Here is a 274249-nt window from a genome sequence, read left to right on the forward strand (position 1 = left end):
ATCCTGAACCATGACTGTGTTTTCTTCAGGCTGATTGTCAGTCCAAAATCTTGGCAGGCCTCGCTAAAACAATCCATGAGCTGCTGGAGATCTTTGGCAGAGTGGGTAGTGATAGCTGCATCGTCTGCAAAGAGGAAGTCACGCAGACGTTTCTGCTGAACTTTGGACTTTGCTCTCATTCTGGAGAGGTTGAAGAGCTTTCCGTCTGATCTGGTCCGGAGATAGATGCCGGAGATCAGTAAAAGTTATGTTTACTTAAGGCCAGTAAAGGTTCGTGTGTTGTTTTATGTGGATGATGTCTGCCATCTACTGGGAAAGTGTGAGTGTTTCACTTTCAGCAGAATCTGAAACAAATTACTAGGAGGCAGTGAGGAGGAGGTGAACAGAGCAGGGGAGGAAGAAGGGGGAAGGAGATTGCTGGGCTAGAGTGTCCTGTGAGCCCAATGGCATTGCTGGGGTGTGTGGGCTGCACCAGGTGATGCCCACAGTGGGAGGAGGGGGTAACACCATTACTGGCCAAAATTTTTAAAATCTTAGTATTTTTGAATAATACCATCACGTTATATATCATTTGAGGCATAATTTCATGCCAAATGCAGTGAAACAAACGTGTTGAAATAAATCAATTCTATCAAAAGTTGTAGCTAAAAAACCAACCGGGGCGCGGCAATGGTGCATCACCATGCCCACTGCCCAGGGCAATGCCCTTCCCACTGCATGGAAGGAGGTCCATCATTGGGGTGACATGCTGGCCTCCCACACTGGGTGACTTGTACTTCAGTGAGGCCACTGTGTGAGCCTTCACTTGTAGCCTGAGGTGGGACAGGTTTAGGGCGAAACGAACCTGTAAAACCACAGGCTTACCTCCTTGCACTTTGTCCCCTGGTGTAATTGTATCCTTACCCTGGTTCCAATACCAGAAGTGAGGCTGGGATAAAAGAGCTCAGGGAAGGGACCGCAGGAAGGAAAGCTGGGGGAGAATCCCACACTCCTTACCACATGCCTTTTTTGTCTTTAAATCACGCCTTCACCCCTGCACACGTTCGCTACGTGTCTGCAGCAGATTCTGGTTAGGCAGCTTTTTTTTTTTTTACAATGCTTTATTTATTTATTACAGATACAAGGTAAGGAAAATTGGATAGACTTAGGGCTAGGACTACATAGGTTATACACAAGGGTGGTGGCCATCGATTACAACAAACATTAATCCAAACCGTATTATTCATCAATACAAAAATTATCATATTCATTAACCAACTGGTTAATACTTTAACATTCCATATTTTTCCTCTAACCTTATCTATCACATCATAAAAAAAACTTCAGATTTTTACTTATACACTCTTCTTACCACTAAACTCGTCTCTAAAATAAAATCTTTCTTATCTAATTCTTAATTTCGAATATCACATCTAAAAAGGAAGTCTCCGATTACAATGGTATTACCCCCTTCAATATCTTTTATAGCATATTATATATCATTTTCCATATCTATCCAATCAAAAAAGGCTTCAAATTTTTACTTATAGACTCTTCTTACCACTAAACTAACCTCTAAAATAAAATCTCTTATCTGATTCTGGTTAGGAAGCTTTCAATGACTTCTACACTGGTGTTTTTGGATTTTTTTTTTAAATTGCCACTATTGTTTACATTTTCTCCATTAGGTGGTGCTGAAACCAAATGCCTGCTGAAGAATTTAGGATATACTTCATAAGCTTAGGAAAAGACATCCGAGTGCCTAAATATATTATACCAATTCTGTATAGCAATTCATGAGTCATCTACATGCGCACGGAAACATACAACAGTAACACAGGCAGGGCATTCACTCAGTGAACATATAAAGTTATCTTAAAGAGTAAGCTTGTTGGCAGGGCTCTCCCATGCCTGAGATCCCCAGGGACAGGGCCAAATCCTATCCAATTTTCCAGTGCTGCTGCAGCACTGCCAATGGGGTATGCGCTGCATCCTGTGGTAGGGAGGCAGTCACAAAGGCCTCCTCAAGATAAAGGACTATTTGTTCCCTTACTTTAGGGCAGCATTGCAGTTGCACCAGTACCGGAAAGTTGGGTAGGATTGGATCTGTAGTTATTGATTGATTGATTGATTGATTGATTGATTGATTGATTGATTGATTGATTGATTGGATTTGTAATCCACCTTACTCCCCGAAGGGCATCCAAGGCAGCTGTTGTTGGCAACCTTCAGTCTTGAAAGACTATGGTATCGCTCTCTGAATGGTGGTTCTGGAACAGCGTCTAGTGTGGCTGAAAAGGCCGATTCAGGAGTGACAATCCCTTCCACACTGGGAGCAAGTGCAGTCTGTCCCTGGTCTGTCTCCCTTGCTATGGGCCTTCCTTCTTTGCCTCTTTGCCTCAGACTGTTGGCCAAGTGTCTCTTCAAACTGGGAAAGGCCATGCTGCATAGCCTGCCTCCAAGCAAGCTGCTCAGAGGCCAGGGTTTCCCACCTGTTGAGGTCCACTCCTAAGGCCTTCAGATCCCTCTTGCAGATGTCCTTATATCGCAGCTGTGGTCTACCTATAGGGCGCTTTCCTTGCACGAGTTCTCCATAGAGGAGATCCTTTGGGATCCGCCCATCATCCATTCTCACGACATGACCGAGCCAACGCAGGCGTCTCTGTTTCAGCAGTGCATACATGCTAGGGTGCTAGGGTTCAGCCACACTAGTATTCAGCCACACTAGCTGTTCCAGAACCACCATTCAGAGCACGATACTATAGTCTTTTGAGACTGAAGGTTGCCAACAACATGCTAGGGATTCCAGCTCATTCAGGACTGTGTTGTTTGGAACTTTGTCCTGCCAGGTGATACATACAAATATATTAGACTATAAAGTACAGTAAAACAATAAAATAGGTAATAAAAGCAATAAGGCCAGCAGCAATAAAACCAGCAGTACAGAACAATAATTGCTTCATTTCATGTGACAGATCAAACCCTCTGCATGTCAACCCACGTGCCTTCACTGCTCCTCTTCCTCTCCCCCCTGTATTCAAAAAGAAAGAGGAGAACAAAGTGGAACAGGGAGGAGAGGATTGTGATGAGCTACAGTCTGGACCAGGGGTGTCCAAACTTTTTGGCGGGAGGTCACATCATCCCTCTGACACAGTGTCGGGAGCAGGGGGGGAAAAGAATTAATTTACATTTCAAATTTTAATAAATTTACATAAATGAATATATTAGAGATGGAACTTCTATGAATGAATGAAGGTCTTGCAATAGCTCAAGGCCTATAAAAGGCCTTGCATAAAACAAGGCCAGCCTTTCCTTTGCTGCCGCATCACAGATGTGAAACAGCAAGCAGTGGAGTGAGCCCTTGTTCCACACCTCATGCGAGAGGTTGAATAAAGAGAGCAGTTGCGTCGGGCCAGCGCAGGCTCCAGCAAGTCTCTGAGGTCCCGAGGCTCATTGGAGACTATGGCCTCTCCACGGGCCAGATTGGGAGTCCTTGAGAGCCGCAAGTGGTCCCTGGGCCAGGGTTTGGGCATTCCTGGTCTGGACCATGCACACAAAAAAGGAAGAAAAAGACAAGGCTGCTCAGACCCACGTTCAAGAAATACAACTGAATTTTGGCCACGTGTTTGTGGATCAAAAGCAGTTTGAGAAACTCTTTGCAAACAGCAGATAGGTCTTTCCATCCATCTGGCGCTGAAGATTTCATACAGAGAGACGGTAACCCAGCACATCCAGAGCTTCAAAACAACACACAAAGAGCAAGAATGACTGCATCCATCAACGGCAGCTTGTCTTATGCGACTCAGGAGTTTGTGCACTCAAGTTAAGGAAGACCAATTCAAATATGACCAAACCCAGTTATCAGCACCCTAAGTCATACTCAAAGTGTTGGGCAAGCAGTCTTTCTTTTCACATACAGGCCCCCAGTCATGTGAGCCCTGGGGAAGGTGTTGGAGGCTTCAACCTCCGTGGTCCAAGGCTGCTGGTCACAGACCAGCATGGGTGATGGCAGCTGTAGTAGAAATTGGAGCAAGCTGGTTCTTCCAGTCAGCAGTTTTATCAGTCAACGGTGGCTCCAGTCCTCAGTTGGCCACTGAGGCCACTTGCTCTCGACAACCACAGCCTCCCAGCTGTCTGAATCCTGTGGTCATAGTGGCTGGCCTTGCCCCTTCCAGGTTGCTTCTAGGCCACATGTTTTCAAGTGCTGTGGAGGCCATGCTGGCCATTGCTGCATCTCCAGAGGAGCTGCCTACCATCTCCCACGGCCTGGAGTGACCACAGCTCAGACGGATAGTCAGAGCCACCATGGAGCCACCTGGTTGGCTCCAGAGCAAGGCTGGTTGGACCTTTGGAGCATCCAAAATCTCACCCGAAATTGGGCAAGAGCCGGTAGCCTGGAAGTGACCTGGAAAGGGCAGGGCCAGGTGCTGCAGCTACCGAACAGACTATAGCGTCGATCACCGCAGCACACTGATCTCTTCAGCCAGCTCCCTGGACTTTCAGGGGACTTCCAGCTCCCCTGGAAGGTAGCACTTCATGTTCTTGCAAAGGCCCCTTGAGTAGGTCATAGAGTGCTGAAGGATCAAAGCGCTCCAGCAATCAGTGCTGCGATGGCTCGGGGTGGTGGTGGCTGCTGCTGGTTTGAGGATTTTAGTGTCACCCTTCCTGAGTGTGACACCCAGTGTGGGTCATACCCAATGCACCCCCCCCTTGTGACGTCCCTGCTGTTTTTGAAATTGCTTATTAGTGAGAGCCTTAAGGGAGAGAGAGTGGAAATGCCAGGCTAATTATGCTGGTTTCTTGTACATCTCGTGGTAGTATACTGAAAACACATATTTTGGAAAAAGGTTTCTTCTGGAAGTTCGAGCAATATAATTGGAAAGGTTTTAGAATCATGCCACCTGCTGTGCATCTAAATGATCTGATAACGTGTATGAAGCAGCAGCATGCAATATTTGTGTGCAATTTATTAGCAGACAAAGACTGGGAAAGTGATTTTGAAGTTAACAGAGAAAAAATGGTTTGGAAAAATGTGGAGGACGTTGATGGATAAATTGATGGTAAAGTGATAAAGCAATGATATATTTCTTGGGTTGTAGGGAAAAAAATATTACAAACTGGGTAAAGAAATTACTCTGATGAACATTTAGGAGTTCCCCAATTTGTTTCCGGATAGTGATGTTGATGGTGGAGTTTTAGGCTTGAATGCAACAGGTCTTTGATTTAACAATTATCTTTTTCATCTTTCTTGAGCCATTGAAGCTTTTCACAGCTTTTAAAACTTGGAAACACTTTAAAGTCATTTCCCTTTTTGTCCTTTTCTTCCCCACCTGCATATGTTTGGAGAATGAGAAAGTTTATAACTCTTCATTCACATGGTGGTTGTTTTGGTGATCTGGTGTCTTTTTCATTTAAAATGGGTTAAAAGACAGATTTTTTAAAAGGAGGGCGGAGGGAAGGGGAGGGATGGAGGAGGGAGGGAGAATGTGCTGGAATGCCTGTACTAGCCTTACTAGTCGAGCTGCATCCTTGAGAGAACAGCCTCCACCAGTAATAAAAACTAGATTGTGGAGAACTTGTGAAGGACTTTAACCTTGCGAACTACTGGGCCAATTTCTCCACTTTCCTTCCCATTTCTCTTTGTTCTGTTTGCTGTGGCAATGTTAACTAAGAACAGTCTCCGCATGCCAGTTTTGGGTCAAACTAGGAGTGCATGGGCCATATGGTCTGAAGATGCTCAACCTTACAGCTGCAGCAGAGTTCACATGGCACCCGGGCAGGTATACCCTTCTCCTCTTCAAGGCAAGGAGGCAAGACCATTTAGTGAATTGCCGGGCGCCTGGAAAAACAATTGGTTCAATCTGTACAAATTCTGGCAGGAAGATGGCTTCCATAACGTCCACCACATTATGATGCAGAAGTTCCAGACATTTGGGCCCATTTACAGGTAAGGGTTTCTCTTTAGGCAGCAGACTTCATCTCTCCTACCCCCCCCCCCCAAAAAAAAAAAAAAATTCTGAAAAAGTTTTGTTCAGGATTACTTTAGACCAAAGTAACTCTTCCGTTTGCTTCAGCAGTAGCAGGTACATTCACTAGGATGGTGATCAATTTCTTGCTTATCTTCTCTCAGAGACCCAGGGCTGGTTATTTTGGAATATGATTGCATTTTATCTGCTTCTGTTATGCGGTTGGTTAGGGTAGGCAATTGTCCCTGCTAACTGGGTTAAGAGACACCTTTTAAAGAGGCAATTATCTTGTATTGAGCAAGGGGAGAGCAACCGTCCCTATTCAACCAAGTGCAGCATCTGTCCTAGCAGATGTTTGTTGGTGTCCCTTTTGTGACTTTTTTTGTGATTCTCTATGGGAATAGGGACCCATCTTTTAAGTTATTTTGCTATGTAAACTACTTTCTGAACTTCCTAGGTTGAAAAGCAGCATATAAAGTAGTTTATATTATTAATAATTAACCAGAATTAATGATGATGATGAGGAAGAGGATGTGGCTTGTTATATGTTTGTCCCACAACTTGAGAAAGATTGTACTTGGTCATTTCTCCGCTCCTCCTCCCATTACTCTGCTCACTACATTAAAACAGTATAGGGCTAGATATAAATTTTAAGTTAGTTAAAAAAAAATCAGGAAAGAATCTCCCAGAATAATCATGAGGTCTCTATTTACCTCCTTTTTCACTTCAGTCTATTTGATCTTGTGCTGTTGTATGTAGCAAACCTATCCAGCTTCCAGCATAAGAAATAAAGCAATTTTCTGAGAATGCTTTAACATCACAAATGGATCTGATTGTGCTTGTTAGTGAGTTGTTGCAACTCAGAACCCATGTGGTGGCGGCAATGCTGGCCAGGAAGATGCATAGATGTGACTGCAGGAATGTACACTAAAGTCAAGGTACTTTGGCTCCCCACTCAGAGATTTAATTCATAGGGACCTGAAAGTGTGTGTGTGTGTGTGTGTGTGTGGGGGGGGGGTGACGACCTGGGGGAATGACCTGAAGAAGGCTAGTGCACATGTGCATACTACAAAGAAAATGAAAGAATTTCTCTGACCTCAAATATCTTCAAAAGGCAAAACAGAAAGTATGATTTACCAAGAATAGGTACCACTAAGTAGAGACCGTTGGAGCATGTGTTCTGGATGTTGAAAAGTAGGGCACGAAAGTGAAAACCTTCAGCTGTTGTTAACACCAGCATCAGATATTCAGAGGTATGCTGCCTCGATACATGGAGGTTCCTTTGAGTTTTCATGGCCTGTGTAGCTCTGGACTGACTTTCCTTATATGCCTGGGTCTAATCCTTTAAAAAATTGCAAAAATGAGTAGTCATTGTCAAATCTTGTGCTGCAAATTCCATGCACTAATTTAACAGTGCAATTTAACAATAAATTTAATTTATTGACATGGCATTTAGAATGGGGAAAAAAAAATTATACATGTGACTCCATCTCACTAACTGGAGACCCCCAGAGGTTGGATCCATGGTTGTAACCCACCACTCTCCTCTCCTCCATACTTTCTCCTCTGCTCTGTTCCCCCCTTCCTTTTGAAATGCAGAGGGAAGAAGGAGCAGAGGAGGCAGGCAAAGGCAGCTAGGTGGATGAATGGAGGTGATTGGTGGGCATCCTACCACCTAAGGTGACCTCTCAGCCAGCCTTGTGTCCAGGCCAGCCTTGGTTGAACCTACAAGCAACGTGTTTGTAACTTAAGTTGTAGGGAGCCTTTGCTGAATGGGCCTCACTTGTAAGTAAACGTTATAGAAAGATTGTCCACAGAGAAGGGCATTGCTGGAGAACATAGTGACCCAGTAATGTGCCGTGTGGCTCCCCCATTTTAAGCCTGCCTCCGACTAACGAACTGGGGAAAAGCAATGCTCAGTCACACTGGGAAGGGCACTAAGGTAGAAGCAACCACACAGCCTGCTGGTCAAGCCATATCAGACATACCAGAGTTGGCCCCAAATGACCCAGGTTCTCCAGCTTGTGGATGGTTTGCAAAGGTTAATTTCATGCTATTTTTTAGGCTGCGATTGGCCCCCTCTCCCCACCTATGGTTGGACCTTGCTCCTTTATCTCTGGGTCTCTAGCCATCCCCTGTCAACTGTTAAGCGTCAACTGTCACCGTCTTGTGATATCACCAGATCTGGCCTCAGAAATATCAGGCTTTAGCTTGCATTCACCCTGGCAACCCTGGCAATATGCAGTTGTTCTGCTTTTCCCAGAATACCTTTGGCTGCTGATTCCAGGAAGACTAGCATGGGAAGGTAGACTTCTTTCTCCAAAAAAGGGCAGGTTGGTTACAACCAGGGTAGGGGGCAAGGAGATATTTATCAAGATTCTGTGCATCTCTCTCTCTCTCTCTCTCTCTCAATTTTGAATCTGACATTGTTCATGTCGCAGGGAGAAACTGGGCATGTACGAGAGCGTCAACATCATTGACCCTGAAGATGCTGCCATTCTCTTTAAATCCGAAGGCAGGTATCCGAAGAGGTTAATGATTCCATCCTGGCAGGCCTATCGAGACTTCCGTAACAAGGCATATGGAGTGCTGCTCAAGTAAGGGCCTACGCGGGAGTAGGGACCAGCCTGTAGCCAGAAAGGTTTTGGTGAGGGGGCCGAGGCGGGTGGGGAACTTGTCAAAACCGAAATGGATGCTGTCTGTATGCATGGACAACTCTTGTGCACAATTGGGGACCTTGTAACCCCAAATGCCTTGTCCATGTGTCCAATGAATGACACATTTTATCAAAAAGCTTTTTGAAGATCCATCTATGTGAGGTCCATTTACAGAGAAGTTTCTAAGCTGACACTCCTTCTTTTGATTTCCAAGGACCGGAGAATCCTGGAGGCATGATCGCATGATCCTGAACAAGGAAGCTATGTCCCTCAAGGTGATTGATAACTTTGTGCCTCTCCTGAATGAGGTGGGAGAAGATTTTATCAAGAGAGTGCACATGCAGATCAAAAAGAGTGGACAGGGAAGATGGACAGCTGACCTGACCAATGAGCTCTTCCGTTTCGCCCTTGAGTGTGAGTGAGCAAAGGAAGGTTGGACTTGTATTGTCCTAATGATTGGAGATTTGGAGGGACACCGATGGCTCAGCTTATTTTCAACCTTTTTCACTGATTCATTGTTTCAGGAGTCTCAGTTAAGGAACTGATCCTAAATTCAGATAATCCTCTGGCATAATTTTGTCAATTGCTTTTTAGATTTGGAGGGCTCGGCATTGATTGAATGACAATGAGATGGACTAGATTTATGGGCTCCCAAGCATATAAGAAGTAGGCTATATATGGTCTCCCAAGCATATAAGAAGTAGGCTATGAGCCCATGCCTTGTCACATGTGCTTTAAATAAAGAGAGCTCTAATACTGCATTGAAAATGCTTTTAAAAGCCTATAGCAGGGATGCACCAGCTGTAAAACACACACACAGATTCAGGACAAGTGCTTAGATTTTTATCTTTCCCTTTGGGAAAAACGGTGATTCCCTTTGGGCTATTATGTAGTGTGCCTGTCCTTTTCCCCATGCAGCAGTGTGCAACGTCCTTTATGGTACACGCTTGGGACTCCTGGAGGACTTCATTGACCCTGAGGCCCAGAGGTTTATTGATGCCGTCACGGTGATGTTCCACACCACCTCACCAATGCTGTACCTTCCACCAAGCCTTCTGCGCAGAATCAACGCCAAGATTTGGCTGGACCACGTGCAGGCATGGGACATCATCTTCATGCAAGGTGAGCAACCTTCATGGCCTGTGTGGTTGTACTGGGGAAGACATCCATCTAGATGCTGGATGATGTTCTTGGCCTGTGAATACAATAATGTTGATAGTAGGCTTAGATAAACTGACCTAGATAAACTAATGATCTCAGCCCTTTTGTGACAGGGAGCCATTTGATATTCTCTGTAAACTGTTTTGTGAACTTTTCATTGGAAAGCAGTATATAAATACTACTACTACTACTACTACTACTACTACTACTACTAGGTAGTAGGCAACCTTCAGTCTCGAAAGACTATGGTATCGCACTCTGAATCGTGGTTCTGGAACAGCGTCTAGTTTGGCTGAAAAGGCCGATTCGGGAGTGACAATCCCTTCCACACTGGGAGCAAGTGCAGTCTGTCCCTGGTCTGTCTTCCTGGCTATGGGCCTTCCTTCTTTGCCTGTTAGCCTCAGACTGTTGGCCAAGTGTCTCTTCAAACTGGGAAAGCCATGCTGCACAGCCTGCCTCCAAGCGGGCCGCTCAGAGGCCAGGGTTTCCCACCTGTTGAGGTCTATTCCTAAGGCCTTCAGATCCCTCTTGCAGATGTCCTTGTATTGCAGCTGTGGTCTACCTGTAGGGCGCTTTCCTTCCACAAGTTCTCCATAGAGGTGATCCTTTGGGATCCGGCCATCATCCATTCTCACGACATGACCGAGCCAATGCAGGCGACTCTGTTTCAGCAATGCATACATGCTAGGGATTCCAGCACATTCCAGGACTGTGTTGTTTGGAACTTTGTCCTGCCAGGTGATGCCGAGAATGCATCAGAGGCAGCGCATGTGGAAAGCGTTCAGTTTCCTAATAATAATAATAAGGCCATTTTCTAAGTTCATATGTGAACCTTCTGCTGGGTTGGCTGGAGACTTGGAACTGTAAAAAAATCACAGCCATGACCTTTGAGTACCACTGAAATAGAACCAGAGATAGAAGCAATGGAGGATTCAGCCCTCAAACGTATTTTCAGTGCCAAGGCTAAGTCCTTGAACACATTAGCATAAGAAGCTGTTATACTGGATCAAACCATTTCACCCTGCACCTTCTCCTCTTTGCTCTTCAAGGTCTTAAACAGAGGCCTTAATTTAAGCAGCTTTGTTTAAAATAGAAGCATCATCAGTCATTTGTGGTTTTTTAGCCCATTTTTGCCCAGCCCACAGGTGTACACATTTGGTCCCTGTTGTGTATATGCAACATTGGGCAGAAATGGTTTAAGCTGCAAACTGATTGGGAATGGAGGTGAAGGTGGTTCTGGACATCACATGGGTGAACCAATCAGCACTGTGCACACCTGACTTCTGCTGCAAATAGGCAGACCCAGATTACCTGCACTCAATTCCAGAGAGATATATGTCTGATGAGGAGGTGGGGTGTGCGCTCTCATGACAACTTCACTGTTCACCATCTGTAGGTGTGTGTGAACCCATACTAGCCTCCACTCTGTCTCCGCAGCTGACAAGTGTATACAGAAAATTTACCGAGACCTTCGTCTGAACCAGAAAAGTACCGGAGAATACCTGGGTATTTTGCCCAGCCTCTTAGTGCAGGACAAGCTCCCCATTGAAGACATCAAAGCCAGTGTGACGGAGATGATGGCAGGAGGTGTGGATACGGTAAGGAGGGCATGTTCTTTACATGAAGGCAGTGGCACTTTTCCAATATGGAATTCCACAAAGTGTTATGCTACATGGGGGGGGGGGAATGGACTGTGATGAAAAAAGATCATGACAGCTAGCATTGCTCCTGCCAGGCAAATCGTACATCCACTACAACACCTTTTGCAACAAGGCTGCAGTCTGGAGGCCCACCCACATCGGATACAAAAATACAGTGGCTCTACATCATCATCATCCTCTTTATTTTAAAAACATGGTAGAACACTTAAGAATAAACACAGACTTTTTTTAATGTGGTGTTTTACTGATTCACAGGAACCAATGTGCCCATCACTCAAACCCCACGCAAAAGGAATCTTCATTTTACAATTGCAGAAGTAAGTTTAGAAATTCTCCTAGGCAAACCAGGATTTAGGATGAGTGGAATTCAGGGCAAAGCAAGGCCATGGAGCCACAAAAGGAGAGAGGGAAAGCCATCTTTTCTCCCTTCCCCCTTCACATTATTGGTGCATTAATCTTGACTTGGGCCGGCTTGTCCATGAAACTGATTGAAGAAGTCACCTCTGGCAGTGGACTGGGAGGTACGCCTGCCTCTCTCTGCTTGCCTCCACCCCTCTTCCTCTTCTTGTTTCCTAGATTCAAAAAGAAAGAGGGATGTGAAAGGAAGTATGGCGGAGAGGCGAGCTGTGGGCCATATTCATGGTTCAATCTTTCTTTTCACTTTGACCCCCTCTCCTAATTGATTGCTACTCCTTGTTTGCCTCTAGACTTCGATAACTCTCCAGTGGGCCATGTTTGAATTAGCCCGAGCGCCTAGTATACAGGAGCAGCTACGGACTGAGATCATCACAGCCGAGACCGCTGCCCAGGGTGATCTGCTGAAGACACTGAGATCTGTCCCACTAGTCAAAGCTACCATTAAAGAAGCAATCAGGTAGATGGGGAGGCTTCCCTTCTTTGACAGAGCAATTCAGTAAATGTCATTCTCGTAAGTCCCTTGGCATTTAAACCAGGAAGACAAGGAGATGAGCTAGGTGTGGGAAGGAGAGGGGAGGAGCCTGATAGGGTACTCTGGTTCTTATGCCACCTAATCAGTATTAGGGCTCCATTGTTCTAAATTACAGTATTTGAGCTAAAAAGTGGGGGTGGGGCGGTCCACCCTAGGTGCCAGCCTTGGGGGGTGGGTGGGTGTGACACCACAAGGGACCAAACTCACTGACATCGTGGTGGTTAGGAATAACCCCATCATGCTATATACTGTTGGATGCAGAATTTACAGCAGAATGCAACTGAAAAAAACCGGAGTGAAATATTGCCTTTCCATCAAAAGCTATGGCCAAAAAACAGGAAAACAAAATATGCATGGAGCCCTATGGAAAGTGAAATTGGGCCATATCACACATTTACTCACTAGTAGGTGGACTTGCCTTAGTACATTGGAAAGGGCAGGCTGAGAGGAACCCAACAACACCAAAATGGTCCCGATCTGATTAACACAGCCCCCCCAAAACACCCAAGAAGGAGGTCCCTCCTTCCAAGCTGACCAATGTATTGAGCCCTATGGAAAGCAAAAGTAAGCCACACGGCCACGTTTACTCACGAGTAAGCAAACTTGCATTAGCTCCTGGTCAAGTTGGGCACAGGGGAATGCAAGGCTAGCAGCATGGTCCCGATCTGGTGAAAGTGGAGCTCAACAAATTCTACAGAAGGCAGCACCCCCCCACCCCAAAAGAATAAAACAGAGGCTTGAATTGGTAAGGTGGGCACTGGGGAGGGCTGAAAATTTCACTGATTTATTTGTGTGTTGTGTGTTATTGCAGGCAGGCTACAGAAACAATTCACTTGGTGTAAAGGAGCTGGTTTCCAATTATTTAATTATTTTTTAAAAAATTTAATTATTTATAATTATTTATTTTAATTTGATTGATGATGTCACTTCCAGCCATGACATCACTTCTGCTGGGTCCTGGACAGTTTGGCATTCTAAAAAGTGGGTCCTGGTGCTAAAGGTTTGAGAGCCCCTGCCTTAACTGGTCTCTGGTGGTCTCTGATCACCACTTGCAATGCAATTTATTCTAAGTTTGATATATTTCAGTAGAAGGAGATTCTAATATTAAAAAAAAACAAAACAATATTCAAGACTTTAGTATAGGCCATCCCTGGACTCAATGTCCTGTACTGGTGCTGAATTGAAAGTTCTCGTTTTCTCCTCCCTCTTCCTCCGAGGCTCCACCCAGTTGCAGTGAGTGTACAGAGATACACAACACAAGAGCTCATCCTTCAGAATTACTTTATCCCTGCCAAGGTGAGCAGCCTGTTTTGGACAAAATTATTCTTTTTTACTATTGCATTATGGTTAATTACAGTTTCATCCTTCCTCCAGGGAGCTCAGGCCCTTCTCCCATTTGTCCTCACACAAGTTTGGGTTAAAAGTGAATAACGGACCCAAAGTAAGCTTCTTGGTGGAGCAGGAATTGGAAACTGGCTCTTCCCAAGTCCAACACAGATTACACAACGCAGCGTAGCTGTCATATTTCTAACCTAGAAAGTAGGTTACAGTCTTCTGGATGGAGGCCAGTTTTAGGGCCCAGGCAGGGAAGGTTGATGGGCAGTGTTTCAGCCTTGCTGCAAGGATTCTGAACTGGCTCTTGAATATCTAGCTATTCCTTTGGAAGCACTCCAATCTCCCGACCTTCATCTCCTCTTAACCTCTCCCTGCTCTCTATTCTGCATCAGTTCAATTAGCAGTTCCCTTTCACGTCTCCTTTTCCTACCCCTACTCTGCACTTTCTGCCTTCCATAAATGTTAATAGGGAAAGTACAGTTGCAGTAGAAAGGATGGATTAGAACAATTGGGTATAATTTGTTGGTTCAGTAGATCCTTCAGATATTTACAGATCTTGGACTGCTGCATGACTTTGCTGACTGTTGGTCCTGCTCATGCACAAGAAGCCACCATCTGGACAGGGACTGAGAGTCAAGGTTTTTGATAAATCCAAAGTCCATCTTTCACAGTGCATCTACTACGCATGCTTAAACTGGTTTATCAGTCATTCCCTTGTCCTTAGGAATCCTGAGAACTGTAGTTGTGTAAGAGATAGGCAGTCAGGATGGTACGAAGGTGTTTACATCCTGAGGATTGGTTGGCAACCTTCAGTCTTGAAAGACTATAGTATAAGCCTACAGCACCCAGTATTCCCAGGCAGTCTCCCATCAAAGTATTAACCAGGCCTGGCCCTGCTTAGCTTCCGAGATCAGATGAGATTGGGCATGTGCAGCCTGGTCAAATGTGTCTCTGGATATTCATGTTCAGTTTTTTTTGCATCCTGGTTATTTGTGTCCCACTATAACTGGGTAACAAACTGGGCAAGCAACCACATGTTATATATCCTAAGCCTCTTATCCCAGTCCTAACACTACCTTTGCATTTAAAAAATAAAAAGTGCATCTAATATAAATATACATATATTGGGACACAAATATCTGGCTCCCCCCCCCCAAAGGCTCTATATCCAGGATGCATTTGACCAGCACACAGTGGTCCAGTCACCATTCAGGATCCCTAAGAAGGAATTCTCAACACTTTCACAAGACTACAATTCCCAGGATTCGTTGGGGAAAGTTAAAATAGTATGGATTCAAAAAAAAAAAAAAGGATGCAAAAAAAATTGGATGCATATTTGGTAGTAACTATGCCCCCAATATCCTCAGTTCCCTTAGAGATAATGGAGTAAGAGCCTTTGCCAATACTTGACAAATCTTTTTCCTCCTCCTCTCCCTTCTCCTCCTCTCAGACTTTGGTCCAAGTGGGAATTTATGCAATGGGAAGGGACCCCAAGTACTTCGTCAGGCCTGAGCAATTCAACCCAGAAAGGTGGCTGAATGATGACCCCACACACTTCCGTGGGCTCGGCTTTGGCTTTGGACCACGCCAGTGCCTCGGTCGGAGGATTGCAGAGCTAGAGATGGCCCTGTTCTTGATCCATGTGAGTCTGACCTTGCCTTTCCATGCTAATGCCATGTTTATGGAAGACCCAGTGTTGGTAGTGGAGGTATAGGGGATAACCATAGGATGGGGGGAGCGGGGGAGAGACCCAAGTACTGTTAGGAAGGGATGGAAATAGTGTTTGAAAGAAACTCAGTTTTTAAAGGTGATTTGGGGCAAAAGAAAAAAATGCTGGATGGATATAGGGTTAAGCACTTCCGTATGTCTACTACTTCTCCACTCAAAATCATCTCTCCCCAAACTATTTTTCTCCTTAAATAGCCTTATACGCATTTGTGTGTAATGTGTAGTTATCCCCTACCCAAAAAAGTGTGTTAATACTAGAGCTGATGTGAGAAGAGGGAAGGGGAAGGTCTGTGAATGCCCTTCTGCCTCTCTGTTTTCCACAATGCCTTTCTTCTTCTTTCTCTAGATACTCAAAAATTTCAAGATTGAAACCAAGAGAGGAGTAGACATTGGCACCACGTTTGATCTTATCTTGGTCCCAGATAAACCAATCTACCTGACTCTATGGCCTCTCGATTCCCATCCATGAATAGGAAGGAATTTCCCACCAGCCTCTGCAACCAGGATAGGCATATGGCTCCTCTTTCAGGCATTCTGAGATGCTGGATCAGTCTGTGCATATCATTGTCTAAAATTGTCATTGGGATCCTAGTGGCAGCCTGTCCCTAAATCTACAAACAAGACACCAGCATTGGGCTAAATGTTTTGGGTATGACTTCTTGGCTCTCAACCTGCTTTTCTTTTGGCTTATGCAATATGATTAGAAAAGGACAAAGCAAAGGAAGGTATTCATTATCCAGACCTTCTTGTAGTATTAGGGCTACTTGGGATCTGATAGTGGTAGACTTGTTTACAAGTGCCATAAACCTATAGAAAGTAGGGGTAGTGGAGTCAGGGTTTTAGGGCAAAGGGGGTGGTACTAAGCCTTCTCTTGCAGAGTCTAAGGTGGCACACCAAATGCCACCTCCTTTGTATGGTTACTTGCTGTACCAAATGCCACCCCCTTTACCCAGCAGTGTGCAAGCTTTTGACTCCATGACTCCTGCTGCTTCCTGGATTCAAAAAAGAAGAGGGGAACGAAATGAAAGATGAAGCATGGAGGAGCATTGGAGAAGCCAGAGTGTCAAAGAGTCCATCTTCCTTTTCTGAATGTGGGGAACGAGAAAAGGAGAAATGGGGAAAGTGGGAGGTTGCCTCCCAGCATCTGTGACCACCTCAGTTGGCCTCATGGACAAGCCAGTTCTGCCCCACTGTTTGCAACTTACCTCCTGCAAACCATCCCTCCTGAAGATACTTTTCTTCTTAGTCAAGCTCCAATACCAGAAGTGAGTTGAGGTGGGAGAAAGCATTTGGGGGTGAGTATCCCAGGGCTCTGTCTTGGGGCCAGGTCTCAACATATTTATCAAAGACTTAGAAGGGATAACAGAAGCCTTATAAAATTTGCAGATGATACTAAGCTGGGAGCAATAGCTAACAGCGCAGAAGACAGTAGAAGCATTCAAGAGAACCATGATTAAAATTGAATACTGGACTAAAAGAAACAAAATGAAGTTCAACAGGGGTGCAAGGTCTACAACACATGCAAGATCCTGCACTTAGGCTTCCCACAAAAATAAAAGGTATAGAATGGGCGATACTTGGGTTGGCAGTACAGCGTGTGAAAGGGATCTTGACGGGCCAGGGGAGATATGGCGGTGGGGGTCAGACAGGCCGTTACAGGAGAAGGAGAGTTCATCGTAGGCAGATCATCTCCCCTTCTGGTCCCTCCCCCAATTCTCGGATGCCTGGTGGTCTTGGCGGTGAGTCCCTGGATCTGAAGCTGCTGCTTTTGAATGCCAGGTCAGTGAATAACAAGACCTGTATCATCCGGGATTTGATCCTGGATGAGAAAGCCGACCTGGTATGCATTACAGAGACCTGGTTAGACATGGAGGGAGGCGTTAGTCTCTCTGAACTTTGTCCACCAGGCTCTGAACTTTGTCCACCAGGCTGGGTCACATGTTGAACATGAGCCAGCAATGTGATGTAGCTGCAAAGAATGCAATCTTAGGCGACATTAGTAGAACGGCAGCTTCCAAGTCCTGAGAAGCAGCCATTCACTTTCCTCCACGCTGGTCACACCTCATCTAGACTACTGTGTTCAGGTGTGGGGCACCACACTTTAGGAAGGCTGCAGCCAAACTGGAGCAGGTTCAAAGAAGGGCAGTGAGGGTACCTTTTCATTTTGACTGTCTCTACTGAGAAATGCTTCATTTGATTGTGTGCCAGGAATGGCCATATCAGTGTACACCTTGATTTCTTTCACACACCAAAACTGGAGACCTCAAAACTCCAGTTAAGCACCTAATAATAGGATTTAGGCATCACAACATTCCCCTCGAGCTGCATGGGGGCAGACTAGGGCTTTCCCCAAGACTTTTTCCCTGGTGCAAATTCCCCTTTCCTTATTTCTCTGGTGCACCAAATACATTTCACATGCATCCATTACACAAATAGGAACATTCACACATGTTAGGGCTAATTGTTTTATTGAATCTTTTGAATAAATTCTTCTTTTGAATAAACTCTTGTATCCTTGAAGTAGTTCCCTTCTTGGTCTCATGAATTGGTTTTTGCCCCAGCTGCTCTTGCACCTAGTTTAAAGATCCCTTGATCTTTTTGTATCCATAATTAGTGGTTACAAGGGATTTCTAGTCCTTCCTCACTAGCAGTGCTATCTTCAACCCATATTTGCCCTCTCAATGGATGGATTTGGGAGAAGGGGAAAATTTTTTTTGCATTCTCGGGTCAGAACTGGGTTTTCCAGTGTCAAACTATCTTGTCGGGCTGTCTGGTAGACCCTTCTAATATCCTTCTTTCCATCTGGGAAGAACAAGAATTTGATTTAAGTTTTTGTTTTTTTTAAGTTATTAATATGAAGTTGGTTTAAGTTAAGGACCCTATAGCATTTGGTTGGAACCTGTTCCCTTAATGCCCCTGTATGCATGCATTATTAGAGGGCTTTTTTTTTTTTTTTTTTTTTAAAGACATAAAATGCTTTAAGAAATGTGCATGTTCCATAGTGGAAAAATAAGATTGGATCAAAATGGGCCCAAACTGGGTTCAGTAAGATCAGCAAACCATCAAACGTCATCACCACAGAATCCCCAGGTCTAAGTTATAGGGACACCTTAAAGCAGCAATTTTCACACTGGTGCGCCACAGATGATCTGCAGGTGTGCTGCGGAACCCTGGAGCACAGCGGTTGAAAATAGCTGAAAAACTCTTCCGGGTTCTGCGGCTCTGTTTCTAGGGTAACCGTCTATAGAAACAGATGGAGGTACCCACCTTTAAGTAAATGTGCTATAAACAGAACCACCAGGTCACCTAGAAGGTCAGATAATGATGGAAAACTGAAAGGCTGAGAGTGTCTACTGGAAAGTATTCTGCCTGCTTTCATTCATCAGTGCTTGTTCATGCCTCTCCACTCTTCCCTGCATTTGGGTCCTTTCCCAGCTTAAGAATTGGTTCCTTCCTCCTAACAAATTGTCACCCTTGCATCCTTTGACTTTTCAAATGCCAGGGTTTAGGGTCCAGGTGTAGAGACTTTAATAAAGCTCTCAGCGGATGCTTACACCCTGTTCAGCCTCTCAGGGAAGAGAGTTCTGACCCAGGTCATGTCATGCAGCAGGTAATTTCTCCTGTACCCACACAGTGAGTAGAGCGCCATCAGTTGTGCAGGGCTATGGAAAACGGCTCGACTGCTTCTTGAGTTGTACTGGAGATTCTGGAGCATTCCTCTGTGAAAGAGAATGCATGTCAGGAGGGTGTCTAAATTACCCCCACCCCACCTGTCTGCTTTCCCTCTTGCCCTGTGTGTAATTCCAAGAGCCAATTTATCGGTCCTGCTTGCCAGGTACAATTGGGGCAGTGCTTGGCTTGCCCTAAGCTTCCATAACGGTGAAATGTAAGGGTGAAAATGTTAGTAGGGTGAAAATGGACTGATCTGGAAGCATGGCAACATAGTTACACTACTTCTTCAGTCATGTGCCCAAAGAACTGAGAATTTTGAAGCTTTCTTTACTTGCTTTCTCCCACTGTGAATAGTCCCCAGATGCAGGTCTCAATGCAACCAAGTGCCCAGGCACTTGTGAAACCTGGGGATTTACAGCTGGGGTTGTGCACACCTAGGTAAAAGACTCTGGAATCCATCAATCAGAACAGGAGGAAGACCTGAATGAGGAACAGGGATCAGCTCTCGATCTCCAATCTCCTTCCCTAGCAGATATTGCTGGAGTTCCAGTTTTTAGGGCTATTTAGCCCATCCTCTCCTCCACACCTCTTGTCTTCCTCTATCCCCATCCTCCTTTTCAAATCCAGCAGTGGGGGAAGCAGAGTGCCCCCCCCCATCTGTTTTAGTCGGTCTCATGTATGGGCCATTCCTGAATGCAGCTTGCACGAGCTGCTTTAGATAAGCATATAAGAACATATTTGATAGGTGTGATTAATGTCACATGTGCTTGGAGGACATAATAAAATGGTCCTGGGGAAAGTGTTGGCAATGTTCTTTCAAAACACAAAGAGGACAAGGATGATTGGATCAGGCCAGGCTAGACCTGCACACCTGAAGCATGGGAAGAGTTCGCTGCCTGTCCACCACCCCCATTTCTGTGAGCTGGAGGCAGAGGGTTTGGACCTTCAGATCTGTCTTGGATCGGACAGATTTCCTCAGGTGAGATTTGTGGGAAATTTTGGCCTCTTAGATGCTGACACTTAATTTGGTCTCAGTCAGATTCAAGGCAGGATGGAGATCCTGAGCCAATTAATCAAGATTTCTGATCAATGAGCAACCCTTGCACTGATAGATGGGTGGAGCCAACTCTGCCCAGAGCTATTGTTCAACGTTCTTCTCTCTCTCCATTGCATATACCTTTCTATTCTTCTCATCTTCATCACCTCTGTCCTTCTCTTCCTGTGGGTGTGGAAGGGGTGCACATTATTGAGCTAGAAACACACTACAACCTTCCAAGTGCTTCATTTCATGGAGGAGGATGTGCATCCAAGGGTTTCCCCACACAAAAGTTAAATCCTCCTGGTTTGTATATTTTCAAGCGGGGGGCGGGGCGGTGAAACCAGCAATTGTTGGTGAAACCCTTGAGACCACCTGAAATCTATCTTGTACCCAGCTTGATCAACAGCCCAATTCTACCTAAATCCTTGCACAGTGATGCAGTGGTACCGCTGTGGCTCCCACTGTACCCTGTGGGGGATTCTTGGCTGCTGGAGGTCTAATTTGTGAAACTACGCACAACACAATTCTGAGCTCCTGGTGGCTGCCGGCCCTGACGTTGGCAGAAAAATCATGAACATGCTAACAGTTAGGATTGGGCCTTCCAGGGATCTTCCAGGGAAGATCGTTTATGTAGCTGCAATTTAGGCGAAGTAGAATCATCCACACACATCATGTTGCACTGTCCCAGATATCAAGTACTAAGGCAGCAATTTCTCTCTCCCTTGCTCCATCCCAAAACAGGGCATTCTGAGAAAGATATAATTCAATTCCTTCTAGCAGGTGATGTAGAACATACAACCCTCTCAGTCGCACAGTTCCTAAATTTGAGCATTCTGAATCGAGCCAAGCTTTCTGTACCAAGTAATCACTGAGTAGGCTCCATACTGGCAAGATCCGCAGAGTAACTGATTGTTTCTGTCTTTTAAATAATTCATGTTTGTTTGTAAAATGTAATGTACGTTGTATCTGTGTGTACACATAGGTGTGCACTTATACATATATTTCTGTACTATTTAGTTTTATACTCTCTACGATTTCTGCACAGAGTTCTCACCTATCAAATGTTTATGCCTAATAAAGGTTTTGTTGACTGATTGGGCCTTCAGAATGACAACACTTTCGTGACTCCAAACAATAACGATGTCCAGAAACCCCAACTCTGTCCTGATGCATATGAGATAATAATACATTTTTGATTTCAACCAGCACCTGTTTTGACCTTGCCTTAAATCAGAAGGAAATGAGAAATGGAATCCACTGATTCCACAGATCCACATCTTGTTGACAAAAATGCTGCATACATAGGCCTCCACAAAGACTACATACTTGGACGAAGTAGACCCTGCTCCTTTCCATTAAAAGCCAATGACTCACCCTCAAGAAATCCTGTATTATAAGAGAGGCTGGTGAATGGCCAAATCCATGGTCGTATTCCAGAAGATGGTTGCTGTACTCCTGCTTTTCTCGCCCCCACCTCCTGGCGGATTCTTCCAGCTGTGAAAGGGAGAACAAATGCACAGCATGACAAATCCGCCTCTCACACTTGTAGAGAGTTCATATCAACTGGTTCATAAGGCCCAGGTGGAGTGCTGGGGCAAATCAGTGCTCTGATTGAAACTGACAATTCATCTGTCCCATTGTCTCTATCTGTGCCCAGTTCGGCCTCAGAAGAGCATGCTGGAAATAATCGAAAGAGCTGCTATTAAGGGAGAAATGCATACTGGGAAGATAAATGGAGGCAGTGGTGTACCTAGGGTATTAGACACCCAGGGCTGTTTGAAGACATGGGCAGGCCTGGCCTTGACCTCAAGATCCCCTGGTTTGAGCAGCCAATAGATATGGCTTCCACCAGGTTATCTCAAGGCTGTCAGGTCTACCCATGGCTTTGAGTGGCCTCTCAAAGCGATAGGTAAACCAGCCATCCACCCCAAGATCCCTGAAGGAGGCCAGGACTACTGGCCATTTAGTGATGCATTTGATGCCCCAGTAATACCTGACACCCAGGGCAGACCACCCCCCAACCCCCGCCCCTGCTATGCTACTAGATTGAGAGTCATTACCTGGGATTCCAAGGCATGAATGCGTGCCTCAGCTTTTTCCAGTTTGGAAATTAAAGAGAGTTTTTCAGTGTTGGCAGAAAATGCATCCTGTAGGTAGCAAAAGAGAACTTTGATTGACACAGGATAAGCAAGCAACTATAAATCCCATTCTATACTTGTGAAAATGAAAAAATTGTGATCATGAGTCACGAATAACAGAAGTGGGTCACAATCATGATTTTTACACTTTCCAAGGCTTGGTGGGGATCACATCACTGCCTTCCCCCTCCCCCTTCCGCCTTTAGCCCTTAAGGGGCTAGAGATAGGGCTTCTCAGGCTGGGGCATTGGGATACCCCAGTTTGATAACTTCAGATGTAGTGCTTCAGGAGTTAGACCTGGAAGAGCCAGGTTCAAATTCCCACTCAGTCACGAAGCTTCCTGAGTAACCTTGGGCCAATCACTATCTCCCAGCCTCACCTACCTCACAGGATTGTTGTGAGGGCAAAAGGAAGGGAGGAACTATGTATACCACCCTGAGCAACTTGGAAGAAGGGCGGTCTAATAGGGGGAAAATAATAAATAAGAACAAAAACATAAAATGATAGCGAGAGGGAGTATCTTACTGGCAATGCTTGCTGCTGCAATATAATGGGTGCAGAGCGGTAGGAGGACTTGCCCAGCTCATCCCGCAGCCTCATGTTCTCCATCATCAGGGTGGAGTAGAGATCCTTGGACCAGGTGTCACCTGCAACTGGGAGCAAAGACCGAATATGCTCAACAGACCCTCCATGCGCTCAGGTTAACTTGCCCAGAAGGGATGAGGCAGGCTGATTTGAGCCTATGGGGTTTGCAACAGATATGAAGGTTGAACATTCTACCCTCCCTGGATTAATCTATGCTGTTCTCTGCATAATGCCTCTGGTGCTACCTAATGCATATACTTGCATTATCAAAACTAAGGAGAGGACATTTCTTCCTGGTCTTAGTGACTGGGTGATGCACCATTGGGTGATTACAAGAACCAGCATTTCAGGCTGGGGCTCCAGATGTAGGTGTTGTGTCACCGTGACAAAACTCTGAAGGCCTCTGCGTTCATCCCTTGCTTATGCTGCAAACAGATTGCCCAGCAGTACACGAGACACAGGCCATGCTCTACTTACTACTTATGCTACTGGCTGCTTCGGGAAAGTGGACTCCATCTTTGAATCGTTCCTTCATCTTGTCTTCCAGCATCCTCTCCATCCTCTCAATCACCTTTCACAGGAAAAACAGTGAGCAAATTCAGTTGAGGTGGGTGAAGCCCTTAACTCCGTACAGTGGGCTCTCAGTATCTACAGGGATCTGTTCCGGAACTCCTCGTGGATACTGAAATCTGCAGATAATTAAGGGCCCAATCCTATCTAATTTTCCAGTGCTGGTGCTGTTGTGCCAGTGGGATGTGTACTGCAACGTGCGGTGGAGGGGCAGTCACTGGGGCCTTCTTAAGGTATGGGAACGTTTGTTCTATTACTGCAGGGCTGCATGGTGGCTACCCCAGAGCTGGAAAATTGGATAGGACTGGGCCCTATATCCACTGGGACCCAGCACAGTGCCGCAATAATTTACTTGGGGGGACACTCCCAGACCTCCTGAGGTTAGATCCGGCCTCCCTGCACCCCAGAACACCTCAGGACATGATTGGAAGTTGCCAATCCAAACCAGAACTGACTTTTAGTCACATCCAGGAGATCCTCTGAAGCTCAGCACCTGCGGATCCCAAGCCTGCAGAACTTAAAAATCATTAGGAATATGAAAACACAACATCTTCAAATGTTTACTGGGGTTTATTATCTATTTACTACATCTCTCAGTGAAATAGGAGTATTATTTTATTTTTTTATTTTTGAGATATTTATATTAATAGATGTATATGTAGTATACGCAGTATTGAATGTTGGGATGGAACGGAATGTGTTATATGACTGATTGTATGATTGTTGTATAAATGTTTTATATCCATGTGTTGGAGTGCATTGAAATTTTGTTGTACTAATAACAACAACAACAACAACAACAACAGTATTTATATACCGCTTTTCAACTAAAAGTTCACAAAGCGGTTTACAGAGAAAGATCAAATAACTAAATGGCTCCCTGTCCCAAAAGGGCTCACAATCTAAAAAGATGCAAAAAGAATACCAGCAGACAGCCACTAGAACAGACACTGCTGGGGTGAGGTGGGCCAGTTACTCTCACCCTGCTAAAAAAAGGAGCACCCACTTGAAAAAGTGCCTCTTACCCAATTAGCAGGGGTTGTACTTTGTACAATGTACAATGACAATAAAGTATACTACTACTACTACTACAGATAAGTAGGGCCCATTGTACTAACTATGCCTCAGAGAGCAGCTTGGCTGTGAACCAGTGATGCAGTACTCTTGCCAGTCCTGCCCTACTGCTACCTTGTAGGGTCCACGTTTCATTGCACCAGACCCTGAGTGTTTTTAACACTAGCTGTTGTCATTTAGTTTGTACTGTTTTATAACATAGCAATGTTGTGTTTTTGTTTTTTTTTTCAAATATTGGTTTCCATTTATTAGGGACAAAAGTGTGTCCGATTGATAGGGTAATTGTCTGATCACAAGAAAGACAACACAGACAGCTAGGAACTTCCTTTATTGCCCTCACGTTCAAGGCAATAAAGGAGTAGCTCAGCTCTCCAAAGTGAGACCAGCCACCATCTGCTCCAAATCATATCTTTTATTACATTTCTTCTGTTTTTCTTCGCTTACTGATTAACATCTTTATGAATTTGCTTTATGATCATGTTTTTAGCTTTCACATCATTCCTCTCAGTGTATATTGCCGACAAAGTAAACAAATAAGTCATATAACATTTATGCTGAACACACAGTCATAGATCATGGTCCATATTCACATCACCCTCATATGATTGCTTAGTGGTGAACGGGTTGCCACTTCCTGATCACCTCATGATTTCTTTCTATTCAGCACCCTCATGCCTTAGGTCATTGGGGTTTTCTAATAATAATAATAATAAAACTTTATTTTTATCCCGCCCTTCTCCCCAAAAAGGGACCCAGGGCGGCTAACAACATAGAAAACAAATTAAAACATAATTTCACAGATAAAAACATATTAAAAAACACATTAGCAGAACCCATAAAAACAGTAGTCAGAAGAGTCAGAATAAAAGAGCATAAAACAGCAGTTCTTAGAGGAATCGGGCCTGTAAAAAAGCAACTAAAAGATATATAAAAGATGTTAAAAAGGCCAGAACGTCAGAAGGCTTGGTTAAACAACAAGGTCTTCAGGCCTCGCCGAAAGGACTCAAGAGAGGGAGCCATTCTCAAGTCAAGGGGAAGGGAGTTCCACAACGTTGGTGCCACTACTGAGAAGGCCCTATTTCTTGCCGCCGCCCCACGTACCTCCTTAGGCGGCGGCACTTGTAAAAAGGCCTTCTCTGATGACCTGAGAGGACGAGCCGGATTGTATGGGAGTAGGCGATCTCTAAGATAACCTGGCCCAGAGCAGTATAGGGCTTTAAAGGTCAAAACCAGCACCTTGAATTGGGCCCGGAAACGAATGGGCAGCCAATGTAGCCCCCGGAGAAGCGGGCTGACAGAGTCAAACCGCCTAGCTCCAGTGACCACACGGGCCGCCGCATTCTGCACTAATTGCAGTTTCCGAACCGTCTTCAGGGGCAGCCCCACATAAAGCGCGTTACAATAATCTAACCTCGATGTCACCGTAGCATGGATCACCGTGGCCAGGTCTGCACGATCCAAGTACGGACGCAGCTGGCGCACCAGCCGAAGCTGAGCAAAGGCCCCCCTAGCCACAGCCGCCACCTGGGAATCCAGGAGCAGCTGCGAGTCCAGGTGGACCCCCAAGCTGCGGACCTGCTCCTTCAGAGGGAGTGCAACCCCATTCAGAGCAAGCTGATAATCCAGCACCTGCATCGAGGATTTCCGAACCAGGAGAGTCTCTGTCTTATCCGGATTTAATTTCAGCTTGTTAGCCCCCATCCAGATCCTCACTGCTTCCAGACAGCGCTCCAGGCCCTCAACCGCCACCCTGGAGTCTGGAGGAAAGGAGAGATAGAGCTGGGTGTCATCAGCATATTGATGACACCCCACTCCAAACCCCCGGATGACCTCTCCCAGCGGTTTCATGTAGATATTAAATAGCATGGGGGACAGAATTGAGCCCTGCGGCACCCCGCACCTCAATGGCCAGGGTGTCGAACAGGCATCCCCCAGCACCACCATCTGGGACCGACCTTCCAAGTAGGAGCGGAACCACCGCAAAACAGTGCCTCCAACTCCCAACTCGGCCAATCGGCCCAGAAGGATACCATGGTCGATGGTATCGAAAGCCGCCGAGAGGTCCAGCAGGACCAACAGGGATGCACTCCCCCTGTCCAGTCCCCGGCGTAGGTCATCCACCAAGGCGACCAAGGCAGTTTCCGTCCCAAAGCCCGGCCTGAAACCAGATTGAAAAGGATCCAGATAATCCGCTTCATCCAAGACCCTCTGGAGTTGGGCCGCCACCACCCGCTCAATTACCTTGCCCAGAAACGGGATGTTGGAGACTGGCCGATAGTTGTTCAACACATTGGAATCCAGGGAGGGCTTCTTCAGGAGGGGGCGAACAACCGCCCGCTTCAAAGCAAGCGGCAGTGTCCCCTCCCCCAAAGAAGAGTTGACCACCCTCCCCGTCCACTCAGCCAGTCCCCCCCGGGCAGCTCTTATCAGCCAAGCTGGGCAAGGGTCAAACAGGCAGGCAGACGGCCTCACACTCCAAAGGAGTCTGTCCACATCCTCAGGCTGCACAAGCTGAAAAGAATCCCACAACACTGGACAAGCAGTTGCCAGGGGGACATCATCAGACATTGTCAATGTGGCATCCAAGTCGTAACGAATGCGATCGATTTTATCTGCAAAATGTTGCGCAAACACGTCACAGCGGCTGACCGTGTATTCCTCCTGGTCCACTGGCGGGGCCTGATGGAGGAGGCCCCGCACCACACGGAACAGCTCTGCCGGACGGTTATCAGCAGACGCAATGGTAGCAGAGAAGAATGATTTCTTCGCTGCTACCACCGCCACGGAGTAGGCTCTGTAATGAGCTCTACTCCGTGTCCGATCGGATTCATCACGAGTTTTCTGCCACCGTCGCTCTAGACGCCTGCCCTGCTGCTTCATCAGTCGCAGCTCCTCAGTGAACCAAGGAGCCGCTCCGAGTCTGCGACGTGGCAGAGGTCGCTCCGGAGCAATCTCATCCACTGCCCTGGACATTTCCCTGTTCCAGAGGTCAACCAGGGCCTCAGATGAGACGCCAGTCTTGGCAGTGGGGAAATCCCCCAGAGCCCTCAGGAAACCTTCAGGATCCATTAGCCTCCGGGGGCGGACCATAGAAAATGGTCCCCCGCCTCTGCAGAGGTAGGAAGTCGCAACCAGTCTAAACCTTACCAGGAAGTGATCTGTCCATGACAACGGAGTGATCTTGATCTCCTCTACATCCAGATCACTGCCCCCATGCCCAGCTGTAAACACCAGGTCCAGCACGTGTCCTGCAGTATGTGTCGGGGCCAAGATCTTCTGAGACAGGCCCATGGTTGTCATGGCAGCCATGAAATTCTGAGCTGCACCTACCGCAGGGGCCTCGGCATGAACATTGAAGTCCCCCAGCACTAACAGGCGGGGGGCCTTCAATGCCACCCCCGAGATCACTCCAGTCAGCTCAGGCAGGGAGACTGTTGGGCAGCAGGGCGGGCGGTACACCAACAGAATCCCAATCCTGTCCGGTCCTCTCAACACAACATGCAGGCACTCGAACCCAGCAGACTGCTGGACAGGGCACCTGGTAAGGGAGATGGACTCACGATAGACCATTGCAACTCCCCCTCCCCGTCCCTGCAATCTTGGCTGCTGCAACACCTGGAAGCCTGGCGGACAAAGTTCAGAGAGACTAACGCCTCCCTCCACGTCCAGCCAGGTCTCCGTAATGTATACCAGGTCGGCTTTCTCATCCAGAATCAAATCCTGGATGATACAGGTCTTATTATTCACCGACCTGGCATTCAAAAGTAGCAGCTTCAGATCCAGGGACTCACCGCCAAGACCACCAGGCATCCGAGAATTGGGGGAGGGACCAGAAGGGGAGATGATCTGCCTGTGATTAACTCTCCTTCTCCTGTAACGGCCTGTCCGACCCCCACCGCCATATCTCCCCTGGCCCGTCACTCTCTTGATAGTGGCACCCTTCCCTTCCCCTTTCTACTTAGATCAGGGGTCTCCAAACGTTTTGGCCAGAGGGCCGCATGAAATATCTGGTGCAGTGCTGAGGGCCGGAAAAAAAATTAAATATAAAATTTAAATAAATAAATTAGAGATGGAACTTAGATGAGTGAATAAATGAATGAATGGGCTCATTCACTCAGCCTCTCTGGCCCTCAGAACACCCTCCGGATGCAATCAGAGCACAGCTCTGGTCATGTTCAATCGAGTGGACCAGAGGCTTTCAGGGGACAAGAGCTTGGCCAGATAGAGGCTCGTTTGGAGACCCCTGTCTTAGATCAACATGTTTTCTGCTTATATCAACCTGTTCTTTACTGATTATGTGATTAGGTGATTTCCATCAACCTTCACCATCTCAGCATTTGGTTGTTTAATCATCGATGCATTTGCAATAAACTTTATGCTTTCTTGCCTGCATGGCAACTTATCTCATTCTATATATCAAAAACTTGCTCAAGGAACCTTTATTTTCCTATTTTCCCCAACACATTTTTAAAATTTGTACATCACTTTGAGCTCTTTGAGAAGTATAATGCATGGAATACATGGATTGGTTACTAAATAAGAAAAATAAACCGGTTACCCCAACTCTGTAACCAGCCCTTCCTAAGACTTCTGCTAGATCAGGGTCACTGGGAACTGCAGTTCATGAGCAAAGCCTGGGATTTGAGTAAAATTCTAGAAGGTCAGGCTACAAGTGTCACTAATATGGATGGGCTCTTATTAATCATCCCAGCATTGCATAATGGAAGGAACAGTGCTGTGGCTTATCTGAGGCCAGCCAGGGAGTTCATGGCTAAGGTGAAACAACACAGAGCCTTGAGGCACCTTAAGCTCCTGGCCTGAGCTTTTCTGTGAACTCGAGTCCACTTTGTCAGATGCACGGGGACCAAATGGCCACGCAATGCACGGAATGAAAGGTCTGTGAAAATTCTTTTGGAGTGCTTAAATGTATCCAGGGAAAGCACAAGGACATTCACAACAGCAGTAACTGCTGATGACTATATGATCTTCAGAGGTGAACTATTTTATTGCTGTTGTGATAAGTGTCTGGGCTTATCCTGCCTCTCAGGGTTGACTGAAGACCTGAGGTAGCACACAGAATGCCACCTCTTCCTCATGTGGTACCCTGTCATGCGAAATGCTGCTCTTCTCACCTAGCCTTGGTCCTCTTGTTCCATGGACTTGAAAAGGAGGAGGGAATGGAGCAGAAGTGTGAGGAGAGGATCAAATGGAGCAAGTAGATGCGTTGGATCATCGGATGCTCTCCCCACTACTCTCCTCCCCATTTCCTTTTCTGCTTGTTCCACTCTTCCTTTTTCAAATCCAAGGAGCAGAAGGACAAGAAGGACCAGGTGAAGGGCAGGTACCACATGTGATAACCAAATCAGCTGGCCTCTTGGATGGACTGGACCTAGTATGTCTTGCATGGCTGTTCATGTATTTGCTGGCTATGGATAACGAAGCTTACTTCACAGCACTCCATGCTTTATAGCCTGCAGCTCCTCACCTTTTCCTGTTGCCTTACTGCATCTTCCAGAGCTTTTATTTTGCCCATCTTGGCCTGGTACTTCCTCAGTGCCATCTGCTGCTGTTGGTGAGCTCGTTGCAGCATCATCAGATCTTTCTCCCGGTCATTTTTCTAGTGGGAGAGGAAGCAGGGCCAGTGAGAGGGAATGCAATCCTACCCATGGCAATCCTACCCATTTCTTGAGTGTACATGTATACTAAGCACTGGTGAATGTGGTTATAAGAACAAACCATAAAGCTGTAGGAATCTGAGTAATGCACTGTAGAGCTGGTTTCATCCCAGGCAAAATAAATGCCTGTGGGGTGGACAGCAATAGCACAAGCTCCACTCCCTTGACCTACCTGCATTCAAGAGAAGTTCTGAAGGGAGCCCTGCACATTCAGCTATGCAAGGCCAATTCAAGACCTCTCAGTGCCAGGAAGGAGCATCCCAAAAGCTGTTCTCCTTAATAAGTGGCATGAACCACACTGCCTCCGTCACTTGGCCTGACCCTCTTTCCACTTCCTGCACAGGAAGTGTGGAGGAAAGAAGAAGGATGGGCAAAACGTTTCTAGTTCATCACTCTCCTTCACACTTCCTCTTCCACTCCATATCCCTCTTCCTTTTCAAATCCAGGGAGCAAGAGGAAAAGTGAAAGAGAACGGTCAGTGGTAAATAAGAACATAAGAACAGTCCTACTGGATCAGGCCATAGGCCCATCTAGTCCAGCTTCCTGTAACTCACAGCAGCCCACCAAATGCCCCAGGGAGCACACCAGACAACAAGAAGACCTGCAAGGCCTCCTGGGAATTGTAGTTTAAGAACATAAGAACAGCCCCTCTGGATCAGGCCATAGGCCCATCTAGTCCAGCTTCCTGTATCTCACAGCGGCCCACCAAATGCCCCAGGGAGCACACCAGATAACAAGAGACCTCATCCTGGTGCCCTCCCTTGCATCTGGCATTCTGACATAACCCATTTCTAAAATCAGGAGGTTGCACATACACATCATGGCTTGTACCCCGTAATGGATTTTTCCTCCAGAAACTTCCAGTTTCTGGGCAACCCCAGTCAATATAATGCCTGTGGCGACCATCTTAGCTGCGTGGATGGACTGGTACTACAATGTGTGTGTGTAGGGGCCCTATAGACATTCTAATGCATATGGGTTGATTGGGGGAGGAGCCTCCCATCCTTTCCAATGTATGCAAGCCAGAACAAGGGGGGCTTGATCCGCTCAAGTTGGGCATGGATGTCTTCAAGACAAGACTCCTCCAAAGTCACTGATGCCTGGTAAAAACCTTACCGCTTACCCGAATTAATTCATTCTGCAGCCTCTGCACTCGGTCCTTCATCCTGACCATCTCCCGAGCCCCAGATGAGAGTTTGTGCTTCAGGGCCACTAGGAAAAGAAAAATGCACAGCCTTCAAAATAGCCCATCAGGGCAAACTATGGTTGTGATGTCTAAAGATGGATGCTTTCTCTTAAGGGAAACAAGAGGATATCCCAGTTCAGAAACTTAAGGGGCAAAGCTATTAACATATGAAGGCATCTTAGATGGAGTCAGTTCACTGGCCCATCAACATCAGTATTGTTTATGACTGGTGACAACTCTTAGATGAGTTTTCTCATCTCTGCTTTCTGAGATCCTTTGTAGTGGAGATGCTGGGACTGAGTCTGGAACCTTCTCCATTCAAAGCATGTGCTTTGCCAAAAAGCTATGGTTCCTTTGGTGGCAGCCCAAAGGAATGGAAGAGCTAGAGAACTGTTTGGGGTTGTGCTAAAAATGAGATTTTCCTTAAATTCAAAATCCATTCAGTTTTCAAAATTCAGATCTATTGATATCTCAAAGGAAAAAAAAATTGATATCGTACTACCAAAGCCCATTTTTTTGGTCAACAACTGTCATACCAAATTTGAACATTGCCACTTAAGCATTTGAGACTGAATTCCCTCCCAAAATCTGTAAGATGCTACCTGGGGCCTTTTCAGTCAGAGCAAGGACAGTTAAACATAATCGGTGCAACAGTTCCAAAAACAACACAAAGTTTTAGAAGGACATTATCTTCTAAGGAGACGTGTTGGCTCTTATTATGTGTAAGGACAAACATGATAAATGGGTACAAGACCAGAAGTATCTATATTGCACACATGTATCTATGTTGGAGACACTCTAGTCCACCACAGTTCCACTTCTACTCCTCTTTCTTTTTTAATCCAGAGAGGGTGAGGATGAGAGGTGAAGGATGGGCAAGCAGAGATGGGCAGTGGACACACCCTGCCAATCTGTTACCTGAGGCATCTGTCTCAGTTGACTTCACAGATGAGCCAGCCCCAGAACAAGCCAAAGTTGAAAACGTGTCTTAATTTCCCACACCCTGGAAGCAAAAGCTCTCCCAGCATGCTCCATCCAGTAGCTTGTGTACTCGGAGAAGCAGCTGAGTAGGACCCAGCAGGTGGTGGAGCTGAAGGTAAAGGAAGTGGAGGGTTTGGTCCACCTCTGCCTCCTCCTTACCTATCTGGAAGGGAGGGATTGGAACAAGCTTGCTCCACTTCCTTATTTCTCCAGCACTGCCACCATAAATTCTTGGGTTCTTACAAGAGGTGTTGCAGTCCCACCCTTCCTGATACATCAGTGCAGGCCCTGATCCTGGAAGCACATAAGTAAGGGTCTTCTACTCAGGAGCAGAGGTTAATGAAGGGTGACTTTGTGCTGCTAGAGGAGTGCTCTGTATTTTTCATGGTGGTTTCTATCCAGGTTCATGTGATACCTTTGTTCCTGGAGTCTGAGAGGTGATGGGGGGCTCCAGTAGCAAGGAGTACATATCTGCATCCTTGGATTCAGTGGGATCAAAGGGTGGTGTGTCCTTTACAGTGCCTGTCCAAGTGTCCCCATACAGGAAGTCAGCTTTTTATCCCAGCCTCTGTTGTGATCTATGAAGGGATCCCTTTCCCCTTCCAAGGATATCTCACCTGCTTCGGTTTCTGGGGAGCTAGCGGGCCCTGACACAGTTTCAGAGCCCCCCAGAATTCCCTCACAACAGCCAGGGGCAGGGAGCTAACATGTGGGTTTCATTCGATTTAGCAGCAATCCACCCACAACCTGCTGCACATCTTTGCCCCTGTGGGAATGTTCACTTGTCCCCTCCCGTGTCCCCCTGCCTGCACCCGGATGGCAAAGGAGCAGTGGGACAATTTCCTTACATATTCTGTCTACAATCTCTGCCTTGGTCATGACGTCAAGGTCCATGTCTTCCAAGAGGGTGCGCCCCACATCCTCGTGCATTGCCAGGTTGCGCCGCAGGGCGCTGTTCTCAGACTCAAGGTTGGCAACATGCCGGCGCAGGGATAGGATATCGTCGGCCATCTTCTGCATAGCGGCACGGTAATTCTCAACTTCCTAGCAGCCCCAAAAGAAAGGAAGAGAAAATGTTCAGGGAGATACAGAACAAACTGGCCTCTGAAAAGAACATGGCCTCTTGCAGATTGCCACAGATGGGAGTGTCCGAGTGTCCAAAAGCAACCTGTTCCTTCAGTGTTTTGATTTTCCACAGGCAGAGAGAAGACAAAGGTTACTCTCAGGCCAATTTTGAGGCTGCTGCTGGACTACACTCCTTTGCCACTGGGCCATCTCTGGGTTCTATCCAAGTGGCAGATTCCCATCCCCTGTTCCAATTTCTGAAAGCATGGCCCTCTTGCAACACTGCCAGGAGCAACTAATGAACCTCAGGTTTGGGGATGGAAGCATTCAATCAGGTAATCCTACTTACAATGGCTCTCAGAATAACCCCTGCAAATTAGCGGTGTGTAAGAATAATGTTTGCAATTCCTTATTCATTTTGGTTCTGTTACTGAAAAAAAAAACTTCACGAAGCAGTTAATATATTTGCATTTTCTTCATTTCATGACGCCCATTTGTTTTTGATCCCCGTGGCTTTCAGTATGTAATAAATGAGGATTCCTGGAATTTGCTTCATTTCCTACCCTCTCCCTATCCCTTTGGCATCATGCCTTATTGGGTTCTATTTTTGAGAAGCACCAGGCCTACCACCAGACATGCCAGTGCAAAGATGCAGGGCCACCAGTGGGATGTTTGCTGCTTCCAATACCTGCTTGATCAGGCGGTCCACTGGGATAGGTGCAGTGGAGATGGCACTGGTGGCATCCTGTCCCTGCACAGGATTAGACCATTCATTTTTATTTCTTAGTTGAACATGCTGTAGCCCACAGCTCTCCTCTTCCATTTTGAATTCAAGGAGTGGGAGGAGGAGGACCAGTAGAGGCAGACGACTCTGCCAGCCCACTGCCTCATGGATGGGCTGACCCTGGTGCTCTAAACTCCTAGTGTATCTGGGAGCTTCCTGCAGATCAGTCTATTATCAGTAATATTATCTATTATTGAGACAAAATCCTGCATCGGGTCCCTTGTGACACCGTCCCCTGCCTCCAATGGGCACTATGTTTACCATCAGTGGTCCTCTGACGGGCACAATCCTTGGCCAGTGCCCACCTGGCTGACCTCTGATGTCATCATTGTCTGTTTTTCTTTGGATTGTCCAAGCATGCAGTTCTTCTGTCTTCCAGTTTAAGCTGTCTCTGGGCAATCTGACAAAAATCCCCAGCCTCTTTAACCTTGGCAAGATTGTACATGTCCATCCCTCTCCTCCTGCCTCAGTTTAAGCAGCTCAGCTGTGTTAATACCACTGGATCCTGAGATATCGCACTTGCGTGGCCTTGTCCTCTTATTACACCCCTCCCTTCCACCCTTCCCCCCCCTCAGTTTCCCAGTGGAATGCAAGTATTCTGCAGAGATAAAGGCCAACAGGTTCACAGCTGAGGGGCCTTGGTCTCCCATCCACCCTCCCTCCCTCCTTCCTACTCATCTGATGCTTCTTCAGAATGAAAGAGATTTCAGGCTTCTGTTGTACTGTTGGTGCATTCTTTGGGAAATCATGTTGCTAGAAAAAAAGGAGGGGATGCAATGCAGTAACAGAGCACCTGGTTTGCATGCAAAATCTCCCATGTTCAGTGTCTGGTGTCTCTCACTAGAGGGCCACAGGTAGCTAGGAAAAATATCTCTTCCTGAGACTGTGCAGATGTGCTGCCAAACAAAGCAGACTAATAGACCAATGGTTTGATGCAATATAAGGCAGTTTCATGCATTGATTGGATGGTCAAAATAGAGGGGAAACAATTATATAATAACAAGTTTTTGAAGGCTCAAAAATGCAAGCTTTTAGATCACACAGGACTCTTGTGCATATTCTTTTCATTGTATATGTTGGCCCCCCTAAAAGGATATTAAGGGCACATTTCTATCTTGCACCGGAACAGGCAAGCCAGGAGGCTTGCGCTGTATCCAGTGTGAGATAGGGTACCACAGTGGCTCAGCCAAAGGTAAGGGGAAACTCTTCCCCTTACCCCCAGGTAAACCACTTCAGCCCCTATGGGTCTCCTCAGACTTGCACCACCTCCTGAGGTGGCACAAGTCTGAGGAGAGCAGAGTGGCTTGAAGCCGCTCCATGCTGCTGGGTCCTAGCCCCGCCTCCCAGAATCTGGAAACTTCTGCATATAAGCAGGTGCTCTACCACTGAGTGTAAACCCTTCCCATAGCTTGTGCCTCTTTCGGTTTGTGTGGATGGTAGCTTTTGAAGGTGCACCAGTGCACAGGCAATGCACATCCTGCACCCACAGTTCACCTAAGGGCAATGCAACACGAATCTGCTGTCAGCAAGTTGCCTCCAGGTTGCTTTGTGGCATATCTTGTGTTGGCGGCCTTGCTTCCTGAACCTGTGCCAGATGCACTCCAAGGCACCGTTGTCATGTTGGCACAAATCACACAGGGAGAAAACTTCAAATATTTTATCTATCTGAGAAAATGAGACAGCTAAAGACATTTGGCTCTAAAGATACACAAGCATCAATGCTCAACCTGAACACTGAAAGCACTACAACATCTCTGACTGTGTTTCCTTTCCTCTACACTTCCTCTTCTGCTCCAACTGAAGCTGCAATCCTACAGATACTTTCTTGGGAGTAAGCCCCATTGAGAACAATGGCACAATGTCTATTGAGTAGACATGCATAGGATTGCACTGTGAGGCAGTCATCCCAGGCTGGTGGATTAGTGGGTGTGCCCACCTCTACTCCACTCCTTGTGTCTTATATTCTAACCTATCTCTATGTAGGCCTGAGGAGAGGGCGGGCAGGGGGCAATATCCCTGGGGCCTGGGCTTCCAGGGGCCCCAGGCCATGCACAACAAAACAAATTATAGAGTGTAAAACAAATTTATTACAAAATAAACGTGGGTGCTACAGTCTCAGCATATCCAGGGCTGTGTTTCCACTACAGCTTTAATCCACTTTCAGTGCACTTCTATTACCCAATAGAGAATTCTGAAGAATGTAGGGGAGGGGCAATCAGACATCTTGCCCTGGGTCCAATTCCAGCTCTTGGTGGCCCTACCGCTACACTTCATCTTTTGCTCTGTATCCTTCTCTTTTTTGAATCCAGGAAATGGGAAGGGTAGAGGGGGCAGTTTGCAAACCCTCAAATAAGACGGACAGCATTGGACAACACTGCCTCAAGCCTGAAGAAGTCTTGGGCAAGTCCTGCTTTCCCCTTCCTCTTCTTTTGTAAATATGATCAGTAGCTGATGTGTTCTAGATTAGGATTCTGGGACATAACCTGTGTAAAGTTCCCTATGCTGACTGCTAACCATACTAGAATGAAATTCCAGCATGTCCTTAAAAAGTACTGTGGGGTGACTTTTAATCCTGTATTCCCAGATCAAGACCTGGGAGAAGCCAAAAATTATTGTCCTGGCAAAGCAAATGAGCCTTTCATGGTGAAAGACAAGGAAGCATCTGCAGGAAGTGGAGATGTGATGACTCAGTGCCGTCAGCAGATGCTGTAACTGCTGTGGGGGGGGGGCCTTGGGGAAGGATGGCCCTGGCAGAGCTGTCCCTGCACCAGTTTGCTGACCTCAGAGGATCCTGGCCTTGCTGTGGCCTTCAGGAGGATGTCAAGAGATAAGCGTGCCTTGTTTGTTTAGAGTCAGAGGAGACCAATTGTCTAGGATTTATGAGAGAGCCCCCATTTCTCTTCTTCATCCTGACAATGAGACATGGTGCTGGAGCCTGCTGTGCACAGTGTCAGCCTGACCTACTGACTCCCTGCCGACAAGTACGGCAAAGGCAGTCGAGCTGAAGGCCTCATTCCTCGAGACAGAGCAATATCAGCGTACGATGGGCATAAGAACATAAGAACAGCCCCACTGGATCAGGCCATAGGCCCATCTAGTCCAGCTTCCTGTGTCTCACAGTGGCCCACCAAATGCCCCAGGGAGCACACCAGATAACAAGAGACCTCATCCTGGTGCCCTCCCCTGCATCTGGCATTCTGACATAACCCATTTCTAAAATCAGGAGGTTGCGCATACACATCATGGCTTGTACCCCATAATGGATTTTTCCTCCAGAAACTTGTCCAATCCCCTTTTAAAGGCGTCCAGGCCAGATGTTCAGTGTACCACACAATCTCCAGGGAGGTAAGGGGAGGGGGTTTCATTCCACAGTGCATCTTTGTCTCTTCCCATTTGATTTAATTGCCACTCTCAGATGACCATGAAGAAAGGAAATTACCTTTATTGTGAAATTACCTTTATTGTGTAGTGCAAAGCCAAGACTGTTTGAGGCTTTACAGGTTAACTCTCTCCCCTCCACTTCCTCCCTGCTACACATCTATTTCACTACAGTGCTGTTGTTATGTATTTGGGTTAGGAGGCCAATCTGTTAGGGAAGGGAATCATTTTATAGCTACCACCATGCAAGATTGGTCCCAAACCTCCTGGTACCTAAGGCAGCTTGTCAAATGCCACTTACAATCTCTTGGGGGGGGGGGCTTTGCTATGCCAACCATCCCCTTACCTTTTAGTACATGAACCACCACTGTGACCACTACCCACTCCCTACATTGACAAGAAAGAGGAGAAAAATGGCATCACTGGGGGTGGGAGTGACACCAAAAGTTCACCCCCTGCTCTGGAGCCCAAGTCCACCCAGACCAAGGTGGACATGGCTGTGACCAGAGAAATTTCTGGTCTACCAGACTTCCTGAGGTGGAGACCAGGTCTACCTGCCAAGTAGACCTGGCTTCCTGCTCAGCCCAGCCTCTGTCTTTCATTCTCTGTGAGGCCAGGTCCTCCAAACAGGTAGACCTGGGCTCTGTCTTGGGAAGCCTGGTAGACCTGAGTTATGGATTTTTTTTTTTTTTTGCTTTTTTGGTATGGGTCCATGGGTGTACATCGTGAGTTACCCCATGGTGACTCCAACCCTAGAGATGCCACTGGAGGGTAACACAGTAAGTGTGGAGAAAATGGGAGGCTAGAGTGCCTCCTTTCTTCTACCCTTTCTCTTCTGCTCTGTTCCCTTCTTCCTTTCTGAATCCAGAGGGTGAGAGCAGGAGGTAGTGGAGGCACATGAGTGTAGGTGGGAGCCTCATGGATGAGCTCGTCCTGCCCCTATGTGTTAGAGAAATCTGAACTGAGCTGGATACCCCACTGACCTTTCACTACCAGCCAGGAAAAGCCTGAAAGGAGCAGTCCTGGAACAGACATCCTTTGGTTCATCCTACACATGGCACAATAGAATAGATGCTTTGAACAATGCCCTTCCCTACCAGAACTGGGGAGCTCAGCTCAGATGGCTTTGTTTTGTGGCTTGGAGGAGCCCCCTGCTGGTGGATAGGCACATTCATGATGTGCCTAGCCTCTGCTGGTGCCCCTGGATAGGCACATTCATGATGCATCAGAGAGGTAGGTGTGAATATTTGTACAGGGCTAATTTCGGGGACCCACACATACTCCTTAATGTATCTGACCCGCATAGGCACACATATGCAGTATCATTTCTGGTGGTACTTCTAATAGGTGGAGCATGCAAAGTGGTATGGCAGAGGACAAACATTGAGGAACGCTGTTCTAGAACTCTTACACTACAAGATTTGCAAGTGCTTGGTTGTTTTGATGAACAAACTGCCCTACCCTCAAGTATCTACCCTCAGCTCTGGCATTTCTTCTGAAGCAGTTTTTTGGTCCATGTAAGACAGATGCCATTCAGTTGCTGGGGAAATACTGTACTGTATTCCCACCTTCTTCTATTTTTTTTTTTTTATCAGCTCCAGAGGACCTTTTAGTAAATCTAATTTCAACCTGCAGAGGGCAGCCTTTTGCTTCAAACACAAAAGGTGTTGGGCACCTTCCAATTACTTCGCTTTGATTTCCTAAGTGCAAACATAAGCCGAGTGTCCGTATGAATGCGCTCTGTATCCCACTCAGCCCAACGGAGAATCAAATCCCATTATTTTCCTCCCATTGATTTCAGTACTCCGTGGGGGGGGGGAGTATTGCAAGTTGGATTGTGGCTGGACAATTAGCTTCCAGTAGTTTGTAAATTTTATTCCTGTGGTTCTCAAACTACAGAGCAAAGTCTCCTTGTGAGGAATGACACATATGGGATCGGACACACATTCGATCTACCATTGAAGCCCACTTTCGGTTTTCAGTGGAAACTCAAGAGTTTCCAAAATTGGAAGTGGGTTCCGATGGCAGATTGGAGCAAACTGCTATGGAGGCGAGGCTCATCAAGTGGGCTGTGAGCCTCTAGGACCTTCTGGGAGGCTGCACAATCCCCCCAGATACGTTAAAATGCTCCTGGGTGCCCGGGGCGCCACGATTGCTGTGGCACCTTCAGGGCACCTCCCCATCTCAGTCCCCGCCCCCATCAAAACTTACCAGCAGTTCTCAAACTCCTGGAGATTTTGAGAACTGCTGCTCTGACATACGCATCTTAATATTTACTTAATTTACTGTATATCTAAATACAAGCTTGTTGATACAACACTCTAGTTTGGCAAATGCTTTATGAAGACTGCCTCTGAGATGCTCTTTGAAGCATGCCCCTGAGTTTAACACAAGAGTGGGAAGAAATCCAGGGAAACATTAAATAAATCCTCACTATCTGCAGACAAGGCCTTACTTAAGTTCTGCAAGATAGCTTTGGCTGAGCTTCCGAAACGAAAGTGGGCCTTGTAACTTCCCTCCAAGATCACCCACGTTTTCAGTTTGGTGTTTCCAAATCCAGACTCAACCCTCTTTCCATTGGTTGGCAACCTTCAGTCTCGAAAGACTATGGTATAAGCCTACAGCACCCGGTATTCCCAGGTGGTCTCCCATCCAAGTACTAACCAGGCCTGACCCTGCTTAGCTTCCAAGATCAGATGAGATCGGGCATGTGCAGGGTAACAGTTGCTGTCCCTTGCCTTTGTACTTTTCTGGTTGATGGTCCTCTACCACTAACAGTTTACAATCCCACCGTTTTTGCAAGAAAACAAGCACAAACCCCCTCACCCCATTAAATCTCTTACCAGTTCCTGGTGGTCTTGGACCTCTCGGATGATGGGTCTACAAAACACAGAAGATCAGAAAAGTGCATCAGTTTTGGAAGCCTTTTGCATTGGGGACTACCAATTTAGCCATGATTGGCAAGAAACCTTCACTGGTCCTATACAAATTGAGTGCCCCTTATCCGAAATGCTTGGGACCAGAAGAGTTTCAGATTTTGGATTTTTTCAGATGGTGGAATGCAGGTCAGCCACCCGCAGGTTCAGAACCTGTGGATTTGACCCAAAGCAGGTCAAATCCATACTTCTTGAACATGACTGGAGGAGTCTTCCAGTCAGCATGGAGGCCTTCTAGAGTTCAGGGAAGCTGCACATGACTTCCCTGTAACTCAGAAGGCCTGCCAGAGCCTTCTAAAAGGCACTTCCAGTTATTCACTAAAACAGCAGTGCTTCTGGCTGCCTTCTGGCTCCTACAGGCCTTCTGAGCCATAGGGAGGCCATACATGGCATCCCTGGACCTTAGAACACCTCTGGACATGACAGGAAGGGGCTTCTGATTGCATCTAGATCAATCTGTGGGTCCTCTGATGGCCCAGACCCACAGATTCAATTATCCATGAATTTTGGGATTTATGGGTGGGTTCTGGGAACTGATCCCTGTGGATAACGAGGCCCAACTGTATTTGTATATACACAATGAATATCTTGGGAATGGGACCCAAGTCTAAACACAATGTTCATTTATATTTCATAGGGCACAATCCTAAGCAGGTCTACTCAGAAGTAAGTCCTATTGTGTTCAATGGGACTTACTCCCAGGAAAGTGAGGTTGGGATTGCAGCCATATACACCTTATACACACAGCCTGAAGACAATTTTTTCCCTTGGGGATGCTGAATAAACTATTGTGTGCCTGCATCTTGACTGTGACCTGTCACATGAGGTCAAGTGTGGCATTTTACACTTCATGTTGGCGCTCATAACGTTTTGGATTTGGGAGCATTTTGGATTTCCGGATAAGGGATCCTCAAAATGTTCCAGGTGAAAACATTTTCCTCTCCTACCAAATGGGGTGGTTTTGCCTTACCTGGGGGTCCAATTCTCCGGCAGGATCTCAGCAATGGCATCAGAGGATGGAAAATCATTTTGCTGTATCTGCAAGAAAAAAAGGCACTTGGTCACTGTGAAGAAGGTTCTGATCAAGACAGAGGCAGTTACCACCCACCTACACCTACCTACTGGTTCTCTGCACTTTGCTCAGGGAGTTCCTAAGGTCTGTCTCTCTGAGGTCTCTCTGCTGTAGGAATGTTAATTTTCAATGTGCTCTACTTGTGCATTGGTAAATCAAACAGATATTACAAACACACCACAAAGTCTCAAGTGCTAAATGAAACCTACTTTGTGCTGCCCCAGGACTCAGTGGCATCACTAGAGGGGTGCAGGGGGTGTGGGTCACAATGGGTGACACACGGGGGGGGGAGTGACACAGCAAATCGCCAAAATGTTTAAAATCTTGGTATTTTCGAATAATACCATCATGTTATATATCAATCGATGCGTAATTCCATGCAGAATGCAATGAAACAAACCTCATTGAAATATCTCTATTCTATCAAAAGCTACAGCCAAAACATCAGCGGGGCATTGCCTCACCCACTGCTTGGGAAGAGGTCCATCATAAGGGTGACATGCTGGCCTCCCACATAGGGTGATGCAAAAACCCTAGTGATGCAACTGCAGGAAAGGCTGAGCTCTCATCTGGCACAAGCCAGAAGGCACATCTGAAGGCACATAAAAGGCCATACGCCTTGCTCCCCTTCCACAAACTGCAGCCTCAGCTACTCACGGTGGAGGAGAAGGGCCGGTAGTACAGTGCCATCTGCAGTTTCGCAGCAGCCCAGATCTGCCCAGGTCATTCCACCAGACCTGAACAACTTCCAGCAGCATTCAGAGCTCAGCAGTTGATACAACCCTCCTCCAAACAGGGTAGCAATCAGATTAACAAGCCCCAAGGCTGTTGCCAGGTGTTGCCTGTCACTCCCAACAGCAACTTTCAGAAGACTGGGCAACCTCCAGAACCACAAAGCGAATGGGCCTGCCTGCCTTTTCACCGGGGACAATCCTTAAATGCACAACTAGTGCTGAATACTGATGCTGGAAAGAAAAGCCAAGGCAGACCCCAGACTTACAGAGGAAGCTTACAGCCTGGGCAGTGCGGAGAGACGATGACGACCAGGGTCTTCCAGTGGCTATATCAGCCTAGATAATTCCTGGCACTGCCTTTTCCCTGATGCTTTTGGCAACTCACCCTGGAGCTGCTGCTGTTGCTACAACAAAGTTCCTCTTAGCAACGAGGCTGCAAAGCCTCTTCTAAGTACATGGAGGTGACAGCGATTAACAGTCATCCTCCTCGTGCACTGCTTTTCAACAACAAAGTTCACAAAGTGGCTTGCAGAGGGAAATGAGTGAAAAGATGGGTTTCCAGTCCCAGGTCCACTGACTAAAAAGAGGCAGAAGGGAGGGACACCAGCAAACAGCCATTGGAGAAGATGATGTGCTGGAACACAAAGGACCAGTTGCTCTCCTCCAGCGAAGAAAATGATCATCATTAAGAGTCACATCTGTTCAATCTCCTCAACCATCCCCAGGAACCTTGTGATTTAAGAGGTGCTTTTCAGGACACAAAGAAGACAGTCGATGTGGCACAAAATTAATGCACACAGAATTAAAACCGAGGAGAAAGAATCCAGCACTTGAAACTGACAAGGTAAAAATCACCTTGTGGTAAGCCTTCTATTATGTTAAAAAAAAAAACAACAACTGGGAACTGGATCTCAGGAGTAGAACTACAAATGACGACAGCATATCTGTGTTTTTGAAGGTGGATTACCCACCAGAGTTAGGCAGCAGGGCAGAGTGTTTGTGTTTGTGTGATTTCTGGGTGTGATGAGCAGACAGGACTGGTCTGTCTACGAGGCCACCTGAGACAGTTGCCTCAGGTGGACTGGTGGGAGAGGTGCCAGCATCTGCCCATCACCTCCTCCTGCTCTTGGATGTGAAGAGGGGAACAGAGCAAAAGAGGGTGGAGGCGAGGAGAGTGGTGGACTAGAGCAGGGGTGTCAAACATAAGGCCCAGGGGGCCGGATGCGGCCCACGGAAGCTTTTTATCCAGCCCTCAGGCTGTCAGCTGCTGAGTAGTGCTTAGGTGTTACTGCTGAAAGGGCAGCCCACATGAAGATTGGGCTCTCCCACATCTTGAAATATGATCCAGGTTTGAGTATTTTCTCTTCTGTCATTTGCAGTTAATGAGTTCCTTAGTGAGGAAAAAGTGCTTATTTTTGGTTAAGACCTGTTTAATGACATCACTTCCTGCCTAATGACATCACTTCTGGCCCTTAACAGGCATCATAATGCTATTTGGCCCTCGGTATGAAACGGGTTTGACACACCTGGACTAGAGTGTCAAAACACACTCTTCTCCTCCACACTTCTGCATTTGCTCCATTCCCCTCTTCCTTTTCTCATCCAGGGAGCAGGAGGTGGAGAAGGGGCAGAGCTGGTTGTTTCCTCTTCCCCCCCCCCCATTTTGCCTAGCCAGACTCTTCTGGTCTTGGAGTCCAGCTGGGAGAGAAGTAGCAGGGACAGATGAGGAGGTGGAAGTGGCAGGATCGTCCTCCGCTCTTTCTCTGTCCTCACATTTTTCTCCACCTCTACTCTCCTTCTGTTTTCACCTTTTTCTTTTTGATCTGTGCTCCTTGACAAACCTCTTCCTCTGCTCAGCCAAGGCTATCCTGACTCTACCTCCCAAGTTCCCCTCAAAACACAACTATCCCCTTTCCAGGGCCAGTCACTTTCTATGTCCTTATCTCTGCCACTACAAGTGATCTTTTCAAGTTGCTGGGCGGAGGTGGCGGGGAAAGAGGCATCAGAGGCCACCTTATCAGTCTCCACCATTTGCTGCATGTAATTTCTTTGCATTGAATCTTGGGTAGTGAGCATCAGGGTCTTTTGCTGCCTCAGCTCCATTCCCCGCAACACTCTCTTCTAATGCTTCAAACACTTAATTAAGTTCTGCGTCTTGCCGGCATTTGAGATGCCATCTTCTGTGACCTTCCCTGGGATGTGTTGACTATACTTGGGCATTGCCTCTCTCATACTTGATGTGTCGGGTCCAGCTATAGGTCTCCTCTGCCTGAAGCGATGCACCAAATGCCACTGTCCTATTTTGAATGGCACCCAGCCGTGCTGAATGCCACCCTTCTTATCCAGTAGCATGGCCACTACTGCTCACAACACCCCTCCCCTTCCAGCACCTTGGGTTCAGAAAGGAAGAGAGGAACAGAAGGAGAAGTGTGGAGGAGAGGAAAGTGGTGAGATAGAGTGTCAGAGATGCTGCAGCCTACCACTTTCCTTTCATCTCCTCCCTCTTCCTTTCCATTCCCCTCCTCTGGATCAGAACTAGGGGATGGGAGGAGAAGTAGTAATGGAGGTGGGCAGTGGCCATCTCTGACCAATCCCCATGGGTCTGAGGTGACCACCTCACTCAACCTCATGGAGATGTTGGCCTACATTCTGCCCCTGTTCCACAGATTTTTCAGAGTACATCCAGGCTAAAGTTCCTTGGACTCCTCACTGGACATTGCTTCTGTTGTTGGCAACCTTCAGTCTCGAAAGACTATGGTATCGCACTCTGAATCGTGGTTCTGGAACAGCGTCTAGTTTGGCTGAAAAGGCCGATTCGGGAGTGACAATCCCTTCCACACTGGGAGCAAGTGCAGTCTGTCCCTGGTCTGTCTTCCTGGCTATGGGCCTTTGCCTCTTTGCCTCAGACTGTTGGGCAAGTGTCTCTTCAAACTGGGAAAGGCCATGCTGCACAGCGTGCCTCCAAGCGGGCCGCTAAGAGGCCAGGGTTTCCCACCTGTTGAGGTCCACTCCTAAGGCCTTCAGATCCCTCTTGCAGATGTCCTTGTATCGCAACTGTGGTCTACCTGTAGGGCGCTTTCCTTGCACGAGTTCTCCATAGAGGAGATCCTTTGGGATCCGGCCATCATCCATTCTCACAACATGACCGAGCCAACGCAGGCGTCTCTGTTTCACCAGTGCATACATGCTAGGGATTCCAGCATGTTCCAGGACTGCTGTTGTTTGGAACTTTGTCCTGCCAGGTGATGCTGAGGATGCGTCGGAGGCAGTGCATGTGGAAAGCGTTCAGTTTCCTCTCCTGTTGTGAGCGAAGAGTCCATGACTCGCTGCAGTACAGAAGTGTACTCAGGATGCAAGCTCTGTAGACCTGGATCTTGGTATGTTCCGTCAGCTTCTTGTTGGACCAGACTCTCTTTGTGAGTCTGGAAAATGTGGTAGCTGCTTTACCAATGCGTTTGTTTAGCTCGGTATCGAGAGAAAGAGTGTCGGAGATCGTTGAGCCAAGGAACACAAAGTCATGGACAACCTCCAGTTCATGTGCAGAGATTGTAATGCAGGGAGGTGAGTCCACATCCTGAACCATGACCTGTGTTTTCTTCAGGCTGATTGTCAGTCCAAAATCTTGGCAGGCCTTGCTAAAACGATCCATGAGCTGCTGAAGATCTTTGGCAGAGTGGGTAGTGACAGCTGCATCGTCGGCAAAGAGGAAGTCACGAAGACATTTCAGCTGGACTTTGGACTTTGCTCTCAGTCTGGAGAGGTTGAAGAGCTTTCCGTCTGACCTGGTCCGGAGATAGATGCCTTCTGTTGCAGGTCCAAAGGCCTGCTTCAGCAGGACAGCGAAGAAAATCCCAAACAAGGTTGGCGCAAGAACACAGCCCTGCTTCACTCCACTTCAAATGTCAAACAGGTCTGATGTGGAGCCATCAAAGACAACAGTGCCCTTCATGTCCTTGTGGAAAGATCTGATAATGCTGAGGAGCCTGGATGGACATCCAATCTTGGGGAGAATCTTGAAGAGGCCGTCCCTGCTGACCAGGTCGAAAGCCTTCGTGAGATCTATGAAGGCTATAAAGAGTGGCTGTCGTTGTTCCCTACATTTCTCCTGCAGTTGTCTAAGGGAGAATACCATATCAGTGGTGGACCTGCTGGCTTGGAATCCGCACTGTGATTCTGGATAAACGCTCTCTGCAAGTACCTGGAGCCTCTTTAGTGCAACTCGGGCAAACAACTTTCCTACAACGCTAAGGAGAGAGATGCCACGGTAGTTGTTGCAGTCACCCCTGTCGCCTTTGTTCTTGTACAGCGTGATGATGTTTGCATCCCTCATGTCTTGAGGTACTCCACCTTCTCTCCAGCAGAGACAGAGGATTTCATGCAGCTCAGTGACGATGATCTCTTTGCAGCATTTTAGGACTTCAGCAGGGATGCTGTCTTTTCCAGGTGCCTTGCCAAAGGCAAGGGAGTCCAGGGCCACGTGAAGTTCTTCTAGGGTTGGTTCACTGTCAAGCTCCTCCAGCACAGGCAGGCACTCAATGTTGTTCAGTGCTTCTTCGGTGACTACATTTTCTCTGGAATATAGCTCAGAGTAGTGCTGCACCCAGCGTTCCATCTGCTGCGCCCGATCCTGGATGACCTCGCCTGCGGCAGGCTTCAGAGGGGCAATTTTCTTCTGTGTTGGACCTAGGGCCTGCTTGATACCATCAAACATCCCCTTGATGTTGCCCGTGTCAGCTGCTATCTGTATCTTGGAACAGAGCTGGAGCCAGTAGTCATTAGCACATATCCTGGCAGTCTGTTGGACTTTGCTGCGAGCAGCTCGGAGGACCTGCAGGTTGCGCTCACTGGGACAGGCCTTGTATGCTGCTTGAGCTCTCCTCTTTTCCTCAGTGACTGGTGTCAACTCCTCAGAGTGGGCTTCAAACCAGTCTGCCGCCTTGTTGGTCTTCTTGCCGAATATGGACAAGGCGGTGTTGTAAATGGTATTCTTGAAATGTTCCCATCTGTTGGATGCATTTGCGTCGGCCGGGCCTGGAAGAGATTCCTCAAGTGCTTGTGCAAATTCCTCCACTTTTCCCTGATCCTGGGTCTTGCTGGTGTCAATGCGAGGTCTTCCTTTTTCGTGTGATACAGTTGCTTTGTTTGCAGTTTCACTCTGCTGCACACCAGGGAGTGGTCAGTGTCGCAGGCAGCACCCTGATAACTGTGTGTGATCTTGATGCTGGGAAGGCTGGAGCATCTGGTGAGAATCAGGTCAAGCTGGTGCCAGTGCTTTGATCTTGGGTGTCTCCAAGAGACTCTATGTTGGGGCTTTGCTTTGCTTCACACATTTGCTTCACATATTGCTTCACACAACTGAGAAGGAGGACAGAGCCATTTTCCTCTAGAACAGCAATATACCTGGTGCAGCAGATCAGCTGTGCTCATGGGTCACATTGACCCCAATCATGTATTTGGACCAGAGAGAACCAACAAAGGTTTAATGGCCTTAAACAGTGACTGTAGAAAGAGCAAGCTATCGGCCACAATGCTGCATGCTGTGAGTTTCTGCTGACACATGGCAAGTTTGTGCCAACTGCTTGAGAAACCATAACCCACAATAACACCTCTCTCTGAATTGGGAAGCTTCAGAGAAACTTGTGCTGTTTGCTTCCTTCTGTGACTTGCTGGGCCCAGGTCTTGTTAAACGGAGGCTGAAAAACAAACAAGGCTGGAGCCACTCATCGATCCATTCCTCATCCCTGGCCATGAATTTTTAATCAAAAGGCCTGTGTCCTTTAGGAAATGTGCCATACACCACTGCATCAATAATATGCTGTCCAATCTGCAGCAAGTGGATTTCAAACCAAACAGAGGAAAGGCTGCAAATGAAATGTGCTGCTGTGGTTTTTCATTATGGATTTGTTTAATGCTGCTGGACTGTGACTCTATGGGAGTTGACCCACACAACAGCCAGGAACAGAACCAGTTCCTTCCATACCATGCTCATATCAGTATAGCCACTGGTGTGGTATAACAGTTGGAGTGGTGGTCTTGGATGAGAAAGACTTGCAATAAAATCTATGCTAAGCCATGAAGCTTATTGGGGGATTTTTTGGCCAGTCACCATCTCTCAGTCTAATCTACCTCACAGGGTTGTTGTGAGGATATATATTGGGACCATGTGCATGTGTGGATTGCTAAAACACTGCAAAAAAAAAAGCAATCAGTGTCACCATATGTATGATAGCTGTTCAGTAGTGTTTGACAGTCCACACCAGGGGGGAAAAATGCATTACTGCAGGGGGCAAGATCTGCCCACATCAGTCTTCTGAAAGAGAAATAACAGCACATTTTGCATTCATGCTCCGAGCCTAAAGAAATGTTCCCTGAAGCAAATGCTGTTGGTTTGATGGCATTAAAGTTTGCGTAAAAATGCTTAGGATTAAAGCCTAATTTTAAAATTTCCAGTTTATGATTCAGCAGCATCTAGCAGTGTGTATATGGGGGGGGGGGGGCTCTTCTTTCTTTCCATTTCTCTTTTCAAATCTAGGAAGTAAAGCAGTAGGATGGGTATCTCTAGTCTGTCACATGAGACGACTGCCTCACAGCCCAGTCCTATGCTCATCTACTCCAATGTACCATTGAGATCAGTGAGGCTTACTCCCAGGAAAATGCGTATAGGACTGCAGGATAAACAGGAGAGTTCTACCCTTCTCCGTTGCTGCCTATGGACAAAACGAGGATCTATCAACGTGGTTTTGGAGATGGTCCAGTAGATTCTTCCCTCGAGGGACAACTTTTGTGATATGGAGCCCTATATTTTCCCTTGCACAAAACAGACAACTTTACAGTGTGGGATAAACTCACCACTGAAAGCTCATGGCTGGCTCTCTTGCGCTCAGGTGCAATGAAGGAACTCTGAAAAATAAAATATTGTGCTACTGTCATTTCCCTCCAAGGAACAATCCCCATTCAAAAGCACAGCATGTCCAATAGATAAGATCTCAACCGGCCAAAGCAAGTATGTGTCAGATCCACCTAATAACAATGGGGGCATTACAAACATAGGACTGGAATCACAAAATGCTGAACAGATCACTGGAGCCCATTTCCTAAGAACCCTGTACTCCACACATCTCTCAATAGTCAGACACAAATGTTCCAGATCCTAGTGTGAAAAGGATCAGGGCAACAAGGTGAAGTGGCTGAGAGAGGTGACAGGACAGGAGACATAGTGGGCAGGTCATTTGGGCTGCCGGTCATAAATGTGCTGATCTGCTTGCTGTCTGTCAGCACACTTGGTTCCTTTCAGATCAAGTTTATTAACTGGGAATGTCTTGGGCAAGGGTTGCTCTTTGGGAGGCAAGGACTGAGTGGTGTAGTGCAAGTGTCTCCAAACCCTGATCTGGGGGCCAGTTGAGGCCTGGGGCCAGCCTCTCTCTGGCCCGCGGCCAGTCTCTGATACCCTGAAAGCCTCTGGCCCAGTTGACCAAACATAACCAGAGTTGTGTTTGTGGGGTGGGGGAATGGGGGTCCATTTAAGTGTGTGCTTTATTTCTTGGGCTGTGTTGGTGCTTGGAGAACTCCTGGGCATTTGAGCCCATTCATTAATTCATTCATCTAAGTTCCATCTCTAATTTATTTAATTAAATTTTATTTAATTTTTTTTTCTGTCCCTTGACACTGTACCAGATATTTGATGCAGCCTTTCAACTGAAAAGTTTGGAGACCCCTGGTGTAGTGCATTGAATGGGGACAGCTGGCAAACCCAGTGCTTGCACTCTACGGTACATGTGGGAGAAAGACATCTTACAACTGGAAAAACAATGCAGCAGTACTATTGGAGCAGGATGACTTGAGGATCATGAAATCTATAACACAAGTCTACAAAATTGAGGGTCAGAAAGGTTTTTCCCAAACTTTATGGTGGTTTGATATGAATTTGGGGTGCTGATTCTATCATGTCTAGTTTTGGAGACATGGCATAGCCTCTTTAGTGAATGGTTTGAGCAGCTTCCTCATGAGGAAGCCAGGGTGTAGGAATCAGCACCCCAGGGAATCAGCACCCCAAATATACCCAGGAATAGGTGTAATGTTTAAGGGAGCAAAATGTGTGTTGGCCTGTGTAACCTTTGGTTCTTTTGGATACAGCACTCCTTAGAGAAAATGGGAAGCAGGATCACCCTACCCCCATTACTAATTTTTTTTGTCCTGATTGAGATTCAGGGTTGCCAACTTACCACAGTTTTACTGCCCTATAGATAGTTCATCCTCCACCCCACATGCTAGAATATTTTGAAATAAAACACAAGTGAAGAAGCTATCATTAGGGCCTGAGGAAGGTGACAACCCTCCAGCTGTAAGTCTGGGAAGAGAACAAATAACAGACTTGATTTGGCTGAAGGCATAGGGTATTTCTCTCTCTGGGGCTTTGATGTGGAGTAGTAGACCTGCTGTTTTGCAGGAGTGCCTCCTGTTTGCCTCCCTTATGCATCACTTGTACAGCAAGCAAATACTACAAAGTGATCTACAAGTGATCTATCATCCAAAGGAAACCAAACCCAGGTTACATGACCTCTGGAACTTCTTGCCATTTGGGGGCAGTGCAGAATGTGCAACACAATTATGTTTGATAGCCTCCTTTTTTAAAAACTGCATTCAGATTGAGAAATAGGAAAGCTCAATAAACAACAGCACAAGTCCGAACAGCAAGGGAACAGAGTTTTGGAAGTAGTTTTGTACCAAATGTACGTGTGTTACACAACACACTATTCTATTCCTGCCCCAATAAAAAAATGTTAAAGTTGTAAAAAGGAAGCCCGAAGAGAACAGACCAAGGGTGAGTCTTCTGCCTTATTGTAATACCTCCAGGAAGGAGCTGTGCCATGCTACAGAGAGGCAGGGATCAGGTTTCACGCACTAATCAATGTCTGGACTAAACTCTAGGGGCAAAACTGAAGAAAGCCTGCAGTCGCAGCCTAGCAGGGTCTTGTCTTCATTCAACACTGGGCTAGGGCATATCTGCTTGCTAGTAGTCACTACTTGACTTTTACAATTTCCAGTCCAGTGCTCTCTGAGTGCAACCTCTCTGGAAATTGCTGGAAAAGATTACTGAGAGGATTGCAGAGGAGGTCAAGATTTCCTACATGCTTCGCAAGGAAAATGTTTCAAGATTGTGCAAAGATAGGACACATTTGGTCTTATCTGTACGGAAGTTTCCCACATTCCTAGGTTGGGACTTTATACAAAATCAGAAGCAGAAACAGGTCCAAGAAGAGAAGGGTGAGAGTAACTGTGTGCTCACTTTTAAATATATGCCTGACCCCTCCTGCTGACTGCTAGATGGGATCAAAACATACTGTACACAGTAGGTGCCATGTGTGTTGATGGACACAGAAAATACACCAATCATCAGCCTCTAATGAGCCTCTAATCATCAGCTCACCACTCTTCTCTCATCCACAGGTCCTGTTTCTCTGTCCACCTCTTCCTTTTCCAATCCAGGGAATGGGAACAGGAGCAGGGGGGGCAAGTGGGAGGAGGGAGGTGGAAGCTCTCTGCCAAGCTGCTGCCTGAGGTGACCACCTCAGTTGGCCTCATGGATGGGCCGACCCTGATCTGCAGAGCCTGTTGGTTCAGAGGCAACCATGGTGTGGGATAAAAAAATGCAGGAGTGTGGGAAGCAGCGTTGCTACACATAGGGTCTACACATTTCTTTATGTTCCACTGTCACTTCTGGTTGAAGAAGTTTAGCGTGTTTATGAAATGATAACAAGCTGCGTCAGCAAAAAAACCAGAAACAAACCCTGCAATCTTTTGCCAGAGGCAAAAGAAGGATCAGTGTACACACCACAAGCAGCACTCCCTCTTTCAGGCTGCTTTTAATAGAAAGAAAGGGTCTCATTATCTGGTTTGTAGTTCCAGGTCTCCTGGACAGATGGGCAGAATTAAGGTTTATCTGACTGGCATTTCCAATAGCAGCCAATACTTCAAACAGCCTCTGCTGCTTTATCAGCCTCTGCGGGATGAAAGGTTGGCAACATAGCCCAAAACAAAGAATTTTTAAAGCTTTCTATTTCCTGGCAGCCTGAGGATGTTTTTTTTTCATATTCTATACACTCTCTCTCTCTCTCTCTGTGTGTGTGTGTGTGTGTGTATACACATGTGTACAGAGAAAGAGAGAGAGAGACACACACACATTCACAAAGCTCTCTTGCCCTTTTAGTAATTGCTTTTCCATACCCTACAAGCAAATAATTTTTTCTCCTTGTTTTGTGTGTGTGTGTGTGTGTGTGTGTGTGTGTGTGTGTGTGTGTGTCTTCCTTTCTCCCTCCCTCACTTATTTACTTACTTTACAAATTGCTCAGAGACGCTTTGATGTCCGTGACTGTTTTTTCAAATGGTAGATTCTCTTTCTGCATGTCTGAGGAAATGCTGTAGTGGGGGGAGGGAGCATTCATGGTTTTACATGGTCTCCTGAGCCCCCCTGGAAGGAACTGTGCTGTGTGTGCATTGGTGTAGGAGTGGAGATGCAACGCCATTCAGAGATAGGCTTTGCCCTGTAAAATATTCTAACATTCATTCAAGGTTAAAAAAAGAGGGGGGGGGAGGGAGAAGAGAACAACAGGGAGCTTGGAAAGATTCTCAGCTCTCAAAATGTTAACCTAAGCCTAGAGATTTTCAAGAATGAAGACTCCGTTCAACTTCATTTTCTTGTCTTCAAGCACATCTCCATGGATCTGTTTTAATGATGGTCTTAGCCCTGTGCAGGTGGGTTACTGACTACACAAAAGAATGTCTGGAAGGGCAGGGATTAGGATTGCATCTGCTGGACCTACCCCTACCTCACATCTGTGGGTTCAAAATCAAGATCCCACTTGCATTAGCCATGCAGGCAACTTTGTGATGGGCACCTGCTGTGCATGCAGAAGGCTCCAGATTCAAAACCTTGCATCTCCAGGTTTGCCTGAGAAAGAGTTTCCCATCTGAAACTTTGGAGTGCTGCTGCCCATACTGAGCTCAATGAAGCAATGGTCTGACTCCATAGATGGCAGCTTCCTATGTACCTGTGGCAAAGTTCACCAGGTTCAGACCCAAGCGACAGTATGGAGAATTTGCCTCAATAAAGAATATAACAGATAAAAGAAAATACGTCTTTGCCCAGCATGAAATTAATCTGTGGAACTCCTTGCCACAGGATGTGGTGAAGGCCACTGGCCTGGATGCTTTTAAAAGGGAATTGGACAATTTTATGGAGGAAAATTCCATCTCAGGTTACAAGCCATGATGGGTATCTCTATTGGTTCTAGAAGAAGGCTATATCTAAAATCCCGATGTAAGGGAGTGGCAACAGGATGCAGGTCTCTTGTTGTCTTGTCTGCTCCCTGAGGCATCTGATGGGCCACCCTGAGATACAGGAAGCTGGACTAGATGGGTCTGATCCAGCAAGGCTCTTATGTTATTATACTTTCATATGCTTTAATTATGCTCAGAGGGAGGGCAAGAACTCTACCTGACCTTGCCTTTCCCTCTTAGGCATGCTAGAAGCACACTAGGAAGAATAGACCCAGCTGCCCCATCTGATTTGGATCCCTCTTATGGTTGCTTTTAAAAAAGCTTTTAAAAAAGCTGGGAGCTTCCATGACATGATTCTTCTGTGGACTGTGTTAGTTTGATCCTCAACTAGCTATCAGAGATGCGGGGGCAGGGGAAACAATCAGACAGGGCCAGGCAGAAACAGCAAAGGAGATCACACCAAACTGATTAGCCCCATGAGAATCCAAGCATCAATGCTTAGAGGAAAAACAGCTTAAGGAAATGTCTCTTGGACAATGTTGTGCAAGGGAGCCCCCCCACCCCCCCCACCCCAAACCATCAAACAGGAAAATTTCATATACAAGATTATCACTGCCTCTGTTGATCTCACCGGTTACAAATGGGGGAAATCACTCATCAATGGATGAGGAATGAAAGGAAAGGAACATGCAACTGAAACAAATGACATGCTTATAAATGTGTTCCTAGAAATGTACAGCAAACTTGCAGGGCAACCTTTTTGCAACTCCCTTGTCCTGAGCAAAGATTGCAAATCTTGGGTTTTTTTTTCTGTGCGGTAGGAATGACATGGTAGAAGTCAGTCAGAAATCAAAATACAAGCTTCCCTTAAAAAAAAAGGTAAGAAGGGCAGTTTGAATTTTAGCAAAGTGAAAAGGGATGAATTTTGCAGGATTTGGTCAGTCCCAGAACACATATAAGGGCAATCACAGGTCTGTTTAGGGCCTGGAGATAAAGGAGACAGGAGCTGGAGTCATCTGGGAAAAACCCTGAGAGCTAATAACTCACCTGGATCACTAAACGGAGTTGCTAAGCTGAAACGACATTAGATGAGGGTTGACTCTGAAGAATTGGTTAGAAAAGTTGCATTACTCACTTAGGCCCAAATCCTAATCAACTTGCCAGCTCTGACACAGCTGTGCCAATGGGGCATGACCTGCATCCTGCAGTTGGGGGACAGTCATGGAGGCCTCCTCAAGGTAAGGGAATGTTTGCCCCCTTACCTCGGAGCTGCATTGCCCTTACCTTGGTGCTCGAAAGTTGGTTAGGATTGCACCCTTAACCTTCCACCTTCATTCTGAGGACAAAATTACTGAACAGACAACCAAGCACTGGGTTTGAGACATGATGAGGGAAGCATCCCTGATCCTTCAAAGCTCTGGGCAGAGTCTTTGGCAAGCTAGGGACTGGGGGCAGTGGAGAAGTGACTAGGGACATTGGCAGTGGGTCTCCTGGGATCCCTGGACAGCACCACACCTCTAAGAGTGAATTTTTTTGGCCCAGACACACACATTGTGGGAGATCCCTGATTGGAAGGAGACTTTACTGCTCATGTTATTAGTTGCTCCCGCTTTGTGGTTGTTTGAGTAAGCATATTTACAGGGTCATTACAACTGTGAGCCTTGGCACTGAAGCATGGACCTCCAACAATCTGTGGACAACAGCCAATTATTCCTCGGCAATTACAAATGCATTATAGAATTCCAGATTGTAAGAAAGGCACACAGTAATTATCTTCCTGCAATCAATGGGCATGCATTGCAGCTAGTGGTGATGCCTGAGCAAGGCCTGATGGAATAATCACTCCTGCAGGGGCTACTTTGATGGTAGACATCTATAAATCTCATGCATTCAAGGCCTTTAATTATGAACACCACCTCAATCCATGCTCTTCTCTTTCGAGACAGGACTGTAATGGCTGAGGAAGGAGAACTGCCCATTAAAGTTGACCCTGGTTGATTGAAAGTTGATTTCTTTTGCCATTATGCCAGAACAGGTTTCAGGGCTAGACATGTACAAATTGAGTCCAGCCGTGCATGTGCTTGCACTTTGTGGTGCATTCAGGTTCGTACATCAAGGAACAAAAATCAAGTCATATTTGGTCAATGGGGGAGACAGGTTTTTAAAGCCAGTGTCATTTAATTAAGTCAAATGCACCATTCTGAGAATGTTGCCTTGTGGTCTAAGGCAGGGGTCTCTAAACTTTTCAGCCAAAGGTCTGCATCAAATATCTGGGACAGTGTCAAGGACCAGAAAAACAATTAAATATAAAATTTAAATAAATACATTAGAGATGGAACTTAGATGAATGAATAAATGAATGGGTTCCAATGTCAGGACTTCTCCAAGCATGAACACAACCCAAGAAATAAAGCACACACTTAAATGGACCCCCATTCCCTCACCCCACAAGCACAACTCTGGTTGTGTTTGGTCAACTGGGCCAGAGGTGCTCAGGGGATCAGAGACTGGCTGCAGGCTGGATAGAGGCTTGCCGCAGGCCACATCTGGCCCCCAAGCCAGTGTTTGGAGACCCCTGGTCTAAGAGAATCTCTGCAGTGATGGCCGAATCCCTCTTTTGCAATGTCATTTCCATTGAAAGTGTAGATTCCCTGACATACAGAACAAGGTTAAAAGTCTGTCACTGCATGGGGACCCACCTCATTGTAAAGAATGACTAATCCTGACTAATAGTTTTGGCACAAAATAATCACACACAGATTTCATGGGTCAAATGCTGATCTCAATAGCGGCTTCCGAATATCAGTGGGAGAAACCCAACCCTGAGGATCTGAGCATGAATGGCAGCAGAAATAGATTCCAGGGGGCATGCTAAATGTTAAACCAGCCCCCATTTTTCTGCATACACCTTCCTTTCGAATGACCAAGTCTCACGATTTCCTAGCACCTACATGGTGTCATTCGCAATTATTTGTCTTTTATCTGATTAAACCCGAGCTGAACTCCCACACTACAGCAATGAAGACATTGTAGTCTTGTATATGAAGGAGAAGGCGGGAGGAGAAATTCATGCCAGGGGTAGTGGAGGTATATTATCCTCCACATTGCTATTCAATTTGAGAGTTAAATTGGATTGTAGAGACACACATTTAATCTCAGCTGAGGCCAAATTAATAGAGATACAGTATCTTTCTTGCCTGCCCCCCTTCCCCATTCAAAAGCACTGATTTTGAGGGGGCACAGAGATGGCCATCTCTATGAGCTGAAGTCCCAGCTGCCGAATACTGATAGGCTATTGAACACTGAAATAAAAGCCATCGGATTACACTAGTAAACTCTCTCAACAAAAAAGCGCTTCCCAGCTCAGGCTGGCTCAGCTCAGTCTGTTCCACCAAGATAAGGCAGAGGAAATAACCGTCCCAGATGGTGATGAACACATTCCCCCACCTAGTTTTCATTCTGCTGTGTCGCTATTCGCCTCTGTTGTCCCTTGTCCCTTTCCTCAAACGGCCCAGAACGCTGAGCTGAAATGAAAGCCGCCACATGGCTTCCCACAGCCTCTGACCAAGCAAGTTGGCTTCAAAGGTACGCACTTTGGCACAGAAATCGGGCTCAAAGACTGTGGTGGAAAAATGTATAAAGCACCAGCTACATTAATAAGAATCCAGCCTTCAAAGAGCAGCTCAGGACAGAAAAGCAGATTGCTTGGCTTTTTGCATGACTTTGCAAACTTTTCTCTCTACATAAACAACTTTCTCAACATCAGAAGATCCCGGATGGCAAGTCAGCTTTGCAGAGAGTTGTGATGGATTGCACCTCTTGCATCTCATGCCTTTTGAACCCCACTATTTACAACTTATTCCCTCTGCACAGGTTAAATAAATGGAAGTTGAGGACAGGCCTTGCCACTGGTGAGACCCGCTTTATAGAATTCCTTGCCTTGGAGTGTCCAGAGAGCTCCCTTCACTACTGCTTTTAGATTCCAGATCAAGTCGTTGTTATGTCAACATGCCTATCTGGGTCCTGGCTGGGCACCCATCTGGTCAGAGGCATCCCAGGGGGCAATGATTCCCTTCCTGGCTGACTGATTCCCTCCAACAGGTCTGCAGAGCCCCTGCAACAGGGCCCAACACCCATGCAACAGGGTTGAGCATGGTGAAATAGCTGAGACTGTGGCTTTGGAAGACAAACATAGGCAGAGTACAAGGAGGAATATAGGCACTGAGGGAGCAAGGGGGAGAAAGGGGGCAGAATCCTGAGACAGACCTTATAATATCAGGGAGGGAGAAAGGGGTGGGTCCATTAGGGGCCAGCAAATCCTTTATAAGGCAGGAGAAGACCAGGGATGAAGGTCAGTGGTAGTGAAGAGGCCGGCTGGTGAAGAAGCTGGCTGGTCTGTGAGCCTACAAAGGAGCCACGAGTCAGGAGAAGGATAAGGGTGAAGCAACTCCCTTTCTCTATAGCCTATCTATCACTCTAGACCTGCAAAGGGGGGCTGCCTCCTTTGCCTGACACCCGGGACCTCACATGGACCCTATTGAGCCTGACACCCTGGGGTGACAGGTGCCCTATCCAGGATCGGACATTTGGGTGGACATGGGTTGTGCACTCTGATCATTAAAACATAAGGGCCGCAGTGGATCAGGTCAAAGGGTCCATCTAGTCCAGCACACTGTTTCCTAGGGTGGCCCACCAGAACTCTCTGGAAAACCTACAGGCAGAAGATAGGGACACATTCCCTCTCTTGCTATTGCTCCTCTGCAAGTGGCATTCAGAGGCCTCCTGCCTCTGAACCTGGAGGTAGAATATAGCATCGTAATTACTAAAAGCCATAGACAAACTTCTCCATGAGTTTGATCAATTATATAAACTATGAGATCTAAACTAAGTGCCATCACTGCCTGTGGCAACAAATTCCATTGATTGATATGGGCCATGGAAAGAAGCACTTACTTTTTTCTGCCCTGAATCTTCTGCCAATATTTCACTGGACAACTGAGTTCTAGTGTTTTGAGAGGGATAAAAACTATTCCCTCCCCTTTCTCCACACATGCATAATTTTTATCCCTCCTTGGCATCTTTTTGTGGTCTCTGTATGTTTTAATTTTGCCACTCCTCTTATTGAATTTTGTAGCATGTTGATTTTCCATCATGCTAAATTTTACAGCACAATCCTAGGCATGTCTTTACCCCTGCTAACTGGGTAAGAGGCTCTTTTTAAGTGGGTGCTCTTTTATTTAGCGGGGGGAGAGTAACTGGCCCTCCTCACCCCAGCACTGTCTTTTCTAGTGGCTGTCTGCTAGTGTTCTTTTGCATCCTTTTAGATTGTGAGCCCTTTTGGAACAGGGAGCCATTAGTTGTTTGTTTGATTTTCTCTGTAAACCGCTTTGTGAACTTTCTGTTGAAAAGCGGTATATAAATACTGTTAATAATAATAATAATAATAATAATAATAATAATAATAATAATAATAATAATAATAATAATAATAATAATGTCTACTCAGAAGTATGTTCCATTGTGTTCAGTGGGGCTTACTCCCAGGAAAGTGTGCATAGGATTTCAGCCTATTAGTCTGTTTTCATATTTTATTATTGACTTTTTGCCAGCTTGGGGGTCCTGTACAGATTGAGGGGGAATGATTTTATCAAATAAAAACATGTGTGCTTATTCTGGGCATACGCTTCTGGCATGTGCCCAAATAGGTTCTAGTCCAGGAAAGTGGCCATCATCTTGGGTGAAAATGTAAAGCAAATGAGAGTCCATTTGCAACAATGATCACTGGTATGAACTGCGTCACTGAATGAAGGAATGGTGAGGTGTAGGATCAGCTTGTATTGATACCATTCAAAAAACCAAGCAGATGCTGACACATAAGCACTGTTCTGTATAGTCCCCACAGTACACAACAATTATGACACCAGTCATGGATTCCTACCAGACAAGTCCTCATGTGAGGACCACTTCATTTTCAAGCAAAGAAGCATCAGTCCTGATGCTACTTCTATTGTAAAATCATGAATCTTCTTAACACAATCAGAGACAGGACTTCTTACACCATCAGAGATGGAACCATCAAAGACAAAGATTCAGGGAAACAGTTCCTTGAGGTTACTTCTACTCCTTTCTTCCATACACATTGGGCAATCCATAGAAGAAACCAAACTGGATAGGATCTGCAGTTCCAACCAGGAATGGACCATAGGGCAGCAGACAGGCAAGGAGTCAGGCAGCAGAGAATGAAGTGGAAATCTAACTTCAGCACCTTGGACAGCACACCATGTGTTTCCACACACAAGAGCGGGGCTCCAAAGCTATGCACAGTTATCTGGGAGTAAGTCCCGTTGAAAGCAGTGGAACTTACTTCCAAGTAGAACTTACCGTGGAACTTATTTCCTGCACAAGCCCGATCTTGTCTGATCTCGGAAGCTAAGCAGGGTGAGGCCTGGTTAGTACTTGGATGGGAGACCGCTTGGGAATACCGGGTGCTGTGGGCTTATACCATAGTCTTTCGAGACTGAAGGTTGCCAACCATGCAAGGACTTGCACTTTAGGTTAACTAGCTGGCCAAAAATGTAGCGAGTTACTTTAATGCTGGTCTATCTATTGAGGGCAGGGAGGGAAGGGGAGTGTCCTAGGCAATGCTGGCATTAGGGTTTGGGCAGGTCCAACACAGGTCTATGGCCCATGGCCATCTGAAGTCCTAGTTGGTAAAGACAACTCCTGAACCACCCTCAATACAGTGATAGCACCCCATGCACCATCAGGAGGCAGAAGGGGATACCATGGGAGGCCAGGTGCAGCGGTTTCAACAGGGCTCTCACATATGTGGTGCTGGTACTGGCCCTAGGACTTGCTTCCCTGGAGATCTCCGCTAAAGGGATCATACCCATTGCAGGACTACTTGCTTTACCAGGGGAAAGGGACAAAAGTCCTCTTCTCCTTAGGAGCCGGTGGAGGCTGCCTGAAGCGCACTGGATGCGGTGGCAGCCAATTTTGGCACTGCTGCAGCCCTGTGCACCGGGCAGCTCAGGACTGGGCTGTACGTGTCTGACAGAAGGGCTGTCAGGCTTGATGCTTCCTAAGATGGTCCAGGGAGAGGCTCAACCCTCATCCTTAGGGTCCCAAGAGTCCTCTGCAAATGTAACATTTGTGGATCAAGATTCTAGACCAGGGGTGTCAAACATAAGGCCCAAGGGCTGGATGCAGACCCCCAGAAGCTTTTTATCCGGCCCTCAGGCTCTTATCTGCTGAGTAATGCTGAGGTGTCACTGCTGAAAAGCAGCCTACATGAAAATTGGGCACCCCCATATCTTGAAATATGATCAAGATTTGCATATTTTCACTTCTGTCATTTGTAGTTCATGAGTTTTATTGTGAGAACAAAGTGCTGATTTCTGGCCATCAGCTGCTTTATGATGTCACTTTCTGCTTAATGACATCACTTCCGGCCCTCAGCAGGTGCCCTGAATGCTAACTTCGGCCCTCTGTATAAAACGAGTTTGACACCCCTGTTCTAGATTGTGATAACCATGCAAATGTAATGCTTTTATGTACATTGAGCTAAATCCAAGTCTGTCTGTGTGCCAGGAAAAGAATCAACAGCTCTGAGCTGATTTTGCAAAGTTCCAGTCAGCTACATGAATCCACCATGCTTTTTAAAGACCTTCCCTCTCTTCCTTCCCTATAGCTCCACTTCCTAAAGCCTGCAGTTTTGTTCAGATGCTTGTGCTTTTATTTTCAGGGTGTCTATGAAATGCACAAGAGTCTTTGCCTTTGAGAAACTGCGACTCACAGAAAAACGAAATCCTATTATCACCCCCGTTTTCCGATAACAAGCTGTTGATGTAATCTTCTACTCCAACCCTATATAATTTAATGCTTATATCTTTATGGAGTGTATAAAGACCAATGTTGTTTATTCTGCTCCTTTAACCACTGAGCACAGATCAATTAGCTCTACCACCCCTGCACTCCCTTCAGTCCATACTGATAATATCTACGGACCATTCAGGCTAATGAAGCAGAAAATGTAAAACAGCTCTTCATCTAGCCATTCAACATGGCAAGATATATGACAGCATTCCACACACATGGCTTTCTGCCGGTCTTCTGTCTTCCTGGGTTTGGACAGCACATCCTGCTTGGCTCAGCATTCTAATTAGCTCAAAATAATTTGGGCTTGTTAATGAGCTAGCAACAACAATTACTAATGAGCTTCTTTCATTTGGGTTGTTAATTAGCGCTTGAAAGGTCTGTTTGGCTTGCAGAATTAGCAGCAAATCATGCACCAGTAAACTGTTTCATGACAGTCGCAATGAGAGTTCACGACGCTCCACCATGTTAATGGAAGGAAAATTGTTTCAAACCATTGCTACGTGATAGATCGACAGTAGCATTTGCCAGAAGTGGTCCTGAAGACCCATTTCTGCCGTAGGCTCTCACAAAATATGGGCACCAATAAAGAAAACAAGGAGAAATAGCTGGGACACATGCACCCATTCAACCTCACGTTTATTCCTGAATAAGCACAAAAACCCTTGGAAAATCTGCGCCATACGGCAGAGAGAAAAACCAGAGTGAAATCTGACCCTCCATCTGCTATCCCAACTGCTGCAACAAGAGCCTAAATCATCACTGGGACCTGATCATCTATGAGGCCAACTGAGGTTGTTGCCTCAGGTGGCAAACTGGCAAGAGGAGTCCACTTCCACCCAAACAGCTTCACTTCTCATACACCCTATCCTGGATTTGAAGAGGGGAATTGGGTGAAAAAGGAAGCATGAATGAGAGAATAGTGGTGGGCTAGAACGTATTTTCCAAGTTGGAAGAGGAGGAATGATGGCCGCTAGTGTACTACTGGGAAAGGGGGCACTATTTAGGGTAACTAGAAGTCCAATCCTGGCCTCTGCCAGCCCAAACAGCGCAGCACCACTGATCAAGTACCAGCTACATCCTGTGGACCAGCTGGGAACCAGGCCAGTCAGGTAAGGCAAGTAAAGAACACTTTTACTTACCTCTCTGGTTGCTGCCTGGACCCCTATGGAACTCCTCAGATCTATGCCAGCTCTTTTGCTGGTGTGGTTCTGAGAAGCCTCTGGGGATGGGTTTGTGCTGGGATAGGGGGTTTCAGATCTAGCATGCACAAGTGCCACAAAGATCCTCCCCATCCTGTTCCCAAACTGACCTGCTCCCTGCCCCGATTCCCCCCCCCCCACTGCCACTTGACAACCATTGCTGGCAGAGAACCTTACACTAGCAGTAGCAGTCTACAGAATGGTGGACAAGCTGCTGTGATGACGGCCCGCAGGATAAGCTAACAGACCTTGCAGTCTGCCAGCATATCCTGCAGGTAGAACTGAGCCATAAAAAGCCCCAAACACTGTAATTTTCCTTACAAAGGAAGCCTTCACCTTCTCTTCCCACACCGACTCTCCTCTCCAATAATTTTACTCAGGAATTCTCCTTCTGTGAGCCACTTATTGGCAGCTGGTAAAAAGAGGGTTGGGAACTCTACCTTGGTAATAGCAAACCTTCTGGATAGTGGCTGATAATAGCCCCGGATTAGGGCAGTAATGTACAGAATCACAGCGAGCCTCCTCCCTGAGGTTAGCGCAATCCAACACCTTGAAAGGCATTAGCTCTCATTGTCCTGCTCATCAAGGTGGCTTTTGCTCAGCCTGCCTTGGCCTGAAACAGAAGCCAATTTCTGCTCTGAGCAACAATGGGAATGATTAGAGCTAGAAGGTGGGGGAAAAGTTTTTTTACAAGCCTCTCCAGTTACACAGAAAAGCACGTGATTGAGCCATGGAAAATGCAATTTGTTGAACAATATCAGATAGGTTTGTCTCCTCCCCACCCCCACTTTCTTTTACTCTCTTAACTGGCAGGCAGGTAGCAGAAAGAACACAGGGCATAGTAATTATCATCACTAAAATTAATGTGGTAGAGATATCTATAGTGCTTTAATACAGCACAAGCAACAAGGACTCTGGTTGTAGGAATTCATGATCTGAGAGATGGTGTAGCACAGTGACAAAGAGACAGAGTTTTTGCTCAGGCACTCTCTGGTTTGAATGTTACCTCTGGCATGAAAGCAGCCCTGGGCCAAAATCTCCAAGCATCATAGGAAGGATGTCCAATTATGCCCACTTACCTGGTGGTACACCAGTCACCACCTTTACTGCTTTTCTTCCTCCTTCCCGGATTTGAAAAGGAAGAGGGAAATGGGGTGGAGAGAAAGTGCGGAGGAGAAAGCATGGGGAGGCTACAGCTTTGGAGACTCCATACCTTAAATATGAAGCAAAATCTGTCCCCCCCCCAAAAAAAAAATGGCCAACTGAGGCTGATCCTTCAGGTAGCAGAGTCACAGAAGGTGCCTGCCTTTGTTTGCCCGCCCACCCACACCATTCCTCCCCTTCATACTCCCTGGATTCAAAAAGGAAGAGAAGAATGGGACAGACAGGAAGTGAGGAGAAGAGAGTAGTGAGCTAGAGTGTCACTCCAGTCCACCACTATCCTCCACACTTCTTCTTCTGGTTCATTCCACTTGCTTTTTGAATCCAAGGAATCAGAGGGATAGCTGGCATACCTCTGGGCATGGTATTTGGTATGCTACCTTAGCCATGGATAATGTTCTGGGCCAGCCCTGGAGATCATTTTCTGATAACAAGGATGGCAAAATGTAACTAGCTGGCCAGTGGCATCCCCTCCGTCAGACAAGAAGCAAACTTTGCTTAGTCGCCTGCCATGGGATAAATAGAAAAATGTGCATAAGGTGAAAGTATTTACTCTGCTTACAATCCTACTGGACTATTTGCAACAGATGCTATCTAAATTTCCATTGTGGTTGTCAAATAAGAAGCCACTTAACTTTCAAAACAGCCTGTTGAATTAATAATTTCTATCAAATGTAATATTTACAAAGCAACAAGGAGGTACATGATAGATACTGGAGAAAGAGGCCTGACAAGGCTTGGTTTCTAAATATTGTCATATATTTATCCTCCACTGGATGGCACTATGACAACTACAAACAGAGGCCAGCATCCTGCTTCCTTCTTGAACTCTGGAATGACCCTGAAGCTCAATGCCACTTGCTTGTTCCACTCTTAATTGTGCTCTGCTGGAGAGAGATCTGGTGCCCAAGGCGAGGCAGGTAAACAGCAGACCCGCAGTGCTCAGATATAAGTTTAATTTTCAGAATTTGAACACTCAGTGGGTCACTAGCAAAGTTTCTGAGCCCACAAGGCTGGTCACTTGCATTCTAAGGAGATACATGCAGCGGAGATGCTCCAGTATTCCAATTTAACTTTGCTGATTTAGGGCGCAATCCTAAACCCTTATGTCTGCTTTCCAGCACTGACATAAGGGCAATGCAGCTCTGCGGTAAGGGAACAAACATTCCGTTACTTTGAGGAGGCCTCCGTGTGTGACACCCAACTGCTGGATGCAGCACATGTCCCATTGGCACCACTATGCCAGTGGTGGAAAGCACTTACATAAGGGGTTAGGACGGCGCCCTTAGATTTTGGGTGAACCACCCTAATAGTTTGGGGTAGTTTGTAGTATATATAAAAATATATTAAGATATGTTTTAAAACAGCATAGAAAACAAATGTCAAAACTAGATTAAAAACATAATATAAAATAAGTTGAAGCCCAAGCCCAGTCAGATTAGTCCTGCCAACCAAACCCCAGCCCAAGTCAAAAGGTTTAACAATTCCTCTGAAACTCGAGCTTGAGCTCTGGCAGATTTCCAAGAGAAGGGAGTTCCACAATGGTGAGAAAGCCACAGAAACAGTGATCATGTGCACAGTTGTTCTGTTCCATTCACACGCACATACTACCAGTGCAACCCTACACATGCCAGCTCAGAAATAAGCCCAATTGACTTTAATGGCACTTACTCCCAGGTAAGTGTGTATATAAGATTGCAACCTGTGTCAATAGCGTGGTGGATTAGATAATTACAGCTGAATCCTATCCCCCCTGGCACAGGAACTAATGTTCCAGCAGTAGGGCACACTTTACGGCTATTGTGAACGGCCTTCTGAAAGTGTGTGGAGCCATGCACTTTTGAAATGCTGTCAGAGAAACCAGAGTGACCATGTATGCAGTTGTGGGACATGAAGCACATGCCAACATAGGCAGGTCAGCAGGGAGGTTGGAATAGATGGGGAAGGGTAGAAGAGGGGAGGGCTGGGTATGTGACAGGGATGGGAAGGGGTGGCACTAAGTGTGGGCAACTTGCTCCAGATGTGATAGCAGCTGGCATGCCCCCTTCTCTTCTCGGACTTGTGGCAGCTAAAGAGCTGGTGGAGGTCCGAGGAAACCCATTGGTGAGCAGGAGGCTTACGGGGAGGTAGGATTGGGCTGCAGGTGTTGCTTGACGTCTGTGGTTGTAGTCCTAGCCACACTTACCAGGGAGTAAGTCTCTTTGAATTCAAAGGGGCTTACTTCTGAGTAGACATGTATAGGATTGTGCTGTGAGTTGCAGCTATTCCCAAACTACCATCGGATCCACGGTGAAAAATAAATTTATAAATACGTTTATAAATGAGGGAACTGTAATCCTGGTTTTACTGGCATCCCACAGTTCTGAAGTCGGAGCAGACAGATGGCTGCAAAATATACATGTTAAATAATACAACTTGGATAGCAAATAGGTTGGGGTGAAGAAAAAGGCAAGGTATGCAAGAGCCAAGGTATATAAAATGCACACTGCCTGACCATGAACTGTGGCTTTTTCCTCTCATGGGCCAACACAGCCACCCACAATTTTGGAAATTTGAAAATGCAGCAATTGCCTGCCCCTAAGAAGGACTCCTGAACTGATAAGCCTGTTTTTTGTTTTTTAACCACCAGAGGATGGGACTCTACTTTTGAGGGGGTGAAATGCCCACCCACACAAGACAAAACTGCCAGTTTAGTTCCAGTTGACTCAAATCAAGTACATCACCTTAAATTCACCTTCTATTTTGGAAATATATAGCCCACCCTGTTACTCTGTCCCCGTTCCCCATCTCTATTTTGGATTGAACCTGTTTCATATTTGCACAGGAGCCGGAATAGAATTTTCTTCAAGAATTTATAATTCAAGAATATTGGTGGGGGAGGACTCGTTTTTTGCTTTCTTTTTCTAAGCAGCTCTGTGTATTTAGTGAAACCATCTCACATCTTTCCGTGCCTGATCCCAAAATGCATGAAACATCTCCTAGTGGGTTTGACAGATTGCAAGCTGTTGGGACTTCTCCAACGAGCTTCCCAAGTTTTCCCCATTCCTCCCCTGTCCTTTTGCTGACCATCTGCCTGATAAGGAATTCTGCAGAACTCAAAAGCAAATTGTCTTTGTGTGTGTGTGCATGTGAGTCTTTGGTTGGCCCTAAATAAAGCATTGCCTGGCCTTGGATTGTGGATTTTTTTCTTCTCGTCAGGTGACATGACCATCTATGACATCACAAATGCACAAGGATTCCTATTTTCAATTGGTAAATATTGGTAGATGAAAGGAAACAAAGTTTCCATATGAAGAAAGCATTTGTGGAAATTAGTAACACTTAGCAATTGTATGGTACTTTCTGAGCGTGCAACATGCAGCTTGCAACATTATTATCTCCATATTACAGCTGAGGCTTAGAGGAAGCTGCTTGCCAAGGACTGCCTGTTTGTGGCAGAGATGAGATTCAAACTAGGGAAGTTCCAATTTTCAGCTCTTCAGTCTCGTCACCCCTACAGATCAACAGCTCTTGTACTAAAGCGCTCAGTTTTTGTTTTATTACATTTATACATTTCTTCCATCACAGAATTCAAGGCAGCATACAAAGACTGCCAGACAAGTTTTGGTCAAACTCAGATTTGCTTAACCTCAGTCAGTTGCTATATTAATATATACCATAAATTTAAGGTTGTTGGCAACCTTAAGTTTTGGAAGACTATGGTATTGCGCTCTGAATGGTAGTTCTGGAACAGCATCTAGTATGGCTGAAAAGGGCAATTCGGGAGTGACAATCTCTTCCACACTGGGAGCAAGTGTAGTCTGTCCCTGGTCTGTCTCCCTGGCTATGGGCCTTCCTTCTTTGCCTCTTTGCCTCAGTCTGTTGGCCAAGCGTCTCTTCAAACTGGGAGAGGCCATGCTGCACAGCGTTCCTCCAAGCGGGACGCTCAGAAGCCAAGGTTCCCATCTGCTGAGGTCCATTCCTAAGGCCTTCAGATCCCTCTTGCAGATATCCTTGTAACACAGCTGTGGTCTACCTGTAGGGCACTTTCCTTGCACTAGTTCTCCATAGAGGAGATCCTTTGGGATCTGACCACTGCCTATTCTCACGACATGACCAAGCCAACGCAGGCGTCTCTGTTTCCATAGAATACCATAAATATACCTTAAATAGCTTCAGGTATTTAAGAGAAACTGCAAAAGCCTCTGCCTTTGATTTATAGTTTTAAATGACGCACGGCTTTAGAACAATCTAAAAGGTTCTGTAACAAATGTGAAAAGGTCTTTTTTGCGTGCGTTAAGAGGGATTTTGATTAAAAATGGTTTGAGTTTTGTTCCGATCTTTCATGTTCATTTTTGTTTTTTGGATATCTGAATTTGGCTATGAGAGCTGAGAAGGGAGAATTGCCAACAGATAATATGTACGGGTGCAAATTCCAGCTCTCCGCTCCATTTCATCCTGACATCCTTTGGCAAGGATGTGTGGAGCATAGAACAAAGAAGTCCTAAGCTGAAGGCTGAGTATATATGTAGAGGACAAAAGATATTTTAAATAAATAAATGGCATCCCACTTATATCTGGAAGAAATAACTAGTCAAACTCTGCTGAATCGTTAAATGCAAACCTTTAGTTATTCATATAAAAGCAGTTTATAGCTTGTTGCAGGTAAAATCTATCCCATTAAAAAAAAAGAATCAAAGGGAAGGTAAGCAGGCTAAATATGGCCACGTACTCCCAAGCATCAGACGAGAATGAGCACATAGTTTGCCCGCATAAAAATAATTTTTTAAAAAAATCAAGTATTGTCTTTTCCTATTTAGCAAACTGGAGTTTTCATTTTACACTTGAAACTTGCTGGACAAATCCTCAGAGAGATGGAAAATGGCCTAGGAATAACCAGGAATTAGAAAGAAGCAGGCAAAAGCAGATCCTTTTTTGCGTGCAACAGCAAATGTGGCTATTAAGTGAAAGTCAGTCATTCGCTACAGTCAAATGGATAGAATGTTAATTTGACAAAAATGTGTTAACAGGTCAATCTGCTTCTGCATCTGTTCCACCCCCCCCCCTTTGTTAGAGCTTCTTTCTCATATGCTATGTGATTGTAACCACTCGGGGAACACACAGTGCTTAGTTATATGACTACATCACTAGGACAAACAAATCTGATTGAGTAGAAAGTGAAAGCTGTGCTTCTTGGGTTTATCCCTGGAGAGATCCCAGTCCATCAGATCACCAATTACCACCATGTCAAAGTGTTTGCACAGGTAAACACTCTCGCCACCCCCACACTTTTTTTGGCAATCCTGGATGATCCCCGAAAGCTGTCAAGCATGCTGAACAAATGTTCTCCTTTCCGCTTTGAGTCAGCCCTAGCGCAAATGTCACCGCCAGCCTAATATCTCTATTTCAAATAGAAAAAAAATTTACCTTAGGCCTGGAGGCAAATTCATGGAGCATTCTTGGTGTTTTTCCTAACCAAAATAGCTTTTATGTGTGCTCTCCTTTTCAGCAACCAGAAAGGGTGGTGGGAGAAGTTCCCAACCTGTGTATCTTAGCCAAACTCATCAGAAGTGGGTTAGAATTTTTTGTCAGAACATGAAGATTTTCAAGAGGCAGCTTAGTTTGCTGTTGCTGGAGACATTTTCTTGAGTGGTCAGAGCAGAATATAGACAGTTTCATTACTGTGCCCTAAATCACACCTGACACCCTGAATGCAGAATGAATTAGACAACATCATAGAGTCTCCTGTTCTGTCACTTCATTATTCCTTTGATTTGCCCTGTCACACGGAAATAAAACTAAGAAACCGAGGGATGGATGACAAATCATAAGAATGACAAATCCCCCACTGAAAAAACCTTGCCTTTGCCATAAGCTCTAGCCTACCATTCTTCTCTCCTTCACACTTCCTCTTCCTCTCCATTGCTTTTCAAATCCAGGGAGTAAGAAGGGGAACAGCAGACACTACAGGTGGTGTGCTACCAGATGGGAGTGGTTGGTGCACTGCCAGAGGCATCAAGAGATCTTTGGAATGTTTTGCATTTTAGATATTTCAACACATACAGGATTTACCTGAGAGCTGCGAGGGATCTGTTCCCAGACACACCCCCCCCCCCACAGAAAAGGATACTGAACCTGCAGATATTGCGTTCTGCAAGAGGAATTTCTGGATGTGACTGGAAGTGTATTCTGATTGCACCTGGACATGCTCTGAGCAGAGGTGTAACACATGGGGCAGTGACATCATGATGTCACTATTTAACCTTTACCCTCTTGTTAGTGCAGCAACTTTCAACCACTGTACCACAGCAGATTGGTGCAAATAGTCTGGTGCAAATTGGTGCCAATAGTCTGCAGATGTGCCACAGGAGTTTTTTTGGGGGTGTCATTTTTAGTACAGCCATTGGGGATGTGAGCCCCCTTGCCAAGAGCATGGCGTGCCTTGACAATTTCAATGCATTGTCAGTGTGCTGTGAGATGAAAAGGGTTGAAAATCGCTGGGATGGTGGCTCATTTGCTGCTTGAGTGTTCTAGCTCACATGTGTACAGAGCATTGGCTGGGGTAGAAATTTCCTATCTAGCAGTGATGCATTGAGCAGTTTATTCTGCTGTGCTACACCTAAAGCAGCTCATATGGTTGTGAAAGGCAGAGCAATAAAACTCAATGGGATTGAGTGGCCACAATGGGGAGGGAGGGAGATCCATGAAGCTGGAGGAAAAGTTGTTTTTGCTTTATTGCCAGCTTTTGTTCCTGCGTGCGGAATGCGAGAGTAAAGCCGGAGATATTCCTTTGCAGGAGGTGCATGACCAAGCAGCGATTCAGAAGCTGGCTGCATAATGATGGAGAGGAACAGGGTAGCAGGGTATGTGAACGATGATGAATTCCTTGATGGCCTGAGAACTGATTGGTGGAGACAAAGCCAAGCTTTCTTTTATGCGATCAAGACATTTATATTCATTCACATACCTGGTGCTCAAATTAATAAGGAACAGATGCAGACATCAATGTGTGTTAGAGGGTAAAATATGCAGCAAGAAAAGGGGGGGAGATAACATGTTGAAAAGGGATGCTCTTAAGGGGGAAGCAAGAGCTGAATGAGAAATGATGCAAAAGATTTGAAATCGGGATCTTCCCCCCCCCCAAAGAAAGCAGCCCCATGCTGCTAGCTTTGAGGATTTGAAAAGGGGTGCTGCAGTGGTAATTTTGCCCTCCATGTTGTTTCCCAGATTCCTCTACCCACCTACCCCCACCCACACATACACCAGTGTTATTAGCCTTGATAAGGAAAAAACACAAGGACTTATATTGTGCCTGCATTTTTTCTACTGGGGGGCTAATGGCAGCTTTTGAGGAGTGATTAGATGGGGGAAATAGCAAGGGGGGAAGGGTAAGAACCTCCTTTCCCAGTTCCACTGCTCCAATCGAAAACAAAAACACTCCCCCCTGGCTGCTTTAAAACCACAGCACACACACCAAAAAAACCAGACATTCTGTGATCAGATCACATATTATGTCTGTTTTGGCAATCAGAGCATGGACGGCATCACAGATTGGCGAGGCTGAGCACTGGTCAAGGGTTCACATCCATCAGGAGGCCCTCTTGGTCCAATGGAATCTCGAATCTGGTGCCCGATATGCATCAGGAGAGGGTTCACTGCAGGGATTTGCCACCTGGCTCTCCACACCCTGTCACCAGCAGTGTTTCGGAGATACTACTCCCACTCTTAGTTTAGAGATAGGTAACCCTACACAAGAAAAAAAAGCTACCCAATATTTTTGGACAAAGTGAAAATGACGATCAGGAGTCACATTGCAAACATCTGTTTGCAAGGGTTGAGAAATGCATGTCTACTAACTAACTAACTAACTAACTAAATAAATAAATAAATACTGGAGCATTCCAATTTAATACCCACGGGGGGGCTGGGGTTGGGGGAGCTAGTAGAAGTCAAATGAAAAATAACAGCACTGGCACTACAAGCCTCATTCGCCTTATTTACAGCCCGCAAAATGTTGGAGCTCCTCCAACATGCATCTCCATTACCACCCTGTCCTTTCACTTATCATCAGCCTGGTGTTCTGCTGGATATCTTGTTACTTTTCAGGTGGTCCTAATAAAGGCATTGTCCTATTTTGGATAGTGTTTGGGGTTTTCCCCCCATTTGAATTCACCACTACGACCACCTACAGTTTTATGCCCACCCAAGAGGCTCATCCAAGAGGGTGCTTCAAGGCAGCAGACTGGTGAGAAGCGCCTGCCTCTACTGCCCCCTCTCCATCTGCTTCCTGGATTCAGATAGGAAGAGAGGAATAGGGTGGAAGTGTGGTGGAGAAGAGAGTGGCAGGCTACACTGAGAGTGGCAGAACTTCACCCCTTTTAGACCAGGGGTGTCCAAAGTTTTTGGCAGGAGGGATCAGCTCTCTGACACTGTGTCAGGGCCGGGGAGAAAAAAGAATTAATTTACATTTAAAATTTGAATAAATTTACATAAGTTTACATAAATGAATATATTAAAGATGAACTTATATGACTGAATGAAGGGCTTGCAATAGCTCTAGGCCTATAAAAAGACTTTGCACAAAGCAAGGCTGACCTTTGCTGCTGCTGCTGTAGCATCACAGACATGAAACAACAAGCAGTGGAGGGAGCCCTCATCCCACAACTCACACAAGAGGTCAAACAGTCGCCCTCACGCTGAGAGCAGTTGCGTCGGGTCAGTGCAGGCTCCAACAAATCTCCGGAGGGCCAGAGGCTCATTGGAGATTGGGGGCTCCCCGAGGGCTGCATTGAGAAGCCTCGAGAGCCGTATGTGGCCCCTCGGCCGGAGTTTGGGCACCCCTGCTCTAAACCAGAGGTGTTGGATGTGGCCCACGGAAGCTCTTTATCTGCTCCTCAGACTCTCTCAGCACCACCACCAGCTGCTCCCAGCTGCTGAGCTGTGTTGAGGTATCACTGCTGAAAGGGCAGCCTGCGTGATAATTGGGCTCTCTCATATCTTGAAAACATTATCAAGATTTGCATATTTTCTCTTCTGTCATTTGCAGCTAACGAGTTCCTAAGTGAGAAAAAAGTACTTCTGATCATCATCTGCTTAATGACTTCACTTCCTGCTTAATGACATCACTTCCAGCCCTCCGCAGGCATTATGAATGCTGTATGAAATGAATTTGACACCCCTGCACTAGCCTCTCCTCTGCTCCATTCCCCTCTTTGTCTCTGAATTTAGGATGGAGAATGCGGAAAAGCATTGAAGGTGATTTTATTTATTTATTTATTTATACAGGTATTTATATGCCGCCTTTCTTTGGTCATCAGATTTCTCCTCAGACTTTAATCCAAGGCAGTTTACATAGGCAGGCTGTTCTAACCCCCTCTCCCCCCCCCCCCCGTAGGGATTTTTTACAATTGAATAGTTCTAGTCTATCATCGAACTCCTTGTTCCAGCTGGTTTCCTTCCTGGTCTGGCCTCTCTCTGGCCCTTCACCTCCCACGCTCCACTTGAGGCAACTCCTCTCTGTTAGAGTTGAAACCCTTTGTCTGGTAAAGAGTTGTATGGAACCTTGGATGAGCAGGCACACAAAACAGCATACACCAGCAGAGTTCTTTGAATGCAGTGGTTATATTTCAGAGCAAGGGTTATCACAGGTAGAGTCATCAGTAAACAGTCCTAGTCAGCACGATGAGCAGTCAGTCCATAAACAACAAATCCAAATCAGTTTTCCAAGATACACAGTCAAAGTTCATTCCATGGTCAGTATCAACATGCATATACTCACATCCAGCCTCCCACGTTACTGGCAGCAGTTCAGTAGTCTCCTACTACACTCCTACTGCTACACTGGAAGCTCCACAGACCAAACATTAAGTAGTTGGAGTGGCCAATCAGTGTAGGCTAAGCCACACCCAGGATGAGGCAGTCACAGGTGTTTGCTGATCCTGCTGACTCCAGCAATCTGCACCTGTTCCTGAACCACCTAGTTGGCTGTGTTTGTCTTATCCAGAACATAGACCTGACACTCTCTACCACCTAGGGCCACTTCATCAGTATATCAGCATGTCGTCAGTTCTCAGGTACTTACGGTTGTTTCGACCTGGCAGCCTCAGATCTTCAGGCATACAAGGCAGCAGCTCTACCAACTGAGTCAGACCTCCTGCCTGGAGGAGGATAGCTGATGCACTACTAGATAAGAGGGAGTCTTATCTCCCAGCGCCTCAGGAGCCAGGAGGTCTTGGGCCAGTCCTGCACATGCCTTTTCCCCTCAGTGGGGAAACTAGCACAGGAGACGAGCATAGGGGAAAGGTTTAAACACCCTCCTCTTTCAGTGCAACCAGACTAACCTAAATCAGACACACACACACACACACACTGCTTGAAAGCAAAAAAAAAAAAAAATAGTGGCGAGCATCATCGCAGACCTCCCTACAATGTCTCTTTTGGCCCTCTTTTGACCCTCAAAGAGACAAGAGGGAGGTGCATACGAAGTTCATTAGAACAAAAAGATCATTCTTGTTGTGAGCGGTGAAACTGGTCTATGCTACATGAAATCATGCTGTCTTTGAACATATGAAGGTGCCGTATGCAGAGTCACACCTTTGGTTCATCTTCAGTCCATCTTGCCTGCACTGACTGGCAGTGGGTCTCCAAGGTTCAGGTCAAAGGCCTTTCCCAGTCCCACCTGGAGAGGCCAAGAGTTGAACCTGGAACCGTCTATGTGCAAAGCAGGTGCTCTACCTACAGCCCCATCCTTTCTGCCCTATCTGATCCTCAGCATGCCTGAACAGAGACACATACCTGTTCCACTACTACACTTCCACCATCCTGCCTTTCATTCTTTATTCCCTGAGGCTATCCTTAGGGCAAGACCTGCAGAGCAAGGCAATTACAAGTCTAGTTCTGACAGTAACTGCAGCAAATCTGGAATTCTGGGCGCACTGAACAAACTGAGCCAATACGTGCAGAAGGCAAACTCTGCCATGTATAAGTGGAGTATTTTTAAAGTGCTTTAGGAGCTTTTAAGTACAGCCTCGTAATGATCCTCATCTCTCCTCCCCATTCCTCTCTGTCTCTCCTCCATTTGCCAGTGCATCTAATAGCCAAGTTTCAATGACATGTAATTCTGAACCCAAATGGATGGCGTGCGTAAGGCCTTCACTTCGCACGTAGCGGCACTAGTAACCCAGAAGCAAAATTTTATCAATAACTAAGCTTTGCTGATGTCAGCCATATATTCACAGAGCTGAAAGGTATGGGCTGGAGGGGTGGTGGCGGCCTAAAAACTAATGCATCTCTAATAGCAAGGAATTGGCTAAATGGATTCAGAATTGGATGCTTGGATCAAACTGGAAGCTTTGAAACTCCCATAGCCAGTCACATTATTGAATGAAATCAGAGCACATTATCCAGTCTTGAAGTCTGGACCTGTAGAAGAGGCTCAGATCAAGTGATGGGTCATTGATGGACCTGTCCATCATGAAAGTGTCCAATTGCTTTTTAAAGTCAGAAGGGAGAATCACGTCAGGAAGGGGGGGCTGAGAAATACAGGCATGCGTTGCTTAACAACCATTCACTTAACAACGAACCGCATATATGACAGTGGTCAAAGCACAATAAAGATGCTCTTAATGAGGCAATTGCATCTCCCATAGCCTGCAACAGAGTGTTTATACAACAGAGAGGTTCTTAATGCAAAGAAGAGGCAATCTATTTCCAGTAACCTGTGCAGCCAGCTAGTGTCTGGCAGGGAGTGTACACAACAAAGGCACTAGATTGGGCTGAATGTTCACTTAATGACCTAACTGCATAACAACTGGAATTGGAGAACGTATCCCCATTGTTAAGGGGTGCACACCTGTACCAGACTCCACAGTTCATTTGGCTCAAGCCACATTTAAAGGGTCTGTTTTTCTCATTCATTGTACAGCACCATGCATATGGATAGAGCAATAAAAATAATTTTTATTATTATAACAATAATCCTACAAGAATCATCCTGCAGTTCTGCTTACTGTTGATGTGAACAGTTAGGTTCAGAATCTGACTGAGACAGAGGTCAGCATCCTGATAGCAACTTGCAAGACAAGATGTGCTTAAAAAGCATTGAAAGCAATTTGCAAAATGACATCCTTGCCATGACAACACTATCATCTAAACCTTCAGGGTTTCTCTTTCTCTAAGGTTACAATCCTTACACATTCCCCGGGGAGTGAGTACCACTGAACTCAATAGGGCTGATGTATGATAAAACATGCATAGGATTACACAGTAAGTAAAATCAATTCGCTTCTTACGGCCCAGTTCTATGCTTCCCTGCCCACCAATGCAGCCATGCCAAAACAGCATGTGCTGCAGTCTGCAAGGGGGAGAGTGTCCAAAAGTCTCCTCTGGGTCAGGGAACATTTCTTCCCTTACCCGGGGTTAAGCCTCCAAGAAGCAGATGAATCTACTTGGACCTGCACCAGCAAAATTGCTGGCACAAGTCCAAGTGCACTCAGGACTGGGTCCAGGAAAGGGCTTGGATTCAGCAGATTTTGCTGCTGCCTTGAAACCCACTGCCTTCTTGAACCTGATCCTACCTCCTTCCTGCCCCATTACCACCTCATCCCGCCTCCCTCACTGACTTACCTAAGTTGACAGGCCAGTCCCAAACAGTCACCACGCAAAGGGCCACTGCGGCCTCGATGCTGATGCTCTGGCAGTGTGCGGCTTCACATGTTGCCTGAGACTTTTTTGCAACTGCCCTAAGGCAGCCTCTGCTGGTTAGCCCCACCAGTGAATTGACCCCTTAGGATTGGGCCATTAATGACTTGGAGTTCATTTCTACTTGGAAATAATTCTCTTGTAAGACAATCATCATTGTCGTCTTCAACAACAATAACAGCATAGTTTGTTGGGATCCCCATTGCACTGGTTGTCTGGTTCAGGAGACAACCTTTTCAAATGTTTGCACACAAGGATAATATAATCAGACTACTCTCCTGGTATGTCATAGATGACTTTGGGAAGCTGATGGCTTGTTTAGGGTCAGTGACAGTCGACTGATATTTCCTCAGAGGAGCCCAATGATTAGAAGAGTTTTTCCAGAATGGGAAATCTAGCTGAAAAAGGGGGGGGGGACCCTCTGAAAATGTGATGCAGAATAAAAAGTTGGGCTTTTCGCTTAAGGAATCTGCATAGTGACAATAGATTTTACTTACATATTTCTAGATAGTTTCTGGACACAATTCAAGGTGCTGATTATATGGCCAGTTAAAACTCTATACAACTTGGCATCAAAGTACCTGAAGGAGTGCCTTCTTCCATATGAATGTACTCATCCCCTAAGATTTTTTGGGCAGGTCTCCTGCAGGGCCCATCGCTGCCTAGCAGGGATGTGTGATAGGGCTTGTTTTGACTCCATCTTGCTTAATTGTTTAGTTTAAATACTTTTAATTGGGAGACATCTTGGATCCAACAAGAGAAAGACAGAACATAAATCTTCTACATGGATTTCTACATGACAAGAAAGAGTCATGAAACAAGAATCTTCTACATGAAACAAAGACATAAATAATCAGCTATTCTAAACATAAACTCAACCCACTATCCCAGAACTTCTCATCACTCAGGGAAGTAGAATGGTGCGTAACACAACACAAAAGAGATGCTCACCTCCTCACGGACGGAAGGTGTCCATGGTTCCTTGATATTCCCAAGCTGCCCCACCAGCTTTGGATCCAGGAGGGGAAGGACATTTGTGGTAGATGAAGTCAGAAACGTATCTGGCCTCTGTAAGAAACCACAGAACGTTATGATAGACTTTTGCACACACGTTTTTAAAAAGGCCTATATGTTCACAAAGGGTAACGTTGACCAGATAGCCATGATCAGTGAATTGAACCATTAAACATTTGGGTCCAGGTTCACTGGGATGTCTTTTTTTACTTTTCTCATTCAGTTGTGGTTCAGGTTGCTTAAATTTAAAATATTTAAATTTTAGAAATGGTAAACCTTGGGGGCATTAAGCTCTCTCTCTCTCTCTCTCTCTCTCTCTCTCTCTCTCTCTCTCTCTCTGGGGATCTGATGTGAGGTGGCAGATCTGCTGCTTTGTAGGAGTGTCTCCTGTTTGACGCCACTGACACTCTACTACTTGTATACTTGTAAATAAAGCAAATTTCACCACAATGCCATGTCTCCAAAATGCTCTCCTCCAAAGAAAACCAACACCCGAGTAGCCCCTTTCCCCATAGAGCTTCTCACAACTCGGTGAGGTCAGATGCACGCAATGGTATGTTGGCAGTATTGCCCCTAGGTTGTCAATTTTTCTCCCCAGTTGGGCTGCTGTGTCTTCAACAGCTGCTTTAACAAACAGCAGTGTGTGTTGAGAATAAGCATCACCTGGGTCGTTCCTGAATCCCGTGTGGCTCTCAAAGGCATTGCAATGACCAGAATAAATGACAGACTTAGCACATGTACATACACATCCTCCTTTTCCCCAGGTTTGAAATAAGTTCTCAGGCCCTCCAATCACAGTTTGCTCCTTATCAGCGACAAGGCTGCAGGGTGTGCTCAGACACTGTCTCAATGGCTCAGGAGTTACAGTCTCTTCACTCTGGCATGCACCTTACAGATCAATTATGAAGCTGCTATCAACAAAACTCATCAGCAGTGCAAACAAACGATGCCAGGCAGATGGTTCCTAACCAAATAGGGCTGGATCACTAATTGAAGAGGATTCAGTTAGAGCAAACTTCAATCATTTTCCCAACGAGGCCAATCTCCCTCTGCATTCGCCGGCGTGCCCCCCACACACAGCCTATTCATTTCTTGGTAATCCGCTCCTAAGTTGCTAAATTGGTCGCTGTGGATGGCTGGCGGCAAAGTGGCCCTCAACACCTCCCACTCTGTGACTGCAGGCGGTGATGACTCATTAGAGCTGTAATGAGAAAGTGGGGATGCTCTGAACCTCTTGGCTCCAAGGTCTTCCCTTGCTCTGTTCCCTGAATCCCCAGAGTCCAAGCTGGGGAGATGAATGTACAGAATAAAAGACCTCCCAAGGCTGATCTCAAGGTGTCCCGGCGACCTTGCTGCTCACAGTCTCATTAACGCCATCAGATGCAGTCCTCAGCGCCTGCATGTTTCATTAGGCTGGGAGGCCTTGACCTCGGCCAGGCTCCCTTGGCTTCAAAGTTGGCCGGCTCGGGGCTACCAAGTGGCAATTAGGCCTGTGCCCACACAAACGCTCAAGAGGAAACAGGTTCATGCAAAATGCAACAGTTTATCAGGCTCCTTGCAATTACGCCAAGCCAGCGCACAGATGGTGCCCGGGGTGGGCTGGAGGGGTTTATTCTATGACTCCCACTTCTGGGCCTGAGAAAACCAGAACAGGTTGGCTAGCCAAATTGCACGTGCCCTTAATTCAATTAGCTCCTCCCTAAACCTTCCTCTGGGAGAAGCAAGCGGAAACTGACAAATTCTCCTTGCAACAAAGACCATTTTTCTCTCTCTCTCTCCATTCCCCTCTTTCTCTTCCACTTTACTGTAGCCTGGTTGTATCCCACTCATTAGCTGTCTAACAAAGCGAGGCCCGCTCAATCCGTTCCCATTCAGTAGTAATTCTATCACTCCTCTATAATTTCCACAGCGATCAAGGTTTCCAACGATGGTGAGCAGGGAGATTACTGCAGGAAGGAGCCTGCCAAAGAATAATGAGCTCCGATGACTCTGCCCCATTCAGCCACTGGTCTTTCATTTCCTTTAATAATATTTTTCCTAGTAATCTATTTGGCATTTATGCACATGTACTGGCAAACACAGAAAGACATACATCTGTGGAATTGTGCTTTTTTTTAACCAATTAATTGCTATAGTGATTCATCCACTGGGCTTCTGCTTGCGGCTCACCTTTTCCACAGCTGGGTCACAACTCGGAAGAGCTGCTTTACCATCAGTGAACCTCTGACAGGGTTATCGTTAAGGGCTAGCCACATCAGGAACTGGCTTAGTCCCCGTGTCCATCAGAGACCTCACCTGTCTGAGCTGATACACAAATCTCCCCCAGTACCATTGGCAGTAGTGACACTAGTTAGGTAAGTGACTCACACCACTGCTGCACCAGAAATGCCATCAACAAATGGAGGAATTTCCAGAGGCCCTTGTATCACTGCAGGGCCACAAAGGAATGTTCCCATTGGCCAGTTTGCTATTGGCTGTGGCCGCCACCACCACCACTATAGATTCCCTCTCCCCATTTGCCAATGAGGAAGGTGGGAGAAGCTGATGGCTGCCATCACTATCAGTAAACTTGGAGGGTGGACTAGGACCCAAGGTATCCAGGAAGGAACCAATGCAGGACTTTGCCTCCAGGACTACCAGCCATCTGGTGCCAGAACTGACACCAGAAGTTCTCGTTCAGCTCTTTCTCTCTTTTCCTTCTGAAGAGAAGCATCTGGGATCTGGATTTTGTCAGGAACCACCAGATACCAGAAAAGACAGCTTACGTGTGGACAGCAAACTGGCTGAAGAGGTAGGTTGCTATTGCCCTGATTCTCCACTCGCTAGTTTAAAGCAAATGAGAAAAGGATCAGGGTCCAGAGTGAAGCAGCTGAGTGGAGAGTGGGTCAGGAGAGGTGGCAGGCAGGGTGCAGAGCATCCCTTGTCAGTTTGATACCTCCTCCATTCTGACTCATGGCTGGCCTGGTCCTGACTACGGGGGTGGGGGTGGGGGGCTCTTGCATCCACATCCTTGCTTGTGGACTTCCCAGAAGCACCTGATTGGTCACTGTGAAAAGCAGGCTGCTGGACCGGACTAGAAAGCCAGGATGGTGTAGTGGTTTGGGAACTGGACTTAGACTTGGAAGATCCAGGTTCAGATCGCTGCTCAACTATGAAGCTTCCTGGGTGACCTTAGGCCAGTCACTCTCAGCCTCACCCACCTTACAGAGTTGTTGCGAGGACAAAAAGAGAGGAGGAACCATGTAAGCTGCCCTGAGCTCCTTAGAAGAAGGGCAGTATAAAAATGTGAAAAATAAACAAACTTTGCTCTGATCCAGTGGGGCTCCCACATCTTTATGCTTGGTATATTTGGAGAAGGATATAACAAAACATACAGAGACTCCCCACCAAAGACGTCCCTCCCCCGCAGCCGCCCCATGGAAAAGAGCTTCTCTTTACACAGCATAATACATTATCGGTTTAATTTATGTTTCCTCTTCCCTCGTAGCCCACTGCGCACTTAGCAATCTGTCAGCACCTGTCACTTTAAAACACAGCCACATTGCATGGCAGTCTCTTTCATTTCACTGTTATCAGCCAGGAGGTCCTTTTGTGTATTTTTAAAAGACACACATACGCGCACACACAGAATCATGTTAAAACAGTTTAAAGTGACAGCAAGCAAGAACAAGAAATGAAGGATCAAGACCGTCATTCCTATTAGAATTAACTCCACTGAATGTCTTTGAAAAAGCTTAGTGGGATTTCCCAGGCCAGCAACGCACATGCCAGGCAAATGCAAATGTGGATTTTGCATTTGTCAGTGGCTTTGGCAGAGGCGGTCTTCAAGTTCACAGAGTCAAATGCAAAGAGCAGCACCCAACAGGGCAATCGTAGTGGTCGGGGGCCTGGTCACCTGTCTCCAGGGAATGGGCAGCTGGAAAAAAGAGGAGCAGACAGGAATTCAAAGGAGCTACCGCTTGCAAATCCTTGCAATGTTTAGCCTCTCTTCCCTCTTTGTCCTTTCCCTTTGTTGCCTCCTGCTTTGTCAAATTTTTGATTGTAAGCTCCTTGAGGCAGAGTCATTCTGTACTCAGGAACAAAAGAAGATGCCTTATACCAAATCAGACTATAGGTCCATTTGGCTTTGCACTGACAGCCAGTAGCTCTCCAGGGTTTCAGACAGGGGTTTTCCTTAGGGCTCCTAGCTTAAGTATATGTAACATAAATGCATGTGCTTCCCTTGAGCACACACATAGGGCCTTTCAGTGGTGTGGGTTCTTGGCACATGACCAACCAGACCCTCTCTGTTCTCAATCTGTCATTGTAAGGGCAATAACCGCTCTGTAAGTCGGTTCCTGTGTGTGAAAAGCTTTGAGATGGTTGAAGAGTGCCATATGAGTACTGTAAAATGAAGCAAGAAGAACCTGCTACAAAATGTTGCCTCTCCCCAACCCGATTGGCTCAAGCAGGCCAATACTCTCACCCTTCCTCTGTCTCATGTTCTGCTGCTAGTTTTTGTCCAGTTGCCGCACCAGTATCCTGCAGTTCTAGGGGGACCACTGAACACACACAATCTGCATTAGACTGTTTTTTTCTTGTAGAGGAGACCTTCGCCTTTTCTTTTTATTTACACATATATGAGTGTTTTTGCACCTAAGGAGACTGCCTTGTCTGTATGTGGCTTTGCTTCCTAAATTAAACTGAAAGGCGACCTAAGATTGCTAGTATTTGTATATAGAGAATATCTACAGATCAGACTGTTGCTAAAGGCACAGGAGCAGCACCCAGTCAAAAAGTTGGCAACCCCAATCCTTGACGCCTATGGGATATTTGTGGATCTGAATAATCTTCGCATATTGACGCAACAGCATGTGCAAGGCTAACAAGCAAATGCTACAAGACAAGAAAGAAAATGTGAACCAAACAGAACCAAGATATTTTTTCCCTTCCTTCCTTCTAACGTCACAGAAGCAAACTTACTGCTCAGAAACAGCATATTCTAAAGTTAAAAAAAAAATCTTCCAAGAGATCCACTGATGGCTCGGTCTGCTTAGATAGAATGCTTCCTTGCTTTCCCCATCAACATGATTTTCAGTTTAACACCTTTGCAATCAGCACCCTTTATAGTAGGGTACGCTGACTTGAGGCTTCCAGGAGTCTTGGAAGGTATGAGCATGAAACAGCAGCTTGGGGAGGCAGAGCTTTTCACAAAATGGGTGTGCTCAGTCATATATTCTTTTGGGTTGTTTTACACTCCCCAATAGCAGCAACTGTTACCCTGCACATGCCTGATCTTGTCTGATCTTGGAAGCTAAGCAGGGTCAGGCCTGGTTAGTACTTGGAGACTGCCTGGGAATACTGGGTGCTGTAGGCTTATACCATAGTCTTTCGAGACTGAGGGTTGCCAACCATTACACCACCCACATGTGTACAGGTGCTCTCTGTTCAATATTCCACCCATGCTTCAAACCAGGTTGGGCTGAAATGTGACACTGGGTTTCCAGCAGCCAGGGAGAAGACAAGGGAAACAAACAAACAAACAAACTTCAAACTATTGAGATGGGTGGCCAGAAGGTTTAGATCACCTCCAGAGCAACCAGTAGCTCCAGAGTGGCTGCCTGCCAGCCAGCCTGCCTGTGCACCCCTGCTTTGAACTCATACTTGCTGAGTTGCTCAGAAAAATGCCCAGAATCTGAAAACACACAAAAAAGTCCTGTACAGTGCAAAACTGTGATTGCTTGAGCCACTAATACAGGTTCCACCTCTACCTCCCTTTCCTTTGTGCCTCTAGTGACAAATTATTTCATTTTTATTGTTGCTGGGGACGATTTGCTGAAACAAGTTTTAAAAGCAGAATGAAGAAGTCAAACTGAGCGCGTCACCTGATATTTTCTGTTCCCTCCCTCTCTTGTACATACATTAGTTGGGGGAAGGGGAAGAGGAGGAGGAGGTTTGGGCAAGGGGAAGAAAAAAAAATAACAGTTCCTAGATCAAAACAACAATCAGCTAAATGAATTCCACAGCATTTTCCCGCATGACTAGGAGTGATAATTTAGTGCGGCAGCCAGCTGGAAGGAAGGGGATTAATTCTGCACTTACGGACACCCCTGTGAATAATTCATCACATGCAGGCCCCTCTCCGCTGACCCCCTGGGCCATTACTCCAAAGTACCTCACCAGACAACCCTGCCCCAGCCGTGGGGGCTCTCCAGGGGAAAAGAGCAATGGAATTAACCTGCCAGCTTTAAGTCCAGTCCCAAATTAACTTTGCTGAGGAAAGGAAGGCAGCAAGGGGGGGTTTGTGGCACCAGTGGCAGCCCTGTAGATCCCCAGCATTTTTCTACAGTGTAGAACAATATATACTCTGGAGGTCCCTACAGACCAGGACCAGTCTCTATTTTCTGATTCTTGTTTCTACTAAGTCAAAATCCCAATGCTGTGCCTTGGGATAACATTTTGTTATTGTGAGTTGCCAGCTCGCTAAATGTAAAATGTCTCAGTGTCAGGTGTGGATCCATCCACCCTAAAATTAATATGTCAGGCCAGGCTGCCCACAAGGTTACCTGAGGGTCCTGCCTCAAGCAGTGGATTGAGACAGGTGCCTGCCTTGGGTTGCCATCAGCATTGACCTAACGTCTCCAGGAATCAGCATCAATCTTTTGGTGACAAGTGAAGAAATCCTGGAGAAATTAACAGGGCTTTCCTGACTTAAGATCATTGTGCCATGTTGAGAAGAGGACAAAAAACCTCCAAACAGGTTCAGATGGAGTTGGCAGCCCTAGGCCTTCCTCCCACACACGTTCTCCTCCTCTCCCTGGATTCTGAAAAGAAGGGGGGATCAGAGCAGAAGAGGAACTGTGGAGGGCACACACACATGCACAAAACACACACACACACACTTATGTGCACATACACACCACTTCAATTAAAACACCAGAAAACATGAACGGAGCAACCTTATGCACTTTTACCCAAGAGCAAGTTCCATTGAACACACTGGGGCTTACTTCCAAGTAAACACACATAGGATTGCACTGTGCACAGAGCAAAAAAAAGAGCATAAAAGATGCAGGAGCTGGCAACCTCAAAAACAACCCATCAAGGGAATGATGATATAGGATTGGATATTAAAGATGTTTAATGCCTTTCTGGAAATTGATAGAGAAGGGGTCAGGCAGGTCTCCCAAAGGAGAGAGTCAATTCAAGTAGCTCAAGGGAGCAGGAGACCTTGGGGTGGTTGAGGGTTGTGGAGCTGGAAGCGTGAAAGTCATGGGGCAGGAGTGCATCAGGAGATGAGAATCGGACTTATGGAGAGGTGAGGCTGTGGAGGTCTTTGAAGGTAAGAAGCTAAGCCAGGCAGAAAGCCAGCGATCCTACACATGTTTACTCAGCAGCAATTCCTGCTGTGTTCAGTGAAATTTACTCCCCTGTAAACAGGGCTGTAGTTCTAGCTTCAGTGTTTTCGCTAGCAGTGCAAGCGTATGCAGGTCTACTCAGAAGTAAGCCCCATTATGTTCAGCGGGGCTTACTTCCAGGAAACTGTGTAGCCAAAGGCTTACAGGAAGACAATGAAGACCAGGGGGCCAAAACTCTCAGTCAGGGCACAACCAAACCATGGCAGGGTTGCTTTGCACAGCTGACCTGCTCCAACACCCTGTTATCTGTGGGTCAGTTGCTAGCAAGCTGAGAAGTCCTATTGGCATTTTCATTATTCACACAAGCACACTTTTTTATTGTTACTGCAGCAGACCGCAAGGACTGAAGCACTCTCTCCATCCTAGATAACATGATCTGGACTGACAGGCTGAAACTGGTTCCTAGCAGGCTTGAGCATTCAGCCTCTGTTATTTTAACTTCTTCGCCAGAGATTTGAGGTGGGGGGAAGGAGAGATGAGAGCTTTATGAGGCTATATCAACCATCATCTATATTCATGACCCTGCTCTAGGAGTTGCCTGTTTCTGGCACAGTCAGCTGCCAGGCTGCCTGCTGTTTTTTGCACCAGTTGGGAAAAAAAAATCTTGTGAGGGCTGGTGCGAGGGAACGAGATTTCTGTATAGCAGTGTATTTCTTCCATGCTTCTGGCGTTCAAAATGGCATCAGGGCAAGATACAGTTCAGTGACTTGAAGCTAGCTGAAAACTGCCAGATGCAAAGGAGGGCACCAGGATGCAGGTCTCTTGTTGTCTCTCTCTGAGGTATTTGGTGGGCTACTGTGAGATACAGGAAGCTGGACTAGATGGGCCTAAGACTGATCTATCGGGGCCGTTCTTATGTTCTTAGCTCTTCAGATCCCCAGATCCTAAGCCTGTGCTGGTGCCATATCAAACAGGCCTTGGTATCGGAGAATTGTCAGACACATGGAGAATTGTCAGACACATTTGTGTCCGCTTCAGACTTGCCCCACTGTCTTGGGCACCATCTGCAGCTGAACCTTCACAACCATGGCAGTGACGAGAGACTGATGATGAAGGTCTCCGGAAGGCTACCTTAGAGCTGCTCTCGAACTGGGGCAGGCCAAGACAGGGGAAGGAAGACAGGTGAAGCAACCCCCCTCTTCACTGCTGACCTCTGAAGCCTTGTTGTTGGGCCGGCAACCTTCAACGAGTCAAGGGATATCCAGCATAGAGAAATCACCATCACTACAACCTTCAACGCGTGCAGTGTGGAAGCATTAGATATTGGAGGAAGCATCAGATATTGGAGATGTTGATGAGCCCTCTTTATCGCCCAGGTCCGAAAGATTCAGGTTCATACACCATAGATTGTATGGTGAAAAGAATCACCTGGAACCTAACTCCATTTCCCCCATAGGCTCAATGATTCAGTATCCGCTAATTCGGCATCTACTAGGTTTCCCAGGAACCTAACCCTGGTGGACAATGGGAACTGACGGTATTCTCTATTCAGGAGATGAAGAAGAACAGAAGTGGATCACACAATTTGCTCATGTGGTGACTCTGACATGTGTGAGAAATGCAGCTGCAACATGGATGCTCCCCTTAGACCTGCTGTCACCCCACTTCACCCCACTATATCTGCATGCATGAACGCACACACATGCGTGTACAATGGGGCTTACTCTCAGGTAAGTGTGGATAGGATTATGGCCTTGTCCTCAATCCTATACACACTTTTCTGGGAGTAAGCCCTATAGAACACAAAGGGACTCACTTTTGAGTAGTCATGCATAGGATTGTACCCCTAGTCCTCTAACAAGTTCTTCACCATCCTTCCCCTTAAAAGACTGACGTTTAGTTGTCCTACATGGACCAGGTTTGCCTTTTAGCCCCACTTCACAGCCCAAACCCCCCGATATTCTGGCTAGAAACCATCAACCCATTGAACATGACGGCAGCTCCCTTTGCCTCACCTCAGAATTTATCAGCTGTAGACCAATCTGGACAGTCGGGGTTTCTCCAGATTTGGTTTTCAGGGCTGTATTCTAGGAAAAAATATACGGAAAAGGTTATCAACAGGGATGGGCCACAACTCGGATGTCTCAGACTCAAATCGTGAAAACACACATTTTCGCGACTTGTATGGACTTGAGTCGCATGCGCAAAAAACTTGGGCGCTGACTTGGGACTCGGGGGTTTCACCCTAAAAATGAAAAGACTCAAACAGACTCAAGTCACAGCTTACTTTTGTGTGTGCTTGCAACTTTGTTTTGTTTGTGTGCTTTGCTTGCTTGCCTTTTTTTGCTGCTTCCATGGCTTGACTCGCTTTTTAAGAAGATTCGGACTTGAGTTAAAAGGACTTGAAAAACAACTCTGGATGAGTTGCAACAGCCACTGTTGTGGGCAACTCAAGATAAGAGGGGCAGACACTTGGGACTTTATTCCTCAGCACTGTGGCTCCTGCACATCCCTGGTTATTAACTTAGTAATAGTCAGAATATATTCAATTCAATGAGTTTGCTGTTTGCAAAATGAATTGCTTTGCTGGATCATGTTCTTGGGCTTGGTGACCATTGGGAAGCTCATAAGCAAGAAGTAACATGGTGGGTATCCCTTGTTGCTTGCCTCCAGGATGTGAGAACTGGAAACTATCTTTGAAGGTTCTATTTTAACCATTGCCTCAGAGAGGTGAGACTCTTAGGGCCCGATCTCATCCAACTTTCCAGCACTGAAGCTGTTCTGCCAATAGGGGGAGGGCGTGCTGCCCCCTGCAGAGGAGGCCTCCTCAAGGTAAGGGATGTTTGTTCCCTTACCTTAAAGTTGCACTGCGGCTGCATTGGCGCTGGAAAGTTGGACGGGATTGGGTTTTCAATGCTGAATACTAGACTATAAAATTCAGAATACTATTCTCCTCTTTAGGCCACCAAATGTTTCCTTCTAGACTAGATCAATCTTGGTGACGTCCCCAGATAATTAATAATGTGTGTGTGTGTGTGAATGATGACTAATATCCTGTCTGCAAATAAAACAAAAGAGGCATAAAATGTTGTTGCTAGAGGGAAGGGGAGAAATGCATTCACCTTGGAGAGGGCTGGACAACTGGGGCAAAATAGTAGTGGGAGCAGAAACCGTGTGAGGCTCTAAAAACTCATTCAGGGTCAGCCACTCCATGAGACCAATTGAGGGCACCTCACGTGGCAGATCTGTGGAAGGATCCTGCCACTACCCACCTGCCTTAAACACTCTTCCTCCTGCTTCCTGGACTCAAAATGGAAGAGGGGAATGAAGTGGACAAGGAAGTGTGGAGGAAAAGAGAGCAGCAGGCTAGAGCGTCTCCAATGAGAGGAAGTATGCAGAAGAAGAGATCAGGAGGCTAGAGTGTCCCACTCAGACTCACAAGGAATGCCTGCAAAACTCTGGGTGGTCACAAGTGGTTTTTGCACAACCCTCGTTGCCCCTAAATTGGAGGCCTAATTGAGGGAAGGAATTGACAGCTGCTTCATAGTTAATCCTTGCCTAACCACTGCATTTATGTGCATTTGCTCACACCTCCATATTGAGCAAACAGAGAACACTCCTAAGTGTCCTTTTCTGCAAGGCTTACATGAAGCTCTTCTTTTTAGTAACCATCCCCCACTCGTCCCCAGACTTTCTGATCAAGTTGGCCTTTTCTTGGCTAATGTTTAGTTCTTTGGCTCCCAGCAAGGCACAAGCCAATGGAGAAATGGGATAATTATAACATTTGTCCTATCTAGTAAAGATCCCATAAAAAGGGAATATTTTAGGCCTCTCAGCCTAGTCCATTGTTCTTACCTGGATTGGAAGCTTTTCTACTCGGACCCCATTCCTGCTGCTCTCTGCCACAAGCCTCCGATATACTCGGTTAGTCAGCGGCAACACAGACACACCAAGGGGCTTGGTTTGGCCTTTCGATCCTGTTTCTAAGGAGGAAAAAAGAAGAAAATGCAACAGTTAGTCTCTTGTTACAAGACTAGGGGAGATTATAAACTATAGAGTGCAATTGGCAAAGCTCTGGTTGAGGAAAGAGAAGTGCAAGTAGGGGAAATATTTCTTTCCTTTTCCTCTTTGGTGTGCTGGTTAGTACTTTGGAATACTAAGTACTAACTGGTGTTCCTTGGGAAAACCAGTCCTTGAGAAAGTTACATTTCCTAAGGACCACCAGGGCTTTTTGTCCTGACACATTATCAGAATGCCAGAGAGAGAGGAGAGAAAGAAAAAACTTTCTCCACTACCTATAGCCCTCCAAACCCAACTGGGTAAATGCAAGGTTCCATTGCATTGCAGGAGGTATGGTCTGGAGGTTGAGCTACCGCCTTGCCTGAAGAAGCTAAGCAGGAACAGCTTCAGTCTTGTCTTGGAAGGGTGACTGAGCTTCGCAGAGGAGTGTGGAGGTGTCAGCTGGCAAGAAATGGATAACATCCTGAAAGCCAGTCTGAGACTTGATTTGCAGCTGCCTGGGGAAGCTTGGAAGGCTGGATTTGTGCAGCCAGGATGCACTATGAAGGGAAACATCTGGAGAGATGGAAGGTTCTGTGTGTTTATTTCATAGAATAACACATGTAAAAACCCCATCTGCAAAAATGGGGTTTATGTTCAGCCTACTTATGTACATTGTTTTGAGTCTGAGAGAAAGGTGATATGTAAATACTGTAATAAATAAATTGCAGAAGGTTATTCCTTTAAGACCTCTGTTATCTAGGTCAGGAGGTAAGTCCAGGAGGGGTAGTCTGTGAGTGATGATATTTGAGGCCTCAGTATACCTGGGACCCTTGTGGGTACACCTTGGTCTCCTGGAACTATAAACAGTATTTTAACTCTGACCTGACTTGTTTCCTTGTCTGTCTACAATGGTTTTGTCACTCCTCATGGGTTTCATTTGAGGTGTGAGCACAATGGCCAGATCAAGCACCAGAAAACAGGACTTACTTGATGTGTAGTATTCAATCACCAGGGCAGTATCATCTGAGAATGCGGTGGCTCCATCCCTGCCCTGGAACAAGTAGGACGTATTCCACGCTGGTTGTTCGGGAGGTCTACCAGCTGATGAAATCTGAGGTTTAAGAAAAGGATGGAGTAAAATTGATCAATATGTCAGCAGAAAGATTATAAATACAATTTCTTGACCCAGGAAGCCTAAATAAAGGACTGGGTGGACACCACAAGCCCTTCCAACATCATGCCTCTCTAGAACTGCAAACCTATAACACTTTACTGAGAGACACTGGTGATCCTGGCCCCTGTACTGCCTGGGGCCAGGACTGCAGAATGCTACCCCCCCTACTGTAGCATCTGGGGGCAGCCTTGTCTGGCCCTCAGAAGGCCTTCTGAGGCCTTCAGAAGGCCTTAAACATCACTTCTGTTTTTTGGCCAAAACCCAGAAGTAATATTTAAGGCCTTCTGAAGGTCAGGTGAGATCACACATGGCCTCCTTCGTCCTCTGAAGGCCTCCAGACAGGGCGAGGAAGGCAGTGGCACCCCCACAAGAGTGGCACCCAGAGACATTACCCCCTTTGACACCCCCCAAGTATGCCAGTGCTGAGAGAAAGCCACACTGTACACAATGGGACTTCCTTCTGCACAGACATGCATAGAATTGCATTGTAAATAGCCTTCATAACTGCAGTGTGAGAGCACATGGTTGTGAGGTCCAGTTCACATATTATATGGCAATGAACCCAGACTTCTTGCTAAGTCTATGACTAATAGGGAACCCTGCTCCTATTTTACATACTTTTTCATTAGCTTATTCCAAAGTAATGGGTTTTTGGTGATTAACTGCAACAAAAATAGGATCCCCCAAAGTACATACAAACCGGGCAAACTTCTGTTTCTGCAGTTGCTCACTATCATTGGAAATGACTGCATTTGATCAACATTTGCAGGTGTCCACAGCTGCTCTTTCCAAGCCTTGTGCGAGGCATCATGCCGGCTCTCCAGAGGGCAGCATTAACATAGGTCTCCCGTTATCAGGCAAATATTGACAGAGAAGCCCCTTTTAATACCCTTATCCCATTACAAAGCACTCAGCCCAGCAAACGCTGCAAGGGCAACTTGCCGATCTGCCTTCTGCTTGAACGAATATTGTTTTCACAGAATCCGAGAGCTCGCATGAGAACAGTCATGAGCATTTCTATATATGCAAAACCAGACGTCAAAACCACAAAGCAGGTCCTTGCAACTTGGAGCTTGGACCATTCATGGTAGGTCCCTAATCAGTGGGCAAGGAACAACAGAATCCAAGCAGTTCCTTAAATGGTTCCCAGTCTTTTCAAATACATCAATACGCATACAGTCATTTCTCATTATCCACCAGGGTTAGGTTCCTGGAAAACCTAGTGGATACTGAATTAGTAGACACTGAAACATTGAATATGTGGAAAATGGGGTTAGGTTCCAGGGGACTCTTGGACTTTATGAATCTGAACTTGAAGTCTATGGGTATGGGTGATATAAAGGGCTCATCCACATCTCCAACATCTGACGCTTCCTCCTCCATGCTGCATATCACTAGATGCATTGAAGGTTGTGATGATGGCAATTTCCTCATGCTGGCTATACCTCGACTCATTGAAGGTTGCTAGCCCAACAACAAGGCTTCAAACATCAAGGGGATTGCTTCACCTCTCCTCCTCCTCCTCCTCCTCCTCCTCCTCCACCTCTCCCTTAGCTCCTCCCCTTGGCTTGCCTCAGCCCCAGAGTAGCCCTTGGGTAGCCTTCTAGAGATTTCTCATCATGGGCCTCTCTTCAATGCTGGGGACGGAGTCCCTGAGATGGTGCCCAAGATAGTAGGACAAGTCTGGAAGCAGACACAAATACGTCTGACAATTCTCCACGGGCCAATACCCGTTTGATTTGTCACCACCACAGTATTAGTAGATAATGAGAACAGAGTAGCAGATAATGAGAGATGGTGGCAATTCTGCCCTTTGCAGATCAGTAAATTCACATATAAAGACAACTGACTGTACACATACTTAGACTTTATATTGCACTTTATGAGCATGTCAAGCACTTCCCTTTATTATCTTGATGTTGCATTACATGAACTCTGTAAAAGTAAGTAAGGATCACTGCACAGGATCACTGCACTTAGGTGACCCATGTACTGTACATGGGTCACCTAAGGCCACCTAGTGAGTTCATGGCAGAGGTGAGATTCAACCTGAGAAAGCGCTGATTCACTGCTCAGTCCATTACCCCCTACATGAACCTGTTCTTACTTCTGCACATTTGTATCACAGAGCGAAGGCTGACAGCACTAGGCTGAGAAAGGGTTAATCTTGGCACAGCCCACTTCTTTCTGGAATGCTCTGAGTGAAAAGCACATGTCAGCCTTGCTGCTTGGCTGAAGGTGAACCCAGAGCCATTGTCAGTGGATCCTAATTGGAAATGGCAGGCAAGAGGGCATGCTGGGATGGCAGAGTGATCAAATATGATTAGCCAACACATACTCTTGCTAAGGGAAAACCATTAACCTCGGTAACCAGAGTAACTGCCCTCCCCACAACAATCCCAACAGTCCCTCAGAGCCCAGCACAGTTCAGCGCATCATCAATGCATTGATCATGGCAATCTGTTCAATGTACAAGAAACACAGAGCAGATCTCACCCCCCAGGAAAGAGATTGATGACAAAGTGTTTGCAGTACAGTCATCCAAGAAGGTGAGAGGGAGGAAGACAGCCATCTCTTCCAGAAATTGGAACCAAGTGAGCTTTTGATGTGCAGAAATGCAAGCAAGAGACAGGAGACTGCTGTCAGGTAGATTTACAGCCAAGACCCTGAATCTATGAACAAGTGACAAGCACTTGATGGCAATGAAGATTTATGGCAAAGGTCAAGCACAGAGCCAAATATGGCAGGATAGCATACTGGGGAGGGGGAAACCTTGGCCACGGACTCCTTCAGATGTGATATTTACTAGAGATAAGAGGCTCTGGTGGCAATAAACTCTCAGTTATGCTACCAATGGCTTTAAGGAGAATCCTGGGTTCCAGGTTGGCCCATTCATAAGGCAGATTTAAACATTAGCCTCAGGCTGTGGGTTGGCAGGGGGAGGTACCTGCTTTCATCCACTTACCCACCCACCTTCATCTCTCCTCCTGCTCTCTGGATTAAAAAGAAGAAGGAAATGGAGCAGATGAAAAAAGTGGCGGACAAGAGAGTGGTAACTAGAGTACCAGATACACTCTAGCCCACCACTCTTCTCTCCTCCACACTCTTTTTCTGCCTCATTCCCATCTTCCTTTTCCAATCCAGAAAGGAAGAGAAGAGGTGGAGATGAGGGAGTGGACGAAGGCACAGCCTGAGGTTAATGTCTCAATCTGCCTTATGGATGGGCCAGCCACGTTGTCAATCCTTGTTACAAGGCTGTGAACTGTTTTTAGAAATGGACTGTGCACTCAGCTCAGATAGTAAAAGCTAAAGAAAATGGGTCAGTAGGTCTAAACCCGCTGCAGGAGAACAATGATGGATGAGTCATTGGCAGACACAGCATGCCTTGCACATTTGTAAGGCAGGTTCAGTGTGTTCCTTCTGTGTGTGGGCATGCGGTCCCTGGCAGAACAACTGCACATGCTGCATACAGGCATTCCAGGGGTTAAACAAGAAACAAAAAGGGGCGTTCAACAGAGGGAGAAAGAGATTACCACTGAAGGCTCAATTCCCAGTCTGCAGATTAATTTGTAATTCAATTGCTAAATGCAATCCTGTGCTCAGGAAGCATGATTTATGGCAGGAAGCAAACCACTTGGGGGTTTTCCGCATTCCTGTCTGTTGTTCCTCCAGCCCCATGTCACAGCAGAGCCCTCCACCTCCTCTCCCTGCTTCTAAGGCTAAATAAGGGATCTGAGCCTTCACAAACTGTCCCTCAAGATCAGCACTTCAAACCCTGCTAATGATTGTTTCCATTTCCAAGCCAAAATGAAGACATCTTTCACCCTGCTCCAAGCTTGTAAAAATGGAAAACCTCTAGAGGGGCAAGATGGGGGTCTCTAACACTGTCTCATTTGGGGAGAGGGGGGAAACCCCCAAGGATTCTCCTTCTTTGGAGAGAAGGCACTGGTTGAGAAACGGCTGCCAATGTGAGAGGTCAGCCTGTACTGGAGAATATTTAAAAGGTAAGTACCAGTACCGTACATAATGTTGTATTTTAAGTGCTTGGAAGGTGTGATATTTCAGCAAACAGGAACATTGTCTTCAGAAAATGTCTTTTTTGTCTTCAGAAAAAAAGATCAGATTTTTCACAACTGAGTGATGACAAGGGGTGCACAAGCATTTTGGTATTTGACCTGGACTCAAATTGCGCTTTTTTTTGCACATTCCAAGCCAGATTTTCCAAATCATCAATCTGAACACTCACAAAGGCTGGAGTATGTCCATAAAAGGCTGAACCATGTGAGCAGCTGATTGATTTGCTCTGAAAGTCTCCAACTACTGCAAACTGCACTTGTGTTTGTCTTGATTCTGTTTGCATGCACTTAAGCAGGAGAGTTCAATATTCTGGGCTCCCTCGGTGCAAGGCTTATAACATTAGTTACAGCTAGAAATAAAAAAGAGCTGAAAAAGAAATAAAAAAGAGCTGAAAAAGAGCTGGAAAAGGTGCAGAAAACTGGAAGGAACCTAAAGGTAACCCAAACCTCTGCTGCAACATAGGAATATCCCACCAAGCTGTCAGAAGCATCTATTATTATTATTATTATAGTGTCATCAATGCGTGCGGCACTTCACATTGGTCAATGTGAAGGACAGGTCCGTGCCTCAAGAGACCATCTAGATTGTAGGGAGATGACAGAGGAAGGAAAGAGGAATGTAGGCAAAAGAAAACCAGGAAGTGCATGCAATTGTTTCAGTAACATGTTCCTAAACTTATGGCCCAATCCTATCCCCCACTTGTGCCAGCAGAGCATCAGCTCTGATGGCACAGGCATATGTTGACAGCATGCCAGTTAGCAGCACCAGTGGAAATTTGCACTGCTGGAGCCAGCGCAAGGAGCAGCATGCACCAGAGCAGGTAAGCCAGAGTGGGAGGAGGAACGGGGAAGAGGGATGGCAAGGAGAGGGTGTAGTGGGGCTGGGGGAGGGTGACAGCAGGGGCTGGGCAGATTGGGCCCAGGTGGGATCAGAAGTAGTGGCACAAGCTGTATCCTATCCCCTTTCCATGTTAGATCTACTGACATGAGGTAATTTAGGCTTGGGTTGGCTATTTAGCAGCCGCAGATCTGAATTGCCCCATTGTGGTTGCTGGGGCTTTCCCCAGGGCAAGAGGATGAAAGTCCTCTTACTTCATGGAGTCATCCAGCATGCAAAATTCCCCCACAGGATGCAGTGCATGCCGCCCTGGCATCATTGCATCGGTGCAGGGGAACTTGGATAGGAATGGGTTGCCCGTTACAATAGAGAACGGGGAATGCTTGCCCAGTGAACAGTCTCAGATTCCTCAACTAAGGAGGTCAAATTACTTCAAAAAGAGAAAGAGATCCCCCCCCCCAATACTCAGAGCGCCCTCACACACCAAAGAAAACACAGGGAGGAATTTTTTATAGCTGCCCCAGCCTCAATCATTCTGCTCATGCTCGGAAAAGCCATAAGATTTTTTTTTTTTTTAATTCATTAAGAATTTGGCATCCAGAGGAGGCAGGGAGGAGGAGGTGAAAGTGACCAGGCCAACCAGCCAGAAGAAAAGAACAAGATATACTAGTACTTAAATGACTGCTATGCTGTGAACACACGTGCATTAGAGCAGTGATTTTCAATCTTTTTCATCTCATGGCACACTGACAAGGTACTAAAATTGTCAAGGCACACCATCAGTTTTTGGTCAATTGACAAGATACACCTTGCTGTTGGTGGGGGGGCTCATATCCCCAATGGTCCTATTAATAAATTACCCTCCACCAAACTTCTGTGGCACACCTGAGGACCATTCACGGCACACCAGTGTGCCATGGCACAGTGGCTGAAAATGGCTGCATTAGAGATTCACAACACTAGAGACATGCCTACATTTTTGTTTTAATAGGCTGCCTGTGTGCACTCTGGCAGCTGATAAGAATTATGTATGTAAAGATTGGGTTTGGTTTAAAAGCAAAAGTGGAAAGCCCCAAACCCTAGAACTCTCTTCATTATGCATTATTTTTTGTTCTCAAGGACCAGATCACATGGACAAAATACATGCAAACACTGACATCTTGAGCTACCCCAGGCTTTGCATGAATGATGAACTTCTGTAGCACTATAAGCAGACCACAGCCTAGACCAGGAGTGTCAAACTCATTTCACACCGAGGGCCAAATAGCATTCATGATGCCTGCTGAGGGTTGGACAAGATGTCATTAAGCAGGTCATGACCAGAAATAAGCCCTTTTTTGTCTCCTAGGAACTCATTAGATGCAAGTATCAGAAGAGAAAACACACAAACCTTGATCATATTTTCAAGATAGAACCCAATTACCCTTTCAGCAGTGACATCTCAGCACAGCTCAGCAGCTGAGAGCAGCTGATGGAGAAGCTGGGAGAGGCCAAGAGTCAGATAAAAAGCTTCTGCGGGCCACATCTGGACCCTGGGCCTTATGTTTGACACCCATGGCCCTGGCCTAGATTCCCTATGTCATGGAGATCAGTGGGCTGTAGGGTGAGTGGGACACCAACAGAATCCAAATCCTAGAGTGACACAAAAAGTTGTTTTCCACTGAGTGGAAAACATTGGTTCACCTAGCGCATAATCATTCATAATACGTGGCAGCTGCTCTCCAGGGTTTCAGACAGGGAGCTTTCCCAATTTCCTATCTGGAGGTTGAACCTGGTGCCTTCTGTATGCAAAGGAGGTGTTCCACCTTTAGGCTATGGCCTAAAGATGCAAAATACTATGATAATTTTAAGGCACTTTGGAGAATACTGCCCCCCCCAAGGCATCACCAGGGGAAATTTTTTCCCCTTCCTTCTTGCACAATGTAAGGGTTATACTGACTTTCACCTGAGTGATGCACCTAAATTAATCTCTGGCTTTGCTAAATATAAAGAGGGCTGCCACGTTTTTTTTCCTGTTACTACTGCTGCCTGCATCACAGGGTGCTTCGTGTTTAGACTGAGACTGGAGAAGGAACCCTGTAAGTTGTCCTATCTTCTAAAGATGGGAGCTCAACCATTATTTAGTCATCTGCATTACAGAAGCCCTGGGTGCACCCCAAGATCATGTCTAGCACTTTGTGAGGTCGATCAAAACAGCTCTGCAAAAATCCTCCCAGCTTAATATTTCTATGATTTGCAGTCCTGCAGGGCCCATTTCACTAGTCCCTCCTCCCCGCACCCTTTCATTTTTTTGCTTTTCTTAATAAACTAATGAAAAATCCTAGACAACTCAAAAGTTTGCTTACAGTTTTGTGTCTTTTTGGCTGTTCCTAATAAATATATTAGCAGACTGTAGCTTATGGATTTTTTTTTTCTCTTATGGATAGAGATGGGAGAAAACAGTTTTATTTGTTCACGAATTTTGCCGTTTTTCAAAGTTAGAAGTGCAGAAAGTGGTGTAATGTGTTTTTATTCAAAATTTACATTGTAATTATAAATTATAATTGTTTTTAAAGTGTACTAGGTAGGTGATACGGAGGGTATAGGGTCAGCACATGCAGCCACAGTCATTATCCATGCAGACGTCACCCCCCTCCATTACCAACATAGCTATCTACACTTTTTGTGGTCTCAGATAATTAATGAGCAGGACACCAAGATAGGGGGATCAATTTACAATCGGTTACTACAATTCCACCTCCCTGAACCTAGGAACCAGGCCTGCTCCACTACAGTCCCAGAAACCCAACAGACAAAGCAGAGAGAAAGATTTAAACCTGAGAGTGGCCCATCCACTGGGCGACACAATCTTCAGTGAAAACCTTCCATACCGTCAAGCTTTGTTTAAGGTTTCTGACAAACTAACATGACATGTGTGAGAGAAAAGGGGTTTTTCAGCCCAGATGGCTCAGTTAAATCATTTACACCATTCTGCATGTTTGGGGTTTTGTTTTTTTTGCCAGTTCCAGCTGGCTCCTTGCCTAGCCAAGGAGCTGTCAGTCGGATCAAGATGAAACCACAGTTTATAGGACTTGGCTCCAATGTTTTCTTCCTTACACTAATATTTGGCTCCTGCAGTGCTCCCCTGGAGGGGATATTTCTTAAGTGCTATGAATGGAAGGGAATCAACTTTGGTCGGTGCTCCTTTAATCACAGCAGAAAGAGATGCGAGAGATAATGCGTACATTGTCCAGAGCCTTTTTGAACAGGCTGATAAGGAACTGCAAATGTGGAAATTTACTGCGGGCCAGAATGAAATCCACCTCTGAATTGTCATGCTAGCACGAAGAACACACCATCCTCAGAGCCTTCCAGCAACACTCATCCTTATTTGCCAAAATAAACAACACACACTGGGAGTTAGTGTAATGTCATTGCTAAGAGACTGACGGCACAATCCTATGCATGTCTACTCAGAAGTAAATCCCACTGCAGTCAATGGGGCTTACTAGCAGGAAAGCGCAGGTACAGGATTGCAGCCTGGGTTGCAAACCAGGACTTCCCTGATTCAAATCTCACTCTGTTATTAGCTTACAAGTTGGCCTAAGCCAATCTTGTTCCATAGCAGTCTTGGTCTTCTCCATCTGTGACATGGGGATAATACAATTTACTTACTGTATAGGGCTGTTGAAACTATGATAGCAAGATAATACATGTGAAGTACTTTGCACACTCAGTAGTGCTACACAAGTGATAAGCATTGTTATTATTATCCCTGCTGAACCTGGTTGAAGTCAGAGTCAGCCCTGTATCTGAACTCAATTCCAATATTGCCCCTTTTTACACAGGGGTGTATCAGTCGCCATTCACCCCTCTTCCTGCTCTCTGTCTTTGCAAAGTAAGCATGGAGGAGAGGAGAGTAATGGGTTTCAGTGATAAGTGATCCAGTAATCAGACACTTACCTTTCAGTTGCAGAATAAATGTTACATTTTCTTATCCTGTTGTATATTCTTATTTATTTTTTTAAACCTTTTAATGCTTTAAAACTGAGTCTAAAAATTGTTTTTGTCACATTAAATACTAATAACTGTAGACAATTTAGGGCCCAATCCTATCCAATTTTCCAACCCTGGTGCAAACACAAAGCAGCCCCATGGAAAGGGAACAAATGTTCCTATACCTTAAGGAGGCCTCTGTGACTGCTGCCCCACTACAAGATGCAGTGCATGCCCCATTAGCACAGTTGCACCAGCACTGGAAAACTGGATAGGATTGGGCCCCTTACAGGGCAATCCTATGCATATCTACTCATAAGTAAGCCCCATTGCATCCAATGGGATTTACTTCTAGGCAAGGGTGTATAGGATGGCAACCTTATAGATTTACACTACAAGCAACAGAGCTCAATATTATTCAACATGAAACATGCAAAAATAGCAACTGAACTCAGACTGGACCAAAGAGTTAAAAAATAGTGATAAACCTGAGCCAGAATCTAACCATTTTTTAAAATGGTTCTGCTCCATAGTTTTTACAACAATAGATTTGTGGTTTAAAAATCCAACCATCTAGCACACCACTGGAAAAAGGTGTGACATATTGCATTTGACAATTTAATGTTTAATAGTATTAACAGGTTTAATAAGTCTCAAACCTAAGAATGCACCCCAAAATTGGCTTCCTTGTATGTAACCCCCACTGAATTCAGTGGGATATGCATGGCAGTAAATGTGGTTAGGACCAGGCTGTAACGGTAACATTGAATTCTGGACATTTTTATTTTGTTTAAACACACACACACACACACACACACACACACACACACACACACAGAGGAGTACCAGCAAGCAGCAATTGAGATTTGCAAGTAGTGAACAAAAGGGGGAAAGGTCAGTCTAGTAAGACTGGGCTCCTTTCATAGCAAATGGGTAAGAACAATGATATACAAATTGATTTGGCTGTGCTGATTACAAAGTCGGCTGTGATAATGGCATCCTGGTGACCTTAAGATGATGGCAAATGCAGCGCAACACAAATATTCATCAAGAGCAAAAGTAATGTAAGTCAGGGTCATTCACACATCATTTTGAGCCTGTGGAAACAGTGTGCTTGCTTTTCTTTCTGATGGCTTTATAGAAGTTCAGAGCAAGAGGAACATGTGTGGCTGCGGGATGAGCTCTGTTTCTCCCACCTTTTGTTCCTCAAAGGACTCATGTACCTGCCTCTGAACTTAATGCAGACTGTTACTTCTCTCTATGCTTGAGGCAGGTTGAAAATGACAGCACTTGAATCAGGGCCAGCCTGGTCATGAGGCTGATTGAGACTGATGCCTCAGGCAGCAGACTGGCACGGAGCGGCCATCTCCATCCACTCCTCTTCCTCCGGCTTCGCAGACTTGAAAAGGAAGAGGGGAACAGAGTGAAAGAGGAAGTGTAGAGGAGAGGACAGTAATGGTCTAGAGCGGCAGTTCCCAAACTGAAGGGTTGAGACCCAATTTCTGAAGGGTTGCGGGTCCGCTGATGCAGCAACCTAAAATGGAGGCTAACCCGTGCATGCCTCCTGTGCCTTTTTCCACATTGCTCTGTATTTCCCAAACTGCATGTCACACCGGCACTACAATCTGGGCACACCATGACACAGTTTGGGAACTGCAGCACAACATGAAAAATGATGCAGGAGCACTGTGCGCAACCCAGACATGACCTCCAGGTCGTCCGCCATTTTTGGTTGCAGCCTCCTCAGCTCAGAGGGCTCTTTATCCACACAGAACAACACAGAGGGTTGTGAAGGAGTTTGGGGACCTCTGGCCTAGAGCATTCCCTAAGATCTAGTTTGCCACTCTACACTTCCTCTTTTGCTCCATCTCATATCCAGGAAATCATAAGAGTGGTGGCAGAGGCTGCTGGGATGGGGCATCACTTGGTGCTCCACCTCAAGCCCTGAGAGAACTCAGGTTGACTTTGGTTTTTGGGTGCTCAAAGCACTTTGCATGCCTCCTCTTGCCCTATAAGTAGCTGAATATTATTACCCTCAATTCGCAGAGAAGGGGCTGAGGCCCAGAGACAGGTTTGCCTACGGTTACCCAGGTGAATCCATACCAGAACAAGATTTGAATCATGAGTTCAATCTCTTACTCACTGTGCTATATCAGGTACTCAGCTGATTTTTTTTCTCCTCCTCATTAAATCCATCTCACACAGAAATCCCTCAAGCAACACTTTGCCTGTACCTGTGGGTATCCTGTGTTGGTGACTCGCGGGACATCAAAATCCTCCAATTTAGGATCTGGGAAGTTGATAACCGTCCGTGCGATTGGAGCATCATCAGGTTGAGCCTTTGTCCCATCTCTAAATGAAGAAGAATTCTGAAGTTCTCATTAGTTCATACATTAAAAAAAAAAAAAAGCAGTGTTTAAGATCTGCTGACTATTTCAGTCAATCAAAATGTTTTTTTAATTGATCAAAATCTAATCAATTAATCCACTGGGTCTCAGAATGCCTTGAAAGGCATAAAAACGTCACTTCCAGTTTCCCAAGGGAAACTGGAAGTCATGTTTTTCTGCTCTAGGAGTCATTCTGAAGCCTTTAGAGCAGTGTTGGCGAACCTATGGCATGCGTGCCAGAGGGGGCACTCCGAGCCATCTCTGTGGGCACGCGCACTGAGCCAGGCAGCCTCGAGAGGGGTGCTGAAGCTGCTATCGCTCTAAAGAAAATGGAGGCTCTCTCCGAGACTCCCTGTGTGGGGAGGGCGGGCTGCTTCCCTCTGCCCCCTGAGCTCACTGCCCTCCTCTCCCTTTGCTCCGTTGTCCCCACCTGCCCCGAGTCTGTTTCCCTTTTCCATTTTGCCCACTCTGCAGGCTTAAGGTCCCTGTTTTCCCTTCCCCAACTGAACAGCAGGCTCAGCCAATCAGCATCCAGCAGGCTCCTGGCTTTTTCTGTCGGAATGGCTCAGGGCCCTTCAATGGCTGACCACCAGCCAATCCTGAGCAGCCCTCCTCCTGAGCCTTTGCAGCCCGCCTTTCCACGAGCAGCTCCCCACTCAGCACCAGGAGAGACTTTTCCTCCACAGCACAGGCGCAGCCGGTGATGAGCAGCGGAGCCAGAGACAAATCCTGCGCGTCTACTCAGAAGTAAGCCGCATTACAGTGGATGAGGCTTACTCCCAGGAGAGAGTGGCTGGGATTGGAGCCTTAGAGCCTGCTCCTGTCCATGTCTACTCAGAAGTAAACAGAATTACAGTGGATGAGGCTTACTCCCAGGAAAGGGTGGCTGGCCTTGCAGCCCGCTCCTGTGCATGTCTACTCAGAAGTAAGCCCCATTACAGTGGATGAGGCTTACTCCCAGGAAAGGGTGGCTGGCATTGCAGCCTTAGAGCCCACTTCTGTGGGTGGGGTTTTAAAAAAATATATATATTATTGTTTGAGAAAATGAGCAGTGGCAAGGTCTTGCAGCCACCCCTCCCTGCCAATATTTCTTTACCCAGCACGTAATTAGTCTGTGGAACTCTTTGCCACAGAAAGCAGTGATGACAACTTGCCTAGATGCCTTTAAGAAGGGACTGGACAAATTTCTAGAGGAAAAGTTCATTATGGGTTACAAGTAATAGTAGGTAAAAGATGTTAATGTATGAGTTGTTTTTTCTAAACTAAAACCTCAGTATTCAGGTTAAATTGCCGTGTTGGCACTTTGCGATAAAAAGTGAGTTTTGGGTTGCAGTTTGGGCACTCGGTCTCTAAAAGGTTCGCCATCACTGCCCTAGAGGCTGAAGGCAGATGCATATGGCCTCTGCATGCTTCAGAAAGCCCTGCAGAGGGGACCAGATCACAGCTCTGGCCCCCTTCAGAGAGCTCAAGTGGGGCAGAATCTAGCTCAGCATAGTCTGGGGAACCCGCGTTGAGCCAGATCTTCGGATGTAAAATTCACAGATAAACAGGTTCCACCTGTATATCTCACTGAATGCAGTGGGACTTACTTCTGAGTAGAAATGCATAACACTGCACTGTAAATATGGGAACCATAACAAAAAGTAACAATTTTGCAATTTTGCAGAAGTAATAATTTTGCACATACATTTTATCAACTAAAGTTATTCAGAACCTGAACTTGCATTTCCTGGAGTCCAAATGGACACACAACCTTAAAAATTAGCAGCTTCTCCTCATTCTCTAACTGTCTTCTCATCCACCTCACTACTCACATGTAAGCTTTTACATTATTCACAATTCGAGCAATAGCAAAGACAGGGCCCACAGGTTGCGCTAGAGGTTCGTTGATCCCTTGGAGGAAAACCTAAAATCAGAGTGAAGGAAGATCCGTAAGGCTGAAACCGTAGGCGCGCTTACTAGGAAGTAAAGCCCACTGGACACACTGGGACGTACTTCTGAGTAAATATGTTTAGGCTTATGTTATAAGGAAGACTTCATAGTACTCTGGAAATAAACCACAAATCATCATCATCATGATACCACAAATCAGTGATTCTCACTGATTTAGCACCGGGACCCACTTTTTGGAATGAGAATCTGTCAGGACCCACTGGAAGTGATGTCACGACCAGAAGTGACATCATCAAGCAGGAAAAAATGTAACAATCCTAGGTTGCAATCCTTCCCACACTTACCCAGGAGTAAGTTCCATTTATTATCATTGTTAAAAGTATATACATAGGAGCTTGTTAAAAGTACAGATCTGTAACATTTCCCCAGATGCAGTCACACACCATGGTAGCATCAAGCCTAATATATTAAAAATAAAATATTGAAATGAATGGGGACCCACCTGAAACAGGCTTGTGACCCACCTAGTGTGTTCTGACCCACAGTTTGAGAAACCCTGCCACCAATCATCAACTGCACTTTTGAGCATTAGGAAATTTGGGGGGGCGGGGAGGGAGAGGATTAAAACTTGCTATATTTTCCAGTAATGAAGAAGTTTAGATTGTCACTGATGAGACAATCACTGATGTGAAGCAGGACTATTTGGTGGTGGCCCCTGAGCTGGAGTAAAGACTTTGAACTGTTACTCTACTTTTTTCTGTCTGACTTTACCTTAGAGCTTTGAGACTGGGACTGTGTTACTTTCTGACCAGCTGCTTCCTTCTTTTTCTTTGTAACCATTGACTGTACTTTTAAAACAATTCTTTTTTTAAAGTGACTTCTTTTTCAATTGCTGTTTCATTGTTCTTGCGAAGTGTTCTGAGAATCATCAAGGTTGAACAGCTATGAACAAACACTCCAAATGCATCAAGAATCGTAGAGATAAGACAGCTACTGATTATGCCACTGTCTGACTCATTTCATTGACCTTTATAGTCTTTTATAACTGTTGACTTCGTTATACAGTAATTCTGTACAACAGAATTTATGAACGGTTTATGGCAATTTATGATTATGTTGCACACTGATTGGGGCTATATTTTGCAGAAAGGAACAGGACTGGTGCATCCACAAGACCAATTGTTGTTCCTGCCACTGCTCATCTGCCTCCACTGGTTCCCCTCTTTCCACTCCATAAATGTGAAAAGATGGAGAAAAATGGAGAGGAAGAGGAGAGGAGTGGCGTGGACAAGAATGGCAGTCAGAGACACTCTAGCTCACTACTCTTCTCCACGTTTCCTCTTCTGCTGCATTTCCTTTTCAGATTCAGCAGCTGGGAGGAGAGTGGTGGTGGGAATGAACAACATTTGGCATCCTGTCACAGGTGCTAGAAGGCCTCAGACTGGCTCTGATAGTTTTAGCCATTCTGGAATTGACATTAATGGAAGAATTGCATAGTATTTTGCCAACCTAAAAAGCTAGATACCCCACAAATAAGTTTCAGAATAATACCTTCAGTCAGTGGTTCTCAAACCTTTTAGCACTGGGATCCACTTTTTAGTATGACAACCTGTCGGGACCCATCAGAAGTGATGTCATTAACCTCAAAGTGATGTCACAGCCAGAAGTGATATCATCAATTTAGGCTTCAAACCTAAGCTGCGATCAACCAAAGGTCCCATTGCGCAGCACGCTTGTGCTGTTATTTTGTATAGCTCAGAATTCAAACATTCCAGTTTGGAAGTCAAACCAGAACACAGACTTACATTCTTCTCCAACCACACAGCCTCCCTCCTTTCCAGTGTCCCATCTTCCCACCTGGCCAGGGGCAAAGCATGATGTCTCTCTCCCACCAGGAGCTCACCCTTCCCAGCAGCTCTGTGCCGTGTATTTTCAGTTCTGTATTTCCAATGGCAGCTGAGCTAGGTGCTACGTGACCTACATGAAACTGGCTCGTGACCCACCTAGTGGGTCTTGACCCACAGTTTGAGAAACACTGCCTTAGTGATATGGGGATGGGACACAGTGATTCATGGTGGATGGAGTGCAGGGAGACTCTCCTTGCATCCTTTTGTCTTCTCCCTCTCCAGTATAATTGCAGACATGGAGTGAAAAGCAGGATCTCTAACAAATAAGAATGGAGACTAGGGAGAGGGTAGCAAAAGAGAGAGAAAATGATCCCAAGAGGCTGCCAGCTGATGATGAAAAGAACAGGAGACAAGGGCCCAAGGCAGAAATGGGATTCACAGCAGGAACTGTCAGGAGATATCTCCAGAGCAGCTTCCTCCTCCTGTTGCCAAAACAGGTTGCTATGGGTAGGAAGCAGCTGGTGTGCTTCGTGTGTGTGTCTCTCCCCCACCTAAGCAGACCTGTCATTCCATTCACTCTTCCGCTCTCCCTCCATCTCCATCCCTCTGACCTTTCCAGCAATTTGTCTTAAGTGGCGTCTTTGTTGAGTGGTCACAGTTCCAGCAGCAGCAAAATGGATGGCTGAGACAGCGTGCTATCCATTAAACTTTCCGGAATGGTGTAGCACTGCACTCATCAGACAGCGTACCCAGATTACCACTTCAAAGTACGCCTTTCCTACATTTTAGGGTTGGAGTTGCCTTGCAATGACAGGCTGGCACCGTGACTTGATTAACCCGGTAGATTAATCCAGGAGGTAGGCAGACTTCATGCTCTTGCGATCTGTCTTGTGTCTGTTTAGTGTCTGACTGGGTGTCCGTCAACCACAACCAGGTGCCACATAGAGATGGAGCAAATTACAAACTGCACCCCATGACTTGTATACTACATATTCACCAAACACCTACACATACAAGTAGAAACACTCCCTGTAAGGGTTCTATTGCGTAAGGGTTCTATTCCAGACAATGAGTTTTATGTAAGTCAGAAATAGTTGGTTCAAGAGGTGCTACCCATCACTCTGTAAAGTTCAGTGCTTTCCTCTACAAGCTGGGATGGTCCCCAGCACACCCCAGATTTCCTTTTTTTAAAGAGGAAAGGGTGGAGGAAGGGGTGATATTGTTGCATTCCACTCTTCAGACCATAGTGATCTCACCCCTTTCACCCCTTCCTTGTGCAGGCTCTTTATATGATACCAGAAGCACAAAGCATACTGGGAATAATCCCAGTTTACAGGACTAGGCAAGTACCAAGCATTATGGAGCTTTGCAATGCGGTGAGTGGTGAGCGCAGGTGATCCTTTTCCACAGCTTAACTTCATGTAAACGCAAAACTATGTAGATTGAGGTTTATGTAAGTCAGGGATCTAACTTACTACAGTTCAGATGTTCTAACTCAAAGACTGGCTAGCAACACTGTACAAAGACCTGGCTAAAATGAACCAATTCATACTCCTGTTTTACAGGTGAGGGAAACTGAGGCTAGGTTTTATGTGATTCGCGCAAGCACAAGGAGAAGTATGGCAATTTTTTTTTTTAATCCTGAGGAGTCAGAAAATCTTTCATTCACATTTTGCATTTCAACTCCAGTGACTGGGAGGAGTGATTGTGAGGGTGCAACACCAAGTAAGTGGATAGCACTTAGTGTGTCCTCTTGGGTGCTTAATCCTCTCCTCGCATTTCCTCTTCTGCTCCTGTTCCCTTTTCAAATGCAGGCAGAAACAGGAGTAGTGGAAGCCAGCAAGGAGATGGTTGGATGGAGACTGGTGCAGGCAACCACCAGGAGCAGCAGACTAGACAGCCCTGCAACTAAGTCCGATTTGTCTGAAGGGAAAACCACAGTATTCTGTGGTACAGAAGCACTTCCTCAAGGGATGATGTCTGGATCCTAATGAACCAATGAGGCACAGTGCTACAGTCTGATCAGCTGGAAAGGCCCAGATATCAGGGGCTTGTCCTTTCCTCTGTGACATCAGAATGACCAAAGCTGCTCTCAAATAGATGGGGATGATGACATCCCATTCAAGAGGGGAGTGGGAAAATTTCATCTCTGCATCTAATCAGTCCCACCCTGGGCCTTTAAAAGCTTTTCACCTGGGGACACCATCATTTGCTGAATGTAAATATGAAGAGAGGGCAGCTGAGATCGATTCCTGCCTCCTAGCCCTAAGGGAGATCTCAGATAATCCCCCACAATCCTAGGCATGCTCCAGCATACTGCAGGGCAGATTTGGGCAGCTGATCGAATGGCTGTCAACTTTCCAAGGCTATTAGCAATGCTGTTTCCATTTGCAGGCAAGCTTCAGACAGACAGGAAAAGTGTGAAGCCACAAGAGTAATGAGTTGTTCATCAGCAGCTTTCACTTGAAAGGAGGGTGGAGGCTCATTGGCTCAAATACCAATAATCAATTCATGTACATGCACATCAAGCATGCACAAACCGAATCAATCATTTCCAGTCCCCATAGGGCCTTTTAGTGCTCCACCTTCAGAGGGCAGGTTGGGCTAGAACAAACAGGAATTTGTGGGGATAAACAGGAGACAAGACCAAACATTGCATTCCAAGAGATTCTGCAAGGATTTGGCAAGGGGAAGGGACAAATGTGACTTTAATATATGACTCTTTTCTAAATGATTAATAGACATTTAGATTAACATTCCCCATCCACCCAGTATACATACCCATGGCGAGATAATGGATTGGGCAGAAAGAGCATTGGAGAACAAGCTAACAAAATATACTTACTTGATGAAACAGAGGGATCAAACTCTGTTAGCTAGTTTGGGCAGGAAACACATTAACTCCCTGAGCCACAAAACAGTGATATACCATACTTCCACAAAGACTTTGTTTAGTTCATTCCATCATTGGACTAAGGGCCTTTTCAGGCTGTCAATCTCTCTCCAAAAACATCTTGCTAGCCTGTACTAACTAGCCCAGTTTTTCTCAAACTGTGGGTCGGGAGCCAATTTCAGGTGGGTCCCCATTCATGTCAATATTTTATTTTTAATACATTAGACTTAATGCTACCATGGTATGTGACTGCATTTGGGGAAATGTGACAGGTCTGTACTTTGAATAGGCTACTATGTTTATGCTTTTTACTTCTGGGTAAGTGTGGGTAGGATTACAGCCTAGGATTGTTAAAAATTTCCCTGCTTGATGATGTCACTTCTGGTCATGACATCACTTCCGGTTGGTCCCGACAGATTCTCATTCTAAAAAGTGGGTCCTGGTGCTAAAAGTGTGAGAACCACTGAACTAGCCACTTAACACAATTATCCACATCCTACTAGGAAGTTCGCTTTAGTGAAAAATGTAACATTCACAGAACTTGGCCTAATGAAAACCATTCACCTTGACATCCCGTGATCACCTCAAATCACCACTGATGCTGTGAATCTTTTCCCCATATTCCTCTTTTTGTCTCCAGCAAACATCACTGATTTCTTAAATCTTTTACTAAGGCTATACAGATGGGACACCATTTCAGCTGCAAGCCTGCTATACAAACAGGATCCAACAGAAGTATAGGGTTCTTCTGAGGATTGGGCTTGGAGGGACAAGACCAGGACTGACCCATTCATGAAGCCTATTGAGACGGGTGCATGAGCATCTGAGTGGCGAGAGAGCCAATGTCCACCTCCACCCTCCTGCCTCCACCACTCCTTCTTCCACTCCCTGTATTTAGAAAGGGAGACTGGAGTGAAAGATGAAGGGTGGAGGAGAGAAGTGTAAAGAGTGGAACATCAGGGTCGGAGACTTACACCTCAGAAGCAGTGATGTGCAGTGAGGTCCAAAGCTGCAGAGACACTCCATACAGAGCTCAGTGACCTGGGAGTATGATGTCACCACCAAACATCTGGGTCACCAAGCTTCCACAGGCCGTGAGGCTGAGCTTTCGCTGCTGCAAAGAAGTCTCTATACAGGGAGAGACTAGGTGAGGCAGATCTGAGCCTGCCCAGCAAATGTACAATCACCCAGAAACTGGGTACAGCGTGTGCACAATGTGATTCCCTGTGATTGCGCAAATACCCCACAGTTTCTGAGTGGTTGCATGATTGCTGGAGAGGCTCAGCTCTCGTCTGCCTCAGAGCTAATCTAGCAGCAGCTCAGCCTCCCCTGTGATCATGTAACGCCTCAGAAGGTGGGTGGAGCACGCGCAATCACAGGGGAAGCAGAGGCTTATAACAGGATAGGTGAGATTCTGCCTCCCCTGACTGCACATCCCTGCTCAGGAGTTGTTATTGATGTCAGGGATCTGACCAGCTCATCCCCGTCCTAGTCTAAGTCCTGATGGTCATTCAAGGCCTGGGCCATGAACCTGATCTGATGGCACTCCTCCAAAATCTACATCTCACTAACAGTTCTCTGCCTACCATTTTGGAATCGTGGCATGGTTCTTACCTCCAAACCTGTGTAATTCATTCCAGCGTAGCGCGGAATGAGGCTGCATTTCCGAACGATACTCGCATGCAGTTTTGTCCCTGTTGGGTCCTTCTTCCGAGGCTGTTTGTGGAAGAACAAAACCACTAAGTGAAAAGTGAGCACAAAAGAGAGATCCCAAGCCAGGCAATAAACCAAGTGGCTTTACACTTACAAACAGTCTGGATTGCTCTGCAGTGGCCCTGAACAGCCATAACTGGCAATAAAGCAGGAAGAGATAATTAAAGCTCACAATCCCTTGGAGCTTTTCGAGAAAGATCAATATCATCAGTCTTTTCTGTTTGGCATTTAAATATTTCACAAGCCATGAAGATCTGTAACTGCCTGCCTTGTCTCTTAATGAAAAGTTGACATTGCAGAGAAAAGGGGCCGGAATCCAAATACTGGAATCTGGAATACTGCCTTCCAGCACAATCCTATGCATTTCTAACAGAAGTCCCATTTTGTTCAATGCCAAGAAAGTGTCCATACTTAGGATGGAAGCCTTAGTGATGCCCTTGGGCTTTGTAAATTGGACCAAGGATGCTTCCAACACTCTCCGCATCTGAATTTCAGTCGGGATCTTGCAGTCTTGAAGTGGAACTGAAAGTGGAATTGTTCTTCTGAAGTGGAACTGATGCATGCAGAATCCCCTATTTCCCTTTTAAAAAAAATTTCTTAGTTTTGCATAAAGCACCACAGTTGGCTGTAACTTTCAGTTACTTTCATTAATTTGCCTAGGTGTGCACATATACATATATTTGTGTACCACTTAGGTTTATACTCTCTATGATTTCTGTACAGAGTCCTCACCTATCAAATGTTTATGCCTAATAAAGGTTTTGTTGACTGTTGACTGACATTAATTTGCCTATTTCTCTCCTGCCACATTACCGATGTACTCATACACACTGATAAAATACTACAAAAAGAACCAATCCAGTTTAGCAGATAGCTCTGTGAATCCTGTTTCAGGTTAACTCACTGGCTGAACACAGGTTCAGCTGGAGCAAAAGTCCAAAACTTAACAGGGATTTAAGCTGCTGGAAGGCACAGTTCTTTAACCCCAACTATCCTGTGAGAAAAGAGAAGCAGAGAAAGGGGGAGGTAGGCAAAGACATCAGAAATCTGCTCCGCTCCTCTGATTTTATTGTTTTTCATTTTTATATTGTCAGTTGCCTTAAGCACCTTCCAATTGTTCATATATAACATTTTTCATTTTTTCACACAATCTACCATTTGTTTAATCAGGACAATCTTTCTGGTCCACTAAAAATATATATTCTTGGGCTCATAAATAATACAAGAAAGATAACAAAAGAAAAGGAATGCAATACAAGAAATAATTGAGCCAATTCATCAATTAAAGGTTGCAGACCTAGAAAATATGAACTGTCCCTAATTTGGGGCACTGCAACCCTTTGAAGGCTGATTCATATGTGCAGGTATATCTCCTGCATTGTAGCTGAAGACCATGCAGGCTTGCTAAAAGGGTTTATTTATCAGAAAGCTCCGAGTGAAAGCTTTCCCCAGCTCTCAATTTGCTCAACATCTTTTCATGTTCTTAGCTCTCAAGGCCATCCCATCCAACTTGGCAGACCTACTCAGTCAGCCTTGCTCGCGACACCCTTTCATTGCCATCATTAAGTTCTTCTGTGTGGGTACACAACTGTTGTTCATGTGATCAAAGCACACAGTGTGCCAGGCTTTTTTTTTTTTTTTTTTAAAGATGACTTCGACCCCATAAACCAATCTGAGAGCTCTGTTTCTTGAGCGAATGGTATGACACCAAGACCTAAGGATGGGCAGAGGGACAAGAAAAAGAGGGACAAGACACAACACCTTCATGTTTGTTACTTTCCTACTTCTGAGTAGGCATACATAGGATTGGGCTGTTAAACTCTTGCAAATATTTGCCTTGTCTCTTCTTCTCTTGCAGCAGAGAGGCCGAGCAAAAGACAACACTTCACATTTTGACATCAGCTTTCATTATGTTCCAAGGCATTCATTTTTCTAGAGTGGGAAGAGTGGGAAAGACAAGCCTTTCCCTATTTTAGGGAAACCCTGGAAGCTTCTGTTTAACCCATTTCTGCCCAGCCCTCAGGTGTACATATTTGGTCCCTGTTGTGTATATGCAACATTGGGCACAAATGACTTATTTCCTGGAGCATGTTCCTCAGACTTGTGAGGCTCTGAACATCTGAAACATTTTCCCATCGTGGATTACAGCAGTTGCACAAGATTTCTTTGCCCTGACCTCAGAGAACTTGAACTAAATGTTTCTTGTGGAAGGCTGTTCTTTCATAAGCTGGGAATTAGGCCAGAGCCAGCACATTATACAGCCGTCAGGAGACTGCACCACTTTAAAATGCAGGTGGGTGGTTGTACAATTGAATGTTCCCTTGGGCCACAAGCATCTGACAAGCTAGCAAATCAAGGAGAGGCTACAGCAGAATTCTTCTCCCCAAGGGTCGGCCTCATAATGTGGTGAACTTAGATTGTTGTCTAAGGTAGAGGATTATCTGGTGATGGGAAGCTGCATTAGAGGGCCCAACTGTCCCACTGCCTGCCATTGCTGCCTCACTTGGTGATATAAGAGTGTTCACTCACTCCTTCTGCCTACTCCCTGATTACAATTTTAAAAGGAGGAAAAGATGACTCGGAAGAGGAACTGGGGGAGAGTAAAATGAGGATGTTCCTACCATTCTCCAGATTTTTTTTCTCTGTCTCTCTTCTCACTTTCAATCCAAGCAAGATGGTGGGGGAACTGGGCAGATTGGGTGGAAAAGCTCAAGCTGCTGAATAAGGAGGCCATGGTGAAGGACTGGTGGTTGCAGGGGGCTAGCACTTGACATCTTGCTTCAGGTGTCCAAAGATTTTATTCTTCCCTTCATTCTCCCTGATGTGCTAGCTTTCCATGAACAGAGATTTATTTTTTATTTTTTTTCACAATGTGGACCATTAAATCCGGGTACATCTACCTGTAAAGGTGGCATCATTTGCCTTTTCTGAACTTTGAATGGGCTCTTAGATGCTGGCCACATCTGAGTTGCACAACTGCCTGTACACCAGCCAGAGCCTTGGGAAATAGGGATATACAATATGACTTACCAGTACCAATGCACAGTGATAGTGGTGGAAGGGACGCAAGTATTTCACAGGAATATCGTATCTTGCTAAGACCTCCTTGGTGTCTTTGTCAGCGACTATCAGGGACACATCTGGACAGAAAAGGAGAAAATATAACCAGACATAGCAAAAAAAACACCTGGGGCCAAATTAAATGTTACACAGGAGTTCTGTGATTGAATCACCTGGTGCACTGAAAAATATTTTTTAAAGGGACTGTAGGGGTTCTAAATTTGATCATAGCAGGCACATAGAGGAAAGGGGTGTTTACACTTCCTCTGGTTCCATGTTCCCAATCTGAATGCCCCCCCCAGCAGATTTGAGACCTGCAACATAAAAAAAATAAAATACAGCAAAGCCTGGCTAACAGAGCTGAAGACAGGAAGTGTGGTTTCCCTTAAAATCTCTCTCTCTCTTTCTCATCTTTTCCAAGGCTAGCCCAAGACCTCCCAGAACTTGAGGCAGTGCATCAAAAAACTGCCTCTCTTACATGGAGGATCCAGTACTCCTCTTCCACCTCATCACTCTCACCCATCACTCTCCCCCCCCCTTCAAATTTCCTCTTCTGCTCCACTCCCTTCTTCTTTTTCAAATTCAGGAAGCAGGAGCAATGGCCGAGGCAGATAGAGACAGGTACCCCCAGCGGCCCTCCACCCAATGTGACTGCCTCCATGGGCCTCAAGGATGGGAGGTCCAGAACCCCTTCCTCAAAATTGAATCAAGAATGTCTGGCTTCCTGAGAAGTGTAGTCCTTCAGGGCTCATTGAGCTGTTACAGCTTTCTTCTAGGAAACTCAACCAAGAGAGAAAGGGATTTTGCTGTCATGAACGCTGAGACCATCACTATTACCCCTACTACAACCCCAGGTAAGTTTGGGAAAGTGAAAGTGGAAAAGATGCTTAGGGGTTTATGGGATCAGGACCGACTTTAAGCCAATTGGATCAACTGCTTCCAACTGGGCTCCCATGCTAACAAAATTAATATTTTTACTAAATCATTTCATAGTTACTAAAACAAGTGATTTTGTCCCAACGTACTTTTCAAAGGTTATCTACACATTTTGTTTGCTTACTTGTAGGCTTACATTTATGCAATTTTATATTAACATGTGCTTAGATCCATTGGTCCATTAACTCACATGCACTTTTTAAGCGCACATTTTGATGGCTTTCCATGTTATCACAGAGATAGAAAGTCTTTAATACATTTTATTTATACTTCTAAGATTCTACAGACCTTGGCTCCTGGGGCCCCACAAAACAATGTTTCCAATTGGGCCCTGCCAGCTGACCTAAGGTTGACCGGCACAGGATTTAATAGGGTGATCAAGTTAAGAGACAGACAGACCAATCCACTAACTTTTTGTAAGCACTCAGAAAAGTCCCAAGGGTTTTTTCCCAGTATTTTCAAGTAATGGCAGTAAAAAGGAAGTGTAAATTGCAGAGTGCCAAGGGGAATTTGCACATCGCTAGTCAGAGACAGACTCCTCAGTCATCTGGTACAAAGAACCGTGAATCTCTTACATTTCTAAACTGAAAGAGGAAAAAAGCCACATTGAGCAAAGGGCCTATGTGATTAAAAACAGCCTTCTTTCACTCTCTGTAGCACATTTTTTTTTTCTTACCATGACTTGTGAAAATGCCCAAGCTTGCTTTAAAAATCCTTGGGGACACCTCAGTTTTCATCCTAGTGATAAGCTGCTGTCCTTGGTACTGAATTGTACTCTGTCACTATTTAAGGGAATGGGAAAAGGGCCACCAATGTTAGGGTCTTGACGTTTTGATTGTTTTAGTTATACAGAGTTGCATTATACTGTATTTTTAAATGTGCTTACAAACCCTACTGTGAGGACTGTCTATTTTCTCTTATAGCTTTCACACCCATTTTTGCAAACACTGGTGCTTTTGCTAACACTTGATATGTTCAGAGTGTTGTCTTGCTAAGGCAAGCAGCGAAAGCCAGAAAATGATTTTGAAAAGGGTTCATAGAATAGGAACCATTCGTATTAACAATAAAAATAGAAGCACATAACAGCTAAGCTCTATATCTGCTGTTAACCCTGCTAATCTAGGAATATATATGCACTCAAGTAGGAATGGTTCCATTCTTAACATTTAACAATAATACGATTAGCTATTAACCATTAATTATTGTTATTGATAATAACATTTGTATAGCACTTTCTGAGTGTGCAGAGTACACACTTGGGGTGATTTCAATAGGATCCAGGGTGGGATGGAGGGCTACCCACTCATCGTGCTCTCCTCATGACACCTCGGTATGGAAGATTCCATGCCGGACCATCAGCTACAGAGCTGCGGGTGCTCCACTCTCTGCCCCAATGTGGGGGCTCTCCAGGCATGGGACACAATGTGGTCAAATTGATCAAATTTCCCTAAGGCTGGCCCTGACTTGATGGCCAGGGGGAAAGGAAGAGAACTACCAGTTTCTGCTCCTTGCAGGGCTGACAGCATGGTCACTCCACCTTGTCCATTACTTTTTTTTCCTGAACAACCAGGTTAAAAGCCAGAGCACCCACTGAGATGAGACATGACTTCATTCCCAAGTTCTAGGTCAGGAGGAAACTGTTGCTTTGTGTCTGAAGAGTGTCCCCCATGTGGTAAACATGCCTCATTAATCCCCACAGCACCGTTCCCTCCCTCATCCTTTATACCTCCAGTTACTTGGAGGAAAGGCCTGTCGCTCTTGGGAGGTTTGACAACCAAAGAATAGGGCCTCATTTTCCTCTTCATTAACAGGGACTTTCTTTCTGCATGACCCCATCAGGGAAGGGGGAGAGATCATCACCACAGCAACGCGACTGAATAGGCCCCTGAAAAGCCTCCATTGCCACTCCACCAGCAACCCACCCACCACACACTTCCTTTCTTTCCCACTCCTCGCTCCCTCCTGTCTTGGCTTTTTCTTGTCTTGCTGCAATCACAGCTCAAGCTGCTCCATGCCTTCAGTCACACACCGGGATATCACGGCAATGTTGGCTGCCCACCATGAAACATTACACTTTGGTTCGAAAAGAAATTAATGTTAACTCCGCTGTCTCTGCACCTCACCTACCATTCCCTTGGCCTAGTGATTTTCTCTGTGTGGGAAGGGAAAAATTAACTCTTCCTTTTCCATAGCTATCTTTCAAACATCCATATAGTTTTCACACGTTAAAGGTGTATCCTGTTCTCTAATGATATGGGCACCTGATCTGCAACCACACTTGGCTCTCAAAGGGGCTTCTGACTAAAATCCAACACAAAGGCATGTGCTCTAATTAGTAATATAAGGATACCTAGAGAGCAACTGGAGGTACAATCCAGGTTCCAGACTCTTCCTTCCAGAACAGAGTAGGAGCTACAGATGAACTCAGGAGGTGGCCAATGGTCAAATCCAACAACTCCTGGGGCCTCAGCTGCTGCACCCAGTGTCATTCCTTTATCCAGTGGTGTTCCAGCCACCACATCTCCTCCTCCAAAATGTAGAGGAGAAGAGAGTAGTGAGCTAGAGTGTCCATATTTCCTCTTCTGCTCCATTCACCTCTTCCTTTTCAAATTCAGGAAGAACATTGGAGGCAGCAGCTAGTACATTGCTGGGTGGTGGATGTGCAGATGCCTCAGGTGCCAGGAGGTCCTGGGCCAGGCTTGGGGGGGGGGGGGAAGAAATGTGCTCCCATTGCTCAGAAAAAAATTTCATTTGTACACAGCAAGTTGGAATGTGGGTTGATCAGTGTTGCAGCTGGGTGCTTGGTGAAAGGGTTGCCAAGTTATGGCAAGCAAGATTCCTTCCTTCAGCTCATTCGTAAGCCATCTAACTACATGGGTGCATGATGAAGCGATCTGATGACATTTCATCACACACACACACACAGAGTTGCTGTAACCCACCTTCCGGCACTCTGAAAGCATTGTATGGATTGGTTCTTACTCAACAGGACTAAACTGGCTTGATGATTCAAGAATGCCAGTCTATGGATAGAGACTGAGGCTGGAAAACAAAAAGATTCACACAGAGAGACGCAGCCCCTCCTCCCCAGCCAAACCCTGCTGATATAAGTGGCTCCTCTGAATTTGATTTACACCAATTAAGGACATGACCCTGAAAGGATGCAGACCCTGTGTTTCTAAATCATTCCTGGTTAAGACAGAGACAGAAGTGCATCAAACGATGCTTTATTTCATTTAAGCAACAGGTGTAATGGAATTATACAGAGTGGTATGACTGGCGGCCGCTGGCTTCATTTCGCTAGCCTGACTTTAATCCAATCACAAATTCTAATGCCATTAGCATCATTACAATTACCCACATAACATTGCTCAGCGTGGAACAATAAAGATCAAGTCACGGGGCAAATGGCCACTGCCTTGGGAAATCTCCCAAATTAACAACCATCATTTCCCAATCAGGTAGAGGCAACAGAGCTGGAAGGAGGAGACTCGGAGCCCAAGCCTATTCGTGTCTACTCAAAAGTAAGTCCTACTATAGTCAATGGGGCTTACTCCCAGATAAGTGTGGTTAGGATTGCTGCCTGAGACAACAGATGAAGAAAATTCCTTCTCCAAAATGAGAAATGTGCAAACATAATTCACACACACAAACAACCACTATCAGGTTGTAGCCTCCCTCCTCCCAAAATCTCAGCTTTGCTTTCCACCCAAACCCACCCACCAATTGTTCCCTCTCCCTGGACCCAAAAAGGAGAAGCAGAACAGAGAAGAAGAGGAAGGGTGGAAGAGAGAGACCACTGGCATCGCTAGGGGGGTGCGGGGGGTGTGAGCCACACCAGGCGATGTGCTGGGGGGTGATGCACCCTGTGGGAGGACATGCTAACATCGCGGGGTTAGGAGCTACTGTGTCATACCATATACCATTGGATGTGGAATAGCTGGCGGAGTGTGGTGCAAAAAACAGAATTGAAATAGCCCCTTTCCTTCAAAAGTTATGGCCAAAAAACCAGAAGGAAAAAATGCATGGAGCCCTATGGAAAGTGAAAGTGAGCTGTATCGCACATTTACTCATGAGTATGCAGACTTGCTCGTCAGAAAGGGCAGGGCGAGAGGAATCCAACGACACCAGAATGGTCCCAATTCAATGAATGCAACCCAAAAAAAACACCTAAGAAGCTCCCCCTCCCAGCTGTGAGTCTGAGCCTGAGCCCAAAACGAAGCCACGTGGCTGCATTTACTTGTGAGTAGGCAGTCTTGTCTTAGTCCAGGCAGGCTGAGAGGCTTCAAGGACGTCAGAATGGTCATCATCCAATGAGTGCAGCCCCCAACAACCCAAGAGGAGGAGGTTCCTCCCTCCCAGCTGCCTCCCTCCCAGTCTATGGAGCCCTATGGAAAGCAAAGCAGCCTCACAGTCATGTTTACTCGTGAGTAGGCAGACATGCCTTGGCTGGTGGTCAGGCCAGGCAAAGGGGAATGTGAGGACACCAGAAGGGTCCTGATCCAATGGAGCTGGAGCGCAACAGAAGGCAGCCCCCCCCCCCCCCCCCACTAAAAAGGACAAAAAGAGGCTTGAGCTGGTAAGGGGAAGTTTTCTATTTTGTACTTGCAAAGCCAGGAGGGTCTTTATCCTGATGTGCTTGAAATAGAAGAACTTTAAACTAGGCACTGGGGAGGGCTGGAAATCTCACTGATTCTTTTTAGGGGGTTGTTATTGCAGGCAGACTACAGAGTAAGCCCCATTGACCACTATGGGACTTACTTCAGAGTAGACATGCATAGGCTTGGGCTCACAGGCTGCAATCCTACCCACACCCCATTGACCACAATAGGACTTACTTCAGAGGAGAATCACTTGGTGGAACAGGACTGGCTTCCCCTTACTTAATTATTTTATTTTAATTTAATTATTTATAATTATTTATTTTAATTTGCTTGATGATGTCACTTCCAATGGCTCCTGGACAGACTGTCATTCTAAAAAGTGGGTCCCAGTGCTAAAAGTTTGAGAACTGCTGCAATAAGGTGTTAGTAAGTTGACACGGGTGGGTGTGTGTGTGCGTGTGTGTGTGTGTGTGTGTGTGTGTGACTCTACAAGTTTTCAAAATCACTAAAATCAGAATTTGGAGGAATAATACCATCATGTTATATATCAATCAATGCGTAATTTCATGCAGAATGCAGTGAAACAAACCACATTGAAATATCTGTGTTCTAACAAAAGGTACAGCCAAAAAACCAGTGGGGGCAGGGCGATGGTACATCACCACGCCCACCTGGGGCATTGCCCTGCCCACTACATGGGGTGAAGCGCAGGCCTCCCGCACTGGGTGATGCAAATCCTAGTGATGCCACTGACAGAAACTACTGGGATAGAAGATTTCCCCCTTCCTTTTTGAATCCAGAGTGGGAGAGGGAGCAGCATAAGGGCAGCTGACAAGCCAACAAGGAAGGGGACTGACATATGTCTTTCTAACCACTAGATATAGCAATGGCTAGGAGAAGCAGAATATAGTTGGCAAAAGAAGCACAATTATGAACATCTGTTTCATACACCTAATACATCCACGCCACAAAATCGGGCTTTGATTGACATGCAGTATGTTTCCTCTTAGGCTGCCTTGGCCTTCCACCCACCCATCCTCCCGGTAAACGGTTGTTGTGTCTTGCTACTGAATTTCACACCTTCTTCGCCCGCCTTCTGAGTGTCGATCTCCACAGTCACCTTTTCCTCCCAGGAAGGCGAGTGCGTTGGCAGCAAAGCAGTATGAGTCACCCCTTGGGCTGGCTGCTTGCCCTCTTCCTCCGAGCTGGTTTTGCTGGAAAAGGAGAAAAAGAAAGAAGAAGGAAACTCAATAACGGCTACAGAGCTGCATCACTAACAAGAGGACAAACCTCTTCACCTGTCGAAGCAGAGGGGGCCTCTGGGGTTGCAAGAGCTGGTGTGGCACAGTGCCTAAGAAAGTGAGATTGCAGTCCTGCGCACACCTGAGAGAAAGCCCTATTGAACACAATGAAACTGACTTCCAAGTAAATAGGATTGCACTGTGTTATGCACGAGGAAGTCCCTGGCTTCATCCTCAGTCAGCCTCCAAGATGCAGCATGACTGATGCACCCGAGTCATGCGCTATAGGAGGGCCTTTTGTAACCAGTGCTGACTGCTTTATGACAGGCAGCACCAGCACAATAGGCGCAAGACCATATAGGATATCATGTGTAGGACTGGGATCACAGTAAAAATTATTCATTTCTCATCCCTTTAAAAAAGAAATTCTGCCTTTTTCAGTTGTGGAAATCACCCAGAAAATGTGAACCACTAAGCAGTGCAATGGTTCCTTGTACTTAGCCAAGCTGGAATCCAATAGGCCAGGAAGGGCAAGCCCATTCTATTAATCTTCCTTAGGGTCCCCTTTTAATCTGCTCTTAAATGGATGCACTATAAGTATGTAAGAAGCAGAGAAATGTTCCTAAAGAGTGGGGCAAGAGGGATGTTGTGCCAGGACAGAGTGAATTAGATGACGGTGAGACCCCAAAGCAGTGGTATCACTGGGGGTGCGGGCCGCACCAGTGATGCACACAGGGGGATGGCACCACCACTGGCCAGAATTTTTAAAATCTTGGTATTTTTGAATATATCAATCAATGCAAAATTTCATGCAGAATGCAATGAAACAAGCCACGTCGAATCATCTCTATTCTATCAAAAGTTACAGCCAAAAACCCAGCAGGGGTGGGGTGATGGTACATCACTTCGCCCACCATCTGGAGTGTTGCCCCACCCACTGCATGGGAGGAGGTCCATCATAGGGGTGATGCAGTGGTCTCCTGCACCAGGTGACACAAACCTTCGTGATGCTACTGTCTCAAATGGAAATGGTCCTTTCAGTTCCTAAAATGAGAGCAACCTAGATCTGTTATGTCAGAATGCCAGATGCAAGGGAGGGCACCAGGATGCAGGTCTCTTGTTATCTGGTGTGCTCCTTAGTGCATTTGGTGGGCCACTGTGAGATACAGGAAGCTGGACTAGATGGGCCTATGGCCCATCCAGTGGGGCTGTTCTTATGTTCTGATCCAGTGGGGCTGTTCTTATGTTCTGATGGGTGTTCAGTTCGGAAAGTAGCTGCAGTGTCTCTCACTGTCTAATGACATGTGCCCAATATTACCACCTCCTTCTACTTCCCATATGTAAAAGGAAGAGGATGATAAAGTGAAAGAAGTAGGGAGGACAGAAAAGTGTGGGCTACAGTGTCTCCCACTCACCTCTCCTGCACACTTCTGTTCTGTTTCCCTCTTTCTTCTTTGAATCCAGACAGGAGGAGGTGGGTGCGTGGGGGAGGAAGATGGGCACTTTGTAAATTCACCACCTGAGATAACTGGCCTCATGAATGGGCTGGTTCTGTCTGACCAGGACCTGCTTTGCCTTAGGAACCTCAGCACAGAATACATAGAAATGAGAAAATACTTCCACTAGTTCAATTGTTCAGTGTGGGACAGGAATCTAGGAACCATGCTGAGTTCCATGGGATCTTACACAATCTACTGCAACAGTGTAATTCCACTAAATCACAAACATCAGCCCACTAAATCTGAGAATGCCTTGGAACAGCTAACAGAGGCTCTTTTCTGAAACAAGACTCGTAAGCCTTCTTAATGAAATCGGAGAGGCAAGGGCGCTTGAAAGTCCGCTTTATTCACTTCTCTTCCGTGTGCCCTTCCACCTCCTTCCTCCACGAGAGCCTAGCTTGATAATCCATTTCAGGACTACTTGACAGATAAGATTGACCTGGGAACAGGCACTGAGTAGAACCTGGCCTTCAAGGGTCACATGCCCAGTGATCATCTCGTGGTGTGGCTTTCTTTTCAACTACCCTGATTAATTCTCTTTTTCCTACCATGTTACCCAACCCTAAGACAGGGTGGAAGTCTAAGGCTGCAAATTATACATTGGGCCCTTGGTATCTGTGGGGGATCCATTCCAGGCCCCCCTGTGGATACTGATTTCTTCAAACAATGAAATCCATGGGGATGGTATCACAGGACCTCCAGGATGCAACCAGAAGTGCCTTCCGGAGCACAAAGGAGGTGTTCTGAGGCACAGGGAGGCTGCGTGCAGCTTTCTCTCCTGTCTATCATTCTTTTCCTGCCTTTCCATTTTCCAACCCAAGAAAATCAAACAGAATAGACATGGTTGCCCTTTGTGCACCCATTGCAGCATTAGAAACTCAGGGGTTGTCATGAATATGTGCAGTTTAGGCCTAGTAGCATGGCAAAGCCTGAACCAAAGTAACCCGGTAACATAGAAGGGGCTTGCATCCTAGCTGCAAGGAATTTACAACTCAATGGAAGGTGATAAATGTAGCACCTCAGTAGCCAGAGAGGCGCCCAGGAACCCCCAGTGGGGAGGGGGAGAACTAAGAGAACTAGCATCCAGCCCCACTTCAAGAAGATTCTGTCCCCAAGAGTTCTGATTGGGCAGTTTGAAATGAGTAGAGTCACACCATCCTCTTGACATGAGAAGTAGAAGAACAAAGCCCAAAGGGGCTTCTTTATCTTGGTCTTTGGTTTTTGTCTCTTGGTGAGATAGGTGGTGGGTGCACATCCTGCCCTGCCAGGACCATGTGGCCCTTAAGTAACTGACCTGAGGATCTACAAAAGAAGCTGACCCAGGTGAGAGTTAGAGAATAATAGTTAGCCAGTTAGCTTTGTTGTTTTATGCTGATATGTTCCTAGAAGTTTTTATGCCTCTAGCATTTGCTGCCTTTTGTAACCTTTTGTAACCCTATGTACTTAATAAAGTAAAAATCCTTTTACCATGTTAGTTCATTGTCTTTTGAGGACAAAAGTTCAGAATCCTGCCTAGCCATTCAGCAAGCTACCAAAAATCCTCATTGTGGACTAGTAACTTGAGGACTGAAACTTTAAGTAAAGAAAGTGCTCAGTACCTACAAGGGATATAGTTAAGCCAAGAGGGTCTCGGTGTCCCTGGACTGAGGCACTGGCTCTTACAGGGTGGTGGCAGTACTACCGAACAGGGATCTTTGAGGGCTCTAGAGTTCAGAACCAACAACTCTGAGCACCCAAAACCCTGGGAGTGAGACCAAGTATACAACAGGGGTGCATTGTGTAAGGAGTAGCAAAAAAATCATGGGTTGACCACCCCTGGCATATATGATGGTGGAGTTGTAGTTCCCAAAATGTGGGTCATGACCCACCAGTGTGTTGCAACCTGATTTTTGGTGGGTTGCAGCAGGTCTGTAAGTGCTGTAGTGCTGCAAGCCTTTCTTGTGTTTTACTGGCTGCCGCAAAGCATTCTGGTGCACTATGTGGCTGCCATTCAACGTTGTTCAGACAAGGACAAATGCTGTTCACGACAGATTTTGGAGAACGTATCCTTAAGCAGTGCATATCTGTAGTCTGAATTCTAACCAACTTCACACAAACTGCTCATTACAGGTAGGGATTACTGGCATGAAAACTGGGGCCATACAGGCCTGCCCCATAACTGTTTGAAAAATGTTGGAGGGCATGGAAGCACAACAAGGGAAGCCTGATTTAAATCAGCGAGATTTCAGAGAAGATTTTTTTTGCAGCAAATCAGTTCACTCAAACACAAGCACAGGATTGCGGCAGGTAACTCCATGCCGCGTTGCTGGCCTTCTAAATGAGGGTTTCAGAGGCAGCAGGAATTGTGCGCAGTTTCTTGCCAATCACCTCCCAACCTCAATCAGCAAAGTTTGATAGTTGCTGAGACCTGGGTTGCAGGCTCACCCTGGCTTCCCACAGACAGCCAGGTATCAAGCAACTCCAGGGTTGCCAAGGCAACCACAGACTGAATTTGGAGAGCTGCCAGGTCTTCAATAGCGTAGCCTGCACATTGGTGCCTGAAGTTGTTCTGGAGTGACTTGATGAGAAGGTCAAATCAAAGAGATAAGGAAATGGGCCCTGGTTTGGACTTGCTGTTTTTCATAAGGGAAGGGAAAACAGAGTGGCCATTTGAAAGACTAACTTGTCAATGAGTTTGGGCCCTATCCTAACAGCCTGAAGCACCACCAGAACAAGCATTCCCGTGCTAGATACTTTCCGGCGATCGCAAAAGGTGACATGCCAAAGTGCAAAAGCTGACCACTGCTGCAAGTGGCGAGCAGTTGGCTCCTCGTGGTAGCGGACTCTGGATGCCCACCACCACCCCAGGTGAGATCACGCAAGTGGTGGGAAGGAGGCAGAGATGGGCAGAAGAGGGTGGGGATGGGACAAATGGGGTGGCAATGAGGACTGGAAGGAGGGCGGATTGAGACTGGGAAGTGGGCGGCTTCAGCCACAGGGCTGAAATCTAACCCCCTCCTGGGCTCGACTTGCCTTCACAGGTTCATGCAGACTTGTGCCAGTGATATCACTGGGACAGATCTGCGTAGATTCACCAGCCAACAGAGGCCTATCCTGGGGCAAGGGATATTCCCTTGGTCTAAGGAGGTCTCCGGAAGTCAACACATCTCTGTTGAACGCAGCAGGAGCCAAACCGCTGTCACAGGAGTTACAGTGGATTAGGCAGTGTGTTAAGCCTTACTGCTGCATTCACAATGGCAAGGGCTGGTTCCAATCCCATATCAGTATCCACAGGGCTGGTCCACCCATTAAGCCGATTGAGGCAGTCACCTCAGACAGCAGGTGGCTTCCTCTTCTGCCTGCCTGCCTTCACCATTCCTTCTCTCCCTTCTCCTTGGATTCATCAAAGAAAAAGGGGAACAGAGAGGAAAAAGGAAGTGAGGAGGAGAAGGTTGGCTAGAGCTTCTCCTCTTCCTTTTTGAATCCAACAAATGGGAAGAGGAGGATGAAGTGCAATGACGGCTGGCATGCTACTGGGTAAGCAGGGAGCATTTGACATGCAAAGTACCACCTAAGGAGGGAGGTTGGCATTGGTGCACCAGCACCAGGTGATATTGGGTCAGCTCTGAGCCATACACAACACAGGCAACAGCCTGGGATTCAAAAGTTCAGAGGAAGTCTGGAGTAAGCATTTACCCAGTGTACCAGTTGAATGCAACAAGTGAAAGGAACAGGAAGTGTAATTCATTGACCTTGTTCCATGCTCAACATGATTCTTGGCATGTCCAGAGTGTCAGTAACTGCTTATAGCTAGTGTGGATAATGGGAATCTATAGCTCTGTCCTCACTGAGGAAACACCAATTTTACTCACTTTTTACAGCAATAAACATATGTCCTGTTTGCCAGCCATGCTTGCCTTCCAATTTTGGACTCGGATTGATCCATACAATCAATTTCATCATTTGCACTTCACTCTCGCCACACCATTTCAGCTCCCTGGAGATGGCCATCATCATTACGCAGGTTGCTACCCAGTTATATGAATGCCTGTTATCACATACCAGAGACAAAGTCCCTTAAGGAACTGTGAAGAGGGAGGCAGGTACTTGGAGGGGAGGTGAAGTGTTAAAGACCATCATCAAGATGCATTCACAAAACACACCATGCGCAATGGCCCCAAGTGTTAATTGCCAGTCTGTATATATATAACTGTATATATCTGTATATATATATATGTATATTTCTGTATATATCACAGAAATATAACTCTCCATAATTATCCATTTATGTTGTTTATTTTTGAACTGACTATGATCCTTTCTAAATATGTAGCAATTACTGTCAAAAATTATAACTTCCATTGGAGCAGCATATCGGGAGGAGCTTAATATAAGAAGGGCACACTGCAAGTATTCCAACGAACCAAACTCCCACAATTCCTAGGGGCGTGGTGGATTGGAAGCCTCCCAGGTGCTTGATTCGGAGCTTCAGTGCTAAACCAGAACTGCTTTGAAAACACTAACCTTGGAAAACAAGGATCTTTTTCTTTCGAATGAGTTGGTATTGAACATTTTGCAGCAGGCGCATGAAGAGGCATTCCCCCTTCTCTGATACATAGGATGGAATGCCTCTTTTAAGACAGTGCTCACCTCCTGCATTTTTTTTAACCAATTGCACTAAAAATAATCTTTTAAAACCAGCTGACCAATTAATCAGATGCACCTTTCTTGTTGATCAAAACACATTTTCCTTCATTGACATCACCGATTGATCGACAAAGCACTATTGTCTAAGGGTGCTTATTGCAAATCCATTTCCAGCCCTCTCCAAATTTAAAACCCGCACCATGGTTGAGAAAATGATCTCTCAGAATGTTTGTTAGGTAGCCAAGAAAAGGGAGCCGCGGGACTCTTCCAAGCCTATAGGTTAGAACAACAGGGACTCAGCTGGCAGCCTTGGGGACATGCTGCCTTCCTTCCTAGCAAGGATGACAGCAGATGGTGGAGTGGTTCACTCCCAGAAACAGACAAGATCTCGTCCTTGAAATGCTCCTGTGTGTGTATGTGTGTGTCCCAACTGCTGCTCTGGGCTATTCCGCCTTTCAGATTCTCTTCTGTTCCTTTGCATCTTCGCCCACTGCACACTCATCCCGGCCTCCCCTTCTCAGATGATGAAAATTTAATGACCATTCCGTACCAGCTATTTGATATCACCCTCCCACTACTGCCATAACCATCGCTGGAGAGGCTGTTTTAATGGAGCCCCCGGTCCACTTTCCCAGAATGTGTTAATGGGATGCCTCCTTTCGAAGCCAGGGGGACTACTACCCTGCCCTTCCCTACTCCCTCCTCCTTCCCCCCCCTGCTCTTTCCCTCTTAAGTGTAGCTGCTGGCATTTCATCCAATAATTGGCCCGATGTTTGCCCAGGCAGTGTATTACCCTCTAGGAAAATGCATGCCACCTGATCACATGACCCCTTTGATCTTCTCCTCCCCCACCCACTCTTCAGCCCCCAAAGAGCTGCCTGGACCACCAATGCATCAATAATGGATGAAAGAATGCTTTCCCCCCTCTGCCTGCCGTTGCGAGGGGAGGGCAGGTATCGGCAGCTCTGCAGATGAATGGCCAAAGCACTTAGTGTAGAGCCAAAACAGAATAAAAAAAAACAAAACAGCATGCAGAATTTCCTTGAACTTTAGAGGGAGAAAAACTCCTTGGGTGAGCTGCAGGCAATGATCAATAGGGCTTGTTCAGAAATTCTGCTTTCCCCCTAAATCAAAGGTGCAACATTGATGCAAGGGGAAAAGAAGGGCCAAAGGCACTGACAACATCTACTTGGCCTTTTTTGATCACTGGCCTTGAATGCGGGAAGCAACTTGTCTTTCCCCTTTTTATCAGCTGCATGAAGGGGCGATGCAGTTTGCTGTAGGAGCTGATAGATCTGCAAGCCTAGATCTCCCCTGCAATGCTTGATCAAGTGGCTCACAAAGGTCCAGGTGAGGGGAAAGGAACACAGGGCAGATTGTGCTCAGAGCAGAGACTGACTGCAAGAGGAAAAGAGTACAGTGCAATATATAAAGGGTTCTACCGTACTGTATCACAGCAGTAGTGCTTCAACTGAGGCCTTCCTCTGGGCTCTTTTGCCACTACAGTCAAGCCAAGTTGTCCAGGAAGAGGACTTATCTGCTCCCCAAAGACGCTCACCAGGCATCAACCCTGAAGGTTTTTTAGTGCCAGGCAGAGGTTTTTATTTGTCCAGACAATTTAGTATGCTATGTAATTGACAGCCCAATCCTGCCTAACAGTCCAATCCTGTTAACAGTCCAAACCGTGCTGATGTAGCGACACCAGTGTGGCTTGCACTGAATTCCGTGGGGGAATTTAACAGGTGGAAAGTCTCCTCAAGGTAAGGGGACATTTGTCCCCTTGCCCTGGGGAAAGCCACAGCCTCTGCATCAAGTCTCCTCGGATCTACACTAGCTAAATTGCTGGCGCAAAACTGCACTGATCCATGTTGGCGGATTGGATCTAGAAATGGGGATAGGATTCGGCACATGTCAGTATCACCAATCCCACCCTCTCTCCCTGGCCCAATCCACCACCACCCCCGTCACTGTCCTCTCCCTGCCCCATTACACCCTCACCTTCCCCCACCCCTGCACTGCTCTTTGCAGAACATACCCACTCCGGTGGGTGCTGCTCTTTATACTGGCACTGGTGGAGAAGGCTTTGGCCTTCCTGCCGGTGGGCCTGGATGGTGCACTGTTGCAACGTGCAAGCGTAGCATTCTTCAGCTAGGTAAGGATGCTTGATGACAGGCAGCCCTTACTGTGAGCAAAACCTAGCAGGTTGCCAGGTTGCTCCTTTCAGCCTCCCCAGAGGCCTCAGATATATGCAACAGTAAATCACCTGCAGGGATAGTTTTTCAGCAGTCACATCAGGCCCGACCTGCTTTGTTCTTCCTGCCACAGTGACCTACTTTTGCAGGCCTCTGTGTGGCTGGATTTTGAACACAGCAACTCAACATCACACATCAGCTGCATGCATGACTGCACAGAGCAGCATTGGGTTATAATCAACATGACATTCTCTCCAACGTGACACTGAGAGAAGGTCTGAGACAGGAAGGCAAGGCAAATGTTTCCTGCATCTCACACCTTGTGAGCCTCTGGGGACACAAAGAGGACAAAGAAAATAAGATGGAGTGTGATAGAATTCATAAATAAGACACTTAGTGCAGCAATAAAACACATGAACATTAACATCAACCCACTCCCTGCTTAACTCCAGCCATCAAAAGTCAGCCTCAACACAAAGTCAGCCAGTAAAATCAGCATTTGACCCACACATTTAGAATACAAAGCTGAAAATTGCAGAGTACGTTCATTCAACAGCTACAACAAACACAATGAAAGTTCCTTGGGGGAAAGTCAACTTTTGGAAAAATTTGCAGATTTCTCTCTGTCCAGGTAAAAGAACCCCTATCTCTGAAATGAACATGAAGATATTCAATGTATAAGAGAAGGTTCAGGAATCATGGTAGTACAGTAGTTGGTGTTGGTATAGTGCAGTGTTTCTCAGTGTTTGTTCTCCACTGTACCACTTCACATGGTCTACCCATTTGAAGTACCATAGGAAGTAGCTGTTGATGACATCATCGCCAGTTACTTCTGGGTTGGGAGACCTGGCGTAACATGACAAACACCAGTAAGAGGCTCAGAGTGGATGGGAAGGCTCTTTCGAGTGTGGAAAAGCATGCTTTGAAGCTTTGCCTGCTAAGCTAAGCCTCCTATCGCTGTTTGGTTGGCAACCTTCAGTCTCGAAAGTCTCGAAAGACTATGGTATAACCCTATAGCACCTGGTATTTCCAGGCGGTCTCCCATCCAAGTACTAACCAGGCCTGACCCTGCTTAGCTTCCAAGATCAGACAAGATCTGGCATGTGCAGGGTAACAGTTGCTGTTTGTTGTGTTGCATTCCTTGTCTCGCTACTGGGTGGGTCCCACGAGTACCACCAGACACCACCTCAAATACCACTGGTGGTACTCGTGCCACTGGTTGAGAAACAGTGGTATAGTGGACTGGAACCAGAGATTTGGGTTCAATGCTCCACCACAATGCTCTCAGGGTGACTTTAGGCAAGTCACTCAGCCTACCCTACTTCACAGGATTGTTGTAAGAATAAAAAATGTGTAAGAAAGAACCTTGCTGCCACCCTAAGCACTTTGGAGGAGAGGTATAACAAAAAAAATCCTGCAACTTTCTGTCCCTTGTATGGGGCAAACAAGGTAGCTAACAACCCAGTACAGGTGAAACATTAAAATATCAAACACAAAAAAATCAGAGCATGCAATTAATAATTTTTAATAGTAAAAATTAAAGCAGCAAACCAGCAAAAAAAAGAAGGTGCGAATTCAGAGTTTAGAGCAAGGAGTATAAAAAGGAAAGAAAGAAAGCAGAATCAAAGGAAGGTCAGGCAAAAAAAAAAAAAACAAATGTGTTTCAACTGCCTTTGTAAAAGCTAATAATGAAAGGGCCATATGGACCTCCCGGGGGAGGGAAAGCCGGTACGTAGGTGCCATTAGCCTAGTCCCACATCCCCATCAACTGTGTGACACCTTCCAATATCTCCTTTCTCACTCCTTGTTCATAGCCAAACATTTGAGGGCACAGTACACAAGTCAAAACCTGAACCTTAAAATACAAGGCATTCTGTCCTTGTGTGTATATATAACGAGTGACTTCCGAGGGCAGCAGAACTTGGGTGCAGAAAAGCACCCCATTCATTGACACAGTGCAAGGTGTGTTCCAGAGCCTGTTGTCTCAAAAGCTCTTTGCACTCAGCACCTCGATTTCCTACATACCCCGATTCTCCAATTCCCCGATGGCCCAGTAGATTGCTGCAACAATGAACCTTTTCATGGCATGCTCTTACTTCAATAGAAATGAAAAGAAAGAATCATTATAGAGACCTTGAATTTTTTAAAAAAATCTATGTTGAAGTGGAGGAGTCAGAACAAAGAGCGTGGGGGGATCACTCCTCCCCCCCACCTCATTCTTGCATGCGTTGCACCAGGAGGAAGAGATGTGGCCTCAGACACATTGCAGAACACCTAGCAACTGTGTCACAGTGTGTCCTTATTCCAGGAAGGGAATAATTCTGAGTCTGCAGCTGGAAGCACACTTGCTCAGAAAGAAGGGATTTTGAAATCAGTGGTTTTTGCTTCTAAGTAAGCACACTTAGGATTCGAATTCTGAGGGTTCTTCATCAAGTTGGATATGAAGCAAAGCAAAAGTGGCCGAGGAGGATTTTGCTGGGAATGGAGTAATGACCCCTAAAAAGTCTGCAATATATAACAGTTTAGAGAAGCTAAGATGGAGTACAGAAGAGGACGCTATACAGATCAGCCTTTCTAGGAGATAGACAGGATCTGATGTTGCATTCAGGCTTTCTGGGATCAGGAAGTGACAATAGTGACTGTTGCCCCATTTTTAGAACACCTTAAATCCAGATTATTTTGTTTATTTCCCAGCACTAATTGAACTTCACAGGCCCTTGTCAGGCACAGAACAGGTGTAAAAAAAAGAAATTAGTAAAGTAAATTCATTAGTAAAAATGAATTAGTAAATTCATTTCAGGTGATGCAACAGATAGGGAATCAACAACAGGTCAACTTGTAGTATTGCCTAATTGCTGGAGGATATTTAACCCCCTTCCCCCCGCCAAGTAAAGTCCCATCTTCAAATGATCTAGGTGCAAACTGAGACCTAGTGAGGCTAGTCCACAGGAATCTGCTGAACGTCTCCTATACTCCATCTTATGACTATTAGAAACTGCAAATTGGGGTGGAGGGCTATTGTAGCATGCAGAACAGTGGTGCCCTGGGTTTTCAGGGGAATCTGGAACATTAGCCCTATGTGCGGGGGGGGGAGGGGGAGTAGTGACATGCTCTCCCCATTCTTTGGGAAGTACATGCAAGAGTCAGCTACAATCTCAGCTCTCATGGTTCCCTCATTCTCACTATCTCCTGTCCAGTTCCTGGTTGCCTTTTCCAGCTGGGCATCCAGTGGGGAGACTTACTGGGAGGTATGGGAAGAAAGTGGCAAGCAGCAGACCAACCTCGTTCTTCCCCAGCGCTATTTAACCATTCCTGGATGCGTCAAGACTAGCATTCACATTTTGCGTGAGCCTAGACAGTTTTATATATCATAATTTGCAGACCCTATGATCCAATGATTGTATGAATTTATTTAATTTACACCCTGCCTTTCTACCACACTCAAAGGCATTCAAGGCAGCTTATAAAATAAAACACTAATACAATTATAGATAAAAATAAAACACTAAAACACAACAACTAAAACAATAAGACACAACAGACTCCAATGGAACACAATTAAAATTACATTCCATGAAAAGTGCCAGCCGCCAACATCAGCAATCAAATGCTTCCCTAAATAAAAAGGTCTTAAGACCCTGCTGAAAGGAGTCCGTTCTTAACTTCAGTGGAAAGGAATTCCAGAAATGGGGCACCACCACTGAGAAGGCCCCATTTCCTTCTACCCTGTACCTCACGTCTAATGGTGGCACAGTCAGAAGGGTCCCCTCTGATGACCTGAGAGGATGGGTAGGAATATATGGAAGTTATGATCCAATCGAGAAGGGAATGTGCCCCAAAATATTTTTGTACCTGAAAAGAAACTTTGTACTCCCTGACTGAATTCCTCTCAGGGGCCCTGTGTTCCCATAGAGCAAGGGTGCCCAAACCCTGGCCCTGGGGCCACTTGTGGCCCTCGAGGACTCCCAATCTGGCCCTCAGGGAGCCCCTAGTCTCCAACGAGCTTCTGGCCCTCCAGAGACTTGCTGGAGTCCGCGCTGGCCTGATGCAACTGCTCTCAGCTCTCAGCCAACTATTCAACCTCTCACTGCTTGCTGTTTCGCATCTGTGATGCAGCAGCGGCACCAAAGGAAAGGCTGGGCTTGCTTTGTGCAAGGCCTTGAGCTACTGCAAGTCCTTCATTCATTCATATAAGTTCCATCTCTAATATATTCATTTATGTAAATTTATTCAAATTTGAAATGTAAATTAATTCTTTTTTTTTCCTGGCCCCCGAACAGTGTCAGAGAGATGATGTCACCCTCCTGCCAAAAAGTTTGGACACCCCTGCCATAGAGCAAAGGAAGGAGTTGTATCCCCTTCCATGCACAGTTTAGGCAAACTGAAGAGTTTAGATACTGTATATCAGTACTGAAGACCTGAGCACTGCTACAGAATGAAGGGCGATCACACACAATACTCCACCACCCTTGGCAAGTTCCTCTCCTGTTTCCTTTTCCGTAAATGTTATTTAAACTCTCTAGAAGGTCACTGCAGAATTTTCTGAAACGCCTCCATTCCACAGGCACAATGCAGCTCATTTTCCATTTTAGTGAGCCATGAACAGATGCACAGAGCCTGCTTTACGACCCAACAAGTGCTGTTGAGACCATTTGTGCTGGTGAGGAATAAAGATTAAGAGGCACAGGAATAAAAAGGGACATAATGTAATTGAAAAGCAGGAGCCCATAGGGGACAATTATTTGGGTTGCCTTATTAGGATTCTCAGGAAGAAAAGCATTTGCACACACACACACGCACACACACGCACACACACGCACACACACAAAAGGGAACCTGATGTCAGACAAAACTTGATGTCTTTTTGGAATCTTCATTGGGTACTCTGTAGGAAAGCCTGGATAAATGTCTACAATGAACAAAATTAGTCTCCCAATGGAAAATTTTTTCCTGTGCTAGAACTGTCTTAGTGGTAAGGGGAACAATGCTCTGAAAATGATATGCCTGTACAGGGCCGGCCCATAGGTGAGGCTGACTGAGGTGGTTGCCTCAGATGTTAGAGAGGCAGGGGTGCCCATTTCCACCTACCTTCACCACTCTTCCCTCTCCCTGAATTCATAAAGGAAGAGAGCAATGGAACAAAAGAGGAAGTGTAGAGGAAAAAAGAGATGTAGTGGGAGTGTAGAGATGGTGTAGAGTGTGGTGTACCCTAGAGGCGGTGAGCTAAAGCATCTGTGACACTCTAAATCAGTGTTTCTCAACCAGTGGTACTCATACCGCTAGTGGTACTTGAGATGATGTCTGATGGTACTCGTGCGACCCCCAGACTCGTACTACCTGGCAGCGAAACCAGCAATGCAATGCGACAAGTAGCAGTAGGAGGCTCGGCTCAGCAAGCAGAGCTCTAACATTCACTTTTTGCACTCTTGAAAAAGCCCTCCCATCTGCCCTGAGCCTCTTTCTGGTCTTGTTCCATATGGACTCCCAATCGGGAAGTAACTAGCAATTACATCATCGCCAGTTACTTCTGGTGGTACTTCTGATTGGTGGATCATGTGAAGTAGTACAGCAGGGAACAAACATCGAGAAATGCAAGTTTGATGTGATTATAGAGAGGCCTTAACCGAGATTTTTTTGGTATAGTGTTTTACTGAAGTGCAGGAGTACAAATGTGTGCATCAGTAAGGCACCACACAAAATAGATTTGGATGCAGTCATAGGCATGATCACAGCAACACTGCTTTTTTGAAGTCAGGGCCCAACCCTATCCAATTTTCCAGGGCCGGTGCAGACGTGTCAAAAGGGGCACGCACCGCATCCTGTGGTGGAGGGACAGTTACAGTTACATTTGTTCCCTTACCTTGGGGCTGCATTGTAGCTGCATCGGTGCTGGAAAGTTGGATAGGATTAGGCCCTCAATGGACACGTGTCCATTGATAATGTGGATCAGAGTGGGAGAGCTGCTAGTCAATGAAGCTGGACTTCTCCAATGGTGGAATTAGTTTTAGGAATTCAGGAGGAGTGAACATGGTGCAAAGCAAACATCCAGAACAATAAAGGAATTAAATGGGAGAAATCCGCCCCTGCTTACAATTATTGAATATGTGTCATTGAGAGAGAAAAAATCCCAATGCCAATCAATTATGTATCAGCCCTGAATGGCAGCACTTCTATGCCTCACTCCCACTTCTCATTTGCATCTCGCTAATGCACATTGTTGAAATGCTGCTTAGATGATAGCTGGGTTGGTTATGGACGCCTAGCAACTCTCTCATTAGGGGACCACTCTTGTCAGCCAATGCCATTCCTCCAAGGCCAAAATCTGCCCGGCACTTACAGTTCGCGCACTCTCTGCTACATGACATGCGCCTAAAGACCAGCTAGCATCCTTGCAAACAATAACCGATTTCCTTCCACCTTGCTGTCTTCACCATGGTTACCAAAAAGCACCTGATGCACGTGGCATGTCTAATTCACAACCGCCCACACAAACATCCACAGAGTTGCTCCTGCCCCTTTCTGCCCCCCCTTTCCCGCCACCACAGTGGGCTCTCGTGATCCTGCCCTATGTTGCCATGGAGACATGGTGATGGAACCTTGTCAAAAGGCAGAGAGAGAGAGAGAGAGAGAGAGAGAGAGAGAGAGAGATGCAACATTCATGCACAGCCTGCATGTTACCATTTAGGCTATTGATGTTTTAAGTCTCTCGGGGTTATCTGGGCATAATTGCTTTATGGAAATAAGTCTGGGCTTCTCCAGGAACAGAGCAATTTGGACACTGGATGGGGCAGATGAGGGTGTTTGCCCCTCTGCTCCAACATGAACTGATTAAAAACTAGAATTTGAATGGTTTCAGATTCTAATTATTTAGAAAAGAGCAAGATATTCAGGATGGCATTCAATGCTCCACCAGGATTTTTGGCTCAAGCTGTGCTTTTTCCTACTGCAAAATATGCTTCTGTCCAGATCTAAATTGTCCCTTCCCTCTGAATCGGCTATTCAGAAGGCATAAACAAAAGTATAGGAACAATCCACCTGTGGGTTTTTGTCATGTCCCCCCCCCCACTCCACTGCTGAGCTAATAGCGAATCATCTTAGGAAAGTCTGGGGGAAACTAGTCAAGCCTCCTTGCTCTCAGCATCAATGCTCCATTCAAAACTAGAGCCCCTAGAATTGCTTTCAAGAAAAAAAGAATGGGGGAGATCCCATTATGGATCTCATGCTCCACATATCGCCTGGTCCAGAGTCAACTGAATTTTGGTTCAGTTACTGTTCTAGTTCTCTTGATGGCTGAAAAAGCAAGGGTGAAAATGTCCTGAGGTCAAATGCAACCAATGCTAACGAGGTCTCCCAAGTCCAGATCCCTTGCCTGAACTCTTGCCTCTATTTTGGACCCCTGCTCTGACTAGAATCCTAGCTCAACCAATGTCCAGTGGCAGAAGTAGGTTGCTAGGTGCCTTGGGGCAAACCCTACATTGCCTCCCCACATGGCACCTTGCCCATCCCCAGTCAATACACTGGGCACTACCACCATCACTGAGACTGAGAATTCAGGAGTCATCCCAACTGAGTGGGCCCTCTGATGGCTCTCAGTCAGTACTACCAGTGGTGTAGCTAAGGCATGTGGCACCCAGGGGCACAAAATTTTTTTAACACCCCCCTAATTTGAACAAAATCAAAAATAACACACACATCTGTTGCACCCGGGTCCCAGCCCAGAGGTGCTCTGAGGCACAGACAGACTGTGCATGGCCACTATGCCTCAGAAGGCCTTCTAGAGGCCTTAGAAAGGCACTTCTGGTTTTAGAAAATTGCAAGTGCCTTTCTAAAGCCTCATACATCCTCCTGGAGGACTTAGACTGCTTTTTTCCCCCACCTCGGGTCCACCATTGGCAGTACAGGTTGACACCCCCTCAAGGCATGTCACCCGGGGCAATGTGCCCCTGCCCCTCTTAGCTATGCCACTAACAATGAAACCTCTGTCAAATGACTCCCCCTGGAACTGGATAATGTGGAAGAGGCTGACCTAGAACAGCTTCATGGATATTCTGATTATACAGTTCCATGTTTCTATTAGGCCAGTGGCAGACAACAGACTGAATCACAGCAATTTTATCTTGCTTTTATCCAAGACTTTGGTGCATCAAGCATAGCAGGGATTTTTCCTCTCTCATGTTTTTTTATGCTTGGGGGGGGCAAGGGTGGGAGGCTGTAGTTTTGTTGGTATTAATCTCACACATTGCTGCTCTCGCAAGCTTTAAAAGTCACTTCTGCCTGTAGGCAAGTCCAAGATTGGGAAAGAGGCAGGCATTTCCTGTGACTTGTTCCAACACTTTGGAGCACACATCAGACAGAAATGCATTACTTGTATAAATGACAGAAGTCAGATATGGGGTGGGGGATGACTAGAATCAGCCCTTCTCCCTACACATCTCTCTCTCTCTCCCCCGCCCCCACTCAATACCTTCACTGAGAGTATACTGTGGGAGTGACAAGGTCCATTCTTTCTAGGACCCTGGGATGCATAACCACAGAGTATCATCTATATCTAGAGTTCAGCTCAAGGCATTAAAGCTCTGCTAGACTTTCTAAGACACCTTCCCCAATCCAGGTAGAAGCAGTTCCTACAAGCAGGTCAGCAGAGGACTCAAAAGCAATCACAAACGCTGACTTCCTACAGCAAGTGCTGTAAGGTTATCAAGTCGAATTTTCCAAATTGCAATCATAGGGAAAATATATGGGAGCACCTGGAAAGCTAACAGGATAGTTCTATCCAAGATAACTGCCTTGCAAGAGGATGCTCTTGTCACCATCATCAACATTATCCACACCCTCTTACCATCATTTAGCATCCTAATAGCATGGACAAACATACATATGCTGCAAGGTGGAATAGTCTAAAGAGGCCTTTCTAGGTCAGCACCATGGCTTTGACCCTGACTTTGAGTTTCTCCAGGGTAGCAAACAAGTGAAAGACATCTCAGGGCCCAATCCTATTCTAACTTTCCAGTGCTGATGCAGCCATGCCAATGGGGAGTGCACTGAATCCTGGGGGGGGGGGGGGGGGGGGCAGTCATGGAGGCCTCCTCAAGGTAACAGATTAATCAGTACCAGAAAGTTAGTTAGGATTGGGCCCTTCATTGGCTCTTCTCAAACCAGCCCCAACTCATGGAGAAGCACATGGAGGTTCTCATGTGGGTTTAATTACCACATAAAGGAATTTTCTGGGCAGAAAGGATAGGGGACAAATAGGGAACAGCTGGTCTGGCGAAATGTGGTCTCTCTGAGTCACCAGTGGCCTGTCTTTTCATCCCTGTTTTGAACAATGAGTTGTGAAAGCTTCTAGCCAGGCCCTCAAACTTCCTCCTCACAGTCCTCACAGACTGTCTGAATACTAGCTGAGATTGTAAGAGGACTCCCTTGGAATCAATCTAAAGGGTCTCTCTAGCCCAGTCTCCGGCTTCCTACATTGGCCAACATATGGCTCCAGGAAGCTCACATAAGCAAGACATTAGGGCAATAACCCTCTTCCACAGTTGCCCCCATAAGCAGCCGATGCTCAGTGGCATCCAGTTCTCAGTAGCCATCTGTGACCATTGACAGACCTCTCTCCCTCCACAAATTGGTCTAATAATCCCCTTTGCAAGGTACTTAAGCCCTGGAGGAGTTTTAAGGATCACAACATTAGCGCTTGATTGTCAAGCATCACTCAATCATGTCTGTTCTCTCTGACACAGTAGGACCTCACAGATCTACTCAATAATTTTGGGATTTTGCTTGGAGCATGTACAGACCTGTCGGCCAGCTACTGCTTTTATCTCAGGCTCAGTGGCTGACTGACAGCGGTATCTTTTTTGCAAGCCACTGCCCTCCATATGGCTTCTGGTCTGCTGCTTCTATCAGTTTTATCCCCCCCCCCCAGTACTCACCCACCTATCTACCCACACACACCTGCTTGCAAACAGCACAGAGGTGGTGAAGAGTACCTCCATCTTGCTTGCAAAATGCAGTTGATTCCCACCAGCTTTTTCCAACGTGCATGCAAACAGAAGGTAGACTTCGCAGCCTCTGTGCTGGGCATGTGTGCATGTGGTAGGGAGGGGGAACTGATAGGAGCAGCATGCAATGAACCATCTGAAGAATCATTACATCTCGTATTTCTGCCCCTTTCCAAAGTCTTTGGCTGCCTTTCTTGATAGGGGTGGAGAAATGGGGGGGGGGAGAGAGAGAGAGAGAGAGAGAGAGAGAGGAATTAAAGGGATGGGCAGATCACTGTGGCCCTCCAATGCCTTTAACTAAGACCCCAATCTTATTGGGCAGCACAAGAACAACACTGCTGCCATGCTTTTCCAGGCTGCTGCCACAAATGAGCAATGGCGCAGCGCATGCAGCAGCAGCTATGAGAGGTTCTAACACTCATGGTAAGTTGGCAACAGGGAGCGGAAGGTGGGGGAAGATTGGGGGAGGGGGAGGTGGATTCCGGCAGCGTACACATGTGCCAGGATCCTATCCCCTCTTTTTCAACCAGTCCTTCCCCTCCTTGATCCTCAGACATCCATCAACTATACAGCTGGTGTAGGTCCAATGCTCAAGCCATATCTTTGTAAATAAAGCAGATATTACAAAGATACCCCAAATATTTGCTGATTCCTCCTCTGAAGAAAGCCAGCATCTCATCAGTCGCTGTGGCTGGAATTTCTCACCCCTCGAGGAATTGGAGCATGGGCATGTCTCGTGAATGTCATTATTACCTATTACTTAGATAGCGCTGTCAATGTGCATGGTGCTTTACACATAAGTCTTAGCCCCAAGGAGCTTACAATCAAGTTACTGAGGTGAACAATGTATCTATCCACTTTCTCTATGCTGTGCATAGTTTACAGACTTCTATCACATCTTCCCCTTAGTTGTACTCCTATACTCTATCTTTCTCTTTTTAAAAATTCACAATCCTGCTTTTTAACTTGTTATACTTGAATCCCATTCTGAAAACAAATATCAATACGCTTTGGGCAAATGGCACGAGGTGTGAGCTTTGTACAGAGAGAGACAGAGAGAGAGAGGGAGGTCCATAAATCAATGGACCTGGCTTTCAGCCCTTCTTGCTCTTCTATTTTCTGGACCCTTCCCAAGCCCCACTTGGCATTTTGATCCTGCCCTCCAGAACTATGCCAGTCTTTGGCGACAGGGTTCTGCGATGGAGCCACCCCACAGTAGTTTTGCTCCCAACGGTGCTAATTTATCCCTGCTACTAATACCTTATCAAAATGGGTCACGGGCAGATCTATACTTGGAAAAATGCCAGTCCTTCCTTACTGTGTTCCATGCACACTGTAAAACCATGGAGATTGTTTTCCAGGCATATAAGAGAAAGAGAGAGCTCATCATCAATTGGGTATAACTGAGTGGGCTAGCCAACAATCCCTCCTGCTGATCACAGCCCCTCTCTCTACGAGATCAGTGTACATTTTTCTTCCTCTCTTTAGAAAGGTGTTTACAGCTCTGTGCAGATGACCAAGACGTGGGGGAAATCATCAAATGGAGGGGGAACTGTCTGCCTGGCTATGCAGTCATTTCTGCAAGCCATTTTCCTTATATAATCTTCCCTTACAGGGCAGAGATAAGAAAAACGGGGGAGCAAGAGGAGCTCAGTTGTCACTGCTAGTCACAGTGAAGAGTGACGCATGATGCCCAGTGCTCATCCCACCTCATCCAGCTAATGGACAACCCTGCTTACAGTTCAATCCTATTCCGACATTACCTATTCCTATCCTATTCCTCCTATTCTGGGGGTGTGGCAAATGTGCCTGAAAGCATATTCATCAGAACATAAGAACATGCCCCACTGGATCAGGCCATAGGCCCATCTAGTCCAGCTTCCTGCATCTCACAGCGGCCCACCAAATGCCCCAGGGAGCACACCAGATAACAAGAAGACCTGCAAGGCATTCTGGGAATTGTAGTTAAGAACATAAGAACAGCCCCACTGGATCAGGCCATAGGCCCATCTAGTCCAGCTTCCTGTATCTCACAGCGGCCCACCAAATGCCCCAGGGAGCACACCAGATAACAAGAGACCTCATCCTGGTGCCCTCCCTTGCATCTGGCCTTCTGACATAGCCCATTTCTAAAATCAGGAGGTTGCGCATGCACATCATGGCTTGTAACCCGTAATGGATTTTTCCTCCAGAAACTCGTCCAATCCCCTTTTAAAGGTGACACCATGCCACCCCACTGGCGCTGTAGCCACAGTCCTGACCACCAGTAGAGGTAAGTACACCGCCAAGCGGAGCAGGGATGGGAAAGGGTGGCAGGGAGGTGGGGAGGTGGCATTTTGGGTGAGGTGAGAACAGATAGATCAGGCCTGGAAGGGGAGCAGGGTGAGCAGAGCAGGTTACCTTGTGCTCTAACCCCCTTCCCAGGCCTTGCAGTATTACACTTAGATTTGTGCCAGCTAATCAGCTGGTGCAGATCCTTCATAAGACATTTGAGGATTTACATAAGAATACAAAAAATATTCCCTTAACCCCAGCCTCCTCCTAACCTGTGCTGGATATAGATAGCTCCAACCATGCGGCTTGGCTATGCCCGCACAGGTTAGGATTCAACTACCCATTCTCCTTTTGGCTTCTTATATATCACTGTCAATGCACTTTTAGGCTACTCTTCATACTGTCAAGATTCAAGAGCAAACAGTGAGATTGGCGGGCTTTCTGCACCAAATATTATGCACTCTTGCATAATGTGATGGGAAAATTACAAAATAAGCACTACCCAACCTACAAGTTCAGAGTCTTGGGATTCAGGGACACCAAGTCGACATCTCTCTTAAAGGAGCAAAAGCACACGAACCCTTGTTTGCATTGCTGCTATGCAAACAAGTAAGCCCCTCCGCTTCTCTTGGCGCTGGGAAGAGAGATTCTCTGTCTGTTTCAAGCGCCCAGTCCTCTGCTTGGAATTCAGGCACCCTTCCTGCTTCATCTTAAAGCAACTCACCAATGCCCTTTCAATTAATCTGCCCGACCAAAGCTGCCAGGCTTTAATTGAGTCCCAGGATGCATCTATTAAACACACAGAAGGAAATGTAGCACCGCACTATTTTATTTATTTCATGCAAAATTTAAAAGGCCACGAAACATCAGTCTTATCCTCCAAGTTGATAAACTCTTAAATCATGACTGGGGCCATTGCGTCCTAAGTGAATGCATACTTGAAAGAGTTCCATTAAATTGGAGCTTTATTTCCGAAGTCTAATAGTTTGATGAGACACTTGGCCAACAGTCTGAGGCAAAGAGGCAAAGAAGGAAGGCCCATAGCCAGGGAGACAGGACAGGGACAGACTGCACTTGCTCCCGGTGTGGAAGGGATTGTCACTCCCAAATCCGCCTTTTCAGCCACACTAGACGCTGTTCCAGAACCACCATTCAGAGCGCGATACCATAGTCTTTCAAGACTGAAGGTTGCCAACAAATATCAGTGGGTTCCTAGCATCACCATCACTGTTCTTTTCTCCTGTTCTGCATCCCATGAGATGAAACATAACTTCATCTAACAAAAGTCAATTCTTAGTTAATGATGGGGGGGATACTTAGTCTCTCTTTCAAGATTTCTAACAATTGCTTTATTTACAGATTGAATATATAGAAGTACATAACACTTCCTTCAAGTAACAACAGGTTATATTGGTTTCTCTTGCCTTTCCATTCCAGTCTATCCCTGCCTGTCTCACTCACAAGCTTTCAGAGACTGGACCTGTCAATTTCACTCAAAAGTTGCTAGGTGTTCTGAACATGAAATTTGATGTTGCGCATAAGCCCGATACTGTGGTTTGGCCCCAGGGCAGCATCTAAATCAATCAGTGTGCCTAGGCTATGACAAAAGACCTAACACCTGTGAACTGTCCAGGTTGCTCCTTTAATGGGAGATCTCCCTGCAAGGTGAAAAAATGATCAAAGGTGACTTGTCCTCCCAGCTTCCTACCAACCAGATGGAAGATGTAAGAGAGTATCAGAATAAGCAGTTTTACTGTGACTATTACAAACGGCTGCGGCACCTTTTTGCGTGTGCATGCAGTGAGAGTGTGTTGGAGGCATGCAACCATGCACGCATGATATGCATGTTTCTGCCTGTACAGATGTTGCATCCACGCAGAAAAATGACTGTGCATGAAACCATCCTTTGCTCAAAGAGCGACCTTGCTCCATCTTGAGCAGGTTGGCTGCAAGCTGATTGCCAAGACTCACCATCATGTGCTTTGCTCTCAAGGAAACAAGTCTAAATAAAGAGACCTGGAAATGATACTCACACGATGACATAGGGATTGGGAACATAGCCCTTCCGGGTAGAGGGCAGGTTATCAGCACCATGAAGCACAACCGTGATGGATTCCTTCTCAGGATTAGCCAAGTGCCAGTCATTGGTCTCTGAAGTGTGCACAGGTTGTCCTTGTTCAGCAGGATCCTCCTTGACCTGCCAGGTTGAAGCATAAGAAATGTAAAAAGAGAGAACTGAGTCAGCAGACCTTTCCCTGGAATACTTGCACAGAATACTTGCACAAGCCCTGTGTTCTTCTTGCTACATCTTCATGCCCTCTTGGGCCTGCCCTTGATACTTACGGCTGTTTCACATATTGCAACAAAATAATAACAATATTGAGCAGTTGGACATCACTGAGGGTGCAAAGTACACATTATTTTGCTGCAATCCTTATAACAATAAGTATGTAATATTATCCCCATATTGCAGATAGGGAAGACTGAGGCTGGGAGAGAGAGAGAGAGAGAGAGAGAGAGAGAGAGAGAGAGAGAGAGTCTTGCTTAAGGCTACCTAGAATGCAATCCTATGCACATTTCCCAGGGAGTAAGCCCCACTGAATCCAATGGGACTTACTCCTGAGTAGACATGCCTGTACTGCTAGTGAGTTCAAGGCAGAGACTAGATGTGAACCACAGAAGTTCTGATTTTCAGTTCAGTCTCTTCCAGCACAAGCCTTTGCATTTTGACTCAGAAATAAGTTCCACTGATTTAAAATCAACCTCCATGAAAGTGTGCTTAGGATCCAAGGCGTTCCTGCCTCGGAGCGCAACCGGAGTGGTGGCGGTGGCAGTACTTACCTTCGGCGGTGTTTTAGAAGTTGGGGGGGGGTGAGATAATGATGTAATTACATCACCCCAACCATCCAGGCTCTTGTATTGGTTTAAATGCCAAAATCCCACCTCCCTTCAGCGAACTTCAGGCTGTTTCAGGCCCAGTCACCGTGCACTCTTGCTGGCAAGCATGGAAAATACAATAGAAGGCAAGAGCATGTAGTGGCTGGACCCAAAGTGTCCCCAACAATCACCAAAGGGAGGCTTGGGCAGTGTCATGCCATGCCCAGGGCAGCCCGCCCCCATCACCCCAGCCTTGTGACTCCACTGTATATGACTGTAGGCTTAGCCATTATGCTAGATTAGCTATTTGATTTTTTTTTTCTGTAAACCGCTTTGTGAACTTTTGGTTGAAAAGCGGTATATAAATACTGTGAATAATAAGAATAATACACCACCAGTTCTTTCAGTCTGTAGAACACCCTGCAAAAGGATAACATTGTATAAATAAGAATAAATGAAGGTGCCAGAAATTCAGCAAATAAAGAAATATGATACAGAAACCGCCTCACTGGTTTCATGTTCAGCGCAGCACTGATAACTACAGGGACTTGCTTGGAGATGCACCAGTAGAAGGCAGAGTGAAATCTCTGGGCTGTCTTGACTTGCAAATGAAGGAAGGCAGAAGTACCCTTTCAATCAGCTTTTCATTAGCACCTCATCTGGCTGCATCGACAAGCACCATTCCCAAGAGCCTTGCAAAGTGTTCCTCCTTTAATTCAAAGAGCCAGCCATCCTTTGGAGCACATGCAGATTGCCCTGCTGCCAATCAAAACCTTGCAGGGAAAAGTTGTTACACAGCTCAGTGGACAAGGCAGGGTATAGAAAGGTGTAAGAGATAAGAAGGAAAGGCTTGGGAAGGGACCCATTTGGTGACAGCATTTGGGGGTGGTGGTCTTGCATTTTTAAACCTACAGGTACAGCTAAATTAGCGACCACGGCCAACCCAAGCACTTGAAAGCACAGCCAATGCTGCTCCCTTTTTGGTGCCAAAAATGGGTGCATCAGTCTCCACCACTCCTCTTCCTCCCATTCAGTGGTGGTACCAGGGGCTGATCAGACTGGATGCTGACCAAGGCCCCTCACCCATCAGAGGACCCACTGGGCTGGACTGACCCCTGAACTTTCAATATTGGGCAGCGGCAACATCCAATGCACCACCAGGTGGAAAAGAGGGTACCATGGGGGTACCAATGCAGGACTTTGATCCAGGCTCCCCACCAACCTGATGACAGCACCGATCCCACTCAATGCATTCCCAAAAAAGAAAGAGAGGAGCAGAACAGAAAAGGAAGAGTAGAGGAGAAAACAGCTGAGAGCCAGAGCATTGGAGATGTTTATATCATTTTCATTAAACACACTGCAAGCATCCCACCAAGAGAGCTTAAAATATTGAACTCCCCTGCCCTGATGTTTGTGAGCAGAACCAAGATGAGCGTGAAAATGTCTGTGAAGGTCAGACGCTTTGATTGCAAATCAACCTCCTGGAAAAGGATCTTGTTTATTTGACTCTTGGCAAACATTCGTGAGTGGCCAAGTGTTAGCAAGATTAGCAAAGTTTCAACCTTTGGGAAGCTCTTGTGAACTTTCGGGCACAATCCTAACCAGGTCTACTCAGAAATAAGTCCTATTGTGTTCAATGGGACTTACTCCCAGGAAAGTGAGGTTTGGACTGCAGCCGTAGTGAGAGAGTCACTGACAGTGCACAACGGCTCATGCTTTTTCCAGGCATCCACTTGGAATGCCTATGAAAAAACCTCAACATGATGTCAGGTCAAACACTGAGATGCTTGTGCATTCCTAGTTTGTATTATTTATTCAGAGCAGGTATGGGCTGCCCTTCAATTTAAACACATTTGCAGTGTGGCTCAGAGAATTTATTTAAAAAAAAACAGCACTAAACAGTAGTCCCCTATAAAATATATAATGCATAAGCTATAGAATGATTTTTTTAAGACCAAACATTAAGACCAGCGGCAAAAAACAGTATCTGGGCCAATAATGCCATACAGATCACCAAATTGTGTGAATATACAAAAACAAGCATCTTAACCAGGCAACTGACATTTAACAAAGTGGACTCTGAACAACTGACTGCTCAGTTTTACAATGGGCAAGGCACATAAGCACATGGCATGCATCTCAAATAAGATCTCAGCCACACTGATCAGAAAGCACTGCCAAGCCCACACACGTAAATGGCTTAGGACAACAACTCTTCATTACAACTTTGCACCTGTTCTCCCATCTGCAATCAGTGTTCACAGCTCGTTGCAACAGAACAAGCTAACCATAACACATCAGAGCCCAGCTGAGTTCAGTGCCAGCCACAGAAAATCACGGCATTCCCAACCAGCCTTGGAACACGTGTTTTTTGTTTTTTTTAAATCAGTCTACAAGCTTTCCATGCCTGCTTTAAGGCCACAAGTGTCTGTGTGTGTGTTTGTGTGTGTGCAGTCTTGCTCAGAGCAATGGGAAAACACTTCCAGATGTGCTCCTAGTAGTCCCGTCCAGTTGTTGCTTTCCCCAGTTGTTCCTTCCACACTGCAGTAAATATACAGTCAGTTCTCATTATCTGCTAGGGTAAGGATCCTAGAAAACCTAGTGGATACCAAATTAGCAGATACTGAATCACTGAATCTATGGGGAAAATGGAGTTAGGTTCCAGGAGTCCCTCTTCACCATATGCTCAATGAACTTTATGAACCTGAATCTTGACTTGAAGTCTATGGGGCTGGGTGATAGAAAGGGCGCACCAACTTCTCCAGCATCTGATGCTTCTTCCTCCTTGTTGAATATCCCTTGAAGGTTGTGGTGATGGTAATGACGATTTCTCCATGCTGGCTATCCCTCGACTAGTTGAAGGTTTCTGGCCCAAAAACGAGGGCTCAGAGATCAGCAGCAGGGAGAGGATTTCTTCACCCTTCCACATCCTCCACCTGTCTCTTGGTTCCTTCTCCCAGCCCCAGAGCAGCCCTCAGGTAGCCTTCCAGAGACCTCTCATCATTGGCCTCTCATCATCGCCCAGGTTGTGTCTCTCATCATTGCCAGGCTGGAGTCCCTGAGATGGTTCCGAAAACGGTGGGGCAAAACTGGAAGTGGACACAAATGTGTCCGACAATTCTCCATGGGCCAATACCAATGATCATTTGATGGGGAACCAGCACACTATTTGTGGATAACGAGAACAGTGGTGAGTGGCAATTCTGTCCCTCGTAGATAAGTGAATTTGCAGATAGTGAATGTGCATATAAAGGGAACGGATCGTAGCAAGTTTGTGGGGGCCGGGGTACAGAAGACTGACCCTCTCCCCTTTACTCTTACTTTTTTTGGTCATTGTCTGCTGTCTTGGCCATGCACCCTTAAAAAAAAATGGCACGGTTGCACAGAAAATAGTCTGCACATGTGGACTTTTGCACTGCTGTACCGTTGATCTCATGATTAATGGATTTTTCTGATTAATAAACGTCATGATTTAAACACAAGGAAAACACTAGTGGAAAACGGATGGATGGAAGTGCAGTGGCGTCACTAGGGTTTGTGTCACCCAGTGTGGGAGGCCAGCACATTTCCCCCATGATGGACCTCCTCCCATGAAGTGGGCAGGACATGGTACCATTGCCCCACCCCTGCTGGTTTTGGGGCTATAACTTTTGATAGAATAGAGATATTTCAACGTGGTTGGTTTCATTACATTCTGCATCAATTAATATAGAACATGATGGTATTATTCAAAAACGCAAAGATTTAAAATTTTTTGAACAATAGTGGTATTGTCTCCCCCATGAGTTTCACCCGGTATGGCCCGCACCACCCTAGCAATTCCCCTGCAGAAGTCTTGTATGAGCCCTCCACAACAAGTCACCAAAACGTGACAACCCCAAACTAAATATCCCATCTGGAAATGCCCAGGCCCAGTAGGAAGAGGAGATGGCAACAGCTGTTTTTGTGTGATCTCCTGGCTGAGAGTCAAACTGCTCTCAGAGCTGCCATCTCTTCTTCCCATGGAACAAATTGCAATGGCAGCGGCAACTCCTCCTGATGCAAGGGAGAGGGCAATATTTGGCTCACAGCCTCAGGTACTGAAGTGTCTTGAGCCAGCATTGAGCTAAGTGGAGATGTATCCTTTCCAACTCCAAGCTTCTTTCTAACCTACTGAATGATTCTCTGGACCTTACATGCAAACCCTTTAATTAGGAAGCCTGGGTCCATCTCATCTCTTCCTTGCTGTTAGGCCAAGCATTTGCCCAATTGGAGATGACAGTCAGGAGGGTGAGCACAAGGTTACCAGCCAAATAGGTGTCAGTTCAAATAGAAACCAATATCCCACACCTTCACACTTCACAGAGCCATCTCCTCATCCTCCTCCCTCCCCCCAACCTCCCACTGCTGCTACAGCATTAAAACATGAGGGGAAAAAACCAGACACAGGCTTGTGAGAAGCCAGTGAGAAAGTGAGCTTCCAAAATGTGAATTCTTAGACCCTAATTTAAGATCAGCACTCTTTCTTGCAAAGGAGTGTTTTTAACAGTGTAGATCTTTCTTGTCAACAATAAAGACACCATCTCTTGATTGAAACAAGATATTTTAAGGGCTGCAGATGTAGTCATTTGCATATGGCAAACTCATGTGTCTTTTCATGTGTTCATGTATAACAAAGCGTGGGTTTTCATTTAAAAGGAAAAAAGTGGGTGCAGGTCGAACAGAGTCCTGAATCTGCTGCCCAGTCAGTTCCACCTGGCACTTTTTCCCTTCTAGTATTGGAGCCAGGAAAGGCACAAAGAGCCTGGAACAGACCTTGAAGGATTCTGGGAGCTAATCTAGTCCAACTCCCTGCTCAAAGCAGGCAATTATAGCATCTCTGATAGGTGACCTTCCTCTGAACCTGCTTGTCATGGATATGCACATGTTAGGCCTTGGTTAGCATGTGAAGCCTGAACCAAAGTCAGTAACGGAGAAGTGGCTAACAGTTCCCAGCTACAAGAATGGGAGTAAACAAGAAGATTGTTGTCTCTCCCTTGCTGGCCAGAAAGGACAGACAACAAGAATTACAACCCATTGGAATGTTTAACACCTCAGTAGACTGAGGGGTGCTGGAAAGGAATGCAGCCATGGATCTCCAGTTGGGAGGGGTAAGAATTAGGAGGGCTAGCAACCAGACCCACTCCAAGAAGGTTCTGTCCTCAAAAGTTTCTGATTGGACAGTCTAAATAAGGATGAAGTCACCTCAGCACTATTAGCATAAGAAGTATAATAATGAGTGCCCCAAGGGGTGTGTGTCCGCTCCTTCTTGAGCAGAGTTTTTGGGTGCAGCATCTTGCATGTGGTGAGCTCCATTGTCCACCATGGGCATCTGGCCTCACTGGTAACCTGGAGCTAAAAGATCTACAAGAGAAGCTGACCCAGGTGAGAGTTAGGTATTAATAGAGATAGCCAGCTAGCTTTATTATTTTACTGCTGATATGTTTCCTAGATGTTTATGCCTCTAGCATTTGCTGCTTTATGTAACCTCATGTACTTAATACACTAAAATCTCTTTTACCAAGTTGTTTCATTGTCTGTTGGGAACAAAGGTTCAGAATCCTGCCTAGCTGTTCAGCAAGCTACCAAGAGCTCATTGAGGTCTAGTAACTTGAGGACTGAAGCTTTAATTGGAGAAAGCGCTCGGTGCCTGCAAGGGATAGAATTAAGCCTAGAGGATCTCAGTGTCCCTGGACTGAGGCACTGGCACATACAGGGTGGTGGCAGTACTACTAGATGGGGGGGGCCTTGAGGGCTTTAGGATTCAAGAACCAAGAACTCTGAGCACCCCAAACCCCCCTATGTTTGCACCACTGCTCCAGTTTATCAATTCCTCCTTAAAACATGGTACTGCAAACTGGATGCAGTATTCTACGTAAGGTCTGACTAATGCTGAACAGAGTAGAACTATTACTTCTCATGAACTGGATTCTGCTGAAGTAGCCCAGTAATGCATTAGCTTTTTTTGCAGCTGCATCACACTGTTGGCTAGACTGCAAACACAGAAGAAGGAGCTTTGGGGTTCATTCTGGTCAGGGGAAGAACCAAGAGCTGAAGAGGGTAAGGATCAGCATGCGGATAAGCTCCTTCCCTGAGGACCACCAAGGCCAGGCCTTGCCACATTCCACTTCCGTACTTTACGGAAATACACCAACTCCCACCATGAGCTTTATGCATACAGATGACACCTCAGGTCCACCACCAGTCTCCTGTTGCCCTGGCAGCAAGGCCAGGCCCATGCTATTCCCACAGGGCCTATTGATGGCTGAGAGAAGAAAATGAAAGGTTAAACGGGAGACTCCTCTTTGCTGAATGTGAGGCGACAGCCATAATCATCCTGTGATGGGAATCAAAGTGAAAGTAATCACAGGAGGCAACAGGCTGTGACTAACAGCTATTTGGCTGCGGAGGCCAGGCAGAATCAACACCGATCTCTCAGGGATAAATGAGCAGCACATGGAAGGCCATATAGGCCTCCCTCTGTAGCAACCTCACAGCTGCCTTCCTCTCTCGGAGGCACCTGTAAATCAGGGGATTTCTTATTCCCAATCGCAATTGAACCTTCTTCGAGAGATACTCAAATCCAAATCACATGTGTAAGAAAAGTGCACCACCTTGTCCAGATCCATCACAAACTCTACATCCTTACTTCCAAAGCACCTCATGGCCTTGTCCTCCCATCGCTCTGCTCTCATCTTACAATATATCATTCCTCATGACTTTCAGTCCTCCAGCATGGGGAGCAAGACCAAACCCTGAAGGACCCCAGGGGTCATGAGATCAAACAGGAACCCCCCCCCCCACCTTCTGGAGCCTGCCCTGCAGGTGCGATGGGGTCAGATAAAAGCCAGCTCCCTAAGTCAGAACCCAGAAAGGTGTTCCAGACAGATATAGTCCCCAGCATTTCCAGGTAGGGGAGTGAAATGTTTCTGCCTGAGACCATGGAGAGCTGCTTCCAGTCTCTATTCACGATATTGAGCTAGATAGTATTGTATAGAATCCGAATAAAGCAGCTTTCTGTGTTCCTAAGGTGATTCTTGAGGTGTCTTGACCCCAGGACTCCCCAGAGGAACGTGAGCATTTCAAAATGGAAAGTATCACAGTAATCTACAAAAGACCATTATATGCTTGCTAGAATGCATCCAACCAGGGTACCTGATGCTCAGCTACTAAGCTGGAGTTCACCCCCTTGCACCTACCTTCTTGGCTCCCCAGGAAAACAAATTGAATGATTTTCTTTTGCGGGGCCGACCGCTCTCTGTTTTTCTCTGAAGTCACAGGATTCCAAGCCAAAAAAGAAAAGAATTCTGTTTCAATGGCACAATTCTCACTCTACTTGTACTTAGGGTACAAGCCTAAACAGGTCTACTCAGAAGTAATTCCTATTTTGTTCAATGGGGTTTACTCTCAGGAAAGTGTGGTTAGGATCGCAGCCTAAGTTGTTCATTCCACCTAAAGCCAATCCATGCACCTCATTCTAGGAATCATTGCTTTGTGCATTATTCCAGAAGCACAAGAGAAGACAGTGCACAAAGCATGCCAGGCAATTGGATGCTGTTCCTAACCTAGGATGGATGAAGAAAAACACTGGAGTCTTGAGCACTCTGAGGCACCTCCAATGGAGATGAAGATCATGGTCATTACTTAATATATCACTGAAAAGACAGACCCACTTAGTCCTGTCAGTTGGCTTGCTGGCAGTTCCAGGATGAGACCATCCATGTGGTTGACTGCAAGGGTTGATTTGGGTAGTGGATTGGCAAGGGATCTCCCTGGCCATCTCCCTCTGCCATTCCACCTCCTCCTGTTTCCTGGATTTGAAAAGGAAGAAGGGAATGGAATGGAAGAGAAACAGCCCAATCCTAACTAAATTTCTGCGTGGGCTCTGCTGCATCCCATGGGGGAATTTTGGCTGCTGGAGATCTCCTCAGGACGAGGGTATATTTGTCCCCTTGCCCCAGGGTAAGCTCCTGCAGCCGCAATAGGTCAACTCGAACTTGCACCAGCAATATCGCTGGCGTCAGTCCGAGTTGATCCATGTTGGCGAATCAGGTCCAAGGAGGGAGACAGGTTATAGTGTACACCATGCTGTGCACACCATGCTGCGGATTCCCCACCCCAGGCCTGATCTGCCTACCCCTTTCCCATCACTGCCCTCTCCTGCTCCGTTCCACTGCCATTTTTGAAACATTAAGGATCAGCAGGAGTCCCTTCTGAGCATCAGGAGAGGCTCCTATTTTTTCTTAACACCCCCATGTCCAAGAACAAATGAGAGCAGCTTTTGTCTCTTTCAAGTCTTCTGCACATGCCAGAAGACTCTGGGAGAAGTGAGGGGATCAATGGCAGCATAAACAATGACTGGCTTGGATGCCAAGCCAACATTTGTGGACCTCTGATGAAGTGGCCTTGTGTGTCCTAGATGCGATCATCTGTCTCCCACCATCTACCACGAATACCCCCCCCCCAAATTGCCACCTTGCTGAGTCCTATTTCAATGTATGATCTTTTTTCCATACAGCCCTCTTTTTCCCCACCCCTACTCCCATTCAGCCTCTCCGGATTGGGTTGGGGAAAGACTTATGGCAACTCACCTCTTGATTAAAAGAAAGAACTGTTCCTATATCATCGTCATCAATAGAAAGCTTTTTCTTAGACATTTCTTGTTTCTTAGCTACTAGTTTAAAAGCTCCCCTTCTCTATGCGTAAGGCACTGCTGGGTCAGAATGAAGCCTCACTCCAACACGGACCGCTACCACTGCCTTCTGCACTGTCAAAGAGAAGACATGCCCCATTCTAAAGTCTAGGAAGCCTCTTCATAGTCTAACAAGAGGTCAACCAAAGAGAATTCAGCTTCTTGTTTAAGAGAGGAATTGGGTGAGTTTGTCCACTGGTGGACAATGCATAAGTGGGATGCAGGTGAATTACAGCTTCCTGATATTAATTCCATCACAAAGGTCTTGTGATGTCATCAGCATCACTGTCCTAAGGCCAGCAGTTGCTCAGTTTTTAAGGGTACAACTGCGTCATGAGTCACTCCTCCCAAAAGGGACATCAACAGTCATTGCCAGTCCAGAGTGGGCAGGCTGGTGTTTTAACTCCATTCAAAGTTAAAAAAAAAAAAAATCACTGCAAACCATTTCTGACAGTCTTGCTCACCAAACCCGCTCTCCTTTCCTCCACACTTCCTCTTCTGCTCCACTTCCCACTTCCTCTTTGAATCCAGGGAGCAGGAAAAGTAGGAGGCAGGACACTCCTCTGCCAATCTGATGCCTGAAACAATTACCTCAGTTGGCCCAATAGATGAGCCGGCTCTGCCGACTTATTATTCTGTTTCATTCAACCATACTTTCATTCATTCATACATTCATTCTTTTTATACCTAAGGAAACACGTGAGGATTGCTGGGAAAGTAAGCTAGTGATTTTTCTGACTGTATTAAGGCAAAACTGTATAGAACGGTGTCTAAATAGTAGGGCATACACCTGGCTCCCCAAAACCTGACTGTGGATTTTAAAACTTTAAATTCACTTGACAATCCAGCATTCAATCCTGTTCACAAATCACCCCTTTCATATCTCAACTCTTACCAAGACATCCAATATATAGATCTGCCCCCCCACTGTCCATCGCAAAGACATACATTTTGTTTTTCTTATAAAAAAGGAAGAGGTGTTAAACTTGCCAGAGCCCCAGAAAGATTCCTCGCCTTTCTCTGCAGTGCATGTGATTGATGAACAGTTGTTACAACCCACCAGCTTTATCCTTCTCCTGAGACCTCATAAAATTATAGCGGGCTCAGTTGTATGAAGATGAACTGAGTACAATGTAAGATTTCCCTAACTCAATGTTTCCCCAGGCACCCTTAAAACCAGATGGAGACCTGCTTACACAGGCTAAACATAGCAGAGTAAATGAGGAAAAACTCCATATGTGACAGTGAAGGGCAAGAATGGCCTCATTCCTAAGCAAATCTAGGGTCAATGCTAGAAACAGGATGCTAGATTTATGGACCTTGGTACCATCTCTTATTTTTGGGAGAGTCCATCTTTGGTAAATGCTTTCAATGCAGAAGGACCAGGTTCAAACTCTGGCATCTACAGGTTGGAAAAGACCCCATCTGAAATTTGAAGACCCTCCCCCCCAGTCAGTGTTGACAATACAGAGGTAGGTGAATCAAGGATCTGACTTAGCTTCCTACATTCCTAGCTTCAATAAGTAAAAGGATCTCGAAAGATCTTTCTCTGCCTGAGACCACAGAGAGAATTATATGGTTCTACCAGTGAGAATTAATTGTTCTGAGCTTGATAGATCAATGAATGTACTCTGAGGGCTACTGCATCCTTATGAACTTCCTCCAAGTCCAATCCTATCCAGCACTGGTGCAGCTTCAATGCAGCCCAGAGGCAAGGGAACAAATGTTTCGATACCTTGAGGAGACCTTTGTGACTTCCTCCCCAACACAGGAAGCAGTGCATACCCCACTGGCACAGCAGCATTGGCGCTGGAAAATTGGATAGGATTGGGCCCTTACTTGGGAACAAGTCTCCTTCATTTCAATGGGATTTACTTCCAGTTTGTTTCATCCTGCAGTCTCACTCTGCCTCTTCTGGTCTCCAAATGCTGATGTTTTCCTGCTCTACACGGCCGGCCCTTCCATGAAGTTGACTGAAGCTGTCACTGTCACGGGATGGGGCAAGTCCCTTTCCCTTTAAGATGGATTAAGTTGGGTGTTTGTTACCCAGGTGTAGTGCATTAGTAATTTAAAGAACAAAACCTGGGCATGGGTGCCTGAAAACAGCAGGAGGAAGACAGCTGGGGGTTAACAGCTTTTATACTGGAAGAAATGCTGAGAGACCTGTAAGATGGTAATTTTAGCCTCTTTTTAGATATGATCTTTTCTTGTTTTTAAGCTACTGTAATTCATGTAGATATGTTATTGGAGCAATTGAAGCTCCCTTAAAGCTATAATAAAAATATTTTACATGAAATTGGAGTGCAATAATTAACCAAGGGACATGTATGTTAATAGGACCTGGGGCTTGGAGTAAGCTAAATAAATAAACATTGCTCTTGGGGGTTTGTGGAGGATGGTGTAGGTGGAGGAGGGTTAAATCCTGGTTGACTTGGGAATCTCCCCTGGTCCTTCCCTACCCCAAGGGTGATGTTTGTGACCGTCACCTCGAGTGGTAGGTTGGCAGGATGCTCAGCTTCATTGCCTCCTTCCACTTCTTTGATTTGACAGGAGGAGAATGGGATGGAAGAGGAAGTGTGGAGGAGAGGAGAGTGGTGGACTCGAGCATTTCCTTTCCTTTCCAGAGTCCCCCACACTTCCCCTTCTGCTCCATTGCTCTCTTCCTTTTCAAATCCAAGGAGCATGAACAGGGTAAGCAGTTGATGCACCACTGAGTAAGGCAAATGCCATTTGATTTCATGCCCCAGGCAATGGCGAGCAGGCCTTGCTCCTTTAACTGTGAGCAGAAGTATGGCCAGGCCTAATGCTCAAGGTTAACGGAGGCTTTGCTTTTTCCCTGTCTTTTAATGGAACTCTTTGGGGTCCAAAGGTTGGCTCCAGTGTTCCTCAGCAAGACAATTTGCTTTTGCCCTTCCTTGCTCCAGATCTCCAGCTAGTTAATGATTGATGCATCCTGTAATGAGCTGCAATAAGAAGACAACATGGATTGGTAGACTGGGATCTGTCTTCACAAGCCATTAGGCAGAGGACAGGGGTTAAACAACACCATTACAGGTCATAACAACTGCATAACAAGAATGCAGGAGTTTATTAGTGATTGGGACAAACTGCAGTCCCTAGAAAGAGGAGGAGAACTGAGAGCTGAGAATGAGTCCTGGGAATTTTAAGAGGTGGGAGGCTAATTGAGACTGATGGGAGATAGATGCTTGTACAGGTGGGGAGATCGTAACTGGTGGCCTCTCTCAGCCTGCTAATGCCGGCATTTCTAAACACATTCGCTGATGTGATATGGGAAGTTTTTTAGAGACAGTATGATTTGGTACTGGTACACAGCCAATAATATAATATAGTACAAATTGATGGTAAGGCCACATCTGGAGTATTGCGTCCAGGTTTGGTTGCCACATCTCACATCTCTTGAGTGTCGGGAGAGTTAGAACTGACAAAGGACAATATTTCTTTACCCAGCATGACAGTAGTCTGTGGTACTCCTGGCCATAGGATATGGTGATGGCATCTGGCCTAGATGTCTTTAACATGGGATTGGACAGATTTCTGGAAGAAAAGCCTATCACAGGTTACAAACCATGGTGGGTATGTGCAACTTCCTGGTTTTAGAAGTAGGCTACCTCAGAATGCCAGGTGCAAGGAAGGGCACCAAGATGCAGGTGTCTTGGGGTCTTGGGTGCTCCCTGAGACCTCTCGTGGGCCACTGTGAGATACAAGAAGCTGGACAAGATGGACCTTTGGCCTTATCCAGTGGGGCTCTTCTTATGTTATTACAATATAATGCTACCAACTTGCTCTTCCAAATTCCTTTATTGTGGGTCTTGTCACGGGGTGGGGCAAGTCCCTTCCCCTTTAAGATGGGCTGGGTCAGGTGTAGGGTATTAACAACTAAGGAATAAAACCTGGGGTTGGGTGCCTGGAAAGGAGAGTGCAGGGGGAAGGAAGCTTACAGCTTGATAGTGGAAGCAATACTGAGATTTGTAAGTATAGTTTTAGCCTCGTTAAGATCTTTCTTGTTTTTAAAGCTATTGTGTTGCATATGGAAATGTTTTTATGGAGCAATTGAACTCCCTTAAGTTTAATAAAAATCTTTTATGTAAAACATTTGGTGCAGTAATTGACCAGGGCATGTATGATATTGGGACCTGGCTTGGAGTAAGCAAAAAATAAATAAGCATTGCTCTTGAGGGTGGGGGGGGGGGGTTGAGTCCTGGCTGGGTTGGTGTCTCCCCTGGTCCTTCCCTACCCCAAGGGCAATGTTTGTTACAGGTCTGGCTGCTGTTTTGCTATTTTTGTTTCTTATTGTTTTAATACAATTTCACATTTATATCTGTTCTGTGAGGGCTCACAGTTTAAGCAGTGGTTCTCTTATATTTAGCAAGGAAACTACCAAGGCTGGCCCATACACAAGGCCAACTGAAGTGGTGGGGAGCACCCATCAAAAATGGCTGGCAACCTTCAGTCTCGAAAGACTATGGTATAAGTCTACAGCACCTGGTATTCCCAGGCAGTCTCCCATCTAAGTACTAACCAGGCCTGACCTTGCTTAGCTTCCAAGATCAGATGAGATCAGGCATGTGCAGGGCACCCATCTCTGTCTGCCTACTTCCTCCATGGCTCCTCCTTCTCCTTCCATTGTCTGGACTTGAAAATAAAGAAAACAGACAGAGAGGAAAAAGAAATGTGGAGGGGAGGGATGAGCTACAGTGGTTCTCACACATTTAGCACTGGGACCCACTTTTTAGATGAATCTGTCAGGACCCACCAGAAGTGATATCAGAAGCGACAAGCAGGAAAAAATTTTATAATCCTAGGCTACAACCCCACTTACCCAGGTATAAGTCCCATTGACTATCACTGTTGAAAGAATTTACTGTACATAGTAGCTTGTTAAAAGTACAGGTCTGTAACATTTCCCCAAATGCAGTCACAGACCATGGTGGCATCAAGTCTATGATATTAAAAATAAAATATTGAAACGAATGGGAACTCACCTGAAATTGGCTCACAAACCACCTAGTTGGTCCCAAACTACAGTTTGAGAAACACTGAGCTAGACCATTGGAGAGAGGGAGGAGCAAGGCTGGTACATCATCAAGTAAAGTAGAGGGCAGCATTTGGCATGCTGCCTCAGACATCAGAAGGTCTTGGGCCAACCCTGGGAACAACAAATGGTGTAATTCACCCAGCACAGTATCTTTTCCAATTGCTCTTTGCTGGTGTCTCCTTTGCTGTTTTTTTTTTTTTTTTTTTAAGACTGTGGACCCCTTTAGGACAGGAAACTATCTTTTCATTCCTTTAGCTATATAAATCACTTGGTAAACATTTTTTTTTGCTGCAAAGCAGAGTTCTATAAATACCGTAATAATCATCATCTTTGGGCTTTTTTTTTAATGTACAATATGTACATAATATCCCCAGGCTTTTACCCTCCTGCAGAATCACTACCTGGGGAAAGACGCCTGGATCCCTGAAACAATTTCATATTTATTGCGCTAAAACGGACATTCTGAAAAGGTCCTTTAAAGTGAAGGCAGAATTCTGCAACATGGCATGGAGGAATCAACCAGAAGCCTATTCTGGGAGAACCAGACGCTGGCATAAGGCATGTGAGAATCCTGGACACCGACATTACTTTCTGATCTAAAAAGCACCATTTGGAGGAGGGGAGAGGATTTAGACAGTGCACATTTCTGCACTCATGGAGTTAATCCTTAGGAAAAAAAAAAATTCAGGTGATGCTGAGGCTTCCCCCAGAGATTAAAATCTTCAGGGTCATGAATATTGCACAGCTCTTCAGTGTTAGTAATGACATTTATTAAATAGTGTATATGTCATTATTTCATTACAGTGTCTGACCTTAGTGTTCTTGCAAGGGTGTTTGCTGTTATCTGCCAGCTGTGCCCTTCTGGTATCTACAAAGGACAAAAAGGTCAGCCCCTACACAAAATAATAAAGGGACACACATCTGACACTGAAAAATGGCTATGTTCAGAAAGCAGTAGGAGAACTTTTTGACATGCCCGGATGCACACTGCTGAAGATTTTAAGGTGGCAATTCTTCAAATAGAAAGACATCAAAGGGTGATTAGATGGAGAATCATACAATGAGAGCTGATAACGAGACTCAGGCTAATCTCTCCAGGTCTTAATAGAGACAATGTTTTTTATCACATTAAAATTAGTTCACTGACCATTCATAGGACGCTGTTATCACCCTAGGTTGGGAATGGTCACCATGAGCATCTTGGATACTTTAAAACTTGCTGGAAGACCAGTTTTGTTATATTTCCTCTGCAGAGTTTTGCAGACCACTCTATGCATGCACACAAACCCGTCCCCTGAGGATTACACTTCATTGATCGGATAATAATAATAATAATAATAATAATAATAATAATAAACTTTATTTGTATCCCGCCCTTCTCCCTAAAAGAAGAGCCCTGCTGGATCAGGCCAAAGGCCCATCTACTCCAGCTTCCTGGATCTCACAATGGCCCACCAGATGCCTCAGGGACCACACAAGATCACAAGAGACCTGCATCCTGGTGCCCCTGCATTCTGAGGTAGCCTACATCTAAACTCAGGAGGTTGCACAGAACCCATCATCTGTGGGTTGCACAGAATCCATCAGTTCATCATGTTGAATAGCCCATGAAAACTTATGCTACAGTAATAATACTTCACAACTGTACAGCACTTTTCGAGTGCACAGAGTACTTCATGTGTATTATCTGGATATATGGCTTGCGACAACATTAGCTCCATAATACAGGTAGGGAAAACTGAGAGGGAATGGCTTCCCTAAGGCTGCTGCAGTGAGTTTAAGGCATTGGCTAGAATTGAACTAAATAGATTCTGATTTACATCAATCTCTTAGCCACTGCACCACACCAACCCTCAATCTTGTTAGCCTTGAAAGGCCCAATCCTAAGCAGTGTGTGCCAGCTCACCGCTCTCGTAAACCACGTTTGCAAGCCCCTAGCGCCGGTGGAGTGCCAGAGCTAGCCCAGCGCCAGCTGGCGTTGGCTAGCAACAGTGGAACACCAGGGCTCTGCCACTCCACCGTCACCTGAACCACCTGGCAGCAGAAAGGTAGGAGGAGGCATGGGGGAGGTGTTCCAAGGTGGGGAGAGGTGGGAGGAAGGCAGGAAGGAGGCATGCCAGGGGAGGGAGTGGGGCCGAAGGGAGGCAGGAGCAGTGGAAATGAGCTTCACTGGATCGTGAGCTCCTTGTCGGGCTGCATGGCCTGACACTGAGGGCACAATCCGAACCAGGTCTACTCAGAAGTAAGTCCTATTTTGTTCAGTGGGGCTTACTCTCAGGAAAGTGTGATTAGGATCTCAGCCAGAGGCTCTTAATTCTATGGTAGCCCAGGTATGCCGAAGCATCAAGTAGCCCCATTGTGGGGCCACTTCCCTTACCCAGGAGGAGGGGACATAAGTCCCCTTCTCTCCAGGAGCCGGTGGTGGCTGCGCTGTTTTGCACAGGATGCTGCAGCAGCTGTTTCAGCACTGAGGCAGCTCAGGATTGGGCTGTCAGTCTTTATTGGCATGCATGCCTCAAATATTTAATTTCCAAATTCAAAATTAATATTTGCATCTTTGGTTTTTCCCACCTCCAAGAAGCCTCTTCGACCTACTGCAAACAATCAGCGAGACTTTGCAAAGCTCTCTTTGGTGGGTCTAATTCTTGTCTGCATCCATGTCCATCTTTGCTCTCTGGAGTCAATGAAGCCCTAGGAATAATCTGATTTGAGGCTGTGAAATCTCATTTGAAGGTCTATTAATGCATAGTTGGAATGACACAGGCCCCATCCTGTCTCTGCTGACTGAAACATGGAAAGCAATTTCACTGGGAAATTCATCTTCCCCAACAGGCCAGGGAAGGGGGTTTGGAATAATCAGAAAGCAATTATCTTTAGGAGAGATATTAAAACAATATCTGCGCTATTCTTTCTTCTCCAACTCCCATCTCCTGAATATAGGTGATGGGGGGGGGGTGTGTGAACACACTGCTGAGCTACACAGAACAGCCAACCAAGGATTAGGTCCTTAAAATATGTCTTAAAGGCACTCCGTGGAAGAAAGTAATTAGCAGACTGACAGGCTCATTCCTTTTTCTTGCCTGACCCAAGCAAAGGAAAATTTTAATCAGTGTTGTTTAAATCATACATAAATAAAACATCCATGCCTGGTTGGACGCAACCTCTAAAAACAGAAGTGACAGTGTGACGATTATTAACACCCTATAATTGGTCCTAGTGTCGGTGTAGAGCTCGGGGCACAGAGGCAAGGTAATTTAACACAGATTACACCCCTTTAAGATCTTCCACCACACGTTTGTACTCACAATCAAAGTGGTTACAGACTGATACAAGGATGCATATTTACAGCAATGAGCCCAATCTGAGTTGGTGATTATGACTTTGAAATGGAGGGGGGGGGGAAGGCTCATAGCTTTTCCAATGACCAGTGCAGATGTAACTTTAAAACAGGAGTCTCAGTGGGTGATTTTGGGTGTCGGATGGCGTTTGAATGCACACATTATACAATTTCATACTTAAAGTTTTGACCATGTGGACGTTGTAAGATTGCACATTGATAACCAAAATATCCTCTTTGCCGAAACGATGGTGACTTGCTTAATATCCCAGAATGCCCCATGCCTGGAGGATAGCAGCATTGATGTGTACTAGAATGACACATCACAGTCTTTTGGATACTATTAGACAAGCCAGGATATATATCTGTAGAATAGACAGACAGATAATTTCCAGGTGTTCACTGGAAATGAAATCTTCCCTGAGGCAGAATCCAGGGCTATACATCAAAATTACTGAAGAAATCCAGAAATCCAGGATTTTAAGAAGTTGTGATTGGGCAGACGTACCCCCCCAAATCAATAACATCAGCAGCAGCAATAGGCACACCCATAAAAGGTGCTTGCTCTTGCTAACTCAGGTCTCATCTCATGTGAAAAATCTGGAGGTTAAAAAAAAAGTTTTCAAACATTAGCCTTTTCAATGCCAGCACAGATCATCATCGTCATCTTGTAGACGGAAAGGTTTGAGGGGAAAGGGCTGGCTTTAGCCAGATTCCATGGATTCTGTAAAATTGGGTCCCACGCTGGGGGGGGGGGGTGTGTGTGTGTGCTGCAGCAGAGAGCATACTGCCTGTAGCCATAGCTGGCACTTCATATGGAGGCAAGCCTCCATGCAGAAGCTGGCACGGCGAGTGGAGCTCTCATGCGGCTCAGCCCACCCCTGAGTCAGAAAGTGCTGAAATCAGCCCCTGGAAACAGTTGGCAGTGATGTCATAAGTCATCACCATCTACTTCTGGGTGTCTTGCTCTGCATGGGATGCCATTGGCCCCAGGCTGACCACTGCCACCGCTCCTCCCAGTGAGTAAGGGGGGCACTGGAAGGTGGGGGGCCCACAAAAATGCCTGCCATTGAGCCCCGCAGCTCCTAAGGCCAGCCCTGTTGGGAAAGAGGAAGAATGACCGACAGCCCTGCAATGACAGCCATGTAGCTTGCTGTTGATACAGGCAGAACAAAGATGTGGCTGAATACCATTGTAGCTTCCCAGTTCCAGCTGTGCCAACCAGATCGCACACAGTATCTTTGTGCCCAAATCTTCCAACTTAGCGTGGTTGATAAGAAAAAGTGCAACGAACCCTGAGCTACTGAAAGACTTATTGATTTTGCTCTCATTGCTGCCATCACACATTTCCCCTGCCCCCCCCCCAGATAGGTTTTTAGTGTATCGATTGCTGCAGGGGCGCACTGCTGGAGGGAGTGCGCTATGTAAATGTCATTTGCTAGGCCGCATCTTTTGGTATTCAAGTTGTTTCCTCGGAGGGGCCTTGTGGGAGCTCATTAGACATCCCGCTGTCTTCGTGGCAACAGAGCAAGTGGGGCTATTCTTGATTCTCTCCCTCCCTCACCTCAGTTTTTGACCCTCCCTCATACATTCCAGGAAAAGCAAAGGCCTTGAAGGATGTTGAGACAGTTTCTCCAGAGGGGGAACAGCAGCTCTGATCCCAGGACCCCTTAGGGCTAACATTTGCTGAATTCATTCCATCCCACTTATGCAGGGGAAAAAAAATTCCAGTTCACCTGGTGAACAATTAAAGTGGCAGGCAGGCTGAGCCAGCCATTGTCAGCTCCGTTAAGTGAGTTTTACAGTTTCTATATTTATGTCAGCAGCACAATCACATTCTTTTTTCATATATCTAAAAAGAAGGCAATTTCCTCCCTTTTAAGCCCATTTACTTGTCTTGTAAAGGCAGCCACTTGACACTTGCTGAGAGATTATTACAAAGACAAGAAACTGGTGGTGGTGAATACCTAATAATTACCCTATCCTAATGTGTGATTGTTTCTTACTACCGATTCTTCAGAATTTCCTTTTTCCAGTCCTGTCTTAAATGAATCAAGCGAGTATTCATTTCCCCAGGAAGTCAGCCTCAAATAACCCTGTAATTGCCCTTCTTGATGCTTGCATGTGTTCTTTGATAAATCCTAGTAGAAAGTAATGCACAATGTTCCCTGTCCACTTGTGTCCAGTCCCCCCATTTTTACATCTAAACAGACATAATAACATCTGCACAGGGACACATCCTGATGGCCTCCGAAACAGTCTATGCAACTCTGTCATCATCAGATCAGATCCGCACACACCTTGGTTCCCTGAGGAAAATGGTGGGGAACAGAGAGAACACCATGAAATAAACACCACACTCATACACAGACCCAGTTCAGTGGTGTTTTGTGCTCCATGTTACTTGAGCTGCAGTCCTATACACACTTACCTGGGAGTAGGTCCCTGTGAATTGACATTGTAACAATCTACAACAATGGTTCTCACACATTTAGCACCTGGACCCACTTTTTAGAATGAGAATCTGTCAGGACCCACCGGAAGTGATGTCATGACCGGAAGTGACATCATCAAGCTGAAAAATTTTTAATAATCCAAGCTGCAGTCCTACCCACACTTACCCAGGAGTAAGTCCCATTGACTATCATTGTTAAAAGAATATACATAGTAGCTTGTTAAAAGTATAGGTCTGTAACATTTCCCCAAATGCAGTCACATATGCAGACACAAGGCTCTGGGGTAGGCAGGGAGGAGGCGGGAGGGTGGTGTTCCGGGGTAGGGGTAGGGCAGGAGGTAGGCAACCCTGGGGGCAGGCAGATGGGGAATGGGAGGTGGGGCTGGGACCTGGCAGTTATGCCGGATCCCAACCCCCATTCCCGGGGACCTTGGAGCGACTTCAAGCTGCTCCGCTCTCCTCAGACTTGAGCCACCTCAGGAGGTGGCGCAAGTCTGAGGAGGCCCATTGGCGCCAGGGTGCCTTGCCCAGAGGTAAGGGGAAAAGTTTCCCCTTACCTCTGGCTGAGCCACTTTGGGCCCCTATCCTGCGCTGGTTACAGCACAAGCCCCTTGGTTTGCCTGTTCCAGCACAGGAGAGGATTGCACCCTAAGATTCTCTTAGTGCTTTTTTCCCCTCAGTCCATCTCTTTTCTGTAGTCACCCCTGATAAATCCATCAAGGGCTGCCCCTTGCCCAACTAACAGTCCTTCAAAACCCTACAAATTGCCAGCCCTACGCTCTGCTGAGCAGCGTTCTATGCCTCAACGAGACTGAGAGAGGCCTTGCATGCTCTGCTGAAGTAGTTTGTTTTTCAGCCTCATTGGGCTTCTCGATGAATGGAGTTGGCGCTCTTTTCTCCCTCCTTTCCAGCCCGCAAAGCTACATGCCATAGCTTAGCATGACAAATGCCTCAACACGGAGGGTACAAGAAAGGCCTGGGCCCTCCCGCAAGGCTGACGATGTCGTTGGTCCAAAGACTGTCTTGACAAACACTGGCCACGGTCTGGAGATATCCATCAACGAGCCAGTTGGGGAAGCCAGGGAGACGGCATTGCTGTTCATCATGGGCTAATAGAGAATTCTCCCCGGCAAGTGGGAGCAATAATAGTTCTGTTGCACGCCCAGGCGAAATGCTGTAAAGAGGGCCTAGGCGCACTGAAAACACTTTATGCTTGAACAGCTCGACAATGTCATTAATCAACCACACCATCAGCCTTTCGTTCTGTAGCTTTTAACACATCAATCCGCTGGCAAGCTTGTAAAGATTTGACACTTACTTCAGTTACCATTACGATCCTCTTAAACCAAAGGACACATTAAACGGGAACTTTAACTTAACCAATTTAGCCGGAATTTAAACTACATAACATCTACTATCTCTTCATTAACCTCTGCCCCCCCTCCCCGAAAAAACTGAGACCACTTTTCAACAGGCTCTGTCCCCTAAAAGGGCTCTCATGGAAAACACTGAGGGGAAAAGAGCAACTCTCAGTATGTGCTGAGTAAACAAATGCAGTCCAGCTGAATTCAGGGTGTGTTCAAGTTTTCTGAGTGGCTAAGATGGTGGGCCAAATGCCACCCTACTCCTTACCCTGGAAGCATGCCAGCCATCACCTTTGCTGCTGTTCGTCCTCCTCCTTCTGCTCCCAAGATTCATGAGGGAAGAAAGAAATGGAGCACCACAGGAAGCATGAAAGAAAAAAGAGAGGCGACAGCCACACTCCTCTCCTCCATATTACCTTTCCAGACTCCTCTTACTTTTCAAGGCCAGGGATTGGAGAAGGAAGAGTGGAGGAGGCCAAGAGGGTGCCCCCCTGCTAATCTACTGCCTGGGCTGACCAACTCAAGCTATGGTCCTATGCCTGGGAGTAAGTCTCATTAATCCCAATGAAGCTTATTTCTGAGTTGAAATGCACAGGATTGCACTCATGGGTGAGATGACCAATCTGGTTGGATTGGTTAGTCTAACTCAGGGGTACCCAAACCCCGGCCCTGGGGCCACTTGCAGCCCCCGAGGCCTCTCAATGCAGCCCTCAGGGAGCCCCCAGTCTCCAATGAACCTCTGGCCCTCCAGAGATTTGTTGGAGCCCGCACTGGCCTGACGCAACTGCTCTTAGCCTGACTGTTTGACCTCTCGCATGAGCTGTGGGATGAGGGCTCCCTCCACTGCTTGTTGTTTCACATATGTGAAGCAGTAGCAGCAGCAAAGGAAAGGCCAGCGTTGCTTTGTGCAAGGCCTTTTACAGGCCTTGAGCTATTGCAAGGCCTTCATTCATTCATTCATATAAGTTCATCTTTAATATATTCATTTATGTAAACTTACGTAAATGTATTCAAATTTTATATGTAAATTAATTCTCCCCCCCCCCCGACACAGTGTCAGAGAGACGATGTGGCCCTCCTGCCAAAACTTTGGACACCCCTGGTCTAACCCCATATTGTCTCCTCTGAATGACAACAGCTCTCCAGGTCGCAGGTATAGATTTTCCCCCCCTAACCATTTCATCCAGGATTCTTTGAAATGAAGATGCCAGGTTTGAATGTGGCAAATTGCTTGTGCAATTGCTTGTGCAAATAAAGCAGCTTCACTACCACTAAAGTACTGTATTTCATGTCTACCCTTCTTCTCTGAACAAGCACAAACCTGTTCAGTGCCAGACCTGGCACAAACCTGAGTGCCAGAGATAAATCTGGCCTTTTTTCCGCTATTGCCTCAGTTGTAACCACTCCCTTTCCACTACTCCCCAAGTAGAATTAGTGACCTGCTGCAATCAGAGAAGGATAGATGGGTGGCACAGGGATCTGTCCCATGACATTGCCTATGGCAAGGCATGGTAGATTAGGTTCTATGTGTGCACAAGTTGTACATGAACTACACATACTGGCATCCTGATTTTTTGCAGGCTCCATGTCATCTGTAACTGAGATCTGTAAAAAAAAGCAGGTTGTGTTGATAGATGGAAGTATACGGCATACACATGTGGGTTCTATGTAAAGCCCCAACCTGTGTGTGCAAATTGTGGGCAGGACCAGCTACATAGATCTCATTCATCCCTACTTGTTTTGCTTGTACCCATTAAAGAATGTCTGCACTACTCAGGGCTAACATCTCTTACTGTAGAAGTCAAGTTACGGTGATTGAATTCTCACTCACTGTTAATGGGCTCAATTCATTCATTTTTCAAATACTTTTAAGATAGCCAGCATCTAGGGGCATCTAAAATCTAGATAAGATTTTAACCTCCTGGAAAAGTCTACATCTCCAATTAGGTTCTTTTTAAGCTTCCTTTGTTTGACAATCCCTTAAAGGCTTCACAGTTATTTATAAACCTATTTGGGAGATGGCTGTTTTTAATGCTTTCATCTGAAAAGGATGATTCGCAACATTAAAATCTCTCCTCCCAGTTTACTGCTAGAAGTCCATGTTACTCCATAAATCACCTTCCACTGCTCAGCCTACAATGATAAAAAGGAACATTATAAAAGTATTGCCCATGGAGGTTCTATTAACACAGAAGTACATCTATGACTATGAACCAACTCAAACAACAGACATGGACAAAACACACAGAATTAAAGACATTTTCACAAACAATATCTAAATGCAACATTGAGTCTCTTTTGTATTATTTTAATGTAGGATAGAAAGCAGACGACAGTTATTTTACATTCTAACTACATTCTGTCCCATGTTTGTCTTCAATTCATATTACAAACTAATTAAAGGAGGAAAATGCCACCCTTATCCAAAACAATTAATTTCACTGGTCCAAAATTTGGCTTACAGAACCAGGATGATCTTTTTGCAGCGCAGATAAAGCTATTTCGTTGTTCATATCCCACTTTTATCATGTAATCACCAAAGAAAAATACAAAACAATACTGAATATCAGAAAACACAACATTGTATAGAAACATCAACAATAAAATAACTAGCAGCTTATAAAAAAATACAGACTTTGAAAGCATTATCAAATAAAGCTTCATTGCTCAATGAAGCTGAATGAGGTCTCATTCACACTGCTTATTTGTTAATAGTCTCTACTTTCCGCCCAGCCAATAGACTCACAGGGTTCAATGGCAGTTCCACTCTTGTTATCTTCTCTACATGCAATAATACTTCTTTCCAGATATAGATGATCTCTTTCCTCTTGCAGGACCACCAAACATACCTTAAATCAGCACAACTGCTCAATATGCCCTATCAGTTTCCCCATACATTTTGTTCAACTGGACATGCAACATTTTGCTGATACCAGACTCTCTTTGTCAGAAAAACAAAAAAGATACATACACTTGTATAAATAGATAGGAAGAAGGAAGAAGTGTTTGCCACAATTACACATTGCTGGGAAGCTAATAGGCATTGTGCATGTGAAAGGTTTCTGAGACTTTCAGACATCTTCCTGATTGCACTCAACTTGACACAAGCGAATAGGATTCAGGTTGCAACCTGACACTATAAACCCTTAATCATGTCTGTTAAATGAATTCATTCATTAACGCACATTAGCGCTACGCCCATCATGTGCCAGTTTAAAACACATGCAGAGAGAAAGTAATTATCCAGATGCCCGTACGGACACCATAAAATTGTTTTAAATTAGCCAAAATCATTGCAAAAGAAAAAGAAAATCTCTTTGGAAAATACTGTACACAACAATATGCCCAACAAAATTCCTAGTAAGAAAAATCCACACAATGCCCTATTATACACATACTGAAAGCAAATAGATCAAGCCTATAACCTTACAGTCCATACCACGACACAATTCTTTTTTTTTTTTTTCAGAAAAGCAGCCACTTATTGTGCTTCTCATGCAGCTTCTTCAATTAAGGAAGTGCAGAACTTCCACATTTGATTTACAGGGACCACACAAGTGAAAGAGCTCCTTCCTTCACGCAGTGCATGCAAATCAAGCCATAACTCCTGCACTTCCATGTTTGAAGAAACCCAGGGAGGAGTAAAGTGAGAAAGTGGGCAATCCACTTTCCACTTGCATTTAGCAAGCAAAAGCAGATCATGCAGGTTCCCTCCACAGCAAACTGAAGGGAGGCAGTGGCAATGGTAGACTTGAGATAAAGGGCACCTGAAATTCACCCCCTAATGGCACTTTGCCACTGATGCAACCAGCGTCACCTTGCCTATTGGATGGGTTGCCCCAGCCTCTCCTCCACACTTCCTCTTCTGCTCCTCTTCTTTATCAAATCCAAGGAAGCAGGAGAAAGAGAGGCAGAGGGAGCAACTGGTGTGGCACTAGATAATAGACAGGATTAGCATTTGGTACACCACCTTGGATTCCATGAGATCTTGGGCCATCCCCAGCTCCGAATATGCCATTTTAAATTTAATTTTACAAATGAGGAAAAGAGAAAGAGGCCGTTTATACAGGGACTTCAGTGATGGTCTGGGAAGTGATTCCCAGATCAATTCCAAGTCCAGCATTCTTTCCGCTGATCCACAAATCTTTCTCACAGCATCACACATGGCTGAATAAATTACGGGTACTGAAGACAGTCTTAAGCTAAAGATTCTTACACAAGCAGCCCCTCCCCTCCCCCCTCCAGTGCACATGAGGCTGGACACTGAAGCTTTGTGCAAGATTAATCTGTCTCCTGCTAGGGTTGACTTGTGCATCCTAACGCTAGAGTAATCTCCAGTGCACACACTGAAGTCACTCCAGCTTTGTTTTCTTGAAATGCAGAAGAGGGGCCTGCATAGCCAGCTGAGTCTCCCTGCCCGTGTCTGCGAATACATTATAGAGACACACTGAAGCCGTAGGGGAAAATTGCTATCAGCGTCTCGCTGTCTGGGTGGATTGTAGAAAGCCACCTCTAATTCCCTCCCTGCCACATTCTTGCATAAACACCTGCTTCTCCGCACGTGCAACAGATTCCTAGGTAAGGGGAGACAAGATCTGTACACAAACCAGTTGCATCCCGGAAGGTGTTCTTCAGTGCATGCGACTGCAACTAAGAGGTCTATGCCTTGCATTTGCTCAAGGAAACAAGCAAGCAGAGTGCAGGCTGATGGAGAAGGTTGTGAAGGTCTATTTCTGGCCAGAATCAGAGCAGATGCTTCACTAACCATTGTCTGAAAACATAGAAAAGGCATCACCCTGATCAGCTGACTTGCTTCACCCTTACGTTTGACCTCCATTGCGCTGCTCAGAAATCAGTCGATTGCTTGCACAGCAGTGCCCATAAATTCTTCATCAATCACTCCTCATCCATCTTCAGTCCAATTCTTCCCTCCCCACTTATACCTTCTAGGCACCTCCTTGCTGACAGAGGGCTTTTTCCTCCAGCATGCAGAATTTAACCCACCCAAGTCCAGCTGAATAGTAAACAAAATCTTTTCTGTAGTCAAAATCAATGAGGTAACCGATCCATGTTCTCTCCATCCTATTCCAGTCCTTTACAACTCCATTAACAGTACTGCAGGGAGAGAGGAAATTAACAGCCCAATCCTAGCCACACTTTCCTGGGAGTAAGCCCCATTGACTCTAATGGGACTTACTTCTGAGTAGACATGCATAGGATTGGACTGTAAGGCTGCTATCCTATGCACACTTTCCTGGGAGTAAGAACTATTGAATGCTCTGGGACTTACTTCCGAGTAGACATGCACAAGATTGCTCTCTAAGACCACACTGACATGAAACATACATGATGCAGGGCTCAACCAAGTGCTATTTCTTGCAGGGGCTACACCAACCATCAAGCCATCTTTTGTGTCATAACACTTCATAATTGGAGTCAGGTAGCACTTTGACTACTCTGTTTCCATGTATTCATTTAAAATTGTCAGATCGCAGCAGCCCTAGTGATTTTCAGTCCCCTTCTTCTGGGCTATCCAACAGCCACAATGCATGATGGGTATCCTCAGGTATCCACAAATTCATTCACCAATTCACCAAGTGCCCCCAAACCTCAGGCCTGAAAGACAGGATGGTGTAGTGGTTTGAGAGTTGGACTTAGACATGGAAGAGCTAGGTTCAAAACCCCACTCAGCCACAAAGCTTCCTGGGTGGGCCAGTCGCTATCTCCCAGCTTCACCTACCTCACAGGGTTGTTGTGAGGACAAAAAAAAAAAAAGAAGGAACTATGTACACCACTCTGAGCTCCTTAGAAGTCTTCCAAGCAACAGTGGAGACTCCAGCTGTTTGTGTTCTTCCTCCATACACCAGCACATATGAGAGGAGACTCTCTCTCTCTCTCTCTCTCTCTCTCTCTCAAACCCTCCCAGCATGCGTCCATGGAGAAGACAGGAACTGGATTGATAGTGAAGCAGCCCAGCATTTGCAGATTCCTGGACATCCAAGAGTAAGGAAAGGGAGCAAGGTCAATGTAAACTCAGAATTTGGAAAAGGACAGTTCCCAGGAAATGATGACAAACATCAATTTAAAATTTTCTGCCCTGTCTTCACCCCAGCCTACAATGGGCCACTCAAGGCAGCTATTTTCTAAACTATCCAACCTACACACTGCCAATGGCTCAGAGTCAAGATACACAAAGTATTCATAGCTTATATTGATATGACAAAAAGGTAAACCAAGTACAGGGGTGCGCCACTTAACGGGGATACGTTCTCCCATTCCTGTTGTTAAGCAATTAGGTCATTAAGTGAACATTCTGTTCAATCTATTGCCTTTGTTGTGTAAACAGACACTCCCTGCCAGACACTCGCCAGCTGCACAAGCTACTGCGGATAGATTGCCTCTTCTTTGCATTAAGAGCCTCTCTGTTGTGTAAAACAGACACTCTTCGGCAGGTTTATGGGAGACATGATTGCCTCATTAAGAGCATCTTTATTTATTAAGAGCATCTTTATTGTGCTTTGACCACTGTCATATATGCAGTCCGTTGTTAAGCAAACGGCTGTTAAGCGGCGCATGCCTGTACTGTATCTGAACAGTTGGCTTTTAAGAAAGCATCATTGGTCAATTCACCAAAAACAGAGCATCTCCAACACTCTAGCCCAGTTTTTCCTCAAAATGTACTCCTGAGACTCCTTTGGGGCTCCGCGGGCATACCACAAGTGGTCACCATTTGCTCCTTGTCCAATTTTCTTGCCTGTCCATCCCTCCCATCTCTCCTTCCTTGTTCCATCCCTGTTCCTTTGGGTTTGACACTGTGCCATTCCACACGTGTCAGTGCTGTTAGGCTCAGACTCCTTTGAGGAATGCAAAGGTCCACCCTGTTCCCCTCTTCCTTTTCAAATCTAGGGAGTGGAAAGAGAGGAAGTGATGGAGGCAGACGGGTGGGCAGGCAGCTGGAGGTACACCCAGTCAGCCTATTTCCTGAGGCGACTGCCTCAGTTGGCCTTGTGTACAGAATGACTCTGCCCTTCACCGGTCCCTTTCCCTACAGTTTTTCCTTACAAGATTTCCACTGACATGAAGACACACATTAAGATATACCAGCTATGGCTCATATCTCAAAATGTTGAGTGTTTTTGAAGGCAGAAGGAATCTCTTAGACACCCCATTCAGTGATACTCAGCCAAGTAGCATCTTCCTTAACCAAGGGCATACAGAACTAACACATGGCTTTTAATTTTTTAATAGTTGTCTTAGCAGATATTTCTAGAGTGACATCAGTGCACGGTGCAGCTTCATCCCCACTTTAGTGGGCTGCAGTCACCCTGGAGGCCTGAGATTGGAGGTTATAAATAGCATTCGCTAATGTCTCTCCATCCCTCACACTCTGCAGTGCTCGGTGCTTTAACTTGCCCTTACAATAACTACAGCTCACCGCTGATTAATATCGATCTCTTTTTCCTTTGCATCTAGATGTTCACCAGGCAAACTCAATCAGGGGTCTTGGTTATAATCATCTGCAGCCTGGAAATTGCCCATATATTAGACACACAAAGGAGGGAAATTCCTTCCCTCTCCCCCGACATATATCTTTGCCACTAAATGCCTCTGAGAAAAGCAGTAGAGTCGAGTCTACGCATTTCAAAGGCTTCCAGAAAAATGTTCAGATTTCACCTCAAAGGTTCTCTATTGCCTATTTTGTGACTTGGTCTTGCAATCCAGAGAACAGCTCTGCAAGGGCAACTGATCATTCTGCATGTAAAAGGTCGCAGGTTCAATCCCTGGCATCTCCAGTTAGGGCTGGGAAGACACCCTCACCTGGAACCTGCAGTCACTGCCAGTCTGGGTAGACAATACTGAGTTAGATAGACCAATGATCTGACTCAATATAAGGTGGCTTCTTGTGCTCCAGGAGTGAGCATAGGAGGTTAGATAACAGATAGGATAGAGCTGGTATGACTATTTAACCCTGCATGGCTGCTGCCGTGTAGTGCCTTATGCAACGTGTTCAAATGACAGCAACTGTTACCCTGCACATGCCTGATCTCGTCTGATCTTGGAAGCTAAGCAGGGTCAGGCCTGGTTAGTACTTGGATGGGAGACCGCCTGGGAATACCGGGTGCTGTAGGCTTATACCATAGTCTTTCGAGACTGAAGGTTGCCAACCATCTCCCTATACTGAACACTATCTCCCGATCTCATCTGATCTCGGAAGCTAAGCAGGGTCAGGCCTGGTTAGTACTTGGATGGGAGACCGCTTGGGAATACCAGGTGCTGTAGGCTTATACCATAGTCTTTCGAGACTGAAGGTTGCCAACCATAATGTGTTATGGGTTCATCTCTCTACTATTCATATAGTCCCAATAGAATTTATTTTTCATACCATTTTATTAGCTCTGAATTTCTATTCATTTCTTTAAATGTTTGCTTTAGGTTTCTAACACTATACAGGTCCAGCCTATTTATACCCGGATTTGACTCAACACGAATGGCCACTGCAAATGAGAAGGAATGTGCTGATCCCTGGAGAAGGGGAAAATGCACCCCTTTAAAATCAGTTTAAAAAACTGAACAGTCCTTTAACAATAGTCTCCTTAAAGAGAGAGAAAGAGGGCAGCTGGCTGACAATCCATCAGTCTCTCCATCGGACCCCTCCCTTCCCCCTGAGCACATGAAAGAAAGATGATAGCTTTGCATTGGTGAAGGGAGGGGCTGAGTGTAAGCTCTCAGCTCTTTGTAAGCTCTTGGAGGAGGACTGATTGATGGATTGTCTTCTTAATGACTCTTATCTTAGAGTCAAAAGGTCAGCAAGGCTGTTTTTCAATCACCAGAGCAAAGAAACTTTGCTTTTTAAATTGATTTGCTATAGTGCATTTTTTGCCATCCACCTGAGTGCTTGGAACGAATGGGTCTCAACCTGTATATCCTGTTTAGATACTGGATCTGACAGGTCAGTTTGACCATGAGGGCAAATGAGGACCACCTCATGGTGGGCAGGGGGCACCAATCTGCTCCTCTTTGCCACTTGCATTCCTGGAAGGGGGGGGGCAAAACACTCAGTTTCTTCAAGTGCCTAGCTGTTGGTGTAAAGCATGCCCCTCACCTCCAGAGCCAAAAGCAAAAAAGGTTTTGCAGTCACAACTGGCTCTGAAAGCGAGGAGTGGCCATTTGACACCAGCACCCAAGCGCCTGAAGAGACTTAGGGCTTTGCGCCCCCCCCCCCCCGAAACACCAGTGCCCTGGTAGACTTTGAAGCCCAACCCCTGCAAACACCCTGCAAGAACAAGGAGGGGCTGAAATGGATGAACCAGACACAGTCACCTTCCTGCATATCATGTATCACTTTTTTAAAAAATGTCCCACCCTTCTCCTGAGACTGAGGATAGCTTAGCTTACAAAATATAGAATTTAAAACAATACAATTTTTTAAAAAGCCATTGAAATTCAGAAAAAAAAAATCAGAGTGAGATTAAGCCATATAGAGCAGCATTTACAACAGAGCAACAAAAGCTTGCCAAGATCCACCCCCTTCAACCCTTAAACCACCCCTGACCTGGATCCCCACTCCAATCCACCCTGATCCTCCTCTGATCTAACCCCCATTGCTGACTTACTGGCAACATCAGAGATTCTGTGGGCTGGTGTCACCCAGGCACAGCTTCTGGAGTTTTCTGCTGGTGGAAAGGAACTGCAGAACAGTGGCACAGACCTTATGGTGGCGGATTGTGAAATCCATCAGCCTAAGGCCCAGATAGAACCAGGCCCTTAGATTTTTAAAATGCTCCATCAAAAGCCTAATTACAACAAAGTTAAGCATGAAAATATTTAAAAATGAACAAAAACCCAACTTCTGACACTTTCAAGAAACTCAAATTTCAGCTGCCCTACATGAGAAGAGAAATCTAGCAGCAGAATCTGCACAGGTTTGCTGCTTACCTGCAGTTCTAAGAGGGTATCTGCAAAGACCAACTCAGGGCTGTATCCCGGTGAAGGAAGGTGCAAACTGGCATCACTTGGCAACCGCCTTGGAATAGGTGATGAGGAGGAAGAGGATGGCAGAGACGAAGACAGATCTTCATCTGGCAAGTCTCTCATAACCTCTGGAGCAGTTCCATCCTGAAGCTCTGCTGGTTCAGATAGCACCTGCTGAGAAGCCAGACAGCAAGTTACACTCATTTTCTCCTGAGGTGGTGGTGAGCTGGGCAGCTTCTATAGGTACTGCACATTCTCAGGCACTACTGGGTCCAATTACAGGGGCCAGCCCTGATCATCCTTGAATATACCCTTTGGGAGACTATGGGTGCAATCCTAACCCCTTAAGTCAGTGCTTTCCAGCACCGGCATAGCGGTGCCAATGGGATGTGCGCTGCATCCTGCAGTTGGGTGTCACTCACAGAGGCCTCCTCAAAGTAAGGGAATGTTTGTTCCCTTACTTCGGAGCTTCATTGCCCTTATGTCAGTGCTGAAAACCACTGACATAAGGGGTTAGGATTGCGCCCTATGTTGTTGATGGGTAATTATGGGCAACTAAAGCAGTCGCTAGTGGTGAGTCCCAGGCTTTTGAAACCCACCGAAAATTGGCTTGCGACCCACAGTTTGGGAGCCACTGGCCTAGGTCAGGGGTGGGCAAACATTTTGGCAGGAGGGCCACATCATTTCTCCAACACTATGGTGGGGGCCAGGGAAAAAAAGAATTTACAATTTGAATAAATTTATATAAATGAATACATCAGAGCAGCCATTTTCAACCTTTTTCATCTCATGGCACACGGACAAGGCACTAAAATTGTCAAGGCACACCATCAGGTTTCTGACAATTGACAAGGCACACCATGCTGCCAACTAGGGGCTCACTTCCCCATTGACCCTACTAATAAATAATCTTCCCCCATTTCCTGTGGCACACCTGTGGACCACTCACGGCACACTAGTGTGCCACGGCACAGTGGTTGAAAATGGCTGCATTAGAGACAGAATTTATATGAATGAATTTTACTGAGCTTATTTATGAGAACTATAATACAGGCACGTAGAACCACATGAGAACTATGAACTGTTTGCTACATACCTCTTGCACAGTGAAAACATACAGACCAAGCCAGATACATATGGAGACTTAAGTAGTTCAGAGGCAATTGGGGGGAGGGTTTAAAATAATGCCCAGGGAAATGCAGAACACACATGGAGACTATAACAGGTCTTGCTCTAACTTGGCCCGCAGCTCATGTCTGGTGGTCGTGACTGGCAGTCACGGGCAGCGTGGACTCCTACAGTATCCAACAGGCCAGAGGCCCATTGGAGGCTGGGGGCTCCCTGCGGGCTGGATCCGGGGTCCCCGAGGGCCGCAAATGGCCCGTGGGCCAGGGTTTGCCCACTTCTAGGCCTAGACCGAAGGCACTTGTTTCTGTCACTGAGCAATTTTCCCAGTCATGTCCAATACAAAACATTTCTGTGCAGAAGTAGTTCAACTTCTCACCTTGAAATTTCTGAGCACTGGAGTGGGGAACTCCACTGATGGCAAAAACTGAGGAGATGGCTCTGGTGCCGAGCCTGGATAAACTGAATGTGGGATCCCCAGAGACTGGAAGGGCATTGAGAAGCTGGCTCCTGCAGGATACGCCTCCTCTTCCTTGGTGGCTGGCAAGGGTGAAAGGCGGTGAGGAGTTATTGGTGTCTCCCTCTTGGGGACTGTCGGTCGGTGCTCATGGAAGGACACAGTATAGGCCAGCTTCCCACAGTGCATTGCCAGTTTGTCGTCACCCACACGCAGCAGCGCCATGATGTCACTGTAACCGTACAGGTCCTCGTCTCTGCTAGCAAAGAGGTTCATCCGAGGTTGGTTGGTGCGGGGGTAAATGGCAAAAAAGGCTTCCCCTGCTTTGACACTGGACTTCAACAAGGAACCGCGGAGACGCAAGGCTTCAATTCGCAGCCGGGCATCGTGATTCTTGTCATTTTTGCAGAAACCTGGTCAAAGGGAAACACTCACCATAAGCAATTGCTATGCACAGAATTCTGATATGGTGAGTGATATCTCCTCTAACCTGGCTGGCCTGTGACCTCCCAGTGCCTAAGGCAGTGTGCTGAAAGCCCCTTACCCCACAAGCACTACCCACTCCTTCCACTGTCCTGCCCACTCCTTGGATTTGAAAAGGAAGAGGGGAACAGAAAGAAGACACTCCCTCCACACTTCTGATCCATTCCCCAGGAGGAGAAGCAGAGGATGCGGCCAATCAACAGGCAGTCTCCCCAATCCACCCCCTGAAGTAGCCACAATGCATGTTAACTTACAAAACTCACAACAGCAGGATGTGGTAATCTGGGTTAGATGGTTTTTTAATAGCATGAGACAAATTCATATCCATGGATGGAACTATAATATTAGCTAAGATGGTTAGATAGAACCTCCATGTCTGGAGGCAGTATACCCTTTGAATAAGTTGTTGGGGACAAAGAACTAAAAAAAACAGCTATACCTTCATGGTCTCCTTGTAAGTTTCCTCAAAGTATCAGCCTGACCACCACTGGAAAGACAATGCTGAGTTAGGTGGAATTTTGGTCAAACAAGGCTATTCCTATGTTTTGGGGTTCTTAGGGGTCTTACTAAATAATAGGGTATGCCCCACCTCAGAGCTGATGTAATCCTGGCTAAGACAAGGAACCATACAATGAGATTGTGGACTTCAGATCCTCTGTTATTTCATCATTTAGTTCCAGCCACTTAAATATTGGGCAGATAAAATCATTCAACACAGCAGTAAAGTAGAGCCCTACCCTTGTAACCCAATTCAGTATGAGCAACTAATGTGGTTGAGGTGAAATGTAGATGAAACCTGCCCTTGAAAGACATCTCATATCTGATCATCTCTCCTTTCCATTCTGGTAACTCAGCCCTTTCGTGAGGTTGACCAGGATGATCACCTCAGGCAACAGACAAGTGCTGTCCACCTCCACCTGCCTGCCTACCTTCAGTGCTCTTCCTGCTCCCATTCCCCGGTTTTTAAATGGGGAGCAGAGTGGAAGAAAAGTATGGAGGAGATGAGATTGATGAACTAGAGTGTCAGATATTATCTAGCCCATGACTCGCTTCTCCTTCACCATTCCTCTCCTGCTGTTTTCTCCTCTTTCATTTCAAATCAGAAAGTAGAAGAAGCAAGCGGAGTGCTGGCAGTAGCTGACGTGCTCTCAGGTAAAGGTGGTGATGTCTGGCACACTGCCTCAGTCATCAGGAGGTCTTGGGCTGGCCCTGTGGAGGACTCCACATTTGGCTTTCTCCTCACCCACATCCCTCTCCTTACCTTTGGGCAAGGTGAAAAGGAATCGTCTTTTCTCAAATGCATAGACATCATTCAGGTTACTTTGCTCTATGATGTCAGTGGTGGCTGTGTTGGTGTAAACAGGGTCTCCTTCATTCAGGCGCAGCTGTACCCCAGCTCCGGACCCCTCCAGTAGTGGGTTCTCCACAGTGAGTCTCAAAGCATACCTCCCTGTTTCATTAAACTGTACATTGACCAATTCAAAGTCCAGATCCAAAATCTTCTCCTCAGCCTTCAAGCGGGACTTCTGCAAGGTCATGGGGACCCGGGGTTCCTCTGCTTTGCTAGCCATGGCGTAAGGAAATGGGCATCTGGAGAAATGTCACAACAGCAACTTGTGGGGAACCCACAACCTACTTGTGGTTTTGTGATGTATACTCCATATTCCAAGTAGGAGTCCTTCCTTTGATGTGGTAGGTGGCACCATCATCCAGAAGACACAGATAACTCACACAGCCCTGATGCCATCAGCAACCCAAGGGCCACAACAATTCAGCAAAAGAGAATTTCTCCTGCCTACAACACAACCTTTTACTGCTCCTCAAACATCCTCCAAAATGCCCAATTTTCTTCTCACTCTCTAGCTGCCTCATGGTTACAGGACCTTTCCATTAAACATTGTCAGTTGAAGAAAAGTTGTGGGGAAGAGAAGATGAAGCAGCCAACACTGATATAGGGTGTCTTCCTTGCAAGGTAGTAGCTGTGGCTATTCTGATAGAAGGAGTGATAGAAGGACTCTTTTCTGTTTCACAGATGGCATCGGAGGAAGACAAGGAGATGTAGGAGGAAGCCAAGGCTTTGCCTCTCCGTTTGTTTGCAAAGAGCCTAGGTAACAAGACCGCTGCTGGTTTTCTAGCAAACAATACCTGCCATGCCCAGAAAGCAAAGGTTTATTCAATGAAGATATCCCTTCTGCAAAAGCATATCTAAGAAACTCAGTACTTCAAAAAGGAAGTAAAGTAGGCCTGGTTATACAGGCAGTAAAATGAGGTTTTAAAATGACAGTTTCACTTTAGACTAAGGATGGGAGGTGTCATATTTTTAAACAGTGTTTTCCTATCTGAATGCCCCTTGCAAATCAACATAAAAAAATACCAGCACATGAGAGAAAATGGTCTATCCCAGCCCATTCCCTGCTTGGCTGTTTGGGGACACTCTAGTCCACCACTCACCTCTCTTCTCCAACCTATACACTTCCTCTTCTGCTCTAGTCACCTTTTTTTTTCAAATTCAGGGAGCAGAAGGAAAAGGAGTAGCAGCAGAAATGGAGGCTATAGGCCAAACATAGCTATCTTCCTTTCCCAAACATAGAAAAATGCTCAAAGCAGCTTACAAATTTGAAATGCAACACAGACAAAAAAAATTAGCCACCGTAAAAAAAAAAAAAATGTGTAACTCCTCAGCCATGAAAACTTCCTGAGTGAACTTGGGCCAGTCACTTTTGCTCAGCCTCACCTACCTCACAGGGTTGTTGTGTACACTGCCCTGAGCTCTTTGGAGGAAGGGTGGTATAAAAATGTGAAAAATAAATAACTGTTATAAATACTCTCAGCAGCAAAATAAGAAAATACTGATCAGTTAAAAGCAGGTTGGAATAGCTACAGCTGATTTTCACTGCTCACAATAGAGCCAGGTGGAGCTCCCCCAAGAAGTCACTCCAAAATTTTGGCATTAGGCTGATGCATCCAAAAAACTGAGATTTCTCAGGTGGTGTCTGGTGCTGTCACAAGACTGACAACACTTGAAAAATGGGGGTGGGAAATCTGTTGAAGGGGTAGAGCCCAGCAGCTGCTCAAAATTGGCCTGAGACTAACTTTATTTCCTTTACCTGAGGAAAAATAAAAGCAAAAGAAAGAGGGTCATTTTGGACAAACTAGCAACTTTATTTGGTGCCACAACAAAAAAGGCCCTGCCATTCATGCCTCCGATAATGTGGCAACACAGTCTGTGATAGTCACCTCAGCATTTGAGCAAGGTTATGTGAAGTGTCCCATATCCTTAGTAATAACCCCTGGCGTAGCTAGAGGGAGGTGGCGCACTAAGTACTGCAGGCCAAGTGTCCCCTCCCCCTCCCCTTGGGAGCCATTCGCCTCCGTTTCTTCCCCCCACATGGCTCCCAAGGGGAGGGGAGGAGCTGCTTGCATGCTGCAGGAAGGCTCCCTGCAATACTTAGTGCGCCACCTCCCTCTAGCTATGCCACTGGTAATAACCATTTTAACTTGAACCAAGCATATCTATATTTAACCTCAGGCTTAGGATTGCCAGCTATTTAACCAGCTCTCTGCCCTGTGCCTAACACCAACTTGATCTACAGACAGTGAGCAGAAGGCAATGCTTCTCTCCGCTGAGAAAAGCTTCCCTGCCTGATGGCTATACATGAAGTTGCTGTTTAGTGCATAAGGGCAGATCCATTTTTTCCCTAGTCAGGGCCCAATCCTATCCAATTTTCCAGGGCTGGTGCAGTTGTGCCAATGGGGCGCGCACTGCATCCTTTGGTGGGGAGGCATAGACCTCCTCAAGTTAAATTGTTCCCTTATCCCCGGGCTGTATTGCTGCTGTACCGGTGCTGGAAAGTTGGATCGGATTGGGTCCTCAGAGCCCAGTCCTATCCAACTTTCCAGCTCTGGTGTAGCCAAAATGCAGCCCCATGGTAAGGGAACACATGTCCCCATACCTTGAGAAGGCCCCAATGACTGCCCCTCCACCACAGGATGCAGCGCACACCCTACTGGCACAACTGCACCAGCATTGGAAAGTTGGATAGGATTGAGCCTCCTCAACTACCTTACAACCTTAGTTAATGTATTAAAATGTTTACCCATCTTTCCCTCAGAGAATCTTAAGGCACCTAACATATGTAAAAGGAGCAACATGATAAAATTCTCAGTAAAATAGAAAAACAAACAGCTAATCAGCAACATCATTAAAATCAAATGCCAATCAGCACTGAGCAGTAACTGTTACCCTGCACGTGCCTGATCTCATCTGATCTTGGAAGCTAAGCAGCATCAGGCCTGGTTAGTACTTTGATGGGAGACCGCCTGGGAATACCGGGTGCTGTAGGCTTATACCATAGTCTTTCGAGACTGAAGGTTGCCAACCGTTTGTGCCCCCCAAAAGCTTGATAACTTTGTTCTATGCTGCTACCACTGCCAGAACTGGCCCATCCATGTGGCTAAATGAGCCAGTTGCCTCAGGCAGATGGCTGGGAGTACCCACCACTCACTTCTGTCTAAACTTCCTCTGCTGCTTCTTCTCCCACTCCTGGGATTCAAAAGGAAAGGGGAACAGAGCAGAAGAGGTTCCATTTCTTTTTTCAAATTCACAAAGCAGGAGTAGTAGGCGGTGGTGACTGGTAAAGGGGTGGCATTTGGCACTTGCAAGGAACCATGCAAAGATCTTGGGCCCAGCCAGCCATGACCAATGCCACTATAATGGCCACATAATTGTATACAAACAGCAAGCTTCACGGTCACATTTTCATAGCATTTGGTCTACCAAAGAAGGTTAGCTTAGTGTTTGTTTCATTGACACTCCAGCTTTTGACATGATTCACAATACTTCCAGAAAGAAGGGATTAACAGGAGACTGGACAAAATGCTCCAGGGTGGGGTTTTGCTGCCTCTTCAGAGTTGTGGTTGATAATCAAAGAAGGGGGGTTAGATTAGGCTGGTTGTTTTTAATGTTCTGAGCCTCGGACTGGCCCCAAGCCAAACCCTTTAGCTGCAGAGGGGATAAAGTTCCTCTGCTATTAGAGATCTCCTACAATGAGATGAACTTTGCCTTTAAGTTTGCATGGCTGGGCTGTGGAATCTCTGCTGGGATCCTCTGATCAGATTAGGAGAGTCTCAAGAACAGTTGCTGCAGCTGGAGTGGACTTACCTCTCTCAAGCCCGGACAATTAGCTTGGGGGGCGGCAACATGTTCTTAGGGGACCTCAGTGGAGGGCAAAACAGAATCTAAAGAAAGAGATAAAATCAGTAGAATTATGTTGCATTTGTCTGTGGATAATAGGGATTGTTTTTGCCCAGATTAGCATCTACCTGCTGTGAAGAAACTAGTTTTGTTCTGCTGGTGGAGATCTTGCTTACCACAAGGTAAGGCTCTCTTTTAATGAGTCTGTCTTAAGATCTTATTTTCCTTGCACAGAAACTTTGGCCTGACTGTTGATTAAACTATAGGGCTCAGAAACTTCATAAGGCCACATCTCCACCTACCAAAAACTTTTGAAAACAAAAATAATTCCACAGTGGTTCAGGCTGCCCAAATACTTTGTCGGGGAGAGAGCTGGCAGCGGCTGGTTTATTATGAAAGTGGCATTCCCAGTGAGCCAAAGTACAGAGTTTTAGAAATCTCCTTTAGAATTTGTCTTGGCTAATTAGGGCTAGGAGGTATTACAAGAATTCTTTTCTCTAAGAAGTCTCTCTCCTTGGTGGAGAAATAAACAAGGGCACTATTCTCTGTGTATCCTGAAAGTTTTTGTAGCTTGGAAGAAACAATTTGATTGAATTTCTTTGATGGTATAGTGCCTGTTTCTCATTATTGCAAGGAAATCTATGCGCTTGGCTGCTTTTTCCTCTTGGATGTACTATAGCTGCTGAAATGTTCGGTCCACTAACATGTTTTTGTTTTATTTTAAACCATTTTACTGTACTGGGTCTGTTGTCAATAAGGCAACTTGTTGTGAGTAAAGGACCAACTGCATTTGGGAATACCAGTGCAGAAGGAAATGTTTTCTAAGTGGATAGCTGGCTTCTGCAAAGACTTAACAGCCATGACTTCAGGGCAAATGATGCATCAAACTGTAACATGGGCTTGATTGCTTTTTAATAGGAAGTATTCATGATGATTGTGTTTTGGATTTTGCTAATTAGTTCAAGGTGGTTGTGACTGTTACACTGGCTGTCCCCCACCCCACCTCCTTTAAACCTCATCTCTGAGTCAGAGGCTGTAATTCTATACTAGTTTGTCTGGGAGTGCTGCCTATTGAAGTTGGTAGGCCTTTACATCTGAGTAGGACAGGATCCTGCTGTGATCAATTACCTGGCTGTAAATCCTGAAGTTCACCTCTCTAAAGTGATGCTGTCATTTGCCCCGGCTGTTTTGGATCCAGACCTGCATTTTCAGGGTTGAGACTATAAAAATTCACAAAGCGCTGACAAGCTTCATTAGCCGATGTCGTTTTTATGAAGCATCCAGATCGTCAGGAAAGACTCGGCTCCAGTCCAAGAACTCTTTCTGACCAGCTTCCCACCAGCAGTGTTTAAACCTGACTCACCCTGGGAATGTGGTGATTTTTGTTTTGTTGACCTCTGTAAAGCAAGGTTAAGGATTATTCAGGCAAACTCCCTACCCTTCCTCCACCATGCGCTGCTTTGATGTCTCTTAAGTATGCTTCAGAGTTTTTGTTTTACTTTTCTGTCCTCTGAGATTCCATGTCTGCTTCTAAATCTTGATGATGGTGTTACCTCCCAGTTGATGAATTTTGTTATTGAATGAATGGGATACCACCCGCCTCTGTCTTCAACATTAAGACATGCTGAAATAGTAGAGATCAGTGGTCACCTTTTCTCTGGCAGGGATCCTGAGCCCTTCAATGGCTGGCAGAAATTCAGCAGGTGAAGCTTTCCCTCCCGTGTCAATGCAATGATGTGAAAAGTTTTGCCCATTCAGTTTTTGCTTGCCATGCAGCTGACAAAGCATGCTGGGAAAAGAAAGCAACCCTAAACTACATCATTTGTATGATGTGTTAGTTCTGTTGGATCGATTGTAAAATAGTTCACATATGATGGTTTTTCATGCAGCAAAGGGGTGTGGTGATTTTTCTGTGTGCTGGTGATGTTCTGCAACATAGCGGTGAAGATTTTGTAAACTAAAGCATAACCAGTGGCCAAAATCACAGAAAATGGTAACCTTTTCATGAACAAGGAAATGGTAACTGAAAGATAAGGGAATTTTGCTATCCTATGTAGGCAACGGACAAGATTACTGTCATTTTTTTCCGTATTCCACTACTTTTTTGCCTTGTATCTTTCAAGAGCAGGGCCTCAAGTGGCAGACTGGTGGGATGACATGACCCTGAGTGAACACTGAATCCTGAAAAAGCCAATTTGGCAACTTCCATGAGCAAAACTTTAACAAGCATTCCCAAAAGGGGAAAATAAGAAAATGGAGAGGGGTTTACCAGCACAGATGCCAGAGAACAGAGGCTGACTCTGATAGATGGAGATAGCAGCAGTGCCAGCACCAGGTTGGTAGACAACCTTGGATAAAGCTCTGCACTGGACTCCCACAGTACATGGGAGGCAACTTAACAGTGACAAGTGGGTAATTGAAATAGCTCCACCCACTAGCCAATGGGTGCATCCCCTAGTGGTCATAAGCTGTCACAGAGGTCTCTGGGGGATGTTCCCATTTGTAGATGGGACACTGGACCATCTGGGGGATGTTCCCATTTGTAGATGGGGCGATGGACCTTGTAGATGGGGCAGTGACGCAAGTCTCTTGGCCAACTTGCGCAGTGTCTGATAGTGTGGCTTTGGGGGGCAACCCAGTTGGGTCCTCTGCAGGGTATGGATCACTTCCTATACAACAATGCATGAATTGGTTCCATTTGCTAGGCCTGTATTTTGGCTCCCTCTGCTAGAGGGTGTAAAAAAGCATCCTAGAACACATCTGTGTGTGTTAGACTTATCCTGGAGGAGCAGGCAGCCAGGATGTGGAGGGGCTGGAAGGCTGATCCATGTTAACCTAGTGAAGTGCCACATGGCCACACAAGAACGCAGTTCCAGGTTTCTCATAGGGTACATTCCCTGTACCAGCAACAGGTGCTGCTGAAATTTAATAGCTTTGTGTCTTAGGTTCATAATCCCTTGCACGTTTGCAGCTGCCTTGTTGCACCTGCACAAACAGCCAAATGGGAGTAAAAAACCGATAATGACTGGAGCAAAGTGTTTTTAAATCAAAGCTCCTCTGACATGCTGGGGGAGGTTGTTGCAGGAAGGTGAAAAATCACCCGTGCATCCTCTGCTGGGAAACCAACTGGTATTTTCTAGAAGGGGATGTGGCTCTGTTTTCCTGGGGCAGGGGCTGCAAAGAAAAGTCAATGTTGACTTAGCACCCTAATGCTTCTATGGAAATGAAGACCATTGATTGTTTTTACTGGAAGCTGCTGCTCCTCGATGACTGCCGGCATGCTCTTCTGAGCTCATGTTCACATGACCAACTATTTGAAAACCCTTTCTGCTGGGAGAGGGAGCATGGAAACAACTAGAACAGTGTGGTGGCACTCTCTAGACACAAACGAGAACTGCATGTAGCCATGCTGAGAGGCAACAGCACCTGTGGAGCATGGGCTGTCCATCTAAAGACCCACACAGTGACAGACTGGCTAGGACCAGTTCAAGATCTCCTGGCACCTAAGGTGGCATGCCAATGTCCATCTGCCCCCCCCCACCCCGACCTGGTGATGTGCCAACCTTTGCTCCTTCACACCTCTTTGGATTTCAATAGGAAGAAGGGGACAGAGTGGAAGAGGAAGTGTGGAGGACATGGAAGTGGTGATCTAAAGTCCTTTCCTCCACTTTTCCTCTTCATCTCCTTCTTCCTATTGAAATCCTACAAGGAGGATGAACAGTGTTGGTGAGTAGGTAGACTGAAGTGGGTATCCCCTCCCTGCCAATCTGAAGTGACCACCTCAGTCACCCTTGATGGTCCAGCTCTGGATCTAGGCTTGGGGAACTGTTGTGCAACTGACAGATGCTTATAAGCTAGTAAAAGAACAGAATCACCGAATGACTGTATCTTCTTTAATATGCAACTCGGAGTTGCAGAAAAGAGTTGAGTTTAAAAAAACAAAAGCCACAGCAAAATTTTGTATCGTTTCTTGCTGATTTTTAAGCTGCTGATATATGGGGTTTCATGACCACCACTGCTCCTTTCTGTTAATGCATAACTTGTCCTCTATGTCCAACGTGGGATACTGAACCAGCCCAAGATCTCTTGGTGCCCACCACTCCCTTACCAAACACTGAACCAGCTTCCTCTGCCACTTATCCTCCAGTTCCCCAGATTCAAAAGGAAGAGGAAGTGTGGAGGAGATGCTTCTGAGACTGTAGCCCACCTCTTCTCCATACTTCTTTTACCATTCTATTCCTTTTTTCCTTTCTGTATCCACTGAGCAGGAGGTAGAAGAGTGACAGAGGTAGGTGTCCCTGCCAGTAGATGTCTCATAGTGTGAGCCTATATGTGTCTACTTGGAAGTAAATCCCACAGAGTTTAATTAGCCTTACTGCCAGGTAAGTGTGTAATTGCAGAGTTGGGGTCCAATCCTATCCAGTTTTCCAGTGCCGCCATGCCAATGGGGCATGCACTGCATCCTGTGGTGGAGGGACAGTCACAGAGGACTCCTCAAGGTAAGGGAGCATTTGTTCTTTTACCTTGGGCCGCATTACGGCAGCACCAGTGATAGAAAGTTGGATAGATTGGACCCTTGGTCAGCCTCATGGATGAGCCAACCCTGACCATACACACACAGGTCAATTTTTTTTTTGGGGGGGGGGGGGAGTTGGAAGGAATCCTTTGATCTGGTTCAAAGGCAAATTGTATTGGGAACATAGTCCAATCTGACTTGGAATAGGGTAACTTACCACTGATTTTTGCCAACATAACCCAATGGTTGCAACCCACTGAGGTGGTCTAGGTCAAGACTTATCTTTAGTTCAGGTTACTGACTCAGTTGTGCTCTATTGCCTTTGCAACTCTGAGCAAAGTTAAATTGAATTAAATTAACTCCCTTTAAAGAAATCAAAAGCTGTTTCCAAGTCAGATCTCTTATCATTTTTATTAAAAGCAGTGTGCAATATATTGTCATTGCGCTTGGCGAGGATGGCTGCTTCATCTCTCCGTTCCTCCTCCAGCGTTCCCTGTTGTTCTATTCATTTTGGTGAGAGGCAAAATGCTCTCCAGGGAGTGATAGATAGTGGAAAATGAAGAATATGTAGGGGCTTTATTGCGGCTATCAATCTTTTCTCTCGCTGTCTTGATCAAAGCTTTTGCTTTCCCAGACAGAGGTTAGCCAGAGGAGCAAAGAGATCAGGTTTCGGGCAAATGCAGGGTGGAGTGTGGACCTCATGCTGTGGCAAGAGAGCACAAGAATTTGGATCTCACAAGGCACTCACTGTGTGCCCTGCTTTTTATCCCCAGCACTGTCTCATAAGAGAGGTTTCTACTACTGCCATTGTGCAGGTGAGGGATCTGGTGGCACAGACTCCTCTGTCCAGAAGAGGAAGCTGCTCGGGTTAGGAGGGGAACTTGTGCAGGCTGCCAGTGAACATAGAGCAATGCTTCCAGGCCTGGTCCATGAGGTGGCACACCAAATGCTACCTCCCATTTATCCAACAGCTGCCTCCACCACTCCTACTTGAAAAGAAAAGAGCAGGAAAAGAAATGCAAAGGAGATGAGAGTGATGGGCTAGAGCAGGGGTGTCAAAACTTGCTTATACAGCGGGCCAAAGTTAGCGTTCATGATGCCTGCTAAGGGCAGGAAGTGATGTCATAAAGCAATAGGAAGTGGTGTCGTTAAGCAGGTGGTGACCAGAAAAAAGCACTTTGCTCTCCCATGGGAACTAATTTGCGGCAAGTGACAGAAGAGAAAATACGCAAATCTTGATCATATTTTCAAGATATGGGACAGCCTAATTGTCACACCGGCCGCCATTTCAGCAACTCAACTTCTGCCAAGCTGTATTCCCTTTAATATTTTCCCTACTCTGTGAAACAGTTAAAGACCTGAGAAGTGCATAACTACTGTCATCTTAAAATGGGCAATGGCCAGTCTGATTTCTAAGTAGATTTAGATTTAGAGACCTTTATTGGCTGCCAGTTCGAAACAACTGGAAGTAGCTGAGAACTGACGACACACTGATATACTGATGAGCTGACCCTCAGTGGCAGAGAGGAGTTGCCGTCAAGTGGAGCGTGGGAGGCGAAGGGCCAGAGAGAGGCCAGACCAGGAAGGAATCCAGCTGGAACTAGGAGTTCTATGAAAGACTAGAACTATTCAATTGTAAAAATCCCTACGGGGGTTTAGAACAGCCTGCCTATGTAAACCGCCTTGGATTAAAGTCTGAGGAGAAATCTGACAACCAAAGAAAGGTGGTACATAAATACCTTTATAAATCAATTCATGTTCCAACAAATGAGTCATCAAAATAAAACAAGATGTAAAATAAAAGAAATAAAGAATTAAAAATGAAATTAAAATAAAATAAAGATCACACAAATTTTAAGGTTAAAATGCAAACAGACCATACAAACAAACATTATACCAATCTCTTTTCATACTTTTCTACAACTGACAAAAGGAAATTAGCAGTGCCCTGCGACATATCTACTGGGTAGATAAATGAGGCTCATGCATCACAGGAGCCAGGTGGCTTGTTTACATAGAATTGCGAAACATGGTATACCATTTGGCTCCACTTTTGATAATTTGGCTCCATTATTCCAAACTGACAAAACAATCTCCTCCTCTACCAAATGCTAGGTATTCTGCTAAAATAGCAACAGACCCTCTGACAATGCAGATTTACAACACAAGCCTTTGCACATCTACTTAAAAGTGCAAATTGTGTTCAATGAGACACTGTGTTCTCATTGTGTTCAGTGAGACACTCTCCTATTAAAGTTTGTATAGGGTAGCAGCCTTAGACTCAAAATCAGGGTCAGTTACCAGAAATTCCCATCTTATCTGGGCATACCAAGGATTGAAGCTTGGAAATGAGACCTTATCCTTATTAAACTTCCTTAAGATGGTGTGACTTTCTGGGTGGTCCTAATAAAGATACTACTATATTGTGACTTTTTTTTTTTTGAGGTTCTTTCTTTCTGCTTCCCAATCCAAACCACATCTAATTTCAAAAACCTACACCTTCTCCCTGCCCCCATTTTTTTCTCCAAGCCTCTGATCATTTTGGTAACCCTTCTTTGCACCTCTGTAACAAGGTACAGGCTTCTTTGTATCTTTTTCCCAAGACATCCTTTTGGAGATGGGGCAAACAGAAGCACACTTCTATCAACATAGCACACATGCCTGCATCACTTCTATCAGTGATCTGGGCACATTGCTGGGCCTGGAGTACAATAGAGATAACATCTGATAAGAGCCCTCAACTTCTTTCTCCATTCCTATTGCAACTTTGCAGCTCATCAACTGAGAGCAGATCATGACCCCATAATTGAGAGATCCCAGATGCAAGGGAGGGCATCAGGATGCAGGTCTCTTGCTATCTGGTGTGCTCCCTGGGATATTTGGTGGGCCTCTGTGAGATACAGGAAGCTGGACTAGACGGGCCTATGGCCTGATTCAGTGGGGCTGTTCTTATGTTCTTGGATTCCAATTATCACACAGGTTGGAGAAGGAGCTTCTGTGGGCCTTATGTCTGACAGCCCTGGGCTAGTGCATTGGAGCCTCTCTGGCCCACCACGCTGCCCTCCTCCATACTTCCATTCTGTTCCCCTTTTCAAGAAAGACGAAGCGGGGTAAAGGAGCTTCCACCACCACTCTACTGTCTCAGTCAACTTTGTAGGTGGACTGACCCTGGATATTCCTGATCCATGCCTGCCCTGAGATTTTGGAGTTCAGAAAAAAAGGTGAATCAGCATTTGGAATTCTGTTCCATTATTTCCAAATTTTGTACATGCTGTATGGTGTACATCCATAATTTGCTGCAGCTTTCAGTTTGGTCATGTCTTTTTCCAAGAAGCTGCTGTATCCTGAGTGACCAAACTGAAAGCAGCTCTCAAAGATCTCCAGCAAAGGGCTTACACTGTGCTGAGATCCTTTAAGCGGATAGGTGGGGAACTGAATGGGGGACCTTCTTATGTAACAAGAGTGGATTTTCTTAACTCAAAACAGATCAATGAGACTGATCCAAGAGCCAATGAGGTGGGGTTATGACACAGGAGGGAACCAATAAGGTGTTAGTACTAGTCAGGTCTCATTTCCATGTATCGGAGCTGGAACTCTTACCCAGTTGTACGAGTGTCATCAACTTTGCCACTGGGTTTTTTTGGTTACTGATTTGTTGGGTGACCTGTACTATTTTTTTATATAAGTAAAGTTAATGTGGGTGACACCAACCCTAGTGATGCCATTGCATTTAGGTTGTGCATTTGATGCTGTAATTTATTCTGTATGGTCTGATACAGGAAGAGGCCCTTCATGAGGGTGATGCAACGGCCTCTCGCACCAGGTGACCAAACCTTAGTAACATCTCTGAAGCTGTTTACCAAGTGTTGCAATGTTTGTGCATTTTATTTGTTCCTCTTCATTTTTAAAGAAGTAAGTTAAGGTGTTCAGTCAGTGTTGCACTGCTTGTGTATTTGTTCCTGTTTGTTTTTACAGAAACGAATACAAGGCTCAAATATATAAAGCTCATTTAGGCCGTGCGTATGATATTGTAATTTAAAGGAGCAATTTTAATGATGCAGGGGCGGGACGATGATGTATCGCCATGCCCACTCTCGGGGGGGGGGGGCATTGCCTTGACCAGTGCATAGGAGGAGGTCCATCATGAGGGTGACATGCTAGCCACCTGTACCAGGTGACACAAACCCTAGTGACGCCACTGGATGGAGCCCCCTTCAGTTCTGTAACCCGTGGCACTCTTTTCACTCTGCCTCATGGATGGGCCTGCTTTCTTAAGGAGAAGTTCTTCCTCCTTGTGACAGTTGTATAGGGCCTGTTTCCAATTTGTGCTATGTAAATAGGCCAGGGCTTAAAGAGACGCTTGAAAAAGGAATTGGCATGATCTGCGAAATTGCTTACCTCACTGGTCATGTGTCTCTTGTTGTGGTTTTCTTTCCTTTTATTTTCTTTTAAATTCTTTGATCCACCTCTTATTGTGGAAAACCTGACCCCTGACTTGCTACTGAGAGTCGCATAAGCTCTCTTAAGTAGCCCCTCCCCCCCAAAAAACCCTGATTGTGTCTCTCAAGTGTCACACAGGCAGACAAGTAGGTGTGGAATAACCCAGTTAACCGTACCTTTTTATTTTCTATAATCTCCTTGTTCCAATTCCAACTCCGTCTTTCATGGGGCAAGATCTCCACCACCAGTCTCTGCTCCCCTCCTCCTCTTTTGTTTTCATCAGCTGTTAAAACAGTACAAAGTCACTTTGAACTGAGTTCTACGGGAGCCGGGGTGGGGGGAGAAGGCGGCTAAATGAGAAAGAAAGAGGTGGTGTGTCTGGAGTCACAGAACTCCAGCAGCCAAGGATAACAGGACTCTTTTGTCTCTACAATTAAATCAGCTGCAAGACAAGCATTTGTAAGAATCTTTGTGGGTTGAACCTGTGTTTAAAGAAAAGTGCACAGATTTTTTTTTTAAGTACCTTCTTTTTCCCCTTCTGGACAGAAGAAAAAGATGTCTTCACAAGAGCTGATGGATGACCCCAGCCTGGCCTTCAATAGCAATTTTTCTTATGATAGCTGGTACATTTACGAACCAATAGGAGCCCAAGATGAGTGAGTATTGAGCTTCTTTGCAATGTGCAATATATGAACTGTGATTGCTGGCAAACTCATTTCGACAGGTAGATCCTTTCTCCTTGTGCTTCAGGCTGAAACTCACTCCTAAGATGTCCTTTCAAAATACTTTGAATGTTCTTTGCAGCTTTCACTGAACTTCTTGGTAACAGTTTGACATACTGCGATATTGGATTACAGCATTGATATTGACCATTACTGTGTAGCTTTTTTTTTTCCTTGTATGGTATGCAACAGCATTTGACCATTGACATGCAAAGGTATGAAGTATTCAGAGCATGACATGAGTAAATTGTATTTGCTAAGTGACTGTTTATGACATTTCATAGTTGATAACCTGCCAAATTAACCAAGAGGTAACAGAAGAACTGCAGTTCTCAAATTCTGAGTGGTGAAACAATACATTTTTAATATTTGCAGATACTCACTCTAGGTACAACACCTGTGTTTTTCACACTATTCCTAAAAGACTCTGCTCTTACTGTCTGAATGTTGTTGTCTTGTTCACCAGCTTCATTCCTACTTTATCAAGGTATTCTCCCCCCCCATATCCTTCCTGCTGTCCAATTTGTTCGTATTCTGCACAGAGGTCATGCCAGGTCATGCACACATCTTTCCTTAGAAGGCACTTACCATCCACAGATTGGTAGCTATTAACATAACAAAGTTAGCATTTTTAAAAAATAAACATGTTGGCAGATCCATCTTTTTAACAGTCTTTGGAGTTAGATAAGATTACCTGGTCCAAACTTGTGAATGATGGCAAAGTCAATGTGAATAAGTTTGGGGAAAAGAATAACCCCTTTAGGGACTTTGCAGCAACATTTTGGTTGCAAGTGGCAAGCCTTCTGCACTGTAGGTACTTCATACAGTCTTAAGGTTTGAAGTGAATGTACTGTTTATCTCAATCTACACTAATGGTGTTCCCCTATGTATTTAATTTTTGGTGTTTTCTCTGGGTGTATTTTCAATTTTGTACTTTTTTTGTAAGCCCCATAATTTAAAAAAAATCACATTTACATGGATTAGTTGGTCGACACACAGTGTAATTTTCATCATCGGCGCTACCACCAGGTTGTTGGAGGCTCTGGGATGAAGGCCTGCACTGGGTCCTCCAGTGTGCTTTTGTGTCCATGTAACTCCTAGCAGTGGGAGTAGGTATCTGCAGCAGAGGATAGCTCCCCCCTCTCCCCTTATTATCTCCACTCAGGAATCTATAAACCCATTGTTGCAGAGGTAATTATCATCCCTAAATAGGTGTGGACTAAGGCTGAGAAAACAGGCAAATAAAGGTCACTAAGGTGAGATGTGAACCAGGTGTTCACACTTCTTAGCTACTGTACCAATGTTTAAATTACGGGGCAAAAGAGAGGGAGGATTTTTTTAAAAATGGGGCCCCAAGACCATTACATGACTCCTCCAGTTTTAACGCAATCGTACCTCTCTCCATAGCCTGCTAAAGATAGTAGCTAGTAGGGACAGTATAAAAGGCAAGGAGAGCTGGGCCCCTTCTCCCCCTACTTTCTGTTCTGAGGCCTACCATTGCACTATACCAGGGGTCTCCAAACCCCGGCCCAGGGGCCAGATGCAGCTCACAGCGAGCCTCTATCTGGCCCGTGGCCAGCCTCTTGTCCCCTGAAAGCTTCTGGCCCACTTGACTGAACATGACAGAGCTGTGCTCTGATTGCATCTGGAGGGTGTTCTGAGGGCCGGAGTGAATGAGCCCACTCGTTCATTTATTCACTCATCTAAGTTCCATCTCTAATTTATTTATTTAAATTTTATATTTAAATTTTTTTCCAGCCCTCAGCATTGCACCAGATATTTCATGCGGCCCTCTGGCCAAAAAGTTTGGAGACCCCTGCACAGTACTGTACCAGTTTTCAAAAGGGACTTTCCTTCTTCCCCGGGTCCTCCTGCTGCTGCCAGCTGAGTACTACAGCACACAGTCAAGGTGTTGGTGGGGGATCAGGAACTATTGAAGTCTCGTTCGGTACCGTGAATCTAGAACTCAATTAGGCTGTAATCCTCTATGTGTTTACTTAGGAATAATAAGCCCTATTGATATATAGGCTTGCACTGCTAATGTATTTTCTTTCGAAGCACCTCCTTTTGGGGCTTAATGTCGTGATTGAGTTTGTTCACGTGCATCAAATTCCATGCTGTACATACCCATTCAGTTTCATCACTTAGAGTTTTTCAGGACCTTAGTTATGACCAATTTTGTATTTAATACCCTCTGTGTGTCATTCATGTCTTAGACCAGGGGTGCCCAAACCCCGGCCCTAGGGCCACTTGTGGCCCTCGAGGCCTCTCAATGTGGCCCTTAGGGAGTCCCCAGTCTCCAATGAGCCTCTGGCCCTCCGGAGATTTGTTGGAGCCCACACTGGCCTGACGCAACTGCTCTCAGTGTGAGGGCAACTGTTTGGCCTGTCGCATGAGCTGTGGGACGAGGGCTTCCTACACTGCTTGCTGTTTCATGTCTGTGATGCAGCAGTGGCAGCAAAGGAAAGGCCGGCTTTGCTTTGTGCAAGGTCTTTTATAGGCCATGAGCGATTGCAAGACCTTCATTCATTCATATAAGTTCATCTTTAATATATTCACTTATGTAAACATGTAAATTTATTCAAATTTTAAATGTAAATTATTTTTTTCCCTGGCTCCCGACAATGTCAGAGAGATGTGGCCCTCCTGCCAAAAACTTCGGACACCTCTGTCTTAGACTATTCTTCCCAATGTCCCTCAATGAACTTGTCTACGCAGTTGGGTAATTGTTACATGTAGATATCATTTATAGAGTGTAAATCAAGCGTTCCCTCTTCTGTAGGTCATTACTAGGTCCTGTGGCACACACTTTTAATATTTGTTTGCATGTTTATATACCGACTTTCCCTAGGTAACAAAACCTGGTGTCTAAGACAGATCTCAACACATACTAATGTAATAAATTCATGGCTAAGCCAGTGGTCTAGCCCACCACCCTCTGTCCTCCACACTTCCTCTCCTGCTTAGCTACCTTCTTCCTTTCCAAATACAGAGGAGCAGGAGGAGGAGAGGAGCATTGGGGGTGGAAAGGTGGAGGCCACTCCCCCACCATCAGTTCCCTGCCTGAAGAGACTGCCTTGGTTGGTGTCCTGGATAGGACAGCCCTCTTCCAATGGTGTTTAGTCATGACTGAATTTTTCAAGACAACCCTTTATTTTTGCAAATTGGATGTCTGGTAGAGAGTGGCTATAAACAGCCACAAGGCCTATAATTGAATATGTTGCACTTAGGGAAAAATATAGCAAACAAACATTTTGTAGACTAGCTGGAATATAACTGTAGGTAACCAAGACGTTTTAAGTTATTTAGGGCACAGTCCTAACCTCTTGTGTCAGTGCTTTCCAGCACATAAGGGCAATGCAGCTCTGAGATAAGGGAGCAAATGTTCCCTTGCTTTGAAGAGGCCTCCATGAGTGACACCCAACTGCAGGATGCAGCACATGTCCCACTGGCACTGCTATGCCAGTGCTGGAAAGCATTGACATAAGGGGTTAGGACTGCACTCTTAATTGCATTACATAGCATTTGTTGTTTAATATCAAATAAGAGCCTAGTGTTTACATTGACGTCCCATAGGTGCACATGGTTCTGTACAAATATTATCCTTACAACAACCCTGTGAGGTAGGCTAGAATGAGAGAAGATGGCTGTCTCGGAGCCCTCCAAGGAACTTTTTTCTCTGCCTCCTTACTGCCTGTTAATGCATTCCTACTGTACTGGGTGTTTCAGGTGTCAATCTGACCAGATTTTCATGTACCCTCAGCTGAAGCCTAATCTGCCCCCCCCCAGGTTTTCCTCTGGTTTGACTCCCAAATTCGAAGAAAATCTGTCCAGATGAGTTGCCAGCAGACTGGATAAAGTAGCACAAGTAAGACCTGGCACAGATTCCAAAGGAGTCTGACTAAAATGTCTTTCACTTGCTGTAACTTTATGCCCTCCTGAATTTGGACAAAGGCAGGAGTGCTGAAAGTTTGTAACAAAGAGTCAGCCTGTGTTCCCTGTTTCGTGAAACAGATGTCCTGTGGAACATCTCTTCAAAAAGCCTGTTTGTGCTGAACTTCACCAGCAAGGGAGAAAGACCCTTGTCAAAAAATCTCCTCTTTCTTCTGAGGCAGCCCCACATAGGGCACAGTGCAATAGCCTCCCTGGGATGATGCCAGAATGACTTTATTATTCTTTTATATGGCTAAGGTGCTAGATCTGCACTGAAAAGCAAAGACTGCAGCTTTGCCAAAAGTAGTTCTGACAGCAGACAAGGGTCTCTCTCCCTTGCTGGTGAAGTTCAGCAAGAACAAGGCTGAGTGACCAGGGGAGACTGAACCCTGAGGGCCCTTTCTCACCAGCCCCTCCAATCACAGGGCTTACCAATATAGGTTGGTCCTTGGTATCTGCAAGGGATCAATTGCCGGAACACCACCACCACCACCACCACCACCCCCGCATATATGAAAACCTGCAGATATCACCTGTGGCCTCCCTGCTTCTCAGACCACCTCCTGTACACAACTGGAAGACCCTTCTGGTCACATCTAGGAGGTACAGGTGGCCCTCCTGATGGGAGTCAGGACCTATGTTGGATCACATCCATGGGTCATGAACTCATGGAAAAGGAGGACCAACTGGTAGTCATGAATTCCTTGTAACCTTCTGAAAAACAGCAGCTAAGAGAGTTGATACAAAATATAGGAGCTGCAGCCTGCTCTGTCAGAGTTGGATTATTCCAGTGGTTCCCAAACTTTTGACTGGTGGCTCCGTTGACCTACTGGGCCATTGGCCATGGCTCCCCATTAGGGCTACAATCCTATACATTGCATAGGTATAGGATGGTGGGTTTTTCGTGAGGATTCCACAGCTCCCTTGGCTGGTTCCTGCAACTTCCTGGGAGGCCACAACTCAGTTTGGGAACCACTGGATTAATCCATCAATGTGCAATTTCTGAAGCGAAGCTCAGTGTTGACTCAGAAATGCCCACACTCCAAAAATGGCAGGAAGAGAGACTGTGTGAGATTATTGATATAAAGAGATGACATAATGGTCATTCATAATGCATTTATTTTATTTAGGAGGGGTTGAGCATTGTATCAGAAGTGTTTTGGATTTTGGAATATTTGAATTTACATAATGAGATCTTGGAGGTGGGATCCAAGTCTAAACACAAAACTCATTTACGTTTCACATACACCTTATGTGCATAGCCTGGAGATAAGTTTTTTCCCCTCCTTGGGGCAAGCTGAATAAACTGTTGTTCTCCTATGTGTTGACTGTGACCCACATATGAGGTCCGATGTGGAATTTTCCACTTCATGTTGCTGCTCAAAGTTTGGATTTTGGAGCTTTTCCGATAAGGGATACCCAACTTATATTGGAATCATAAGATGCCTGCTGATACTACTGCAAGTGAATTCTCTGCTCTGGTTATATAAACCTGTGGAATATGGTCTTTTTTTTTTTTCCTTCTTACATTATTGTGGAGAGACGAATATATGAATGTGATGACAAGGAATGGAATGCAATGGTTTTTATTTCATTAAAAAAAAAAAAAGAAGGGAGAGAGAAATTTGATACCAAAGTAGGGCCCAGCAGTGACCCATGAAGAACCTGAGAATAAACTTCATCCCCTCTCCATCTAAGAAAAGTTGGGCCAACAGGTAACCTTGCAGTCTGAACCCCTGTAATTCAAGCACAACCTTGTCTTCTCCCACCCCCTACCCCATGATCCACATTCCTTCCCTGGCTAGTGATTTACTGGAGGGAGGGGGGAAACATGAAGCTTCTATTACTTGCCTTTGCAATGGTGGGGACAGCTTTGAAGGGGGTGATCATCTGTGTGAAGCACTGTTGCCAAATCCCTCTCCTGCCATTGGTAATGTGCTTGCTAAGAGAAAGCAAAGCACTGAACTCTATTTTTTTTTCCAACAGCGCTGGTCCATCCATGAGGTCAATTGAGATTGTTGCCTCAGGCAGCAGATTAGTAGGGGTGTCCACCTCAGTCTACCCACTCTCCTCTACTTCCCTTGCCCCATTTCCTCAACTGGGAAAGAGGGGGACAAAGTGGAAGAGAAGGTATGGAGTGGAGACGAGAGGAGTGGGATAGAGCCCTCCTCCACACTTCTGCTTTGTCCTCCCCTTTCATTTCCAATCTAGGAAGTGGGGGGAACAGAAGCTGATGAATCACTAGGTAAGGGGGGGGTCATATGGGCCCTTAAGCAGGGTGGAAAGGTGGGGTATAAATCTCTTAAATAAATAAATGTCACGCCAGGGGATTTTTGGACCAAATCTGATTTTTCATAAGAGTTGGTTTGTGTTTGAAAGGAACTAGTACCTAAAAATCAAACTCCACGAAAATTCAGTGCAAGTCTATGACTGCAAGCACTTACCTGCCTCATCTCGGACACCTGCTGGTGCTCCAACAATTTCTAGCTTGTCTCCTTCAGTCGTTGTCTCTCTGTCCTATCCTTTGCACATCTTGGTTTCCTTGCTTCTGTCCTGTGGCTGAAACCCTCTCTCCTCTTCTGATGTCTTTGAGGTTCTGTATTCTTTCTGCAACCAGCCAAGACTCCTAGTCCTTATATTGTGGAAACTCTCCACAGATGGAAGAAGATGGGGCAAAGTCAGATTAGGGAGTGTGAACAGCACTCCAGAGCGGATCCTGTATACTTTGAATTTTGACTGGTACAGATGTGTACCACTGCCAACAGCTGTGTGTCATTCAGATTAAACAGGTGATGAAACTGTTGGCAACTTGGGCAATCAGAGGGTTGCTTTAACACCAGGATGCTTTCCTAAGGAAGATCAACTTGTTTAGGTAGGGGAAGGAGCAGTCTTTTGTCTGGGGCACTCTACTTGTTTATACTGTATAAGAGGAATTCATTTCTACTTCTTCCTACCCTGTTTCCTAGTGTACCAAAGAGAGCTGTGATGTCAGGTGACAATATTAGTGACTAGAAGTGCGTGATCCAATTTAAAATCAGGCTTGGCACTGAACTATTTTCCAAAAAAATTGGACAATCGGCTCCTAGAGTCACATGTTCCACATGCCATAGACTCTGTAGCAAGTCATTTTCCAGGGTACTTTTCTGCTTAGTAGAGATGTTGAGCACCATAGAAATTAATGGTTGGTGGAGAAGAGAATGGTAGGCTAGAGCATCTTTGGCACTCTAGGCCACCACTGTCCTCCAAACTTCCTTTCCTGCCTAGTCTCCCTCTTCCTTTTCCAGTTTGAGAAGTAGAGGCTGGTGCATCGCAATCATGCTGCTGCAGACACCAGAAGATCTTGGACCTGCCCTGCACCCTTGGACATGCTTAAAGCCATTTTTTCCCCTTGATTTTAGGAGGCACACTGCAAGGTCATTCGCTAAACCGTGGTTGATATGCGTAAAGTCTGGTTCTGTCCTGACTGGCTGATGGTCATGTTCCATTGCAATAAAATTGGTGGCCTTATTAACAGATTTTATCCATTCTCCTCAAATTCTTCATTGCTTAACGAAATCCTCTAATAGCATCTGTGAGGCCCACCTGTGCTAATTCCTTATCTATTATGGTACATTTCCCACTCTTCAAATAAATTTCCATGGTTCTCCATCTCCCCTAGTCATTATATGGCTGCTTATGCATATTTAGTCCTGTTAATCCCTATTCACTAAGTCGGCCTTTAGGGCCCCATCTCAGTTTGATTGCTCTTCCTCCCTCCCTTTTTACTCCCTTTCATTTTAATATATATTGCCTCCTATTAACATAATATATGTAAACCCTACCCTCAAACTCCCATCATCTGAAGTACCAGAAAATGGCTTTGCAAGCCTGATACAGATTTTTGTGTTCTTGGTTGGTATAGTGGCACACATACCAGAGATATGGAATAAGTATTTTATCCCTTAGGAATGGGAATGAGACTATCTTCAGACTTCTCCTCTTAGCTGGGCACCGCTGATTTGATTACATTTTACAGCTCTCAATTGTCTGCCTGCCTTTTGGAGACTAATGTATTTTACACAGTGTTATTTCTTTTTTTTTTTTTACTATAGTATGACTTCTGGTGTCATCCAAGACTGTTATCCGACCATCCCTTATGATCTCTACCACACCTGCATAGCTCCAATATCTGTAAGCATCTTGTAATGCCTCGTTCGAATGAGGGCAGATTAAGAAGACTATACCAAGAATGGAAGGTCACTTTAGAGCAGGGCTGGCCCATTCATGAAGCTGACTGAGGCTGTCGTATCGGGTGCCTGATTGGGTGGGAGACTCCCACGTCTCCCCACCTCTGCTTTTGGCATTCCCTGAATGCAAAAAGGAAGAGAGGGACAAATGCTGTAGCTCACCAATCTCCTCTCTTGAGTTCTATTCCCTTCTTCCTTTTCAAATCTAGGGAGCGAGAGGAAGTGGTAGCAATAACTGGGACACTGCTACATGGGGGGGATTAGTATTAAGAACTGGGAGGTCTTGGGCCAGATCTGACCCACAATATAACATGTGAATAGACCTCTTGGGGGAAAAAAAAATCTGCAACTATTCCATACCAAATGAGTAATAACGCGGCAATTACTTTGCACACAAAAAATTATCTAGGAAAGTACTCCTGGCTCTCTGTATTTACAACATCAAAACCATCTATATCTCCAAGGGTCAAGTCTGATGAGAAATTTAACACACTGAGATTCAATAGAGTGGTGCAGAGAGAAAAGGGCTGGCTTCTGGTCACCCAACTTCCATCATGGCTGAGGGAGAATTTAAACCTGGGTCTCCCCAAGTTATGGTCCAACACTCTAGCACAGTGGTTCCCACCAGTTCATGTAAAGCTTCCCCCATCCCTTTAAGGGGCAGGGGAAGGGGGAGGCAGCAATGCAATCCCCAGGATCGTGTTACTGAGGGCAGGGGCGATGGGAGTGCTTTTACATACTGTGGGCTTGGGCAAGCAGCAGGAGGTGTGGGGAGCCCTGCACAGCCTTCCACAGGCTCGGAACATTGGGAAACAGTGTGTGCAAACCACTTCCAGTTTCGCATTGCAACCAGGAGGTGATTTGCGTGTGCTGTTTCTCAATTTTTCAAGCCACGGGGAGCCTGGAATGCTGTGCGGGGTTTCCCGCACCTCCTGCTGCTTGCCCTAGCCCAAAAGTAAAAGCACCCCCTTGCCCCCCCTTAGTGACATCATCATGGGAATGCCCTTGCCCCTCCCCTGCAAAGACTTACTTAGGGAGTAAATCTCCCTCAAAGTTCGAGAACCACTGCTCTAGCGCGCCAGTTATCAACTTGGTTCAACACACATTTTCCACTGCTGAAACTATGTGGATCTGCAATAAGTTCCTTTGGATTTTTTTTTTCTAAGAAACACTTTTTGTTTCCAAAATTTTAATTTTTGAAATATGATTTTGTTTGTTTTTGTTTCCTCTTCTGTTCCTGACAGTTGCTGAAACTTTATGTGAAAAGAATCCTACACTTGCAATCCAGGACATTTGGGGGCTGCGTGTTGCTGAAAATTTACACGTTTATTTTTGAACAGCTGCACTGCAAGGAATGGCAGTTTGCCTAGTCAAGATTCTGAGCTGTTTAAAAATGGCTTGCTTCTCCACTTTTACTGATGTCCTGTAATGTATTTGATTTGCTCTCAGGGCACTGTCTGAAAGTGCATCTTACTGCTGAACCAAAGCTGGTCTGAGTTCTGTTAGTGTGAACAGGCCCAGTGAAGCTGGCTAACTCAGGGCACAATCCTAACCAGGTCTAATCAGAAGTAAGTCCTACTGTGTTCAGTGGGACTTACTCCCAGGAAAGTGAGGTTAGGATTGCAGCCTCAATCAATTTCTGAGGGCTCAGCAGGGCTGGCTTATCCATGAAATGGATAGAGGCAGTCATTTCAGGTGATGGGTTGGCAGAGGGGTACCTACCTCTGCCCATCCATTGGTGGAAGATTTCACCAGTCTTCCTCTGCTCCCAGTGTTTGAAGAACTAGCCCACCACTCTACTGTCTTCTACAGTTTCTCTTTAGAATCCAGGGTGCTGGAGGGGTATTGGCAGCAGAGACAACTAGCCAACCACCAAGTAATCAGCATGACATTTGGCATGATGCCTTTAGTAGCAGAAGGTCTTGCGTTCGCCTTGGGGCTCAGGGCCATCAGAACAGTGTTGGTACACTCAAAATGAGATGGAGATACTTTCAATGTACCCATCTGTTAATTATCCATTTTCTTTTTTCCAGCTGGCTATACTGTTGGCCCTGTCTCTGCTGGTAAAACGGAAGAACCTCTATCAAAATTTTTGGGACGGAGCGCCTGGACTCTTGAGGTACCAGTTGAAATAAGAGATTTGGATCCTGCTTAGAGACAGAAAACAGTTGTTAGGTTTCCTGTATGGTGACTTTGTTACTTTATAAGTTTCTAGTCCTTAAGACTTGAAAATGGAGGATCTCCCAAGCTAGAGGCTGGGCTGAGCAGGATTTCCAGGGGCCAGGGACAGAGTGCCCTGTGTAGTTATTTGTCCCTCCCGGAAGACATAATGTACTTTCTAATCCCTTTCTGCATTCCTGTTTGCTACAGTCCTGTGAATTTCTTGGAAGAGGAGGGAAGCAATGAACTGACAGTAGCAGTGTTCGGCATTCTCTTCTCCTCGTTATGTGTGCTGGTTCTGGATAATGACCCCCTGCCTTTCATCTCCAATTCCTCAAAACACAATCGAGGTACCATGGTGGGAGGGCTCCATAAAGGGAGGGATCAAAGTTTAGTGGAAGAGCATCTGCTTTTGCATGTGGAAGATCCTAGGTTCAATCTCCAGGTAGGGCAGAGAATAATTCCTGGTTGAAACCATGGCAAGTCACTACCATACAGATGGGCACTTTTTATCCACGGGTTCAGAACCCATGGATCTGACTCACTGTGAGTTCTATACCCAGGGTGGAGGGCTCACCTGACCTGGATGCAACCAGAAACATGTGGTTGCATCCAAGAAGCTTTCTGAAGCCCAGGGAGGCTGCACGTGGCCTCTCCAGGCTTCCGAATACTCCCCAGAGATATCAGAGAGGCACTTCTGGTTTTTTCCAAAAACCAGAAGTGCTTCTCCCGTCACCTCCAGGGGATGTTCTGGATGTGGGGATGCCCCCGTCATCCAGGGGATGTCATGCTTTTGGTCGCATCTGGAGGTTGGGTAAGCCTTGATCTGTGGATTGCTTATCTGTGGGTTTCAGCTTGGGGGAGGTTCCATTCCCAGAACCCCCATGGAAGCCAGCTGTACTACAATCACACTATATTAAATGTGTACTTTATTTCCATATATTTCAGTTTGGTTGGTTCCCATGGAAGAAAAGTTACTTCCAAGAGGTTAATTTCTTCTTCCATGAGAACCACACTTTCTCATACAGTTCTGGGATCTTGGAGTCCTTGCTTCTCATACTGTAGTTATTTAGATCCCTGGTAATCTTTTGATGGGGGGGGGGGGGATGTGTGCTTTTCTCAAAGTCTCACCGTCCTGCATGACTCCCCCTGTCAGCGGTGAAGAGTGAGTGCATCTCCTGATCTGGGCTGGGGTTCTGAGCATGTACAGAGTGTTTGATCATTCAGTACTAATAGTCCCCACTCATCTAGGAATATGGGCTAATGCTTCAAGCAAGTCCCAGCAATTAAATTCTGACAAGTTTAATAAGCATCAAAGAGCCTTTTTTTTGCATGGAGGGCTTTAGGAACCTGAAGGAATCGCATCACTACTGACTGTGCCCCTGCATGATGTCTGCATGGCCTGGACTGTTGAATTGCCTCTCTCTTTTTTGCAACACTACTTAGATTTGTCACCTCTTATTTTTCTTTGCCCTTCTCTGCCTCTCCAGAGTACTGGAAGATCATGGCTTTGCTATATTACCCTGCCCTCTACTATCCCTTAGTTGCATGTGCCACCATCCGTCACAGAGCTGGATACTTCTTTGGCTGTTTGCTGTCCTGGTGCCATTGTGTGGTCCAGATCTGGCAGAAGGTGGAATGCCCTCAGTCGTCCAAGGTAAAGGCAAATGTTGAAACAAGAAGGGGGGCTTTTTCTGTTTGTCCCAATTCTTTTTTTTTCTTCTTCTTCAAATAGCTGGAGGGAAATAGGGAAGAAGCTGTGGGAGAATGGCTGTCATTATCATGGAAGGGTTTCTGTTGGTGTTGGGTACAGGGATGCCTCTGGTTGCACAGCACTCATGTTCTGCCTAGTCCAGTCTTCTAGATCCTGTGACCACAAACATGGGAACAGGGCAAGTTTTAAATGGAAATTGGGTCGTGGTCCCTGGTCCATGACACCCTAGCCCACCATTCTCTGTCCTCCACACTTCCTCTTAGGAGGAAAAGAAGCAGTGGGTTGATGCTGCAGCATCCTCGTATCAAAGTGAAATTATGAGTAAAATGCAAGTTTTTATAAATTGCCCTAAATGTGTGTCTCTTACCAGATGCCCCCCTTTTTTTTTCTTCTCAGATCTATAGATACTATTCCCTCCTGTCTTATCTCCCCATCATTTTGTGCCTGGTAGTTCTGAGTCTTTGGTACCCTGTGCAGCTTGTCAAGAGCTTCAGATGGAAGAAGATGGTTGACATGGAGGTAACACAATAAAAAAAGGCATCACTATGTCAAAATGAGGACTGATACATCACCAGTCCTTGTAAAAGATGGTACAGAGAAATGCAAGCATTTTGGCAGGTTTTTGTTTTAATGACATGCTGATAGTATAAGTATAAACTTGAGCCAGGGCTTCAATTCCTGTATACCTGCAGTGTGGATTGCCCATACTACTGGTAACTGCAGAAAATCATAGAACCTGATATGGGAAGCTGGGCTCCCGTTAGATGCTGTAAGCTCCAGCTCTGGTCACCACTTTTTTTTTGCCCTACTCCAATTCCGTACATTAGGCTGCTGTTTGTTTGTTTTTTTAAAAAAGGACCCTTGTTGATGTAAGCAAATTAGGCTACAATCCTATACACACTTTCCTGGAAGTAAGCCCCATTGGCTATAATGTGGCTTACTTCTGAGTAGACAAGCATAGGCTTGGGCTTTTAGAGAAGATCATCTACGTATTTGGTAGAGTTGCCTGAATATTTGAGTATTTTGCAAAAATGGAAACAAATACTAATAAAAACAGGAATTTCTGTTGCATTAGATGTTGGTTATCTATTACTAGGTTAATTGGACCAATTGGAAATGAAACATGAAGTACAGATTCCCCCCCCCCCCCCCACACACACACAGGTTTGTGTTAGCTAGATAGGGGCTCAGTTTTGGAATCAAAGGAAGAACCAGCTGTTGGAAAACAGAAAATAAATGCTGGGGGATTGTGTGTGTACATCACATGATGAGATATGAATTGGGCATTCTATTGCAAGTTGTCAAGTGTCGAGTTGTCGTTGGACACCTTGTACTGGAATAGACATGAGCAGACAGCATTGAACGTCATGGCACTTGAGAAGATGTGCGGTGATATAGGAAGTTGTGCCTCTGATGTTTGAACTGTGATGGCATAGTCACGTGTGTCTGATGGACCTAATGCTGAAAGCATCAAGCAATGAGCATACACTTGTGAACCAGCCTTTGGTCCTATTCATGGAAGGGTAGAAATACCCATCTCAAGCTTCTGCAGTCCATGAATGCAGGGCTATCCCGTGCCTGAAGCCAATTGGAAGTTTTTGTTTTTTCTTTGTGTAAATTGCACACACATGAGTGGGTTGCAATCCTCATCCAAACTGAGCAAAATGTTAAAGCCTTCTTACCACCTCCTCTGTACTTCAGAAGCGCTCACTCTCTCTGCATACTTATAAAAAAAAATAAAAGAAAATAGCTGGCAGTGAGAGGTTCTACAGTGGTATCCTCTGATGGGAGGCAGATACAGTCTTAGTAGCTGACTGTGTAACTCTCTAATGAGTGACTGTACTTCAGATCCAACAGTTGCCGTGACGAGCTGGGAAGATGCAAATTGTGGGAGACACTGAAAATATCAGCTATATTTTTTGGAAGTACAAATAGTAGTTATTTCCAGAATAGTAAGGTTTCTTCCCCATTTCTGCCATATTTGAAATGCCAAGATGACGTGCGTTAAATGTCAGGGAAACATTTAATTTTTCTCTATGCATCTCTACTCCTTAAAATGGTAGTAATTAGTATCTGAGTGGGGAGCCTTTCTTTCCCTTGCTGTCTCTTAGTGAATGAGTCTTGTATTTCCTTGATAGGAAACATGTTGAGTTAGAGTGGTCAAGAGACTGAGCTATGAATCAGGAAGGCTCCAGATGAATCTGGCCTCTGCTTACACCTCCCTGGGTGGCTTCAGGCAAGCTACAATCTCTGAGCTTCCATCCCATGTCATCGATATGGAGATTATACTACAGACCTACCTTAATGGGTTGTTGTAAGAATTAAAACCAGGAATTTCTCCGTTCATAGCTCATGAATGCAAAACCTTAGTGCAAAACCATGCATCACGCTAAGCATGCCACTGGATTTTGTATATTTGGTTTTTGTTTCCTAAATAACAGTTGCATGTGGTAAGGGGGCAATCTGGTTGGGAACTGCAGGGGGCTAAGCATTTAACAGCCTCTTTCCCCGTCCCTACATAGTCAAGGTCCTGATTGCTTCCTAAGATTGCGATTTAAAAATCAAACGTGCAAGGGCCGTTGACATGCTTTTTTTTGTTGGCAACCTTCAGTCTCAAAAGGCTATGGTATCGCGCTCTGAATGGTGGTTCTGGAACAGCGTCTAGTGTGGCTGAAAAGGCCAATTCGGGAGTGACAATCCCTTCCACACTGGGAGCAATTGCAGTCTGTCCCTGGTCTGTCTCCCTAGCTATGGGCCTTCCTTCTTTGCATCAGACTGTTGGCCAAGTGTCTCTTCAAACTGGGAAAGGCCATGCTGCACGGCCTGCCTCCAAGCGGGCTGTGGGAAACCCTGGCCTCTGACATGCTTAATGTTTAGTTTTGCTGCTTAGTCATTATACTGTGACAGCTTTTGCTGTCGTAAGGATACTAATCCTTCTGGTAATCCATGTAAGGTTTGGGGTATTTGAGAAGTTAGACCTATTGGACTTGAAGCGCAATCCTGTGCACTTTCACTCAGACGTAATGGGTGCATGTACCTAGGATTGCAGGCTACGCTGAGAAGACCCGAGTTCAAAACTCCCTGCCTGACTACAAAGCTTACTGAAAGCCCTTCAGCCAATCACTCCCTTTAACCTGTCTTGCAGGGTTATTGTGTTGGGCCAGTTCATCCGTGAGGCTGGCTGAGGCAGTAGATTAGGTGTGGGAAGCACCCTCTGGCATTCATTGCACCTCCCTGGATTTGAAAAGGAAGAGCAGAAGATGGAGGGGAGGAGAGTGGTGGGCTGCAGGGGTCTCCAAACGTTTTGGCCAGAGGGCTGTGTGAAATATCTGGTGCAGTGCTGAGGGCTGGGGAAAAATTTAAATATAAAATTTAAATAGAGATGGAACTTAGATGAATGAATAAATGAATGAGTGGGCTCATTCACTCAGCCTCTGTGGCCCTCAGAACACCCTCCAGATGCAATCAGAGCACAGCTCTGGTCATGTTCAATTGAGTGGACCAGAGGCTTTCAGGGGACAGGAGGCTGGCCACGGGCTGGATAGAAGCTAGCTGTGGGTCGCATCTGGCCCCCGGGCCGGGGTTTGGAGACCCCTGGGCTAGAGCATCTCCAGCTTCCTGCTCTGTTCTCTTTTTCAAACTCAGGGCACAATGGAAGAGGAGTGATGGAAGCTGGCACAGTGCTAGGTGTAAGTGGGTATGCTGCCTCAGGTTCTGGGAGGTCTTGATCTGCCCTGTTCAAGATCTGCCCTGTTGTGTGAAGTGCCACCTTGCACATTGCCCTGAGTTGTAGAGGCATAATGGGCTAAAAATCCAATAGACAGTCGACTGGTGGTATTCTCTATATTGCAGACTTGAGTTGGTGGATAGTGACAGAGAGAGACTCCGAAGCTGCATGCCAAAAGTCACATCTCTGCCGAATTCAACCCATGGCAACATGTGCACAAAATATGCAGTGCACAGCAGTGGCATGAGTTTTGCCTGGAAGTCATCGCAGGTTAGGCTTTTCCCCTTTGGCTTACCCTGAAACAGTCCTCCGATGCCTCTTTGCTCACTGCTCTTTGGAGTCTCCAGATACTCTCTGAGTCTTCCGCTCCCCCGCTCCCCAATCCAAATCAAGGTGCCCTCAGTGTGGAGGGGTGTGGGAAAAGTAGTTGGATTTCATTTAAAATAAAAAATAATCTGCTTTTTGGAGGCGAAAGAGACTTTGCTTTGCATCCTATAAACTTCTTAGCGCAAGGAGATTTGGGCCTCAATGATTGCCATTCAGAGCAGAACGAATGTTTCTCTGTAGGGTTTACGGCCGGTTTGTATGTGCTGGCAACAAAATCCATAATCTCCATGGCTGGCATTGTGCTCTTTCTTTGTAGAAAGAAATCTCTTTTGACGAAGAGTAGCAACACGGTCTACTGACCTTTTCAAATGCAGAAATGTGCAAGTGGTATTTTAGGGTTTAGCCAAATCCTCCTGCTTATACAATTCTGGAATAAGGAGTGGGTCTCACTTGCTTCTCATCATGAACGAAATGTTCTTGTGACTCCACTTCAGATGTTCGCCCAGATCTCCCTGGTGGATCCTGCAGGCCCTCCTAATGACAAGCCCAGTATAGTGCTCTCTTTCTCACACCAGATGTAGCCGGGTGTGTGTCGCCATGTAATTAGCACCTATGCAACTGTTATCGTGACTGGCAGGGCAGATGGGAATTATACACGGCATTTTTAAAATATGCAGCATGAATCGGATGCCGAGAATGTGAGAGAAACTGTTTGGAAGCTGTAGAGTCACTTAATTGGATCTGTTCTTCCCCGATTTAAGCAATAGCTTATTGGCATTGCCGTCTGGCATTGCAAAAATAGTTAACAGTGTCATCTAGCATAAGGGCAAATGGCAATGAGTTTTGTGTCTTGTTCCAGGGTGTATCTGACCTTGAGGCTGACTGAAGTAGTTGCCTCAGATGGTGGGCTAACAGAGGGTGCCCACCTCTGCTGTTTCTTCCTTTAAAAAGGAAGAGGGGAATGGAGCAGAAGAGGAAGTGTAGAGGAGAGAAGAGGGGAGTAGCAGGCTAGAGTGTCTCTCCTCACTTCCTCTTCCACTCCAATGCCCTCTTCTTTTTCAGATAAAGGAAGAACCATAATCAGTAGCTGGTATGCTGATAGGTAAGGGGGGGATCACATTTGGTGTGCAATTGTGACCCCAAGAAATCCTGGGGAAGCCCTGCTTGTTATACATCTCTAGGGATGCTGGAACAGTCAGCAATTGGCCTCTTTGCACTTCCTACCTTGCTTGAGGTTAAACTAGGTGCAATGCAGGAGATCCCTGATCTGTCTCTCAATATCCTTTTCTTTACCTAAAAGCAAATGTGCCTAGTATTCGTTGATTGGGTGGGGGAAGGACAGGTTCAATTCTGGAACCATAGCTGGTCCGCATTGCAGCTAATGCTAGCTTCAGGGAGAATTTCAAGTGAGAGAAATGGCTTTGGGGAGTTGATATATGTGGAGTAAATGCTCTCCTCCAGAAGCACCACCTCGATTCAAATGGCTCCCTGCCATTGCAGTTGCTTTTAGGCAAAGAAAAAGACATCTGGATATATGATTGGAGCAGATTCTTCACATCATTTCTCTGCCCTCAGAGCTAGTTCACACATGTAAGTCCTGACCTGCTGATACATTAGTAAACAATTCACATGGATGTGTGAATGAGCTATTGAAGAATTGTTGCAGAGGAACTTGTATCCCCAAATATGCATTGCACTGAAGTATATTTTGTTTCAGTAGTGACAGTTGCATTCAGCGTAATGTCTTCAAGTGCTTGACATTCTCACACACACTGTTTGTGTGTGTTTGTGTGTGTTTGTGTGTGTTTGTGTGTGTTTGTGTGTGTTTGTGTGTGTTTGTGTGTGTTTGTTTGTGTGTGTGTGTGTGAGAATTGATTAACCCATAGTGTTTGCTTAGAGGGTTATGATCCATGTTCATTGCAACCTCTGGCACACACTGTTGATGCTATATCAGTGATAAGAAGTAGCAATGGCAGCCAGAGTAGGGTTGAAGCACATAAAGGGTTAGTTGAAACTGTCAGCTGTTCTGCAGATACGTTTTGATTTTGAACAGTGAACTGATTTTGCTTCTCCTGCCACAAGTACAAAATGCTCATTAGTTTGGCCACATGCAAACCAGCAAGTTTGGCATTTGTCCTAGTCGGGCATATTGAGAACCAGATTAATGATGCCGTTTACTTTTTCCCATAATGGCGCTGCTCAGAGCCTGAGATAGTCTCTCATTTTTATTCCTTCCTGATGTGAGGAAATGACATGAACTGGTTTTGCTTTTGCCTCTGTCTTAACTGTCCACAAATGTGGGTTGGTAACGGCTTGAGAGAGAGGGGAAGGGAGGACTCCCCAGCTCCTTGGTGCACCAATGGGGATTCTTGGGAAGGGGGGGAGCCTATACTATGAAGCAAGCAATAGGACGAAATCAAAATTTCTGGAAACACAGTGAATGCTGTCGCCACCACCCCACGCACTTGGTAGCATGCCAGTCAGCCTTCTTCCTTTCTAGCCCACTACTCTCCTCTCCTCCACTCTCTCTCTCTCTCTCTCTCTCTTGCTCTTCGTTCTTTGTTTTTTAATCCTGGGAGTGAGAAGAGAACAAGTGGAGGAGGTGGTCAAGCAAAGACAGGTACTCCCTATCAATCCATCAGCTGAGCCAAGGCCAGCCCATCCATGAGGCCAACTAAAATAATTCCTCAGGTAGCAATTGATTGGGGGTGCCCATCTCCTCATCCTTCTTGCCTGCACTGCTCTTACTTCTCCTTCCTGGATTGGTAAAGGAGGAGGAGGGCAGAGAAGAAGAAGAAATGTGACCCCCCCTCCCTTGAATCCCCCCATGCCGTGAGGGAACACAGATCGTATCTTCTAGGGCTATCCTAGCCACAAGGCTACCAAAGACAGTCGCATCAGGCAATGGACTGGTAGGGGAACACACATCACCTGCCTCAGCTGTGCTTGAATTTGAAAAGGGAACGGTGAAGGAAAAGACAGTGACCTAGAGCCCTTGAAACATGCACAGGCCTAAACTGTGTGGTTGCGTCTTGGATTGCTAGAGGGCACTCCATCATGCTGTTCAGGTGTGTTGGATTTTTTGGAATACATACTTGACCTCCAAATATTATGCCTGCATATGAGTAGGGCAGAAAGATGCAATCTTGCTGCAGCACTGACTGCTGGGAAAAGATGGGGAAAGTATTTGATCAGGGCTTGATGGTTGGTGGTAGAGCTCATGCTTTCATACAGAGTTCTAAATTGGATCCCTGGCACCTCTAGTTAAAAGATCTGGTGTAACCGTGGGCACTTAAGTTCCTAACTTGCAAGTATGGAAACCAGGTTGCCAGCAGATGCAATATTTTGAAGCTCATTAACAGCTATGCATTGACCACTATAGACATAGTCAGAGTTCTAAAACCTGGGGAGACCAAACAGAGTTCCAGAGTCAGATGACTAGGAAATCATGATGGCATGCCTGCAGCTGTGAAAGATGGTCTTGGTGTTGCATATTTAAAAAATAAATAAATACCAAGAATATTCCACAGTCTTTCTTTATTAAATAGGGTTTCGAAGCATGTTTTTCTTCTGATCCATCAAATTGGTCTTTCAAAGGCTTTGCGTTTCTCCTTGCTGTTAATGGGACTTGCTATATATCTTGCATTACCATTAGTAGGGCTTGCTATATGTCTTGCATGTGGCTGTGGCACTAGCTGGACTTCTGAACAGATGGAACCCAATTTTGTTTTAACTGTTTGGCTACTGATCAAATGTGGCACAATTTAAGATCAAAGCTTGCTGTCCCATCTCCGTTGCCCCGCATCTATCTGCTCAGACAGCCAGTGGATCTTCCAGCATAACTGGTGGTTAGCTCTAAGTGTCTCTCCTTTGAGTTATGTTCCCTACAAGTCATATTTTCTACCCGTTCTGTTCCTCCAGGGAACCGAAAACCTCCAGCGGAGTCTACCCTTTCATTCCTTTACACTTATCCGTTCCCTCGTTTACCAAGTGCTGGCTGCTATTAATTATGTCTCCAATCACATTTATCCTGATAGTTCAAGAGATGTCCAGCAGTCTCTTAAAACGCTCCTGTTACTTTTTGGGTGCTTTGCAGTTTGACGTTGCTAAAATCTAAGCAGCATTTATTTGCCTTGACGGCAACAAACTATTTAACTTGGGGAAGGGGTGAGTTTTATTACTCGAGCTGTCCAATTCATTTGATTCTTAATCAGATTAATTGAAGCGAACGAATGTGTATTTATCGCAAAACTCTAAAGCACAACTGCCTTGCTGAAGATCATGAAGCAAGCTGATTTTTTCCCCTTGAGAATTTGCATTTATTGACAAATGAAAAAGCCATCTTAATCTTGATTTTTTTTTTTACAGCGGAAGCCCTTTTAATTGATCAGAATTTAGTTTAAAAATCTTTGATCAATTAAGAAAGTGAACTCTCTCATTAAGCAAAGCATTTTGAACTCAAGAAAGGGTGCTTTCGGTATACATGTTTGATGAACAATTTTTTTTTTGTTACTTGATTGAAAGTTTTTAATTGTAGGTGCCATCTCAGCAGCGATATTCCCCTTTCCTGGCAGTTTTAGCCTATCATTTTCTTCTCCTCCAAGCTTCCTGTGCAAGCTTACTGTTGGGAATTGAGAGTCTGATCTGGAGAATGTGGAACTCTGTAGCTGAGTAAGGAGATTTTTGTGTTGCTCTCTTGTAAGGTTCCTGGCAGCAGCTATTATGAAAAATACCTGAAGAACATCCTTGCTAAAAGAGCACCAAAGAGAAGGTAAGTCTAGCACCCCAAACTTGGGGTTGGCTCACCCATGTGACCAACTGAGGTGGTTGCCTCCGAGAACAAGTTGGCAGGTTGCCTTCCAGTCATCTCCACTGTTCCTGTTCCTTTCCTTTTCAAATCCAGGAAGCAGGTGGAGCAGTGGCTAGTGTGTCGCCAGGTAAGAGGGGCATCCCTTGGCATCCCATCTCTGGCATCAAGGTCTTAGCTGGCCCTGTTCAAGACATGAGCAGAGCTTTGAGTGTGGCAGCTGAGCCAGGACTGGATTAGTAAGAGATGGCCTTTGGTGGAGCTCTGATGGGAGCTAAACCATGAGAAACTGTGATTGGCAGCAGTTAATCTACTTTTGTGTACCTGCAGGGGCAGCATTCAGCCAGGTTGGGCACTGACTGAAGGGACCACATCTTTCCAAGGTTCCATCTATCTGGCCCAACTCCTGAACCCCCCAGTGCTGATGACATTTATGGCGTGGGTTGACCAAGAAACTCGCGCAGCTGCTCTGCGTGATGTTTGATCAGCAAAAGGGCCTCTAATAGAGGCCCCACAATAACAGAGGACCTCCAGGTCCTATCGGTTGGTGAAGAGGGTAGGAAGCACTGTTAATGCCCAACTCTGCAATCAGTGAGCTTGGTGGGGGAGGGGGTACAGGCAGGGACATAATGCACCATGGCAGGTGCATTGTGAGGCTTGATGCAGGACTTGTACTATACCACAATCAATAAGTGGGGTAGGAGTGAAAGGAGGAAGGGGCTTGGAGGTTCACAGAGGTGGAGTAGGTCAACTGAACTGAGGCTGCTTTGGAAATAAGCTGAGCAATCCCCAGATGTTGATGTTGGAGGGAAATAGCTTGTTTTATTCTGAACCAAGGAGAGAGGAATTAATATGAGCTCTCCCATCATCACCGCACACATCTCTTCCCTGCCAGATCCAACCTCTTTTCTTTTCCAGCACCAACAAGCCTAACCCAAGAATGCTTTCCAGGCTCCAGTCATACCTGCGTTCCTACATCTACACGCCAGAAGAAGGTACTGTAGGAAAGGATCTTTCAATGAATTCTGAAAGGGTGGGAAGCATTGATTTCCTCCTGCCTGTGTTTTTTTAACTCTTCCTGTGCCATTTCTTCTATGGCACTATCCATATGCAAATCCCAGGCTTTTGTGTGTACTGTTGTTCAGGAAGCTGCCCACAGGACATACATTTGGGTATGCTGGTGTAATGGGTGACAATGGTGCAGGTCTCTTTTGAGGAATCTTCTCTTGGGACACACCTTTTGGTTTACGTGCTGCGGTTGCTTGACTTAGCAAAGTGTCTTGGTCCAGTGTTGGTCATTTTTGCACAGAGAACAGGTGTGCATGGAATGTGAATGGGGAGATTGCAGCTGGGAAATGCTTTGGGTGGTCATGTGCTTAAGCCCATCACATGCACACTGTGATTTTTTTTCGGATTGCAGGCTTCCAAGTCCCCTTGAAGCTGGTTCTCTCTCTAGCCATGGCTGTCATTGCTGTCTACCAGGTAACCTATATCTGAGCTGGAACTTGAGTAATCTGTTCTTCCGAGCTGGCAACCAGCCTCACTGGTACTGATCTGGTTCATAGGTGGCCCTGTTGCTTCTGGTGGCCTTCGTTCCCAACATCCAGATTGTGAGGTTAGGAATGACAAAGGAAGTGACTGCCCTGTTTGTCCAGTTTGGCCTTGTTCCCTCGGACAATCCTACAGGTCTCCCCGGAGACAAGGAATTGGAAACAATTAAGCACTATATCTGGTCTCTAGAAGGTAAGTCTTTCTAGTTTGATCCAGGCATATCTATTTTGAGACTAATTTGATGTGGACACCACACTTGGATGAGATTTGAGAGTCAGGGTGGTTCAGCAGTGGGAAAGATTGCCAAGGAAGGTGATGGATTCTCCTGCACTGTAGATCTTCAGGCTCAATGGGCACCTGCTGGAGATGCTCTAAGAGGATTTCCTGCAGGGGGTTGGACTAGACAACCTTGTAGATCCCTTCCAGCTCAGTGATTTATATAAGCAGGCAATAACAAGTGCCTGTTTGGGGCACATTCCATCTATGCAGATAACAGAGGCTGTCACCTCAGGCAGCCAATTAGCAGAGGGGAGGGTCTTCCCTTGCCTATTTCTGCTGCTCTTCCTCCTCCCACCTTTTGAATTTGAAAAGGAAGGGGGGAACAGAGTGGTTTTAAAGAAGTATGGAGAAGAGGAGAGCACAGTGGGCAAAACTTAAAATTACTTGCCTGAATACTTTTTCTCTGGCAGAGGTTGGTTGGTTCAAGACAAGATGGACGAGACAGTCCAACTTGACAGAATTTTTATCCAGGTCACAAAAATGATTTAGTTCTAAGTTTCTAGCCCTCTTGTTCCCAGTGGCTTTGCTGAAGCCCCAAGAAGAGGATAGATTCTCAACTTGATGTTCCTAGGGGCAGCCGTGCAGCAATCAGTGGTGTGCTGTGGCATGAGAGTGCCGCTTGGAATTATGGGATATTTTGTGTGGTGTTAGTGGCTTAGTAAGACTCTAATTCTGTTTGCTAGACTGGGCCATTTTCCAACCATTAAAATTATGGTAGAGGCCAGGAAGCTTAGGGAAGACGAATGATTTGCAGCCAGCAATTCCATCCTGCTGATGCTAGCATTCACAAAGACTTTTGATATGTGGTGGAACTGAACAGATGGCAGGCACTGAGCAAGCAGAACTACAGAGCTGTGGCATGGAGAAGGGGAAAAGGAAATTCAAAGACAATAGACAGTTTGTTGGTCCTATCACCTTCAGCTAAAATAGTCTCTTCCTTGTGATTTAATGGCCCTGTCCTTTTTCCACATGTAGTGTAGCAGAAATGCACCTTTCAAGAGACTGGATGATCAGATTCTTCCCCTACAAGTCTTTATCTAACTCCGCGTCACTGTTTCCTTTGTACTGACTGTCACGGCAGTCTTGCCTACGATGCCTCATTTCTGCAGTGACAGTTTGGACAGCTTTTTCAAAAATCCTTGTGTAGGGAGGAACGGACTACTAAAGTAACAAGTCGGGACTGAACAAGGAAGAGTTAATGTTCCCGGGGTTGCTCCTTCAGATCTGAAATGCCTGCCCTTGGTTGCACTCCGTGATGTGACACCTGCTATCAGACAATTGTTGGTGCCTGTGTTGGTGTGTTAAGAAAAAATCCACAATCAATGGAGGGAAACTGATATTTTGTCACTTGGTGGTTGGTCCCAAATAGCAAGCTTTCAAGTTCTATATACTGTATCTTTTTATCAGGCAAATGGTGTCCAGGAGGAATGTTGCCTCCCCCATCTTTGAGCCCACCAAGCCCCCTGGGAATGTCTGCCACCTCCCTGTGTGCAGCCATTGCTGTGTGCAGCCATTGAGCCCCATGCTGAGATCTCCTAGACCAGCAGTTTTTCAACATTTTTTTTTGTCTCATGGCACATGTACCTCTATGGTTTTTAGCTCTTGTGATGTCACTTCCGGGTTCTAGGAGACTCTTCCAGGTTCTGCAGCTCTTTTTCTTGGGCAACTGTCTGTAGTAACAAACTTTCTGTCCCTCTTGCTCTGCCTGCACTGCAATTCATTACTACAGACAGTTTCCCTAGAAAAAGAGCCTCAGAACTCGGAAGACTTTCTCGGAGATCTTCAACCAATGTGCTCCAAACTCCTATGGCACACCTCCAGGCCTTTCACAGCACATTAATGTGTCATGGCACACCGGCTGAAAACTGCTGTCCTAGAGCCGAGCAATGCTATCAGTCCAGTCCACTGATCCCATAGTGGGCACCATAGCCAGCAAGTGGGCCACAGTCAGATCCTGAAACTACTTGTGCCTCTCCCAAGGCAGGTTTCCTGGTTGCTGAAGCAACAGGGACATTAAGGAGCTGGGTTCTGGGCTAGAAACAGGGCAGAGCTGCACATGTACATAAGGCAGGCCCTGGCGCCTGGATTCAGTCAGTGCCAGTGATGGGGCTATAGCAGGAGGATGCAAGACTGAGGATTATGTTTGCCACAGCCTCTGGAGAAGGCAGTAACCAGAAGAGTGTCCTGTAGTGAGGAGGAAGCAGTGATGCTGTAACCCCCTTCTCTCGCCACCAAGGCAACATGGGGAAGCTCTCTAGGCTGGGCAACATCCTTCCCTAGTGAATGGATCGGCATGACCCAGAGGGCCTGAGAGCAGGAACCATGTGTACAACACGGGACTGAGTGTAACAAAAAGGACAGGGTGGGACAGGAAGGCATGTTGTAGGAGTCTGAAGCATGTAAAATATAAAGATATGGGCTTGGGGGGCACATGCCTGATCTTGTCTGATCTCAGAAGCTAAGCAGGGTCAGGCCTGGTTAGTACTTGGATGGGAGACCACCTGGGAATACCAGGTGCTGTAGGCTTATACCATAGTCTTTCAAGACTGAGGGTTGCCAACCATGTAGAACTTGAATTGTCCTCTGCAAGGTATGAGATGACTTCAGAACACAGGGACAGCTGAACATGTATGTGCCCATGGTGTGGAAGTTAACTTAGTCCGGTCTCCAGTGCTAGTTTGAAACACGCTGGTTCTTTCCAAGGCAGAGCCTGGGAGAAAAACCCAGAGCAACATGAATTGATATTATATAAGGCAGAGTTGTTGCACTAGGTGGAAAATCAACTGAAGCCAAGCTGGATGTTTATGCAGTATAGAAGGGCACTTCACCTCCTTGTGGATGATTTTTTTTCTTATGGGCCAACAGAGCTACCAATGACTTTATGATTTTAAGAATGCTGCACTTGGACACCCAAGAGAGGAACTTATGAATGATTATCCTTTACTACCAGATGATGGGACTCTACTTTTGAGTGGCGAAAAGCTCCCTTGTACTCTTCCCTTTTGAATCTAGGGAGTGAGAAGCTGAGTGGAAGAGAAGGGCTTCCCCCCCCCCAGCCCCATCTATACCAGTCTGCCACCTGGGCTGACTGTCCAGGCAAGATTCTGGTGTGTTGTCTTCTGAATTTTCAGCCCCTTGAGGAACATGATGCCTTAGTTTGAATCACTGCTTAGTTTGAATCACTAACTATGCCTGCTCCCATTTTTAGTGTGCTTCATCTCCTCCCTGGTCATCTCCTGTCTGTTGACTCTCTGCATGCTGATGAAATCCTTGGTGACTCACAGGTGAGAACTTTGCTTCTGGCTTACGTTGTTCCCGCACACCAGCAAAGTGGCTCTTTGGTAATGTTGAGAAGGGTTCATGGATGAGAATAATGCTGTAACTCCACAGATGGGTCCAAGACCTCCCAGCTCTTGAGGCTATATGCCAAATGTAATTGACATCACCCTTGTTGATATTGGAGTGATCCTTGCTTTTCTTCCATCTACTACCTGGATTCAGAAAGGGAGAAAGGAACAAGGTGAAAAAAGGAACCATGGAGCAGAGAAGAGTGGTTGCATTGGACACTGACAATTTCCCTCTTCTGTCTCAAATTCAGGAGCAACCAAGACAGTGAACATTTGCTCCCTGAGGCAATGGCCTCAGTTGACCTCATGAACGGGCTGCCTCTGCCTGACTAATTCCTTACACCATCCTCATCCTTGCACCATCCTCGCCCACTTATAAGCAGTGTCCTTATGGGGGAAGCATGCCTTTGACCTATTCATGTGGTTTCCTTCAGTACTATGTTACTGAGCATTATGGGAGTGTCTGGTCCAAGAGCGCATTCCTAACCAACTTTCCAGTGCAGATGCAACCATGTCAATGGGGCATCCACTGCATTCTGTGGTGAAGACAGTCATGGAGGTCTTTTCAAGGTAAGGGAACCTTTGTTCCCTTACCAAGGGGCTGTGTTGTGGCTGCATCAGTGCTGGAAAGTTGGTTAGGGCTGGGCACTAAATCTCTAAGTTTAGATCACATGCATAATATTTTGAGAGTTGCAAAAAAACCCATTTCCATTACTTAATCTCAACAGTATTTTTAGGAAGGAGGCCCTCACCTTGCATACCTGTAATGCAATTTGTTTTTCAAGAACTGCAAACATGTGGCTTGATTGTGTATGTGTGTTAATTTTTCTCCTAGTCTCTCTCCTCCTCTGCTTTCAGGTTTAACCTCAAGCGTCTGTATCAAGGTGCTGTCAAAGATGTGCTTCACCGTTCCTGCAAACTACGGCCTTCCCAACAGGCTCTTGTGTGCTGGATGTACTTCGCAGGCTTCCAAACAGCATTTGCCTGCTTGGGTAATGAGACACTAAATAGTAATTTGGAACAGGGGCAGTGGCATTCTTAGGGTGGCGCAGGGGGTGTGGGCCACACTGGGTGATGTGTGCAAGGGTGTGACACCACTACTGGCCAAATTTTTCACAATCTTGGTATTCTCAAATAATATTACCATGCTGTATATCATTCAATGCATAATTTCATGCAGAATGCGATGAAACAAACCACGTTGAAATATCTCTATTCTGTCCAAAGTTAGGGCCAAAAAAGTTGGAGGGCTGGGGCAATGGTGCATCACCGCACCCACCGCCTGGGGCATTACCCCGTTCTTTGCATGGGAGGAGGTCCATCATGAGGTGGCCTCCCGCACTGGGTGACACCAACCCAGGTGACACCACTGGGCGGGGGGGGGGGGACGGGACAGGACAAAGGCTTGGTGCAGGGCCAACCGCATCCATGAAGCTGACTGAGGCAAGTTGGCAGGGGATGCCCAAATCTGTCCACCCACTAAACGTGGATGGGGGGGGTGTTTAAATGGACAAAACCTGCTGTGGGCATTGGAAAGGTTTTAACAGAGCCAAAAATCTGCCTGAATTGTGGCAGAAGGGTGAAGATCTGCATTGATTGGAGGTGAAGCCAGGTAAGAGCATCAAGGAGGACTGGAGATGAGGGTACGCAGAACCCACCTGGTAGCAGAAACTCCTGATCCTGCTTACTTAGGCTCATGTGACCCATTTCCCAATTCCAGAGAATCTCCCTGATATCAAATATTTTTTGTTACCCCTTATTCTCTCCCCACCCTGCTGCTTCCATTGTTTGCAACAACCTTGACTGCCTGCTCTTTTTTCTTCTCTCCTCTCTTCCCCCTCCCCTTCCCCAGGTCTGCTCATCCAGCATATTGTCATCTTTATCTGCATTGTGGCTTTCACCTTCCTGGTAGCCATTCCTCTACAATCTGGCACCAACATGCACCTCTTTAAAATTGTGGAGAACATGTGGTAAGAGATACCGTGGGGGGCCCAGTCACAGTGGGCACTGGGGAGAGGGACCAGACCCCTGCACGAGCCTGTATTTGCAAGCTGGACGTCAGTGGATGGGGAAGAGAATGAGAGGCTCAAGTCACGCATGGCAGGGGGCAGACTGTCTCATCTCTGTTTCCTCTCTTGGCTAAATTCCTGTCCCCTTTTCTACCTTTTGAGGATGACCAGTTAAATGGTGGTTTGTGTGAGATGCCAGAGGAACCAGGGTTGGCCAGTTGGGAGATTGGCCTCTACCCACCCACCCACCTACCTTTACTGCTCCTGCTCCCTGGATTCAAAAAGTCAGGAGCAGACCAGAGGAAGAAGTGTGGAGATGTTCTGGTCCACCATCAGCCTCTTCATATTTCCTCTGTTCCCCACATCTTTGGTTAAAGTGATGGCATTGGGTGTGTCAGGTGGTTTTGTGCAGATCCTCAGGCATTGGTCCTCTCTAGCATTTTAAAATAAAGTGTTAACTGGTGACATAGGAAATGACCAGTAGGTACTCATTTAGCCACATCCAGAATTACCAAAGGCGAAAGCAGCACTAGCTGTGGAAAGGACTGTATTTTCCAACAATGTGTTTTGCTGCTTCAGTGCTAAGAAAATGTCTTTCCTCTGTAGAAGCACTTGATTGACATAAGATGCCTGAATTGCTTAAATGCACACTGGTTGCTATTATATCGTGCAGATGACAAAAATTCACATAGAAATGTGGTCTTTGCTTTTGCAACACTATAATGTCCCCAGATTCCTTGGAAGAAGTCACGACAGCTAAACCAATTTAAACCCAGTGTAGATGTGACTTGACTAGAATTGGATACTTGTTTGTCTTTTGTCCAGGCCCTTCTGGTTGACCTTGGTGGTTGCTGTCATTGGGCAGAACCTGCTCACCCACTACTGTTTTCTTGAGCGAAGCCATCCAACGAAAGAGCTTACCAACAGGTGACTGTAGATGCACATCCTATTTAAAACAGGAGATCTGGGTGCTTATACAACTGTGCTTGTTTATTAAGATCCAGAGTTTACACCAGCAGATCAAAGTTTGCATCGCAATGCCTTAAGGCAGCTATTTTCAACCAGTATACTGTGGCATACTGATGTGCCATGAATGGTCTGCAAGTGTGCCATGGGAGTTTGTGGGAGGGTCATTTATTATTAGGGCCATTGGGGATGTGAGCGGCAGGGTGTGCCTTGTCAATTGTCAAACTTATGGTGTGCCATGACTATTTTAGTGCTTTGTCAGTGTGTTATGAGATGAAAAAAGTTGAAAATCATTGCCTTAGGAGTGTCATGGCACACTCACAGGGGTGCTTTGGGATGTCTTCCTACCTGTTTCCCTAGATGCCAGCCACAGACCTCCACAGCCCTGCACCCAGGGCAAAGCTCTGCGATGGCGCCCCCTACGGGCTATCGCTGCCCCCTCATGCAGAAATCCACCCCCCCTTACTCACCAGAGGCTCGCACGATCTTCTCCCATACCAGAGTAACCTCTGTGAGGTTCCCCAATGCTATAAACTGTGCTTCTGGCAAACCCGAAGCACAGTTTCTGCCTCCGTCAGGAGCCCGCAGGGTCCTAGCAGCCGGTGCCTGAGGCATCTGCCCCAGGGAAGTCTATGGTAATGGGATTTAGGTGCCACTGTCTTGGGATCTCACAAAATCTCGTGAGATTTGGCACCACCATCTGGGATCACGTGAGTTTTTGTGAGATCCAAGATGGCAGCACCAAGTCAGAAAGAAGAGGCTGCGGGGGGCATTGTGACCCAAGTAAGTTTGGGAACCACAGGCGACACCCTCTATCTCTGCAAACCATGAACTCCAGAATGGCTTGGTTTACAGCTTCTTGCTAAAACGATTAGATCATTCACAGGCCCATTGGGTTTTCTGTGGCACTGGGAACTTTGTTTACCAAAGATAACTCTCTGTTGCTGTTGTTGTTAACATGAGCACAGATGGGTAGGATTCTTTCAACTTTGGAGTGGCCATTTGAGCACATAAATAGGTATCAAAGCAAGTACAGAAGTTGTTCTGGGATAAATGCTTCAGCATCCACCTAAAAAAGACTGACAAAGTTATTGTGGCATAAGTTTTCATGGGCCAGAAAACCCATTTCGTCAGATGCAAGAAGTGGTCGTGCATGTCCGTCCCTCCGTCTGTCCGTCCAGTAATACAAGAAAGGAATCAGTGTATCGCAGTGCTTTGCAGAGCCCAAATGAGTATTGAATCCAATTAAAGGAATAGAGCCTCTAATCGGGAGTAGAACATGCATTCAAGAAACTGGGCTACAGCCCAAGGAAGCTTATGCCACAGTAAATTTTGTTTGACATGAAAGTTCTGCATGGACTTCTGTTTTAGCACAATGCACTAATATGAAGGCAGTTACTCCTCAGAAATCTATTGCAGGAATAATTTGCAGCCTGTGGGCTTTCTGCCGGCAGTATGCTGGAAAAGCTGTGTCTTGACACTCCAGTTTCTCGCTTCCAGGATTGCCATGGCCAGATTTCTTTTTTAATTTGCTGCCATCATTTTGTGTATGTATGGCTGGTTCGCCTACTGTTTCAGTCCAGATGTGCCTCCTATACTACCCAGGGGCACATTTGTTATAATGCTGGTCTATTTACTGAAGCTTGAACTCTTCCCCCCAGAAAACAGTGATCAGCGTTGCCATGTCATGCTCTGTAAGCTAGAATCCATGCTGTCGCCATGCCTATCATCTGTTAAATGTAAGGAGTACCCAGAAGAGCCAGAGACTAGGGAGGAGGGTTCTAGCAGAGGTAGTAACCTTTCTGCAGCTTTCTGGCACAAGCAGCCCTAATACTTCGCTAAGGGACTATAAGATGAACCTAAGAAGAGCCCTGCTGGATCGGACCAAAAGCCCAGCATCCTGTCTCCAACAGAGAGAGCCAGATGCTTCTGGGAAAGCCATAAGCAGGACATGAAGGCAAGAGCCCTCTCCTGCCCTCCCCCTCCCAGCAGCTGATATTTTGCCTCCAACAAATGGGAGCTCCACTTGGCTAATAGCCATAGCTAGGCCTGTCCTTCCATGAATGTGTCTAGTTCCCCTTTGTATTTTAAACCTTCTAAGGTGGTGGCCACCACATCTTGTGAGCATGAATTCTGTAAATGCTGTGTTTGTGCAAAGAAACTGGAATGAGGCTTGAAGGAGATCCTGGTGATGTTGGGGAAAGGGCGTGAATGATCTGTGTCTTAAGCCCTGCCTCCTACCTTTTTGCCATATCTGGTTTTCCTTCTATGCAGGCGAGCTCTGTACATTGTGACTTACCTGCTGTTTCCTATCAATGTGTTAGTGGGAGTTTTAGCAGGAGTCTGGAGGATGGTCATTTCTGCACTTTACAATGTGGTCCACTTCTGCCAGCTGGATGTAAGCCTCCTAAGCTATGGAGCGGAGGCCTTTGATCCAGGTAAGTGTCGCACCGGAGCTGGATTCTGCTTGGATTCTGCTTAGGTCAGGTGGAAGTGGATTAACCATCTTAGTGCAGTTCAGTCTGAATAGCTGATGCAAATCCTGTGCCTACAACCCCTTTCCATTCTAGCAGGGCTGGCCAAAGACTTTCTGGCACTTGGAAGTGGCGCACAACAAAAGCTACACTCTCTTGATCTGATAGCATGTCAGCTCTGCCACTCAGTCTGTCCTCTGCTCCCTGGATTTGAATAAGAGGGGGGAGAATGGCATGTCACTGTGCTGCATGAATGTGCCAGCCCTGCACTCAACCTTTCCTGCTACATGCAGGGGGTTGGGCTAGATGACCTTGTGGGTCCCTTCCAACTCTGTGCTTGATTTTGTGAAAGCAATAGGGAAGGTCAGTGACTCAGTGGTATAGTACGTGCTTTGCAGGCAGTAGATCCTTGGCATCCAGGTAGGCTGGAAGGAAAATTTCTGCCCTGAGAAACCCTGGAGAACTGCTGCCAATCTGTGTTGATAATGAAACTGTAGATGGCCCAAATGGTCTGATTCAGTATAAGAGAGCTTCCCACAAGAGATGAGATTACAAGAGGAAGAATCTTTTCTGCTAGTCTGTGTTTGTGCACTTGCAGTGAAGCCCAGAGTATGACCTTACACAGGGACTAGGTTTTTCCCCCCTCCCCATCCATCCCTCCTGTTCTTCTTTCCAGGCTACCGCACTTATTGTCACTACTTGAAAATTGAGGTCAGCCAATCGCATCCAGTGATGAAAGCTTTTTGCTTGCTACTTCTCCAATTGCACAACCCCAAGAGGCTGAAGGGATTCCAGTTGGGAGACTTGGAAGAAGGTGAGAGCCCTGGCTCCAGCCTGAATGCATGTGATGCAGTTGGGCCAGATGGAAAAAGCAACCTTTCCCTGGAGCTGGACTGTGACACTGTAGTTGCAGGACCGACAACCTGTCTCTCCCTCACACACTCTTAGTGGTGCCCGCTCATGTGGAAGGTTTCTCCTTCATGTAGGAAGGGACCACTTTTCCATCTCTTTTATTCAGAGCCCCGTGAGAGATGCAGGTGGGGGGGGGGCGTGTTAAGGAGAACGTAGAATTTCTTGCTCCAAAGGATTTCAGGAGCAGGGAGCGCTCAAGCCTCCCCTAACAGAGGTGTTGTGCTTTAATGGTTCCCCTTATTATTATTTTAGAAATCTTATATCCTGCCTTTCCATTTAAAAAAAAAAATGCCCACAGGATTCATACACTTATGACCAAAATACAATGCACCACTATTGTATGCTTATCAGCTGGGGTGCGAGTACAAACTACAGGTTCGTGCATACATCTTCCTCTTTGTTCCTAGCCCACTCCTTTCCCGTTTTAGCACTGGGAGCAAAGAGGCAAGTTGCAGGCCCCTTGCCAAGTCTGACAATAGGGTGGGCTGGGTTCTGGGCCTGATTGTGCATTCTGCCCCCAACGTGGCCTGTTGCCTCCCCCTCCCCTCTCCACATTGGTTAGGCATAGCAGTGAGCAGATGGGAAGGCGCAGGAAGAGAAAACACCTTGGGAATCACTTCTTCTTTCCTCCCCAGAGGTAGATCAGGTTTGCTTGGGGGGGGAAGAGCCCGGAAGCAATCCAGTTAGGGAGTGGCTACATAACTCACAAGAGCACCTACAGTTTGCTTTTGAAAATCTGGAGCTTAGGGAGGGCACCAGGATGAGGTCTCTTGTTATCTGGTGTGCTCCCTGGGGCATTTGGTGGGCCGCTGTGAGATACAGGAAGCTGGACAAGATGGGCCTATGGCCTGATCCAGTGGGGCTGTTCTTATGTTCTTAACTACAATTCCCAGAAAGCCTTGCAGGTCTTCTTGTTATCTGGTGTGCTCCCTGGGGCATTTGGTGGGCCGCTGTGAGATACAGGAAGCTGGACAAGATGGGCCTATGGCCTGATCTGTGGGGCTGTTCTTATGTTCTTAACTACAATTCCCAGAAAGCCTTGCAGGTCTTCTTGTTATCTGGTGTGCTCCCTGGGGCATTTGGTGGGCCGCTGTGAGATACAGGAAGCTGGACAAGATGGGCCTATGGCCTGATCCAGTGGGGCTGTTCTTATGTTCTTATGAGCTCAAAGAGTGATTCTAGATTTTCACAGCTCTGTCAGTTGCAGACAGAATTCTAACAAACTAAAGTCACCGCATGACTCCAGATGTTTATAATGGTCTACAATGTTTTTGCATGGCAGTTGCCTTTCAGAGAGGATTGTCCCATGTGCACTCCTACAAGATCCCATATATGGTGGTCCTCCTGGTCATATCTACAGTATCCCGGTTTAACAGATAGGGAGATAACCTTAATATTTAGTGTAGTTTTCGTTGGAAGGGGTGGGTGCATACGTCATTAGCGAAAGAATACCAGCGCGTAGAAATGCTTAAGAAAGCAGTGCCTGTTTTTTTGATGCAGGGATTTTGGCTTTGTACAAAGCAGCATCATTCATGTGCACCCTCACCTACAGTCCAAAGTAGCAGTGCCCACAGACCCAGGTTGATCACTTCAATGAGAGAACCAGGTCTCTCTTTTCCTCCCCGCCCATGCACCCACATGTGTGCTTTCTTTGCGGAAAATTATCTACATTACTTTATGGGTTCCCTGTAGAATTTGTGGTCTCTTATGTAAGTTTGTGATTTTTTTATTTTGCAGGGGTCAAGCTGATGAAGACTCAGAAGTTGTCAACAAAAGCATCAAAGTACAAGCAGAACCGTGCCAGGTGGTACTTGTTATACACCCTTCTGAATAACCCCTCGCTTCTGCCTTACCGAAAGAGGGCTCTCTCGGATGCCAGGGCTAATGGGACACAAACTAACCCCCTGAAACCTTGATGGTTCAGAAAAAGCCTTTATGAAACATTGGTTGGGAGTGGGGGAAGAAGTCTTTGTTCTACTACCATTCACACACATCCTGGTGCCTCAGCCATTCTTCCCCCATGTGTCCCACACTTCTGTTCGCTTGTCCTGATGTCCTCTTACCACAAGGCTGCATCCTACTTGCCTGAAAACCAGGGCTTGTCTCCTTGAGGACCCAAGACAGTTCGATAGCATGAAACTGGCAATGACGTCAAGTGGAGGCCAGCCAACGGCTGGGTCAACCCAAAGACATTGTGATTTTGTGAGTCTTTTTTCCCCCCTTACTTTCAAACTTCCTCTTCAGAATTTTCCCTTTTCTCTCTTGCTTTTCATGGAAGCTTGGAAGTGTGGATCTTAAAATTGTGAAGTTTCTCGTCCTCCTACAGTAAAATGTATTTTTACATGGAATTTTGGAATTTCCACCACATCATGAAAATTAGAATGAGGAAGCTAATGCTATAGACCAGAGACTAGGATGGTGCCATATGGATACAGAACAGTGGAAAATAGTGTTTGATAAAAGATCTCTAGTGTTTTTGAACACTGAACAATGAAAGGCCTCACCTTATCTGACAGCACACCAGCTCCTCCTGTTCCCTGGTTTAAAAGGGAGATGAGAGGAGAGTGATGTAGCTAGGATTTTAGAAATGCTCCTTTCCAAACATCTTCTACCACATCGCCCTTGTTCCTTTTCAAATCTGGGAAGCAGGAGGGGGAGTGGTGGAAGTGATCCCCTCCATCTATCACCTGGGACAATCTCCTAGCTGGGCCAGAGCATGAACATTCTCTGATCAAATTTTCCCTTGGGGAAAATCACTATGGCAGTTCAGGTTGCCTATGTCTCTTAGCAGGACGAGCTACAAAGGAGCTAGTAGTATGAACGGTAAAAGTGGTAAGGGGAGCATGAAATTTCTAAAGGGGGGGACTCCTCTTCAAAATATTTCACTCTCTGTATGTCTACAGATTCTTGGGGACTGTCAGCATATCATCAAAGTAGTTCTGTCTTTCTGCTTGAATCTCCCCCTCACAAACTTGCCCAAGAAGGCAACTTGAGAATCTCATTTGTATAACCCTTTGTGCTCAGATGCTTCTGTTTTCTGGTAGCCTGGAAGACAAATCCCTCCCTGTGTCCTCTTTTTCTTAAGCAACTAATGGACCTTGGGTAGTGGGAGCTGACCAGGTGAGCTTTGGAGTAGAACTGTTAGAGAGTACAGAGACTTGAACTTCTCTGATGAGAACAATAAACAAAACACCATTGTTACAACCTACTGAAGGCCTCATTTGTCCGTATTTTGGTCTATGTGTTCATAGCATCTTTTCTGGTCTCTGAATTGTAATGCCAGATCTGTTTGTTTGGAAAGGGCTTCCACTCAACAGCTGCAAAGCAATAAGGAAGCTGAGCAACAACCCTAGTCAGTTGTTGGCCTGTCACTGAATAGGCAGGGTGTATGGGAAGGGTGCAATGTTGACAAACATGGGGCATCTCCCAACCAGCACTCCTTATGAAGGGGAAAGTCTAGGCTGCAACATAGTTCTACCTTACGGTTTCTCCAGCCATCTCCACCTGCAGCAAGATTAAGCCTAGGCAGAGCTGTACCACACGGTCCCCAAGGCACATACATGTAGAAAAACGACACAGCCAAGCCCCACATGCCATACTGTGACGTGTCACCAGTGCTATTTATACTACTTTTTAAAAAGCACTGCTCTAACCACTATAAAGCACTGCCTTTATTGTTCATTTCTTTGGAACCCTGTTTGGAAATGAAGCAGCAGCGCCTAGCCAGCAAGGCTGGCTGTCATCGTAATCACAGTTGCTCAGCGAGGGGCATAATGGATCTCTCTGCTTGTTATTCCTTTTGCACCTGCAGTAGAAATTTCTGGTGTTTCTCCAGGATCATACAGTAAGGACCCATATGGAGAAATTCTTAAATGCCTATCTGTGACCTATAATTTTAACTGCACCTGTTTCCAGCATGCACCCACAGAGTTGGGAAGCTAATTTCCAATCTGCCTTCAACTTTTGTTATAAATAGTTCTTTGCTGCAAAATAACCCAAGAAATTTAGAGTCCCTTGCTAAGACATTCTAGACTTTCATAGTGCTGGCCTTCCTCCCTGTAATGTGATTTCTTCAAAACTTCCTGATTTCTGGGCTAGAAAATAATTGGCTGCTGCAGCAATTAATGTTCTTCAGACTCATAGCTTACACGGCAGTAGTGCTTATAGCCCCAGTGGGGCTGCATGTACAGGAAACAGACCTGTAGACTGTAAGGAAACATACGCAAAGTGTGGGCTATGGAGAGAGAACAGGATGGGGCCCCTTATTTTATAATGCACCTGGATCATTTTTTTTTTTGAGAGTTCAAAAGGCAGTGGAGCTTTCCAGTTTGGAGATTAAACAAAATGTTGTTCTGGTCAACCCAGAGTACCAATTATTTTGATTTCTCTAAAAGGCTTATTCTTTGGTGGGCCTTCCCCTGTCACCTTTGCTTCAGTGCTGAAAGCTCCTGAAAGCGCCAGTGAAAAGTGTTTCTGGTATCTGGGAAATGCTGCTGTCTGGAAGAAATCCCCACCCTGAAACCTTGGTGAGTCATTGTCAGATGGACCAATGAAAACATGGACCAGTGATTTGATGCTGCATCGTATATTCATTTATTACATTCTGTGTAGATCAAACAAAACAGTAATGCCACCAGAAGACCACATTCTTGTTCATGTTTTAATTACAAATTGCATATAATTATATGGTAAAACAAAGCTGTCGTATATTGTAGTAAAAAGAGCCACAATGAGGTTCATACATCACAACACTGGGGGGAAAAGAGGTACAATGCAAAGGACTGAGATATTTTGTGTGTTATCTATGATAATTTGTAGCTTTGTGTGTGTGTGTGTGTTTGTTTTAATCCCTGATTGTTTTGCCCTTTGGCTAAACAATGAAAATCCTGGTGGTGATTTTTCCCTTTCTTGCCAAGGCCTGGAGCAAGGAATTACTCATCTGAGTCTTTAGCCCATCTCATCAATTCGGTATTCACCTTTTTCAAAGGTGTCATGAACAGAAGAGCAATCTGCGCTCAGAACAGGCTTACCCAATACACGTGGACAAAGATTCTTTATTAACTGCATCAGGTACATTTTTTTTCCATCCATCCCTTCACAATGGCCTGAGTTAAACATACCAGGTGGGTAAACCTTTTCTAAATCGGTATATTAAGACTATTAATAAAGTAGCATTACTCATACTACCAGCACAATGCTATACACCTGGGAAGACCTAGAAATCGACATGGCTATGATGCCATGGCTATGATGCCATCAACAGTAGAATATTATATCTAAGCCTGACTCTTCTAGCTCCTATGCAATCACAAGAATTTCATGACTGCAATGGTCATGTCGTGTGGAGAATTGGCTTCCATTAATGCATCTCTTCCATTAACCCATCTCACTCTTTGGATTCCACAAAAGAGAGAGAGAAATGGCACACAAAGCAAAGTGTAGAGGAAAGGAGAGTGGTGAGCTAGACTATCTCCAATGGTCTAGCCCACCACTCATCTCTCCTCCACAGTTTCTCTTCTGCTCCATTATCCTCTTGCCTCTCAAAGCCAGGAAGTAGGAGCAGAAAGAAGAGCAATGGCACCGGCAGCTGGCACACCACCGGGTTAAAGGAAGAAGCATTTCCACACCACTTCAGGCACCAGGGGGTCTTGGGTTGACCCTAATGAGACTCCTCAAACTTCAGAACAGGCTTGTATAACTGCTATGAGTCAGAAGCCCTGATCCGATCAGTGCAATTGAAAAGGCAAGTCTCAACCTTACATCTAATAATAATTATCAATACTTCTACTAATATAGCACTACATTTCTACTTATGATAGTGGGTTACAAGTGCTTTAGCTATACTGTGCAAGCAAGAAAACCAGAAACAAGTTACTCCAAGACCATGGCTCCCAGACTGTCCCTCCACTGTTGCTGGTCTTTGGTCCTACAGGAGTAAGATAGATGAACACAAGCTTTCCATCAGACTTTAGAAGTTCTTCTTTGTCACAATTGTTGACTCTGGGTTTGCTGGCTTGGATGTTGTTCTGAAGAAGACCTTCTGCAGGATTCTCTGAGCTGTCTAAAGCCACCTTGACTGAGACCTCACGAAACCCAACCTCGTTAATGGCCTGACAGGTGTAGACACCTTCATCAGCCTTGCTGAACTTGGAGACGGCCATGGAGCCATTGCTGAAGACCATAATGCGTTCTCTGGTCTGCGTGGAAGTCCCATCAGCAAGTAGATTGTGTCTCTCTTCTTCTACATTTTGCCCATTAATGGCAATGTTTTGACTGGATGTCTGGATTTTCCACCTGATCTCCGGCGGTGGTTTGCCCACAACACTGCAATCCAATAGGAGAGTGAGACCGTCATGCAATACGGTGTTGTCCAGGCTGGAATGGTAGACCAGCTGCACAGATGGAGGCATGCAGTCCAGTGTCAATGCTCTTCCAAGAACGAGGCCTTTCAGATTCACAGGAGAAGCACAAGTGATGGATTCTTTCTCTGGGATGGAAACCAAAGTGCCCTCAAGCCATCGCTTCAACCACCAGCTCTTACAGGAGCAGTTCCATGGATTGTTGTTGATTTGTAGCAGGGCTAGGGCAGGCATGGAGTTGAAAGTCCCCTCCGAAAGGACAGTGAGCCTGTTATTGTCCAGCCAGAGGGACCGCAGCTCCTTCAGCATGTGAAAGGCCTCGGAGGGAACCTTCTCCAAATGGTTGTTGCTCAACTTCAGCTGCTGCAGAGCTGTGAGGTTGTACAGATCCCCCCAGGGGAAGTCTGCAACCTGATTGTGGCTCAGATCAATGGCCCTCAGCTGCACCAGGAATGCAAAGGTGCCCTTCCTCACGGTGCTGATCTCATTGTAGGACAGCCACAGCCCCTGCAGATCAGCAACCTCAATGAAGGACTCCTCCCGTAGGAAGGTAATTTGGTTGACAGACAGGCTGAGGGTAGTTGCATTGGAGGGCAGGCCAACAGGAACCACCTGGAGGTCTTGGTAAGAACAATCTACTATGTGCCGGCCATAGCTCTTCTTTACAAAGCAGCTGCAGGCTTCTGGGCAGCTGTGGCTCTCCACAAAGAGCAATGCAGCCACTAAGCAGAACAAGGGGTCCATGATTTCTCCCCCTATAAATGCAAACAAGACAGGTGAGGACTATACCACTTGCTTGCCTTGGGAACCTAGTTTCAGTGGCAGACCTCCCATTGTAAACAATAGGACAAATGCCCCGGGCGTGAGCCTTTAGGACCGTGCAATCAATCAATCAATCAACAGTATTTATATACCGCTTTTCAACTAAAAGTTCACAAAGCGGTTTACAGAGAAAAATCAAATAACGTAAATGGCTCCCTGTCCCAAAAGGGCTCACAATCTAAAAAGATGCAAATGAATACCAGCAGACTGCCACTAGAACAGACAGTGCTGGGGTGAGGTGGGCCAATTACTCTCCCCCTGCTAAAAAAAGGAGCACCCACTTGAAAAAGTGCCTCTTACCCAATTAGCAGGGGTAAATTAGCACAAGCCTCTCTGAGGCTCCCAACGGGGTCGGAAACTGTGCTTCCATTTTTTCCCTGAGTTTAAAGCCTCGGGGAAGCCTGGGGAAGCTTTCCCAATGCAGTCTACAGTTGCGTGAAGCTCCATAAGCCTCAGGTAAATGGGGGGGGTGGATTTGCATGCGGGGGATGGTAACTTCCTGCGGGGGGGGGGCACCATCATAGATCTTTGCCCTGGGGCTGGGGAGGTCTGCTACTGCCTAGTTCTCACCTGTGTCAAGGCTATACCACTTTAAATTGTAGGAGGGACTTATACAATGCTTGTCCTCCGTCCACACAAATACACGTGTATTCATACCATTCTGGTATACACACAAAGGAGGGTGTCAGTGAAAGGACATAAACCACCTCTCACCTCTCTCTGAATTCCATGACTTTGAGCACTTTTCAGGGGAACAAACATATTACTTTGTTTTTCTAAATTAGAACACAAGAACTGTCAACAAGGGCAGCCCTACCTGAAGTGTGGGGCAGTAGCCTAGCCTTGAATTTGTGAAGGCATGAGTGATGCTTGCTAGCTCTGTGGCGGCAGCATAGACAAGAATATGGGGGATGTTCTTTTCCATCACCTGCATGTATTGCTTTGTGGCACAATCCACCAGTATGTTCTCCTGCAAATGCTCCCATTAATTTTAATGGGCTTTAATGGTTAGCAACCTTCAGTCTCGGAAGACTATGGTATAAGCCTACAGCACCAGGTTTTCCAAAGTGGTCTCCCATCCAAGTACTAACCAGGCCTGACCCTGCTTAGCTTCTGAGATCAGATGAGATCGGGCATGTATGATGGAGGTATCCTACGTCTCACTGGATTGGACTCGTGGACTCTTGATTTATTTTTTTGACTTTAACTACAGAGCAGAAACAGATGTCATGCCGAAGATCCATGATAAAATCTCCCGACTTCTTATAATATAAATTAAGTTGCAGGGGGATCGCAGTTCTGAACAGAGCCACAGTGCTGGGGGCAGCGCTGTCTGGTCCATGAGGATGACTGAGATGGTTGCCTCAAGCAGGCAGAGTGCCTGTTTCCACCCTCTTCACTGCTCCTGTTACCTGGACTGAAAAAGTAGAAGGGACTGGACCAGGAGGAAGTGTGGAGGTGGACAGGGATGGGCTAGTTCAGCAATCTCCAATCTGGAGACCACTGTGTGCTGAAAAACCCTTCCTGTCCCAAGCAGTGCTTCCTGTTCCACTGCACCACCACTTCTCCGTTCCTCTGATCTGGGCATAGGGATGCTTGGGGCAGTCGTGTCTATTGCCCGTTGCCCCAGCAGGCCTCACACCCGGAGTTATGGGCAGACATGACTGCCCAGAGCGTCCCTATGTCCAGATCAGGCGAACAGAGAAGTGGTGGTGCAGCAGAACGGTAAGCAATGCTCACAGGGGAAGGGCTTTTACCAAAGGATAAATCCGGCCCACGAGCTGAAGTTTGGCAAGCCCTGGGCTAGATGAACATCAGGAATAGCCCGTCACTCTCAATCACAATTTCTTTTCCATTCTGTTCTTCAATTCCTTATCAAATTCAGAGAAGAGGAGGAGGAAGTAGTGCACCACCAGGCAGTGGCATAACAAGCAGGGGGCAGGCCACCCTAGGTACCAGGCTAGAAGGGGGTGCCATGCGAGGTCCAGCCAAGATGGTAGTGATGGGAGAAGCAGGAGCGGCACCTAGCCGTGGTCACAGGTATGTAAAGGCCGTCAGTACCGCTTCATGTTTCAGTGGCTTGACAATTTTGCTGCTGCCCCATTCCTTCTCCTTTGGAGTCTTAACAAGAACCTCCTCCTCCAGGAGAACCTAGAAATAACACTGTGACATCATCACCCCAGGCACCACTGCCTCTAGCAATGTCTCTGCCACCAAGTAAGAGTCTGGTAGATTCCTTCAGGCATTAGAAGGGCTTGGGCCTGTCCTGGGTGGGTCTGTTATTTTTTTCCCCCTTCTCACCATTTCCCCAATCTAAACTCATTCTCTGCTGCTGTTGCTCCTTTCCATACAAGTGAAAAGAACACATTTTGAGATGGGGCAATTTAGGTCAGGAGAAAAGCTTGAGGGGGAGAATAAAGCCTTTCTCCCCCGGCATCACAGCACCAATAAAAATTGAACCACCAGCCATCCAGCTGCCTACCCACCCACAGCTGCATTTATTTAATTTGTTTTTAAGATTTAGGAGATCCAGATCTCTTGCATCACATCAACTTCAGTCTACAAGGGGGAACAGAAACCTTTCAGGAACAAAACCACATTCCGGTTGCTTTTATTTTTTCAAACTCCTGATTACTGGAAACCATCTGGCAATCCAAAACTTTTAACCCAGCAGTTTTCAACCTTTTTTCATCTCATGGCACACTGACAAGATGCTAAAGTTGGCAAGGCATCAGTTTTTGGACAATTGACAAGGCACACCAGGCTGCCGGTGAGGGGGGGTGGTCATGTTCCCTTTTACCCTACTAATAAATTACCCTCCTTCAAACTCCCATGGCACACCTGCAGACCATTTGTGGCACACCAATGAGCCATGGCACACTGGTTGAAAATCCCAAGCATGTAAGTTTTTGGGTAGCTGTGTATATTCAAAGATAGAAAAAACAATTTCAAGAAGAATGAAAAAGAGGAACCAAACATAAACTTGGCTCTTCAGAAAGCATGAGATAAAAGAAAAGAAGGCTCAAATGTAACCTTGAAAAGAGATCTGAAGGTATAGGTATGATTCATGACAACTCAGTGTCATCATTTTGGACACATCATTCTGAGAAAGTGGCATTTAATGCTTGCAGTAAGTGCCACTCTGGCAGCGTCTCACCAGCGGTGCAGGTGCATCTTCTGAAGAAAAGATGACTACATTTCTAAAAGAGCTAGAAAGACTCATCTATAGACATCAGGTCATCAAGTCACAGCAACTTCTGGTTAAATCTTGATCTCAGGTTCCCCAGAGTCAGTGAAATCACCTTAGCTGAGCCTATCTCAATATTCGGCACTGGATTTAACAGTGGAGCAGGAAGAAGCTACTTGCAAGTCCATATCAGAATTTGGACCTCTGTTCTGTGTTTTGTGGATGACTGACTTGGCTGCATAAGAAGGCAACCAGATTCTGCAATGTATTTCCCATTGCAGTCATGGCATTTGCAGTACAATCCTAGGCATGTCTACTCAGAAGCAAGTCAAATTATGTTCAATGGGGCTTGCTCCCAGGAAAGTGCGTATAGGTGATGGCCAAGTGTGCAGCCTTTTCTCACTGATGCCGAACTAGCAACCATCATTCATGCCTTCAGTGTTACATTTCATCATGATTTAGGACCGACCAGAAGCACTACCATAATATATAATCTACAATGCCCAGACATAAGTACAGCTAGGGATCTGTAAACTAGTTGGGTAGGGAATTTTGATTTTGACCTTGCCTGTAACTGCCTGGTTGACCTTTGCCTAAAACCCACACCTGGACACTTCCAGTACCCAGGCTATTTGGTAAACTGCTCCTAGACCTCTGTCTACATGCTGGAGCATAGGGGGGGATTTTCCATGACACCTGTGAGGGAAGCATTCAAGGATATTCTCTGTCTGACCTTGTCCTCATAGTGACAGCAGCACAGTCTCCCATTTTGACCCTGGGAAAGGGTCAGATCTGGAAGATAGAGGAAGCAAGGAGGCACCAGCTTTCCCCAGGGCATCTAGGGGTACAAAGTTTCTTTTGGGCCCCTTCCTGAAGGGGGGCAACACAGAACAAGGGAGGGTGGCAACAGCTTGAAACGTACTTGGAGTCCTGCACAGTATTGACAGCTAGATACAGTAATATGGAAAACCAAACACATTAATAAGTCTCTCTAAAATCTTTTAAATATAGGAAATCATTGCAGAAAGTTAGCATCATTGTATCTAGGGTTACACTAGAATGGGAAGTGTCCTGTGTGTACCAAAATTAACTTCTGCAGCAGCTGTAGCCTCTCAGATGTGTCCCTGAACTCCTATACACTCCATCATGGTCAGCAGATCCACAAGCCCAAGAGCTACTATAGTAGGCCAGTTTCCTCCCAGATTTGAAACTGTGTTAAGGAATTACCTGTATGCATTCCTTGGGTTTGTGCATAGGGTTTGGGGCAGCATAGGGTTTGGGGCATAGGGTTTGGGGCAGCAACTGCTGCCATGCTCCCGCAGTAGTGCCCCTATGCGAGCAGTGAGTGTGGGTGAGGTAGTAAAATGTAAGATAGTAAAATTTCTGGACCTCTTTTGGCTCCTGTGTCCCACTTTTGACCCTGGGGCCAGGAACAAATTGTCCTCTCTACTCCCCTCTCAGGGGCCCTGCCCCCCATCACCACAAGGACTGGCAGTGGTATAGTCGAGACATAGTCCAGGCAGCCTGAAAGTGGTATAGTCCAGGCATAGACTTATTACTTGATCTGCTATTTACAGCAACAGACCCATGACTTCAGGTTTTGTTTCCCATAAACGAAGCATCGCTGCTTGGCAAGGGACTTGGAGTTTTTGAAACCCACAAAACAGATGGATGATTCCAGGTTCTCATCGCTGCTACACACGCACACTGCAAATCATTGTGTCTCTCCCCTTTGGGTCTAGGAATAAGCCTAAACAATGTGCTTCCTCAAAGTCTGTCAGCCCTGCTAGGACCTTTCCAAGTTAACCGCCACCAAAATACCCACACATTCTTCAGCACTGCGAGCCTGAAATCATAGCAAACAGTTTAGGGGGAAAAAACCATTTTTTCCCCCCAGAGAGCATACATATCAAGTATTAAAAAGCAAAGAGTCCTAATGTAAAATGTATTCTCGCTTTAAAAGACTCCTGCATTTAAAAATAGAAGATCATTGTTTTTACCTCTTTCCAGGCTCTCCTCTTTTCACAGAAGAGTTTCAGCCAGAAATCTGTGTAAACATTGCCTTGAGTCCTGACAGACTCACGCATTCCAACAACATTATTAATAACAGCAAAGTCCAGCCTACAGCTCTGCCGGAGCCAGAAAAATGGTTATGATCTCTCATAGGCCTCGCAAACATGTGGCGCACTTTTTGTTCTTTGTTGTGAAACAGAGTAGCCCCGGTAATTCCCAGGCTACAGTCGGTATTATCGTTGAGGTTAAGTGGGACGCTGTCTAACCTCCCAAGAACAGACCCCTGATAGCCATCAAACCCCCCCCCCCTTGCTTCAGCCAGACCCACCAAATGATTTCATTTAGTTAGGCTTTTCTCTTCCCTCCTTGCCATGCCATAGATTACGTACTGTCAAGGGACAAACTTTTTATAAGCACAAGCCCTGTCTCACTGGAAGGACAGCAGCAGACACTTTTTGTTACAGGGTGAAATCTGCCAACTTTTGATCCCTCCCTCCCTTTGATCCCTCCCTACCCTTGAGTAGGCTGTGAGTTTCTTAAAGATACAGTCAATGGCAAAGCACAGAGCCTGTTCACAAGATCAGTGGCATCGCTAGGGGTTGCGGGAGGGGGTCCGGGCACAAGAGACAAAGGATGCATACATCCATCATGCGCACTTGAGACATACCCTGTAGTGATTCACAGAAGAGAATAGGAACATCCTTGTAACATCTCTCCCTACTCACTGCTCTGGTTCAACAAGAATTCCTGCCTGTGCATCTTCCTCAAGGCTGGCTCCTCCATGAGTACAATTGAGGGCTGTCACCTCAGGTTCACAGAGATTGCCTGTCTGCCTCCACCACTCATCCTCTCCCTGCTGTTGGAATTCAAAAAGGAACAGAGGAAAGAGGAAGTGTGGAGGAGAAGAGAGAGACGGGCTAGAGCAGGTGTGCCAAACGCATTTCATATAGTGGGCCAAATAGCATCCGTGATGCCTGCTGAGGGCTGAAAGTGATGTCATTAAGCAGGAAGGAAGTGATGTCATTAAGCAGGTCATGACCAGAAATAAGCACTTTTTCTCAGTTAGAAACTAATTAGCCGTAATTGATAGAAGAAAAAGTAAACAATTCTTGATCATATTTTCAAAATACGGGAGAGCCCAATTATCACGTGTGCTGCCCTTTCAGCAGTGACATCCCAGCCCATTCAGCAGCTGAGGGCAGCTGATGGTAGTGCTGGGAGAGCCTGAGGGCCAAACAAAGAGCTTCCACAGGCCACATTCAGCCCACAGGCCTTATGTTTGACACCCATGTGCTACAATGTCACATTTTCTTTTTGAATCCAGGGATGGTGAGGAAGAGGAGCAGCAGGTGTTCTTGTACTGCCAGGTAATGGCATGTTTCATTTGGCACAGGGCCTCAGGGGCTGGAAGGTCTTGGATCAGCCCTGTGCAGAATGGCCCTTATTCCCATTTTTTTTACAATGCTACTGAAGCTGACCTCCTGAAGTTCATCTATGGCTGAGCAAGGATTTGTTCTGCACCCTTCTGCCAATAGGTTTCACTGCCTTTTTACCATTGTAGCTAAGGCATCTGATACCCAGGGGCACAAAAATTGTTAACATCCCTCATACCCCATTTCCCCCGTAACACCCTCCATTTTAACACCCCCACCATACGATATCTTAGAGGCCTCCGAAAGGCACATCCAGTTTTTGACAAAAACTGAAAGTGCCTTTTGGAGGGCTCCAGGAGGTCTTCTGAAGCTCTGAGGGCACTGGGTCCCTTCTGAGGCCCTGGAAGACTGCATACATAACATCACTGGGTCTCGGAAGGCCTCCTAGAGGCCTCTGAAAGGAACTTCAGAAAGAAAGTGCCTTTTGTGGGCCTCAAATGCACCCCCTCAAGGCATTGTACCCTGGGCAATGTACCCCCTGACCCCCTTAGCTCACCACTGCCTTCTTGCTTTTAATGTTCCAAACAGAGGCTTCACTATGTGCCCCATTCCAAATCAATGGCGCACCGTCTCTTCAGCTTGTAATTTTTTTTTCCCTGCACAAACTCTTTTAATAATTCACACATTTTCTGTTTCCTCCAGGCTGTGTAGGAGAAGGAAGAAAAGTGGACTGGTGATTGTTTTTCTCCCCAATGAATAACTGATGAAGCAAAACCCCTATTAAGCTACCTGCAAGACTCAAGGCTTGAGAGTGAAGTCATTTTCTTTAATGGAGAGAATTTCTCATAAAAACATAAGAAGTGCTCTGCTGGATCAAGCCAAAGGTTTACCTTGTCCAGCCTCCCATTTTCCACAGTGGGCAGCCAGATGCCTCCAGGATATCCAGAAGCAGGCATGAAGGCTGTGACCCTCCGTTGCCCAACAGCATCGAGTATTCAAAGACACACACCCTCTGAACACAAAACCTTTCTTTATGAGCTTCCAGGTCTCAATCTCCCCTTTAAAGCCATCTAAGCCAGGGAACTTCACTGCATCCTATGGTATTTATAGAAGGGGCAGCCCAACCCTAATTAACTCTCCACGCTGTGATGTAGCGGTGCAATTGCAGCCTTCGCTGTATTTTGTGGGGAGTTTTGACCCCAGCAGCTGTCATGGGTAAACTTGGACCTGTCAGTTCAATAGTTGACGTGTGTCTGAGTTTATCCGCGAAGGTGGATCAGTTCTGGGAAGGGGGTTAGGATTCAGTGCTGCTACAAAACCCGCTCCCTTCCTGGGCCCAATCTGCCCTCCTCCCCACCCCATTGCCTCCCTGTTCTGCCCACCCCCAGCCCCCTAAACAAAGGCAGTGCTGCAGGCAGATGTCCTCAGTTATACGATGAAAAACCCCAGGGGAACAGTCAGATGACAAAGTCCCTCACTCTGCTCCTCTACTGCCGCTTTCTTTCCCTTAACCCAGGCAAAATGGTCCAGTGCAGACCCAGCATTCTCTGCTAGTTTTTTCCCCCCAATTGCTTCTTCTCTCCTTCCAACTACTTAGTGTCTCTGCTCTCCCCCTTCCAGGCCTGGATAATTGAGGTCAGCCAATCACATCCTGGATGAAAGCTGCCTATGGCCTGCTCCTCCAATTACTCAGCCCCAGGGGCATTTGGAGCTTGAATCAACAGATCTTGGTGGAGGCCAGTTATCTCCTTTCCATAAGCGAGAGAAAATCAGCCAAGATGAAAAGGGTCTCTGTGCATCCCAGAGAGACTCAGATCCTCACATTTTTCCCCTCCTTGCCTTTCAGAGATGAACAAACTCCTTAGGGAAGGGGCAAGGATCCCTTTGGAGATGAAAAGGCAGGTTGTCTCTTGAGTTTGTCTCTTCTGACTTCTTATCCCAGTTGCTGAAAGTCCTGAACATACAATGAACATTAAAGCTGTCAAAGAAAATGTACCTCTATCCCCAACAGTTGGAGCACAAAATGTGCTGCTATGGTAAAAAAAAAAAACACCAAAAGAGTGTGCTTAAAAGTATTATGTGTAGTATAGTATTATGCACTCTGCACTTGCCCAAAGCAGTGAGAAGTTACTGGGGCATCACTCCTGAGCTTGACTGATAGAGATGGAGGAGTGCAGCCCTTTTCCTAGGAACCAGAAAGACTCTCTGTTGCTGGGCCTTGGAAATAGAACTGAGCTATAGAAGGAGGAGCTGAGCTCAGCTAAGCAGACTTAATGTGTGTGTGTGTGTGTGTGTGTGTGTGTGTGGAGGGAGAGAGAGAGAGAGAGAGAGAGAGAGAGAGAGAGAGAGAGAAGGCCAGCCCCACCAGTATCAGGGCCCAATGTGGAGCATTTTTATGGAGGCCCTATCCCACTCACCCACCCCAATTTCCAAGTATCTATGGCAGGGGTGTCCAAAGTTTTTGGCAGGAGGGCCACATCATCTCTTTGACACTGTGTCAGGGGGCCGGGGGAAAAAAAGAATTAATTTACATTTAAAATTTGAATAAATTTATATAAGTTTACATAAATGAATATATTAAAGATGAACTTCTATGAATGAATGAAGGTCTTGCAATATCTCAAGGCCTATAAAAGGCCTTGCACAAAGCAAGGCTGGCCTTTCCTTTGCTGCTGCCAGTGCATTACAGACATGAAACAGCAAGCAGTGTAAGGAGCCCTCATTCCACAGCTCACACAAGAGGTCAAACAGTTGCCCTCACGCTGAGAGCAGTTGCGTCGGGCCAGTGCAGGCTTCAACAAATCTCCGGAGGGCCAGAGGCTCATTGGAGACTGGGGGCTCTCTGAGGGCCGCATTGAGAGGCTTCAAGGGCCACAAGTGGCCCCAGGGCCAGGGTTTGGGCACCCCTGATCTACGGCAACTTCAGCAAGCCCAGCACTGATTGTGCCATGTGTGAGGCACGGCACCCAGAAATAGTTGGCTGTGAAGTGATTGTGTCACCACCAACTACTTCCAGGAGGTCAATTTTGGGCTATGCAGACCCAGGGGGCAGGCAGGAGGGCTGACATTGTTCCACTCACTGCACCTCAGCATGGATGATTCTGTGCCTGGGCAGTGAGAATCCCTTTTGAATTATAAGAACATAAGAACATAAGAACAGCCCCACAGGATCAGGCCATAGGCCCATCTAGTCCAGCTTCCTGTATCTCACAGTGGCCCACCAAATGCCCCAGGGAGCACACCAGATAACAAGAGACCTCATCCTGGTGCCCTCCCTTGCATCTGGCATTCTGACTTAACCCATTCCTAAAATCAGGAGGTTGCGCATACACATCATGGCTTGTACCCCATAATGGATTTTTCCTCCAGAAACTCGTCCAATCCCCTTTTAAAGGCGTCTAGGCTAGACGCCAGCACCACATCCTGTGGCAAGGAGTTCCACAGACCGACCACGCACTGAGTAAAGAAATATTTTCTTTTGGCTGTCCTAACCCGCCCAACACTCAATTTTAGTGGATGTCCCCTGGTTCTGGTATTATGTGAGAGTGTAAAGAGCATCTCCCTATCCACTCTGTCCATCCCCTGCATAATTTTGTATGTCTCAATCATGTCCCCCCCTCAAGCGTCTCTTTTCTAGGCTGAAGAGGCCCAAACACCGTAGCCTTTCCTCATAAGGAAGGTGCCCCAGCCCCGTAATCATCTTAGTCGCTCTCTTTTGCACCTTTTCCATTTCCACTATGTCTTTTTTGAGATGCGGCGACCAGAACTGGACACAATACTCCAGGTGTGGCCTTACCATCGATTTGTACAACGGCATTATAATACTAACCGTTTTGTTCTCAATACCCTTCCTAATGATCCCAAGCATAGAATTGGCCTTCTTCACTGCCGCCGCACATTGGGTCGACACTTTCATCGACCTGTCCACCACCACCCCAAGATCTCTCTCCTGATCTGTCACAGACAGCTCAGAACCCATCAGCCTATATCTAAAGTTTTGATTTTTTGCCCCAATGTGCATGACTTTACACTTACTGACATTGAAGCGCATCTGCCATTTTGCTGCCCATTCTGCCAGTCTGGAGAGATCCTTCTGGAGCTCCTCACAATCACTTCTGGTCTTTACCACTCGGAAAAGTTTGGTATTGTCTGCAAACTTAGCCACTTCACTGCTCAACCCTGTCTCCAGGTCATTTATGAAGAGGTTGAAAAGCACCGGTCCCAGGACAGATCCTTGGGGCACACCGCTTTTCACCTCTCTCCATTGTGAAAATTGCCCATTGACACCCACTCTCTGCTTCCTGGCCTCCAACCAGTTCTCAATCCACGAGAGGACCTGTCCTCTAATTCCCTGACTGTGGAGTTTTTTCAGTAGCCTTTGGTGAGGCTTAATAATTATTATTATTATTATTATTATTTTAGGCTCATTTATAGCCAGCCCTCCTCTTTTGAAAGATAGCAGGTTTATAATCCGACTGCCCAATCCGATGCATGCTTACTCAGAAGTAAGTCCCATTGGTCCTGTGGAGCTCATTCCCAGTTAAATGCTTAGGCAAAGAGCTAATTAAGGAAATGACTGTGCTGGCCTCTGCCAAAGCAGGGGCAATAGTGCTGTCTGCAGATTGGGAGGGAGATAGGTAGGAAGCACAGGTAACCTCATGGAAGGGCATAACTGCCTTATGCAAACTTTTTCAACAGGTGGCCCCTTTGACCTTCTGGGTTATTGATCACAGCTCCCCATTAGACCTACAATCCTATATATTGTATAGGGCAGTGGTTTTTTTTCTTGAGGATTCCATGGCTCCCCTGGCTGGTGTGTGGCATGCACTCCCCCTGTCCTCCCACCACCCTGGAATGCCGCCCCCTGCCTCTGCTCACCTTTGTGCCACCAGGAACAAAGGATGAGCTCCAGGTGGCACATGAGGGCACCTCCAGCCAGCACTTGCACAGCACAGACAGGCGCTGGATTAGCAGTAAGCATCGAATTTGCAACACTCAGTGCTGGTGCCAGGCTCAGGATAGGGCCCTTATTCTTTTTGGTCTGATACGGGAGGAGATCCATCATGAGAGCTTCATCGGTGAGCTCCCTTACTGGGTGATGCAAACCCTAGTGATGCCTCTGGACAGAATTCTTCCATTTTATCCTCACAACCGCCCTGCAAGGTAGATAAGAGTGGTGTTCAACACAGTGAGCTTCATGGCTGAGCAGAACTTTGAACCCAGTCCTCCTAGGCTCTGGTCCAACACTATTTATTTATGTATTCTCTTGTTTTCATCCAGCCTCTCAACCTTAATATCCGAAGTGGAATACTTAAGCATAATTAAAAACCAACACAAAGGCAATCACAAACAAATTATCCCACAACAACAGCAAAGACAGCAGGCAACTGAAAACAAACAAACCAGTAAACACCATAAAGACAGCACAAGCAACAGATGGCAATGGAACACAACAGTCAGCAGAGCTTAAAATGTGTCTCACACCAGCACAAATACATTGAAAAGGTCTTCAGCAACAGTGAGTAAACACAGTATCAGTCTTTTCAACAGACATTTTAAAAAGCCATTGAATTGAGTAAAGTCTTGAGGTCTGAACTGGAATTTGGATGTAAGAATCTATGGATGGGTGGGCGCCGTCTTTTCCCACCCCCCATGGCTTCCACATGAGGAGGGTCTTGAAAGGTGACAGGACCACTGCAGCCAGCATATCTGTGTCCCATTCAAATATGTTCCAGTCATTGGAGTTCCTGGGTGTTTGTATCCCTTTTTTTTCGCATCCTGGGCATTTGTGTCCAGGATGCGATTTGTGTCCAGGCATTTGTGTCCATAAAAATTATGTTTTTAATCTGTTTTAACCTGTTGTAAGCTGCCTTGAGTCCCTTCGGGGAGAAAGGCGGGGTAAAAAAAAGTTTTTATTATTTTATTATTTTGTGTCCCCAAAAAATATGTCTGTGTGTACACATATGCTGTATCGCAATACATGTAAATATATACAGATAAATAAAATAGTTTGGGTTTATTTATGTTAGTTGTAATGTATTAATTCCAAATGGTATTAGATTAAATTAAAAAGGTGAGTTACTGAGACGTTAATAAGCTGGGCACCAAAAAAAGGAGCCAATAACCAGGGCGCATTTGACTGGGACACAATTTTCCAAGGCGCAAATACTCTAGTACCATTGTGCAGATGTCTCTGGGCTACGGATTTATCATGGTTCAGTCCTGGTTGTACATGGAACCAGCCTGTCAGTACATGGAATTAACTTATCCCAGAACTGCTACCTATTTCTAATCTTCAGAGTCCTGCTTGGGTTGTTGATCCTCTGTGGGGTATGTCAGACTGATGCACAAAACTGATCATGCATCAGCATTTCATTATTTCTTTGTACTTTCCCAAGGCCCAGTAGGACAATGTCCAACAAAGCCAGTATTGTGAGGGACGAGTCCTATAAGCAAACTGGTACCTTGATTATAAAGTGGTTTTGAGTGGGGCCTGTGCAGAATTTGTGTCCTTGCTTCATCAGACACCTGGATCACGAATGCAGCCCACGTGGGTCACATTACCACACAGCCCATTTTCCACTGTTTTTCCTTGGCACACAAAACATGGGTTGCACTGAGCCATATTCACACCAATGTCGTTACAGGGCTATTTCAGGATATGCCAAACTCTGCACAGGACTGGCCAAGTCATGCTCTCAACAGCCAGTGTAGTGGAAATGTGGAAGATTTCCCCTGAGGAGATAGAGTATGGTGTCAGCAGTGGCCCTTCGTGCAGACAGTATAGGGTTAAAACCTTGGCTTGCCATGCCTGTAGCCCACAGCTGCAACCCAGTAAGGATAATGAGGGCCTTGAGGATAAAAGTGAATAATTGGCAGAGGGTGTGTGAAGTAGAAGGGGGAAAGATGGAGAGGAGAGTTGTTAGGTAAGAGGATGTACTAACTGAACTTGTCCTGTCCTGTCCTGTCCTGTCCTGTCCTGGAGCTGCTGAGATCCAAGGTGCTGCTGTGGCTGGAGAAGCTGCTGACTGGAGGAAGGAGGACCTCTGTGTTCAAACAAGCAAGCCGCCATGGTGGTGGGGTCCAGTGGTACTTTCAGCTGAACTAGGGTCATTGTTGGGGAAAGAAGGGAGGCTAATTTGTCCACAATAGACATAAGCCCTCTTGATAACAGATTTGGTGGGACAGCCAGCCAATGTGATACATGAATTAATCCTTTTGGGGGCGAGCGGTCTGAAAAAGAGCAACTTTGACGTGTTAGCACAGTTGTACCAAGACCTTTGTGTGAGGTATGTGTATTACCAATGCACAGGTGCTCATGATTTGTATTGGCAACCTTCAGTCTTGAAAGACTATGGTATCACGCTCTGAAAGGTGGTTCTGGCACAGCGTCTAGTGTGGCTGAAAAGGCCAATTCGGGAGTGACAATCCCTTCCACACTGGGAGCAAGTGCAGTCTGTCCCTAGTCTGTCTCCCTGGCTATGGGCCTTCCTTCTTTGCCTCTTTGCCTCAGACTGCTGGCCAAGTGTCTCTTCAAACTGGGAAAGGCCATGCTGCACAGCCTGCCTCCAAGCGGACCACTCAGAGGCCAGCGTTTCCCACTTGTTGAGGTCCATCCCTAAGGCCTTCAGATCCCTCTTGCAGATGTCCTTGTATCGCAGCTGTGGTCTACCTGTAGGGCGCTTTCCTTGCACGAGTTCTCCATAGAGGAGATCCTTTGGGATCCGGCCATCATCCATTCTCACGACATGACCGAGCCAACGCAGGCGTCTCTGTTTCAGCAGTGCATACATGCTAGGGATTCCAGCATGTTCCAGGACTGTGTTGTTAGGAACTTTGTCCTGCCAGGTGATGCCGAGAATGCGTCGGAGGCAGTGCATGTGGAAAGCGTTCAGTTTCCTCTCCTGTTGTGAGCGAAGAGTCCATGACTCGCTGCAGTACAGAAGTGTACTCAGGACGCAAGCTCTGTAGACCTGGATCTTGGTATGTTCTGTCAGCTTCTTGTTGGACCAGACTCTCTTTGTGAGTCTGGAAAACGTGGTAGCTGCTTTACCAATGCGTTTGTTTAGCTCGGTATCGAGAGAAAGAGTGTCGGAGATCGTTGAGCCAAGGTACACAAAGTCATGGACAACCTCCAGTTCATGTGCAGAGATTGTAATGCAGGGAGGTGAGTCCACAACCTGAACCATGACCTGTGTTTTCTTTAGGCTGATCGTCAGTCCAAAATCTTGGCAGGCCTTGCTAAAACGATCCATGAGCTGCTGGAAATCTTTGGCAGAGTGGGTAGTGACAGCTGCATCGTCGGCAAAGAGGAAGTCACGAAGACATTTCAGCTGGACTTTGGACTTTGCTCTCAGTCTGGAGAGGTTGAAGAGCTTTCCATCTGATCTGGTCCAGAGATAGATGCCTTCTGTTGCAGTTCCAAAGGCCTGCTTCAGCAGGACAGCGAAGAAAATCCCAAACAAGGTTGGCGCAAGAACACAGCCCTGCTTCATGCCGCTTCGGATGTCAAAGGGGTCTGATGTGGAGCCATCGAAGACAACAGTGCCCTTCATGTCCTTGTGGAAGGATCTGATGATGCTGAGGAGCCTGGGTGGACATCCGATCTTGGGAAGAATCTTGAAGAGGCCGTCCCTGCTGACCAGGTCGAAAGCCTTTGTGAGATCTATGAAGGCTATAAAGAGTGGCTGTCGTTGTTCCCTGCATTTCTCCTGCAGTTGTCTAAGGGAGAATACCATATCAGTGGTGGATTGTGGGTACTTGGAGGTGCTCATGAATGTGCATGTAAAATGCTGTTCTCCAGGGAAATAAAATCTTGATGCAATCAAACTTGTGTCCCTACCAAGATAGGATCAGTGCACCCATATACATTGTTAATGTTGAAGGCAAAGGAAAGCATGCTGGTGAGCTGAATGGAGCACAGCTAGGAAACCCATTCCAGAATCAATTTTAGAGAGTCTTCAGCTAAAACCAGCATTAAGGAGTTGAATTCTGGAACAATAAAGGAGTGTTGATAAAGGATGGGGAAAATCTGTGCATTCCTAGTAAACACTGAGAACACAATCCTATGTCTATCTACCCAGAAGTCCCATTGTCTTCAATGGGGTTTACTCTTGAGAAAGTGTGCATAAGATTGCAGTCTGAGTAGAATTGTAACATTCCACTCTCTGGAAGCCAGGACAGAGAGCAATCTGAATATATAGGTAAATGGTGATTGAAAATAGTAGCTAGACAAAGCACTAAGTTTTGCAGGTGCATGAATGTATCGTGCAAAGGGGACCTTCCCCCTTTCCTTTAGAGCCATTGAGAGCAAAATTGTGGTGAAAATTTTGCTCTGGCTGCCTTGAATGGTTCTGGGGGGAGGGGCATTCAGGCCCATGCAAAACTTAGGACTTTGCACCCCTCTAGCTATGCTACTGATTGAAATCTGCAACTGTCTGTGGACAATTTTACATGATTGACATCACACCTCTTGAGAGAATTCCCACCATCTTCTCCTATTTCAGTTCCACTTCCCGCCTGAAACTAAACATCTCTGTGCCATCCAACTCTAATATCCTATCATAACTAGATTCCCAGTAGAAATACAGGGGGGCATAAAGGAAAAGAAATCTATTACTCTCTAATTAAATGGATGTGGAGATGACTGTATTTCCTTTCTTCCTTGTATGTCTTAAAGCAGAAAACTCAATTAAAACATGCTCACGAGAGGCCATTTATCTATAATGAGAATTCTACATTTCTAATATGCTTTAAAATGTTGATATTGTTATCGGCTAAGAGCAAAGAAAAGAAAAACCCTTTTCATTTCTGATCTGGATTCCATAGGGTGTAGATATGGGAGAGTCCCACTGATTTTATTAAATTGGCACTGGTGAAAAGTGAGCCTCAGATCTTGACAAATGGTATTAATTATCTTTGTCATCTGTCAAGATTTGTGGAGGCGCACATAATCACTTTATGCAGATAAAAGTTGAGCTTTAAAAAAAAAAATCCAGAGATGGATTGAAGTGGGAAGAGATTGTTGTATGTTGTACGTATGTATTGTTGTATTGTATTGTAAATGTGATTCTTCTGAGATTTTTTTTTTTCACTGTAATGGGGAATATACACAGTTTTTACTCACAGTTTTGCCTCTCAAAAGAAAATGGAATAGTGGCAAGACCAATTCTTACCTCTGGTGATCACATTTTTGTACAGTTTTTCCATTATAATTGTCTCTTCATTAATCAATATGATGAGTCCAGCATAAGGAAAATATGGATAGACAAAGGCAAGATGACAATGATATGTGAATCCCTCTTTAAAAAGTGGGTGAACAAAGTGTGATTATCCCAAACATCCTATTTGAAAGTGTGGGAGGGCTAGGGCAGTACAGACAGTGTTTTTCACGTACCTGCCCTAAATAATGAAGGAGCAACCCAGGAAAATTGATTGGACCCTGGTAATTTCCAGAGGAAGCAACCAAGGCTCTAGTTTATAAACTGAGTTATAAACTTGCTCCATTGCCAATCATTCAAACTTCCACCTCCTGCTAGCCAAAAGTCTTGGGTGGGTTGCAGTTCATTTTAGCCTTAAAATTCCCTTAACAGAGTGTAAAATTGAGTAGGGCAAGGTGGAAGTATCTACTCCCCCTACCCCCCATATCCTTCCCTTAGATAAGGGGTGTCAAACATAAGGCCCACAGACCAAATGTGATCCCCGGAAGTGATTTATCCAGCCCCCATTAGAATTGGGCTTTCCCAGCATGATAATTGGGGTCTCACATCTTGGAATTATGAACAAGATTTTCACATTTTCTCTTCTGTCATTTGCAACTGAGTCTCTATGTAAGAACAAAGTGTTTATTCCTGGCCATCATCTACTTAATGCTGTCACTTCCAGTCCCCAGCAGGCACCATGAATGCTTACTTCAGCCCTCTGGATGGAACAAGTTTGCTCTAGATTCCCCCAAAGAAGATCTCATCCACTTCCCAATGCCTCACCCTCCCATCCAGGCACCTCGTAAGACCAAGAAGGCATACCGCAAATGGTTATTTAGCTAAGGGGGAAGATGATCAATAGGAATTGATTCTGATCTTCACAAAATTGTGGTCCTAGCAAACTGGGTTTTTGGACATTTCTTGTGACTTGTTTCTTTTCATGCTTGCTGGACAATTGTAAGCTTCTCATTCTGTTGTGGGACATAACCTCCATTTGTTGGTTGTCATCAATGCCTCCCCCATGTAGCTTTACAATCCAGGGATCTGTTCTGTTCTGCAGGCACATGTGCCTATACATGTCCTATGCAGCCGTGTGGATTGTATGGTTCATGATCTACTCTTGGGAAGTGGAACATAAGAACAGCCCCACAGGATCAGGCCATAGGCCCATCTAATCCAGCTTCCTGTATCTCACAGCAGCCTACCAAATGCCCCAGGGAGCACACCAAGACCTCATCCTGGTGCCCTCCCTTGCATCTGGCATTCTGACATCTGGGAGTTCATTTCATGTCCACTAAGGAGGAGCTGTGTGAGGTCTAACAGGCCTTGCATCCTTAATTGGAAGTAAATCTCATAGCCATCAGTGTGGGCTCTCTCCAAGTAAGGGAACACAGCATTTGCCAAATTATATGGGGGTGGGAACGAAATAGCTCCCCTCCCCTGCATCGTTCCTATTAATTCAAGTATTTGATCAAAGAGTGGGGCCTGAGACTCCATCCCCCCACTGCCTGTTTGTGCTTTTCTGCAACAGGGAATTTTTTTTTTGTCTGCAATTCATGGAATTTGCCAGGTGGAACAATCGACTTTTGTCAATTTCGGATTGACTGTGGATCAGTTCTTGTCAATTTCACCCCTTGAAATGGACAAGAACTGATCCACCGCTGTTAGTGTTTTACCAAGTGTTGTCAAATCTCCCACAGTAGCTGGAACGAAATTGACTTTTTTTAAAAAAAGGACTGATATTCGTGGGGCGAGAGGCTATCTGCATCATACATGTTAAGCATGCATCAGAACACGCGTCAACACCAGGGATAAGAATGTGATCTTTTTCCAAACTCTTTCGGTGCATAGGGGGGAAGGGGATTCTCTAACCTGCAGGAGAGCGAGAGAGAAATTTGCGCAAGAGAATTCAACACAAAAGATCGACCTCTGCACGTACACACATGGGCCACACTCTATTCCGTGCCATAGTTGTCAGGGGACACAAAACGTACCCGTGTGTTTCTGCCTGCTTGTCTATTCACCTACTCACAAGAACGTGAGAAGCCCTGTTAGATCAGGCACGGATTCTAGACTGTTTCTGGAAGTCAGACCCTTCTGGGAAGCCCTCAAGGCAAGAGCCACAGGTGCCTGAACATGCCCAAAAATAAAAATAAATGCCGTGCTTGCAATAGTTACAGCACAAGACTAGGCAAGTCTACTCTGAAGTAAGTCCCACTGTGCTCCATGGGGCTTACTTCCAGGGAAGTGCGTAGGGGATTGCAGCCTAAGGCACAATGCTCTAAAGCTCTGGTGTGGAACTGAAGCTGTACAATGTGGGGATGGAGTTATGTATATACAGGATGTTCCTGGGTCATGCTTAAAAGGAGACCTGTCCAAATCCCAAATATATAAGGAATGTACAAGCTACTAAGTGCCCCCCCCAAAGAAATTAAAATAAAAAAAAAATTCTGCACATGCTCAAGAATGTAGTTCTACTACTGCTACTATTAGTTCATGTTTCAACAATGAGACTCAGTGTTGGTTGAAATTGTCCTGCCTGCCTTGCCTGTGGCTTTGTGCATTATACTGTGGGGCGCATAGCCCAGCTGCCACCTGTGCATAGTGAACACGCACAGCGTCTCCCAGCTGATCATTCTTACGTGGTGCCTCTCAAAGCTACTCTTGGGCTTCCTAACTCTCTCTCTCTTCACCCCTCTCTGCCTGGACTACAAAGCCACCAAGGTAGCTGGAGACCAACCCAAAGTTTTTTCATAGGACAGACTGCTAAAACCTGCTCTTTCCTTTTGTCTCTCTGGTCCAAAAAAGACCATGTCCTCCCCCACAACCAGCGATTATGGCTCTTTCTACCTTACTAAGTACAATTCACGAGGGAGCGGGGAGGGGGGGGCGACTCCAGCCCAGATCTCCGCTAAAGCGGCTGGAATTAATTTTTCATGCTTCTTCTTTGACTATTCTTCCCCCCCCCCCCACCATAAATGGTCGATCTTGCATTTTTGCTCCGCCCTGGAGCAGTTGAAAAATCAAAGGATTTTTCCCTCCATTCACCCATCCATAACCATCTGGTGTGGTCTGGGTTTTTGATCGTGAGAAGTGCGAATGAATGAACACGTGGCTGAAATTCCCCAGAAAATGGGGGAGGGGGTCGTTGGATAGTATCTAATAAGCATCTAACTTATTAGTAAGATCTAAGTCAGGCAAATCGACCCCATCTCCTTTAAAGACGGTGCGGTTAATACTGGGGGTATTCTGGACAGAGCATTTAATACTGTGGGTGATACTGAGAGGTTCGGGTTAGTACTGTGGGGAAAACTGGGGGGAAATTACACACACACACACACACGCACACACACACACAGACGATTTCCCCTCCGCAGCGGAGTTAGAGCCGAATCCTTGGCGGGTCTACTTAGAAGTAAGTCCCACTGTAACCAATGGAGATTACTCCCAGGAAAGTATGGCTAGGAGTGCAGCCTTGAGCCTTAAGCCAACTCGGAAGTAAGTCCCATTTTAGTCAATGGGGCTTACTCCCAGGTAAGTGTGGATAGGGTAGCAGCCTTAATGTTCAAAGCAAAAGAGGCAGGCCGACCTGTGCCATAGAAACTCGCGCTCGATTCCTTGCTTAAAGGGATGCTGGCGAGGATTTGATCCGGTTTCATCTATTCCCACGACAATTCGATTCAAGTTCTCATTCCAATTCCTGAGAAAATCCCCCTTGGCGTAGAAAGAAGCAGCCAAAAAAAAAAATCCACTTTAAATCTGTTTTTATTGAGTTTTCCTCATACAGAAGCGCGATAGAAAACGTGGTCCCTGTTCGGACTGGTTTGTTTTTGTTTGAAAGGCTGCCTTTGAGAATCGGTCTCAAGCATTGGTTCTCTGTTGTGGTTTTTTTGTTTATTTGTGTGTTTGTCCCCGCCCTGGAGAAGATTGTGCTGAAGATTTGTGGTGGTTGTTGCATATTTTCTTGTCATTAGTAGAGGCAAAAAAAACAAAAAACACCCCCATAAATCATAATGATCATTCCCAAAAAGAATCACAGGTGCCCAAAGATATTTAAACCTCAACACCAAAACTCACCTTAAGCCTTCGAAGGTTATTATTTTGCCTTGGAACAGCACAGAATCACATCAGGGGGTGGGGGGCACGTACGTTTTCTCTAAGCAAACTACTCTACTCGGTAAACATTTAGGAAATACTGATCTTGGTGAGTGACATGCCTCCGAGAAGGGCTGGAGAGGGAGGGGGGGGGAAGGACAACCAAGCTGGACTCTCTCTCTCTCTCTCAAGCCTCCCCGCCTGTTACACTCAATGGAACGCATCCACATAGGGCCAAAGTCAAAACACTTAACATACACGCATCTCAATGTCTACACAGCACGGCTCCATGAACACTGGATAGGGTGCAGGGGAACCTGGGGCAAATCAAGTGTGGGGCAGTGCCTGGGATCGAGCCTGACTTCAGTTACCTCCTCTCACATTAGCTCTCCCCCACCCCCCCACCGGCGTGGGGTGGAAAGGCAGAGTCTAATTCACATGGACGGGGAAAGAACCGGGAGCTGTCCAACAGCTCGAATCTCCTGAAATGAAACTGACATGCCCTGCCCCCGATGAAACTGACATACCCTCCATGCAAGATCAAGGGGGTTCTTTCGGCCCCACAGGTTGGAGACACTGGACCCAATCCTATGCAGGTCTACTCAGTAGTAACTCCCATTATAGCCAATGGGGCTTACTCCCAGGAAAGTGTGGATAGGATTGCAACTATTGTAAGGCATCTTTTTTAAGGGGGGGGGGAAGGGAATGGTGCTTTTGTTCTGCTCTTTTTTCTCTCTCTCTTGTCAGTGTTTTATAGTCGATCTCTCGCATCTTAATTGGAGGAAATAAATTAATTCCATTCAAAGAGGGGGAAGGGGAGGAGGGAGTGCACATTGAGCGTGGGCAGCAGAGGGGGTTCGTTTGGTCAGATTCAAGACGTTTGGGAAGGTTCATCTATCTCCCCAAGCTCTATCACTCCTCGATCCATTCTTTGCCCCCCCCCCCGCAAAAAAAAACACAAAATAACCCCTAACAAATCCAGCTTTGGCTGGGATCCCTCGGGAGACGTCCCTTCCCCATTGCTGCGATCGCCTCTTATAGAAAGCTGTAGCTGACCAGCCAGCGATGCCCGGGCCCCACCTAGAAGAATTGCCTGCTCTTGCTGCTGCTGCTCTGGTTGGTCTTCCATTCTGCAAAGCGTGAGCCCCGGAGCAGCTCCGGGTGTGCCCCAGGGTGGCTCAACGAGGAGGCTGCTTGTAGTTGCCGTTGATCTCTTGGGAGATGGTCACCGCTTCGGCACCCAGAGGAAGCCGGTCGCTGTACTCAGAGCCCACTTCGAACTCCTCCTGGTTGGCTTTGGATTGAGACTCGGCCATGGAGCCGGCCATCATGCTCTCGTCCCTCTGGAGCTGCCCTCCTCCAGCGGCCACCCCCCTCTCCTCCCCTTCCCCTGCTTCCCCTTCCTCCTCCACCTCCCCTTCCTCCACCTCGTAATTCTTCTCCGACTCCAGGTAGGAAGCCCTGGGGTCGAAGTCGGCGGCCATGTGCTTCTCCATCTGATCCGGATTCTGGGTCTTCATGATGAGCCTGTAGGTCTTGCCCTGGTACTTGGAGAGCAGGTGGCAACAGGTGGCCCCCAGCAAAGGGAGGGTGGCCAAGCCCAGGAGGAAGATGCTCACCACCACGATGATGATGAGGGAGGGGATCTCCTTCTTGGTGGTGAAGACCACCTGCACCTGGCAGTCCTCCCCCACGTAGGTCATGCAGACGGAGTAGTTGGTGCCGGGGCTCAGGCCCTGGAACCAGTAGGCGTTCACCCCTTCCTCGATCTGGGACCACTGCACCAGGGAGTGGCCCTGGCGGCTCTCCTCGCACAGGTAGAGCCTCCGCAGGTGGAGCTTCTCCGGCCGGGTGTAGAAGGGGGTGATCTGCACCTTGGCCTCCCTCTCCGAGACGTCCAGCGCGATGATGCCCAGGTCGAAGCTGTGGGGCTTCAGCTCGGAGCTCTGGTTGAAGGCGTGGTTGGAGACGTACTGGCTGGGCTCGCTGGAGCCGCACTTCTTCTGGAAGTTGGGGGGCTGGACAGGTGCGCCCTCCCCACCGCTGGCATTCCTGGGACCCGGGGGGTAGTAACTCCGAGGGGTGGCTCTGACCTTGGCCCCTTCCTCAGGCTTCATGACACTGTTCTTAGAAGCCTTGCCCTCCGGCTTCCTCTCTCCAGGCTGGGCTTTGGGGTCCCCCAGGGGGCCGGTGGGGTCCTTGGGAGAGTCGGCCACGGCCACGTGGACCGAGGTCTGATTCCTGCCCACCTGGTTGGTGGCCACACAGGTGTAGGTGCCTTCCTCCTTCTTGCTCAGGTGGGGGATCAGCAGGGTGCCGTTGGGGAAGGCGCGGAACCTCTCCTGGCCTGCTGGGGACCTCTCGGAGGGCAGGTCATTGCCTCCCGTGTCCACCAGCCCCAGCAGGTCTTTGATCTCCAGGGTCTGGCTGGAGGTCTGGACTCTCCAGGTGACCTTGGGCTGGGGAAGCCCCGAGGCGTGGCAGTGCAGGGCCAGGGTGAAGCCGTAGTAGAGCTGGGTGCGGTCCAGGTTGGGGTGGTAGGTGAGCCACACGGTGGGGGGCGTGCACTGCAGGTAGGGGATCTGGCCCAAGGGGAGGTCCTTCCAGGGCTCTGGGGAGGCGCAGCTGATGGAGTCCTTCTCCGGGATGGAGATCAAGGTGTTCTCGGTCCAGTTCTTCAACCACATGAGCTGGCAGGTGCAGTTGAAGGGGTTGTTGTAGATCTGCAGGTGGGAGAGGGAGCTGAGGGCGTCGAAGGTGCCCTCGGCCAGGGCGGAGAAGCGGTTGTTGTTGATGCGGAGAGACCTCAGGTCCCGCAGGGTGTGGAAAGCCTGGCCGGGCAGGTGGGCCATGCGGTTGTGGTTCATCTTGAGCAGCTGCAGGGCGCTGAGGTTGGCCAGGTCCCCCCAGGGGAAGTCCTCGATCTGGTTGTGGCTGACGTCCAGGTTCTTCAGCTGCACCAGGATGGCGAAGGTGCCTTCCTCGATGGGCCCGATCCGGTTGTGGGCCAGCCACAGCGAGGTCACCTGCGTCACCTCCACGAAGGAGCCCCTGCGCAGGGCCGCGATCTTGTTGGCCGACAGGCTCAGGGTGGTCACGTTGGAGGGCAGCCCCGCCGGCACCGCCTCCAGCTCCTTGTAGGCGCAGTCGGCGAACTGCTGGGCGTACTTGTCCACGCAGGCGCAGGGCTCCGGGCAGCCCCGCGTCGGGCGCAGGCAGAGGGCGGCCGCCGCCAGCCACACCCACGGGAGCATCGCCGCCCTGCCGGGAGAGGGGACAAGCACAGCCCCGTCAGACCTCCGCCAGCCTGGCCCGGCTCTCGCCCTTCCCTCCCGAGACCAGCCCCCTGTTCCCAGCAGAAAGGGGAGTCCGCAGCAGCCCTAGGGGGCGGGCCATGGGGGACCCCCCCAGCTGCGGAGCAGCCCGGAGCCCCGACCTCGCCTGTCCCTTCCCAGTTCCTTCCCTGCACGCGCCTGTCCTCCCTCCTTCTGCTCCATCCCAAACATCATCTCGAGGCTGAGCAGAAAAATTCAGAGAGCAAGTCAGGGTGGGACTCCAGGGGGAACAGACCCGGGGGGGGGGAGTGACCTGCCTGCCTTCCTCCCTCCAACCCTCCTTTCCCTCCAACCCTCCTTCCTTCCTTTCTTTTTGTCCCCCCTCGTCCCTCCATCCATCCATCGAGATTTTCCATCTCGATGGAAAACTGACAAGATCTCTCCCCCCAACTCTCTCTCTCTTCCCCAACTCTCTTCCCCTCCACTCTCTCTCTCTCTCTCTCTCTCCCCCCCCCCCCCCAATCACTGCAGTTTCTTGGCCACCTCTTCCTGGTCCCTGCCTCGGGCTGCCAAACTTGCCACCCACCCTGGAGAGCTTTTCCTGGAGGGGACGCGATGCCCTTTCTCTGCGCCCCCCCCAGCTCCCGTCTTCCTGCTCCCTCCTCCCCTCCCTCTGATCTTACTGATCTACCCCGATGGCAGACTCCAACGTCCCCCCTTCTCAGTTTGACCCTTTGGGATCCACCCGCCAGGAATCTGTGGACTGCCCACACCCCACAGGCATGCTGGTCCATTTGGGGCTGTCCAGGGCGCCTCTCCTCTCTCCTTTTGGGTTGACACGCCTGTACACACACCCCCCCCCCCCAGCTCAGCCTGACTCTGCCGTTCCCATCTTTGCCTTCGCTCCTTAAGACACCCTGTTGATTTCCAAGGTGTGAGCTGGACCTGGGAAGGAGATTTGGGCTGCGAACCCATGCACACCGCCTGGGAGTAAGCCCCATTGACCAACATGGGACCTACTTCTGTGTAGACCTGCTCGGAATAGTACGACTCCCCGCTGCCCGGACCCCCAGCTGCACCTCGAGGGCGCCTTCCCAGAGGCTGTCTCTCCTCCTTGCCCAGCCTGGACCCTCACCGCCCTGGGTACCAACATCCCTTCCTCCGTGAATGCTCGGAGCCGAAGGGCAGCCCGGCGCAGCCCGCTTACCGTCTCATCTTGGGCTCCGGAAGGCGCCTTTAGAGGGGCAGCATCACCAGGAGGGACCCTCCAGCTGGGCAGGACCTGCGGAACTCCAGGCGTCGAGGTGGGGACTCCATGGAGGTGGCGGTGCGTCTCTCTCAGGTGCTACTCCGGCTTGATCGCCCCCATCGGAAGAGGAGCCAGCGCTGGGGAGCCTCCCTAGCCCTCGATGTGCGGCAGAGGCGACGCCCGGAGCTGGTCTCCCCTTCCCTTCTCCTCCCCCCCCCCCTTGATTCCAACCCACTTTAAAAAACCATCATCATCTGTCACTGGGAGATGAGAGAGAGAGATCAGGCGCGCTCCCGAGGCGCCCGGGGACGCGCCTCGCCTGTCCCACCTTCTCTTTCTTGGGTGTGGGTGTGGACCTCGCCTCCTCTCCCCCCCCCTACGAAAGAACATGCAATATTCATCAAGTCAATACGTTTCCAGCCATCAGACCCCTCTTCAACCCCCCTACTCGCCCCCCCCGCCCCCAGCAGCCCATCCTGGAGGTGGGGTCTCCTTTTTTTTGCTCCAGAATCCATCTGAAAAGCAAACAGCCTCCAAGATCCAGGGGCAGCATCCACAGGGCTCAAAACTGGAGATCCGGCTCACAACTCCTGGAGATCCATTTCCCCAACTCTGCCCCTCTGATCCTAAACAGCCCCTACACAGCACTTCTCCCCCCCCCAATCCGTTTTTCTCTTCCTATTCTCCTTGTCCTCCCACAAACAAATTCGTGATTTTATTTTCAGAGCTGAAAGCTGCTTGTTCTGCCCCCAAACCCTCACCCTCACCTCGATCCTGCAGCCACCTCCACCATCTTCAGCTCCCAAGGAAGATTGCTGGTTTCTTCTCAGAGTCCTTTGTCATTAAAAGAGGAGGAAGTGTGGGGGAGAGGATGAGGATGCTGGTGTTGGAAGGGGGTACCCTAGGCTTTGAATGCCAGGCACTTATGTCTCCTTTTCTCTGGGCACTTCGTCCAGCCCAGTCTGCTTTCCCATGTGTCATCACACCCCATTCTGGAAGATTCCTTCCAAGGCTTGGACATAGATCTTGTACAGTGGTTCCCAAACTTTTTAGCGCTGAGACCCACATTTTAAAAGAACACTCTTTCGGGACCCACCTAGGTTTTCCAGACTTTTAAAAAAGGAGATCTAGAAAGAAATAATATTTTATTATTTATAAGTAATAATAAAGAGAACAAGACATTCAGGTTTGCAATCCTATGCACACTTCTCTGGGAGTAAGCTCCACTGAATACAGTGGGACATTTCTGAGTAGATGCGCATAGGATGCGCATAGGGCAGGTGGTCTGGTCTAGAGCAGGGGTGTCCAAAGTTTTTGGTAGGAGGGCCACATCGTCTATCTGACACTGTGTCGGGGGCCGGGGGGGGAAGAATAAATTTACATTTAAAATTTGAATAAATTTACATGTTTACATAAATGAATATATTAAAGATGAACTTATATGAATGAATGAAGGTCTTGCAATAGCTCAAGGCCTATAAAAGGCCTTGCACAAAGCAAGGTTGGCCTTTCCTTTGCTGCCACTACTGCATCACAGAAGTGAAACAACAAGCAGTGGAGAGAGCCCTCATCCCACAGCTCACGCGAGAGGTCAAACAGTTGCCTTCACGCTGAGTGCAGTTGCGTTGGGCCAGTGTGGGCTCCAACAAATCTCCATAGGGCCAGAGGCTCATTGGAGACTGGGGGCTCCCTGAGGGCCGCATTGAGAGGCCTCGAGGGCCGCAAGTGGCCCCAGGGCCGGGGTTTGGGCACCCCTGGTCTAGAGGGTAGAGCCTCCATTTGCCTGAAGATAACATCTGAAGGTCGCCAGTTCGAGGCCACAGGCACCTTTCGACCTTGAAGCAGCTGACAAGCTGAGTTGAGTTATTCCATCTGCTCTGAGCCTGGGAGGATGGAGGCCAGGATGTGAAACCAGATCAAGAAAGTAACATCTGAATGTTGTGGTTCTTGTAAGATAGAACATTCTTTCAAACTGTAAAAATCCCTATGGGGATTTAATAAGCCTGCCTATGTAAACCGCCAAGTCTTGAATAAAGACCAAGAAAGGCGGTATATAAATACCTGTATTAATTAATTATTAATTGTGCTGTCAAATATTTATCTCCCTATATTTACACAAGTTTGCAAACTGCAGGCGCTGAGCTCCTTGCAGGGCAATTAGCAGCTACATGATTTTTGAATAGTCTCAGGGCTTGAGGCACTTAGTTGTCTGATCTTTCCAGCACCCTTTGGTGACCTACGGAAAAACAGGTCCCGACCCACAGTTTGGGAACCACTGATCTAGTATGTTTGAGGGACACAGTAGTAGGCCATCCCTTCCCCATTGCCCTTCTGGTTTCTGTGGCAGCCTGTCGAATCTGCGCATGCCCCTCTCCTCTCCATGCTAAACAAACAAAGAAGATGGAACAGTTCTGCCAACAGCCATCCACAGGTGCATTCATTGCTCTGAAAAAAAGAAGTCAAAGGGTGCTTCAGGATGGGGCGTTTGGCCCAGGATTGTTTCACTTTGTTCACTATGGACAGGATCTGCCCCACATCATTCTCCATCCAATGCCCCCCTTTCATCCTTAAATTGCCACATTTATTAACAGGGAAAATTCATAAGCGATGACAATAGCAATGGGGCCATGATCCCACATTACCATTCCCTGTAACCTACACCTGCAGTCATTGCAGTGCCCTACTACTTGTTTCATGAACAGATGTTCCGCATTCAGGCCTTGATGATTCCAGGAGGAACAAAATACAGGTGGACAAGTGGGTGGATGATGTTAGCGGAAGCCCTAGTAAAGAGGAGTAGAACTAAGTATGACAATCTTGAACTAAACACCCATCTGAAAGTGCCCCATAGCAAAAGTGGAAGGGAGATAAAGGGTGAACCCCAAACCTACTGTCTCTACTGCCCTGCAGAGGGAATACTACAATTCCAACTGTCGCCACAAGTGGGAAAGCTGCAACTAGCTGGTGCTACAAAGAGACTGTCCAGAAGTGCCCAGATTTCCTGCATTAAGAAATGGGGTGATATAAGGGGCAGAAGAAATACACGTGGATCAGACAGGATGGATGCTGATGTGATGTCCATATCCACACAATGTGAGTAACCAAGATGTGACAATCTCAGGTCACCCACTTTTTAGAATGAGAATCTGTAAGGACCCATCAGAAGTGATGTCATGACCGGAAGTGACAGGATCAAGCAGGAACATTTTTAACAATCCAAGGCTGCAATCCTACCCACAATTACCCAGGAGTAAGTCCCATTGACTATCATTGTTAAAAGCATATACATAGCAGCCCGTTAAAAGTACAGATCTGCAACATGTCCCCAAATGCAGTCACATACAATGGTAGCATCAAGTCTAATATTTTGAAAAATATTGAAATGAATGGGGACCCACCTGAAATGGGCTCACGACCCACCTAGTGGGTCCTGACCCACAGTTTGAGAAACACTGGCTATGGAAAACTGTCCCCAAGAACATCCTTGCTAATGTCTCACCCGATCTCCAGAGTCATTTATAAGGTAAACATGAGGGTCAGAAGGAAGGAGCACTTCAGAAAGAGAGACTGTCTGGAAACATTCATATCTGTCTGCTCACTGCCAAGGTGATCTCAAGACTTTCATGCACCAAATGCCACTCTCCTTGCCTGGCAGCGCATGGACCACAGCTGCTGTTGCTGTGGAGTTGAGAAGGAAGAGAAAAACAGAGCAAAAGAGGAAGTGTGGGGGAAAGGAATGTGTGGAGCTCAAACATCTTGACGCTTTTCACTGTGTTTTGCAACTGTTTTGCAGCTGAAACCATTTTTGCACTCCAATACTGTTTCCTGTTATGATGACCTAGGGTTAAACCAAGGCTAGCCCTCTAATGGGCCCCAGGTGGGACTATTGATCCCTCGTGGCCATGGGGGCAGAGGACAGCCTGGCTGTTTAACTGGCAGCAACAGCAGCAACAGGGTGATTAAGCCTCCATTGGTGGGGGTGGGACCACTGTGGAGGGGGAATGCAGAAAGGGGCAAGGGGGGGGAAGGCTGGCAGGAATGAGATGGAAACCAAGATAGGTATCTTGGTCGTAGGCATCAGGGACTGGGACTAGAATGAGATTAAGTCATAAATTATGGGGGTGTTTGTCATTTTTCACTCTATCTTCTCATTTTTGCCTTGTGTTGAGAACACCAGCTGGGCTTGGGCCTTTCTGTTTTGCCAGGGCTAAACAAACAGAAGTGATGTATGTAAATGGGGTGCAATCCAGAGTAAATTAGGCATAACTCAGGCCCACCGCAATGACCGGAACATGTTGACTTCTCCAGGCATTGATAGATCTCCTCTTCCACGAATGTGTCCAATCTCCTTTTAAAGCCATCTAAAGCGGGAAACCATCACCAAACTAGGAAGGAGCAGATTCCCCTAGTTCTGAGACGTCATTGCACTGAGATTCCAATGTCCTCTTGGTTTGCTTTTTATGTTATAATGACTTATTACTTGATTTATTTGAATACCACTATTCAGGCCAAGGCCTCTCAAAATGAATCACATATAATTAAACATACAGTGTAGCACACACGCTTGCACAAATAAATCAGGTTTCTGGCTATGGCTGCTGGGAAGTTATAAAGCTGTTGCAGGCTTCGTGTAAATAGCCACCAGGAAAATGGCTACCAAAGAGAACTGGTTCTGTTCTGGTGGATTTTTGGTCAAAGATGTGGATTTTGGCATGGTGGCTGAATTTTACTTTTAAAAAAAAAAAAAAACCCCAATTGCAAAATTGAAACATTTTGTAAGAACCAAAATAGAGTGGCTGGACTCTCATGCTTCCTTTAGGCTGGATTCCTAGCAAAGTCTCTGAGTGGAAGAAGAGTTTGAAGACTCTTTTCCCTCTCTTCCAGCCAGCAACATCCCTGAAGAATTTAGAAGTTCTGCTTTACAAAATAAAGCAGAACCTCAAAATTGAGGCAGAATCCTACAAAGGTGAATTTTTCTTAGTATTCCTACACCAAAGCCAGCTCACCCTTACCAAATAAAGTAAGCCCATTGTGCATTGGAGTGGCCACCCAACGTGGGTTAAAAAATCTAAATACTTGGATTAGTATCAGAATATTGTTATAATGTTGATTAAGTGACAGAACCATGGCATCTGGGACAACTCTGTGTCCCAGTCAAATGCACCCCGCTTTGAACATTTGACTCCCTTTTTTCACATTTGTGTCCCAATATATGTATATTTATTTTAAATATACTTTTTTTTATTGTAAAACCTTTATTACAATCCTATCCACACCTGGGAGCAAGCCCCATTGACTAGAATGGTATTTACTTCTGAGTAGATATGCATAGGATTGGGCTCTAAGATAGGATTAGGGTTAGGGCTGGGATAAAAGGATTGGGATATATAACAATGTGTGCCCAGTTATATATATGGGATATTAAACTTGTTGCACATTTATAGTTTGTTGCCCAGTTATAATGGAATGAAAATGACTGGGATGAGGAAAAAAAAAAAGACAAGAATGTCCAGTGATGCTAATAGCCAGGACACATTTGACCAGGCCATAATCATCCAGGATGCAAATACTATATCCTAGTACCTTTAGGTTACCTGGAGCATTTTTTTCTATAAGGAATGTAGGCAAGGGATTAAGGGAAAACATGAGGCTGATTGCAAGGCACAGTATACTTCAGCTACTGGTTTGCTCTTCCTCTTCCATACATTTCGCAGAAGCCTGCAACTTCCATCTCTGCTATTCCTTACATGGCTGCGCACATATGAGTTGCAGACATTCTTGAGCCCTAGATGAATACGGATGGAAAGGAAAGTGATCCAGATGCCAGGCCATCACTTAATTCCTTGCCCTGATAGACCTGTTGTTGTGGAGAAAAGACATCTCTTGGAACAAGACATAATCATTACCCTTGTCAACCTGCTGAACCGATTTTCTTTGTTCCCGCTTAAGCCTACAGACATGATGGGGAATCACAGACAGGCCGCCTGGTTTGAATGGATGGAAGATGTCTTGTAGGGAGGAAGCCGTTGTTCCTCATAATGATAGAGTTGGTGCCCGTCTCTGCTGACGCTGACGGATAAGGGGATAATTTGGGGGTAATTCATGCAATTCCACTTGTCTTGGCATTATCAAGCTCAGTTCCATGATGAGCGGCAATAGAATTGGAAAGCATTAATCACATTCCGCATGGGACACTGGAATAATCAGGAAGGACAATCACAGTCTCCTCTTTCAAATGCTGTGCTAGCCACTGGGGCTGGAGCTCATAACCTGCTCCCTAAAATGGGGGATTCTTTCCCTTCCTAAAGGCAGCAGGCTGACACTAAACAGGGTCTCCTTCTCACCAACACTGAAGCTACCAGCCTCTGTTTCCCTCTTGTACGGACAAAGGCAAAAGGGAGCTGTCCAACTAGATCCCTACAGCTGGAGTTTCCAAATCAGAAACCAGACAAGACATCGGGCTGCACCAAAAGCAACCAGGAGGCAAGCAAAAAGTCTTTCTAGCTAGCCCTGGTGATCCACTCCTTTCCTGGGGGCATCAACAAGGCCATCACCAGTTACCCGTGCTGGGGGGGGGGCAATCACAATGGGAGTCTGGCTCCAATGAATGGGAAATCAGTGAATTTTTTTTCAAAACTAACATAAACTTATGTAATGGAACACGTACATGTCAATAGAGCAATGAAGTGGGTTGCCTGAAGCCCCACTGAATAAAGTCTGGGTACTGTGCTAATAGTGATGTCTATGTACGTTTATGTTGCACCTACATTTTTGTAGGGCAAGGTTACATGTGTGTGTGGGGGGCAGCTATCTCCCTATGTATCTCTGTGTTTTTATCCTTCACCATCCATATGTCCTGGGGAGAAAAATCCACCTTGTGGATTATAATTGTGAGTTTAGCAGGGTGCTTTAAAAGAGCAACAGTTAAGTTTAGGAAACTATTTTCCAAGGACGCTTGAAATGGTCTCTTACCCAGTATAAGCATTTTGTTTTATTCAGTCCTATAACAGCTGAGAGAGAGAGTATTGCTCAGTAGCGTAGTTAGGGGGTGCAGGGGGTAGCAGATGCACCGGGCTACAGGGTGGGTGGGGGCAACAACATGGCTGAGGGGGCAACAACTTGCAGGCAACAGCACCTGTGAGGGACAATTGGGCTGCTGCTTGCAGCCCTGCCAGTGCCAGGCACTCCGGAGGGAGGAGGGGCAACAGCACGGTGAGGGACGAAACTGCATGTTGCCTGCAGCCAAGATGGAAGGTAGTCTAGCTTGTCGCTTCCAGCAGAGCTCAAGAACCACAGGTCCTGGCAGGCACGAGGAGCTGGCCCTCTCCCCCTCCCGCAGCTGAGATGCTGGCGTCGGGCACAGACCTCCTCGGAGTCTTCCTTTCATGCACCTGCCAGTGCTCATTCCCTCCATGATTTCCTCCACTTGTCCTGCTCAACATGCTGCCCCCTGAAGCCCTATTTGGCTTAAATGGCAAGAGAGGCACGTGGGGAGTGGAGCAGAGCGTATCAGTGCTTGTTTGTGTTTAGAGAGGGAGGAAGAAGTGTGTTGGTGAGGCTGTTGGATGCTGGTCAAGACACTGGGGGGTGTGAGTGTGAGAGAGAGGGTGGGGTGGGGAGATGGAGTCCCCAATTGGCAGGCATAGATCCCAGAGACCCTTGTGGAGTCCAACCTGGACTGAGGAGGGGGTTCCCCTTGTGCAGCAAAACCAGTTGCTCACCACTCCCCCACCCTGCGCCTCCTACTCTTCTCTGCTCATCACAGTCCTCTCTCTACTTGCCTGCACCCTTATCCTGCCTCTCCTCCTGGCAAGGCTACAGCAGCCCCATTGTCTCCGCAATCTAAGCCAGTAGGGCTTGCTCCTGAGTAGACATGCAGGAGATTGGGCTCTGAGGCTGCAACCTTATCCACACTATCCTGGGAGTAAGTCCCATTGACTATAATGGACTTGCTTCCAAGTAGACAGGCAGAGAATTGGGCTCCAAGGCTGCAATCCTCTCCCCACTTTCCTGGGAGTAAGCCCCACTGACTAGACTGGGTTTGCTTCCAAGTAGACAGGCAGAGGATTGGGCTCTGAGTTGGCTGACTGTTACCTGCGCATGTGCAGGAACCTGAAGAGGGTAGCATGCTAGGCACAGCAATCTGGGAGGCAAGTTGCAGCAGGAGCACTGAGCAGTAGGTGGTTTGGCCTCATCATTTATTCACATAATTTCTCAATTCCACTTCCTAAAGGTAAGCTGTTGGCTCTTATGATTGTCTCCAGTCCCCTCCTGCACATCTCAAACTGTGTAAGGCTGCAATCCTACCTTACTTGAACACAATGGGACTTACTTTTGAGTAGACATGAATAGATTGTGCTGTAAAAGTGCAAGAAGTACTTTCAACAAGTGTTTGGTATTTTAAAATATTAGCTAACATTTCTCACTCACTTTAACAAATAAAAAGACCCAATGTAATTAATTAAATTTGATGTCATTGCTGGGAGGGGGGCTACAGAATTTTTTTTGCACCGGGCAGCAACTTGGTTAGCTACACCACTAGTATTGCTCTTCAAGATCACTGAAGCAAGCATAAAAGTGATTTCATCATGAAAAATTCACTCTGAGCCAAGAGATACCTTGACTGAGCAAAGCCAGTCAGGCTTGCACAAGTCAGGCGTGTGGGACATAGAGCATTATTATACTGTTAGGAAAGCATTCCAGCACCCTCTGGGCTTGAATTTTAAATTATAAGCTCATTGGGGCAGGGGCCTGCCTTCTTGTCCCTCCTCTGTCAAGTACCTGCCTATTAATGATGCTGTATTAATTAATTTGTAATTGCAGTAATAATGCTAAGTGCCTTGCCTTTAAAAACAACTTCCCTAGACAGATTTGTGAGGCTGCTATGATTTAAGTTACAATTTTTTTAATCAAGGTTTGTAATTTAATTGCTGCTGCTTTATTTGTTCATTCAACCTTTATTTGGCATAAATATTTGGTAAATAAGGTCTGTGAACAGATACCATATCGAGAATAGAGACCTAAACAGTACACAGATATATTGTGCACACATAAATGTACACACAAATACATACAAACATAACATTATACATACGTGCATATATTATTTAAAAAACAGAAAACAGCCAATTACAGACTTTGCCAGGTTGTGATCTACTCAATGATTACTTGGGACCAATAGCTTGGCTGGGTTCAAGTTACTCAGGTTTAGAAACTGTGCAACTGAAAGGGTTATATGCTCGTCGTCGCCCCCTAGAAGGTATTGAATTATAGCATTCTCTGAAAGCCCTGTTTTAGCACTGAGCAAGGGAGAGAGAAATTGATGTCTTAGTGCTTGGTATTTAGGACAGCGCAGCATATTGTGTATAGATGATTCTACTTCGCCTAAGAAGCAGTTACACAAACGTTCTCCCCTGGAGGCATTTCTAAATCTGCCGAGTAGGTCATCAGAGGGGTTCACATTACAACGTGCCAGGGTGAAAGCCCTCCTCTCCAGGGGGCGTATTAGGAGGAAGAGATATTTTGATTGTTGACCAAATGTAATTTTAAGTTGGAAATTCAGTGGGGAACATTTTTTTTGTGCTGCACCTAAAATCTCTTGCCTCTCTATGTCATGTAGTCTGGTTGTCATAAGCCTGATAGTAACCTCAGGAGAGGGAGCCCCTTGTAGATCAACCTCAAGTCCCATCTGTTGGGTTTTTTTTATAGAATAGGGCTAGGCAAGGAGTTATCATTGGATCAGCCAACAACCCCTTTAGCAGCAAATCATGATCAGCCCTGAAAAAGACTTTGGCCCAGTATTTTAAAAAACTGTACCATGCATGTAGCTCCAATCTATGTTGACCTGACTCCAGGCAGAGTGCTGCATATGGAACACAATGCGGTAAGCCAAAAATTTTGTAAAGGAATTTAGACTGGGCCCTTTCAATTGTGTCATTTAATGCCGGCATCCATACAGGGATGCCATATAAAATTTGAGGTATGACTTTGGCATTAAAAGCTTGCAAAGCAGCTGGTACAAATGAGTTGCCCCAAGGGGAAAAAAAAAACGAGTTATGGCTTGGACAGCTGGTTTGGATGAATTAATTGCAATCAAACGGTGGGAGGACCAGGTATGCTTATAATGAAACCAAAGGCCAAGATACTGGAATTCTTTGACTTGCTGTATTAGTTTTCCATTAAAAAGCCAAGACTGTGGTTTCCATAAGTTCCCAAAAACCACTATTTTGGACTTTTCATAATTTATCTGCAGAGAATTAGTTGCGAAATATTCAATACAGGCTTTAACCAGTCTTCATAGGCCTATTTTTGTATGGGAGATTAGAGCCATGTCGTCAGCATATAAAAGTAAAGGAATGTCCACCGATCCCAATTTGGGACAATGTGTGTCAAACTTTGTTAGAAAGGGGGCCAAGTCGTTGATGAAAAGAATAAACAAAATGGGTGCCAGCACACAACCGTCCTTGACCCCCTTGTTGATTGGAATTGGAGCTGAAAGGTGACCCTGTGGAGATAATTTCACTTGGCAAGAGGTATTTAGGTGGAGGACACGAATTAATTCTAATAATCTTTTATCGAGTCCCATCTTCTCAAGTTTTTCCCAGGGTTTGTCTCTATCAATAGAATTGAAGGCTGACTTTAGATCCAGAAATGCCACATAAAGTTGAGATTTCTTTTGAGTCACCTGTTTGAAAATTGAGTGGGACAATATTACACAGTGGTCGATTGTGGACTTGTTTGGCCTGAAGCCTGCTTGTTCTGGGCCTATGATGTTGTGATCAGATATCCAGGAAGAGAGTTTTCTCAGTAAATGGGATGCGTACATTTTCCCTGCAACATCCAGAAGGCTTATCAGCCTGTAACTGGAAGGAAGTTTCTTATTTCCTTTTTTGAAAATAGGGACCAAAACTGATCTAGTCCAGGATTCTGGAATTACTTCAAATTTATCAATTCTTGTAAATAATTCTGCAATGATTGGGGCCCACCAATCCGGTGCTGCTTTATAGAAATCTGATGGAATTGTGTCTGGGCCAGCTGCTTTACCTTGTTTCAGCTGGTTAATAATTGAAATGACCTCATCCACCGAGACTGTGGGCCAGTCTGGGAGGTCTGGCAGGATATGTGCCTTAACAACAGAGATAGATTTAGATTCATAAAAAAAATTGATTTAAAATGTGTTTCCCACAGATTAGCAGAAATTGTGCTAATACCGATTGACTCTATAAAAACAGCCTGATATTATTTGCCAAAAACTCTTGACATTTTTAGATCTAACAGCGTTAATTAAGAGTGACCATCTTGCTTCTGCAATGCGATGGGTTGAAACTCTAACAGCATCCTTCAGGCGGGCAGTCAGCTTGAAATATTGGTGTAAAAGTGGTCTACTATTAGTATCTCTGAATTTTTTATAAGTGCTGCGAATGGCAGTTTTCAGATATAAGCAGATCTGATCAATCTTGGTAGAATCATCTCTCCAACCCTCAGCTCTTTGGGGTGAAGGGATCTGACCTAATATATTCAAGAGAGTGGATATTAGGTCCTCAAAAAAGAGGATAATCCCTGGTTGATCCAAAGTAGACAACTGAGGGATTTCCTTTGTTTGTATCCATGCACAAAACGAAACCTTAGAATCTGGGTCCCATTTAATTCTTTTTGTTATGCTTGAGTAGCCAGCTTCCTCCTGGATATTAGTGTTATGATAACAATTTGGAAAATAAGCTAAATCACACATCAGGGGTAGGTGGTCACTAGAATGAGGGTATCCAACACAAAAGTTAGCTATCTGTGGAAGGAGTTGAGGGGGGACTAAAATGTAATCAATGACACTTGCACCTCTAGATGAGATGTGAGTGAATTCTCCATTATCGCCCAATACATCTAGGCCGTTCAGCCAAATAAGGCCATAAGTAATACAGAATTTGGCTAGAAACAGCCCCGCGGCATTGATTGTTCTGTCTTTCAAATGCCTTTCAAATAAGCAGGGCTCTGGCAATATCATATCCGTACGTAAATCCCAAAGTTGATAAAAGATGTCAGAATTTTGCCCCACCCTGGAGTTGAGATCTTCTGCAATTAGTAATTTATAAGATGGGAACTTACCAGTCAGGTCATTGATTATACCACTAAGACATACCCATTGCTTTTCTGCTGCAGATTTATCTTTTAAAGCAGGCATGTATACATTGATTATATATTGCTGCTTTATATTACCTTTGTTGTCAAAGTGACCTCCGAGGGGATCATTCCCCATGCTGTAGTGAGTTCCCTAGAGCACTGGTTCTCATGCATTTAGTACCAGGACCCACATTTTAGAATGAGAATCTGTCAAGACCCTCCAGAAGTGATGTCATGACCGGAAGTGACATCATCAAGCAGGAAAATTTGTCCTAGGCTGCAATTCTACCCAGACTTACCCAGGAGTAAATCCCATTAACTATCATTGTTAAAAAAAACATACATAGTTGCTTGTTCAAAGTACAGGTCTGTAACATTTCCCCAAATGCAGTCACATACCTTGGTAGCATCAAGTCTAATAGATTAGAATGTTGTATAGAATATATAAAATAAAAAGTTGAAATGAATGGGGACCCACCTGAAATTGGCTCACGACCCACCTAGTGGGTCCCAACCCACCATTTGAGAAACACTGCCCTAGAGGTCTGCCATGTTTCAAGCAGTTCACCTAAACTGCTAGAGAAAAATAAATGGTTACCTTTCAGGAGAAAACTGTAATGCCTGGCTTGCCCAGCAGGTGACATCAAAGTGTTCCTTAAAGGAAACAGGACTGGGATTTCAACACTCCAGCACAGGGGTGTCGAAAGTTTCTGGCAGGAGGGCCACATCATCTCTCTGACACTGTGTCAGGGGCAGGGGGGGGGGGGAGAATTAATTTACATTTAAAATTTGAATAAATTTACATAAGTTTACATAAATTAATATATTAGAGGTGGAACTTATATGAATGAATGAAGGTCTTGCAATAGCTCAAGGGCTATAAAAGGCCTTGCACGAAGCAAGGCTGGCCTTTCCTATGCTGCCGCTACTGCATCACAGATGTGAAACAACAAGCAGTGGAGGGAGCCCTCATCCCACAGCTCATGCAAGAGGTCAAACAGTCACCTTCACGCAGAGAGCAGTTGCGTTGGGCCAGTGTGGGCTCCAACAAATCTCCATAGGGCCAGAGGCTCATTGGAGACTGGGGGCTCCCTGAGGGCCACATTGAGAGGCCTTGAGGGCCACATGTGACCCCAGGGCCAGGGTTTGGGCACCCCTGCTCCAGCACATGGTAGCAGAGGTCTGTTTCACGAGCTCAGAGTCAGCTCAGGGCAGGAAAACCAGGGTTCATTTGTCCTCTCAGCTACCTATCCAAACAGCTCCTGCAAGCTCAGTGATTCCCAAATTGTGGGTTGGGATCCACCATGTGGGTAGCAAGCCAATTTCAAATGAGTCCCCATTCATTTCAATGTATATTTTATTTTTAACATATTAGATATGATGTTACCATGGTTTGTAATTGCATTTGGGGAAAAGTTACAGATCTGTACTTTTAACAGGCTTCTATGTATATGCATTTAACAATGATAGTCGATGGGGTTTACTCCCAGATAAGTGTAGGCAGGATTGCAGCCTTTGGGAAGTTTGGGGAATTTTTTTTAAACAGATCCGCAACTGCTTGGAAGGATTAGGAGAGTTCATTATTTTAAATAATTTTTAAACTGAAACTTTTAATTTACTTACTTAATTTAATTTAATTTTGTTGTATGCGGGGTGTAAAAAAATGTTCCTGCTTGACATCACTTCCAGCCATGACATCACTTCCAGGTTAATGACATCACTTCCAGCGGGACCTGACAGATTGTCATTCTAAAAAGTAGGTCCCAGTGCTAAAAAGTTTGAAAACCACTGCTCTAGCCTACTGAGGTATCAACCAGCTCTTACTGTACTTTCCCAGGAGAAAGCTTCCTGTGGACACTGTTCCCAGTCCTGCCTCCATCTTCCTTGAGCCAATAACTCAGAATCTTTCTATTGGCCCAAGGGAAATAAGGATGGGGCTAGGGCAACACTCATAAGAATCCACAGTTCTGATCTGGATTCTTCTGATTGGCTTGCCAGCTCACCGCCCAATCCTATGCATGTCTACTCAGAAGTGAGTCCCCCTATAATCAATGGGGCTTACTCCCAGGTAAGTGTGGATTGGATTCCAGCCTTAGTCAATTATATGAGGGAGGTTTTGGGGTTGACCCAAGCTGGGCCTCTCCCAACAATTTTTATTTATTGGTATTATTATTATTTATATAGGACCATCAATGTGCATGGCACTTAAAATAGGAGAGAAGGTAGATGCCTCAGGGGTTCACTGAAGTAGTTCCAAAGAAGATAAGAGAGGAAGGGAAAGGAGCTGGGGGTGCTGGAGAAGAATATGTGATTATTTCAGATTGTGAACTTCTCCAGGCAAGAACCCTCTTTTTCATTTCTTATGTAATGTAAACTGCTGGTGTTGAAAATTAGCACATGAATATTTTTAATAATAATTTTTCATGTACATGCACTTAATCTTGTTTTATTACTCTTGTCTGCTGCTGGCTGCTTATTGCTGATGAGGGATTGATTGTTCTTTTAACAGGGTTATTATTTTCCGTTGATTTGGAGGTATCTCGTTGAGAAGCAACTCCTACGTTCTTGAAATAACTAATGAATAACTATGAAAAGATACACCAGAGGAGTGTTTGTCCGTCACCAAACAGAGAGCAGGTGGCAGTGCCAGGATGAGTGTTCCCAGTGCCAAACTTGCAAACTTTTGCATTTTAATCACTAGTGATTAACGTTCAATCAAACATTCAACAGTTCTGTGCCTCACTGATTTTCGTGGGGCCCAATCCTGTTCAATTTTCCAGTGCCAGTGCAGCTGTGCCAGTTGGGCATGTGCTGCATCCTGTGGTGGGGAGGCAGTCAGAGAGGCCTCCTCAGGGAACATTTGTTCCCTTACTTTGGGGCTGCATTATGGGTGCTGAAAAGTTGGATAGGATTGGGTGCTTGAGCACATGCTTTGACCTCTCCCATTGGAATTTATAGGGTGTAAGGGGAGAAGGGTAGGGGTTAAGTGAAAACATGGGGCTGACTTCATGATGTTCAGTTGATATTGGTATCAATATCATTTTTCACTATCATTTTTCACTATCAGAATCCATGTAATCAATACCAGGCACTGTGCTTTAGTGCTGCCCTCCCCCCTTTCTACTATCCACAACCTTTTCTGGGTTCAGGAATCTATTACGTATTTGGGGGATGAGGGCAGAGGTCTAAATCAATGGTGCAGTTCATCATTCCAGCCTATGTTACATTCTGTAAAAGGCTCTGGGCTGGACTGCATGCTCTCCCATAGGACCAAATACGGCAGTGTTTCTCAATCTTTATACCGTCGCAACCCACCTCATAGGCTGTGTCGCGCCCCAGACTGCCTTGCAGGCTCTGGGTAGTGCCCCAGACTGCCTTGCAGCTTCCAGATATTGCTGGTAGGTGACCTGCTTCATTGGCTGTGTCACTGGTGAGTTGCAACCCACAGTTTGAGATCCACTGCAATAGGGTGTAAGCATGCTGAACTTCGGCTGGGATCATTTTCTCATAATTTTTTTTCCTTACATCTTTATTTTTCATGCTGATAGGACAAGCCCAAGATCTCCCAACACCTGGCAGTGTCAAAGGTCACCTCTCCTTGGGCAGTACCTGCAATGCCAAGAGAAGCTCTTACCTGTCTTCACCCTAGAGCAGGGGTATCAAACATGATGCCCATGGGCGGATGCCGGAAGCTCTTTATCCGACCTTTGGGCTCTCCCAAGCACCACCATCAGCTGCTCCCAGATGCTGAGCTGTGCTAAAGTGTCACTGCTAAAATGACAGCCTGCGTGATAATTGGACTCTCCCTTATCTTGAAAATCTGACCAATTGTGGATTTTTCTCTTCTGTCATTTGCACCTAATGAATTCCTAAGTGAGAAAAAAGTGCTTATGTCTGGTCATGACCTGCTTAATGACCTCACTTCCTGACATCTTTTAATGACATCATTTCCAGCCCTTAGCAGGCATCATAAATAGTACTATTTGGCCCACTGTGTGAAATGAGTTTGACACCCTGTGCTAGATGCTGCTTTCACCACGAGTCCTCTTGCCCCTTCTGCTCTCCTTTTTAAAATCCAGATTGCAGGGCAAGGAGTGGCCAGGATAGGCAGAGGCAGATCTTTCCTGCCAGTTCATCATCTATGGTGGTCTGCATACCAAATCTGAGCATGTTATCCAGAGAGATTTTTTTTAAGTGTTTTCCCCCAATTAGGATAACCTTTTCCCCCAAACCTTTAGCTTCCTTCAGAACCCCTTCTCCATAAGTGTATCACTGTCCTCCTTGTAGATTAGGCATGGGCACGAACTCGAAGGCTTTTAGATTAAAAATTTAATCCTAGTTAAACCCTCGTCGGCCTCCCTCAGCCAACTGCATGGCCAATTTACATCCTCTCATCCAGGCCTGCTGAAATCGCCGAGCATAAATTAGTACAAAACGTCTGCCCCTTCGGCTTTAATTATCTTTCTTGCTTTTTAAGGGGGGGAATCGATTTTCATAAATGCTGTGGATTTGTGCTTTCTGGACAAGACTCTGCCACAGGCTTTTGAAGAGGTTTTATGAATGGCTTAAATTAAGCAATGCATTATTAATAGCTGAGAATCAGGCTATTCGCATATTATATGTCATTTTGGCAGATCGGACGGGCAAAAGCTATTTATTGCTCTGAAAAGTAACTGTTATTTCACAGGCCATAAAAATGGGTGCAGATTCTTCACTAGAACCAGATGGGCAAAAAAATAAAAGGTCTCTGTATGGCCAAAGGGATCTTTCAGATGCCTTTAGCCATGCAGATTGTAACTGCATTTTCAATACTTTAAATTCCTGCGCTCAGATATAGTTGGTATTTGAGACCATGCTAACCCCTACAGGTCATATAGACAAGTACTGGCTGCCACCCTGCAAATGTCTTTTCGCCTACTGAGTCACACTGACCTGGCAGATGTGTCTGTAGATGTCATGTCTCCCAGTGAACACTACGAAGCCAAGTGGCCAAGAACACTATGAAGCCATAATGGCCAAAATGGATTAATAGTCTCCGAAGAAATCAGCTTCCTGACTACTGTATGTGTCTAATGCTAACCTTCATGTCATGTTTGCCACTGACCTTGCTGAAATGCAAATTGAGATAGGGAACTCTTCTTGTTGGGCAGGATTAAAGAACTGCATGTTTAATGTCCTCTAAATCTTGGCTCTTGGTATAAAAAGAGACCACCAGGGCTTCTTATCTTCAGAGACAGTCATCCGCTTAAGAGCAGCTAATTGTTTCATGTAAGGTTGCAGTCCCAGATTATTTTCTTCTCTGCAAGCAGGCAATCTCACACCTCCTCGGGGTTATCAACACCCAGTGCTGTGTCCCATTCAATCCATCTCTCTGCTCACCCTGACATTTCAATCCTCACCAAAACAAGGAAGAGAAGTGGAGCTGATTGGCGAGGGTGGGGGTTATGCTTCCTCTCCCCCCCCTCACCCAGCCTAACACCTCCTCAGACCCGCACTGATAGTCTGAGATTCTCTTTAATCAGTAGCAGGAAGACTGAATTACCCCCCTATTGGCAATTGGCCTTGGGCTTTTTAAAATATATTCTAAAGTTTTGCAAATTGCAAGGGCCCAAAGTAAAAACCGTCCCTTGCCCATGGGAAATCCACCAGTTATCATGGCCACCAGATGCCACTACCGCCGGTGCACTATTTCTTTTAAAGCCCCTCACTGTGCTCCTGTCATGGTTTCTTCAGTTGTGGAAGTGCAGGACTTCCGGTTTAAATGAAGGAGCTCCATTGTTCATGTGGTCCCTGTTAATCAAACTGGAAGTCCTGCACTTTTGCGTTTAAAGCAACTGTGCAAGGAACAGGGTAAGGAGGCAGATTGTCCTCTTTCTGCTTGATTTTTAGCAGGCAGAAAGCAGATCAATGCCACTTGCTTCCACTGCAGGCTGAAAGGAGGAGGTGGTACAAGGCAGACTCAGGGTGAAGGGCATCCCAAATCTGCAGCCCTCTCACTTCTCGCCAGAAGCCACCACTGACACAACCTGCATGGATGGGCCGCCCCTGGTTTAGTGGCCTCCCGGTGGTTTCTGTGGAGCAATACCATAGGACTGATGGATTACTCAACTTTCTTTGTGACAGTTGGTAGATTTTTCTTCCAATGCACCAACATGATCCCTACAATTTTGGGAATGTGAGAAAGTAGCAGCTGACTGCCCAGGAGTGAGACCTCTGGACTGAGGTGCTTTTTTTATCTGCAGCCAATTGCATGTCTCCACTGTTCCTCTTCCCCGTCCTCCCTGGATTTGGAAAGGAAGAGGGAAGTGGAGTAAAAGAGGAAG

General features: G+C 46.1%; 5 protein-coding genes and 3 pseudogenes across 5 annotated transcripts; 4 read left to right on the forward strand and 4 right to left on the reverse strand.

The window, feature by feature from the left end:
• The first annotated feature begins 5888 nt into the window (after positions 1–5888).
• Positions 5889–15905, forward strand: CYP11A1 (cytochrome P450 family 11 subfamily A member 1). Its single transcript, XM_066636175.1, has 9 exons — positions 5889–5926; positions 8387–8542; positions 8817–9016; positions 9521–9724; positions 11201–11361; positions 12132–12298; positions 13591–13669; positions 15159–15350; positions 15783–15905. Exons 1-9 carry the CDS (start codon positions 5889–5891, stop codon positions 15903–15905), a joined length of 1320 nt encoding a protein of 439 aa, XP_066492272.1.
• A 3193-nt stretch (positions 15906–19098) lies between these two features.
• Positions 19099–151031, reverse strand: CCDC33 (coiled-coil domain containing 33). The gene is made up of 25 exons (XM_066635468.1): positions 150990–151031; positions 150192–150260; positions 142131–142294; positions 119348–119481; positions 112698–112807; positions 109569–109670; positions 103136–103227; positions 101169–101286; positions 89859–89982; positions 88725–88852; positions 86885–86956; positions 77453–77586; positions 71459–71474; positions 49175–49225; positions 41490–41557; positions 40427–40463; positions 33205–33400; positions 31313–31401; positions 30000–30131; positions 23351–23441; positions 22811–22938; positions 22208–22294; positions 21522–21641; positions 20286–20327; positions 19099–19155 (listed from the first exon to the last, which is right to left on the reverse strand). Exons 1-25 carry the CDS (start codon positions 151029–151031, stop codon positions 19099–19101), a joined length of 2403 nt encoding a protein of 800 aa, XP_066491565.1.
• LOC136659869 (5S ribosomal RNA) lies at positions 40199–40315 on the reverse strand (annotated as a pseudogene).
• Positions 151032–171910: 20879 nt separating the features above from the next.
• On the forward strand, positions 171911–172027 carry LOC136659562 (5S ribosomal RNA; annotated as a pseudogene).
• Positions 172028–172056: 29 nt separating this feature from the next.
• LOC136659498 (5S ribosomal RNA) lies at positions 172057–172179 on the forward strand (annotated as a pseudogene).
• An 18459-nt stretch (positions 172180–190638) lies between these two features.
• On the forward strand, positions 190639–225153 carry STRA6 (signaling receptor and transporter of retinol STRA6). The gene is made up of 17 exons (XM_066636019.1): positions 190639–190739; positions 198830–198908; positions 200998–201083; positions 201335–201474; positions 202615–202781; positions 203235–203357; positions 211596–211663; positions 212618–212694; positions 213120–213181; positions 213265–213442; positions 216738–216813; positions 217735–217868; positions 218729–218846; positions 219711–219812; positions 222126–222289; positions 223002–223139; positions 224975–225153. Exons 1-17 carry the CDS (start codon positions 190639–190641, stop codon positions 225151–225153), a joined length of 1992 nt encoding a protein of 663 aa, XP_066492116.1.
• A 2911-nt stretch (positions 225154–228064) lies between these two features.
• ISLR (immunoglobulin superfamily containing leucine rich repeat) lies at positions 228065–235621 on the reverse strand. The gene is made up of 2 exons (XM_066636202.1): positions 235606–235621; positions 228065–230351 (listed from the first exon to the last, which is right to left on the reverse strand). The coding sequence occupies exon 2, from the start codon at positions 230338–230340 to the stop codon at positions 229072–229074; it is 1269 nt and encodes a 422-aa protein (XP_066492299.1). The 5' UTR covers positions 230341–230351; positions 235606–235621; the 3' UTR covers positions 228065–229071.
• Positions 235622–252466: 16845 nt separating this feature from the next.
• On the reverse strand, positions 252467–254542 carry LOC136659125 (immunoglobulin superfamily containing leucine-rich repeat protein 2-like). Its single transcript, XM_066636209.1, has one exon. It carries the CDS (start codon positions 254540–254542, stop codon positions 252467–252469), a length of 2076 nt encoding a protein of 691 aa, XP_066492306.1.
• Positions 254543–274249: the final 19707 nt, after the last annotated feature.

This window comes from Tiliqua scincoides, chromosome 8 (genome assembly GCF_035046505.1).
Source record: "Tiliqua scincoides isolate rTilSci1 chromosome 8, rTilSci1.hap2, whole genome shotgun sequence".
NCBI lineage: Eukaryota > Metazoa > Chordata > Lepidosauria > Squamata > Scincidae > Tiliqua > Tiliqua scincoides.

Excerpts from the sequence above, each read along its gene's own strand:
- STRA6 (XM_066636019.1), top strand. The coding sequence starts at position 190,639 with ATGTCTTCACAAGAGCTGATGGATGACCCCAGCCTGGCCTTCAATAGC. Across the intron at positions 203,358-211,595 it reads AGAAGATGGTTGACATGGAG|GTTCCTGGCAGCAGCTATTA; the intron begins GTAACACAATAA and ends CTCTCTTGTAAG. Across the intron at positions 216,814-217,734 it reads AAATCCTTGGTGACTCACAG|GTTTAACCTCAAGCGTCTGT; the intron begins GTGAGAACTTTG and ends CTCTGCTTTCAG.
- CCDC33 (XM_066635468.1), bottom strand. The coding sequence starts at position 151,031 with ATGGATCAACTCGGACTGACGCCAGCGATATTGCTGGTGCAA. Across the intron at positions 88,853-89,858 it reads GATTGAATACTACACATCAA|AAACAGGATCGAAAGGCCAA; the intron begins GTAAGTCCTGTT and ends TTTCCTCCTTAG. Across the intron at positions 23,442-29,999 it reads CAGTAAGGCAACAGGAAAAG|GTGATTGAGAGGATGGAGAG; the intron begins GTGAGGAGCTGC and ends TTCCTGTGAAAG.
- LOC136659125 (XM_066636209.1), bottom strand. The coding sequence starts at position 254,542 with ATGCTCCCGTGGGTGTGGCTGGCGGCGGCCGCCCTCTGCCTGCGCCCG.
- CYP11A1 (XM_066636175.1), top strand. The coding sequence starts at position 5,889 with ATGATGCAGAAGTTCCAGACATTTGGGCCCATTTACAG. Across the intron at positions 9,017-9,520 it reads CTTCCGTTTCGCCCTTGAGT|CAGTGTGCAACGTCCTTTAT; the intron begins GTGAGTGAGCAA and ends TTCCCCATGCAG. Across the intron at positions 15,351-15,782 it reads TGGCCCTGTTCTTGATCCAT|ATACTCAAAAATTTCAAGAT; the intron begins GTGAGTCTGACC and ends TTCTTTCTCTAG.
- ISLR (XM_066636202.1), bottom strand. The coding sequence starts at position 230,340 with ATGGACCCCTTGTTCTGCTTAGTGGCTGCATTGCTCTTTGTGGAGAGC.